Source organism: Natrix helvetica (assembly GCF_964273705.1).
Source record: "Natrix helvetica genome assembly, chromosome: Z".
Taxonomy (NCBI): domain Eukaryota; kingdom Metazoa; phylum Chordata; class Lepidosauria; order Squamata; family Natricidae; genus Natrix; species Natrix helvetica.
Window position 1 is genome coordinate 135420326 of NC_138554.1, and position 249989 is coordinate 135670314.

General features: G+C 42.7%; 4 protein-coding genes across 5 annotated transcripts; 2 read left to right on the plus strand and 2 right to left on the minus strand.

Moving 5' to 3' along the window:
- Positions 1-1493: 1493 nt before the first annotated feature.
- On the minus strand, positions 1494-85855 carry LOC309401611 (sodium channel protein type 5 subunit alpha-like; the record flags this gene model as incomplete). The annotated part of the gene is made up of 26 exons (XM_081970678.1): positions 1494-2688; positions 4854-5124; positions 7956-8056; positions 9618-9759; positions 16382-16438; positions 18722-18931; positions 20426-20554; positions 21611-21784; positions 23767-23921; positions 25230-25338; positions 26384-26488; positions 28358-28771; positions 30844-31245; positions 32070-32228; positions 34825-35054; positions 49862-49964; positions 57253-57345; positions 63001-63195; positions 64808-64955; positions 67667-67733; positions 70794-70991; positions 72784-72875; positions 80002-80130; positions 83256-83323; positions 83605-83721; positions 85589-85855. 26 exons carry the CDS (start codon positions 85853-85855, stop codon positions 1532-1534), a joined length of 5292 nt encoding a protein of 1763 aa, XP_081826804.1. The 3' UTR covers positions 1494-1531.
- Positions 85856-95965: 10110 nt separating this feature from the next.
- On the plus strand, positions 95966-133101 carry WDR48 (WD repeat domain 48). Its single transcript, XM_081970181.1, has 19 exons — positions 95966-96090; positions 102457-102597; positions 103932-104010; positions 104491-104573; positions 104670-104799; positions 106425-106513; positions 108762-108863; positions 109444-109668; positions 111572-111646; positions 118742-118844; positions 121225-121322; positions 122732-122839; positions 124107-124203; positions 125231-125326; positions 127139-127244; positions 128092-128179; positions 129903-129979; positions 130072-130264; positions 132083-133101. The coding sequence occupies exons 1-19, from the start codon at positions 96043-96045 to the stop codon at positions 132176-132178; spliced, it is 2034 nt and encodes a 677-aa protein (XP_081826307.1). The 5' UTR covers positions 95966-96042; the 3' UTR covers positions 132179-133101.
- Positions 133102-134879: 1778 nt separating this feature from the next.
- On the minus strand, positions 134880-166552 carry GORASP1 (golgi reassembly stacking protein 1). The gene is made up of 9 exons (XM_081970182.1): positions 166364-166552; positions 163013-163093; positions 153603-153806; positions 152506-152592; positions 149721-149851; positions 147128-147266; positions 144923-145076; positions 137827-137976; positions 134880-136948 (listed from the first exon to the last, which is right to left on the minus strand). Exons 1-9 carry the CDS (start codon positions 166424-166426, stop codon positions 136680-136682), a joined length of 1278 nt encoding a protein of 425 aa, XP_081826308.1. The 5' UTR covers positions 166427-166552; the 3' UTR covers positions 134880-136679.
- A 342-nt stretch (positions 166553-166894) lies between these two features.
- Positions 166895-242794, plus strand: TTC21A (tetratricopeptide repeat domain 21A). Of its 2 annotated transcripts, XM_081970197.1 has the most exons (29): positions 166895-166960; positions 167666-167795; positions 168752-168865; positions 171762-171928; positions 173305-173427; positions 175005-175162; positions 180536-180620; positions 181468-181566; positions 181821-182016; positions 182746-182843; positions 184132-184332; positions 185638-185767; positions 197389-197546; positions 205750-205962; positions 208442-208680; positions 210063-210135; positions 211121-211231; positions 212557-212695; positions 213418-213524; positions 215562-215750; positions 216735-216845; positions 218230-218311; positions 218511-218661; positions 222442-222606; positions 225311-225506; positions 226421-226645; positions 228404-228524; positions 236049-236116; positions 242666-242794. In XM_081970197.1, exons 1-29 carry the CDS (start codon positions 166934-166936, stop codon positions 242741-242743), a joined length of 3954 nt encoding a protein of 1317 aa, XP_081826323.1. In that variant the 5' UTR covers positions 166895-166933; the 3' UTR covers positions 242744-242794. The 2 variants fall into 2 exon arrangements, with proteins under 2 accessions (XP_081826323.1, XP_081826324.1); XM_081970198.1 differs by lacking the exons at positions 166895-166960; positions 167666-167795; positions 168752-168865 and having other exon boundaries at positions 171785-171928; positions 173277-173427.
- The last annotated feature ends 7195 nt before the right edge of the window (positions 242795-249989 follow it).

Below are 249989 nucleotides of genomic sequence, written 5' to 3' on the forward strand. Positions count from 1 at the left end.
CAAAATACATTTCTAATAACACACATATATTATTTCTATTCTTAGTGTATGCTCATGCATTTTCATGCTGATGTAAATAATCCTATTTCTTGCGCTATGTGAATTCAGGCAGAGCCATCCTATGGATAGAAATGTGCAAGAGTGGAATTGTTTTACAAGAATTATATTAATAATTGTCACACAATCTGTTATATTCTACATCAATTCTTCTGCATAGGTACATTTGGAAAATTACCATTCTCTAAGAGGCTTAACAGAGAGAACAGAATAACAGGGTTGGAAGGGACCAACCCTGTTATTGGTTGGATGCCTTGTAGTCCAACCCCCTGCTCGAGCAGGAGATCCTATATCGTTTCAGACAAATGGCTGTCCAATCTCTTCTTAAAAACTTCCACTGTGGGAGCAACGACAACTTCTGGAGGCAAGTTGTTCCACTGGTTAATTGTTCTCACTGCCAGGAAATTTCTCCTTAATTCCAGGTTGCTTCTTTCCTTGATTAGCTTCCATCCATTGCTTCTTTGTCCTGCCTTCAGGTGCTTTGAATCCCTTTTCTGTGTGGCAGCCCCTCAAATATTAGAAGACTGCTATCATGTCACCCCTAATCCTTCTTCTCATTAAACTAGGAGGCATACCCAATTCCTGCAGCTGTTCTTTGTATGTTACAGTCTCCAGCCCTTTCTTTGTGTCATCCAACCATCATTGAAAGGACACAATGTCTGTCCTTTGGCATAACACAGACTGACTCTAGAACAGTGGTCTTTAATGTGGGGCCCACGCCAGTGATGGGTTCGTACCTGTTCGGACTGGTTTGGCCAAACCAGTAGTAGCTTGGTAGCCTAGGTCACTGGAACCGGCAGAAACTCAAGCCTGCCACGCCCCCGAACTGGTTCTCCCAGCAGCACCATAGGTGGCGCCATCTTGTTTTTTGCTTCTGTGCATGCACAGAGCAATTTTAGTTGTACTATGCATGCACACACAGTGCGAAACCAAGCGCACACAAATAGCGCACCCCTGAGCAAACCAGCAGTAGTCTCTGCTGGAACCCACAACTGGCCCTTGCCCATCGGGGGTGGGGACAATTTGATTTTTAACGGGGGCAATTTGAACCTTATTTAAACCAAGTTAATGGCCTTTTAGACTTCCTCCACGTGAGTAGAGTTCACTTTTTGAGTAAAGTAAGAATTATATGTCATGGGGGAGAGGAGCATCAGGATTTTAGAGATGCTTAGGTGGGGCATGGCCAAAAAAAGGTTGGGAACCACTGCTCTAGAAGATACTATAAATCATTAGGGCAGAAATGACATATTGTTTCTAGAATTTTCACTTTATCACAAAGGACAAAACATCCGGAATGTAGATGGTTGGGAAACTCTGCTGCAAGGCAATCTTTAATTCCCACTGAGGATCTGTAAGAGTTTACACTAACACTAATGGAAGAGCTCCTGATTTAACTATTTATGACAGTATTATTATTATTATCTGTTTCCAGGAAAACCCTGTTGTGACAAGAGAAAAATCAGTGAGAAGAATATCACTTTGCATCACCCTTATGGTCAGAGGACTCTTCCTGCTGAATGTCAGGAATGATGCTAGTCACATTACTGTAGGATGGAGGAATGACCACCGAAGATGAGTTCTGAGAATTATTGGACTGGCTGCCTTCATTTTCACTCAGACTGAACACAGATAAGTTTTCCTCTTCTGGAATATTCTCCAAGGAGATAGTTACATAGGGTTCCTGAGGCGCTTCCTTTCCTGCATGCTGGAGGAGATGCATCCGAAAAGCTCTTTGAATTATGACAGCAGATTCATCCTGTTTTCTCTTGGGAGTTGTCACAATTGGCTCATAGGCAATCTTCTCCGGATATTTTTCTTCTATTTGGGACTCAAACGAGTCCATTTCTCCAGATTCTCCCAGTACCCTTTTGGTAAAAGCAAACAAAATATCCAAACAGTGGATTTTACTCCCATTGACTATCGGAAGGTCCATGGACAACAACTGCTGGCTATTTGGTTTCGGTATTCGTAAAGGTTCTTCCAGGGCATCTGCAAAGTTGGAGAGTGCTGAGTAAGAGATAAACTGAGTCGCTTTGGGGTCAAATTTTGCCCAGATCTCATAAAAGATTTCAAAGTCATCGTCCCCTAGTGGCTCTGTGCTCTCTTCGGTGGCAACGTTCAAATTCTCAATGATGACAGCAATGTACATGTTGACTACAATCAGAAATGAAATAATGATGTAGCTGACAAAATAGGCAATGGCCACCATGCTGTTGACACAGGGGCTCTCCTGTGGCAGGCGATTGATGTTCGGAGCACACATATAGTTGTCCTGGTGGAGGATCATTGGCCCCAGAAGCTCATCCCAGCCGGCGGAGGTTGTTATCTGGAAGAGGCAGAGCATGCTGTTGCCGAACGTCTGGAAGTTGAAAATATCGTCAATCCCTTGGACCCAACTGGCACAGGAGAAATTAGCCATGCCAAATATAGCATAGATGAACATGATCAGGAAGAGGAGCAGCCCGATGTTGGTGAGGGCGGGGAGAGACATCAGCAGGGCGAAAAGCAGGGTGCGCAGTCCTCTCGCACCTCGGATCAGCCTCAGGAGGCGACTGATACGGATCACTCGAATGACACGCAAGATTGTCGGCGGGAAATTGAGGCGTCGCCAAAGCTCGGTTGCTGCAAGGCCTGCAGGGGGGGGAAATAGGCTTGCAATGAATGTGACCGCCTTGAGTCACCATGTACAAATAGGAGGCAATATAAATTTTCTAAAACAAACAAACAAAAACAAACAAACTTAAAACTCTATTCTTTAACAGAAGTAGTCCTTGACTTGCAACAGTTTGGTTAGCAACCGTTCAAAGTTACAACGGCACTGAAATATGTGATTGTTTTTTCAGTTACAACCTTTGCACCATCCCCATGGTCACGGGATCGAAATTCAGATGTTTGGCAAATGGTTCATAGTTGTGACCGTTGCTGTTTCCCAAGTTATGAGATCCACTTTTGCAATCTTCTGACAAAGTCAGTGAGGAAGCCAAATTCACTTAACAACCGGGATACTAATTTAACATCTGCAGTGATTTACTTGACAACAAGGGCAAGAAAGGTGATAAAGTGAGGCAAAACTCACTTAACCAACGTCTGATTCAACAACAGAAATTTTGGGCTCAATTGTGATCGCATGTCAAGGACTACCTGTACTAGGCCTCAAATTACAAAAATTTGTTTAGGAACTATTCAAAGTTATGACAGCACTGAAATAGGTATCTTATGACTGTTTTCACAGTCATTTCAGTTCCCCGTCATCAAAATTGATCAAAATTCAGACATTTTGCATGTATTTATGACCAGAGGTGGGTTGCTGCCGGTTCGGCCTGGATCGGGCAAACCAGCGGGAGCGTGCCCAAACCGGTAGTAAAAAAATTAGAAACCCACCTCTCTTTATCACGGTTGCAATATCCCGGAGTCATGTGACCTGCTTTATGACATTCTAACAAACAAAGACAATGCGGAAGGCAGAATCATTTTACAACCATACCACTAAGTTAACAGCTACAGTGATTCAATTAACAATTGCGGCAAGGAAGGGCAAAATTCAGTTAACAACTACCTTGCTTACAAAGAAAATGTGGGGATCAACTGGTTCTACTGGTTGTCTTGGGGATCTTGATTAATGAAGACTAATGAAGTAACAGACTGCATCTCTGTACAGTTCTTGCTCTTTATCTGATTTTTGTTATTACTTTTAATGCTGTCATATTTATGGTTTTTATTGAGCTGCAAGCCATACCAGTTCACAATGGATAGTGAGACGGGCAACATATACATTTAAATAATTAACAACATAAATAAATAAAAAAATAATAAAAGCATATTTTTAAATGATAGATTACGGTGGTTGGGATCTGGCCCAAGAGAGCAAATTGGTGGATTACTTTCTTAAATGTGTTTCACACACATACGCGGTCACGGGATCCGGAGATTCATGGGTTTGCTGCTATGCCTGTTTTCTTTTTCCAAATTCTGAATTATTTCACTTTCATGCAACACTTTACAACCAATTCTTGCAACCATGCATTCCTAAGTTGCATTATACAGATAGTCCTTGACTTACAACAGTTCATTTAGTGATCGTTCGAAGTTACAACTGCACTGAAAAAGTTTATAACCGTTTTTCACAGTTAAGAGCATTGCTGCCTCCCCGAAGTCACATGACCAAAATTCAGTGGCTTGGCAACTGACTCATATTTATGACAGTTGCTGTGACCTTCTGATAAGCAAAGTCAATTGGGCAGCCAGATTCACTTAACAACTGTGTTACTAATTTAACAACTACAAAGATTCACTTCATAACCATGGCAAAAAGGTTGTAGAGTGGGACAGGCCAGTGGTGGGATTCAAATAATTTAACGATGGGCTGTGACAATGTAACAAGGGTTAACCGGAGAGGCAGTTTCTGTAAGCAGGGCAATAAGGATGAGGCTAGAAACAACACCAGAATGTTTCCTTCCTGCCTTCCTTATAGGATTAGCCCTGTAAAGTGAGAAAAAACAAAAGGAGATTTCTTCCAACAAACCCCTTTCTCCAAACTGCTTAGAAAGTTAATAACTGGGTCTCCCGAATAGGTACGAACTGGCTGAATCCCACCACTGGACAGAACGCACTTAACAACTGTCTCACTTAACAACATACATTTTGGGCTCGTGGTCCTATGTTGAGGACTACATGTACATGTGAAGTGAAAGTTTATGACTGTAAATAAGTATACCATGCCAAATATTTATCTGCCTTGTAGCTTGTTACCATTGGCAAGCAAAGGACCTTCTAAAAGCAAAAAAAAGTCTACTTACTAATGATGGAAAGAATGACAACCACCAAATCAAATATGTTCCAGGAGTCTTTGAAGAAATAAAGCCTCAGAGCCAACAGCTTCATTACACACTCGCCAGTGAAGAGGGCAACAAAGACACAGTTGATCTTTTCAAGAAGTTGGTTAGCAGCCACATTTTGACCCTCATATTCCACGGCCATGACCACCACGTTTAAGAAGATAAGACTGATGATGAACAGTTCGAATGCTTGCTTGTTTACGACATCAAAAAGAAATCCTTGGAACTGGTTCTGTGGAAGGGAGGGAGGGAAAGAGAGGAAGGAAAGGAAGGAAAAGAAAGGGGCAGAAAGAAGGGAAGGAGAGGGAGGGAAGGAAGGAAAGAAGGGAGGAAAGAAAAAAGAAGAAAAGAAGGAAAAAAGGAAGGAAAGAAAAAGAAACAAAGAAAGAAGGGACAGAGGGAAGAAAACAGGGAGAGAGGAAAAGAGGGTGGGAGGAAGGAAAAGGGAGGAAGGAAGGGAAAGAGGAAAGAACAGAGGGACAGGAAAAAAGGAGAGAAGGAAGGAAAGAAGGAAGAAGGGGAAGGAAGGAAGGAAAAGAAAAGGAGGGAGGAAGATGTTAGTGTCAAGATTCCAAAGCAGTTCAAATAGTTACATCAAATCCTTTGATAATTATTTATTCCAACCTGGAAGTCACCAATAGAACCTAACAGAACCAGGAAGACAGAAACGGCTACATATCCTAAAGAAGTCCTGAAAGGCTTCAAGGAGATGTTTCTATTGCTGTTGCCCCAAGTTAATCAAGTTTCTTTTTGATTTCTCTATGCGGAATCAAAGAAACTGCCCAAGAGATTTGGCCAGGGCTGCTGGGGGTTTGCAGGAGAACCTTTAGCTAAGATTCTGTGCAGTTCAGAGAACCCCCAAATCGCATTCCAGGGAAGGCTGGAAATGGGCCTCTTTCTGGCCTACAGAGGGTCTCTGGAGCTTGGGGAGGCTGTTTTCACCCTCCCGGAGACTCAAAAAAAGCCTTCGGAGCCCGGGAAGGGCAACCCCACCCCACCCCGTGGTGCAGGAGGCCAACTAGGCCATGGCCATGCCCACCCAGCAACCGGGCAGAGAATCCCTTGATAAATTTTTTGAAGCCCACCCCTGGATTTGGCTGATCAAGTTCAAGACATTTGATTGCCTCCTTCCTGCCTGTCTGCCAAGGATTATCCTGAGGGCAGTGGTGATACATTTGATTTCCTTTTTGCAAGTAATGAGGAAAATAAGTTTGTTTCTATAAGATTCACAGCAGCTCCTGAGACCTGATGATCTTTGCTCGGTGCTTCCCAAAACTTTTCTTTCCTTATTGAAAATTGCTTATCAGAAACATCCTTTTAGGCAATTTAGGTAAAACATTAACTCCACGGGGGAAAAATGGTTTACTCAAAGAAAAACTGTTTTTATACTATTTGGGGTAATTTACTCCAGTTTGGGTAATATCTGGGGTGGGATTCAGCTACTTCATACTGGTTCAGGTGAGCTAATTTTACATCTGGTTTGCCAAACCAGTAGTTGCTGGACTGGCTGGCCCCACCCACCCCTCCCCTCTCAGGAGTCTCCACACGGCCTGTTTTGGATTCCAAGTAAGCGCAGCGCCCACACGGATGCTCTGGGAGGGCAAAAAACAGGCCTCCCAGAAGTCCTGGAAGCCCGGAAACGGGCCTGGGGGAGGCTCTGGAGCCAGGGAGAGGCTGTTTTCGCCCTCCCAGAGGCTCAAGGAAAGCCTCTGGAACCTGGGGAGGGCAAAAACACCATCCCCCCCCATGTTGGTACAGGAAGCCGAATACACCATGCCTACCATGGCCACACCCACCCAGCAACTAGGCATAGAACCAGTTGCTAAAATTTTTGAATCCCACCCCTGGTAATATCACCTTAACTGAAAGCACCTGAGGGCAGGACAAGAAGCAACAGATAGAAACTTAACATGGATAGAATCAACCTAGAACTAAGGAGAAATTTCCTGACAGTCAAAATAATTAATCCGTGAATCACTGAAATTTTAAAGAAGAGATTGAACAACCCTTTGTCTGAAATGGTGTAGGGTCTCCTACTTGAGTAAGGGGATGGACTAGAAGACCTCTTAGGCTCCTTTCAACTCTGCTCTTCTGTTATTCTGAATAATATTTTTATACTTTCTGTATTAACCAGATGTAAGGAATGAAGATTGGGTGGCATTTTCCCTGTGATTCAAAATGGCAGATTTATTGCAAACTAATCTGAGCTGACTTTGGCATAGTCTTTAAAATGTTGTTACTTTTACTTTAGTTTTATAATACAACTAGTCACCGGGTTATTTAGAGATTGTTTGAAGGTCTGATGCATCTATAAGAACTCAATTCTGATGGTTGACCTTTCCACAGTCATTTGACTGCACTTTGGATGCTTGGCAACTGGCCTGTATTTACAACTTTTTACAATCACACGGGTGCTTTTTTCAGGATGCAACTGGAGTTTCTGATTTTTCCTTGAAGACATTTCGCTTCTTACCCAAGAAGCTTCTTCAGCTCTGGCTGGATGGTGGGGAATGGAAGGGTTTCATCCAGTCAGAGCTGAAGAAACTTCTTGGATGAGAAGTGAAACATCTTCAAAGAAAAAACAAGGAAGTCCAGTTGCCTCCTGAAAAGAAGCATTTTGGGGACAACGTAATACATCATAAAATTGGGTTGGTCTTGAGTTATAATCATGATGTGTCAGCTTTATTTTGGCCATAACTCCTTGTCTATTTGTAACACATTGAATCTTAGCAGTTTCACTTACACACTGCTTCACGGTATCTAACGTACTGCTTCGTGTTGCTTTTACGGCCCTTTCTAAGCGGTTTACAGAGTCAGCCTATTGCCCCCAACAATCTGGTCCTCATTTAACCAACCTCGGAAGGATGGAAGGCTGATTCAACCTTGAGTAAGTCAGGATTGAACTCCTGGCAATTAGTTAGCCAGCAATATTGCGTTCTAACCACTGTGCCACCAGGGCTCATGCAGAAAAAAAATGTTTTATGTTTGGCTTTACTAGAATTTATGAAAAGTCTTTCCAAGTTAATAATAATGTAAATGCATTGATGTTCGCAAGAGCCTTACCGGAGGTCGTGGAATAGTCTTATGTGGTTTCTTGGTACCAAGCTTTTTTAGTGCATTATAATATTTCTTTTGATCCTCTGACAAAAAGATGAGTTCTCCACCTAGGTATAAGAGAATAATAACATTGCTATTAAATTTTTAAAGTATAATTTTTATCTGCATCTATTTAGCTCTGTTCAAAAGACAAGAATTGTTCAAAGCCAACTAAACAGCTAGTACCAATAAATAGAATTTCAACAGACAAAGCTCTTTACAACCTGAATATTTATTGTCTTAAAGATGGATGAACGCATTCTCTTCTAAAATATACTCTTTAATTTAACTGAAAACAAGTTCCTGAATTTGGGTACGACTATCCTGAGTTCTAAAATGTTAGTCATAATTATGATATAATAAGAATAAAACTTTGTGGTTCTTTAAATGAAATACTTTTTTTCTCCTAATCCCTTTGTGTACTCCATAAAGTCATTTTTATTGCTTTATTTTAAAAGTCAAAGTGACTTAGAGCTACTTTTGTTCCTTCTGTTGCTTGGAGCTGCTTAATTTACTTTGTGACTTTCGTGAAACAAAGACACCGTCTAAACTAAAATATGGCTTTTGTTTGGATTTTTTAGGACATGACATTTGATTGACTATATGGCCTAAAAGATTAGAGAATAAATGTGCTACCTAAGCTACTAAAGATAGCGCTGCCAGTAAGTAAACCATTGATGGTGGTTACTAAGAAATCAGGCCAAGAGTATCTCTGGACACCTATGGGCTCCAGGAGTTAAGGAAGTGACCACTAAAAGAGTCATGCCTGGGGCAGAAGGTTTTGCTTGCACAATCTATGGAAATACGATGATCATGTCCTTTGAGGCAGTTCTAATAATCTGGCGCCTCAAAACGCCTTATTGGTTTTGCAACAAAAGGTTAACCGACCTGTCTTTCTGTAGACTTTCTAACTAGGATTGTACAAGTGGTAAGGCAATGCAGGTAGTCCTTGACTTACAATAGTTCGTTTATCAACCATTCAAAGTTACAACAGCACTGAAAAAAAATGACTTAGGCATTCTTAGGATCACATGATCCAAATTCAGACGCTTGGCAATCAATTCCTATTTATGATGGCTTCATTATCCCGGGGTCACGTGATTCCTCCCCCCCTTTGTGACTTTCTGACAAGCAAAGTCAATGAGGAAGCCAGACTCACTTAACAACTGTGTTATTAACTGCAGTGATTCACTAAGCAATTTAGCAGGAAAGTTCATAAAATGAGTCCAAACTCAGATAACAAATCAGAGGTGGCATGCTACCAGTAATGGTGGAAGCGTGAGGCTCTGCTCACCCACCCAGACGTCATCAAGGCACATCTGTGCATGCGTGCTCCCGCTACCGAACCGGTAGTGAAGAAAATAGAATATCATTACTGTAACAAATGTGTAACTTAGCAACAGAGGTTTTGGGCTTAATTGTGATTGTAAATCAAGGACAATCTGTATATTAAATGAGAGAAAGACAATTAGCTTTTGTGGATTATTCTCTTTCTATATGAATCTTTCCCAGGATTTTCAACAATGTCTTCCGTAAAACACAACAATGACACACTGACATTGAATACACTTGAAAGTGTTTGTAACTGTTTGTCTTCATGAGTCTTGGCTGTCTATTTATGTTAGATACTTATCTTTTTTCTTTGCTGGTTAAAATTGTCGATAACCACACCAATAAAGAGGTTCAGCATGAAGAAGGATCCAAATATAATAAAAACCACAAAGTAAATGTATGCATATACGTTGTTTTCAAAACATGGCTGGGTGGAATTCTGAAATAAGGAAAAAAAACGTTTAATATGATACAGATGATCAATATCGTTCTTCTGTATTTCAACTTCCCTTCTTCAGGATATGCAAAATGACTAGCACTGATGATGTTGCCTAGTTTGGATCATGAAATATCTGCAAAACAAGAGAAGAGCATTGCAAAGGAACTGCTTTCAAAACTGGCATCTACCCTGATCTGGGAAGCTAATGCAAAACAATACCATTTGATTTGCATTTCCCCCAGTTTAAAGACATCTACACTTCCTGGCTCAAAAGCCTCCGTAAAATTATTTTTTCCTTGTGGAAAAGTCAATGAGCTATTTACCCTTCTTTAATTCAAGATGCTTAATTTTACAGGAAACAAGCTAGCTGCTCAGATGGAACTAAGCTCCTGTGCAATGTTTAATCCTTGATGGCTGCTGTGTCAACATTCAAGCCTTTTAGGATTCTTTCCTTTGAACTTCCCATAATGCATAAGTAAAGGTTCCCCTCACACATATGAGCTAGTCATTCCCAACTCTAGGAGGCGGTGCTCCATTTCAAAGCCAAAGAGTCAGCTCTGTCTGAAGACGTCTCCATGGTCATGTGGCAGGCATGACTGAGACAACCAAGCCTTGGACTCAAAGACAAAATTACCCCTGCATGGCCCCATGGGAGTCTGACAACCAATCAGAATATAAGCTCAAATTCAAAAGCTCACAGAGGGCATAAAATCCCAAGCACTCTCAGAATCTCTTTCCCTTTTGCCCAGGACTTCAGACCATATGATCCTGTTCATCATTAAACAATCTTTTCAAGCAGCCACCATGTTTCCAGTGTCTTTCTCCTCACTTGGAATTGAACCAAGGTGGACATTTATTCCAACAGAGTTATAAAACCTAATATTTGCTTTGCTTGGTTTCCCCCTTTCCTTGTTTCAGAATAGAATCTTCCTTTGTTTCACATCTAAATTTATCTTTAGTGTCACTGGCTCCTGCTTGATCTAGGACCCAGTGGGACTTAGACTCCAACTAGGACAGAGTGTATTAAGTTATTTGTTAGATTCGGGCAACGAGAGAACAGACTCCGGACACGTAGTGATTTAACAGCTCTTTATTAGTAGTAGTAGTGATCCAGCTTGCTCTGTGGTCTGAGGGTTCCCCTTTTATAGGGATCGGGTACGCCTCTCGACCAATCAGAGCGATACCTGTTTCCCGCCGTAGCGGCGGACCAGAGAGGAGACTTGCCGCGATATATGTTAATATCTAACACCCCTCCCCTCTTAGATGGAGCATTCCGGTTAGTTACATAGTCTTTCAAATAAGTGGGTGTTTGTCTCACCCGGGTGGAACGCCGTAGTTCGGGTTGAACGGGAGTGGTTGCAGGATCGGTTTTGCCTGTTCTTTCAGCTTCGCATTCGGGGGTCTGCAGGCTTTCATTGCTTTGGCGTAGTTCTGGTTCGCGATCGACCTCTGGTTCTATCCTGGGCTCGATGGTGTCGTGTTCCTCCGTGTTTGGGCTCTCGGATGGCTGACTTTGTGCTGGTAGATAGTTTTCTTCCTCGGCTCGTAGGTCTGAGTGTGCCAGACGACCCCGTAGTTGATCGATGTGCCTTTTCCAATTCCGTCCATCTTCTAGCTCCAGCAAATATGAACGTGGACCCGTGATGCCAATTACCTTTGCCGGCATCCACAATGTTCCCCCTGCATAGTTGTGGGCGTATACTGAATCCCCTATGCTAAAATTCCGAATTTTGCTTGTAGAGTCTGGGGGCGATGTGGCAGAGTAATTTGGGTGAAGACGGTCCAGGTGAGACCGTAGACGGCGGCCCATGAGTAGTTCAGCGGGGCTCCTACCCGTCATTGCGCTGGGGGTAATATGATGAATTAAGAGGTAATGATCAATGCGTGTTTGCCAATCACCTGGACCCATCCTAGCGAGGGCCTCTTTTGCGGATCGCACCATTCTCTCCGCCTGTCTGTTCGATGCCGGATGGAATGGCGTGACGAGGGCATGCCGAATTCCCTGACCTGCTAAGTTCGTTTCAAATTGCATGGCCGTGAACTGGGGCCCGTTATCGGAGACCAGGAGGTCGGGCAGGCCATGAGTGGCAAAAAGTCGCCGTAGTACCTTAATGACTGCCTCTGCCGTGGTTGAAGTCATTAGGACTACTTCTAGCCATTTGGAGTATGCATCCACAACTATAAGAAAGGTCTGACCTTGGACTGGCCCTGCGAAATCGATGTGTATTCGCGACCAGGGTGCTTTAGGCTTCTCCCATTCTGTGGCGGGTGTTTCAGGGGGTGCTGGTCTAGATTCTTGGCACGGATCACAAGTGGCCACCCATTCCTCTATCTCTTTGTCCATGTTTGGCCACCAAACGTAACTTCTTGCTAACGCCTTCATTCTAACGATCCCCGGATGCCCAACATGTAACGCTTCTAACACATTTCTTCGTAACGCATAAGGAATAACAACTCGATCCCCCCACAATAAACAACCTTGTAACACTGAAAGTTCATCCCGTTTTGCCCAAAACAGTTTGAATTCCGGGCCCACGTTTCCCTTCGGCCACCCCCTCCAAACCCAGGTTTGAACTTGCTTTATTATATTGTCCCTAGAAGAGAATCTGGCAACGTCGCAGGAAGAAACCGGTCCTGAGTCCAAACAGTCAATTAACAGAACCGGTACCTCGGGAGTGGGGTCTGGCAAAAGATCCGGAAGTGGGCAACGGCTGAGTGCGTCTGCATGTCCTAGAGTGGAGCCCGGTCGATGTATCAGCTTGTATGAGTACGCAGCCAGGAAAACAGTCCACCTGGTCATGCGTGGCGAAAGGGAGACTGGTGTGGGGCGGTTTCCCACCAAAAGTCCCAACAGCGGTTTATGATCTGTGATTAGTTCGAAATTGCGGCCGTAGAGGTATTCGTGGAAACGTTTAACTCCAGCCACAGCAGCTAATGCTTCCCTGTCCATCTGGCTGTAATTCCTCTCGGCCGACGAAAGAGTCCTGGAGTAGAAGGCGATGGGTGCTTCGTTCCCGTTTGGCATCCTGTGGCTGAGGACCGTGCCGACGCCGAATGGGGATGCATCGCAGGTCAATACCAGTGGTAGCGTCTGGCTGTATTGCACTAGCAGCGAGTCGGTGGTGAGCAGGCGCTTGACTGTGGCAAAAGCTGCTGCTTCGGATCGCCCCCATCTCCATGTTGCGTTCTTTTGGAGTAGTCGATGTAATGGCTCAGCAACGGTCGCCTTCTGTCTCAGAAAAACGCTGTAGAAGTTAAGTAGTCCGAGGAAGGCCTGCAACTCGGTCTGATTTCATGGTGTGGGGGTGTCCTGGATCGCCTTAATTTTCTTTGAAGTGGGGTGTATTCCCTGACCATCGATTCTATATCCCAGGAATTCTACACTAGGGACGTTAATTTGGCATTTCTCTTTTTTGAGGCGGAGACCCTTCTCTCTGATTCTGGCCAAAACAGTTCTGACTCTTTTTAATAGTTGCTCCTCGTTTGCAGCGGACACCAAGATGTCGTCGAAATAGGGGACGACTCCCGGTATCCCTTGCAAAAGCCATTCCATGACGCTCTGGAACAGACCTGGGGCAATACTCACACCGAATTGTAGCCGGTTGCATTTGAATGCTCCTCTGTGCGTCACTATAGTTTGAGCCTCCGCTGTGGCGCTATCCACGGGCAATTGCTGGTAAGCTTGTGCCATGTCTAGTTTAGCAAATATCTTTCCTGGCCCCAACAAGTGCAATAAGTGTTGTACTACTGGCACAGGATATGCGCTTTGTTGTAGCGCGACATTAATTGTGCATTTATAGTCCGCACAGATGTGGACTGACCCGTCTGGTTTGACTGGGGTCACAATGGGGGTTTCCCAGCGCGCATGATCCACCGGCTCAAGGATTCCTTGCTCTACTAATTTATCGATCTCTTTATCAATTTTTGGGCGGAGTGCAAAAGGCACTCGTCTTGGTTTAAGTCGGATTGGCGCCACTTTTGGATCTAAATTGAACGAGATAGGTTGGCCCACATACTTACCAAGACCGGGGCTGAACACATCCTCGAACTCCTTAAAAATCTGTTCAGCGCTGCTGTTCTCCACGGCGTTGATCCCGGTGACTTCTAACCCCAGGGCTTCAAACCAATCTAGTCCAAGAAGGTTCTGTAATGGCGCGCTGGCGATGGTCACAGGCAGCTGGGCTACGATGTCCTTGAAACTAATTTGGAATGTCCCTTGGCCCACGATGGGGACTCGGTTCCTCTGGTAGTCTCGTAGCAGGATGTCTGGTGCACGTAGTTGGCTCTTTTTGAGGCTAGGGATAGCCTTTTTTATGGAGGCCCATGAAATGATCGTCAGGGACGATCCTGTGTCAACTTCCAGCTCGCAAGGAGAGCCCTCCAAGAGGACTGTGACTTTCAGCTTTTTAGGCCGCTTGGTGCGGACCTGACTTATTGTGGTGAGATAGGTTCGCAATTCCTCTCTCTGGGTCAACTCTATCTCTGCATCGGTATCCTGGCAATACTCCCGTTGAGCGTCCTGGTAGAACGCTCTCTCAGCTCTTTGTGTGTAATCTCTCTGGGAATACGCCCTTTCAGCTCTATGGGAATTGTCTCTCTGGGTAAACTCTCGTGTGTTTCTCTCTGGGCGCCCTTTTTGATTTCGCCAAGTCCCTGGGTTGGACTTCTGTTGGTGGTACATTGGAGGCTGCCGTGAGGAGGCAGGGACTTTGCTCCGGCACACTCATGCGATGTGCCCAAGTTTGTCGCAGTGTGAACAAACAACTTTCCTGAACCGACAGGTAGACCGGGGGTGGTTCCCTCCGCAGCTTGCGCAGAGTGGCAAACAGAATCCGGATCTCCCCCCAGGCCTCATGTGACTGCTCCGCATCAGGTGACTTTCCTCGAACTCGGCATCCTCGAAGTCTGGGTTGGTGTCCTCGTAGTGGACTCTGGCGTGTCTGGGTGCTGGCTGGCTCGCGTTGAACCCGCGTTGTATGGTTTCCGATGATCTTTCCGCTGATTCGGATGCCCTTGCTTCGTTTAGCGCTATTTGTAGGGTTAAATTTGGATTTGCCAACAGCCTTTTTTGTAGCGAAATGTCCTTTAACCCACAAACAAGTCTTGCCAGGATTTGCTCGTCCAGATCCCTGAACTCGCAGTGAGTCGCTGCTTTACGTAGGGCTGCAACATATTGGTTGATTGATTCTCCCACCTTCTGGTTTCGCGTGTTGAATTCCTGGCGGCAAACGTGGCGGGAAGGTTTTGGCGCGTAATGAGTTTGCAGAGTCTGCTGTAGCGCTGTCCATGATACCGCTTGTATCGGTGTAGGCTCAGAGAGGTCTCTGGCCGTGTTGAAAACTTCTCGCCCACAGTAGCTGAGGAAGATGTTCTTCTTTCGGGAATCGGTTATTCCCGTGTATTCGTTTGCTTCGAGAAAACTCGAAACGAATTATGTATGCCTCCCATTGGTCGTTCATCGGGTCGAACGGAGCGGGAGGAGTGTGCATCGCCATCTTCTCTGCGTTGAATTTGCCGCGCTGCGATGGCCTGAGATGGCTGCCGGAATTTCTGCCGAATTCCTGGGCTGGATCGAATCCTGGGATTCTGGAGGTAGCTTCTTCGTCCTATCTGTCTCTCGATCCCACCCTCGTCACCAATGTTAGATTCGGGCAACGAGAGAACAGACTCCGGACACGTAGTGACTTAACAGCTCTTTATTAGTAGTAGTAGTGATCCAGCTTGCTCTGTGGTCTGAGGGTTCCCCTTTTATAGGGATCGGGTATGCCTCTCGACCAATCAGAGCGATACCTGTTTCCCGCCATAGCGGCGGACCAGAGAGGAGACTTGCCGCGATATATGTTAATATCTAACATTATTATTATCACAACTAGCCAAATATCCAACAGAAGCTATGAAAACAACTATTTCAGAGTTCCAAGCAGGGGATTTGGAAATCTAAATAACAAAATTATAGAGTTGGAAGGGATCTTAGAGGTCTTCTAGTCCAACCTCCTTCTAAAGCAGAAGACCCCGTACCATTCCAGACAAATCACTGTCCAATCTCTTCTTTAAAAACTCCAGTGATGGAGCACCCACATCTTCTGAAGGCAGGCTGTTACACTTTCCTATCTTATCCAGGAGCTGTAAGAGTGGCAAAGAATGGCTGGCTATAACATGGTGTCTTTCTTGTTGATTTAATCTAATCTGACCCATGATGGTTTATGAAGATGTATGACCCCCAGACGTTAAGCCTTAACAAAACCTGAGTTTTAAAAAAATCCTGGGCTAATTTAAATTTTTTTCTTTGCCATTGATTTCACCGGTGAGCTTTCTACATGGCATAAAAATATTACAGTCAAATTAGTATTTCCCAAATTTGGAATGAAATTTGAATATTCTTATTTTCTAGTACTTAATCCCAAACCTGTACCTGAACAATGTCAACTGATTAATGTCAATTCTTTACTGTTCTTCTTGCCACAATGTTGACCAGCTTTTAAAATCTGCTAATATTATCTCATAGCATCTCTGATGCTCAAGCTGGAAAATTATAGTTTTAGGGACAGTATTGCAAGATTGCTAACTGAAACAGGAAGATATCTAAAAAAAAGAAATATAGCAACTTCTTTTTACAGCTTACGCCATTAGGTGAATCTACCGCAGCATACATAATGTCCATCCAGCCTTTAAATGTTGCCTGGGGGGAAAAAAACAAATGGAGATATTATTAAGCCAAATTATTAAACTTTCCTATGCTTTTCCTCCTTGATTTGTCTTATACAGCTAGACTTTACTGTGTTCTCAAAAATCATTGCAAACTTTCCCCGGTCTGCCACTTCAGGACATCTTCTGTACTTAAAACAAAATTCATTTGTTTCTTTTTCTTTAGAAATATATAAAACCCTTAATGGGTGCAGATAACAAACATTCAGTTTTCTTGGACAAAACATAGAAATATAAAACAATGGAGTTACTTTTCCCTTACTGTATTTTTATTATTCCCACACCTTATTTATTATTCTGTATCTAATTTTTTTGCCCTATTTACTCCAAATATTACAACAGGGCTAGAGGATTTGAATTTGAAATGAAAGATCACAGAAAATTAAGAAGCGATGACAGTATTGACTTCACTTGATCCATCTGCTTCTTTTGATGTCCAGAACAGGATAAAAATAGAGACACAGATTTAGTCCTCCCATCCCACCTGGTTGACAAAGGAATAATTAAGAGAATCAGGCTTTCCATGATATGTAAAAGGGAAAAAAAATATTAGCTCAAAGCAGCAAGACTCGACTCCTTTTTAAATTAGGTAATGTTGTCTATATTTTTACTGCTAAAGTTAGGGGAATCAATTATGACCAGTGACGTGCAGTCAGGTGAGGCAAGTGAGGCACAGCCTCACCACTCTCATCATGAAAAAAAAAAGGAAAAGGAAAAAGCTGAGCTAGTTGCTGCCTCACCGTGGATGACTCTGCTTAACCTCACTGGTGCTCTCCCTCCCCAAGTGTAGTGACTTCCTCCCCAGGCCCCCATTCATTTCTCTCTCTCACACACACACAGCTGGATAAAACTATATAAAAATCTAGCCCAGCTTCACTGATTACAAGTTTGAAAAGGCAACGTGGCTCCACCTGCAATCAAACTACACTTGGGGAGGGAGAGCACAAGCGAGCACTGAGGAGACCACAGGAGGAGGCAGGAAGCCAAGCAAAGAGCCAAATCAAACTATACTTGGGGAGGGAGAGCACAAGTGAGCACTGAGGAGACCACAGGAGGAGGCAGGAAGCCAGGCAAAGAGCCATGCTGTAGTACACACACTTCCCCCCAGCCTTTTTCTTTTGGAAGGCTCGGCTCCCCTCCGGCTTCTCTGCCTCTCCTCTCACCCCAGCCTGCCAGCAGGAGGTGGTGGGTGGGCTTTATTGTGTTCCAGGCATTTCCCACCCAGACAGCAGGCTGCATTTGCAATGGTGGAGGTGTTTGGGAAAGGCAGCAGGGGAATGGGGGGGGGGGATGGCAGAGGAGCTGCTTTCAAGCCACTGGAAAAGATATCCAATCCAACTTTTGTGTGTGTGGGGGTTTGTTTGAGAGTGAGTGAGAGAGGGAAGGGGTAGGAGAGATACTCCAATCCAACTTCTGTGTGTGTGTGTGTGTGTGTGTGTGTGTGTGTGTGTGTGTGTGTGTTTGAGAGAGGGGGAGGAAGGGAGAGAGGGAGGAAGGAGGGGAAGGAGAAGAAAAAGAAAAAGAAAGAAGGAGCAAAGGAGAAAAACAAATGCTGTCGCTTTAAATTGGAACTGAGCATGCCTGGCTGTGGAATTCTGGGAGTTGAAGTCCACAAGTCTAAAAATATTTGAAACTCAGCACTGTGTCAGTGCCTCACTAGTCATAAACCTCACCGCACGTCACTGATTATGACCATTATTAATTTTATTTATAATGCAACTACAAGATTCATTTCTCTATTTCGCGAATACTGAGTTTAGATAACTACAGAAGCCAATCATGCTGCTACTAACCATAATCAACTAACTGTTCTACACTGCTGTGTAAACACAAATGTTGTGTTTGGACTTTGTTCAAATAGCACAAGGATATTTTAATTGTCTTATTTTCCACAGCACTGTTTTTTTTTAAAGCTCTCCTCATAACTTTTGCACCCTAAGCGAATCTCTCCACAATCAGCTATTAATAACATATTCTGCCTGCACACATCTGGCTGCACATATCTATATTAAATATAGCTCCAAAAGAACAACCAATCACACGACCGACTGACCACATTGGCACACAAGACATTTATAAGCTAAAGAGAACAGGACAAGAAAATCCTGCTGCTGATGTTACCTAGTCGGGTAACGAAATGTTCAGAAACTAAATTGAAACAAGCTTGGAGAGCAAACGACTATCAAAATCTAAAACCTGAGCTACAAGTATTTTCTATTATTCCAAAGATATTTAATATCCATTTTATTAAACATACCACTTGAAGGAGTGCCAGGTACCCATTCCCAACATGATTAAAGTTGATAGTCTTATTGATGCAACTATTCTTATTTTCAATGTTCCTACATGAAAATTTCCCTCCAAACAGTTGCACTCCTAAGATGTTAAATGGGAGCCAAAGTACAATGCAGACAAGAAGCACATTTCCAATGGAAGGGATAGCGCCGGCCAGTGCATTCACAACAACCTGAAAGAAAGAAAGAAAGAAAAGAAGGAAGGAAGGAAGGAAGGAAGGAAGGAAGGAAGGAAGGAAGGAAGGAAAATGGAGATACACAATCAGTTCCCATTGCAAGGACAAATAGTACAGACCATCCTTGATTTACCACCAGATTGAGCCCTGAATTTATGTTGCTAAGTGAGAAATTTCTTAAGTGAGCTTTGCCCCATTTTATGATTTTTCTTGCCACAATTGTTAAGTGAATCATTGCAGTTGTTAATTTACTAACACGGCGGTTAAGTGTTAAGTGAATCTGGCTTCCCTCATTGACTTTATTTGTCAGAAGATTACAAAAGGGGGATCACGTGACCCCGGGATACCGCAACTGTCATAAATATGAGTCAGTTGCCAAACACCTGAATTTTGATCACGTGACTATTGGGGATATGGTTGTGAGTGTGAAAAATGGTTATGTCACTTTTTTCAGTGCCATTGTAATATTAAACGGTCACTAAATGAACTGTTGCAAGTCGAGGACCACCTGTAGTATGAAGAAATGAGTACTCTCAAAGTCCGCACATCTTAAAGTTGCTAAGGTTGAGAAACACTGTCCTGGTAGAATAGTCTCCCCATAAGGTCCAGGTGTCTCAACTCAGACAAATCTTGGTCCATCCCAAACTTTACCTGCCCATAAATCTTAGACCAGCTAAATTTTCAAAGTGTTTTCCTTATCCTTCATTAAAAATCAGGGGAATCTGGGAGAAAAGCAGATGGGCCAAAAAAAACAACAACAACCAGAATACATGAGTTAAAAGCTTCAAACCACGTCAGGCAAGGTGGCAGGTGCTGCTATGTATCCAGAGAATGATCCCCCCCACCCCACAGGGCAGTACTTTGAATAATAAATTCCTAATCTAAAAATGAAGTATGTTAGGTAAAGCAGCATTATTCAAATATATGGCTGAATTTGACTAGGGTAGCAACAAATGTTTTTCATTAGAATCTTCCTTAGAATCTTAAATGTTCTCTAATATTCCTGCAATACTCAAAACAGAAAGAGAAGGAGCCATGGCTGAAATAATGCATCAGTCCTATACATCTGAAATAAAACAATATCTAGTTCCAAAAGATAGGCATACAGTATTTGAAATATAATCTTTGGAAGAGGGGGGGAGGGAGGGAGAGAAGGAAGGAGAGAAGGAGGGAGAGAATGAAGGAGGGAGAGAACGAAGGAAGGAGGGAGGGTGGGAAAGAAGGAGGGAGGGAAGGAACGAATGAGGGGGAGGGAGGGAGAGAAGGAAGGAGGAAGGGAAGGGGAGGAGAGGGAGGAAGAAAGGAGGAAAAAAGGGAGGGAGAGAAGGAAGGAGGGAGGAGGGATAAGGAGGGGTGGGATGATAGAAGGAGAGTGAAGAAGAGAAAAAAGAGGGAGGGAGGGAAGGAGAGGAAGGGAGAGAAGAAAGGAGGGGTGAAGGAGGGAGGGAGGGAGGGAGGAAGGAGAGGGAGGGAGGGAAGAAGATTTAATACCTTTATTCCTTTAAATCTGGACAGTGCTCGGAGAGGTCTGAGGGCCCTCAATGTTCTTAAAGATTTTGTGGAGATCTTACTGTCACACACTTTTGTCGTTGGCATAGGTTTCAACATAGGCAAAGAAACCTGTGAAAAACAGGAAAAGTACAATTGAACTGCAAAAAGACAACTTGTAATTCTGGTTTACTTCCTGGAAAAACCATGCTAAGAGGTTTAGCAAATATCAAATGTATGCTTCCTATGAAAGCCTTACTCTTTAGTTTCCTCTCCCACATACCCACCCCATTTTAATGTTGTCTCCTTTTATTGCCTTCACTAGCTTAGAATCATAGAATCATACAACATCAGAGTTGGAAGGGACCTTGGAGGTCCTCTAGTCTAACCTTCTGCTCAAGAGATCCTTTAACATTTCAGACAAATGATTATCCAGTCTCTTTTCAAAAACCGCCAGTGATGGAATAACCACAACCTTTGAAGACAATCTGTTCTGGTCACTACTAGGATATTTCTCCTTAGCTTTAGGCTGTTTCTCTCCTTGATTAGTTTCCATCCGTTGCTTCTTGTCCTGCTCTCAGGTGATTTGGAGAATCTTCTTTGTGGCAGCCTCTCAAATACTGGAAGACTGCTATCATGTCACACCTAGTCCTTCTTGTCATTAAACCAGACATACCCAATTCCATCAACCGTTCTTCATATGCTTTAGCCTCCAGTCCCCTAATCATCTTTGTGGCTCTTCTCTGCATGCTTTCTATAATCTCAACATCTTTTTTACATCGTGGTGACCAAAACTGGATACAATATTCCAAGTGTGGATTTACCAAGGCCTTATAAAGTGGTACTAGTACTTCATGTGATTCTATCCTTCTGTTAATGCAGCCTAGGACTGTGTTGGCTGCTTTTGGCTGCTGCCACATACTGCTGACTCATATGTAAGTGATTTTCTAATAGGACTCCAAGTTCCCTCTCGCAGTTCACTGTTATTGAGCCAAGATTCACCTAATCAGTACTTGAACATTTGTTTTTGGTGCCTAAGTGTAACACCTTACTTTTCTCTACATTGAACTTCATTTTGTTAGATATAGGAAATGGGAATGGTTTTTCTCAGGCTTTCTATGTGAGAAACTACTTTTCCTATTTCCACATTGCAGCAATGCACCCAACAAGAAAATACATGGTACTCACACACACAATAAAGAAATCAAGAATACACCAGCCATCAGTAAAATATTTTCTAAAGCCGTAGGCCACCCATTTGAGAAGCATCTCCAGGAAAAAGATACAGAAAAAGAATACATCGGCATAGCTGAGAATTTTTTGTATGATCTTTCTTGTAGTGAGATAAATGTCTTCAAAGATCTGGAATTATAAATCAGAAGTCATTTAGACCAGTGTTTTTCAACCTTTTTTGGGCAAAGGCACACTTGTTTCATGAAAAAAATCACGAGGCACACCACCATTAGAAAATGTTAAAAAATTTAACTCTGTGCCTATATTGACTATATATAAAGTAATTCTCTTGAATAGGAATCAAATAAACACAAAGAAAGTATTTTATAATTACTTTATTATGAAATAGTAAGTAAACAGAAATATGAAAAATTATAAAATACTTTATTCAGTGCGCAACCTGGGCAAAATTGGCTCTTAAGACTGGTGGACTTCAACTCCCAGAATTCTGAGAGTTGAAGTCCACCAAGGGCATCAATCATATTAGCCCAGGCAGGGATCTGCAAAATTGGCTCTTAAGACTGGTGGACTTCAACTCCCAGAATTCTGAGAATTGAAGTCCACCAGTCTTAAAACAGCCACCTTTGCAGACCTCTGTGTTAGCCCAAAGCCTGGCGCTGGGCGGGCCTTGCTCCCTCATTGGTGGAACCCCAAGAAGCGAGGAGGGAGAAAAAGAGACGGAGGCAAGGAGCTTTTCCCCCTCCCCCGCAAAAATCTTATCAGGGAGCCGGCGGGCAGTTGCAAATTAGCTGATCACGCGGCGTGATCGGCTAATTTGCTACTGCCCGCCTGGCTCCCCGGTTAGATTTTTGCTGGGAGGAGGCGGGGGGGGGAAGCTCCTTAGCCTCCGTTTCTTTTTCTGCCTCCTCGCTTCTCGTCCCCGCCAGACGGATCTGATCGGAACGCCCGTGTGCAAGAGGCGAGCCCTTACTTTTATTATTACTTTTCAATTTTTCCCATGGCACACCAGGCAACATCTCGCGGCACACTAGTGTGCCGCAGAACAGTGGTTGAAAAACACTGATTTAGACTATAATAAAATCAAATACCTTATCTGCAGACCCTTCACATCCTGGACAAAACTATTCTGACTCCTCCCCTTAGGAAGCCAGGATAGGGCATTGTATGCCAAGATAAAGTAAAATGTAAAGGTTCCCCTCGCACATATGTGCTAGTTGCTCCTGACTCTAGGGGGCAGTGCTCATCTCCGTTTCAAAGCCGAAGAGCCAGCACTGTCCGAAGTCGTATCTGTGGTCATGTGGCCGCCATGACTAAACACCCAAGGCACACGGAATGCTAGTACCTTCCCACCAAAGGTGGTCCCTATTTTTCTACTTGCATTTTTACGTGCTTTCAAAGTTCTAGGTTGGCAGAAGTAATGGGAGCTCACTCGGTTATACTGCTCTAGGGATTTGAAACACCAAACTGCCAACCTTTCTGATAGACAAGCTCAGCATCTTAACCACTGAGCCACCGCGTCCCTTGCATGCCAAGATAGCTAGACACAAAGATTTCCCCCCACACACACACACAGTGTCATCACTGCTGAACACATAATCCTTAAGTATTGCCCTATGTCTAAGTATATTTACCCATGTAGTAAGGATTTATTGCTATGGTATGTCTCATCTTTTCATCTACCTTCTCCTATTGGTATCTTAAGATTATATTACTTTGTTGTTTGTACAGTATGTACACTGAGAGTTTATGCACTGGAGACAAATTCCTTGTGTGTCCAATCACACTTAGCCAAATAAAGCTATTCTGTTCTGTTCTACTCTGCCCTATTCTTGTATTTTATGATTTATATTGTTCTGTTGTTCCCTAGTATGATTTGATTACTTATTGGTAACCTATGACTATCACTGTTATATCTTTTTATTCTTGATGAATGTATTCTATATTATTTTTCTTTATGTACACTGAGAGCATATGCACCAAAGACTAATTCCTTGTGTGTCCAATCACACTTGGCCAATAAAGAATTATATTCTACTCTGTTCTGTTCTGTATTCCGTATTCCAGTCTAGTTTAGTATCTGTATTATTAAAATCTTATTAACAGCAGAAGGTAAAGAAAAGCAGAGTTGATTCAAAGTATAGTAAACTTACCAGAGCACCACTGCTCAGTAATATCATGAATATAATGAAGGATTCAAACCAATTATGTTTGATAATTTTGTAACAGGTTTTTCTAAATCTCCACCAAGTGTTCCCTGGAAATGTATCTGTATTCACTCTGCAGCATGGAAACAATTTCATGAAGACTGAAATAAAGAACATAGAAATTATTAGTTCTTGAAAATGGATCAGGACCCAATCCATTCCTGGGCTCTTTTTTTCTTTTTCTTTTTTGCAGTCATAGGACATAGGTCAGTGATGGCGCACCTTTTTTGGCTTGCGTGCCAAAAATGGGGGGAGCGCAGGGGGGTCGTGTGCGGGCGTGCCACAGCCATAAAGCTATGTGCACGACCCAGCGTACATGCGCCCCCCCCATTTTTAGCACACTTTTTTCACCCTCCCCAGGCTCCAGAGGCTTTTTAGGAGCCTGGGGAGGGCAAAAATAGCGTCCCCCTTCCCTGAAGTCTCTGGAGCGCGAAAAATGAGCCATATGGGCAAATTGGAAGTTCGGGAACAGAGTTCTGGTTTGCTCATAGGACCGGTTTTTGCCCTCCGGAGCCTTCAGGAGGCTTCCCTGAAAGCTCCATAGGATTAAAAAACGACCCTATGCGCAAACCGGAAGTCACTTCCGGTTTGCTCGTAGGGGCGGTTTTAGCCCTCTGGAGGGCTCAGGAGCTTCAGGAGGCTTTCATGAAGGCTCCGGAGGACAAAAAACAAGTCAATGGTATTTGTGACACATCTTTAAATGTTCAGTTGAACCACAAACAACAAACCAGTACAGAGAGTGACTAATTCAGCACAAGAAACCATTGGTTGCCCCCTAACACCACTGGATGACATTACCAAGTCTCGCTGCTTTAGCAGAGTAAGGAAGACACTCGGGATGATTCACACCCTGACCAGTGTCTTTTTTCAGTTTTACCATCGGGTAGAAGACATCGAAGTATAGTTAGCTGGACTATAGGTTTAAAAACAGCTTCTACCCATAGGCTGTCAGACTCCTAAACACAATATAGCACCACAAACAGATTAATTTCAGTGTAATGTGTAATATGTATTTACCATGATATAATATCATACACTAGATCAGAAGTCTTCAAACTTGGCAATTTAAAGTCTTGTGGACTTCAACTCCCAGAATTCTCCAGCCATCTATGCTGTGGAAGTGTGTGCTGGCTGGAGAATTCTGGGAGTTGAAGTCCACAAGTCTTACAGTTGCCAAATTTGGGGACCCCTGCACCAGAGTAATGTACATGTTGCACAGAATATGATGTACATATGGAAATGTATGACTCGTTTTTTCCCCTAACTACTTGTATAAGGATTATTCTTTATATTATTCATGTTGTCTTGTATTCTTGTGTGGACTGCACCAGTAGAGGCAAAACCAATTTCGTTGTATACATGATGTATAATGACAATAAAGGCTTTGAACTTTGAACTTTGGCCTTCACCTTGTGGGAAACAGTCCTGAGGTTCCTTCTTGATTTCAGGCATGTGAAGGATAGGAGATCTCTGATCCACTGTGCTGATTTCTGAACAGCTTGTATCATAATCTGATATCTGGATATGAGAAAAGAAAAACCAAAATCAACTTATGAGGAATTAAGGCAGCTCAACACATTATTCAGGAACATTCTATTCATGATAGGAAAAGAAAAAGGTTGAAACTCAACATACTTTTTAACACAGCTTTGAGATCTCCAAGTAGCATGCAGAAAATCTTCTACGATACATAGGAAATTTATCCATGGCTTAAGCCACAAGAAAAATATGATTTGAGGACTATCTGGATCTGGAGATATTCTACTTTTGGTTCTGGATGACATTATACTGCCCCAAACTGCTCATGTGCAAAATACAGAATAACAGAGTTGGAAAAAAACTTGGAGGTCATCTAGTCCAACCCCCTGCTCAAGCAGGAGACCCTGAAATTTCCATTCCAGACAAATGGCGGCCCGATCTATTTTTAAAAACCTCCAGTGATGGAGCGCCCACAACTTCTGGAGGCAAGCTACTGAATGTACATATGTATTTCCTACTGTAACTGACCTATTTATTCTGTGTTTCATTATAAGGTTTTCCAAAATTGAGTCATTGTTTGTACATTTCATGGGCTGCCCTGAATCATGTGTCGATGGGTGGCTACATAAGTCAATTACATAAATAAAGCAAATTAATGAGTGAAATGCAAAAAGCTTTATTCAATGTTTTCCTTGTTGCTACGATAGGACAATGTGTCCTGAACTGAGAGTATTTGGAGTTTATAGAATTAGAGTTCCTACGGGGTTTATTGTCCACTCAAATGACATACCTCTGAAGAACGGATGCTATTTGCTTGGATTTTAAATTCAAAATTCAATTGGTAGTAAAGTATCATATGGGGGACTCCTTGTCCCACACACACAAACTCAGTTCTGCCTTTCCCTGCTTACCAGAAGAGCCCACTGCATGCCAAAGGGGTGAGACAAAATAAATAAATAAATCTGGATCCCTTTTGTAAGAGTAACCTAAGAATGGTAACTTCTCTGGTCAAATTTTAGAGAATGCAAAATACCAGTTTCTCAGCAAGTAATGAAGGTATCTCGATCATTTTTATTTGGTTTACCTTGGGAACATCCCAAGACCAAATACTTGTAGCTTCAGAAACTTGAGAAGAAAGTCTTCGATTTTGGCCTTGGCATATTTCCCTCCTTTTTCGCAGATTGTTCTCCTAGAAAAAGACAGCCAAGAAACAGTTTGCTTCACCGAAATGTTTTGTTCTTCATGTTCCTCCAACGCTAAGAAGTTCCATCCCAAACATAAAATGATATTAAAAGCAGTAAAGAAATGACAAAATCTTAAACGTATATTCTGAAATATTATGAATGAAATGAACACACAAAAGTAAATTATGTCATCCACGTCATTTGGCCATGAAACATGCATTGCTTTGTATTGTATAAGCATATTAGAGCCATATTTGGATTATTCAAAAGGTTTGTTGAACTATTGGCCATGGGTCCCTCCAGCAGCCAAATCAGAGGAGGAGGAGGTAATTCTCAACTTCAACCATTCTTTAGCGATCATTCCAAGTCACAACAGCACTGAAACAGGGACCTGCAACCAGTTCTCATATTTATGACTGGTGCAATACAAGTAGTCCTCAACTTACAACAGTTTGTTTGGTGACCATTCAAAGTTACAATGGCACTGAAAAAAGGGACTTATGACCATTTCTCACACTTAAGACCGTTGCAGCATCCCCAAGGTTATGTGCATTTGGATGCTTGACAACTAACTCACATTTATGACGGTTGCAGGGTCCCAGGGTCAAGTAACTTCCCCTTTTGCAAACTTTTGACAAGCAAAGTCCAGGGAGAAGCCAGATTCACATAACAACCTTGTTACTAATTTAACAACTGCAGTGATTCACTTAACAAATGTGTCAAAAGAAGTCATAAAATGGGGCAAAATTTCTCACTTCGCAATGTAAATTTGAAGCTCAGTTGTGGTCATAAGCTGAGGGCTACCTATATCCCATGATCAAAAATCAGGTGCTCAGCCACTGGAATGTATTTATGCTGGGTGCAGCATCCTGAGGTCACATGATCCCCATAGACAATCTTCCCTGGCAGTTTCCAGCAAGCAAACTCAATGGGGGAAGCAAGACTCACTTAATGACTGCATGATTCATTACAGTGAAGTGCTTAACAACTGTGGTAAAATCAGGCACGATTCACTTAACAACTGACCTGTCTAACAGCAGAAAATTGGTCCCAATTAATTACAAGACTACTTGAAATCATTATTTTTCAATTGTGTCATCCTGGCAAAGAGCTTTTATTACCAACTAGTTGATAACCTGGCGTTGCCCGGGTATTTATTTATAGGGGGAAAATGTCCGAACCAAACGTAATTTCTAATGTTGGATTTTCCCCCTTACCAGAGGGGGGGGGGGCTTGTGCTGTACTGTGAAGCTGTTACCATGGCAACTTCTCTGCGTTGTACAGGGAAAGCCATTTTACGGCAGTACAGTAGAAGTCATTTTAAGGCAAAACAGGGTTTACCTTAGTAGAACACTCGCCCTGAGGGGTGTTAGGGATGTCTTATCCCCACAGTATTTGTTTCCAGAGAGTAAGCCATCTGTGTATCATGTTTGGTTGAAATTGCTTGAGGCGTTCCAGAGTTATGCTGGAACACACACACATGCAGTTATACGTGTGTGTGTGTGTGTGTGTGTGTGTGTAGAAATAAAATAGAAAATAGAATAGAATAGAACTGAACAGAACAGAACAAGATAGATAGATAGATAGATAGATAGATAGATAGATAGATAGACAGACAGACAGACAGACAGACAGACAGACAGACAGACAGACAGACAGACAGACAGACAGATTAACCTGTTTCATCCCTTCAGATGCCTCCAAAGTTAACTACTGCTAATAGAAAATTTGTTTGGTACATGTCAACAAAAAAGGAAGCCAATACAGAACCACATAAAAAATAGAAAGAAATTTTTCCCAATTGTTTAATTATACTTTATAGGGGGAATCTCCCCCCTCCCTGCCCCCCGCAAGTTAGGATAATGGTTTCCTACCAGGGTACAAAGGTCCATGTCCTCAACACTTATTGTCTCCAGTTCAGCCAGGGGGATAGTGGGAATCTCCCTGTAATCTGTCACGAAATCTTCCTGCTTTCTATCCCACGGAAGTTTATCCCAATTCCCGAAGGATTCCTTGCTAGCAGAGTTCTCCGAGATCTCTTTCATATGTTCAGAATCACAGGACCTTTCAATGGCAGTTGTCTCGTTCTTTTTCTTTGGGCCTGTTATCCTCAGCTTCTTCAGGAAGACATGGCAACACAAATCCCACAGGAAAAGTCTAACAAATCGCAGCCCCCTCTGAATCAGGGCTAAAGACTTTCCAGGCTCAGGTTTGTGGTCGTCTATTTCTATTTCGGAATCGCTACTACTGAAGGAACTCAGCAGCAGAGCGATAAAGAGGTTGAGGACCTGAGTGTGGGGAAAAGCAATATTTTTTAAAATATAAAGAGTAAGAGACAAGTACCGTATTTTTCGGAGTATAAGATGCTCCAAAGTATAAGATGTACCTAGCTTTTGGGGAGAAAAACAAGAAAAAAAATCTACCTCTGCCTCCCAGCAATTTGCCTCCTTGCAGCAAAGAGCATGTTTCAGTTTCAATTTCAGCACAGCCTGATTAACACAAGCAGCTAATTGTTGGTTGGATCGGCCTCCCGATGATCAGTTGTTTCAGGCTGCAGGGATTGCCATAGTCTATTGCCATCTATGCGTGCCCCATTTTCAGCCTCTGCACGCCCCTTTTTCAGCTTCTGCGCACCTCATTTTCCACCCATTCCGGGTGGCAGGGATCGGAATGGGTGGAAAATGGAGTGCATGGAGGCCGAAAACAGGGTGCACGGAGGCGGCACTAAGCAATGGTAATCCCAGCAGCTTGAAACAGCTGATGGACAGGAGGGCGATCCAACCGACACTCAGTTGCTTATGCTAATCAAGCTTCGCTGAAGCTGAAACTGAAACAGGCTGTTTGCTGTTTGCTGCAAGGAGGCAAATTGCTGGGAGGCAGAGGCCAAAGGGTGAGGGCCGGCAAGGGGGGGGGCGCTACATTTGACATATAAGATGCATCCAAATTTTCACCCTCTTTTAGGGGGGAAAGTGCATCTTATACTCCGAAAAATATGATAGTCCTCGACTTACAACCATTAACTTAGTGACCACTTGAAGACAACAGCACTAAAAAAGGGACTTAGGACCATTTTTCATACTGATGACCATTGCAGAATCCCCATGGTCACATGATCAAAAATAAGAGACTTGATAACTGTCTTACATTTATGACAACTGGAGTGTCCAAGAATCATATGATCCCCTTATGAGATCAAGCAAAGTCAATGGTTTCACAGATTCACTTTTGGGAGAAGAGCGACATATAAATCCAATAAATCAAATCAAATCAATTTGCATGTTTGGCAATTGGCATGTACTTAGGACCTGTCCTGGGGTCGTGATCCCCTTTTGTGACCTTCTGGCAAGCAAAATCAGTGGGGAAGCTAGATTCACTTTACAACTGTGTTACCAACTGAACAGCTGCAGGGATTCACTTAACAATGATGACAAGAAAGGTTGTAAAATGGAGCACAATGCAATTAACAATTTAACAACTATCTCGCTTAGCAACAGAAATGGTCTCAGTTGAAGACTACCTGTATTGTAAAAGGTTATCAGCTCTGATAAAAGTGCAAGATTGAGGAAGCAAATAAACAGAAAGTCTAATAAACAAATATATAAAAATTCACAGTATGCATTATTCCAGAAGTAAATCATATCACTGTTTGATTAATAAAGTTTTTTATTTTTTGTTCTCTATATATACATTCACATAATTATTATTCTTTTTTTAACATTCATAATTCTAATACACTTGTCATTCCATTTATAGAACTGTAATATTCCATTCGGGTTGGTTTTTTTACCATCTCTTGCCTATTTTGACACCAACTTCTTCTCCTTTCCTTTTCTCCCTCCCTTCTCTACTTCCTTCCTTCCTTTTTTCCCTTCCTTCTTCCCTTACCTCTCGCCTCGTCCTCTCTTCCTCTTTCCCTTCCTACCCTCTCTCCTTCTCTCCTTCTCCCTTCCATCTTCCTCTCCTCCTCACTATCTTCCTTCCCTCCTCTTCTTCTCATCTCCTCTCCTCTCTTCCTTTCTCTCCATTCTCTACTTTCTTCTTTTCTCCTTTTCTTTCCCTTCCTTCTTCAATCATTTCACTGTTTACAGAAGAAATTACCATGTTTCCCCAAGAATAAGACTTGGCCTTATTTTCGGGGAGATCTTATTAGTTTTGAGATTCAAGTGGTGGCGAGCGTGGTCACCTCATGGCTGCTGCTGTGTTGCAATATTTTCAGGGAGGGCTCATTATCGGGGGAGTCTTTTTTTTGGAGAAACAGGGTAGATGACAGGACTTTGGAGGGGAAAGTTCTCCTCCTCATTTTGTTAACCGAGAAAGGCTCCAATTTAAATTGCCCTGACAAAAATATTTGGAAACTTACCACCAGGTTTCCTAAAACCAGGACCAGCATGAACAGAATTATGCACCGTCCTTCCCCGGCAATTTGCATGCATTCCCACATGGTGGAAATCCATTCTCCGCACAGAATTCGGAATATAATAAGGAATGAATGTAAAAAATCTTTCATATGCCAACGCAACTGGCATGTCTCAGAACTATTATGGAAAGGACAATCTGGCACACCGTCGTCATTGCAGATGCTAGCGTTAGCAGCAACAGTGCTGTAGTAATTCCCAAAGGCTTGTTTGCCAACCACGGCAAAAATGAATACAGTGAATATCAGAACAAGGGTGAGGTTACCCAGTGGGCCTACTGATTTCAACATTATTTTCATAAGCTTATTTAAAGCTGGCCAAAATTTTGAAAGTTTGAAGATTCTCAGCTGTTGGGGATAAGACAGGGTTGGGGAGGAAAGGAAAAAACAGAGAAATCCAGCAGTTAGATTTGAGTTTTATACTATGCACACAGTTCATCCTTTCTGACTGGGAGATGCATTTCACCTCCTAGTTCTGGCACAGATTTGTAGCAATCGTGAGGTCCTCGTAGGGCCTTAAATTCTGCATTCCACCCCACGACCAATGGTGCTGCAGAGAGAATAAATGTGATGGTGGAGCGCTACTTAAGGTGCTACATTCAATACCAGCAGACTGATTGGGCTGACTTACTCCCCTTCATTGAAGCTGCATATAATAATGCAGTGCACAACAGTCTGGTCTGATAAAATAAATGTATCAGACTATTCATACCAAAAGGAAGTTCAAAATGCCCTTTTGTATAAACACTCACTTGTATAAGAGGATGACATTTACATCTGAAATTATATATAGTACATGTTGTCATTAATGATTCAGAGAGAATTACAAATGCTTCCTGATGCCAGCAAATGCTATCTGAATCAACCGGTAAATATGCTGCTTCATATGGTGTTTCTCTGGTGACTAGCTATTCTATCAGGCCCGCTCAAGAGAAGAGGATCCTATCAACAAGAGAGAATTGTCATTATTATATATTATTGGATCTCACCTTGTACTGTACCAAGACAACAACACAGAATATGCATCCGGCAAAAACTGGCAAAATTATTGCCAAAAATAAGGCACTTCATTATTCAAATTTAGCATTCTAATTCGTTTCCTTTAAAAAGTAAGAGTTTGTTCACAGGATGGACATAAAAGATTTATACTTGACTGAAAATCAAATTATTACCGTTCTGAAAATTGGTGACCGCATTTTCAGAAACAGGTTTATTATGCTTATAATAACCACAGTGAAGTCAAACACATTCCAGGAGCACTGAAAATAGTAATACGGATCCAGGGCAATCATCTTGAGGACCATTTCTGCCGTAAAAATGGCAGTGAATACCTGCAAAAAAAATACATCAGAACTATGAAATACTGATGGCTCCAGATTTGTTATTGCAAAAGGCAAAGTCTATTTATTTATTTATTTATTAGATTTTTATCCCCCCTTTATTAGTTCATAAGTAACTCAAGATGGTGAACATCTTCTGATTTTCCCAATAATAACAAACTTGTGAGTTGAGTTTTGCTGAGAGACATTGACTGGCCCAAAATCACACATCTGGCTTTCATGCGTAAGGTGGGACTAGAACTCCCTGTTTCTTGGTGATTGACCCAAAGTCACCCAGATGGCTTTCATGCCTATGGAAGGATTATAATTGTACTATTTCCTTTTTTCATCTCACTGCCCTTCCAGGGGCATGTAATGGGTAGGCATTAAAGGCATTAAAAATATATATAATGTACTGTTAGAAAGAGATTCAGAAAGTGAACTGGTTAAGGATTGTATGATTAAATGGGCTCAGAATTTTGGTGAAGTGGTCATGTTGGAAACGTGGGAAAAAATATGGGTTCAGAATGTTAAATTTACACAGTCACAGAATTTAAGGGAGAACTTTTATAAAATGTTTTACAGATGGCATTTAGATCCTAAAAAATTATCATGCATGTACCCAAATGTTCAACCAAAATGTTGGAGATGCGGGTGCCTAGATGCTACCTTTTTTCATGTATGGTGGACTTGCAACAAGGTTAAAGCTTTTTGGATAAAAATATGGTGGGTTATGCAAAATGTATTTAAGAAAAGAATACAATTTACTCCGCAAATGTTTTTATTGGGTATAACTAAGGACTTTACTAAAGGGGAAACAAAATTGGTCTTGTATATGGTCACAGCAGCTAGGTTGTTGATTGCGCAACATTGGAAAAAAGATCTTTTACCGACAATTGATCAATGGATTCAGAAGGTGGCGGGGTTCGCCGAAATGGCAAAAATTTCAGCTTTCTTAAAAGCTCAGAAGCAGGAGAATTACACACAGGAATGGGTAAAATGGATTGATTACATACAGAATAAATACCAGACTAGGAGGTATAATGTAGCCTTTAGGTAAGAATGTTTAGACTGATAGATGATCAGAGTAAATAATACATGGGATGCTTGGAATTGTTAGAGTGGTGTATAGCGGAAGTCGGGGGGGGGGGTTGAGTGGGAGGTGGGGGTGGGTTAGGGTGGAGGGTGGGGTAATATATATGCATAATTAAACTAGAAGATGGGATTAATGAAATATTGTTATTTTAAGAGAAATTTATATTATGATTGCTGGGAGGTGAGGGGGTACAATATGTGAATGAGTAATCTATTTTAAGACGGGGGGAGGGGAGGGGGTAAAGTATTTAGTATAGTATTTGAATGAGAAATTTTTTGGGGGTTGGGGGGAGGGGAGGGGGCATAGTATCTGTATGAGATTTATATTGTATGGTGGGGAGGTTAAAAGGGGGAAAATTTGTTTGTATAAAACTTTTTCAATAAAAAAAAAAGAAGGAGATCTGGCAAGCACAAAATCAATGGATGGAAACTAATCAAGGAGAGAAGCAACCTAGAACTGAGCAATGGGTTGGACTAGAAGACCACCAATGTCCCTTCCAACTCTGTTAACTATGGAGAAGTTTCCTGACTGTGAGAACAATTAACCAGTGGAACTACTTGCCTCCAGAATTTGTGAGTGCGCCAACCCTGGAGGGATTTAAGAAGAAACTGGACAACCACTTGTCTCAAATGGTGTAGGGTCTCCTGCTTGAGCAGGGGGTTAGACTAGAAGACCTTCAAGGTCCCTTCCAGCTCTGTGATTCTGTGTCTTTGGGCACTCTGGAATTCATTGCCCCAAGACAGTGAGATCAAAGCTCTGGCTTGTTGTTATGTGTGTTGCTTCAATCTCACTGTTGTGGTGCAATCCTCACTTTTTTGAACACACATTGTAGACAACCACAATTAAAGCCACACCACTTCCTTATGCTTAATGGTTAATGCAATGTTTCTCAACCTTGGCAGTGTGAAGATGGGTGGACTTCAACTCCCACCTGGTTGGGGGATTCTGGGAGTTGAAGTCCACCCATCTTCACACTGCCAAAGTTGAGAATCACAGGCTCTGTGGGGTTATAACAGGGCAGGGCTTCTGGCATCTTGACCTTACTGAACCCACACCCACCCAGAGGTCCCAGGTTTTGGCCTCTGCTGTAGGGTGTCTACTTTTCCTTGAGAAAAATAAAGTCGAAAAGGGAGAAAAACTAAAAGATTTAAATCTAAAAGAGTAAATAAATAATCTTTATAACTTTGTTTTACCCAGGAAAATTCAAGAGTGACACCAAGAAAAAAATCAACTCATATTCAAATAAAAATATCTACAATGAAAAAGGCATTAAAAAATCAAGATGGCAATTATTAAAACCATCTTGAGTTTTCTTGACTGCTCCTGAAGATGCCTGGCCACTTCATTATGCAACTGACTGAGTTCAGAGATCTGAGTAGAAGAAAATGAATAATTTAACGCATAATTAATATGTATAACATTTAGAGTATCAAACTTTGAAAAAGGAACGTTTTCCCAGAAAACATAATTATTGGCTGGCATGCACCTTAATAAGAAATTGAATTCACTTACATTATTTCCTTCAATAACCTGTTCTGATGATAATGAAAGATTTTCCAATGCCATCAGCATGGTATTTGCTATAATGCACAGTGTAATAAATAGTTCCATTAAAGGATTTATCATTATTTTCTTCAATATATTCTTTATCTGCAACCACAGCGAACAGCACTGCCAAGTCAGATGCTTTTTGATAGTTTCTTTCAGGCTGGGAGGAAATTCAAATTTGGATTCTTCCCATTCTGAAGACCAAGAGGAACATAATTATGAGTTATTAGTTATTTAGAACAATGCAGAATAACGATTTCTGTTTAAGTTTCTAGGTAATCACTGACACTAATACACATGCTTAACCTGAAAGTGCATCCAAACTAACAAATGCATATGATACATCTTTTCATAAAGTTTGTTAGCAGAAAAGCTGCTGCTCTGTGACACCTTCTGATTAGGTTGTCCTCAATTTATTATCATCATTAAGTGGCTCTTCAATGTTACAACAAAATGACATTTACGATCTGGTTTTGAAGTTCCAACATCTGCTCTGGAGTCATGTTACATTTTGGGCACTCAGCTGTATATATAGGATTTTGCAGTCCTCCACAGTCATGTGTCCACAATTATGTCCATGTTTACTTTCAGTTTCTGGTTGCCACCCCATTGTAAACAATGGGTTCATATAATGGTAATAGTGTTCACAACTGTTTCCTTAATAACCACCACAAAGAAATTATAAAGTCAGATCTGGTCACATGGACCATAAATGTGGGTTCAATCAAGTACAACCTGTAGACTATAAACTTGATCACAGTTTCTCAACCGTGACCCTTTTAAGGGGTATGGACTTCAACTCCCAGAATTCCTCAGCCGGCTGGCCAGCCAACTCTGGGAGTACAAGTCCACATCTTTTAAAAGGGCCAAGGCTGAGAAAATGTCAGGCATATGGAATCTGAATCACACATAAAGTGTCAATATTTCGACTGACGAACCCAACCAAAGGAAGCATGGTCGAGACATTTTAATATCTGAATCTGAATCATTCCACTCTCTAGCATTACTGCAAGAGCTATGTGGGCACCAGTGTCACTACGAGCATCCTGCAAGGGCGAATAGTCCCATTTGTCTCACTCTCACGGCCCTATTCATGTGTGCACATGTGACTGTAAAAGGCACCTGCCTCTCCCCCCTCCAGGCCACCAACCCAGAAAGATTGGAGAACTCTGTTGTAGAGGTGTATGGTACAGTGTGCTGACTCCAGGGTTAGGACCTGGAATAGTGCACTGGATCTAAGTCATGGGAGATTAAGGTCAGACCAAAAAGGTGCTTTGTCACACATATTTTAATTTAACATTCTAGTGGTCACCAATCTGCACATCTTCAATCTGCTTGTAAAGCTTTATGGATGTGATAGTTGTAATAATTATTGCTTCAGTTAGAGACAATGTAGTTGTGTTCCTCTTTGAATTCTGAATTAGAGGGGAGGACCAGGGGGTGTTAACCACAGTATGGTTAAAAAAAATCAAGGTTGCAATATACATGAAAACAGGTGGGGTTACAACAGCATCGTTATTGTTGCCATCTTGGCTTTTTTGATCCCATTCTGGGGAAGACCCTTCTAAGGTTTGTAAATAATACAACACAACACAAATTTAAATGAGTTTTGGATCATGAAAACTTAATTGGTTGTAATATAATAATGATACTGAAATTGTTTTGCTGTAAAAAAAAATAGGAGTCTGTTAGATATTTGCATAAACTACAGTAGTCTCCACTCAGGTCCGCCGTTTAGGCGGGAACAAGGGGCTACTCTGATTGGATGGGAGGTCTGCCAGCTCCCCATAAAAGGGGAGCTGCACGACCCCATATTCAGCTGGATCACATCTACCTGACTAATAAAGAGCTGTTGTCACAATACGTCTGGAGTCTGTACTCTCGTTTCCCGAATCTAACACTGGCGACGAAGGTGGGATTGAGAGGCAGATAGGACGAAGAACTACAAGCAAGCAATTCAAGCAGGCGATCCAGCCCGGGAATCGACGGGAATCCCGGCAGCCATTTCAGCGCGGCAAATCCAAATGCAAAACAATGTGGCTATGCACACGTCACCAACACTGTACGATCCAGTACCCGAACATTGGGAATCTTACATGCTGAGATTCGAATGTTTCCTTGAGGCAAACGATCTCATGGGAGTACCGGACTCCCGGAAAAAGAATATGTTCCTGGGCTACTGCGGTCGAGAGGTCTTCAAGACGGCCAGAGACCTATCGGAGCCAACCCCCATCCAGGCGGTAACATGGACGGCGCTACAACAAACACTTCAGACGCACTACGCACCCAAGCCTTCCTGCCACGTTCACCGCCATGAATTCCACATGAGGAACCAGAAAGCGGACGAATCCATCAACCAATATGTTGCAGTGCTTCGAAAGGCAGCAAAGTATTGCGAATTCAGGACGAGCACATCCTGGAACGCCTCATATGCGGAGTGCGGGACATTTCTCTGGAGAAACGGTTGTTGGCAAAACCCAATTTAACCCTGCAGATCGCACTAGATGAGGCAAGAGCATCGGAGTCGGCAGACAGATCAACAGAAACATTGCAACGCCAGTATAGCGCACCCCAATCCGGGGCCAGACAGACCCAGGTGCATCACGAGGCCACCGACCAGGAGACTGAGGACAGCAAGTGCGAAGACAGTCATCGCATGCGCATTAGCCACACCAAACCGGCGCAAAAATTTGAATCCCATTTGCCACCATGCGCAAGCTGCGGAGGGAAACATCCCCGATCTACTTGCAGGTTTAGGGACGTTGTTTGCCAGCGTTGAGACAAAACAGTACACATTGCTAAGGTGTGTCGGAGCAAAGTCCTTGCCACAACATGGCAGCCGCCATCTTAATGCCAACAGAAGCCCACCCCAGGGGCTTGGCGGAAAAACAAAGGGCGCCCAGAGAGAGAACCAAGGGAGTCAGCCGAGAGAGAGTATTCCCAGAGAGAGCCACTAAGAACCTATCTCACAACGATAGGACAGGGCCGCACAAAGCGACCTAAAAAGCTGAAACTCACTGTCCTCCTAGAGGACTCCCCATGCGAGCTAGAAGTCGACACGGGATCATCACTGACGATCATCTTGTGGTCAGCCATGAAGAAGCCGATTCCCAATCTAAAGAAGCACCAACTGCGGAAGCCATACATCCTGCTTTGTGACTCTCAGGGGAACAGGGTCCCCATCGTGGGTCAAGGCACGTTCCGCGTCCAGTTCAAAAACATCACAGCCCAGCTGCCCGTGACCGTAGATAGTGCGCCACTACAAAGCCTCCTAGGACTGGATTGGTTCGAAGCCCTGGGACTGGAAGTCACAGGCATCAACGCCATGGGCAACAGCAGCGCTGAGGAAATCTTTAAGGAGTTCGAGGATGTGTTCAGCCCCGGCCTGGGTAAGTACGTGGGAACACCAATATCATTTAATTTGGATCCAAATGTGGCACCCATCAGACTTAAACCCAGGAGAGTGCCTTTTGCGCTCCGGCCAAAAATTGATAAGGAGATAGATAAGCTGGTCGAGCAAGGAATCCTTGAACCAGTCGACCATGCTCGTTGGGAAACCCCAATTGTGACCCCGGTTAAGCCAGATGGGTCTTAACCCATCTGCGCAGACTATAAATGCACAATTAATGTCGCTCTCCAACAGAGTGCGTACTCTGTGCCTGTAGTACAACACCTTTTACACTCATTGGGGCCAGGAATTTTTTTTTGCAAAATTAGACGTGGCACAAGCTTACCAGCAGCTGCCAGTAGACAGCGCCACGGCGGAGGCCCAAACTATAGTGACGCACAGGGGTGCATTCAAATGCAACCGCTTACAATTCGGCGTAAGTATTGCTCCGGGACTGTTCCAGAGTGTCATGGAACGACTTTTGCAGGGCATACCAGGAGTCGTCCCTTATTTCAACGACATCTTAGTGTCTGCTGCAAATGAGGAGCAACTATTAAAACGTGTCAGGGTTGTTTTGGCCAGGATTCGAGAGAAGGGTCTCCGCCTAAAAAAGGAAAAATGCCAAATTAACGTGCCCAGCGTAGAATTCCTGGGTTACAGGATCGATGGACTGGGAATACACCCAACATCGAAAAAAATTAAAGCCATTCAGGACGCCCCCACACCATGGAATCAGACCGAGTTGCAGGCCTTCCTCGGACTTCTTAACTTCTACAGCGTCTTTCTCAGACAGAAGGCTACCGTTGCTGAACCTTTGCACCGACTTCTAGCAAAGAACGCCAAATGGACCTGGGGACGTCCCAAGGCGGCCGCTTTCGCCACAGTCAAGCGCCTGCTGATGACCGATTCTCTGCTGATCCAGTACAGCCAAACCCTACCTCTGGTTTTAACTTGCGATGCCTCACCCTTCGGCGTCGGCGCAGTACTCAGCCACAGTATGCCAAACGGAAATGAAGCCCCCATCGCGTTCTACTCAAGAACATTATCATCGGCGGAACGTAACTACAGCCAATTGGACAGGGAGGCATTGGCCGCTGTGGCGGGAGTCAAGCGTTTTCATAAATACCTCTACGGCCGCGACTTCGAACTCATGACAGACCACAAACCATTGCTGGTCTTCTGGCGGGAAACCGACCCACACTGGTCTCCCTCTCCCCGCGCATGACCAGGTGGACTGTTTTCCTGGCTGCATACTCCTACAAACTGGTACACCGACCGGGTTCCACATTGGGGCACGCGGACGCGCTCAGCCGTTGCCCGTTACCGGAACTGTTGGGCGACCCAACTCTGGAAACACCGGTCCTCTTGATTGACTGTTTGGACACAGGACCGGTCTCTTCTGTGGACATTGCCAGATTTTCTGCTAAGGACAACGTAATCAGACAAGTGCAAACTTGGGTATGGAGGGGGTGGCCCAAAGGGCTTTTGGGACCCGAATTCAAACTGTTTTGGTCTAAGCAGGATGAATTGTCGGTGTTGAAAGGTTGTTTATTGTGGGGGGATCGAGTTTTTATACCGCACAAATTGCGGAAAAATGTACTAGAAGCGTTACATGTGGGGCATCCGGATATTGTAAGGATGAAAGCATTGGTGAAGAGCTATGTCTGGTGGTCTAACATGGACAAAGAGATAGAGGAATGGGTGGCCACTTGCAATCCGTGCCAGGAGTCCAGACCAGCTCCCCCTGAAGCGCCTGCTACGGAGTGGGACAGACCGCAGGCACCCTGGTCGAGAATACACATAGATTTCGCAGGACCAGTTCAGGGCCAGACGTTTTTAATAGTTGTGGACGCATACTCTAAATGGTTAGAGGTGGTCCTGATAACCTCCATCACGGCAGAGGCGGTCATCAAGGTACTACGGAAACTTTTCTCCACTCACGGCCTGCCCGATGTTCTAGTCTCTGACAACGGGCCCCAATTCACGGCCATGCAATTCGAATCCTATTTAGCTAGCCAAGGAATTCAGCATGCCCTAGTCGCGCCATTCCATCCGGCATCCAATGGTCAGGCGGAGAGAATGGTGCAAGCTGCAAAAGAGGCCCTCACTAGGATGGGCCCGGGGGATTGGCAAACATGGGTTGACCATTACCTACTAATACAACATATCACACCTAGCGCCACGACGGGGAGGAGCCCCGCCGAACTTCTCATGGGTCGCCGATTGAGGTCTCACCTAGACCGGCTGCACCCTAACTACTCTGCCACATCGCCCCCAGACTCCACAAGCAAAATCCGGAATTTTAGCATAGGGGATTCAGTATACGCCCACAACTATGCAGGGGGGACACTGTGGATTCCAGCAAGGGTAATAGGCATCACCGGGCCTCATTCTTATTTGTTGGAATTGGAGGACGGTAGAAAGAGGCACACTGACCAACTCCGGGGTCGCCTAACACATTCCAGTCTTAGGTCACCTAACGAAGAGCTTATGCGAACGGAAGGATTGCCGACACGAACGGAACAACTCTGCACGGACGACTATGGTACAGCGGAACCCAGGGTGGAACCAGAAGCCGCTGTAAGAACAGAGCACGTCCCGAACGAACGGAATCAACCATCTCCAGCTAGATCGGATGAACAAAAAGGACTTCCGGTGGTGACGTGGAGGTGAGTGGGGGGAAGAAAGCAGGGCTCTGCTCTTCGAACCCCGATATACACGCCTGGAGGATCCCCCAGGGGGATACGCTGAGCTTGTAGGGTGAAGCGGAGAAGTAGGGATACCCCAGAACGAACGAGGCGGAAGGCGATCGCCCGTTACGACTGGGGATACCCTTTTTAACCCAGCGTGTAAACGTTCGCCGTTTGCTGCACTGAATGGTGGACCTGAAGCCTCGGCAAACCACCAAATAGAAGAAGGAAGGAAGAGAATTGAATCAACTTTTGCTACATTGTTGCAACGCCTGATACAAGTGAACACAGCGGAGAGTTACAGGCTGGGAAAAGACGTACCTAAACTATAGAGGAGAACGGGCAAACAGGGAGACTCCAGAGATCTGGCGTGAAAACCCCATCAAAAAGGCCACTGAAAGAGGTGAGAGCGACACTTTAAAGTTTAAAAGGAGCCCGAACAGAAACGAGGGGGAAAGAAATACGATCTGGCTGAGGCTACTGTGGACTCGGGTAGCAGGAGAAAGGAGACAGAAGGAGACTTTGAAAGATCGTGCTAGACCGGGGAACAGCAGCAGACAGCCATTAATTATAGAGCAACAAAGTATCAAGGCGGAAGAGAAAGCTGATGAAATCGCAACATTGTAACAACTTAGAAGTGCCAGAGTATCTGAGCAAAGTTGAAAGAAAGGACTTGAAAAGAACTTAAAAGAATTTAAAGAAGCTCTAAACTTAAAGAAACACAGAGGAAAAAGTGGTGAATGAACTGTCTATATTAACTTTATACAATTGTTATAATCTTTATAATCAAATATTTAAATTAATCAATATTTAAGACAAATAGCGTTATTTATATATATATTTATTGCTACATTGCTATAACCATAAATAAGTAAGTGTGAATCCTGGTGGCAATTACTAGCTATATATGCCACAACCATTTAAATAAGTTTAAATTTGACATTATTAAGAAACAATCTAAGCATTTAAGTACTTAAATATAGCACTGTAAATGTTAAAATGAACAAATATTGAGACTCTCCCCAGTCCTCCCTCCCTGCCTATATAACCCCTTCTCCCAACACCTCTAGATATTATTGTATTATTATTATTATTATTATTATTATTATTATTATTATTATTATTATACTGTATTAAAATTTATATAGTATACTAAAATTAATGCGGATATACTAAGACAAAAAAAAAAAGAAGGTGGGGGGAAAGATTGAATGCCAGTTTGGGACAATATATACAAGATACTTTCAGAACAAGATAAAACTATAAGAGAAATGGCAAATATAACATCAACAGCACTTAGAAGTGGAAAAAAGATGAACATCAACCCTGCAATAAACCCAACAACAAGGGGTTCGCCGGCCCCCCCCAACATCCAAAGGGCCAACAGAAGAAATGAATGAAACAGAAAAAACAAATGTGGGGTCGAATACTGAAAATATACAGACAGTGCTGCAAACCATTCAAGAAACTATGCTAAAATTCCAAGAAACAGCAACAAAAAACCATGATGAAATGAAAAAAGATATGAATGAAATGAAAATAGATATGAATGAAATGAAAGCAGAGATGTGTGAAATGAAAAATGAAATCAAGAAAGATATACAGAAATTAGATGATAAAATGGAAACTATACAACAAGCTCTGGGAAAGAATGAACAATTAATAAAAGAAGTAGAAAAAAGAACAGAACAGACAGAAACAAAAATAAACCAGGTTGAACAACAAATGAAAGCATCAAATAAAAATCTAGAGGAATCGCTTATTCACATGGAGATGGACCGTGCAGCTTTCTACCTCCGCTTTCAGAATGTGACAGAGGTAAAAGGTGAAGACCTAACTATGATAATGTCTGGCTTAATTGCAGAAACTTTAAACACAGACAAGCAAGAGATCATAAATGAACTCGACGACATTTATAGAGTTACCACCAATTATGCGAGGAAACATCGACTACCCAGAGAAGTGCACATCAGGTTCGCAAGGAAAAAAGTAAGAGACATACTATATAAAATAACAAGAGAAGAACCGATGATGTACGAGGGGAAGGAGATACTAATATTAAAACAAATCCCACGAAGAGTGAGGGAACAGAGAAGAGACTACCAATTTTTGGCCACGCAATTAATTAAGAGGGAGATACTATTTAGATGGTTAATACCAGAAGGGATGTTAGTAACATGGCAGGAGAAGAGAATTAAAATTGACAACCTTGAAAAAGCACAGGAATTATACGAGCAATTAATGTATCCAGAAGAAAAAGGACACTCCGATCAAGCACCCACACAGACTCAGCCCGAATTACGCAAGTCCACCAGGACAAAACAGAAACCCTACAGGACTTTGTAACAAACTGTAACACTTCATCTAAGAAGGGAGGGGTGTTAGATATTTGCATAAACTCAGGTCCGCCGTTTAGGCGGGAACAAGGGGCTACTCTGATTGGACGGGAGGTCTGCAAGCTCCCCATAAAAGGGGAGCTGCACGACCCCGTATTCAGCTGGATCACATCTACCTGACTAATAAAGAGCTGTTGTCACAATACGTCTGGAGTCTGTCCTCTCGTTACCCGGATCTAACAGAGTCAAAATTTCCAAATTATTGACATTTATCTGAAAACTTGTCAATAGTGAAAGCTAAAAGTTCAGAAACAAAAATATAGTATGAATAGAAGATATTCTTTGTAGCTCAGGGTTGAAGTATTGAGGGTCTTTGATGTTTTTGAGCTTGGTTGTTGTTGTTTTTCCAGATGTTTCATTACCAAACAAATAACCAAACATTGCCACTCATGTCATTACTTTTCTGGTAATGAAACATCTGCAAAAAAAGCCCCCAACCAAGCTCAGACACAACAAAGACCCCATAAAAATGTGGTGGAATTGTTTTACAGTTTTTTTAAGTGGGGTGGAATTATTTTTACAGTAATACTGGGAAAGATTGAGGGCAAAAGGAGGAGGGGACAGCAGAGAATGAGGAGGCTGGATGCAGTCACCAAAGCAGTAGGTGTGTGGTTAAATGGACTCCGGGAGATGGTAGAGGACAGGAAGGGCTGGAGCAGTGGTGGGTTGTAGGTTACCTGTCTTTAAACTTGTTAGATACTCCCCCCCTCTAGTTGTTGCAAGGACAATGGAAGTTTCCAGTCAGGTCCTCTCTTTTCAGGCCGGAACAGAGAGAGACCTGATTGGCTGAAGCACCTTTAAAAAGGGAGCTGCCAGACCTCTCACTCAGTGGATTCCTGTACTTGACCAAATAAAGAGCTGCTGTTATCTTAGCCTTTTGTGCCTTTCATTACCCAATCTAACATTGGCGATGAGGGTGGGATTGGAAGGCAATTAGGCAGACAAAAGAGCGAAACTCACTAACAAAGAGCTCGGTCACAAGGCAGTGATTCCACCCGGAGCGCAGGAAGGCCATTACGAACCCAGTGAGAGTCACGATGGCCAGCTATGCCCAACCACCTCTGCTCAACTCAGCATCGGATGACTGGGACGCTTATCTGCTGCGGTTCGAGATTTTCTTGGAGGCGAACGATCTCGGAGGCGTTCCGGAACCCCGGAAAAAGAACCTGTTCCTGGGTTACTGCGGCCCTGAAGTTCTACAGACCACCAAGAATCTCTCCATGCCGATGCCGCTACACACCGTCTCCTGGACCACCCTCCAACAAACGTTGAAGACACACTACACTCCGAAGCCATCCAAGTACGTTCGGTGCTATCACTTCAACATGAGGAACCAGATGGACGGCGAGACAATAAACAAGTACATTGCCGCGCTCCGAAAAGCCGCAGCCCAATGTGAGTTCCGCGAGCTGGATGACGTCATCTTGGACCGGATCATCATGGGGGTCTGAGACCAGAGCCTACAGGCAAGACTGCTGGCGAGAAGCAACCTCTCCCTCCAGGTCGCTCTCGACGAGGAAAGAGCAGCCGAGTCAGTCCAGAAGTCCGTCGAGACCCTTCAGCGCCTCCACACACCCGCTGAGGCAACCAAGAGCGCCCGCGTCCACCGTGAGACCGTCGAGCAGGAAAACTCTGAAAGTGACGAAGAAAGCAGCCACCGCATGCGCAGTACCCGCGCAGCGCAGGCGCAAAACTTCAAGTCGCCCGGCCTGCCCTGTGCTAGCTGCAGAGGCAACCACGCAAAAGCAACCTGCCGGTTCCGGGATGCGACGTGCCAGCGATGCGAGCGGAGGGGACACATCGCCAGAGTGTGCCGCAGCGAGTTCCCAGCGACAATCGGTCACCCCGAGAGAGCGGAGAAGGGGGCAAACCGAAGACAATGTCCCAGCCAGAGACACCCCCGACGGTCAGAGGCTGACGACCAAGTGGCCAACCTCACCGCATCCGCCCAGGAACACCAGAGCCGCCACCCAAAACCGAACGTCCTGGTCCTGGTAAGGCACATCCGAATCAGCCACCCCAGGAAGCTGAAAATCACAGTCTTCCCCGAGGGTGCCCCCTGCGAGATGGAGATAGACACCGGGTCATCTCTCACGATCATCTCATGGGCAGGGCTGAAATGGACGATCCCCACAATGAGGAAGGAGGACCTCAAGAGCCCCAATGTCCACCTCCACGACTATCAGGGAAACCTGGTTCCCCTTGTGGGGCAAGGCACGTTCACCGTCCGTTACAAGCAGATCACCAAGAAGCTGCAGGCGATCGTGGTGCGGGACAACCTCCAGAGCCTTTTCGGACTAGACTGGTTTCAGGCTCTAGGGATGGTCGTGGCCGAAGTCAACGCCCTAGACGAAGCAGGCCAAGCACCAACTGCTGCCGCCCCCGGGAATGCCGCAAAAACCATTTTTAGGGAGTTCGAGGACGTTTTTGCCCCCGGTCTGGGTGAGTACAAGGGGGACCCCATATCATTTAGCCTAGACCCCAATGTGGCCCCAATTCGGCTCAAACCCAGGAGAGTGCCTTTCGCCCTCCGACTGAAAATTGACAAAGAAATAGACAAACTGGTGAGCCAGGGTATCCTCGAACCAGTCGATCACGCCCGCTTGGAAATGCCAATAGTGACTCCGGTCAAACCTGATGGGTCTATCAGATTGTGTGCCGATTACAAATGCACAATCAACAAGGGGTTGCAGCAAAGTGTGTACCCCGTACCCGTAGTCCAACATCTGTTGCATTCCCTCGGCCCAGGGAAAATATTTGCAAAACTGGACTTGGCGCAGGCGTACCAGCAACTGCCAGTAGATGGCGCTACCGCAGAGGCCCAGACCATTGTAACGCACAGGGGGGCATTCAAGTGCAACCGCCTACAATTCGGAGTAAGTATCGCCCCGGGGCTGTTCCAAAGTATCATGGAACGACTGTTGCAGAGGATACCAGGAGTTGGGCCCTATTTTGACAACATATTGGTATCCGCCGCAAACGAAGCGCAACTTTTAAAAAGTGTTCGCGCTGTATTGGACAGAATCCGATCAAAGGGCCTCCTTTTAAAAAAGGAAAAGTGCAAAATAAACGTACCCAGGGTGGAGTTCTTAGGTTACATGATCGATGGCTCCGGGATTCACCCGACCAACCAGAAAATCAGGGCCATTAGGAAAGCCCCCACTCCAAAAAATCAGACCGAGCTTTTATAGCGTGTTCCTCAAGCAGAAAGCAACGGTTTCTGAACCACTACACCACCTGCTAGCGAAAAACACGGAGTAGACGTGGGGGAAAGGTGAAGCCAAGGTGTTCGCCGTGGTGAAGAGACTTTTATCAGCAGACTCCTTCCTGGTCCATTACAATCAAACCCTGCCACTGGTGCTGACCTGCGACACATCCCCTTTCGGAGTTGGCGCTGTCCTAAGCCACCAGATGCCGAACGGCACGGAAGCCCCCATCGCGTTCTATTCAAGGACGCTGTCCGCCGCCAAACGGAACTACAGCCAGCTGGACCGGGAAGCGCTGGCCGCAGTGGCGGGGGTCAAGCGGTTCCATGAATACCTGTACGGCAGGGACTTCGACCTGGTGATGGACCACAAGCCACTACTGGGGCTACTGGCTGGAGACAGCCCGACCCCGGTGTCACTCTCCCCCCGCATGACCCATTGGACGGTCTTCCTGGCAGCATACTCATACCAGCTCATCCACCGTCCGGGCACCACGTTGGGGCACGCAGACTCACTGAGTCGATGCCCCCTACCGGTGCTCCTCGCCGACCCGACACCCGAGGCCGTGGTACTCCTGATCGACTGCCTAGACTCGGGACCCATCTCCTCCAGAGACGTCGCACACCATTCCGAAAAAGACCCCATCATCAAGCAGATTTTGAACTGGGAGTGGAGGGGGTGACCCAAGGGACCGGTGGAAACAGAACTCAACCCTTTCATCACGAAACGCGACCAATTGTCCGCCATTCAAGGTTGTCTATTGTGGGGGGACCGGGTGGTCATCCCGAAACAGCTGTGAGTAGCCATGCTGGAGGCTCTCCAGAAGGGTCACCCTGGGATAGTAAGAATGAAGGCTATGTGTGGTGGCCCAATATGGACAGAGACATTTAGGAGTGGGTGGCCACATGCACACCATGCCAAGAGTCCAGGCCGGCTCCCCCAGAGGCATCCGCAAAAGAATGGGAGTGACCCCATCGTGGTCCAGAGTCCACATAGACTTCGCAGGGCCAGTGCATGGGCAAACCTTCTTCATAGTTGTGGACGCATTCTCAAAATGGTTGAAGGTAGTCTTGATGACATCCACCACTACAGACACTGTCAACAGGGCACTACGGAGGCTGTTCGTGACCCACGGGTTCCCCGACGTGCTCGTGTCTGATAATGGCCACAGTTCATGGCCAAATCATTCGAAGAGTTCCTAGCGGCACAGGGAATCAGGCACGCCCTCGTCGCCCCGTTCCACCCGGTGTCCAATGGTCAGGCGGAATGGATGGTAAGGTCTACCAAGGAGGCCTTAAGCAGAATGGGCCCGGGCGATTGGAAAACGCGAATAGACCACTACCTCCTGGTCCAACACATCACGCCGAGCGCCACCACCAGCAGGAGTCCAGCGGAGCTACTCATGGGACGCCGACTCAGGTGCCACTTAGACTGGCTGCACCCCAACTACTCTTCCGACACGCCTCCCGATTCCACGGGAAAGATCCAGACATTTACCATAGGTGACCCGGTCTACGCCCATAATTACACAGGGGGAACCCTGTGGTTACCCGCAACCATCGTCAGAGTTTTGGGCCCGCGATCCTACTCCGTCAGGCTCGAGGACAGACGACATTGGAGGAGGCACATCGACCAACTCCGGGGATGAGTGGAGAACTCTCCATTCCGGGAAACGCCAGCAACACCATCACAGGCTGAGCCACACCACCCACAGACCACTACGGAGGAATCCAGGGACTTATCTGACTCTGACGGGGCACGAGCAAGTCCTCCACCGACGGTGCCAGCCAAGGCTTCCGAAAGCATCCAGGAGTTTCCACCCGACGAGTCCGGAGAAGCAACAGGTCCGACCGCCCAGCGCGGAGAAACCCCACTGTCTGAACTGCACAGATCCAGCAGGTCGATCCAGAGGCCCGCCTACCTGTGTGACTACATCGCTCCTTAGGATGTTCCATCCTAGAGGGGAGGAGTGTTAGATACTCCCCCCTCTAGTTGTTGCAAGGACAATAGTAGTTTCCCTTGGGACGCGCTCGAAGACTGCAGCTAGTCCAGAACGCAGCCGCGCGGGCTATTATGGGGAGTACTAGGTACTCCCACGTAACACCGCTCTTGCGCGAGCTGCACTGGCTGCCTGTGGTCTTTCGGGTGCGTTTCAAGGTGTTAATTACCATCTTTAAAGCGCTCCATGGCTCAGGACCTAGGTACTTGCGGGATCGCATCCTACCACACTCTTCCCTGCGACCGATTCGCTCTCACAGGGAAGGACTCCTCCGGGGTGCTGTCCACTAAGCAATGCCAACGGGCGGCGCCTAGGAGTAGAGCCTTCTCTGTGATGGGCCCAACCCTCTGGAATGACCTCCCCCCCGATATCAGAACCACCACCGACTTTCTCTCCTTTCGACAAAAACTGAAGACTCACCTGTTCCGTTTAGCCGGCCTGGCCCATTCATAGCTTATTCTACCTCCTGGCAGATATTTTAATTGGGTATTTTTAGGGTTATTTAAATATTGTTTTTAATTGCTTTGCTTTTTGTACAGTTTCTTATTGCCTCCTCTTTTATGTTTGTATTTATGTTTTGTATTTTCTATCTATTGATGTGTTTTATCTGACTGTACACCGCCCCGAGTCCCTTTGGGGAGAGGGGGCGGTATAAAAGTCTAAATAAAAGTAAAGTAAAGTAAAGTTTTCAGTCAGGTCCTCTCTTTTCAGGCGGGAACAGAGAGAGACCTGATTGGCTGAAGTGCTGGCCAGCTCCCCTTTAAAAAGGGAGCTGCCAGACCTCTCACTCAGTGGATGCCTGTACTTGACCAAATAAAGAGCTGTTGTTATCTTAGCCTTTTGTGCCTTTCATTACCCAATCTAACAAAACTCTTCAGCGCTTCTGCACACGGCACGTACAGTGCCTGCAGGACGCTCCGCAAAGCAGCTGGAGCATAGTGGAGGCTCGCGGAGGCGTTGCTGGATGGTAAGACGCATGAGTGTGCTATGCACGTTCATGTGGAGAATGCCAGGGCTCGTTGCAACCATACTGACCCACCATTGGCCTGGAGGAACGTTGACCATGGGGTCGTGATGGGTTGGACACGACTTTGCAACTAACAACAATTTTATTTGAACAAATATTTTAAAAGGACCAAAGAGGATTTCTACAGATGGCTTTTGCTGTGGAGCTAATACTTTTCACCTTTTCATTTTCAACAAAGAAGGAAAGGAAAGGGAAAAAGAGGCTGAACTATTTTCACATTATACCAAGCAGTTAAAATAATTAATAATACTACTCAATATATTTTTGAAAATTGATTTGTTTTCTTTTCACTCACCCATAGTTTTGCTAATCACATTGGCAGCACTTGATAATTTCTGCCTTTGAAATGGATCATCAAGCATTTCAAGTGGTAGTTGATAGGACATCACCATCTCCTTCTGTGGAAGAAAAAAAAACCCTCACTTTACTGAATAAAGTGAATGTTTGAACTATTAATATACCCTTTATTGAAACATCTCTTATTGGGTGAGTGCAGGAAAATAATTTCCTGGAAAAGATCTTAGGTTAAGATCCTCTTGAATAGGATACAGCTTAAAGTCTTATTCAAAATAGTTGATAAACATTTGCTTAAAGGTAAAGTTAATGGTTCCCTTCACCCATATGTGCTAGTCGTTCCCGACTCTGGGGTGTGTGTGCTCATCTCTGTTTCAAAGCCAAAGAGCCAGCTCTGTCCGAAGACATCTCCATGGTCATGTGGCTAACATGACTAAATGCCAAAGGCGCATGGAACACTCTTACCTTCCCATCAAAGGTGGTCCTTATTTTTCTACTTGCATTTTTACATGCTTTCAAACTGCTAGGTTGGCAAAAGCTGGGACAAGTAACGGGAACTCACTCCGTTATGCGGCGCTAGGGAGTTGAACCACCGAACTGCTGACTTTTCTAATTGACAAGCTCAGCGTCTTAGCTACTGAGCCACCGCGTCCCTTAAACATTTGCTTAGTGGTATATTAATTGCCTGTAATTGTTAGAGGTATCACATTATTCCAGGTGTTTTGCAATACAGAACTAAAGATCTTCGCCACAGGTAGTCCTTGACTTACAACCATTCATTTACTGACTGACCATTTTTCACATTTATGACTATTGCAGCATCTCCGTGGTTTTGTGATCAAAATTCAGACTCTTGGCAACTGGCATGTATTTATGACAGTTGCAGTGTTCCAAGATCACTTGATCACTTTTTGTAATCTTCTCACAAGGAAAGCCAATGGGAAAACCAGATCTACTTAACCACTGTGTTACTACATTAATAACTGCAGTGATTCACCTAACAACTGTGGTAAGGAAGGTCGTAAAATGGGGCAGAAGTCACTTAACAACTATCTCGCTTAGCAACAAAAATTTTGAGCTCAATTGTGGTCATAAGATGAGGACTAGCTGTATTCTGAAAATGAGAAAGAGGGCTAAAAGATCTTCCACAATATTCTTTATATTTTCCAATTACTTAAAAATGAGATTGGAGAATGCCATACATCTTTCAATACTGACCTCTAGCTGTCAAGAGAAGAACTAAGAACTAGAAGTAAGGGGAAATTTTCCGGAAGTTCTGGGTGCTCTGTCACAAGTTTTCCAGAAGAGACTGGACAGCCATCTGTCTGAAATTGTATAGGGCTGTGATGGCAGGTATGCTGGTCTTGTTGTATTCGGGTCTTTTCCCGTGTAAGATTGAGATTGTCTTGGCAACATTTCGGTGAGGTGTCACCCTCAATTCGGCGAGATCTCACACGCCATCTTCAGGCTGGGTTTTGGGCTTGAAAACCCAGCCTGGAACCAGCCTGAAGATGGCGAGTGAGATCTTGCCGAAGTGAGAGTGAGACCCCGCTGAACGTTGCCAAGACAATCCCAATCTTTTTATTTATTTATTTATCCACACAAATACAACACAAATAACAAAGGCAACATTAAAAATATGGTTTGCTGCCTGGATGGTCTCCTGCAGTGAGCCGAAGGACATAAAGGGGAAGCAGTGAGTTCCCTCCCATATTTGGGCATACCAGGAACTACAGAGCCAGGGCCTGAGGCTGATGCTCTGTAATGCAAGGTCCGTGACCAACAAGGCCCCCCTCATTAATGAGTTGATCTCAGAGGGGGAGCTGGACCTTGCAGGGATAACGGAGACCTGGTTGGGTCACGAGGGTGGCTTACCCCTCGTGGAAATGTGCCCACCGGGTTTCCGTGCATTCCATCAGCCTCGGGCCCTGGGTAAGGGTGGTGGGGTGGCGGTAGTTATACGGGACTGTCTAGAGCCGAGGGAGTTCACTGTTCCTCAGATACCCGGGTGTGAGTCGCTAGGTATGAAATGGGGCCCAGGGAGGCAGTGGGGTCTGCTGATTGTATACTTGGCTCCTCACTATACGTCAGCGACCCTGCCCGAGCTCCTCGAGCTGGTCTCGGAGACGGCGGTTGAGATACCCAAACTTTTGGTTATGGGGGATTCCAACCTGCCGTCGACGGGAGCAGCGTCTGAGGTGGCTCGGGAGTTCATGGCTTCCATGACAGCCATGGGCCTGACCCAATTAATTCAGGGCCCCACACACGAAGGCGGCCACACACTGGACCTTGTCTTTGTATCTGAACAGTGGACGAGTGATCTGGGAATAGGGGATTTAGATATTACTCCCCTGTCATGGTCAGATCACTCATTTCTCCGGCTGGACTTCCCTGGCGCTACCCTCCACCGCGAGGAGGCGGAGCCAGTTTGCTCAAGCTGGTACCGCCCCAAGCACTTGATGGAACCGGATAGGTTCCAGACGGAGCTTGGGCCACTACCTGTAGCCCTGACCCACGCTCGGTCGGAGGACCTAGTCGACGCCTGGAATAGGGCGACGGCGGGGGCCTTGGACCGGGTTGCGCCTTTGCGACCTCTCCTACGGCAGCGACCCACCCGGGCTCCCTGGTACACCGAGGAGCTAAGGGTGATGAAGCGCCATAGGAGACGTCTAGAGAGCAGGTGGAGGTCCTCACGCTCCGAGTCTGACCGAACACAGGTAAGAGCCTATTTACGGACCTACCTTGTGGCATTGAGAGCGGCCAAAGGTAGACATTGTGCCGCTCTCATTGCGTCTGCGGATAACTGCTCTGCCGCCCTGTTTAGGGTGACCCGCTCTCTCCTGTCGCAGGAGACGCGGGGGGCACCCTTGCAGGGAAGAGCAGAGGAGTTTGGGGAATATCTGCAGGACAAAGTCGCTCAGATCCGGAGCGGATGCCCCCCCCCCAGTGGACCGGACGAGCCATCAACAGTGAGTCTTGTGAGTCCACTCTGGGAGGAGTTTGACTCTGTTGCCCCCGAGGATTTAGATGGGTTGCGTGGACGGCTGCGACCCACCACATGTTCAATGGACCCGTGTCCCTCCTGGTTGGTACTGGCATCCTGGGAGGTGACGCGAGGCTGGCTTCTGGGCCTGGTGAACGCCTCATTGAGTGAGGGTTCCTTACCGACTGCCTTGAAAGAGGCGGTGGTGAGGCCCCTACTCAAGAGGCCTTCACTTGACCCAACGGAGCTAGCTAATTATTGTCCAGTCTCCAACCTCCCCTTTTTAGCGAAGGTTGTTGAGAATGTGGTGGCGCAGCAATTTCCACGTCGCCTTGATGAATCCGTATATCTAGACCCACGCCAGTCTGGCTTCCGACCCGGGCACAGCACAGAGACAGCCTTGGTCGCGTTGGTTGATGATCTCTGGAGGGCCAGAGATAGAGGTTGTTCCTCTATCCTGGTCCTATTAGCCCTCTCAGCGGCTTTTGATACCATCGACCATGGTATCCTATTGCGCCGGCTGGAGGGGATGGGAGTCGGAGGCACCGTTTTACGGTGGTTCGGCTCCTACTTCTCCGGCCGGATGCAATGTGTGTTGACTGGGTGGCAGAGGTCGACCCCGAGGCCACTCTCTTGTGGGGTGCCGCAGGGGTCGGTCCTCTTGCCCCTTTTGTTCAACACATATGTGAAGCCGCTGGGTGAGATCATCCGTGGTTTTGGGGTTGAGTACCATCTGTACGCTGACGATACTCAGTTGTACATCTCAACCCCAAGCCACCCCAACGAGGCTGTTGAAGTGATGTCCCGGTGTTTGGAAGCCGTCGGGGTCTGGATGGGGGACAACAGACTCAAACTCAACCCCTCCAAGACCGAGTGGCTGTGGCTACCGGCACCTCGGTTCAGCCAGCTGATTCCATCACTGGCCATAGGGGGCGAACAATTGCCCCCTGTGGAACGGGCGCACAATTTGGGCGTCCTCCTAGATGCCCGGCTGTCAATGGATGATCATGTGGCAGCCGTGGCAAGGGGGGCGTTCCACCAGGTTTGCCTGGTGCGCCAATTGCGCCCCCTTCTGGACCGGGATGCCCTACGCACGGTCACTCATGCACTGGTGACGTCTCGCCTGGACTACTGTAACGCTCTCTACATGGGGCTTCCCTTGGGACGCGCCCAAAGACTGCAGCTAGTCCAGAACGCAGCCGCGCGGGTAGTCATGGGGAGTACTAGGTACTCCCACGTAACACCTCTCCTGCGCGAGCTGCACTGGCTGACTGTAGTCTTTCGGGTGCGTTTCAAGGTTCTGATTACCATCTTTAAAGCGCTCCATGGCATAGGGCCTAGCTACCTGCGGGATCGCATCCTCCCACACACATCCCTGCGGCCAATTCGCTCTCACAGGGAGGGGCTTCTCCTGGTGCCATCCACTAGGCAATGCCAACGGGCGACACCGAGGAATAGGGCCTTCTCTGTGATGGGCCCAACCCTCTGGAATGACCTCCCCCCCGACATTAGAACCACTACTGACCTCCGCTCCTTCCGACAGAAATTGAAGACACACCTGTTCCGACTGGCTGGTCTGGCATAATTTATAACATCTACCTCCTGGCATACACATTTTTTACTGGTTTTTAGAGGGATTGTCTCTTTTAAATTTAATCTTACATGATATTGGGATTTTAAATTTGTATATTCTGATTTATTTACTTAGCTGTACAGTTTTGCATATCTTTTTATCCTCCTCTCATATACGTATATATGTATCTATTTATTATAATTTTAATTTGTTGTATTTTGATACGGACTGTACACCGCCCCGAGTCCCTTTAGGGAGAGGGGGCGGTCTATAAGCGCTAAGAAATAAATAATAAATAAATAAATAAGTAACACAATACATACATACATACATACGTACGTACGTACGTACGTGCGTGCGTGCGTGCGTGCGTATCTATCTATCTATCTATCTATATCTATATCTATACACATACACACACACACACACACACACACACACACACACACACACACACACACACACACACACACACACACACACACATATATATATATATATATATATATATATATATATATATATATTTGTTTTCGTAGATTTTCACGGGTGTAGGTATGCTGGTTTTGTTGTATTCGGGTCTTTTCCCGTGTAAGGTTGAGATTGTCACAAAGAACACAAAAATGCAGTAAGAAAAAAAGAAAAAACTTCTTCCCTTTTCCAGCACCTTAAAGTTACAGGACATGAAATCAACTTTGAAGGAGCCAGGCTTATCTCCAAAACAGAACACCTCCACAAGAGAATAATCATGGAAGCCATCGAAATAGAGAAACACCCCCACAGCATGAACAAACGTGATGATACATCCCACCTACCAAACATCTGGAAACCAGCCCTAGCCAACAAACGAACACCACCCACCACCCAAGCCGTTACAATACAAAACAACAATGCACACACAGCCTGCACCAATCAGCACCAATCTACCAATCATGATACAACCACACAACCAATCATTCCACTTACTGAAACAAAGCCAGCATCCCATCCCCTCCCACCAAGACTTACAGAAAGACGGCAGCTCCGATCACATTTTAAGCCCACAGCTTGAAGATGGCAGGTGAGATCCTGCCAAAACGTTGCAAAGACAATCTCAACCTTACACGGGAAAAGACCCGAATACAACAAAACCAGCATATATATATATATATATATATATATATATATATATATATATATATATATATATATATATATATATATATATATATATATATATATATATATATATATATATATATATATATATATATATATATATATATATATATATATATATATATATATATATATATATATATATATATATATATATATATATATATATATATATATATATATATATATATATATATATATATATATATATACACACACACACACACACACACATACATACACACACACACACACACATATATATACACACACACATATACATATACACATATATATACACATACATATACACATTTTATTTATTTATTATTTATTTAATTAGATTTCTAGACCACGCCCTCTCCCTGAAGGGACATACATATATACATATATATACACATACATACATACAACACACACACATGTGTATGTGTGTGTTATCATCTAGTTCATAATAAAAATGAGTATGTAACTATAGAAATCTAGCAACTTTCATGCATACTTCTGAATTCATTGTTTGCTTGCTTTGATGAAATGAAGGGGGGGGGGAAATCAGTGGTGTCCATAGTGTGGTCAAAACAGGAAGGATGGAAGTTATAGCATCATGATTGAAGCCCACTTTTGAGGCAGAAACAACCAAGCCCATGTGGGAAGAGTTCAAGCTAACTACTTTATTATGTTCTGTCTGTAATACAGGAATCTCCCCAATCTAGCAGCTCTCCTTTGGGAACAATTGCAGTAGATAAGACTCTAAACCATTCAGGGAAGGCTGGTCCTGGCCCCTCTTAATGTTGTGCAGTGTTAGATCTCTCCATCCTGCCAGGCTGGATGCATCTCAATATCACTCCTATACATACAATACCGTGACCAGCATCCTGCCTCTTTTGATCTATCCTGAAGATATTGTTGGAAAAAAATGCACACAAATCATGAAACACATTTAGAAAAAGCAATTCTACATTGTTAAGTTAAAAACCAGACATAGAAAGTAAAACTGTAGTTGGAATAAATTTGTAGGTGCAATTAGATAAACTATTTTTCAAGGTTGTTGTTTTTTAATTTGACTTATAGATTTATAAATCTATGAAATGAAACTACAGCACTTTGTTGGTTTCCCCTTAAAAGCTTTGTATACAATACAATAATACATAATACAATAGCAGAGTTGGAAGGGACCTTGGAGGTCTTCTAGTCCAACCCCCTGCCCAAACAGAAAACCCTATACCGTTCCAAACAAATGGCTATGCAACATCTTCTTAAAGACTTCCATTGTTGGAGCAACTTCTGGAGGCAAGCTGTTCCACTGATTAATTGTTCTCACTGTCAGGAAATTTCTCCTCAGTTCTAAGTTGCTTCTCTCCTTGATTAGTTTCCACCCATTGCTTCTTGTTCTACCCTCGGGTGCCTTGGAGAATAGTTTGACTCCCTCTTCTTTGTGGCAGCCCCTGAGATATTGGAAGACTGCTATCATGTCTCCCCTGGGCCTTATTTTCATTAAACTGGACATACCCAGTTCCTGCAACCGTTCTTCATATGTTTTAGTCTCCAGTCCCCTAATCCTCTTTGTTGCTCTTCTCTGCACTCTTTCTAGAGTCTCAACCTAGGTTATTAAATTTCCATTTAATGAGATTGATATATTTTGCACTCTGTTTATAATGGTTAAACTGCTTAAACTTACAAGTTCCTTTTGATTTTTATCAGGTGGTGAATAAAACATTGTTTCATCTTCTCCATAGGTTTTGGATTTTGTGTTTTTGTGTTTCTTCTTTCTCTTAAATCTTCTTTTGCTTTTTTTATTTTCAGAATCTTCACTTGGTACTTCCAAGTTTTCATTTGATAATGCCAAGACACTTTGTGAAACTAGTTCCTGAAACATATATATATATATATATTTAAAGTATGCATTGCAAAAGTAGTAGTAGTAGCAGCGATAAGTAAAAGAATACTGATCTTGTAAAAGCTAATATGCAATGAAAGAAATAAACATAGACACCGTTGCCTCAGCAGATATCAATATCTGGATGATCTTGGAAGGCAAACAGGATCAATACATGTCAATACTTGATTAGGAAAAAATACCACATGAATAACACGAGGGAGGGAAGGAGGGAGGGAGAGAGATGGTTGCTGGTTGAAGATTGATTACACAGACACACCCATGATAGATATAGAGATAGATTATAAAGATATACAAATACATATTCATATATATATTCAAATATATATGTGTGTGTGTGTGTGTGTGTGTGTGTGTGTGTGTGTTGCATTTGATAAATAAATAAAGGGAGACTAGTATAGATCTATTTCAAGCTATTTAGCTCTCATCAGCTAGCCATACCCTTACTGGGATTTGAACCTTCCCCTATTTGGGCATACCAGGGGTTGTAACACAAATACATACATACATACATACATACATACGTACGTACGTACGTACGGAGGGAGGGAGGGAGGGAGGGAGGGAGGGAGAGAGAGGGGTGTCTGCTGGATTGAAGATTGATTACAAATACACAAGTGCACCACTCTGTTCTCCATCTGTCCGTCTTTTATCGTATTGATGTATTCTTGCAGTTTACTTTTTCATTGTTTATTTTATAGTTCCATTATTTTGTTTACTTCCTTTTCATTCATTCCTTTTAATTGCTGTAAGTTAACTTCCCACACACATCCCTGCGGCCAATTCGCTCTCACAGGGAGGGGCTTCTCCTGGTGCCGTCCACTAGGCAATGCCAACGGGCGACACCAAGGAGTAGGGCCTTCTCTGTGATGGGCCCAACCCTCTGGAATGACCTCCCCCCCGACATTAGAACCACCACTGACTTCTGCTCCTTCCGGCAGAAACTGAAGACTCACCTGTTCCGACTGGCTGGCCTGGCATAATTCTTAACGTCACCTCCTGGCATATATATATTTCCTACTGGTTTTTTAGGGGACTTAATTTTATAGGACACTGGGGTTTTAAATTTTGTATATTTTAAATTATTTATTTAGCAATTACAGTTCTGTCTATTTTATCCTCCTCTTATTTATGTATTTATCCATCTAATAATTTTAATTGTTTTTATGTATGATGTTTTTGATATGGACTGTACACCGCCCCGAGTCCCTTTTGGGAGAGGGGGCGGTCTAGAAGTGAAAAAAAAAAAAAACTAGCCCAAAGCGAGATAGGTGGCAAATAAATTTAGCATGTACATAGAAATACATACATACATGTTTGTGTGTGCATGTGTGTCACACACCCAGACACAGAGTCTCCATCAGCATGATATTAATATTAGAGGTAGTCTTTCATTTACCACAGTTCATTTAGTGACCATTTGAAGCCACAACACTGAAAATAGTAACATTACTGTTTTCACACTCATGACATTGCAGTATCCACATAGTCATGTGCTTGACAACTCACTGATATTTATGATGTTTGCCATGTCCTGGGGGCGGGGAGGCTTATGCAATAACCTTTTGTGACCTTCTGACAAGCAAAGTAAATGGAGAAGTCAGATTTACTTAACAACCATGTTATTAACTTAACAACTGCAATGATTCACTTAACAAGAAAGTTTGTAAAATAGGGACTTCCGTTGGCACTGTAGGCGTTGAAGGATGTTTCTTTGGGAACGCCAGTCTCGTGATCACTTTTAAGCTGCTGGAACAGCTGTAAATCAGCTGTCAAGCAGCTTGAAAACTCTCCCCTTGGGAAAAGAGAGGGGGAGAGCAGCTGGGCAAGGGTAGAGCTCCCCATAGACCCCCAGGAGCAATTCTGGGGCTCGAAGGGTGAGAGCTCCCCAAGCAGCCCGACAAGGCTCCGCATCTTGGGAAACTTTTCTGCTGCAGCAGAAACAAAACACCATGACCACCCCTGCAATCAATGTTTTAATCTACAATTGAATAAGAAGCAGGCAGAGCAAAGACAGGAGTGATTATTAATTACAGGTATAAACTTTAACTCCGACACAGTATCACTTCCTTCTGTGAAGATTGAGGAGAACAAAGGGTAATAAAGATGGCATTTGCAAGTCAAAGGGCGTGATCAAAGCGAAACTTAAAAGGAAAGTATTTGTTAAGTTGTTAACATCGTTAAAAGACTCAAGAGCTCAAGATTAAAGAAAACAGTTTTGCTTTATTAATCTGCTATAAAATTTAACAAATTTGGGGATTAAGTGGACTTTTTGGATTTTATAATTTGGTTGTTGGGAAGTGTGATTTGAATATTCGGAAATGCCTTCAAAACAAATCAACAAGATAAGTGACTCTACGAGTGCTGGAAGTCACCCGGTCCAGCCACCTAAATTACAGTCTTTATTATCTTTAGTGGACACACAAACAGTGACATTTGAAGATCTCCAAGGTGCTTTAAAGGCACAAGCCTCATTTTTGCAAGAAAAAATTACATTTGCCCTTAAAGATGTGTCTGATAAAATGTCTGAAATTAAGGACTTAATTCAAACCCGCAATCAACAAATAAGAGAGGATACAGTGGATGTATTTAAGGGTTTGTTTGCTTTTGTAACATCATTGGACGACAGGGTGGAAGAAATTACTCAGTCTAATGTGAATTTGGAGAATAAAGTTGATGAGATTCAAACCAAGATTGAAAAATCAGAGGCAGAAGTTACAATGATACAATACAGAGCGATGGAATTTGCTTTGAGGATAAGAGGCCTGAAAGAAGATAACCAAGAAAATTTGAAAGAAATCTTTGCAGAAGCTTTTGCTCAGTTAATTGGTGAACCAAAAGCAGAATATGATTGGCAGATGGAAAAAATTTATCGTGTTAACTCATGGATTGCCAGACAGAGGCAACTACCAAGAGATATCGTAATCTATGTTGTTACCAGGAAAACAAGGAATGGAATATTACAACCGACTTACGAAAGTAAATTACAGGTGGCAGGACAGGAGGTGGTAGTACTGAAGGAAATTCCTCTTAAAATATTGAGGTCCAGAAAGGATTATGCATTCCTAGTTGATGAACTTAGAAATCGCCAGATACAGTATAGATGGAGGCCCCAGCCGGATTGGTGGTGAATTATTTAGAAGAAAGATATCGTCTTAATTCAGTTTGGAAGGCAAAAGATTTTTACAGTAATGTACTAAAGGTGGGATATCCACCATCTCCAGGATAAATCCAAAAGAAGAATCAGAAAAATAACAGGATGTGAGATAGTAAAAAAAAGGTTATCCACTTAGGAGTCTATATTACAATTTTAAATGGGAGATTACGTAAGTATAATTGTGACCATTATGGCACAAAATATAGATAGAGATGAATAAATGGGAGAACTTACAATCGTTTTTGTTGGGAAGGATAATAGTAGTAAAATGAAAATCTTGTTTAAGTTTTTATTTTTTCTTTAAATGATACCAAGATTTTTTTTAAAGGGGGGGGGGGAGAGATGCAAATATGGAAGAATGGTAGAAAGGTATTGATAATTTTGTTTAATAATGATGGGAATATGGGAAAAGATTTGGGTAAGAAATGAAAAATGTATGCAAGATTAAAACTTGATAGTTTTTATAAGATGTTTTATAGATGGTTTTTAGATTGTAAAAAGTTAGCTTGTGTGTATCCCAATTTATAATTTAAATGTAAGAAATGTGATTTGTTGATGCTATGTATTATTATGTATGGTGGATTTGTAAAGAAGCTAAAGCATTTTGGATAAAAATATGGTAGATTATTTAAAATATTCTCAAAAAGAGGATAAAGTTCACTCTTCAGTTGTTTTTGCTAGGTATAATTACAGACTGTACAATTATAGAGACTGATTCTGAATTTAATAATGGCAATAAGATTGCTGGAAGAAGGAAGAATTGCTTACTATTCAAGATTGGATGTTAAAAGTAGTAAATTTAGCAGAGATGGTTAAAATTTCATCATATTGGAAAGACTACTCAGAGGAGAAACACAAGTTGGAATGGAGAAGATGGATTGACCATATTCAAAATAAACATTGGACTAAGGAACTTCAATTAGATTATGATGAATAAGGAATGTTACAGTTTATCCAAACTTAGCTTAATAAAAGGGGAGTTAAAGTACAAGAGGGAGGTAAGATGTTATAGTTAGTTAGCTTATGTTAGTGTATGATTGTTAAATGTTTATACCCTGTATTATGCTCTGGGAAGTTGGGGGAAGGGAGGGCTGGAGGGGTGGCAGGGTTGGGGTGGAGGGAGGGATGGGGAAGGGGAAATATTTGTAAATTTTACTAAAACTTTTCAATAAAAACAAAAAACCCCAAAAAAACAATTAAAAAAATAAAAGAAAGTTTGTAAAATAGGGCAAAACTCACTTAATAAATGCCTCACTTAGCAAGAGAAATTTTGGGCTCAGTTTTGGTCATAAGTCAAGGACTACTTGTAAATATACACAGGCACACAGTCTTATGCTGTATGAGCATGACACTAATATTATTTACATTACTTCTTCCACTTTAAAATATTAAGACAGAAACTATTGATTAGTAAAGTATACACTTTTAATAATTTTGCCATAGTCCCTACCAGATTAATTGATTCTAATTTCCACATCTGCCTTTCAACAGATTTTGAGCAATTTATTATTTTTTCCTGGTATGTTGTGTTAAAGAGGTTTTTAAAGGGAGAGTTGCAAATCACTAAAAATAGCTTCTTAACTTTTTATATTCTTCATTTGTTTTGATGTTTGCATTTAGTACATATTGAGTCTTTGTAATGAAAAATGCTCTGAAATGTATAGCTGTCTATTCTGTGGTACAAACTTTTACAGTTTCCACCCAAAAGTCGTGCATACACTTATTTACAGCATGTTTTTTCATCAAAATGTTTGGGTACTTATTTTATATAGTTGCTGATTTTATTTAGTTGTTGATTGTATATTACTACTTTTTCCCAAATTCTGTATTCTTATATTACAATAATATTTATGTTTATTAATTTAATAAATTTATGTAGCTGCCAATCACTCATAAAGACTATGAGCAGCATACAAACTTAAAAACACAAAATAACAGAGTTAAAAATACAAAATAACCAAAACCATATGGAGAATATTTCTTCAATCAAGAACATGGAAACCATCTATTAATGATGCATGGTCTTCCTATTTTCATGACTGCAATGGATTCTTTCAGTAATACCGGTAGTCTTCAACTTACAATCATAACTGAGCCCAAAATTTATGTTGTTAAGTGGGACATTTGTTAAGTGAGTTTTGCTCCATTTTATAACTTTTCTTGTCACAATAGTTAAGTGAATCACTGGAGTTGATAAGTTAGATCACCTGGCCCTGGCCTGGGAAGGGCGAAAATCCCCCCCTCCCCCGTGGTGCAGGAGGCTGAGTAGGCCATGCCCACCATGGCCACCCCCCACCCACCCAGCAACCCGGGAAGAGAACTGGTTGCTAATATTTTTCAATCCCACCCCTGCCTAAATGTTATTTACAAACCTTTTGTTCCTTCAACACTTTTTTTGCTTCTTGAAGTAACATCTCTCTTGCCTTTGTCTGTGCTAGAGTCGCTTTATTTTGCTCTTCATATGCCATTGAAACAACAGCCAGGATTAAATTGAAAAGATAGAATGAACACAGAAAGATGACGATAAAAAAAAATATGCTGTAGGATTTTCCAGATGTTCTGATAACCTGTAAATACAAAATCAGAGAACCCTGGTTTCTTTGAGATCCCAAAGTAAATACATTAAATCAAGATTCCTTGCCAACATGCACATTTTGTGAACATTTCAAAGAAGTACATTTGTTAATTCGATGTTGTAAAGATCATATTGTGCCTTATGGTCAAACTAATGAATTGTGGCACTTGATATGATAGCCAAAATTGAGGGTGAAGATTCATTCTATGAGCTTGTGGGGTTGCTTTCCGAACATTTCGTTACCAGGCTAGGTAACATCTGCAGCTGAGTTTAGGGGAAGATGTTACCTAGTGAGGCGCAAATGACATGGGTTTTGTAATTTGTTAGCTATCATAGATACTTTGTATATTAACTTTATATTTTTAACAGTTATTTTGCGTTTCGATTTGACTTATTTTCTCTGTCTTGAAAAGGATGTTCAGGCTCATTACAGACAGGAATTTAGGAATAAATTTAGGAATAAATAGCTTTTAACATTCCTAAATTGAAAAGATAAACAGGCTGGAGATGATCTCCAGATAAGAAAAAGTTTTTTTAGTACAAATTGGAGTCTGGTTTATCCCTTTCGTGAACGCTAAACAACCTTTTTCCTTGCAATTTATGCCCCTTCTGATTTCAGACCTCATTTTAATGAACAGATGTGATATTCTGGGATGCAAATATGTAACATGTTTGATCACTTGTAATTGATTTCCTATGCAAAGAGGTTACTTTTATTCTGTCCAATCAACTTTCCTCTTGGATTTTATCTTTGTTATGCTAATTATAAAAGGTGTTGCAAGCTAAAGATTGGGGCTCCTTCTTTGAATGAGAGGAACCCCTTTTGTCTGAATATTCTGATAAATTATAATAAAATGATCTTCCTGTCTCGGTTTGTCTCATTGGAAAATATGCATGCTAAGGCACAAGCCTGAAATAGCCATATTTGGCCTTAACTAGCCTGGTAACGATACGTTCGGAAACCAACTCAGAAGTTTTGAGAACGAACTTTTCCCCTCATTCTACACCCGAGCTGCAGATATTTGCCACTATTGCATAGAAAAACGTGATCATGATTTTTATACGGTTGATAGGAGACCAATGACAATAATTTAATGCAACCCACTATCAGAACTGGAAGCCACCTTTTGCAGTGGGCCTTCAGGCCTGCCACATTTTATGCTGTGGGAAAATGGGTGGGGGGGTTATATGGAGTATGGGAGATATATAGTCTAAATAACATTCCTTTCTCAGAGAGTCAAGGACAACTTGCCCTGCACCTGAAGCGGCATGACTGGGAGACATCTCCAGTTGGGACGGTGCCTGATTGGGCCATGTGACAGACACGTGGGTGCTGGGCAGGGGCTTGGACTTTCATTTGGAGGGCAAAAACCTGGAAGCTTTCAGATTCGGGTTTCCCCAGACACGCCAATATGACATCTCTAATAAAATGGAACTTTGAGGAACTTCAAGCCTCGGAATCTTTTTTCGTTGGGGGTGTTACTTGGAACCCTGACATCCATAGCATTCAAATAGGGTGTGTAGCACCTGCATGCTTCCAGCAAGTAACGTCTCCTTCACTCTGTTTTGCACATTTTTTATCTCTAGCTGTCTGGAAAGTTTACCTGTCTATAAAGACGTTCCCAGCTGTCCTGCGTCATCAATCGAAATAATGATAGAAAGGCCCACCCCAAGTGATCAAAACTGGTATATCCAAAATCGGGATTTTCTTTAATCTTCACACAAACGCTGTTTGAGGGGCATTCTGTTGTACTAATAATAGACCAAACATTACACTAGCGTTAGTTTCATGTTAAAAAAATGATTTTTTCTTTAAATGTCTTTATCACATTACAGGTAATCCTTGAGGGTCACACAGCATGGACTTTGTAATAGTTGAAACATGCCTTTGACATGAATGTTCTTGTATGGGTTTATTTTTTTCAGATGCTAATAATTTGTCATGAGCCTTAACCTTCAAGAAAATTCTCCCTTTTAAAAACCAGGACTGGCAGGAAAGTATTCAATACATTGTAGATAATAGTTTCATTTGCAACTGTTCTTGAGCATCCATGAACAAAGAAAATAGTCACGTCCAACCTTGGGTAACATTGAGAATGTAACTTACCTATACCCATTCTGATGTTTTTCCTTTGCAAATGTTTCTTATACTTTTATTTGGAATACAACACTTTTTTCTATTGCTATGCTCACATATTATTGGATGCTTTAATTCTTGTGTTGCAACTGGACAGAAGATTATTTCTAAACCAATCTGCTCTTGTTTTGAAGTTCTTTGTTGTGCTAACTATAAATGTAAATGTAAGCTATTTTTCCTCCTTTTCATAGGGAGAGTCAACTTTATCAGAGTACTGTAATAAATTGCTTTAAATCGTCTTCCGACTCAGTTGCTTACTGGAAAAAATAAACTAAGGCAGAACCTAGAGCCAGATTTGGCCATCATCCGTGACTTCCTATGTTTATAATTGAGTCTGGAATTACAATTAGAAATCAAATTGGCTGTTAAGCAGATCACCATGTGATTTTGTAGCAGTTATTAAATGAATCACCATGGTTGTTAAACAAATCCCTTGTCCATAAAGGGTGTTTTTTTTTGTCGGAAACTGTAAATAAATGCCAGTTTTGAGGAAAAAAAACATAAATTATGGTCACATAACTGGGAAATTGCAATCGACTGAAAACATGAGCCAGCTGCCGACTGCCCATGCAATTCTGTGACCACGAAAGGAGATGAGGGGAGTAGCAGTGGAATTCCAAATCCAGATGAAAGTAGCTCCGGGGAAATCTGTCATAAATTCAAATGTCACTAAGTGACTGGATATAAACTGAGAATAACCTATTATAATTTTGAATGCTCGGTTTTTTTACCTACTCAATGTCCTTTTATTCCAAAAAGGGAAATGCCAGCGCTGTAAATGCTTTGATATAAATTCTGTTTTTTCTCGTATGAGTTCACTTGAAACTTACAGGACTGTATGTCATAGTTCTATAGCATTAAACCTCTGGCAGAATAAGACTCTTTTATGAGATATCACTAGCATGCCATAGCCTTTTGCAGGAATATTGCATGTGTCTCCTTCAAATTTACTCCCCAAAATTAAAAAATAGAGAACCAATTTGGTTTAGTGGTTAAGGAACCAGGTTAGAAAGAGGGCGATGGAGAGTTCTAGTCCTTCCTTCGCCATGAAAGTCAGCTGTGTAACTTTGGGACAGTCATTTTTTCAGCCCAACCCACCTCATAGGGTGGTTGTTGTGGAGAAAACAGGAAAAGGAAGATCTGTTGGATATATTTGCTGCCTTAAGTTATTTGTAAAAATAATAAAGGATACAAATAAATAAATAGCCTTTGTCTTCTGCTTAGAATAACAGTGTTGGAAGGGACCTTGAAGGTCTTCTAGTCCAACCCCCTGCTTAGGCAGGAAACCTACACCACTTCAAATTCAGACAAATGGTTGTCCACATCTTCTTAAAACCTTCTGGTGTTGAAGCACCCACAACTTCTGGAGGCAAGCTGTTCCACTGATTAATTGTTCTAACTGTCCGGAAATTTCTCCTTAGTTCTAAGTTGCTTCTCTCCTTGATGAGTTTTCAACCATTGCTTCTTGTCCTGTCCTCAGGTGCTTTGGAGAATAGTTTGACTCCCTCTTCTTTGGGGCAGCCCCTGAGTTATTGGAAGACTGCTATCATGTCTCCCCTAGTCCTTCTTTTCATTAAACTACACATACCCAGTTCCTGCTTATACAGTGGTAACTTAGTACTCATTGTTAATCGGTTCTGGGAGGTGCAAAGAGTATCAAAAGTGATGAGTACTAAGCATATTTTCCCTATAAGTAATAATATGTGGAGTCACAAGACAGCTGACACAGACAAGTTCAAGCTTATGTGTTGAGCACCAAACAAACGATGAGCATGGGGACAAAATCTTCATGTCAAAATGTGTTGAGTACCAAATTTGATGAGTTTCAAAGCAGTTGACTACCAAGGTCCCCCTGTATTCATCATTTTTCCTTCAATTATTACCAGACAATCACCTAAATTTTCTATTCTGCTAGAAGATAAGAACTAGTCCAGTTCAATTTTCTGTCTGAAACAATAGATAAGTGGCTGCCCTTCAAGAACCCAATTGCAAGCATATTCTTGTACCTGAGAAGAGAACTATTTATGGGGCCATGACAGGCTGATCTTTCAATTCTTCAACAGCCTCTCAGGCACTTGAAGCATTGATCTCCTTTGGCCTCATGGCCACACTGGCTCATAATGACATATTATCCTTACCTCAGTTAAAAAGGCCCAGCATTTTAAGAGTATTCCCCCCTCTCTCCCTCCCTCCCTCTCTCTCTCTCTCTCTCTTTCAAAAGGAAGATTATATAGAATCTTGCCTACCTCAATTACTGTAGTCTCAATTATTCTGAAAACAAATATATTTTATAGTTAAAATGTTTTGAGAAAAAAAAAGTATGTACTTAGCATTTGGGCTGTATCCACATAGCAATGACTTAGAAGTACCATTGAAATAGTCACCATAATTTTCTGGGGAGAAAAAAAGGAATTATTTAAAATATAATCCTATCCTGATATGCATGGTTAAAACCATCCAGTGGATAACCACTGTATAAAGAATAATTTATTAGTCTGCAAATTAGCGCTGGCATAACCTTTTAAAATAAAATCCTTATTTCAGAATCTAGGGTAGGGTGGATAGGTAGGATGAGAGAGAAGAAATGACAACAGGAACCAGGGGGGGGGGGGGGAAGGCAACATAACAGGAAAACCTCCAAATAATATAACTGGAGGCATTTCTGAAGAAGCAGAATATATATCTGATGTATTTCAACAGACTGTTCCTCTCAAAAGAAAGAAAAATATTTATTGTAAATTCACAAATAAAATGGCAGCCTAACTTTTACAGGAAATAGGAACATGCAGGTAAGAAGAGCTATAACTTCTCCTTATCTGTGTTTTATTTGTTGGATAACTTTACCTTACATGTGCCCAGTTTCAATTCCAGAAGTGTTTCATAAAGAAAAATACAATAATTTGGAGCAATGTATTAAGACAACATAAGATACATGAGGGAACCTGAAAAGATTACATTAACTCTTCTCTGGCACTTCATATATGAAATCAATTTAAAAAAAATACGCCCAGTGAGTGAAAAGTTCAATGGTTTTACCAACTTGAAACAACATTTTCTGTTGTTTTAGAAATACAGAGATACAGGCAGCCTACTCAATACCATTATATGTTGTAATAGTCGTAAAATAGGTCGCTCATATAATCAACAGTATTTTAAAACTTTTTTTTTCGCAATCATTAAGCAAATTACTATGGTTGTTAAGCGAATCCACAGTTAAGCAAACACTATGGTTTTAAACAAAACAATAGTTCACTATAGATGCAGTTTTGCACCAAACTGAAAATGCTGATTTTCGGCAAATAAAATTCAGTCATGTGACCATGGAGGAGGCTTGAAACTTCCAATCAAGATCCTAAGCCCCCTTTTTCAGGTTGGTTGTAATTTCGAAGTTGCTAAGCAACAAGTCATAAGTCAAGGACTGTCCGCAAAGGCTTCCTTCAGGAGTTTCCATTGTTCTTGGAATTAGGGACAACCACATTTACAATCTTGAGAATGCTTTCACAAAATCAGGCGTGTGAATGGAGAGGCAAAAAAACCCGGGACAGTAGTCACAACTACCTGATTTAAGACCTTTTCTATACACAAGTGTAACATTGTTAAGGTAAAGATTCCCCTCGCACATACGTGCTAGTCGTTCCCGACTCTAGGGGGCAGTGCTCATCTCCATTTCAAAGCTGAAGAGCGAGCACTATCCAAAGACGTCTCTGTGGTTATGTGGCCGGCGTGACTAAATGCCAAAAGCGCACGGAACACTGTTACCTTCCCACCAGAGATTGTCCATATTTTTCTACTTGCATTTTTTATGTGCTTTCGAACTGCTAGGTTGGCAGAAGCTGGGACAAATAACGGGAGCTCACTTCTTTGCATGGCACTAGGGATATGAACTGCCGAACTGCTGACATTTCTGATTGACAAGCTCAGCATCTTAACCACTGTTACAACCACTGAGCTGTAACATTATTACATACACCAAAAAAAGAAAAAAAAAGATAGTGCTTTGACTGAGGTGTTGCAGCTGACATCTTGACTTTCTTTTTATATCCTCCATGGAACAAAAAAAAAGCGGCATAGTGTCTTTGCCCAAGCACAAACCATAGAGCTGAAGACTTAAACTACACTTTTCTCTAATTCCAGGGCATAATTCTTTACTTTGCTTTGTTTTGGGGAACAGGGGGGGTGGAGTGGGCAGGGCAAATACTTAAGCCTTGAAATACAGCCGCCTTCTTATTTTCACTATTTTTAATGAAAATCCAGCTGTTAAGCAAATCTTGTGGCCGTAAGTCTAACTCCACATTCACAAATGGGCATTTTTTCCCATGATAATGTAAAATTTTGGGAAATAGTGCTTTGAGACAAACTCCTAATCCCAAACAGAAATAAATACACACACAAAAATCTTGTAGATGTAGTCTTTGACTTACAACCATTTGCTTAATGACTGTTCAAAGTTACTGAACTTATGGCTATTTTTCACACATGACCATTGCAGCATCCATATGGACACATGATTTACATTCCGATGCTTGATTCACATTTTTGACAGTTGCAGTGTTCCAGGGTCGTGTGATCTGCCTTTGCAACCTTCTGACAATCAAAGTCACTGGGGAAGCCAGATTCACTTAACAACCGAGTTACTAATTGAACAACTGCAGTGATCTGCTTAACAAATGTGGCAAGGAAAATTCGTAAAATGGGGCAAAACGCCCAATAAATTTCTCATTTAGCAACATAAATTTTGGTCATAAATTGAGGACTACCTGTATTTTATTTTATGAAAAGCACAACTTTGTGGAAATTTTATGGATCATGATATGGAGATAAAGAAACTACAAAATATGTGTGATCCAAAACCAGAAATAATGATCATAAGATTTTATTTCTATGTAAGGAAAAACTCCCAAATGATAAGATCTGTACAAGATTGGAATAACGTCTATTATGGGTTCTCCATCTCTCATACAGTTATGACCTGGAAAAAAGGTATGTAGAGTGAGAAAAATACTCAAGGCTGCCTTGACAACACCACAGTTCTATGATTTAATGGTTTTATATTTCTTAATTTGTAACTCATTTAGTTAACTAAAGTGTTCAGCACATGGTTTACAAATAAATGGCATTCATACAGTTACCATGTTTCCCCGAAAATAAGAAAGGATCTTATTTTCTTTTGACCGCTGAAATAAGCGCTTGGCCTTACTTTTGGGGAGGTCTTATTATTTTTGAGATGCAGGAGGGGGTAAGCATAGTCACCTCATGGCTATTGCTGTGTTGCAATATTTTCAGGGAGGGCTTATTTTCGGGGCAGGCTTATTTTAGCACATGCACTCAAAAGCCCGACTGGGCTTATTAGCCAGGGAAGTCTTATTTTGGGGGAAACAGGGTATTAATACAATAAATGGTTTAAAACAGGTATGACATAAAGCTTACCAAAAGAGAGGGAACTTATACATTACCTTTATCCTTTAATAAACAATGAGTTTTGTTGAGGTTTTCAATATGATGCGAACAGGAAACACAATTATATCTTAAGTTACCCATGAAGAGCTGAAGACCAACCAATGCAAACACGGCCAAGAAGAAAACTGTCAGCAGCATCACATTTGCAAGTTTTTTCACCGACTGAAGAAGGGAGGATATAATGACTTTCAAGCCTATGGAAGAGGAAGCATCAACATTATTATGTTTCTGAGTTCTATAATCTCCCAGGATTTGAAACGGACATCTAACATTACACAACCATCATTAAAAAGGCACAACAAAGAATGTTCTTCCTGAACATTCCTGAACTCAGAAAGTTCAGGCTGTCCCAGGAATTGTTGATACAATTCTACTGAGGAATTACTGAGTCCGTCATTTGTACTTCTAGAACTTTCTGTACAGCAACCAAACAAGACTTCGATGTAGTTAGGATTGCAGAAAAGACAATTGCGATCAGCCTGCCTTCCATTGAGGATCTGAATAATGTAAGGGTCAGAAAGAGGGCTGTGAAAATATCTATACACCCCTCATATCCTGGACTTAATCTATTTCAACTTCTCCCCTCAAGATGAGGTTATAGAGCAGGCGTGTCAAACTCAATTTCATTGAAGGCTGAATCAGAATCGTGTTTGACCTCAGGGGCCGAGATGGGCATAGCCAGGGTGGGCATGGGAATGGCCAGCTTGATGTCACTCGTGTTGCAGGTGCCTGTGGTGGCGCAAGTGCTCTGCCAGTGTAAACAGGTTCCTGAGCTCCGTTTTCAGGTATGATGGCCTCCTGCAACCCTCTGCAAGTGAAACCCATGGTCCTCCGGAGCTCCGTTTTCACTGGCAGAGTCACTGTGGGCCAGTCCTTTGCTGTTTCCAGGTAGGCCCTGCAGGCTAAACCTAAGTACCCTGTAGACCGGATCCAGCCCATGGGCCTTGAGTTTGACACCCCCGCTATAGAACATTGCATTCCAAAACAACTAAACACAAAAGGCAGTTTTTTGTGTCCATTTGCCCCATCACTCTGCTCAACACCTAATTCCCACAGTACTGTCTTATGTTTAAGTATATTTACCCGTGTAGTATGGCTGCATTATTATTATCTTTCTCCTCTGTTCCACTACCTTCTCTTACTGGTGTCATTATTGTTGTTGTTGTTGTTGTTGTTGTTGTTTTGATACTCTGATTATTATTTCTTTGTTGTTTTGCATGTGTATACTGAGAGCTTATTTCTTGTGTTTCTATCACACTTGGCTAATAAATTTGTTGTTCTGTTCTACTCTACTCTATTCTACCCTACCCTACCCTACTCTATTTCTACTCGACTCTGTTCTACTCTGTTCTATTCTCTAGAGCATGATACTATGAGTTGAAAACTATAGAAGACTAATAAAGTAGATTAAAATCCTTAATCATTCATGAAGCTGAATAGACAACATAGAATTACCTGCTTTTGAAAGTGAATTTAAACTTACAACCATGAGATTTGCTTAACATCTGGATGAAAAATCAGGTCCATTTATGTGGTGCCTCAACTTACAACCATAACAACGTACAAGTAAATTCCCAATTGTGGTTGTAAATTGAGGACTACCTACATATTAATTTTCTTGTTAAGATTCAGATTTGAGTTAGCTCTCTTTAACCTTCTGGTGCCTCTAAAATCCATTTAAACATGACATATTATGAACATATTCTGAATTCACACTAATTCTTTTTTTATGGCATAATAAGAGCTCCCTGATTATTATTACCAAGGTTTGAAATTGGGGATTAAATTCCAGGTTTCTCAGAACAACAGAATTTTTATCAGGTAGAAATGCAGTAGGTTTGCTCTCTGTTAAACTGGACCAGTTCATTTTTCAGTAAGACTGTTTTATAATTATTTTGATATATGTTCCTATAATGCAGTCTTTAAATCCTTAACAGTCAGTTTGTAAATTTTATATATTAGCAATAAAAATTGCTACACACTTACCTGGGATTACAGAAACTGCCTTTAAAGTTCTCAGAATCCTGAAAATTCGGAGAGCTGAAATGCTGCCAAATTTTTGATTGAAAGCTACATATCTGCATAAAGATACCATAATATTATAATATAATATTTTGCAGTTACTGTGAGTTGAATAGCATAGAAATTTAATAAATTATGATGGCTGGCTGCAAAGTCCACCAGATGATTAGACTGGATTTGGCATATTTATCCACCTATTAAATCCTTCCCAAAGACCTGGGATAGGCAGGTGTTTTCTGGTGATATGTGCATTCCTGTCAACATCATCATATCGCCTACTGAAATGTGTGGATTTGGACCACAAAGATAACAGACTAATTTCCAAACGTCCTCAGTGCAATTGTTTTGGTAACACAACCTAGGAATAGCTTGGGCAGCTGATGTTAGTGCAAGCAGACACTTGGCTGGGTGAATGTATAAAAATACTCAGGGCAGAAAAGCTGCAAATGCTACTATTAAATGAGATGGCAATTGTAACTCTTTGTTGTATCATATAGTTTAAGGTAAAGGTTCGCTTTGCACTCTAGAGAGCGGTGCTCATCTCCGTTTCAAAGCCGAAGAGCCAGCGCTGTCTGAAGATGTCTCCGTGGTCATGGGGTCAGCAGGACTAAATGCCAAAAGCACATGGGACGCTGTTAGGTTCCTATTTTTCTACTTGCATTTTTACATGCTTTCGAACTGCTAAGTTGGCAGAAGCTGGGACAAGAAACAGGAGATCACTCCATTACGCAGCACTAGGGATTCGAACCACCGACCTTTCTGATAGACAAGCTCAGTGTCTTAGCTACTGAGCCACCACATCCCTCATATAATTTAGAGAGCCAATTTGGTCTATTGGTTAAAACACCAGGCTAGAAACTGAGAAACTGAATTCTAGTCCCTCTTTAGGCATGGAAACTGGCTGGGTGATTTGGACCAATCATTAGGAAACTGAGAGCTTTAGTTTCCCCTTAAACATGAAAGCCAGTTGGATGATTTTGGGTCAATCTGCAGGGGACTGAGTTTTAATCCCACTTTAGGCATTATAGCTAACTGGATGACTTTGGGCCAGTCCCCCTCTCTCAGCCCAATCTACCTCATAGGGTTGTTGTGGGTAAAAAAAGGAAGAGGAAAGTATTTTGCATATATTAATTGCCTTGAGTTGTTTAATATTAGGCAAATCTATTAACCTCTAACCTCAGGCTCTAAAGATGGGATATAAATAATAAGCAAATAAATGTAAGTAGAATGCTCCAGAATGCGACTTCTGGCTGCTCCAGAAAAGAAAGTGATTGAAGACTTTGTAAACAAGTCACTGTAAAGAAGTCATTACAATATAAATAATGCTGATAGATAATTAACCTGCGAAATTCAATACACAGGATGGGGTAGTAGATATTAATTTGGTTGGTTTTAAAAGAGAATGGGTCTATCAAGGTCTCTCAGCCTTGAACATTCAAGTACAGGCAGTCCTCAACTTACAACAATTCATTTGTGATGTTTCAAAGTTACAATGGCATTGGAAAAAGTGACATGACCACTTTTCACACTGCAGCATCCCCATAGTCACATGATCAAAATTCAGACACTTGGCAACTAGTTCATATTTTTGACGGTTGCAGTGTCCTGGGGTCATGTGATCACTTTTTGCGACCTTCTGAGAAGCAAAGTCAACGGAGAAGCCAGGTTCACTTAACAACTGCCACTAGCTTAACAACTGCAGTGATTCACTAAACCACTGGGGCAAGAAAGGTTGTAATGAGGCAAAATTCACTAAACAACTGTCTCCCTTAACAACATAAATTTTAGACTTAATTGTGGTCGTAAGTCTAGGACTACCTGTATTACCCAGCTGGGGACAGCAACTATCCATATACCCAGTTGCAGGAGAGCAATGGTAGGAGAATGGTAGGTCTCCTGGTCCTGCTTATGAATACCTCAGAGGCTTCTCATTGGCCATTGTGGTAAACATTTATTTGATTTAGAAGCTGCCACCCTCAAAATGCTCAGTGTTGGACTAAGATGGGCCATAGCCAGATTCAGTAGACTTCTTACGTTCTTAGGGACAACAATCTGATTTTTTTCTGCAAGTAGTATATAAAGGCACCATTTCATCCATATTATTTATTGGGACATAGAATAAAGAACATAAAATAATAGAATTGGAGGCCTAGTCCACTCCCCTGCTCACACAGAAGACCCTATAGTTTAATGAAAAGAAGGACTAGGGGTGACATGATAGCAGTGTTCTGATATCTCGGAGGTTGCCCCAAATATGGGGGAATCAAACTATTCTCAAAAGCACCTGAGAGTAGAACAAGAAGCAATGGGTGGAAACTAATCAAGGAGAGAAGCAACTTAGAACTGAGGAGAAATTTCCTGACAGTGAGAACAATTAACCAGTGGAACAGAAGTTGCCTCCAGAAGTTGTGAATGCTCCAACACTGGAAGTCTTTAAGAAGAAACTGGACAGCCATTTCTCTGAAATGGTACTATAGGGTTTCCTGTCTGAGCAGGAAGTTGGACTAGAAGACCTCCAAGGTCCCTTCCAACTCTGTTATTCTATTCTATTCCTAGGATATTGCTGGGTGAAGATGGAAGCCCTGAAGAGTATAAAGTTACCTCAGATTACTTTGGTTCGTTGTTTTAGGGCTCTACATCCATATACCTCATACTTCAAACCTTCTTCAACATCTTTAAACATGTATTTCCACCTCTATATTTTCATGGTTCACAGTCCTGGCCAACATTCCTTCTTGCAGGCCAATGAGAAGGCACAACAAAGGCTCCCAAATGGTGCCCTGTCCCTGTTCTTCCTTTTCTGATTTGCTTATGCAACATAAAATCCTACCAGTCATTAAACAAGAGTGCTACAAGGAGTGGCAAACTCACATGACTTATTAAGGGAGAAAGAAATTCCGGTAGCTGTGAGTCAGAACAAGAAGGAAATGTCTGTCCCAGAGCTACAGGGAAAATGCTGCAAAACATATTTCATTTTGTTTCTCGGTACAGTTGAGAATATCAACCCAGCTTCCCAAGGGACACAGCAAAAAGCTATGAAATCTATTAGACATACGTAGCTTCTGCTAAGCACTGCACATTGTTTTGCTGAGTATTTTCCGGAAGCAAATATTAATTTTGACTGTTATAAACCTCTCTGAGCATCATGTTTTTTTCAAGTTATCCTACAAAGTCATTGCATTAAATCTAATTATGAGTAGGGAGTAGCCCACTTTTGTTATTATTTATTAGATTTTTATCTCTTTTATTATTTTGTAAATAATTCAAGGCAACAAACAGACCTGATGCTCTTCCCTCCTATTTTCCCCACAACAGTCCTGTGAGGTGAGTTGGGCTGAGAGGTAGGGATTAGCCAAAGTAATCCAGCCGGCTTTCATGCCTAAGGCAGGGCACTGCGTTTCTACTCCAGCATCTTAACCGCTAGACCAAACTGGCTCTTCATTCCCATTTCCCCAGCTATACGTAACCATTCATGAATGAATCTCAATGGCTCTCTGAGTCACTTTTGTTTCTGCGTACAGGTAGTCCTGGAGTTACAACCAAGGGTGGGATTCAGCCTGTTCGGATCGGTTTGGACGGGCAAGTGGTTCTGATTTTGCGCAGTTCGCCGAACCAGTAAAATCGAACACCAGCTAGCCCCACCCCACCCTGCCCTATATATTATCTTCCCTTCACCATGTTGTCCAGGCCATCCAGCTAATCTCCGTGCTTTGCCTGCTCTGCTCGCCAAAAGTAAGCATGTCGCCTGTTCGCCCTTTGGCTCAGGTCGGGGCCCAGGGACACACCATCTCCTGGCTCCAGCCATGGCCCAGAGCCGCTGCCCACTCGCCGCCTGCCTTGGCCGAGTCGGGGAATGCTCCATTCCCCGGCTCCAACTTTGCCCTGGAGCCACCACCCGCACACACACACTCCGGCCTCAAACTACCCCCCCCCCAGGGCTGAAGCAATTTATTCGGCCTGAGGCCTCCCACACTAAGCCAAATGGCTACTTTGGGGTGCAGTGTGGGTGCAGGAGGGCCCAAGTGGTTTGAGAACAGACCGGATGGTTCTTCTTACTTGAAAGAAGTCCCAACTGGAAAGTGCTGCAGCTCAGATCTTGCAGCCACTTCTTCTGAACCTTGCTGAGCCTCGGTTGCTCGCCGAGGTACTCCATATGCTCTCCAGATTGGCAGCTGCTTCTCTTGCTGGGAGAGAGAGCAACTTGTGCAATTTAGCAGCTGTGAGCTGCCACTTTCCTCTAAGTCCCATCCGAAAAGCACTGTGGCACAGAGAACCAGGATTCAACATGGCTGTTGCCTCTCTCTCCTGAGTGCTTTCCAGATGGGACTTAGAAGAAAGTGGTGGTTCACAGCTGCTAAATTGCACAAGAGATGCTCTCTCTCTCCTAGCCTGAGAAGCAGTGGAGAGAAGCAGCTGCTGCCCCGGAGAGCAGAGATGGAGCAGAGTAGGCCCCGAAAGGCTGCTTGGTCAACCCTCACCACATGGCGGAAACCGCGCATGCGCGCACACTCACATTTTCAGCGAACCAGTTGTTAAAGGGGTTGAATCCCACCACTGGTTACAACCCATTGTTTAATAATAATAATAATAAATTTGAATTTATTAGCCGCTCCCTTTCCAGACAGGACTCGGGGCGGCGTACAATAAAACATATAAAACATAAAACATATGTACAAACACATAAACATACACATATACAAAGACATACATGCATACATGCACGGAGAAGGTAACAAATTACATCACATTTAGACAGTTAAAAATCACCATTAAAATACCCCATTAGTAATAACACAATTTAAAAATTTAAAAAATTTAAAAGGACTGTCAGGAGGAATAAGAAAAAACTACGGTTGAGCCAGGCCAGATAATTGAAAGAGGTGGGTCTTCAGCTGTACACGGAAGGAGCGGAGATCGGAAATAATCCTGATGTCACGGGGGAGGTCATTCCACAGGGCTGGGCCCATCACAGAGAAGGCTCTGCTCCTGGGTGTCGCCCCCCGACACTGTTTAGCGGACGGCACCCGAAGAAGTCCCTCTCTGTGTGAGCGGATTGGTCGTAGGGATGTATGGGGCAGGATGCGATCCTGCATGTAACTAGGTCCTGTGCCATGAAGCGCTTTAAAGATCGTAATCAAAACCTTGAAACGCACTCGATAGACTACAGGAAGCCAGTGCAGCTCGCGCAGGAGAGGTGTTACAGGGGAGTATCTAGTCCTCCCCATAATCACCCGCGCGGCCGCGTTCTGGACCAACTGCAGTCTCCGAGTGCATCTCAGGGGAAGCCCCATGTAGAGAGCATTGCAGTAGTCCAGGCGAGACGTCACTAGCGCATGGGTGACTGTGCGTAGGGCATCCCGGTCCAATAAGGGGCGCAATTGGAGCATCAGGCGAACCTGATGGAACGCCCCCCTTGCCACGGCTGTTACATGGTCATCCATGGACAGCCGGGCATCCAGGAGGACGGCCAAATTGCGCACCCGTTCCATGGGGGCCAGTTGCTCGCCCCCAATGGACAGAGATGGAAGCAACTGGTTGAACCGGGAGGCTGGAAGCCACAGCCACTCCGTCTTGGAAGGGTTGAGTTTTAGTCGGTTGCCATCCATCCAGACCCGTACGGCCTCCAAACACCGGGACATCATTTCAACGGCCTCGTTGGGGTGGTTCGGGGTGGAAATGTATAGCTGAGTATCATCAGCATACAGATGATATCCCACCCCAAAACCACGGATGATCTCGCCCAGCGGTTTCATGTATGTGTTGAACAGGAGAGGCGAGAGCACCGACCCCTGAGGCACCCCACATGTGAGGGGGCTCCGGGTCGATCTCTGCTCCCCTGCCAACACACGTTGCATCCGGCCAGAGAGGTAGGAGCCAAACCACCGTAAAACGGTGCCCCTGACTCCCAGCCCCTCTAGCCGGTGCAACAGGATACCATGGTCGATGGTATCGAACGCCGCCGAGAGATCTAATAGGACCAGGATAGAGGAACAACCCCTATCTCTGGCCCTCCAGAGATCATCAACCAACGCGACCAAGGCCGTCTCCGTGCTGTGCCCGGGTCGGAAGCCGGACTGGCGCGGGTCTAGATAATCATTCTCCTCCAGGTGACGTGGGAACTGTTGTGCCACCACACTCTCTACAACCTTCGCTAAAAAAGGAAGGTTGGAGACTGGACGATAATTGACTAGATCCGATGGGTCCAGGGAAGGCTTCTTGAGCAGGGGCCTCACAACCGCCTCTTTCAAGGCGGCCGGCAGAAACCCCTCACCCAACGAAGCGTTCACTAGGCCCAGGAGCCAGTTGCGCGTAACCTCCCAGGATGCCAGTACAAGCCAGGAGGGACACGGGTCCAATAAACATGTGGTAGGTCGCAGACGTCCACGCAACCTGTCCAAATCCTCGATGGCAACCGAGTCAAACTCCTCCCAGAGCGGTCCTTCAAGACTCGCCTCGGGCGTCTCAACTGGATCACTGACCTTTCAGCGATATTGAAAATGTGACATGACCATTTTTTATACTTATGACCACTGCAGCATCCTCATGGTCACTTGCTCCAAATTCAGATGTTTGACAACTAGTTCATATTTATGATGGTTGCAGCATCCCAGGGTCATGTGATCCCCCTTTTGTGAGCTTCTGACAGGCAGTCAATCCAGATTCACTTAACAATCTTGTTACTAACTTAACAATGATTCACTTAACAACTGTGGTGAGGAAGATTGTAAAACAGGGCAAAACTCACTTAATAACTGTCTCACTTAGCAAGAGAAATTTGGGGCTCAATTGTAGTCGTATGTCGAGGACTATCTGTATTTCTTCTATTTCAATGATAAAGAATTGTAGGGAGATTGTTTGCAGAGGAGCTGAAGAAGTTAGTTAGTCTTATTATGACTATGTCCTTATTTCATACCATTAATATGTGTCTTTTGCCTTTGTACAGTTTTGCCTTCTCAAATAAAATCCAGAGACAGAAAGATTTAAGAGCACTTGTGAGATAAGCAACCATAAATTGAATAAATAAACCAAATAAGTACTTATTTCCAGAAAGGTAGGATGATTGCTACAAGCTTAAAAACCTCTTAGATCAGAAACTCCCTCTCATTAAAAGCTAATGATAGTTTGAGCTTATCTCTCTATCTCTACAGGAGTTTCAACCAGCAAAGAAACACTCAAACTTACGTCATAATTAAAACAAAGAAATCCAAGACATTCCAAGGATCTCGCAGGTAAGTGAATTCATTGCAAACAAATCCTCTTGCTACCACTTTGACTACAAACTCCGCTGTATAAAGGCTGGTGAAAACAATTCTGAAAAGGAAAGCAGCAAAGAAAGAAAAGCCATTAGAAACAGAAACGAGAGGATATTCAGTTTACAGTACTGACTATCTCAATGTTAGTGATGGAAGCAGAAGTGGGGGCTTTTTGAATAACTGTTTTCAATAACAAGGGGATCTCTGATTAATGTGCACTCAGATTTGCAAACTGGTAAGTGAATTCCACCGCTGGCTATACCAAAATAAAACCCAAAGAAAAGAAAAACCTCTATGACAGTGATTCCCAAGATATGGTCTCAGGACCTCTGGGGGTCCCCAAGATCACTTCAGGGGGTCTGCAAAGAGAAATAAATATTTTATATTTTTCAGAATAACAGAATAATTTGGAGGTCTTCTAGTCCAACCCTCTGCTCAATCAGGAAACTATACCATTACACATAAATAGTTGTCCAATCTCTTCTTACAAACCTCCAGTGTTGGATCATTCACAACTTCTGGAGGCAACCTCAATCCTTTTTAAGAATCCTGAAACCCAAATGTTTGAGAGCCACTGCTGAATGATAACATTGCAAAGGAAGATAGTGTCAAATTTCTCCTTATTGGTGTTCTCTAACCTGGAGCACATTGCTGAGTGAAAATAAGCCCCACTAATGAGATCTAAGTCTCATTTTACAATATAACTAATTAAATTTGTAGATAATACATAAAATCTGATAAAGATAAAACAAAGTCCAAAAAGTAGTTAGAAAAAAAACTAAAGAAGCTTCTTGGGTGAGAAGCAAAATGTTAAAAAAAAACAAACAGCTGCCTTTTGAAAAACACATTTGAGATAACCATGACCTGGATGATTGAGAATCTCTATAGACAGAAAGAGACGTGATCAATTCACTTATTAGGAAATTGCTAAAGGGCTAATAGAGTATCAGAGTCACTTTATCACTGGGATAAGTGCATATAAATGTAATTCATAAAAACCAATGGTCTAGGGCAGGGGTGGGGAACTGTGGCTCTTTTGCGACTTGTGGACTTCAACTCCCAGAATTCCAGAACCAACATAGCTGCCTCAGGAATTCTGGGAGTTGAAGTCCACAAGTCGCAAAAGAGCCACAGTTCCCCACCCCTGGTCTAGGGAGGTCAAAGGCCATGACTGCAGAACCAGAGGTGGGCTGCTGGGGGTTCGCACTGGTTCAGGAGATCCTCTAGCTAGGATTCTGTCCCCAAATGCCACCCAAATGGCTCCGCCCACCACTCCCCTCCCTTCCCAGGAGTCTCCAGGTGGCCCATTCATCATGCAAGGTAAGTGCAGGGCCCATGCAGAGGCTCGGGTAGGGCAAAAAATGGACCTACCAGAGGTTCCGGAAGTCCAGAAACAGGCCTGTTTCCAGCCTCCGGAGCCTGAGGGAAGCAGTTTTTGCCCTCCCAGAGGCTCGAGGAAAACCTCTAGAGCCTGGGGAGGGCAAACACCACCACCCCCGCCATGGTGCAGGAGCTGACTAGACCATGCCCACCATGGCTACACCCACCCAGCAATGGCATAGCAAACCCGTTGCTCAAACCTTTGAAGCCCACCCTTGTGCAAAACCAGATCCCAAGTTCCTTTTAATATGTGTACACGCATAGTGCATGTAAATGAAGTATGGGGCTTTGTTTCTCTAAGTCCTGATGGCAACTTGACTTTTATGACTCACCTCATGGATACAGGTCAAAATCAAAGGATTTTTTTTCCATCAACAAGGAAAAGAATTAAAATAACTTCTTGAAGATATTTAATACAGAATCAGGTAGAACATAAGAAGGGCTGCAGAAGCTCTGATTAGAAAAAAATCTGGCAAAAGTTCGGTCAGCTCACTGGAAACATGTTAAGGCTAGTACCTGCTATGCTATCTTGAATTCTCAGCCTTCAGAGTTTGGACTGATTCCCTGAACTGTTTTGGCTTTAGCACTGCTGCTTGTGTTGTGTAGCTCTGTCAAGTCCATTAGATCCATTAATTGTTGCTTGCGGGGAAAATATGAAAGTTTAGAATATACTTACTCAGTAATGTTGCCATCAGTTGGAGGATTGTTTAAAGCCATAAAAACACAGTTGACAAGAACAATGCATGTTATAAATGCAATAAATATAGTGAATAACGTTAAGGAAATTATCTTCCTTTGAAGAAGGAAAAATGCATTTGTATGTTCAATTAATGGTTAATATGGTACAATTGATTCTTTTTCAATTGTATTCTTAAATTAAAGGGAGCATTTAAAAAAAATAGGATAATGCAGTTGTTCTACTCAGTTTTCCGGTTATGACCCTCACTCCTTATTTACATTGACTCAAGCAGGGTCAATTGACCCAATATTCAACCTCAAAATTGTTTCATTATAAATCCAACCCACCTAATTTTGATCATCATGAGAGAACTGGGGAACCCAAGTGTTTGGATTTTGTTTGGGGTGAATAGAACATGTGAATCCAATCAAAAATGATATAAAGTTGCTGGGATCACAAAAGATCTATTCCAAATTTAATAAAACCCAATTATTGCCATGACTATTGCTGACTACGGTAGTATGGTGTATTAAGCAACTGGTTTTGTCCTTATTACGACTAGGTATATATAATCTCCCTATGCTGAAATAGTTGGGTCTGAGCATATGGAGTCCATATATACAACTATACAACTATAGATAGTCCTCAACTTACAACCATTCATTTAGTGACTGTTAAGGTTAAGATCCTCATTAATAGGATACAGCTTAGTTATTGTTAGAGGTATCAAATTGCTACAGGCTTTTTGTCACGCAGAATGGTTGAATACAAAGGCCCTCAGTATAGGTAGTCCTTGACTTACAACCAGTGAAGTTACAACACTGAAAAAAAGTGACTTATGATTGTTTTTCACACTTAATAAACATTCCATGGTCATGTGATCAAAATGGCAACTAGCTCATTATGTATGTTGGCTGCAGTATCCCAGGGTCCTGTAATCGTCTTTTACAATCATCTGACAAGCGAAGTCAATGGGGAAGTCAGGTTCACTTAACAGCCATGATAACAACTACAATAATTCACTTAACGACTACGGCAAAAAATGTTGTAATCGAGGCAAAGCTTACTTAACAACTATCTCACAACAATTTTGGGCTCAATTGCAGTCATAAATTGAGAATTACTTGTACAGTGTTTGGTAGAAAAGCAAGAAAGTAAGAGGCCTCCTGTATGAGACCCATTTCTCTCTAGGCTAAAAGGACAGTATATAAAAAAGAAAGAAAGCCATTGTAGCACCTAAAAATACAATTGGCTTCATATATCATGCTAGATTCAAAGCAATAAACAATATTTTGGCCTATTATAAATGTACTATTGACATAAAAAGATGGGATAGTGGCTAGATTTCCATGATACACTGAATTATAAACTATATGAATCCAGCCTAGATTGGTATACATGTAAAAAGAGCTAACCTTCATATTTACTAACAATCACTGAGTGAATCCCCATTTTCACATTAGAAGGATATACGTGTGTTAAAATTTTTATGGCTAGTCTCCTTAGTGGGTGGAAAGGACTAAATAAAAATAAAGATTTGGAGGCTGTAAATCGAAAGATTCTGCTTCGGGATGATAGCACCATAAACGTCTGTAAAATATAGATAAATTATTTGTAAGTAATGCTGTTTAGAAGATATTTTTAAGAGCATATTAAATATTATTTATTTAAATGATGTAACAACCAAACTCTCAGCTTAAAGCCCTTGTGTTGGACTAGAACTCCCAGAATTGCCAAGTCTAAATAGATCTTAAGGACATCAGGTTAGGAAGACTGAAATACTTCCACCAATATAAATTCAGTGCAGTTTTGTAAATTTTGACATGGAGAAATACTACATACCAATCTTAGCAACTACAGAATTGTGTCTCTTATACAAAAAGTCAGCAAGTCCTATCCTATCATGGCAATAATGAGACATATAAAAAAATCAGAAAACCTTGATGCTTACATTGGGGGGGGGGGGAATAGCCAATTTTGAGGTTTTGTGATTCCTCACAGCAGATATCAGCTTTGGACTTTACAATTTAGATCAATTTATAACCCTTTTCTTCTATAGGCAGTCCTTGACTTACAACCATTCGTTTAGTGACCATTTCAGTTACAGTGTGGCCATTTTTCACATTTATGATCATCACAGCATCCCCATGCTCATATAATCAAAATCCAGACATTTGACATGCATTTATGATGGTCACAGAGACTCGGGGTCATGCAATCCCCTTTTGCAACCTTCTGAGAAGCAGAGTCAATGAGAAAGACAGATTCACTTAACAACCATGTGACCAAGTTAGCAAATACATTAATAACTGCAGTGATTCATTTAACAACTGTTGTAAGAAAGGTCATGAAAATGGGGCAAAACTCACTTAATAACTGTGTTGCTTAGCAATGGAAATTTTGGATTCAGTTGCGGTCGTAAGTCAAGGACTACTTGTATACCACTTTTCTGACTACAATGTTTGTGCACTTTCCAAGTGGCTGTTTTTCTGCAGACCAACCTCAGGAAATCCAATTCTTGATTTTCAAACTCGTAATTTTATTTCTTGAAATGGGAAAGGGCAGTATATATACCGTTGGAAGCATCATTATGATGTGATATTATGATATAATTGAAAGAAGACTGCAGGCGGACTATATTTTAGCATAGCTTGGAAACAAAAATTATTGGGAATATTGTGGAGAAGCAGAGTTAAGGCTGCATAAGCAATAATGCACTTTTGAGCCGTAATAAGTTTTAGTACATTCCAATTAATCTTTGTAGTTTTCTAGGTTTAGGCGTTTATCATTTAATTGCCTATCTTTGTTCATTTAAAGTCTAAACCTCCTTCTTCAACATTTTCTTTTTCTGTAAGAAGCGCACTTTCACAACCCCAGAATATTTTTTCTAGTATCTCAGTTTGAAGGAAATCCACAATCTTTCCCATTTCTGTCTGACAATTTTGAAATTCAGAGAAGACTACATCAATTTGTGCTCACATTCTTTCCCTCAACTGATGCATAAGAGACTCTGGAAGACAGTGTCTCAGCCTCTGAGTTGTTATAGGTTCTGGATTAATAAAAATCCCTTCAATTTGTTTTCATTAAATTAAAATAAAAAATAGAATGGTTTTACTTCACACATCTTGGTTTCCTTATTATCTGTAAAATCTAGATACTATCATAGGTTCTAATCTACAGATTAGATCAAATGTATCTCTGACAGCAACTATCTACCAACAATTAATTCCAGAGTCAATAAAGTACATATTTTCTACGTGAAACTCAGACACATATTTCATAATTCAACTATTTAGGACTCCTCCATTCATGAACAATAACCGATTTTATGTTTCAGCTTTTTTTAAAAAAAAACCCTACTTTTGAGTGCCTCAGCATTCTACTGTACCTTACTTTAATCTCATAAAAGCATTTTATACCAAAAATAAGATATATTAAAAAAACACAAATGTATGACCTCATGATCCCTGTAATAGGGGTCAACATCTTCCAACGGTTCTCCGATGAGCCAAGGAGGGGGCTTCCCATAAAGAATAGGCAGCTTTTTTAAAACTTTCAGATCGAGCTGTGGTTGAATATTTTCTTCTTGTGTTTCATCATTGTCCTTTTCCGAGGCTTTGGAGTGATTGGCTTTCTTCTCGGCAATTCTCTTTCTAACTGAATCCAAAGATTCAGGGGTGAATCGGAGGAAATTATGGGCCGTTGAAAAAGAAAAATTTGGCATCGTTCTGCCCTGGGACTGCAAAAGGAGACAAACAAATTTTATGATTGCAAGAGAAATACAACTGATAATTATAGTCGTTTCATACAAGATGGATTTGTATATCAGGCCATCAGCAAAATTAGATATACAGCAAATAACATTTGGTTATTTAATTTGATCATAAAGCCATGAAAGCTATTTACTTTGAAAATTTACAGTCCATCTTTGCACTACATACTTGATTAATTTGATTAACTTACATTAGTTAACTTAAATGTAATTTAAGAGACAAGTAAGATAGACTGCTCTGTTCTTCCAAGAACATAGTAAAAGACATGATTAAGATGTCAGTTTTAGCTGAAGCCATTGTTAAGAGAAAACCAGAAATTTTGCTCATTCATGAATTAAGTCAAATACTGGTTTAAATGGACCATAAGAATCAAATATGGTTAGACCCTTAATTATGAGGGCCAAACTAAACACTAGCTTTGCATTTAGACAGGTGCTTCTTGAACCTATTCACATATATCACAGGCAACCAGTTTTGTGTAAAAGTGCTAGCCTAGAGACCAGGAGATTGTAAGTGCTAGTCCCACATTAGACATGAAAGCCAGCTGGATGACATTGGGCCAATCATCAGAAGACTTTAGCTTTAGGAATGAAAGGTGATGATAACTTTTTTCCAATCTCTCTCACTCTCAGCCCAACCCTCCTCACAGGGTTGTTATTGTGGGGGAAATGGGAAGGAGTTTTAGATACGTTCATCACCTCTATGTGGAATAAAAATCTAAAAATACCTACATTTAAAGACAATATTATTATATTCATTTTTTTTGTTTTTAACATTTTATTTTTACAATGTCCAGGGTCCCTCTGTAAGGGAGATAGACAATTTCCAAATGTCTGAGGCAGGTTTTACCCAAAGAAACTTCAGGAATACTTCCATGAGGTTTTCCTGCAATGAGACATAAATCTTCTACTATTTTTTAGATAGATGATTGATGATAGATCGATAGATAGATAAACATACAGACAGACAGACAGACAGATAGATAAAAGATATAAAGTGATACAGACAGACAAATTTCTACTTCTGTGAAGCTTATTGCCTTCCTAGTTTGGTTCATGTAACAAAATGGAGGAGAAAAATATATGCATTAAATCAAGGAGATAAATATAGTGAGCAAGAAGCAAAAGGAAATGGAAAAACAAGGTTGGTAAAATTTCATTTTGCTCAGAAACTCATATTAAAAGCACTGGTTTCAAATTTTACCTTGCTTTTAAAACAGAAAGTTTATCTTAAAATAATATAGATACAATACATATTTTTGTTTGAAGTTTAAATCTTCCTAGCATTTGTGATAATAATTTTACATAATTTTTATTGCTACAGGTCTTCTTATAAATGTCTATTGAGTGAATATTCATTTTAACAACAACAAAAGACAGAAATCATAAATAAAGTTTTGAAAAATGTATTTTATAACCAAGTTGATACTTGTTGCCTTGGGTTCTTTACAAAAATAACATAAAGGTAAAAAAAATATTAAAAAATATTGAAAAAGATAGGACACATACATAATGACCTTATATAAGCTCGTTTTAATTCTTCAGAAGTCAAACAATCACAAAACCTAGGTGAGATCTGGGATCTCTCTCTTACAACAACAAGATAATGCTGAAGAAAAGCGGATCTGAAACATATTTGAAAGAACATGATACTGAAGCAAGGAGAAGGAAAACTGGATTTTTCTGTAAATAAACCAGAATGTTATGCAAACTATAGAACAAAACCCAACAAGTAGATACATTACGTATTAACATACAACTATACTTGTCAAACAAGAACCATGCTTTTAGGGCCCTATAGATTCCATAATATCATAAATTCTAATATACCAGTAACTGAGACTATAAACCACCAGCAGAATTCCATCAACTATACAAACTCTATGCAAGATGCTTGAAAACACACCATCTTTATATTAGACTCTACATCAAATAGCCCATATTAAAGATTCTTAAAATGTTACTATCAACTCTTCATATTTTGTGTTTTTTCTTGCTTAAAAGAATAACTGAAAATACGAAATTACTTTGTTCATTGTTTCACATAGTTTCACAATTTAGAAACTGTCATGATAAGTACATATTTCTCCTTAATAGTACCCAGACTCACTTAATCTTGTTGAAGATTCTTTTTTTCATCCAGTGAAGACTTTTCAAATGACAAATACTCTCCTTTATCAGATCAAATACAGTGATATTCCTCTCTTACTGTTTCCTGCTCCGGAAAGGGTTGGTTCTGTGGGCTTCTGGTAGAATGGGGATGTGAAGAGGAAAAAAACACATGTTTTAAGGCTGAAAGAAACAAATGAGATTTCAAGAGATATCCCAGGAAATAAATTAATGTGAGGAAATAAATGGAGATGGTGATTATCAACTTTTAAGTAGAAATGAGTTATTTCACTACTGTAGAAGCATTGTGAAGCTAATAACACAAAAAGGTTTTGCTCATCAAAATTGAGGGAAAAGGGCAATTAGACAATATTACTTCTTTCCAGGCTCTTAAATTGAAGCACTGAGTGAGCCAGCAAGTCTATTTCGTATGCTTTATTTTCATGGTGACTCCTTTGATAGTAATTAACTGAAGTTCTGTATGTAATTCTGCCCACTGAAATTTCCTTTCCAGTATAGACAGGCAATTGGTTTGAATGCTCTCTGTAGTACATTATGGCCAGCTTTTAAATTATTACTATTTCCTCTGATTCTAATACTGATTAGAATCAGTATAATACTGAAATAATACTCATTAGGCAGTATTGAATGTAGAGAGCCGGTAGTACAATACAAGTAAAGTAAAGTAGAAGAATGTGGGTTGGACAGCATCATCACCAGATGGATTCGTAACTGGCTGACCAACCGCACTCAATGTGTAGTCCTCAATGGAACTGCATCTACATGGAGGGAAGTATGCAGTGGAGTACCCCAAGGCTCTGTTTTAGGCCCAGTACTCTTCAACATCTTCATCAATGATTTGGATGAGGGAATAAATGAGGAACTCATCAAATTTGCAGATGACGCCAAGCTGGCAGGAATAGCCAACACTCCAGAAGATAGGCTTAAGATACAGAAGGATCTTGACAAACTTGAACATTGGGTACTAATAAAATAAAATTCAATGGTGAAAAGAGTAAGGTTCTACATTTAGGCAATAAAAACGAAATGCACAGGTACAGAATAGGTGGTATCTTGCTCAACAATAGTAACTGTGAAAGGGATCTTGGAGTCCTAGTGGACAACCATTTAAATATGAGCCAGCAGTGTGCAGCAGCTGCCAAAAAAGCCAACACAGTCCTAGGCTGCATCAACAGAGGGATAGAATCAAGATCACGTGAAGGGTTAATACCACTTTATAATGCCTTGGTAAGGCCACACTTGGAATACAGCATTCAGTTCTGGTCACCACGATGTAGAAAAGATATGGAGACTCTAGAAAGAGTGCAGAGAAGAGCAACCAAGAGGATTAGGGAACTGGAGACTAAAACATATGAAGAACGGTTGCAGGAACTGGGTATGTCTAGTTTAATAGAAAGAAGGACTAGGGGAGACATGATAGCAGTATTCCAATATCTCAGGGGTTGCTACAAAGAAGAGGGAGTCAAACTATTTTCCAAGGCACCTGAGGGTAGAACAAGAAGCAATGGGTGGAAACTAATCAAGGAGAGAAGCAACTTAGAACTGAGGAGAAATTTCCTGACAGTGAGAACAATGAACCAGTGGAACAGAAGTTGCCTCCAGAAGTTGTGACTGCCCCAACACTGGAAGTCTTTAAGAAGATGTTGGATAGCCATTTGTCTGAAACGCTAAGGGTTTCCTGCCTAGGCAGGGGGTTGGACTAGAAGGTCCCTTCCAACTCTGCTATTGTATTGTATTATAGTCCTCGACCTATGATCACAATTGAGCCCAAAATAGCTGTTGTTAATGGACAGTTGTGACTTTTGCCCCATTTTATAACCTTTCTTTAAAGGTTGTTAAGTAAATCAATATATTTGTTAAGTTAGGAACATGTTTGTTAAGTGAATCTGGCTTCTCCATTGACTTTGATTGTCAGTAGGTCACAAAGGGTTTAGGGTTAGGGATCACATGACCTCAGCACACTGCATCTCTTATAAATATGAACCAGTTACCAAGCATCCAAATTTTTATTACGGTAACTATAGGGATGTGGCAATGGTCATAAGTGAGTCACTTATGAGCATAAATCAGTTTTTTAAGTGCTGTTGTAAGTTTGAACAGTCACTAAACAAATTGTTTTGTTTAGTCTAGAATTACCTATATACAAAAAATATCCAATGTATCCTGTACAGTTTTTCTTATTACAGTATTGAGATGAACTGAATATACTTTAATACAGACTTCCACACCCTGAGAACCTCCAGATGTTTGGACTTCAATTCCCATAATTCTCTAGCTAGATAGTCCTTTGCTGAGAATTCCGAGAAATGAAGTATACAGGTTTTCATGGTACATAAGACATTAACAAACATGTAGATTAGACATATTATTCTAAGTTATATGTATATATTCAGTGCATGGGTATTTAATGGATATCAATTCAGGGATATCCCCCCTCCTTATTGAAAGCCTTGGGGCATAAAATAAGGCCTCAGATATCCATTTTTATAAAGGGTACCATTGCATTCACTGCCAGGGGTGATGTGATATGTAGGGTGACTTAACAGACATTAAATGTCCAGAAATCTGGATGACACCACATTTTCCAGCACTTTAATGTTAATTAGGTCATGCTGCAGTTTTGAATAAAACTATTCCTGTTAAAAGGTCTTGTTGTGATTTAGAAGTATCACATATAAGTACTAGTCTTCAGGTGACATTTAAGAAGATTCTAGAATTGTTACTGTCTATAACACAGAGGTAAAATATTTTCTGAGGCAAGTTTTACCCTGAGAAACTTCAGGAACACTTCCATGAGGTTTTCCTGGCAGTGGGATAAAAATGGATCTTCTACTATTTTGATAGATAGAAGATAGATAGGTAGATAGATAGATAGATAGATAGATAGATAGATAGATAGATAGATAAATAGATAGATAGACAGACAGACAGACAGAGACAGAGAGACAGAGACAGACAGAATTAGGGAACTGTATTTTTTACCTCCAATTCTGGTGATTTCTCACCCAAGTACGAATAAGCCTGGTCTTGCTTATCTTCAAAGTCCAGCCAAGGTTAGCCACTGACTGCCACTTGCTTACTGTCATTGACTATGGCCATCAAGTGTGGCTGTTGACTCTTAGTGACCACATGGATTGATCTTCTCCAGTAGCTTCTATTCCCAGCCTGGTCTTCAGATCTTCCAACAGTAGACCTATCACTACTGTAATTGACTCTATTCCTCCTGTTGGTGATCACCTCTTGCCTTTTCCTGGGGCCTATGCATTATACAGGCAGTGCTCGATTTATGGCCAGAGTTGAATCCAAAATTTATGTTGCTAAGCAAAACATTTGTTACATGAGTTTTGTCCCATTTTATGACTTTCCTTGCCACAGTTATTAAATGAAATCACTGCAGTTGTTAAATTAGTTACACGGTTGTAAGGTGAATCTGGCTTCCCAATTGATTTTGCTTTTCAAAAGATCTCAAAAGATAATCACATGACCCTAAGACACTGCAACATCACAAATATGAACCCATTGCCAAGCACCTGAATTTTGATCATATGACCATAGTGATGCTGCAATGGCTGTAAATATGGAAAATATAAATCACTTTTTTTCAGTGCTATTGTAACTTTGAACAGTCACTAAATAAAAGGTTGTAAGTCAAGGACCCCTTGTGTGATAAGTTGAGCCTGATCATTTTGACCTTCCCCCTGTTGGGAAATTCGCTGTCTCCTTTGTTGATCCCATTCCTGTTTTTATTGCTTTTCTTTCAACTCCTTGCAGGTGTCCTGGCTTTCTTTCCTTCAAAGAAATGAATGAACTTTCTTTGACATAGTTTTTCCTTTGACATCCAAACTAAGATTTTGAAAAAGTACAGTAAAAAGAATGTTGACGTTTTTCAACTTGGATGCTATCAAAACCATCAACAAAACCATCAATCAATCAATCAATCAATCAATCAATCAAGAAGTCTCTTGAGATACAATGACCGGGCTGAAATAACATATTGTGGATCCATTATGCAAATATCCAGTTCCCTTGAGAAGTCCATAATTCTGGAAGATAGATGGAAAGAGAAAACAACAAAAACAAGCAGCAAAGTGACCTACTTAATTACAGCAATATTGTTCAAAGAATTGAAAGGCAGATGAGGGGAAATCCAAGTAGTCCTCAATTTGCAACTACAATTAGTCCAAAATTTCTCTTGTTGAGCGAGACAGTTTGTCCCATTTTACAACCTTTCTTGCCACAGTTGTTAATTGAATCACTTCAGTTCTTAAGTTAGTCGCTTAGTTGTTAAATGAATCTGGCTCCCCCCTATTGACTTTCCTTGTCTGAAGGTCGCAAAAGGGGATTACATGACCTGGGACACTGCAACAGTCATAAATAGGAGTCAGTTGCCAAGCGTCTGAAATTTGATCACATGACTATGGAGATGCTGCAAAGATTTTAAGTCATAAGTCACTTTTTTTTTCAAAGCTGATGTAACTTTGGTCACTAAATGAATTTTTATAAGTTGAGGACTACCCGTAATGTCTGGAAGGTCTATCTACCAAATGTAATCAATAAGAGTTGACACTGATTTGAGGGCATGTAATCACTCAATCAGTTCAGAGAGGAGCCTAGTTAGCTTATTGAACAAAAACCAACAAGATGATGGAAGCATTTTAAAGACAGTTATAATTGCATAATTAGACAATTTAATTAGATGCTGAGAATGTGCATTCCTCCTTAGCTATCATGAAGATTGCAGCTATGAGCTCAGACTTCATCAGGAATCTTGGATTTTTCCCCCCTTGCAAGTTGCACCATTCATAATTATAAACTGAAGCCATGAAAACAAGCAGCAAAGATTTTTCAGACTATGTTTAATTCTGATTTATAGAACAATATATACGCGGCTAGAACAATGCAGAAGCTGTACCATAAAATGCCTAACAGGATATGAACAACTATTCATTTACAGTAATTACACATGAAAGCCTTTGCTGCTCAGATAATTTCTTAGTCTTTTAAGTGGTTTAAAAAGCAGTGAATAGATGGACCCCTTTCAGAATATTTATAAGTTAGAAATGCATCTACTCTAACACTATTTTATGCCCACTGAGAACAAAGCATTTGATGTTCTTCTGAATATTTAATTCAAATGTTTCCAATTAAGTTAGTGATAATATTCCAGGCTAATAGAACTAGTGGGATTTTTATATTCTTTCTATAGGACAGACTTTTACCCCTTAATATTTCCAGTCATCTTGGTAAGAGTGGGTGTGAACCAAAAGTATAACACATGGTTATGTATAGAGGTAGTTGGCTGACTGGGACAACGGATTGCTGAACTACTCTGAAGTAATCCAGAGAGTCAAATCAACCAACTGGTTAGATAGTAATGTCCTGAGTTTGAACCTCTGATATGGGAGAGATGGCAAAGATTGGTGGGAGCTGGTTTAGGCAGAGGGAAAAAGGCAAGCAATAACTTCAGGATAATTATGGACAGAGGTAACAGAATAAGGGAAGGGACTTTGGAGGTGTTCTAGTTTAACCCCCTGCTGAAGCAGGAGACCCTATCCCCGTGACAGTGAACCTATGGCAGCCGTGCCAGAGGTGGCACGCAAAGCACTCTGTGTGGGCACGTGCACTGTTGCCAGCTGCTCTTCCGGATTCCGTCACGCGCATGCGCACTGCGGAGATGGTATTCAGCAGGTTCTGACCAGTTCTGGAGAACCGGTAGTGGAAATTTTGAGTAGTTCAGAGAACCAGTAAATACCACTTCTGACTGGCTCCACCCCCATCTATTCTCTGCCTCCAGAGTCACAGCTGATCGGGAAGGAATGGGGATTTTGCAGTATCCTTCCCCTGCCATGCCCACCAAGCCATGCCATGCCCACCAAGCCACGCCCACAGAACTGGTAGTAAAAAAAAATTTGAATACCGCCACTGGCACACCAGTCAGCTGCTTTCTTCCGGGTTCCATCACGCACATGTGCGCCAGCCAGCTGGTCTTCAAGACTACTTGTATAGGTGAGTAGCAATAATCATACCACTCTGAACACTTGCTTGAGTCATTTCTGGTTCTTTGTACCTGACATTTGTCACAATAAATCTGATCCAGATCACTGAGGGCCCAACATACAGTGAAGGTCACATATTTGATCTGGGATTTGTCTGGGCCACTGCGATATGACCTGGCTGTAGAGTCCCTTGTCATGATCAGATCACGCTCTGATTGCTTTGAATTTTTCACAGCTACTCTCCATGGGAGGAAAATTGGACCTGATTGGCTGGCCAGCCCATTTTGTCTGATTTTGTTGTGTTCAGAGATTCTTTGGGTGTTCCTGAGACACTGGTGCATGTTTTATTTATATCTTGTCTTTATTACTATTTTTATTTTCTCTCTCTCTCTCTCCTCCCCCCTCCCCCAGAGAATGAACTCTACTGAAGACATCCAATAGATAAAGCTAGTAAAATCTGAGATGCCATCTCACTGTGCAGAGCCTGCATAGGTGACCTCTGTAATCAAGTATTTCTTCTTCTTGTGCCATATCCATCATTGGACATTAGCGATCATGTTGGCAATCCTATTTTTGTCAACAGCCGCATGAAAAAGTGCTGCTGAGTTTTGTCCAAACCAATCCCTTAGGTTTTGAAGCCATGATGTTCTTCTTCTGCCTGGACTTTATTTGCCTTCAAGCTTTCCTTGGAGGATTAAGTGAAATACGCTGCATGGCATGTCCAAATAAATTGAAGAAATCAAGTATAACTTCATGACAAACTAAGCCAAAAGTTAGCAAAGCTGTGTTGGAAGGCAAAGGTTTCCTGGTTTGTTCCCAGCCGGGAGTCACCACCGACGCTTAAAAGAAGGTTTCGTGAAGACAGCCGCCTGGAAGTTATGAGCTTTATTGAAGAAAAAGAAACGGGAAGAATGAGACGCAGCTCTATCGTTCCCGGGTCTGCAGCACCATATACAGTTTGGTTTTTCCTTATATACAGTTTTTCTTGCCCCTGGCTATTGTGTAAACTTCAGTGAGAATAAAGTTCTTTTATTCTGGATGATCGTTCTGATCTTGATTCTCTTGTCTTTGGGTTTCATTCGTCCGGTATCTCGCCCTTGGGCTAATCCTATCATCAACCTGAGGAGGGTGTTTTCCTGTTTGGGGCGCTTATACAAAGATGTCTGTTTTATGTAAATGGTCATGGTGTTCCTGTTATCTTGTAATTGGTTTTTTGTGTTTTGTTATCATTGCTAGATTCTGGAATTTCCCAACTCTATTACCCTTTTCCTAATCCCATTATCTTATTTCTTTTGTGACCAAGTGTAACCTCTTCCTGGCTACGTGAGTGGTCTTTCTCTGGCTATGGCCCCTGGCTATGTGTTCATTAATTTGTTTCTGTGCGTGCTCTCGGGGTTATTTCCGTTACTTTACTACAGCTATATTAATCAATCTCGATTCTGAGGTCTGATTTCTTTGTCTGGAATTTTCTTCAGCTGATGAGTACCACTTATTTCCTCATTTCAGAATACATTTGTAAAAAATATTTTGACTATTAATTCTCCTGAAATTACTGTTAAATCATCTGAAGGTTGGAAAGAGAACAATATTTATTGGATATTTTTTTTTAAATCTCCACAGCTTTCAACAACCAAAATCATGAAAAGGCTTCAAAAGGGCGGGAAATCCGGCCCGAGACGTCACCCAGCCGAGGGCCCCGCCCAGAGGCGGAGTTTATCTCAATTGCGATGACGGGGTGCTGTGGACCTGAGGCAACCGCGCCCTCTTGCTGCAGCCGCCTCCAGGTCTCGCGAGATGAAAAGCAGTCTCGAGCGCGGCTTCACAATAACCGCTGCTATAGCAACCACGCAAAACACACACCCCGCACGTAACGGCCGTTTTTCTACTCATTCCCGCCCCAGTGCCTGAGTTAAAAAGGGGAAACAGCCGCTCCCGCCTCTAGAGGCGGGACTTCCGGGTGGTGTTTTTTTTAAATCTTCCCTCGGATATGACGACAGGGTGTCAACATGTAAGATGGCGGCTCATCACCGACAGAATACAGCGGGGCGGCGGAAAGTGCAGGTGAAGGAGGCGAAAGGGAAACCCGGCCGGGAAGGGAGGGCGCGGGAGGCTCGTCGAGGCCGAGCTAAGCTGCTCGAAGCCACGAATGGTCGAGCGGCGTGGTGGCTCGGTGGGCGGGCAGCTTTCTCCCTCTCGCCTCCCTCCTGTGTGGGGATTCGCCAGGTATTGCCTCTCGGCACCGCGGCCGGGGATTATGGGGCTTGCCCCGCCCTAGAATCTGTCGGGTGTCACGTTGGGGGAGGAGATGAAAGGGTTGCTCGGAGCCGCAACGTTTTCCGCTGTGTCGTGTTGCCAGGCTGTGAGAGGAGGCGTGTGGCTCCCCCCCCCCCCTCGACACACACATCACCATCTCTCTCTCTCTCTCGACCCAAGCTGTAATGAACAGCCACAACAATAACTCCAAAATCCTATCTACCTCTGAATTGGCTGTCGTCCTTCGCCTCCCCGGAGTCCATTGGAATTGGGCGGCTAAAAATTTTAGAACAGATTTGGAAGGCTCCTTAGAAGATAGAAATAACAGTGTTGGAAGGGACTTTGGAGGTCTTCTAGTCCAACCCTCTGCTCAGGCAGGAATCCCTATGCCATTGCAGGACAAATGGTTGTTCAGTCTCCCTTTGGAAGCCTCCAGTGATGGAGCACCCACAGCTTCTGGTGACAAAGCTGCTCCACTAACAGTTCTGTCAGGAAGTTTCTCCTTAATTCCAGGTTGCTTCTCTCCTTGATTAATCTCCATCCGTTGCTTCTATTCCTGCCTTCTGGAGCTTTGGAGTGGGCCCCCTCTTCTTTGGGGCAGCCCCTCAAATACTGGAACACTGCTATTGTGTCATCTAGTCCACCCCCCCCCCCTCCCCAAGTAGGAGACACTAACCCACGAACCAAGGTGGCACAGTGGTTAGAGTACAGTACTGCAGGCTACATCAGCCGACTGTTAGCTGCAGTTGGAAGTTCAAAAAACTCACCAGCTCAAGGTTGACTCACCCTTCCATCCTTCTGAGGTGGGTAAAATGAGGACCCAGATTGTTGGACGCAATAGGCTGACTCTGCAAAGCAACTTAGAGGGGGCTGTAAAAGCACTATGAAGCGGTATATAAGTCTTAAGTGCTATTGCTATTTCTGACAGATGGCAGTCCAGTCTCTTATTGAAAGCTTCCAGTGATGAATTTTCCACAACTTCCGAAGACAACTTCCGTTCCATGGGTTGATCTTGCTGTCAGAAAATTTCTCCTTATTTCTAGCTTGAATTTCTCCTTGATCAGTTTCCATCCATTGCTCCTTGTCTGGCCTTCAGGTGCTTTGGAAAATAAGTTGACCCCCTCCTCTTCAAATAATAAGTTCACAGATCTAATATAACATGAGAATTTGGGTGGGCCAGGAAGAAAAGTTATTCGGATAAGGACTGGGGGAGGCTCCCCATTTCACCTTGAAACTTGGTGAGGTTTTGAACTGGTGTTCTGGTTTTGAATTGAGCCCATCTTACAGAAGACAAAAAGTGAAATATTGATGAGTCCACCTTTTGCAGTCTGGACTTTTGCAGATTCAATATATTACTTTATTTTTTATAATGAATAAACTTTCTTCCACTAAAATATATCCAAAAGATAATAATCCTATTGAAATCTGAAGCTGGGTATTTTTAACCTGGAATTGGCTTCTCTCTATCTTTGATCTCATTTTATTACATCCATTAGTGACAGCAATCCTAGCTTTTCCCTGCTGGAGGCACTATCCTAAGCCACTCCCAATGCTTTTAAGTGATTATGTGCTAGAGCTTTAAAAGTTTGTCACCTTTTCCAGTTCTCCATCCCTTTCCTTTTCCTATTCTCTCAAAATCATTTCCTATGTGAAGGGTAAAAATATATAGCTTGGCTTTTGCCGCATCAGTGTGCTTTTCATGTCAGTTTTGAATACAGGTAGTCCTCAACTTATGATCACAACACTAAAATTTCTATTTCTAAGTGAAACATTTCTTAAGTGAATTTTGACCCCATTTTATGACCTTTGTTGCCAGTTGTTAAGTGAATCATTGCAGTTGTTAATAACATGGTTATTAAATGAATTTGGCTTCTCCATTGACTTTGCTTGTCAGAAGGTCTCCAAAGGGGATCATATGACCTCAGCACACTGCAACCATCATAAAGATAAGTTATTTGTCAAGCATTTGGATTTTGATCTCACGTGACCATGAAGACGGCTGCAATGTTCATAAGTGTGAAATACAGCCCATAACTCACTTTTTTCAGTGCCATTGAAGGTCAATAAATGAACTGTTGTAAGTTGCGGACTAATTGTATAACTGTTTCTTGAAAAGTGGAGTACATTTGGATAAGTATTGTTTATCTTGATCTTCAACAGATGGATATTAAAAACCAGCAGATTGGAGGTATATAATAGTAGTCAGCACTGGATTAGAGTTCCCACAGGTGTGCATATAATTGTAATTCTCATATTTTTGGAGTTTAAAAATTTTGATATTTTACTATTTATGTCACAGCCTAGATCAGGTGAATGAATGCTAATAGAAATATTGCCAAAATATTTTATTAATCAGTGGAATTACTTCATTGGATAGGGCAGATTGGCATTCAAGTTTCACTTAATGATCATTGTGGAAATTAAGGTGTTCCTGATGAAGAATCGGAGTTATCAGGAGGTATCAGCATGTTTGAGGAAATAGCTAAGTTTGCAGACATTATTTTTAAAAGATTTAGTCCTCTCCCCAAACATCCTAGTAAAGAAGTTTAGAATATGTTGAGGAAAAACTTGGTCTGAGTAGAAGACAAAATGAATGGCTCTTATTTTGTGATGAAAATATATTGCAGAAATAATAACTGGGCCGTTGTGTTATGTCCTATTTGGGAGTGCCATCATAGTTTCTAATTTCTTTGATTCATTACTTAAAACTAGTTCCTTGAACAAAGCGTGTTATGCCAGTTCTTTTACATATCCATTAGTTTTCTGTCATCATGAGGACTATTTGGCATGCTAGTTCTTTTAAATTATTCAAAGGCCTATGTTTCTGAAGTGTGACAGGTTTTAGTGCCAGATAGTGGAGGTGGCCGAGGTAAGCAGGGGATGCTCTGGTTAGTATTTGGGTAGAAATACGCATTTAGGAGGGACTTTAGCCTAAAAAGTGAAATGGAAGAAGGTAAGAGTTCTTTGATATTGTACTAAGAACCTGTTGTAGAAGCATATCTCCATTTAAATTTAGGAATGTGACTGACAAACACTTCTTAACTTTACTTACTTTGATAGGACAATGCAAGATAAATATATAAGCATTCACAGTCCTATTTTCTAGCATTTGCAAGGAGAATTCCCAATGCCGTCAACTAGATTTTGCAGAGGGCACAGTAGGGAGGAGGAAAGGCAAGAAGAATTTCTTTTCATTTCCAAATTGAACCCCATATGAAAATAAATTTAAAGTAGAAAATGATTTTCCTATAAATTTTCCTTAAAGTTTACAGTAGAGAATAAACTTCTCTAGACTTCTGGGTATCTTTTCTATCTTTTTTTTGAAGCTGCTTCTGAATGAGAGGAGTTTTTTCTACATGTGGAGGCTGATTAAGCAAAGACAACTGGATGGGGAGGGGGGACCCCTGTTCAGTTGCCTTTAAAAAATAATACTTTTGAGACAACTTTGACCTGGCTAATTGAGAATCTCCACAGACATTAAAAACAAAGAATTACAGGAAACCTTTCTTCCAGAGTTTTTTGCCACCTACTGTAGTTAGTAAATAAAACTTATTTACAGTAACAATAATAAAGTACTCAGATCTGTACAATACATGGCTAGTGAATTTAAAATGAAAGTAATCTAATCTAACATTCTAGTTAAGCCCAGAGTTTTCTCATAGCCATCAGAAAGGAACACAATTTTCCAAGGCATTTGGACATTTTCTTCTGGAATTCTATTTGCTCTTCCAAAAGAGCAATCCAGATAATTAACAAATACTGAGTACTGATGTACGGTATTGCAAAGCTTCCCCTACTACACTCATTGTACAAGAGCAGAAGGGGTAGCTGTTACTCCATTTTTAAAAGGCAGAATATTATAGGGAGAAATGGAGAAAGACAGAAAGCAAACTTTCTTAATAGCCCCCAGCAGATATTTTGTGCCTATTAAGAAAGGTTGGGCCAGCCTATTCACAAGATTAAAAAAAAAAAACCAGCTCCAGAGTGAAGGGATGTGGAAACAATATCTATCCTTTAAGAAGGGCAGACTAGAGGCAACAGATAACAGGGTAAATTCAATTACATATGCCTGACAGGATTAGGACTAAGGAAGTGATAATTAAGACACATCACAAACCTTTGTGAAACAAGTAAAACCAATCAAATAGTAAAAACCGCACAAGGCAAGCTTCCAGATTACAAAATGCTGTAAAAACTGTATAAAAGCTCACATAAAACCAAACCAGCTGACCCAAAACTGCACACTGCCTTTGTGGTTCTGTTCAATAAACCTTTCCAATCACCTCCATGTTGTTTCCAGCATCTTTCTTCCTGCTTGGAACTGAACCAGATGGATTTTCCGCCCAACAATATATTATTCCCTTCCTAGGAGTAAAAAAAATCAGGACGCAGTGGCTCAGTGGCTAAGACGCTGAGCTTGTCGATCAGAAAGGTCCCTAGCACTGCGTAACGGAGGGAGCTCCCATTACTTGTCCCAGCTTCTGCCAACTTAGCAGTTTGAAAGCACGTAAAGTAGAAAAATAGGAACCATCTTTGGTGGGAAGATAGCAGCGTTCCGTGCCCCTTCAGCATTTAGTCATGCCCTTTACATGACCACGGAGACGTCTTCGGACAACGCTGGCTCTTCGGATTTGAAACAGAGATGAGCACCGTCCCCTAGAGTTGGGAACAACTAGCACATATGTGCGAGGGGAACCTTTACCTTTATGAGTAAAAGTCTTCCCAAATTAAACAGTTTGCATCATTAAAGATGTTCTCTGAGAATTGCTAAAGAGGAAGCTGTTTTAATTGTTTTTCTCCCAACCAAACTTTCTAAATTTTACTGTTTCTTTGCTGTGTGGAATGTAGCTGCTCCTTGGAAATGCAGGCAGCATTCCATCGTAGTAAACACCCTGCAGGGAACATGAATTTATGCATGTGCCCCCCTTTTGCACCTGCTGGAGGAGAAAGAGTATTGAGAATATAGCAAGACAGAATCCATTGCTCACCAAAGCTGTAGATAATGCAGAATGCATTTAAAACACTCATAATAACCCTAAAGTGGTCATGTGACTCTAAGATTTCTTTTTAGTAGCAACAATATTTCATATTGCTGATTATTTTTCTCATCAGCAATCTATTTTGTTTTCAGAATACTGGGAAGAAATAGGATTAATAGCTTCTTGCCATACAATACAATGTACTGTTATATTCATAATTATATTTACAATGCAAAATAGCTGCACCTCTATCATGTCTCAGATTTAGGAAATCGGGTGAAATTGTGAAATATCACATTTCTTTTGGTTATTACAGATATTAATGAACTCAGTGCTATCATTCTGTAATAATAAGACCATATTGTCTTATATAAGGGGATTGTGTCTGTAGATTGGGCATGGGGAATTAGCATGAGAACTTGGATTAAAAGAGACGAATTTGCAGAAATAAGATTGGGATTTCTTCCTTGTTAGCTGCCCAGAGTCACTGTGAGTGAGTTGGACAGCTATATAAATTTCTTAATAAATAAAATAAATACCTAGGAATAGATCCTCTATGTTGTGGGTTCTTTTTCCTTCAGAGATCATAGGGCTATAATGAAATGAGACATTTAGAGCAGAAAAATGCACCTGAGCAGGGAAAGCTCTTAGAGGTCTTGTTAGAAACAGATAAATATTGAATGATGAATTAAAGTACTTGCAGGTCATGTGAGTGTGATAAAACACTATGGGCCTTTTTGTTTATAATAAACTCAGCATGTCCATTTATCGTAAAAATGCATAACCTGGAAGGTGCATCTTAATTATTGTTTCTGTTGGCTAATCTAGATTTTTTAAAATAAATAAACAAGCCCAAATTACACAACTCCAGTTTCAGTGATTGGGACAATCTGGAACACTTGAAACAATGCAGCTTGAGGTGGGCAAATTTCAATTGTGTTGCTTTGTTTCCCTGCTAGATCATGTTGAGCACAATTCAGCATAATCAAAAAGGAACAGTATATTCCCAAATTATCTGGAATGCTCCATTACTGAATTTGTGAGATTTTTTCATCCCTGATGTGAGACATCAGTTATTTAGGAATTTATTTTTTTAAAAATGAAAATGAGATATTTTTTAGCATGCTTGAACAGAGTGATGTTTCTGCTTTATAGTTTCTTAATGCTTCTGTTGGATTTATATCAAATGTTTTAGGTCTCTTATGTAATTAGAGATGAGGTGGAGAAGTATAATCGCAATGGGGTAAATGCACTACAGCTGGATCCAGCGTTGAACAGACTTTTTACTGCAGGTCGAGATTCAATCATCAGGATATGGAGTGTAAACCAACACAAGGTAAACTAAGCACGGAATGTACTTTACATAGATATGTTTTCACTTTTAGACATATAGTCAAATTATCTAGCAAAAATAGTTTATATCATTAAAGAATAGGTTTGGTTGTATTTGCTAGCATCACTCTTCCATTATTTTTGCTTACATTGAGTATTTTTTCTTAATTTGAAAGCTGCTCAGATTTTTCAGATATCTGATCTACAAAAAGTGGCAAATTTTAATCTGGGATTTGAAGTAACCATGATTTAACCATTTCTTAGCCTGAACCCATTCAGTAAGGCCAATCTAATTTGCACTGAAACAAAATTATTGTCTATGTTCTTCTTTTCAGCCAGATTTGGCTCCTGACATGACTCCCAATGATTAAACTTCTTACATGGATGTACGTGTTTCCCCCAAAAATACGATTTACCCTGAAAACAAGCCCTAGCCTGATTTTCATACTTGGGCCTAATATAAACCCTATTCCAAAGATAAGCCCTAGTTAAGCCCCTCCCACTATCTGGTTATATGAGATGCATAAAAACATGCATAAAAAACAGCGGGGGGGTAGAGGTGGAGCTACCCCATGTGCCCCACACCTGCTTACTTTAGGACTGCCGTAGCCACACCCCAACACCTGTCGCGCCACTGCCTGATTTGTTCTGTGGTTGTTTGGCTGGACGCCATGTGGCACATCGCGCCAGTGCCGCCACTTGCAGCAGGACATCACGTGGCTTGTCACACCAGTGCCACCACTCGCATGCGCAGCTGCACAACGCACCATGCAGCCTCCTGCTGCGAGCGAGGTCACCAGTGCAACAGGCCATACGGTGTTTGGCTGCAAGCGGCTGCAAAAGAAATTGGACAACAGCGTGATAGGTGTCAGAGCGTGAGAATCCTGGCTGTGGTGATCCTAAGGTAAGAGGGGAAGACATTCCCCGAAAATAAGACCTGGAGCTTACTTTGGGGCCCAAAAGAAAATAAGACTAAGAAAATAAGACTAGGTCTTATTTTCAGGGAAATAAGTTATGTGGTCATCTCTTCTGTTATTTTGTTTTTAGCCAACCCATTCACTGAGGGTGGGGCTAGAAAATGTGACTGTGGATCATAAGACTGACTTACAGTAAAGATGCCACGCCAGGAAATGTTCTTCAAATAATTGCAATCTTATAGCTAAACCCTGGCTTAATATATAGCTAAAATAAATAAATAAATCCTAAAATTGTTGGCAATTGATGCACTGATTGCTAACATAGTAATTCTGAAATATAGATGAAGTTGGCTCTTGTCATAATAACAGCCTCAAGAGAATTCTTATGACACAGAACTCAAAATATTGTTTTTAATTCCAGCAAGACCCCTATATAGCATCAATGGAACATCATACAGACTGGGTGAATGATATTGTACTTTGCTGCAATGGTAAAACCTGTAAGTCACTTTTTGAATATTTTATGAGGAAATAGAACGACGTGTGTCGGTTATCTCTGTTATTTGCATATTTTTCCATCCTGTGTTCATAGGCTCTGTTTCAATTTAGAGCAGTCATGTAAAATTCCAATTTATATAGTGATGTAGTGATAAACAGCGGAAGCCATTATCAACTAATGTGAAAAATACCTGAAAAATAAAGCTGCAAGAAAATTAAAATAATGTTGCCAAGTGGCATAAAGCATCAGAAAATAAAATACTTGTTGAATTAGGAATTTCTGAAACAATAGAAATGTTTCCCTGATATTGGCAAGATTGAGCAAAAACAAACAGCTGCAGAATTTCTCCAGAGATAAGAGTTCCAAAGTCGTCCTTCTGTTAATTAACTCTGGCATATGCTTCTGAGCAGTTATCAGTCCTAATGATTGTGTGTTTCAATTGTAAACAGATTTCTCTTGTTTCCTCATTTTATTTTTACAGTGATTTCGGCTTCATCAGATACTACTGTCAAAGTATGGAACGCACATAAAGGGTTTTGTATGTCAACCCTAAGAACCCATAAGGTAAAATACAAAAAAATGCAGTTAGCAATACTTGTGGTGCCATAACAGTATCCTGGTTATTTTGTTCTATTTGCCACATGTCTCTGTTTGTTTTAGGATTATGTGAAAGCTTTGGCTTATGCAAAAGACAAAGAATTGGTAGCATCTGCTGGGTTGGACAGACAAATATTCCTCTGGGATGTAAATACATTAACTGCACTGACTGCCTCAAATAATACTGTCACGAGTAAGTATCCAGAAATGAACCCACGCTGGTTTGTGTAAGATAGGGGATTCCAAACTTGGCAACTTTCTTATGCTGCCTGGGAAATTCTGGGAGCTGAAGTACACAAGTCTTAAAGTTGCAAGCTTGGAGTGCTCATAGTATAAGACGTGCTTTGATGATCAAATAATTCAATCTAAAATGCAGAGGGCTTTAAGCATTGACCATGTGTCCTTCAGGAAATAAACATAAGGATGGCCTCTGTAGTGAATCTCTGAAAATTGATAACAATCTTCAAATAAAATCTTTATATGTAATATTCCCCTTGCATTTATCTTGAGTGATAGCAATGTTATCTATTGGAGTTTCTGGGGAAGAGCTGCTGTTCCTTCAAAAATTTGGCCATTCTCTTTGAAGACAGTACAATATACTATTGGATAGGGATCTCAATCAGTCACTCAGAATAGAGCTGGAAAAGACCTTGGAAGTGATTCATTCAAGCCCCCTGCTCAGGCAGGAGACTCTATACCATTTCAGACAAGTGACTATCTAGTCTCTTCTTAACTTCCAGTAATGAAGCACCCACAACTTCTGAAGGCAAGTTGTTCCACTGGTTAATTGTCCTCACTGTTAGGAGGTTTCTCCTTAATCCCAGGTTCCTTTTTTCCTTGATTAGTTTCCATCCATTGTTTCTTGTCCTACTGTCTGGTGCTTGGGAAAATAAATTGACCCCCTCATCTTTGTGGCAGCCCCTCAAATGCCGGAATACTGCTGTCTTGTGCCCCCTATTTCTTTTTCTCTCTCCAGACTAACCAAACCCAAATCCTGCAGCCGCTCTTCATGTGTTTTAGTCTCCAGGCCTTTAATCATCTTAGTTGCTCTTCTTTGCACTTTTTCCAAAGTCTCAACATCTTTTTTTGTAATGTGATGACCAAAATTGCATGTAAATATAATACCATTAAAGACCATTCATTGTGTATGGTTTTGTCAGCCAGTTACAAATCCATCTGGCGGTGATGCTGTCTATCCCACATTTTTCCAGTTTACCAAGAAATAGGTTGTGGTCTTTTTTGTCAAATGCCTTGCTGACGTCTTAATATACTCTGTCCACAGAATTTTGCTGGTCTACTAATTTAGTCACTTTGTCGAAGAATGAAATAAAATTGGTTTGTCATGATCGATTTTTAACTTACTTTTGCTGGCTATTAGTTGCAACTTTATTTGTTTTTAGATGTTCACAGATCTGTGTTTTGATTATTTTTTCCAATATGTATTGATGTAATTGGTCTGTAGTTTCCTGGATCTGTTTTTCTTCCTTTTTTTTAAAGATAAGATATAAGACTGGAATTTTGCAAATTCAAGTAATTATATAAGTTCGACACTACCACATTGTGACCTAAAATTCAAATTTTTCTACCTTAAAACATCTCTCGCAATTGAAATACAATGAACAGTTTTATTAAAGAGTTCTTTCTGTGGGTAACTTTTAAAATCCTTAATGTTTGAACATTTGTATATAGTTGAAAGCTGCTGCATTCATATTTTTTTTTGCTATTAGAATTGTTATTTCAAGTTGCTTTTTTCTTTTTGCTCCCTCCAACTTCCTGGAGTGCTTTCTCTTAAATAATATTGCATTTTCTCTCCAATAGCTTCCTCCCTTAGCGGGAACAAAGACTCAATCTACAGTCTTGCTATGAATCAGATGGGAACAGTAATTGTATCCGGGTCCACTGAAAAGGTAATCACAATTTAGGCAGCTTATCCCCACAGGACGAAATGAATTGCTGAAAGGATTACTAATAAAAGTTTGTGTACAGCTATGAAATAAATTCAGGCGCCCTATTCTGCAGTAGTAAAGGGAAAAAAAAATATCCATCTGCGTGAGTAGAGGTGGTTTGTTATAGGATCTCCCATTCTAATTCAGTAATCCTCGACTTACAGTAGTAAACCTTGGTGATGCAATGGTGAGAGTGCAGTACTGCAGGCTGCTTCTGCCGGTTGCCGACTGCCTGCAATTTGGCAGGTTGAATCTCACCAGGCTCAAGGTTGACTCAGCCTCCATCCTTCCGAGGTGGGTCAAATGAGGATCCAGATTGTTGGGGGCGGGGGTGGGTGGGAGGGGAAGGCTCACTCTGTAAATGCTTAGAGAAGGCTGTAAAGCACTGTGAAGTGGTATATAAGTCTTAAGTGCTATTGCTATTTAGCAACTATTTGAACTTACAAAGACACTGGAAAAAATGATTTATGACCATGTTGGGCACTTGTGACTGTTGCAGCATCCCCATGGTCACATAACCAAATAGCAATAGCACTTAGCAGTAGCACTTAGCCTTATATATCATTTCAGACTGCTTTACGGCCCCTCTAAGCGGTTTACAGAGTCAGCCTATTGCTCCCAACAACCTGGGTCCTCATTTTAACCACCTCGGAAACCCCTCAGGATCGAACTTCTGGAGTGAGCAATGAGTTAGACCTGCAGTACTGCATTTTAACCACTGTGCCACCACGGCTCTTCTCCAAATTCAGATGCTTGCCAGTTGACTTGTGTTTATGACGATTGCAGTGTCCTGAGGTCATGTGATCATCTTTTGTGGACTTCTGACAAGCCAGGTTCACTTAACAACCGTTTTACTCACTTAACAATTGTAGTAATTCGTTTAGCAACTGTGGCAAGAAAGGTTGTAAAATGGGGCAAAAGTCACTCAACAAATATCTCGCTTAGCAACAGAAATTCTGGGCTCAATTGTAATAGCAAGTTGAGGACTACCTGTAGTTTTGAGTTGCTGCTTTTCCTTTAGACTTCCTTGTATACGTTCTCTTTCCATATTGACCAGCAGTTAATGAGTTAATGAGGCAAACCATAGGGAGCTCTCTTCAGATACGCATGACTAAGTTTCTGTCTTATCAGGAAGAAAAACCCATTGAAGGAGCAGATAATTTTAATACCTTGGATTCCAAGTTTATAGTTTTTGAGCAGTGGCATCTACTTTCCTTAAATAAACTTAAATGTAAGCAATTTCCTGGGCTTGCTATACCTATGCCAGGGGTGTCCAAACTTGGGAACTTTAAGACTTGTGGACTTCAACTCCCAGAATTCCCCAGCCAGCATGGCTGGCTGGGGAATTCTGGGAGTTGAAGTCCACAAGTCTTAAAGTTCCCAAGTTTGGACACCCCTGACCTATGCTGTGCAAGGATTGCATTTGACTCAGTTTTATAACTCAACTAGCCGATAACTTGGCATTGCCTGGGTATTTATTTATAGGGGGGAAATATCCGGATCAAAGGTGATTTCTAGTGTTGGATTTTCCTCCTTACCAGAGGGAGCCCCCTTGTGGAGTACTGTAAAACCATTACCATGGCAAATCCACCTGGCTGCACAGTAGAAGCCATTTTACGGCAGTACAGTAGAAACTATTAACAGGCTGTATCTTAACAGAACACACAGCCCGAGGTATTTTAGGGGTGTCTTACCCCCACAATATTTGTTTCCAGAGAGTTGACCATTTGTGTACCAAATTTGGTTGAAATTGCTCGAAGTATTCCAGAGTTATGATGGACAACAGATGCACACACGCAGCCCTTCATTTATATATATATATAGAGAGAGAGAGATTTGTGTGTAAGGAACAAAGCTTATTCTAGAATTTTTGTTGTTCATGTTCATAAGGTCTTGTTTTCTCCATCCCACCACCAAACTTAGCGGTGTTATACTGACATATACGTGGCTGATATGGTTGGGTGAGGATGATGAGTAGATATAAAAAACTATAACAAAGAACCATTTACTTAAAAAAAACAGCCTGACTGCTCTCCAGAGTAAATATTATTTTTCTAAAAGATCTAAGCCTTAAAGGTTTTGAAATAAGTAGCATCTTATAGTACCAATATTAATGTGAATGGCTTTTGAAAACCTAATTTCAAGCACTGTAAGGATATACGAATTTAGTACTGTTACAAAAGTGGTACCAATTTTGTTTTTCTAATAGGTTTTAAGGGTATGGGACCCAAGAACCTGTGCAAAACTTATGAAACTCAAGGGACACACAGACAATGTTAAAGCTTTGCTACTGAACAGAGATGGTACACAGGTATGTTTTTAATATACTTCCATCAGTTCTTTGGTGTCCATCTTGTAATATTTTTCTCCATCCAATTAGACCTACTTCAGTAACATAGTTACAATTTCTTAAGCAAAAATTACATTTAAGTCCACTATTGTATCTTAAATCTTATTGAGTATCCTAACTGAATTGCATATTTAACCCCTTTGCGTTATGAATATTTTTTTACAGAGCCAATGAACAAGACTGGCATTTTAAGTCAAGTGTCAAACATGAATGGGTCAAACTATGGATGAGTATTTCATTTTAATGACAAAAGTAATACAGTAAATGTAGCTTTTAATCATTTAGTTTGGTGTTTCACAACCTTGGCAGTTTTAAGACTTGTGGATTTCAACTCCCAGAATTCCCCTACTAGCCATACTAGCTGAGGAATTCTGGGTGTTGAAGTTTACGCTTCATAAACTCACCAAAGTTGAGAAACAGTTGAAATAACATCAAGCACCTCCATTGCATTCCATTGGTCAAAATATTGCTTTTGCCTATGGCTTTGTGCTTAAAATTGGGTATTGTAGCATTTTTTTAAAAAAAACTCTCATTCTTACAGTGTCTTTCTGGAAGTTCTGATGGAACTATCCGACTCTGGTCACTCGGTCAGCAGAGATGTATAGCTACGTACAGAGTCCATGACGAAGGCGTATGGGCACTTCAAGTCAATGAAGCTTTCACTCATGTTTATTCGGGTGGAAGAGACAGAAAGATATACTGTACAGATTTACGGAACCCTGATATCCGTGTGCTTATTTGTGAAGAAAAGGCACCAGTTCTTAAGGTAATATTTTTCTAAAGACCTGATCTTCTTCAAGATTGGAGAAATCATCATCTTTTCAGTCTTTGGCATGCTTTTGACTGTCCCGATGATTGTTGGAGAAATACACAATATAATTTTACCCTTCTTAACTGTTGTATCTTATATCTGTATTGACTTACTGTTAATGAAATGATTGCCTTTCCCTAGAACAGTGATGGTGAACCTTTTTTGTGCCGAAAAGGGAGCACTCCGTTCATTTGGGCCGTGACCAGGAATGCGCATGCGCATGCAACAATCAGCTGGCCTTTGTGTATGTGGCAATGTTGGTCTTTGATTTCCCGCACACATGCACGCCAGCTAGCAAGTCTTCCGGTTACTGCTGCGCATGCGCACGCCGGAAAACAGAAGACCAGCTCTTCCAGTTTCTGGCGCTGCCGCATGCACAAAGGCCAGCTGATCAGCGCATGCGTGCTAGAAACCCAGAAGAGGAACGTGCCAGGCAACATGGCTCTGTGTGCCACTTCTGGCACACATGTCATAGGTTCGCCATCATGGCCGTACAGGTTCTGCAGAAGCAACTCCAGAGGCAATGGCTTGGATCAAACATCCAGTTATGAGGTCACTGCGGTACCTCCATAAAAGTTTTATTTGTAATCACATACATTGCGTATATATGTTTATTTCTCTTCTGTAATGTTCTTATCATATACTCCATAATAATATTAATGAAACGAATCACAAAACATTTAAATTGGATTACCATACAGACATGTGATCGCTCTTCCTTTCATACTTGAAATCACGTGTCGCCTGTTAAACTTCCCCTACTTGCCATGAAAGCCCTGTCTTCAGGATCCTGCATGTTTTTAATATAGTGCATCTTTGATCTGCCTCACCCGAGAGAGAATAAAATATAAATCTGTTTTGGTATAGGATCTGATGAAATCCAGTGCCATGAACTTTCCTAACATTCTACTGACCCTTTTTAGGCAGAATCGCTAGGGAAGGACAATAGCAGGTTTCTGTACCATGGGTTCTGTAGCTGGCTAAGTTGATGAGAACCTTCCATGATGCAGAGAGGTCACAGCTCACTTTTTGTACCATTTGGCAGAAATTGTAAAATAACAGGACAGATTCATAATGTAATTGGATGAAAGGAGTCCAAGGGATGCCATGGCTTTAGGCCAGAGGTGAGGAATGGCTCCTTTATGACTTGTGGACTTCAACTCCCAGAATTCCTCTGGGAGTTGAAGTCCACAAGCCATAAAAGGGCCATAGTTCTCCACCCCTGCTTTAGACCAGAAGTGGTATTCAGCAGGTTCTGACCAGTTCTGGAGGACTGGAAGCGGAAATTTTGAGTAGTTCAGAGAACCAGTAAATATCACCTCTGACTGGCCCCGCGCCCATCTATTCTTTGCCTCCGGAGTCCCAGCTGATTGGGAGGGAATGGGGATTTTGCAGTAACCTTCCCCTGGAGTGGGAAGGAAATGGAGATTTTACTATACTCTTCCCCTGCCATGTCCACCAAGCCACGCCTACCAAGCCATGCCACATCTACCAAGCTACACCCACAGAACTGGTAGTAAAAAAAATTGAATCCCATCAATGCTTTGGACTAAGAAGTAAAGTCCTACAGGAAGACAATAATATGTCCATATCCTTGCCAAGAATGTTACATGGATATACTCAAGTTGGCATCATGTCAGGTTCATCTTGGATAATCTTTCCCTCTTGGTGCATTGTTTCCTTGTGGTACCTAAAGAGGAAGAACTTCCTGTGAAAAGAACATAAAGCTAAACCACAGACTTCTCTATCTTCTGAAGGAATCTTAAATCTGCATTGAGTTTTTGTATGCATCATTTTCTAAGAAAATGCCTTTCACAAGCGCTCCATTCTAAGATACAGATTTTCCTTTCTCATTTAGATGGAACTTGATCGATCTGCTGATCCTCCCCCAGCACTGTGGGTTGCAACGACAAAGTCTTCTGTGAATAAATGGGTATGAAGTGTGTCACAGACATGTTTTAATCTACGTGTTTTTAAAATTTACATCTTCATTTGTCACTCACTCCTGTGGCAAAATGCTCTTTGACTATTTATTTGCTCTAAGGAAAAAAATATTAATCGGGATTGAGAATAATTGTGTTCCCTCTGATACATTATTCATTTTAAATAAATTATAGGCTTTTATAAAATTCATTAAAGGGGAAGATTGGTTTGTGAGTCTCGGGTAAATTGCAGGTGGCCTTGACTTATGACCACAGTTGAGCCCAACATTTCCATTGCTAAGCAAGACAGTTATTTAGTTAGTTCTCCTGTGCGCTGTTTGGGGAATCCAAGCATGGGTTAACTTTGTCCATTAGCCTAGAGACTGAGTTATGCAAATTGTTGACCACTCCTCTTCTGACTAGATGGGTCAGTTTTTTAACTCAGTCCAGCCTGAAGAGACGTATATCTGATTATCTCTAGACTAATTGACAAATTAATCAGAATTACTGGATTCCTTCCATGCTTGGATTCTTCATTCTTTTGGACTCGTATAGTTAAGTATCCCTTTGGGACGAGGCGCGCAGACGGCAGTTTCGCTGTCAGTCAGGCGCCCGCCAGGTCGCTTGCTTTCCGAAGCCTGCCGGCCACGAAATAGCAGCGCTGAAACCGCGCTGCCTCTCTGTCTTGCGGCTGCAATCGGGAGCTGGTCCGCCGCTCTCTCAGCTGCTCTCACGCGCTCAGGGGTCGGTTTGCCGCTCCACTCCGCGTCACCAAGGGAGCGACCCGCTCTGCGAGGCGAGGTCTATCTCCCGAGCCTATCATCACTGGAAGTCGCGGAATCGCTGGTACTTGCCGCGAGTTCGCCGCAGCGTCTGTTAACGGCCCGAACAGATGGAGGCTGCAGAAACTCAAGCCGCGAATTCAAAAGTCCCGCCTAAATCGCGGGCGCCATTTTGGTCGCTTCCTTCGCGTGCTTTGCGAGGAGGAGGGGCGGAGCTTCGCTTTCCCGCCCAATTAGCGACGCTACGTCAACGGCTCTCTCCTTTATTCCCTCTCTTGCCTTGTTCGCTCGGCTGGGAGTCGATCGTTTGCAGCTGCTCTTCAGAGTTACTCAATACTCGATTGCTAAAGAGCCTTTGTGAGGAGATTGAGCCATTTCACTTCATCCGACCTTTATCATGGCAGAGACAGCTACCCCTGGAGGTATTGTAGAGCCCACCAACGCTGCCCAATCCCGAATTGAGGCAGATAATTCCTCAAGAATTAGTAGAGCCACGACCAGGGCCTCTACCCATAAGCCTCGGGCCTCGTCTGCGGCCCCAGACAGGGCCTATAGGCACAAGGATAAAACTAATTCAGCGGCCAAGGCCCCTAGAGTGGCCAGCAGCTCGCCTCCTGTGCTAGCCCCCCAGCGGCCTTCCCCAAGCTCCCCCCTGCATCCTCCTGGGAACCAGGGTTTGTCTCCGGACCTTCCTTTGCCCCAAGTGCCAATATCCGAGGAGGGGGAATTAGGGGCCCAATCCCCTCCTGGTCTTTCGGAAATGAGCATGGCTTCGGCCCGTGAGCTCCCAAGCGCGGAGCCTTCTGCCACCTTTACCCCCACTGCCGCAGGCCTCAGGCCTGTGGAGGGCCAGGAACTGGGCCTTCCCCCAGATTTATATCGTATGATTTCAGCAGCAATTTCCAAGTGCGTGGATGCAGAACTGCATCGCAGAACCAGTACTTCCAGACCTCCAACCGTGCCTAGGGATTTATCCAACCCTCAGGTTGACCCCCCATCACCTTTATCCTCAGAATATAGTGAGGAATCGGCCTTGGTGGAGGAAAAGGAAGTACTAGACATTGAATTTTCAGATGATGAAGGCTTGGCACAGGATCAGCCTACCTCTTCTGGCTTGTTCCGTCCAACACTTTTTAAGTCACTTTTATTCAAGGCAAAGGCCACCACGAACATGGGTGGGGCTGCCACTGAAGCCAGTACAGCAGTGGTACTGGATGCAACTGAACGCCTGTTTGCAGAACAGATTTCAGAGCAGGATGTCATTCCCTTCCCCAAACTATTCAGTGATATTGTTCAAAAACAGTGGGCGCAACCGACTGCGGTTGCCCCACCCAGCAATGGGGACAAGAAGTTATATAATTCCACCCCAGAATTGGAAAATATCCTCCAATTCCCCACTGTAGACACACCTATCGCAGCTCTAGCTTCTCCAGCCTTGATCCCATCGGAGATTTCTGAGGGGTTGAAAGCGGAAGACCGCAAGGCCAAGTTAGTCTTTCGAAAAACTCACCAGGCTGCGGCCTGGGCCTTACGCGCTGCTACTGCGGCGTCCTTTTTTAATAGGACATCTTTGGTCTGGCTCAGACAATTGCAAGGTAGGCTTGCCCCTGATGACATATGCCTCCATCAGGACGTTAACAAGCTGATGGCGGCCCTGGAAGTTTCAGCGGATGCTACACTTAATGCAGCTAAATTTGCATCCTGAGCTGTAGTCTCCAGCATTGCTTCTCGCCGCCTGCTGTGGCTACGCCATTGGCAAGCGGACGTACGCTCCAAATGGCGTCTTGCTTCCACGCCATTCAAAGGTGGGGCCTTGTTTGGACCAGCTCTTGACCCAATCCTCATTGAGACAAGGGATAAGCGTAAGGTGCTCCCATCCACCAGCAGGCGCACTGACAGGAGGCAGCAGCCTTATAATAGACGCCAGCCATTTCGCGCAGAGGACTCGGGCTTCAACACCACCCCTTATGTCCCTCAGTATAACAGGAATTTCACTCAATTCACCCGGACCGAAGCCAGGACCGCTTTGGGGCCAGGGATAGGGGTCGCCAGCAAAACCAGTCGCAATCCCAGGCAAGGCGGCCATTTCGTGGCACCGGCAACTGGTGACGAGGAGGGGGCCATCGGCGGACGGCTACTGGTTTTCGCTCATCAATGGGCGGAGACCACATCCGACGCCTGGGCCCTTCAAATCGTGAGGCAGGGCCTCACTCTAGAGTTCCTCTCCATCCCCCCCGAGACGGTTTATCAGGTGCCCTGTCCCCAGGTGCCAGGAGAAAAGGCGCCTCATGGGTGCAGAGATACAACATCTCTTATCCATCGAAGCCATAGAAATGGTCCCAAAGGGACAGGAGGGGCTAGGTTTTTATTCCATCTTGTTCCTAGTGCCCAAAATCTCGGGAGGATGGAGGGCCATCCTAGATCTGAAACGGCTCAATCTATTCATAAAGTACCAAAAGTTCAAGATGCAATCCCTCAAGAGCATCTTAGTATCTATCCGCCAGGGCGACTTGATGACTTCAGTCGATATCAGGGTGGCGTACCTCCATGTACCAATCCACCAGGCACATCGGAGGTTCCTATGCTTTCAATTCGCCGGCTGCCACTTCCAGTATCAGGCCTTGCCCTTCGGCCTATCATCGGCCCCTCGAACATTCACCAAACTCCTAGCGGTCGTGGCGGCCTCGCTTTGCTCAGTTCCCATTCAGGTCAACTGTTAACTCACGCCCAGGCGCCCAGGCGGTCCAGGATCTGCGAGTCACAATGGACACATTGCAAAGCCACAGGTTTATCCGGAACCTAACCAAGAGTCACCTGCAGCCGACCACCTCATTGCTTCATCTGGGAACTATCATCAACTCAGGGACGTGCGAAGTGTCGCTATCTCAAGAAAGACGACGCAGCATATAAACCCTGGTGAGTCGCATACTATCACAGAGACTTGTACCGCTGGCTACCCTCTCCCAGCTACTCGGGAAGATGATATCCTGTATCGACGTGGTTTCCTGGGCCCGGTTCCATGCTCGCCCGCTCCAGTGGTTTCTGCTTCCCTTCCAGAGGGCCCACACCAGCCACTCCCAGGTCAAAGTTCGTTTACCACCCAAGCCACTCAGATCTCTCCGGTGGTGGACTTCGTCCAAACTTCTCAGGGGGAATCCATTCAAGGAACTGGACCGCATCCAAATCACAACGGATGCCAGCCTCTTTGGGTGGGGAGCCCATGCCCTGGACCGGGTCGCTCAGGGCCGTTGGTCGAACCAAGAGCTAAAGAACAGCATCAATTGGCTGGAGCTACGGGCCATACGGTTAGCCCTCCTCGAGTTCAGGGACATAGTATCGAACTGCCACATACTAGTCGTAACCGACAAGGTAGCCTCCAAGGCCCATATCAATCGCCAGGGAGGCACCCAATCAAAATCTCTCATGTTGGAGGCGGAGAGACTACACCACTGGGCGGAAGCCAGACTGTTGTCAATCCGGGCAGAGCACATCTCGGGGGCTTCCAACACAAGCGGATTGGCTGAGCAGAGCCACTGTGGATCAAACAGAGTGGTATCTTCATCCTGCCCTCTTCCAAGAACTCTCTCGCCGATTCGGCAAGAATAGAATAGAATAAATAGAATAAATTTAATTTGTTAGCCGCTCCCTCTCCAAAAGGACTCGGGGCGGCGTACAATAAAAACCCATACAAATATACATATACAGACAATACATATACACATACATACAAACACATACACGTACATGTACATGGAGGAGGTAACAATCGTTAAATGAATACAATAATAATAACAGAATTAAAATTAACAATTAAAATACCCTCAGTTAAAATTACAAATTTAAAAAAGACTGTCAGGAGCAATGGGATAAAACTATGGTTGAGCCAGGCCAGCTAATTGGAAAAGGTGGGTCTTGAGCTTTACACGGAAGGAGCGGAGATCGGAGGTAATCCTGATGTCAAGGGGGAGGTCATTCCACAGGGCTGGGCCCATCACAGAGAAGGCTCTGCTCCTAGGCGTCGCCCCCCGACACTGTTTAGTGGACGGCACCTGGAGAAGTCCCTCTCTGTGCGAGCGGATTGGTCGCAGGGATGTATGGGGCAGGATGCGATCCCGCAGGTAACTAGGTCAAGGTGGACCTCTTTGCGCAACCCCACAATGCGCAGACACCACGATTTTACACCAGCTTTCAGACCCCAGGGGCGGAAGGCACGGATGCTCTCCGCAGCCACTGGCCGGACGGTCTCCTTTACGCCTTCCCGCCTCTACCAATCCTTCCGTTAGTCATTCAAAAGATAATAGCGGAACAGGCAGAAGTCCTTCTCGTGGCTCCAATGTGGCCTCGACGCCCCTGGTACGCCGATCTCGTACACCTGTCGATTGGCCGCTCAACCAAGGGGCTCTCATCCACCCAAACCCCCAGCTACTGCAATTAGCTGTGTGGCACGTGAGCGGGCTATTCTAACCAGACTATACTTCTCTGGTAAGGTAATATACACAATCCAAGCGGCACGTCGTCCATCCACGACTCGTATCTACAAGGCCACCTAGCAGGCCTTCTACAGGTGGTGCCACCATAACACTGTAGACCCGGTCAAGGCGTCTGTACCACAGGTGCTCGACTTCCTGCAAATGGGACTTGACAACGGCTTGGCATCCAACACCCTTCGTCGTCAGGTCGCGGCCCTGTCCACGGTGATTAGTGGCGGTCATGCCCGTCCACTGACTCAACACGCGCGAATCAAGTCCTTCCTGAAGGGTGCAGCTAACATCAGGCCTCAAACTGTTCACCGCTACCCTACTTGGGACCTTCCCCTGGTGCTCAAAACTCTCACATCTGCACCATTTGAGCCCATCCACACCATAAGCCTCCGGTTACTGACTCTTAAGACTGCCTTTTTGGTAGCTGTTACTTCAGCCAGGAGAGTGTCCGAGCTGGCAGCTCTGTCAATACGAGCTGATCTGTGCATATTTCATCCCAACAGAGTTGTTCTTCGTCTGGATCCGGTCTTTTTGCCAAAGGTCAATACCTGGTTTCACAGGGTGCAGGAGCTCATCCTCCCGGACTTCTGCCCGCACCCCTTTCATCCGCAGGAGCGTCAGTGGCATCACCTGGATGTCTGTAGAACTCTCCGACGCTACATGAAACACACGGCTGCCTTCAGGAAGTCAGAAGCACTCTTTGTTTCGTTCCAACCCTCTTCCATGGGACAGAAGGTGTCATCTCACACCATTGGATGTTGGCTAAAGGCATGCATTACGCTCGCTTATGACACCCAGTCCCGACCAGTCCCCAGGCGCATCACTCCCCACTCCACCAGGAGTGCAGCCACAACAGCAGCCTGGGCTACCCAAGCCTCAGTGGAGGACATTTGCAGGGCGGCTACCTGGTCGTCGCCATCACCATTCATTAGACATTCAACACGTATGCCTCGGCTGAGGCATCCTTTGGGCGGCGAGTGTTACAGCAAGTGCTCACTCCCTCAGCGGGCCCTGATCAGCCTAGCTCCCGCCCTTAGTCTTCATTGCTCTGGCATGTCCCATGCTTGGATTCCCCAAGCAGTGCACAGGAGTACGACTGTTGACTTACCTGAACGGTCCTTCTATGTGCGTTGCGAGGGGAATCCAAACCCACCCGCAGCTTCAGCTGGTCCGGGCGCTCTTCTGGACTCTGACTCATTGACTGACACTATTCTGGACGTGACTTATTGATACCTTTTCTGACTATAGTCCTGACTGACAATTGATAAACATCTTCTTACGGCTGACCTTCGTACAAAACTGACCCATCCAGTCAGAGTAGGCGTGGTCAACAATTTGCATAACTCAGTCTCTAGGCTAATGGACAAAGTTAACCCATGCTTGGATTCCCCTTGCAGCGCACATAGAAGGACCGTTCAGGTAAGTCAACGGTCGTTTTGCCCCATTTTATGATCTTTATTGCCACAGTTCAGTGAATAGCAGTTGTAAAGTTGTAAGAAGTGATTGTGAATTTGGCTTCTCCATTGACTTTCCTTGTCTAAAAGTCACAAAAGAGGATCACGTGATCCTGTCATAAGTATGAGTCAGTTGCTAAGCATCGGACCCCACATGACCATGGAGACGACTGCAATGGTTGTAATTGTGAGAAACAATCATAAGTCACTTTTTCAGTGCCGGTGTACTTCAGACTGTCACTAAATGAAGTGTTGTAAATTGAGGATATCTGCCAATTCCTTATAGGAATGGAAAAAAATATATAAATATATAAATATATGCTCCTACTGGATCATTTACTTAAAGGATACTGCCTTGGCTCATCCTCTCCCTTCATTTTCTTTTTCAGAATTTGAAAGGAATTCACAACTTTAGAGCTTCAGGTGATTATGACAATGACTGTTCTAACCCAATCACACCCCTGTGTACACAACCGGATCAAGTTATCAAAGGTGAGGCTGTATGTATGTTCCAGCAAACTCTGGGGCATCTCAAGCAATTTCAACCACACTTGGTACACAGATGACTTGCCCTCTGGAAACAAATACTGGGAGGAATAAGACACCCTTGGGCAGTGGTGGGTTCCGGATCCCGGTGCAACTGGTATGCTGCGACGGGGACGGGCGTCCACCGCGTGCATGCGCGCTGCGCACACATGCGCACCCACCGCCCATAACGCTCCAGCTGCTCAGAGCACTGCGCAGGCGCCGTACGCTGTGTGTGCAAATGGCCTGGGTGGGTCAAATCCAGGTAAGGAACGCAGGGGGGCCCTCCGAAGTACTGTACCGAAACGGTGCCTGCTGCTCCCAGCAGGGAGCGGTACACCCGTACCGGGGTGTACCGGCTGGAACCCACCACTGACCCTGGGGTGTGTGTCTGCGTGTTCCAGCAGGGAGAGGGCAGGAATGATGGGAATGGAATAAGGGGAAGAAAGGCCCCTCAGTGGCTCCCTATCAGACAAACGCTTCAACATCTATAAATACCCAGGCAATGCTGGGTTATCAGCTAATAGTATATAAAATTTTAAAAAATAGTTTGTGTATCATTTTGGCCACTGTAATGTCCTGGAGTTCAACAGTTGTTAAGTAAACAGCTTAGCCCAAAGGGGAAGAAGGACTAAGAAATTACCCCAATATTGTCTCATCTTAACTCTCTTTGTTATAAAGCAAAGGTCTCCAAACTTGGCAACTTTAAATGGCTCTCTGAGGAATTCTTGAGAGTTGAAATTAAGAGTTTGAAAAGCTCTGGTATAGAGGAGAGAGAGAGAAGATCAGAGGCGTTGAAGAACTTTTATTATATTCAACAAGAATAAAAAGGAGTCTCTGTGGAATCTGTTTCTTAACCTGGCCTGTCTCGAAGTGTTGATATTAGGATTAAAAATAAATAAAAAATAGAAAGCTGGGAAAATAAAAATACTCCATTCCAGAGCTCTTTGAGATAATGATTTGCAAGAGCTTTTAGCCAGATCTGTTTTACACTGTAAATACTATTGAACGACCATCTTTCCCTCATTATATTTACCTGAGCCAACAGAGAAGGGAGGAAGGGATGTCATACACCCCCCTCTCCATCCATACAGTGAGACCACGAAGAAGGGCCTTCACCATGGTGGCTCCTTCCCTTGGAACATTATCAGAGATAAGATTGGCCTCCACTCTGACACTTTTTCAAAAGGCCCTAAAGATGCAGTTTCGCTAGCAGGGTGGAGGTCCTGGAGGTTTAAGGTTTTAGGTTTAAGGTTTATTTGGATTTATATGCCGCCCTTCTCCAAAGGACTCAGGGCGGCATACAACATTAAAAACACACATCACAAAAGTTAAAAAGCCCATTGTCCTGGTTGTTGTCACCAGGGGCTGGGGATTCATTGGGTGTTGTATTATGGCTTTATTGCTGTAAGTTGCCCAAAGTCAATGTGAGTGGGTTGGGTGGATAAATTTTCTAAATACCGTATTTTTGGAGTATAAGACGCACCTTTTTCCCCTCAAAAAAGAAGCTGAAAATCTGGGTGTGTCTTATACACTATACAGCATTTTTGCCTCCTGAAACACCCCCCCCTCACCAAAATAGCCATGCATAGCTTGTAGGAGGTTTTCAGAGAGCTCCTGGGATTGGAGAGGGCAGAAATGAGCCCCCCCAGCCCTGGGGAGCACTCTACAGGTCTAAAGGCTATTCATGCCCTTTTTTTGGAGAGAAAAAAACGGATGAAAACGGGCTGTTTTTGGGAGGTTTGCAGAGTGTCAAAACTTTTTTTTTATTTGCCTCTTCAAAACCTTGGTACGTCTTATACGCCGGTGCGTCTTATAGAAAAATACGGTAAATAAACACACTGTTTTCCTTTTTAAATGGAAAAGTCATGTTACATAGAGTCAAAGATCTTGACTCTATGTAGCAATATCAATACCACTTATATACCGCTTCACAGTGCTTTACGGCCCTCTCTAAGTGATTTACACAGTCAGCCTTTTGCCCCCAGCAATCTGGGTCCTCATTTGACCCACCTTGGAAGGATGGAAGGTTGAGTCAACCTTGAACTGATGAGACTCGAACTGCCAAATTGCAGGTAGTCAGCAGAAGTAGCCTGCAGTACTGCGCTCTAACCACTGTGCCACTATAGCTCATGTAACATACCAAATGATGGAAATCAAAACTTTTGAAGCAACCCCACTATTCCTTCTTTCTGTGGTATCAGAACATTACAAGGCGTGTAAGATGAAAAAAATGTAATTTACGCTCTTGAGTTTTTCTTACTGGAAAATGCCATATTTTATGTATGTTTTCTGAATGTAAAATTGGCATGGATTACATGATTCACTTTTGCGGCCTCTTTCCTAGGGGGTGCGAGTATCATTCAGTGCCACATTCTCAACGACAAGCGACATATACTAACCAAAGACACAAACAACAATGTGGCTTATTGGGATGTATTGAAGGTCAGTGGAACTAGTAGTTTAAATGTATGTGATTTGGGCATTTAAAAACCTCCTCCTTTCCTTGTCCCTTGCCCTTTTAATCCTTTAGAAGAGGGGTGGGGAACTATGGCCACTTTAAGACTTGTGGAATTCAACTCCTGAGCATGCTGACTCAGGAATTCTGGGAGTTGAAATCCACAGGTCATAAAGGGGCCCATAGTTCACCACCCCTCTTCTTTAGAACATAGACCATTTGGCAGTATCTGTCTAATGGAGGCTTGAATTCCTACAGCACTCATATATTTTAAATTACCAAAATTGCCGCTTGTCATTTCTGACTGTTTCTTAAGAGCCATTTCCAGATCTAAACATTATGCCTAAAAGGTATTAGTTGTTAGTTGCGAAGTCATGTCCAGCCCATTGCGACCCCATGGACAGCGTTCCTCCAGGTCTTCCTGTCCTCTACCATCCTCTGGAGTCCATTTAAGCTCATGCCGACTGCTTCAGTGACGCCATCCAGCCACCTTATTCTCTGCCGTCCCCTTCTTCTTTTGCCCTCAGTCTTTTTTAGCATTGGGCTCTTCTCCAGGGATTCCTTCCTTCCTTGTTAAGTGGCCAAAGTATTTGAGTTTCACCTTCAGGATCTGGACTTCTAAAGAGCAGTCAGGGTTGATCTCCTCTAGGACTGACCGGTTGGATCGCCTTACAGTCCAGCACCAGAGTTCAAAGGCCTCCATTCTTTGGCGCTCAGCCTTTCTTATGCTCCAACTTCCACAGCCATCCATTGCAACTGGGACAACCATAGCCTTGACTAGACACACTTTTGTTGGCAGGGTGATGTCTCTGCTTTTTAGTATCCTGTCTAGATTTGCCATAGCTTTTCTCCCCAGGAGCAAGCCTCTTGTAATTTCTTGGCTGCAGTCCCCATCTGCAGTGATCTTGGACCCCAGGAAAATATCTGTCACTAAAAGGTATTATATGCTTATTCTAAAAAACGTAGCTATGCAGTTGCTTTTGTGGCCAATACTTTATAACTACTTATAACAACTTATCCAGCCGTTGACTATAACAATTTTTTTGAGAAAGATCCCTGGTTGTAAGGCATTTTCTTTATTTACATCATACTGGCTGGAGAATTTTGGAAGTTTATGCTTTAAGATGGGTGAAGTCCACCCATCTTAAAGTTGCTAAAGTTGAACACCCTCTGATTTACAGTGAGCTGTCCTAAGAGCTCCTTTCAGTTTTGTGAAACATTTTGGTGGATTAAATAGAAAATTAGCCAACTGAGTCAACTGCTCCGTTGGGAGCAAATTAATTTTTATATTAGTATATAAATTACTATAGTATATGTATTGTACTATATATTTATACTACGCTAGGTAACACGTACATGATAGCCTGCAAGGTTTATTTGGCTTTCTCATATTTAGGCATGTAAAGTAGAAGATCTTGGAAAAACGGATTTTGAAGAAGAAATTAAGAAAAGATTCAAAATGGTGTATGTACCAAACTGGTTTTCAGTGGACTTAAAAACTGGGGTAAGGCACATTTCTAACAATAGTAACCATTTCAGATGAGATGATATATGCTGACTTGCTGTTCAATTATGCTATTCAGTTTCTATAGAGCTCGGGGGGGCTCCTGGCTCCCCCTCCCCCTTTTTGTTCAGACAGTATGCCAAGAGATTTAAAACAATGGGTTTGGTAACCCATTCAGTGGCCTGAATAAGAATGAGTATAGGTCATTGATGGGTAACCTTTTTGTTGCCAAGTGCCGAAAGTGCGTGCGCATGCACACAAACACCCATAATGCAATGTGCAATCCCCGCCCTGCACGTGCCCCCGCGCACCCACCTCCCCTGTGCAAGCACGCGAGACTCTCCGCATGTGCCCCACCCCATGCATGTGGACATGGCTGCCCCCCATGCATGCATATGCATCTCCTGCATGAGCCCTGCCACCGGCACATGTGCGGCAGAGACCTGAAAGCCAGCCGACCGGCAGGAGACGTGCACACATGTGCGATGGAGCTGAGCTGGGGCGACAGCTCACGTGCCAAAGAAAGGACTCTTGTGTGCTACAGGTTCCCCATCACGGGTATCGCATCTCTTTGTTTCAGACCCCCTGATATCTGCATTGGCAATTTTTTAAACTCAAAACATATAATGGAGCATGAAGTAAAACCGATGTTTTAAAACCCTTCATTGGCCTTATTTCCAGATCTAAAAAAACCCTGTTTTTTTTTTTTTTACCATCTCATGTGTTATCAGAGTAGGAAAAGCCACTTACATACACTTCGATATTGTAGCCAGTATAGTAATTTTAATTCAAGAAATACTTTTCCCTCTTTGGTATATTAATTTGTGCACATTTCTTTCAACTTTAGTGAACACTAAAAAGGAAATCTAGCAATGAACACAATTTTATTCTGTATCCTATTCAGGTTAAAACAGATCTATAATGTAATGAATAAATTACATTGTTATTTGCTTATAATTGCTGTCAAATCAGATGTCTTTATCAGGGTTTTCTGTGTTTGAACGCCGATAAAACAGTCCCACCTAATCTTTCTTTCTTTCTTTCTTTCTTTCTTTCTTTCTTTCTTTCTTTCTTTCTTTCTTTCTTTCTTTCTTTCTTTCTTCTTTTTTCTTCCTTTCCTTCCATCTTTCTTCCTTCCTTTCCTTCCATCTTTCTTCCTTCCTTTCCTTCCATCTTTCCTTCCATCTTTCTTCCTTCCTTCCTTCCTTCCTTCCTTCCTTCCTTCCTTCCTTCCTTCCTTCCTTCCTTCCTTCCTTTCTTTCTTCAGATGTTAACTATCACCTTAGATGAAAGTGACTGCTTTGCAGCTTGGGTCTCAGCCAAAGATGCTGGGTTTAGCAGTCCAGATGGATCTGATCCAAAACGTGAGTGTGTTGTCTTAATATCATTTATTTGAATTTTAACTTCTCGTTTGTGTTGGCTGATTAGACTGGAATTAGTCAATTGGTATACAACTCATTCAGTTTTCAGGACTCTGTCACTGGAATGGAACAAACCTGATGGACATTTTTTTAAATAACCGGGAAACAATATCCCAAACTTTTAAGCAGTTCAGTTTTGTAGACTTATACTTTCAGCCATTGTTGAAAGCCTCTTCTAAACTTTTTACCTTTATAATAAGGATAGAATTAAGGCTTAGGTGATAAAACTACTTCAGATGCCAGCGAAGGCTTGGAGATGTCAAGGAACTGAATGTTGTAGTTCTCAATTTACAACAGTTCACTTAGTGACCGTCCAAAGTTACAACGGCACTGAAAAAAGTGACAAGACCATTTTTCACAATTACAACCATTGCAGCATCCCCATGATCGCGTGATCAGAATCCAGGCGCTTGTCAACTGGTTCATATTTCTTGACGGTCACAGTGCCCTGGGGTCACGTGATCCCCACCTTCTGACAAGCGAAGTCTATGGGGAAGCCAGACTCACTTAACAAACCCTGTGACTAACTGAACAACTGCAGCGATTCACTTAAGACAGGGGTGTCCAAACTTGGCAACTTTAAGACTTGTGGACTTCAACTCCCAGAATTCCCCAGCCAGCGAATTCTGGGAGTTGAAGTCCACAAGTCTTAAAGTTGCCAAGTTTGGACACCCCTGACTTAAGAACATTGGCAAGGAGGGTCGTAAAACAGGGCAAAGCTCACTTAGCTAATGTCTCGGCAAGAGAAATGTTGCACTCAATTGTGGTCGTAAGTCGAGGACTACCCGTATTCTGTGGGACAGCTAGTCTGCTTTTGAAAAATCCCAGAGGTTGATATAGCTGGGGTGGATTGCGCCCTTCAACAAACGCTGCACACTGTTGTTCAAACACCTGTGACTAATAGCAGTAGCATCCTGAATTGGTTACAATTAGTCATGCTTTTTTATTTCCTTTGCATCGCAACACACAGTGAACCTCGGGGGGCTTCTGCTGCAGGCTCTGTTAGAATACTGGCCTAGGACCCACATCAATCCCATGGATGAAGAAGAAAATGAGATGAATCACGGTGAGCATATCTTTCTTTCCCCCTGAGGGACTGACCCATTCCTGGTCTTTATTTCAAGCTGGCATTCGATAACTCCCTCCTGTGTTTACAGAAAGCATTTTACAGAATAACCCATGAGGATCAGTGATGGCAAGATGGGCAGTATATAAATTCCATACGTACATACCCTGTTTTCTCGAATATAAACCCTCCCCGGATAATAAGCCCAATCGGGCTTTTGAGCACATGCGCTAAAATAAGCGCTCCCCTGAAAATAATCCCTCCACAAAAATATTGCAACACACCAGCAGCCATGAGTTGACCATGCTCACTGCCTCCTGCACCTCAAAAATAATAAGACCTCCCCGAAAATAAGACCAAGTGCTTATTTTAGGGGTCAAAAGAAAATAAGACCCTGTCTTATTTTTGGGGAAACATGGGACATACCTAAAAACATATACATACATACATACATACATACATACATACATACATACATACATACATACATACATACATACATACATATTCCTGAGATAGAAGGTAAAATGTCTATCTTGAATTGGTTTTTTTAAAAATGTGAACAAATATGGGACAGCATCATCTTAAGGCAGCAACCCCCAAACTTTTGGGCACTAGGGACCAGTTCAAACCAGTCCCTGATTGGGGACCCTGACGGACTGAGGGAGGGGCATGGTTTTGCATGCTATCCAGATCCCGTACATGTGCAGGTAAAGCTTTGCTCACTTGTGTGGACAAGTTCATAATGGGCTGAAGAGCGGTTACAGGTTCGGGGACCCCTGATCTAAAGTAATGTTCTTCAACTTGTTTCTCTCTGGACCCATTCTCGTTTTTATTTATGGAGGATCCCCAAAGAGCTTTTGTTTGTATAGGGAATGATGATGATGTTCTCCATTTGGTCATGTCCGACTCTTGGTGATTCTATGGACCAAGAGTCAGATATGACTGAATGGAGAAGTTGGATATAAATAAGCATAGGTTATGTTTATCTATAATTATCCTACTAATTTTTAGTAGGATAGGATATCTCCTATCCTACTAAAAATCGGAATGGTGCATTGCTATAGTATTTACCAATTTAAATGAAATGGAAAGTAGTCTCGAGTCCTCGAAGGGAGGAGCTCCTTCCCAGAAAGCAAAAAGACATTGGTGTTTGGAATGACACTTGCTACATTTATTTCCATAAAATAAGAAGCCTGAGACAGACCCAACACCTTAAGGCACACGTGTCAAACGCGTGGCATCACATTGCTGTAACGTGACGTTTTCATGTTTTTTCCATTCATAGAGCTGGGGTGGGTGTGGCCTGTACTTGACGCATCCGTCCCGTAGGCTGCCAGTTTGACACTCCTGGCTTACGGTCACCAGCTGAGGAATGTGAGATAGACAGTTCCCAAAACAAAGAGAGTGCAAGTGATTGGTGGACAATGGACAATGGGAGGTCCAGGGGGAGAAAGGGTAAATTTTCCCATGCTGTTTTCGTGCGAAATTGTTAGAACTGGCTTTTCCACTTCTGTACCCACATGGATCTTCAGTAAAGTTACGCTCTTGGTAAAACAAAATGTCCTAGGTGTCTGATGCAATGGGACGATTGACCCTGCCATCACCACTACTTTTCATTAAAATAGACCTGCATCCGTTCTTCATACATTTGAGCCTTCAGTCCCCTAATCGTCTCTAGATTTAATATTTTGATTCTACATATAAACTAGATTTCATTGCTATAATAGGTCATGCTTTTGTTTTGAATTCAGTTATTGTGTGGTCTTAATAACAACGTGTCTTCTTTGTTATTTACCCATCTGGTAACAGTGAATGGTGAACAGGAGAACAGGCTGCAAAAAGGAAACGGGTACTTCCAAGTGCCACCACACACGCCAGTTATTTTTGGGGAGGCTGGAGGACGCACTTTGTTTAGGTACTGAAACTCTGTCAAGGGAAGCTGGAGTTCATCCATCTTGGGATGAACTTTTTCATCAAACCACTAGAGTTAAAGCTATTGAAGAGGGCCTGTCTTAGATAACATACAGGTAGTCCTTGACTTAAGCAAAATTCATTTAGCGACCATTCAAAGGTATAATCACACTGAAAAAAGTGACTTACGACTGTTGTTCACAGCATCCCCATGGACAGGTGATCAATACTCCAATTGGTAATTGGATCATGACGGTTGCTGCCTCCTGGCAATCACGTGACCCTGTTTTTTGCAACCTTCTGACAAGCAGAGTCAATGGGGAAGCCAGATTCACTTAACAACTGGGTTGCTAATTTAACCACTGCAGAGATTCACTTAACAACTGTGGCAGGAAAGGTCACTAAATAGGGCAAAGCTCAATTAATAGATGTCTCATTTGGCAACATAAATTCTGGGCTCAATTGTGATCGCAAGTCAAGAACTACCTGCAGTCATGTGACAAAGTGAGCTTTACCAAAAAGTGTCATGTGACCCTAAGCAAGCCCTAGAAATAATATTTGACATCCCTCTCTTCCTCTCTCTCCCTCTTCCCTTCCCTCTCTCTCTCCGTCTCTCTCCCTCTCCTCCCCCCACTCTCCCTGTCTCCTCTGTTCACAACACACACACACACACACACACATGTTGGAGTTATATCCTACTTTTCCTCGCACAGTGATTGTGTAGGTTGGCTAGGACGAAAGGTAAAACGACCTAGTGACCTGTTTTCCTACATATTTACATTTTTAATGTTTTTCCTTTTGATCCTTCAGTGTGGCAACTCATACCGCTTTTCCAAACTCTTTCTATACAGGTTGCTATGCCGAGATTCTGGTGGTGAAACTGAATCCATGCTCCTTAATGAAACTGTACCACAATGGGTAATTGACATCACCGTGGACGTAAGTGTGCCAAGAAACCAGGAGGGTTGGAATAACTTAATTTTCTTTCTGAAAATGTTACTTGCTGAGGACTTTAATTACCATGTGTGTCAGGAGCCACTATAATGAAGCTGGAAAAAATATTCTGATCTCTTTGCGGCTATACTTTTTTTTTTTTTTACAAATCCTCGCTGTTAGCATAATTATTAACGTTTTTATTGAGTTATAAATTATTTTAAAATACAAAGTAAATAGAAAAGCAGTGGAGAGGAAAAGAGGAAAGAGAAGTGAGGAAAGATAAGAAAATAAAAGAAAAAAATCATCTCAGACTGACTCTGTTACAGTAAAATAAGGCATTAACATCAAACCACAACTTTTTGCTTTTTCATCATAATATGAATAAGCCATTTCTATAAAGATCTATCAGTCTAATCGGTAAAACCCGAAGAGTTTCATTCTTTTCCACCTCAAGCACGAAGTTCAAAAGCAGTCTGCTTGGAAACAAAAGTACTTGTGTTCTTTTCTTTAATCTTAAGTGGTCAATTTTGCATTTCAGCCAACAAATTTTTGCCATTAGCCATTCACCCTGGGGATAAAATTACTGAGGAGTATTAAAACTGCTTCACCCTGTTATAAATGGATACTGAGATAATCACATCCAAGTTAGAAATTATAATTATTGTAAATTAATAATCATTAAATATTATTTTAACTTTTTTTCATGCCCACTCAAAAGAAATGCTTGAAAATTCTGGGAGAATATTTTGATGTTGCTGGAATTTGAGGGAGATATTATGACCTGAAAAGAAAAAACAGCCTAATTCTTGTGCCTAAACTGAAATTTAGTTGCTAGCGAAACACAGATAAATCTGTATCAGATGTAAATAGTCCTTAACTTACCTGCTCGTTAGTTATAAGCCGTGACAGTCATAAAACAGCTTAGTCATGTGATCAGTCTGATTTTGCAGCGGTCTTTAAGCAAAACTGTGGTTAAGTGAACCAAAGGTTTGCTGTGGGCCAGAAATGCCAGGTTTCAGCAAAATCCTCATAAAATGCAGTCATATGCCTGTGGGATGCTGCACAGGGCTGTAAACTTTTTTGTGGTACAAAGCTCGATTGCGTGACCATGGGGTTGGGGTCACAAGCATTGGAACTTTGAATCCAGGCTGTAAGTAGTCCAAAAGTAGGCCCATCATCACTTTGAACGGTCACTTAAGCGTCCAGTCGCAAGTCAAGGATTGTGTGTAGCAGATTTGTTCTAAATCCCATTATACAGGTAGTGCTCGACTTACAACCACAATTGAGCCCAAACCTTTTTCCATTGTTAAGTGAGACATTTGTTAAGTGCGTTTTGGCCCATTTTAAGACCTTTCTTGTCACAGTTTTGTTAAGTGAATCGCTGCAACTGATAACCTGATTGTCAAGTGAATCTGGCTTCCTTGCTGACTTTGCTTGTCAGAAGGACGTCAAAGGAGATCACGTGACCTCAGGACCCTGCAACCATCATAAATATGAGCCGGTAGCCAAACATCTTAGTTTTGATCACATGATCATGGGGATACTGCAAAGGGGGTAACTGAAAGACAGTCATCCTATGTCACGCTTTTTAGGGCCATTTAACTTTAATTGGCCACTAGATGAACTATTGTAAGTTGAGGACTACCTATATAAGAACTTCACAAGTCCACTTCTTATAAGATTGAAAGAACATGGACTGATTCCTGCTTTTGTTTTGATTTTACAGAAAAACATGCCAAAATTTAATAAAATTCCTTTCTACCTCCAACCTCATTCCTCTTCCGGAGCGAAAACATTAAAGAAGTAAGTATTCAGAGGAGTATCCATAAAAATGTTTCCTAGAGTACGTAAAACCAGCTTGTCAGCTCAACACCAATTTCCGCTTTGTCCCCCAGGGATCGGCTCTCAGCCAGTGACATGTTGCAAGTTAGGAAGGTGATGGAGCACGTTTACGAAAAAATAATAAACCTCGACAACGAGTCGCAGACGACAAGCTCTTCCAATAATGACAAGACCGGGGAACAAGAGAAAGAGGAAGACATCGCTGTCTTAGCAGAGGAGAAGATCGAACTCTTGTGTCAAGACCAGGTAGGCAGTTTGGAGCTCCTCACAGAAAGAGAAGGGGTGGGGATCAGGGTTGGGTTGGTGCCGGCTTTGTTGCCAGTTCGCTTCGCACATACAATGCACCAATTGCGCACTGTGAACAGTGCACAGTTGACTAAATTGTTTTGCACATGCGCAGAACATGAAAAATGACTAAAAAACAAGCTGGCAACAGCAGCAGCAACCGGGGAACCGGTTCGGGGGCATGGCCAGCTTGCCGTCCCTATCGGTTTGGTTACCCAGTCCCAATTTCCACTACTGATTCGCCCGAACTGGTGCGAACCGGTAGCAACCCACCTCTGGGTGGGATGTTACAGGTCTGCCTTGTATGCAGCTTTATTCCTTTATTCCAGCATTCATCTGTATTGTTCTGTGATGCATTTCCTGCCTCTCTAGGATTTACCTCTACCTGCTCCTGTGAGGCACTTCCTGTTGGATGTATATAGTTACATTGTATATTCTCGATGGCTTGTATAGCGTTTTAATTGCATTTTGATTAAGCAACCATGAAAAAGGATGCAAGTAGGGAAAGTCTAAACCACTGCTTCCCAGACGTGAACAGTTGAAGATGTATGGGTCTCAATTCCCAGAATCGGGAAACACTGGTGTAAATGTTAAAAAATTATCTTGCACATCTGGGGTTTTGTCAATTACGTACATGACAAAAGTATGATTATATTCAGAAGGTTTGAGTGCTGATTCAACAGCTGCCTCCAAAGGGTTCACCCCAGAGAATGAAAAAATACTCCATTAAATCAGTTCATCTAGTTTTTAGCCGTTTTAAGATGAATTGGAGCTGACATCCACACATATCTTTAACTGGCCACGGTTGAGAAACTCTTGTTTAATGACAAGGCTCCTCCTCAGTCCTGTTGCTCAATCTTTGGTGTCTCAACTATTAGTGGGAGAATATCAGAGGTGGTATTCAGCTGGTTCTCTCTGGTTTGGGCGAACCGGTAGCAGCGGCTGCGAGAGAGACTCCGCCCAACCGTCCTGACGTAATGCGCAAGCACTGTGCATGCGCAGATGGTGCGCTGACATAACGCATACTCACATTTGCGAACTGGTAGGGTAGGTAAGTGAATCTCACTGCTGGTGAAAATGACTTTGAATGTCTGGTACCTTCTGGAAACTTTATTTTTTTTATAGAATCTGTGGATAAGGAGAAAGTCCTCTCTATAGGGCAAAATTTCCTTGGGCAACAGGCAAGCCTTGAAATGGCACTGCTTTCTTCTCAAAGGGGTTTCATCGCGAAGGGAACAAATCCAGCCATCTGGTATAACTGATCTGGATAAGGTTTCAGATGTATGCTTCTAGTCCACAAGATAAGCTGAGTTACAGATAGTCCTCGATTTACAACAGTTCATTTAGTGACCATTCAAAGTTACAGTGCTACTGAAAAAAAGTGGCTTATGGCCAGTTTTCACACTTATGACCATTGCAGCATCCACACGGTCATATGATCAAAATTCAGACACTTGGCAACTGACTCCTGGGGTCATGTGATCACTTTGTGTAACCTTCTGGCAAGCAAAGTCAACGGAGAAACCAAATTCACTTAGCCGCCGTGTCATTAACCGGTGATTCGCGTAGCAACTGTGGCAAGAAAAGTTGTAAAATGGAACAAATGTTTTACTTAGCAACAGAAATTTTGGGCTCAATTGTGATCACAAATCAAGGACTATCTGTACTTATTTTGAGCGTGGTTCTGGAGCTTGCAATCAGCCCTTGGAAGAGAATTTGCAAGAGTGTACTTCTTCACCTGGGATATATTTCAATCTAAATTATTATTTTCTATGACAGATTTTGGATCCAAATATGGACCTTCGAACTGTCAAGCATTTCATATGGAAAAGTGGGGGTGATTTGACCCTTCACTACCGGCAGAAGTCAACGTGAACTACCTGGTGGAATCCAACTGGTTATTAACTAATTTGAGCTTCCCATGCTGAATCCAGCTTAGTACTCTAGAAGCCCACCTAAATGCTAAGATCTGACACTTTTAATGACTCGGCACAGACAGAATCTACTTGAATTGAAGTGACTAATAAATCTGTAACATAAGAGGAAATTGGTATGACGAAACTCAAAAGTTGTCTGTAGCAAGGTGTCAAGCAAGAGTGATAGAAGAAGCCCTTGACAGGTTCATGTTAAGGTGCCTACAGTGACCAGGTGACCCAATGCAGGTACCTGCGCCCATTCTCCCTTTATTTCCAAGATGATCATCCTTTACTCACTCAAGCTTGCTATGAAAATTTTTTCAGTCCTGCTGCTAACTCATTTTCAGATTTTTTTTTTTAGGAAAAAAAAAAACACCCTGCATGTACTGTATTTTGCTAATACATTCCACGTAGTGAATTTTGACCACTGTGCCAGATAAGTCTACTTAACCGTGCAACAGATTACTCTTCTTGAACAGTTTCTGTAGTCTAGACTGGAGAGGCTAATAATGTCCTTGCTGATGATTATCTTTCATCTGTGATTTTTCTAGGAAAACATTTTGATAACTGACTCAAGAATCTGTAGGCTGTGTTATTACAGGGTCAGTTCAATGTGTGAGCATTGCAATGAATTCATTCAGCACCTTTAACTTTAGAGTTCAAAATACAGAGTTTCCATTGTGCTAGAAGGCGGCATCCTGGTTCAGTTCCATAGGATCACATTCGATATTTGGCAGAAAACCTGACCTGTGTGATAACAAAAAAAAAAAAAAGGTTTTCCTTGAATTGTTTTGTATGTATTTTTGTTGATGTTGTAAGCTGTATCACAAGCTCTGCCCATCTTGGCTTTTTATTTTGCACTGTCTCTTTAAAAAAAAAACACCATGTGACAGTTCTTTCATATTTGATTTGTAAGAATCTAATTTATTACAGAAAGTGGGAGGAAACATCTCAGTGGCTAAACAAGAAAAATTGAATTTGTTTTAATTGAAATAGGAGCATTAGCATGACAGTTGATTTGAAACAGAAGCACAAATGCCTTTTTAAAACAGTCCGATAAATCTGGATCCTTTATTTCCATTTCCTTCTGAAATTAACATATATGTTTTTTTGCTTCCTGATGAGTTGGATTTAGACTACACCCATTACTGAAGATTTATTCCAACTGTAGGTGCATAAGGAATAAAACTTTGTTCTGGCTTTGTTTTTGCAGTCTGAGGTGCTTGTACACTTCCCATGTAAGTAGAGAGGAGCAAGTAAAATGATATAGGATGTTGTTTTATTGACTAATACTAGGATATCTTTTGAGCTATTCAGCTGTCTTTTTCTGAGTGTTTTTCAGAAGAGAATAATTTTTCTACTGATTCTTGCAGGGGAAATCACAGCTGTTTTCAGGTATCCCCCCCCCCTCTCCCGTTTGTATTGTGTGGTATGAAACCACATAATGTTTATTTACAGACATTGCAAGCTTGTCAGTGTGACTGTGGTGCTGGAGTTAGACATGTTTGGGTTGGCCACGTGCGCTCCAGTTAACTCAAGTTGTTAAATGAAGATCTGATTCAAAAGGATGCCTGCACAGGTCTTTAATACCTTGAGTCTCTTACTTTGTGTAAATTTCATCTTTTATGTACAGAAGTGTAGTTTGCCACATCTGTGCAACATTGCAGTTGAGTGAAGTAGGTTAATCCATTGATTAAAGCTAACTGTAACTTGTCTGGGATTATAATCCTTAAAAATCTGTAATTCAAATTTTATACCCTCCGTATCGCCACCAAAAGTAATTTTAACTCTGTTCTCCTGTTTTATTTTTAAAATCAGCCAAGATTTCAATTTTTTTCTTCTACATCCAGAAGGAACCATTTCTGAAAGATTTGCAGATGGCCTGCCAATGCTAAAAGAACAAATATGTACTTCGCAATTGTATAGAAGTAATAATAATAAAAAAAAACTTTACTAAAATTTTAAGCTGTGTGTGGTGTTTCCTTTTAAAAGTGTTGGTTTCACTGTTCCAAAAAGCAGAATGTGTAAGATCTGCTGTATGAAAATGTTTTCAACTTTCAGCATAACTAAAAGTATTCATTGGGCATAGGACAGTGTTTCTCAACCTTGGCGACTTTTAAGTCCTTTGGACTTCCCAGAATCCTCCAGCCAGCACAGCAGGCTGCTTGTAAAACAACGACAAATGCAGCTCTCGTCCAGATGGTTTGCTGGCATGGACTTCAGCGTTCACCCTATTCACACGGAACACTGTTATGGCTGCCAGTTGGTTTCTGGCCAATAATTGCTCCTTTATTTAAAAAGCCATAAATGGCAGGAGGCAGGGAGAGTTGAAGAACCAACTCCCGTAAATCTCCACATAGATTAAGACATTTTTTAACTCCCCGAAATCCCCAGCTAACATCCTAGGTAGGAGTTGAAGTTTGCCTATCCTAAAGCTGCTGACATTGAGAAATGGTCAAAGATACCTTCTTTTCAAACGATCCGTAGTATTAATAAGTCGATGGGATTTTGAGGTAGGAATTTAATGTCAGAGTCCCTGCTGGGCCACTCGGTGTAAGCGAATGGAACTTTATTTTGTTCAGTTCACTTTTATATGGGCCTGCTACTGTCAAACTTTCGATTTAGGACTGGTTTCACAAGATAATACACATTCCACTGTAAATCGTTGCAAGACTTTAGTAGCTGACAACGTACCAAGTTAGAAGAAATTCCAAAAACAATAAAATGGCTTCCGGTTAGAATAAATCTCTTAAAACAAAGATGGGAAACTTTTGCAATCTTTAAAAATAACTAAATCAATTTCAGAACCAACAGAAAATGATCCTTGAAAGCCCATTCCTGCATGTAGGTCAATGATTCTCAACCTCAACCACTTTTAAGATGCAGGGACTTCAACTCCCAGAATTCTCCAGCCTGTCTGTGCTGGCTAGGGAATTCTAAGAGTTAGAAGTCCATGCTTCTTAAAGTGGCTGAGATTGAGAAACTCACTTTCCATATTAGCAGAAAATAATGCTTCCACTTTTAAGAAGCACCACTGCATTGCAAGATGGCTTGGTAGCACGCACCTCAAATTATGTATTATTGATTTAGTGCCATTGACTAACACCTCTCACCAAGACATACAGTAGCTTGACAGTAAGAAACCAGGCCTCTAGCACAGCATGAAGCAACAACTCCTAGTTTTAAACAGAAATTAAAAACCCTACATAGTATCCTTTGATTTTTCAGCTACTATTCCAAGAGTTCATGGGGTGGCATATAAACTTTCTGCAGCAGCAAATAATGATTATAGCTTTCTGGGGCGGAAAGATAAACCGGAGGCTAGGGGAAATTCCAAGTCCAATGTACCTACATAATGAGATTGCATTCTTTTACATGTGGCCACCTCTGTTCCTGAAACCCAAACCATCCCATTCATGGAATCTGCTGGGGTCAGGGAAAGAAACAGACTTTGGCAGCCTTGCATTGGGGTCTTAATTCTGCTCACACATTTCAGAAAGCCTTGGATGCAGGGCAGAGACTCAAATGGGTCAAAGAAGATTAAACGGGTTGATTTTTATTATGGGTGAGGTGTGATTTTAAGAGTAAAAGATCATATTCTTCCTATTAAAATTCTAAGTCAAAACTTTTCAAAGAAAATAATCTCAAGTCAATGGGATAGGACAGAGGTAACAGAAACAATTAAATTTGCAAAAAAAGAAAAAACCCTTCCCTGAGCTTAAAAGCCTTACCTTAAGTCAGGGATGATCAACTATGGCAATCATACAGCATGTGCAACTCCCAGAATTCCTGAGCCAGCTGGCTCACGAATTCTGGGAGCTGGAAAGCCACACCTACTATAAGGAGTTTTCCTGCATTCCTTATCAGCTGCACTTGGCTAAAAGCCTTACGGTAAGGCAGGAGTGGACAACTATATGGCAACTTTACAACATGTGGACTTCAACTCCCAAAATTGCTGAGCCATCTGGCTCAGGAGTTCTGGGAACTGAAGTATAGGTTTTCTTGGGGGAGGATGGGATTTGGGAAGAAAATATAGAGCAAAACAGGTACACTAAGCCAGAGAGAGGCTTAAGGCACCTCTTTTAAGATTTTTTTTTTTTAAAGTCTCAAAGTCCCCCCACAAATTCCTACATTGTCTCTCTGGTAATGCTATGGTGCAGCTGATATTGCTCACAGAGCCTTTCCTTTTTTCAAATGTATGAGCAACTGGAGACAAAAAGCTCTTTAAAAAAAAAGAACTTCAGAAAAGAACTGTTTCTGAACTCCGATCATTAGTATTACCACTAAGCAGAACTAACATGGGTATACAGGCCCCAGAGTCCATTAGTGTGATTGAAGGAAGCTGAATTCTACCGTGATTCAGAAACCAATCAAATGTTTCCGCAGCACATTAAAAGCTAGGGCTTTCCAGTGCCAATAGCCGCTTTAAAGCCCAAAGGTGAAATATGTCCTCTGAAAAGCTAGGCCTCTTTGGCTTCATCCATCAATTCCTGGGCACTTTTGTCATTGTTGCTGTCTGTTTTGGGTGGCATGGGGGTCTCAACCCCACTTAGGTGTTGGACAGTTCCCTGAGCGTCAGCATCCAGTCCAGATGGTGCCTCTGGAGTCACGTCCATAAGAAGGGCTGGCGGAGGAGACACGGAAGGCCTTCCCTCCAGGAATTCGGGATGACAGCTCTCGTCTGCTTGAAGACATACCGATTCTTCTGAGAACGGAAGAGAGGCCTGATCTAAAAAAACATACACACACAAATGTTTGTAGCACAGGTAGTCCTCGACTTACAATGAACAGTCTCTATTTAGTCACCATTTGAAGTTACAATGGCGCTGAAAAAAGATGACATTTTTCACAGAATCGCACAAACATTTTAGCATCCCCGTGGGGTCCCTCTCATAATCACCAAGGGCCTTCTTCCTCTCCCACTCACCATCTTTCAACTTATAAAAACAAGAGTGGGAAATGGTTCACTCTCTTTTTCCCCCCCCCCTCCCTCTCTCTCTCTTCTCAATAAAGTTTATAAAGCTGTTCAATCATATGCAGTGCTTGTTTAGATGTCCGCTTTACGAGGTGGGGAAGTGGGAGAAACAAGCAAGCTTAGTTAAATCTATACAATATTGCCTTTTGTTAATTATGCTGGAAAGAATTCAAGTCTTTTAAGATGCTACCCCCAAAAAAAAGCATTTTTTTAAAAAAAATTATCTTGAAATACTAAAATTTGGCCCACAGTGGCGAACTTTGGCTAGTCTAAAAAAACTAGCAGTAGTATGTTATTAGTTATTATTTAGATAGGAGAGCACCAAGAAATCCTACAGCAGCAAGGTAAGGTAGACTCGGGATCTGAAAGAAAATACGAGGAAAAAGTAATGAAAAATCACTTCTATATTGCTAAGAAATGCACAAAAGTCCTAGGAGTTGAGCTTGAAGGAGATGTGGTTTTTTTTTAGATAGTCAACTCTTACAACCATCTTTTTAAAATTCCCAAGTTTGGATATTCCTTCCTTAAACAATAGAAATTCTGGTCCCAACTCTGATTGTAAGGACTAGCTGTATTTTAGACATGCCAGAAATTTTATCTTTTCAGGCCCAAAAGCTTCCAACTCTGCTTACCAAAATATGAAGGAGTTTCACTATATGTGGATAAGCTGCCAGAAGCTTCCAAAACATCTGATAAGGTGAAAGGAGGAGAGGAAGGCACGTGGGCTGTTTTTACTAAATCAATTAATTCAGGAAAAGAAGCTCCAGACATATCTATAAAATCTGCAGGGAGAAGAAAAAAAATGAAAGGAAAGAAAAAAAATGCGCCTGACAAAACCATCAGATAAGCTAAACAGAACCAAAACCATTTTAACAGCACAAAGAATATTCCGGCTTCCTCTTGGATACAACTGCACTGAACATCAGGGAGATACACTGCTAGCGCCTTCGTTCCTTTTGGCTTGTATAAATGAGCGTGGGCCATCCTGGTTTAGCGTACTCAGTTAAGTATGTATGAGTGACTTGAGGGTCTACTGGAACAGTGCTGTACCAAAATAAGAGCGAGAAGAATTGATTCCATACAGCTCAGCCGTGGTTGGAAGATGCTAGAAAATTCTCAGTCGTTAAAGGGGACATGGGTGTGAAAATGTAGAGGAAAGGATTCTGGAAGGAAAAGAATCTGAAAGCTGAGCAAATGAGCCTTTGGGGTGGCAATGTTCTCGCTGCATCTTGCACACTTATTCGTTCTCTGCAGGAAAAATATCTTGCACGTTTGTCTAGTCCAGGGATGTCAAAACTGGATTTCTTTGACAGCATTGTAGTTCTCCTCCGCCGGCCAGCGTGGGGGGAGGGAAGAGATGGGACGAACACAACGTGCAGCTCACTGCTGGCACAAATGACCATTGGCTTACCTGAAGGGTCCTTTTCCGTGAGCTGCGGGAGAGTCCAAGCAAGGGTTAAATTCAATCCAATCCAATGGACTGGACTGAAATTCTTGACCACGCCTCCTGGTCTCCCGGTATCTTCAGTTTTTCAATGAAGGCATGGTCCCGAAAGGTAAGTCAATGTCAAGTCAATGTCAATGTTCCATCCTTCCAAACAACGTCCACAGATGAAAAGTAAGAACAACTTTGATGGAAAGGAGATAACTTCAGGGCGGGATTTGACTCTCCCGCAGCGCATGGAAAAGGACCCTTCAGGTAAGCCAATGGTCATTTTCCCGTGCACTGCTTGGAGAGTGCAAGCAAGGGACATACCCAAGCAAAGAAATGTCCAAGGGTGGGAACAACAAAGAGTAACAACCCAACCCTAATGCATCTCAGAAACAACAGCCTGCAGCACTCTCCTGCCAAAGGCCGCATCTGCGGATGCAAATTTGTCCAGTATGTAGTGTCTGACAAATAACGACGGGGACACCCAAGTCGCCGCTTTGCAGATCTCCTCGACCGATGCCTGAGTGGCCTAGGCCGCCATCGTGGCCACGCTGCGTGTGGAATGTGCCGTCACTCAAGAAGGAACGGGCCTGCCATGCTGTTCGTAGGCCAGGGAGATGCAAGCCTTGATCCATCTCCCAATGGTGGACGAGGTGACCTTCCCACCCAACGAGGTCGGTTGAAAAGCGAAAAACAAGGCCTCTGATTGACGATGGGGGAGCCGTGCATCTGATGTACCTCTTGACTGCCCTTCGAACATCGAGAGAGTGCCAACGACGCTCCCTCGGGTGATTTGGGCATGGGCAAAAGTCTGGGATGACAACCTCCTGGACACGGTGAAAATATGAATTAATTTTTAGTACAAACGATGGATCGAGACGGAGGACACCTCTGTCTCTGGGTGGAGAGTACACAAATCGTCCCAGACCGATAGAGCTGCAATTTCCGAAATCCTGTGGGCTAAAGTAATGGCAACAAGGAAGGCAGTTTTAAGAGACAGGTGTCGTAAGGACGCATGACGTAATGGCTCAAGGGGGGGTGGCAGTGAGCACCCTGCACACAGTGGCAAGATCCCAGGAAGGATAATGATGGACAGCCTGGGGACTCAGGTTGGAGGCTGCGTACTTCCGGGTGCCTGCTGAGTGGTTGATGGTTGCCATTGGAGAGCACCGTGGACAAGGCTGCTACTTGGCGTCGTAAGATGTTAACGGCTAGACCCCTATCAAGGCCCTTCTGTAGAAAATCTAGGATTTGAAGCGGGGAAGGGGCTGTTGGTTGAAGATGGTGTGTTGTGCACCAGCTAGCAAAGGTGGTCCAGGTGGCATCATAGATCCACGAGGTGGAGGCTCGTCTGGAGGCTTGGATGGTGTTGATCACCTTGATAGAATAGTTGGCTCTCCTCAGGAGGTCTCTCTCAAGTACCATACGGTTAGCTTGAGCCACTGGGGCTCCGGATGAGTAACCACTCCCTGGCTGAGAAAGACTGACTCCTGAGGAATCCTTCAGGGATGTGCGATGGACAGACACGTCAGATCGGCAATCCAAGTCTGTCGGGGCTAGTATGGAGCCACCACAAGAACCTCTGCCTGCTCCTCCAGAATCTTCCTGATCAGTCTGGGAATGAGCGCCAGTGGAGGGAAGGCGTAGAGCAGCCCCAGGGGCCAGGTGGATCGGAGGTCATTGACCCCTTCCGCCCGGGGACATTGGAATCTGGTGAAAAAGCGGGGAAGCTGAGCGTTCTCCGGAGTGGTGAACAGGTTGACCAGGGGATGACCAAACCTTTGAGATATTTGGTGAAAGAGGCGTGGATGGAGGCGCCACTCCGAGTTGTCTAGTCTGGTGCGGCTCAGCCAGTCTGCCTGGACGTTGTTCACTCCGGAGATGTGCTCCGCCCGAATGGATTGTAGATGTTGTTCCGCCCACTGACCAATCGCCTCCGCCTCCGTCATGAGGGACCGGGACCTGGTACCCCCTTGGCAATTTATGTGCGCCTTTGTTGCCACATTGTCGGTGAGGACAAGGACATGGTGATGTTGGATGCAGTGCTGGAACTTGCAAAACGCTAGCCTGACCGCCCTCAGCTCCAACCAGTTGATGTTGTGCGAGAGATCGCAAGCTGACCACTGTCCTTGAGCCACTAGGGTGTGCAAGTGAGCTCCCCAGCCGAAGAGGCTGGCAGCGGTTGTGACGTTCAGTCTGGGCGATTCCTTGAAACAAGTCCCTTTCAGGAGGGCTGGTGAAAGCCACCACCGTAGAGAACGAATGACTTTGGTGGGTAGACGTACCTTGACCGGTGAATTGCTGGTCTTCGCTCTCTGCATTGGCAAGAGAAACCATTGCAGATCTCTCATATGGAATCTCGCCCAAGGAACAATCAAGAGACACAAGTTCATCTTCCCCAGCAATTGTGACAGGGTGACAATGCGAGTGCTGGGGGAGAGGCAAAACTTTCGGACCAGTTCCCAGAGGCTTTCAACACGGTCCGTGACAGGAAAACTTGGCAAGATGGTGTCTGATCACGGTCCCCAGGTGCTGAATCCTGGTGACTGGAGTCAGGTGGCTCTTTTTGAGGTTGATGGTAAAACCGTGATTCTGCAACGTCCACATGGTGATGCATAGATCTCGTGTTGCTTGCGCCGGCGACTGAATCAAGATGTCATCTAGGTAACACTGTAGGCGAATCGGTTGCAACCTTAGATGGGCAGCAACTGCAGACAGGGTCTTCATAAACATCCTTGGGGCTGACGACAGGCCAAATGGAAGAGCCCTGTACTGAAAGTGGGTCCCGGCATAGAAGAATCTTAGGTAGCGCCTGTGCTCGGGCCTGATGGGGAAGTGGAGGTATGCCTCCTTCAAGTCTATTGATGTTAGGAAGTCCCCTTGACGAATGCAGCCCAAGATGGAATGGAGGGACTGCATTTTGAACTTTTTGTAGGCCACATAATAGTTCAGCTCATTTAAATCTAGTATTGCTCTACACACACACACACACACCGAGCTTTTGGGCACTAGAAAAAGAATGGAATAGAACCCCCTGCGTTCTTGCCCTGGGGGAACCATTTCTATGGCCCTGATCTTTTTTGAGGTGATGGATCTTGGCCTCCATGAGACCCCTCTTCGTGGGGCATCTGGGAGTCGGGCAATGAATGAAGTGGCGTGGAGGGGGGAAGAGGAATTCCAGAGTGAGGCCTATCTGAATCGTTTGAAGCACCCACGCATCCAAGGTAATCTCCTCCGACTGGGCGGCAAAGAGTTGGAGCCGCGACCCTATGGGAGGATTGGGATGGTGGTCACTTGTTCTGACGGAAGGGCTTGTTTCCAAATCCTCCCTGAAAGGGACGCCGGGAGTAGGGCTGCTGACGGGCCCTGTCCCAAAATGGCTGTCGATCCTGATTGCGATCCATCCCTTGAGCGTAGGAACGCTGAAAGGAGGAGTTGTTGTTTGGAGGATCAGCTGGGCGAGAAGCCTGCCTGCGGGAGAAGGAGGCCGACCTGTGGTCCGGTTTCCTGAAACCCGTGGGCATCACCTTCTGCTTATCCTTGTTCTCAACTAAAACTGAGTCAAGGGCCTCCCCAAATAACTTGCCCCCTTTAAAGGGAGTGGAAACAATCTTCCACTTCGAACGCATATCCGCATTACAATGGCGTACCCATAAGAGTCTATGACAGGTGACATTAGAGGACATGGCGCGCAAAGCAAACTTTGCCATGTTAAGGGTGGCATCTGCAGAATATTCCACCGCAGCTACAATTTTGTTTACATCATGCTGCAGTCTGGCGTCCCCTGCCGGGAGCCTAGTGAGTACCTGGTGAAGCCAGGCAACTGTGGCCCTATTGAAGAATGAGGCGGAGGTGGCCGCTTTAATGGCCTAAACTGCGACGATGGGTTTTGTGACAAGCCCGTTCAGCTCTTTTGTCCTCCACCTTAAGTTCCTCTAGAAGGTCCAGTGGGAGCACTGAGAGGAAGTGAGAGCCTGAACTGGAGGATCAATGGAAGGAAGCTTAAGAAGCTCTTCCATGGTAGGATCCACTGAGTAAAGGCGTTTATCATTACCACCAAGGGTGGCCAGGGTCCCAGGTTGGACCCACTGGCATTGGACTACATCTTTAAAGAGTTTGGGAGAAGGGACGATTTCCTGAGCGGGGACCTTCTCATCGAACAGGCCTTTACTGTGATCCATAGGATCTGCAGCTGCCTGATCTGGAGGCACTGCCACCTCCATGTGGGTGGACACCTTGGCCTTGAACAGGATTGATTTGAACAGAGATGGTTGAAACAATCCAGCAAAGGCTGGTTTATCTGGAATGTGGTTCTCATCATCCAATAAGTCATGACCCTCCCCCCCACATCCTCATCCTCCCAAATCGATTCAGCACTGGCCACCGATGGGGGCGGAGATGAAGGCCTGTGGGGGCACTGTTGCTCTCCAGGGCCCTGAGGGGGCTGCAGAGCTAGAGGGGCCTGAGGCGCTGGAGCGGCCTGAGCAATCGGAGGAGCTGGCTGTGGAACCTGTGGCGCCTTTGGAGGCCCTCAGCTATCCCCTGAGAGATTGCTGTAGCAATCACCTGCCTCATTTCTGATGAGAGGCCTGGGTCCAGGTCTTCTACCGGGCGGGTCCCCGCCACAGTAAGCCTGAGAGTGGGATCCCTGGCTAAAGGAACAGGAGGAGGGGAACCCTCCCTATCAGAAAGTAGGTCGCACTCAAATAGGTCTGCACCTCCCCCAGGGGGGGGAGGGGAACTGGACCCCCTGGAGAGAGAAACCTCTCTGAAAAAACCCCACACTCAGAGATAGTGGGAGGAGGAGAGGGGGCCCCAACTGGATCCTGACCAATAGGGCTTCCTGGCTGATCTTGCTGGTGGACTTGTGCCACTATCTGCCTTTGGAAATTCTTTCTCCAGGGCCTTCTGGGGTCTGGAAGCATCCTTTTCCTGTGCCTTAGATGGCTGCCTGGAATAAGGCTTGCTGGTCTTGGTCCCCCCCAATGGCTTCCCTAGCAGCCCTGCCCGCCTTCCTGAGATAGGGCCCTGTCGGATTGGGAGACTGGCCTGTCGGAAGGGGATCCACGAAGATCTCATCCGCCATGGTGGTTGACGGCTTCTGCGGTGGTCAGGCAGAGATCTGGCAAGTAGTGCGACGGCTGGCAATTCGCTGGGAAGCAGGGCAAGTGTGCGCCAACGGGACACAGTTTAACGCTGCTGGGGGAAGAGGACTGTGAAGGAGTGCGCCAGAGATTGAAAGGCTAGACGTGGAGGGTGGCCTCAGCCAGAGAAACCTCCGAAATAGCTCAAAATTCCCACCGTTTCAAGAGAGCGCTACGATTGCCGCCTTGACTCTCCAGCCGCCATTGAGAAAACGCGGCAATTGTGCAAACGGCGGGAAACTTTGCTGCTCGAAAATGGCCGTCGTAAGGGGGTGGCGCAAGATGGTGGCACCCAGGGAAGCACCACGCTGCCTCTGCTGTGGAGGGAAAAGCCGGCTGTCGCTCTGCTCCAAAAGCTCACCTCCGCTGAAGACTTCGGTGGCTCGCCGAAACCCCGGTGGTAGAGAGCCAGCTGGCTAGCAGCTCCCAGTGCCCGGATTACCCTGGGACGCCTGGATAGCCAAGCCTCTCTGTCGCGATGCAGAGAGGCGAAGGAACTTAATGCTGCTAGAAGGAAAAAAAGGTCTAGGCAAAGAACAAATAAAGAATAAAATGGAACCGAATGTTGTAAAGGATACAGGTAAGAAAAAGAAGAAAAGTCTCAGGAGAGACTAAAAAGATATCCTAATGGGCAATGGACTGAATTGAAAAACTGAAGATACTAGGAGACCAGGAGGTGTGGTCAAGAATTTCAATCCAGTCCATTGGGCAGAAGGACAGAATTTAACCCTTGCTTGGAGTCTCCAAGCAGCGCACGGGAAAACACCCTGTTTTTGGCCCGTTTTCAGCAAAAAGTGCTGCAGGAGGCCATGGAGGGCAAAAACAAGGCCCGTGGGGGGCCCACGTGGCTTGTTTTAGCCAGCAGAGGCACTGCGGGCTGGTCTATTGAGATTTCCAGGCCGACCCCGCCAGCTGGATTTAAGCACCTCATGGGCCGTATCTGGCCCGCGGGCTTGAGCTTGGGCTTTGACACCTCTGGTCTAGTCAGAGGCCAACAAATTCAATTCATATATCTGCAGATGTTGCCCTGATGTTACTTCTCAAGTGCTTTGCCCAACCAGGTATCTCTTTGAGATGCTGGGCTACTTACCCCCCATAAATGTTAGCACGGATAGGATTTTTTTTTTAAAAAAAGGAGAGATATTGAATTACCTGGATCCATGACTCTCTGGACAGGAGGAGGAGGAGGAGGAGGAGGAGGAAGGTGCAGGGAATTTTCTAATGAATAGGGAGTCACACTTTGACTGGAGATGTAACCCAAGCTGTCGGTTTCTTCAGGTGTGGGGTGAGGTGCCATCAAGGAAGCCTAAAATAAACGAATCCATTTTGACTGCCTGTGATCTTACCCCACTGCCATTTGGTTGCCCTCTAGAAACCTTCTTTCTCTGCCGAACAACACAGGAGGATGGATGAGTTCACAGACTATTCTAAACCAGGGGTCCCCAAATTTGGCAACTTTAAGACTTGTGGACTTCAACTCCCAGAATTCTCCAGCCAGCTGGAGTTAAAGTCCACAAGTCTTAAAAGTTGCCAAGTTTGAAGACCTCTGTTCTAAACTATAACATGATTACAGTTTGGCCAATCAAATGCATTGTTGATTAGATTTTACATCCTGCCTTTCTCTCAGTCCTCACCATGTTGGATGGCGCACTCCTTTTTTCTCCACAACAACCCTGTGAGGCAGGCTGGGCTAAATAAGAGAGCAACAGGCCCAGAATTTCTCAGGGAATTCCATCGTTGTCCGGAGAACTGAATTTATGTCTCCTAGTCCAGCATCTTAACCTTCATACTGGACTAACCTATGTTTAAGAAATGACTGGGTTAAGATGACAGTACAGATGGTTCTCTATTTATGACCATAATTCAGCCCGGACTTTCTGTTGCTGTGAGACATTTGTTAAATGAGCTTTGCCCCATTTTACAATCTTTCTTGCCAAAGTTGTCAAGCGAATCCCTGCAGTTGTAAAGTCAGCAACACGGTTGTTAAATGAATCTGGCTTCCCTGTTGACTTTGCTCGTCAGAAGGTTGCAAAAGGGGATCACATGTCTTTGGGACACTGCAACCGTCATAAATATGTATACGAAGCATCCAAATGTTGATCATGTAACCCTGGAGATGCTACAACAGTATGGAAGTATGAAAAACGGTCGTGAGTAACTTTTTTCAATGCTATTGTAACCTGAAACGGTCACCAAATGTACTGTTGTAAGTTGAGGATTATCTGTAATTGGGACAGGGAATTCCTTAGGTCCTAAAATGCAAATCTTCTCTACTTTACATTAAGTGAAGACTACCTGCAGTGTGGCAGGGTGGGGGTATTATTTACCAGAAATAGAAAAGAGATGGGAATTACATCGACTCTCTTCTCTTTCAGAAGCTGTCAAGAAATTTCTCCTTAGTTCCAGGTTGCTTCTCTCCTTGACGAGTTTCCATCTGTTGCTTCTTGTTTTGCCTCCAGGTGCTTTGCAGAATAGCTTGACTTCCTCTTCTTTGGGGCAACCCCTGAGATATTGGAAGACTGCTATCATGTCACCCCTAGTCCTCCCTTTCGTTAAATAGACAGACCCTGTTCCTGCACTGTATACTTTAGCTTCCAGACTCCTAATCTTTTTGATCTTTTCTGCACTCTTCATAGTCTCAGTATCTTCTTTTGTATCACGTGACCAAAATTGGATGCAGTATTCCATTTGTGGTCTTACCAAAGCAGCATAAACATTCACCAGAATATTTAGACCTCCTAAAAATAACTCAGGCAAAGCAGAGAAGGTGGTGAATGAAATATCAGAAATGTAATGCATTTCATGCCACGGTTCTTGGGCTACCAACCTCCAGATTTCAGCAGAAAGAATCTGGAGGGATTAAAAAACTGCTAAAAAACTGGAGGAAGTGGCTGCGGCAGGGCTGCGATACTCCCTCCAGATATAAATTTGCTCACAAAGTGCACAGTAGTATTTTTCAGAGCATAAGACATACCCCCCCCCCCAAAAAAAGAGCATGGAAATGTTGGTGCATCTTATACACCGAATACAGTCATTTTTGGTCTCCCAAAGCCCAGTCCCTGCATTCCGTTTTGCGAAAAACAGGCCGTTTTTCACAAAAACCGAGGCTTTTTTGCCTTTCCTCAGGCCCCAGCAGCCCTCTGCAGGCTTCAGCAGGGCTGGTAAAAGACAAAAAGGGGGGTGTTTTTGCCTTGCCCCAGCCCTGCTGAAGCCTGCAGAGTGTCTGCTGGGGCTGAGGGAAGGCAAAAACTTTTTTTTCTTACTTTCCTCTTCGAAATTTGATCGGTCATACACCGGTGCATCTTATAGTCATAAAAATATGGTAACTAAGCCATGTCCAGAATGAAACCTCCTTACCTCCATGTAGCCATTAGCTGGGGATTCTGGGGGTACGTCTCCAGATGGCGAAGATGATAGGATCTCTGCCGCTCTCTTTGGGGTAGCAGCCTGTGTGGGAATTCGGTGCAGATAGCCGTATCCAATGCCACATCCTAAGCTGCAGAAAAAAGCAAATGTTGTCAGAAATAGGGTGCACACTCTGATTTTTAAAACTGCAAACAGAAACCACAATATTAAGAGAAACTCTACTTTCTGCATCTTCAAATGTTTATTAGTTTATCCGACTATAAAATACAAAGGAAAATGAAAATAATGGGAAACAAGGGGGAGGAAAAAGAGGAGAAAAGGAAAAGTGTGGGGTGGGGTAGAAGGGAAAAAGGGAAAAAAAGGTTTTTTAGCACAAGGAAAAATAATATTAAAGGCTCAACTTTTTGCTTTTACACAATATGTGCAGGTAGTCCTCGACTTACAACAGTTCGTTTAGTGACCATTCAAAGTTACAACGGCACCCAAAAAAGTAACCTGAGTGTTTTTCGCACTTACGACTGTTGCAACATCCCGAAGGTCACATGATCAAAATCCAGATGCTTGGCAACTGATTCATATTTATGACGGTTGCAGTGTCCTGGGGTTATGTGATCCCCTTTTGTGACTTTCTGACAAGCAAAATCACCGGGGGAAGCCAGATTCACTTGACTGTCGTGTTACTAACTTAACAACTGTAGCCATTCACTTAACAACTGTGGCAAGAAAGGTCATAAAATGGGGCAAACTCGCTTAACAAATGTTTCACTCAGCAACAGAAATTTGGGGCTCTGTTCTGGTCGTTAAGTCAAGGACTATCTGTATTAGCCATTCCTACAACAACAACAAATCTATCTAATCAGCAAAATCAAAATTTCACTTATTTTTTTTGCAATCACAAGTACAAAATCCAGAAGCAGTTTCCAAATGAAAACATAAATTAGGTATGTTCTTTTCTTTGAATAAAGCAATCAGTTTACTTTTTCCCTCTACTTTTCCCCCTCCCCCCTTTGCTATGGGAAATAATGGTATAGGAAAACTCAAACTTTTCAGTGATCGCAAAGCGCTAGTAAGTCTTCGCCCCACAGACTCTATAGACATGTGATGGCGAACCTACGGCATGCATGCCAGAAGTGGCATGCGGAGCCATGTTGCCTGGCACGTGCGGCGTCACCCATTCCTCTTCTGGGTTTCTGTCACATATTCGCTCGTGATGATCAGGTGGCTTTTGTGCATGAAACTGGAAGAGCTGGTATTCCGTTTTCTGGCGTGAGCATGCCGCCGGCCAGCTGATCATCGCATGTGCATGCCGCCAGTAACTGGAAGACTAGCTGGTGCCCCAAGGGCTATATTATAGTAATCTAGTGTGGACGTTATTATACCATTCCAGACAAATGATTGTCCAAACTCTTCCTAAAAGTATCCAGCGTTGGCGCACCCACAACCTCTGGAGACAAGATGTTCCACTGATTAATTGTTCTCACTGTTAGGAAATTTCTCCTTAGTTCTAGGTTGGTTCTCTCCTTGATTAGTTTCTATTCGTTGCTTCTTGTCCTGCCTTCAGGTGCTTTGGAGAATAGGTTGACCCCCTCTTCTTTGTGACAGACTCCCGAATACTGAAAGACTGCTATCATGTCACCCCTGGTCCTTCTTTTCTCTAAACTGGCCATACCCAGTTCCGGCAATTGTTCTTCATATGTTTTATTCTCCAGGTCTTTAATCAGTTGCTCATCTCTGTACTTTTTCCAAAGTCTCCACATCTTTTTTTGTAATGTGGTGACCAAAATTGTATAGTATTCCAGTTGTGGGCCTGCTAAGGTTTTATAAAGCTGTGTGAGCCTACTGAGGCCTTATAATAGTTCATGTGATTTTGATTCTAGGTTACCTTTCTACATGAGAGTAAAAAAAGTAGTTTTCTAACATGCCATCAAGAAAACCATTATGCTGCCAGCCGGAGAGAAAGATTCTGCCCATGCATGGCACATCTATTGAAACATTCTACTGATGTCAAAGAAGGAAGAATGGAATAGAAGGGAGTTGTGGTGGTTTTTCTATGCACTTAATGCAGACTGTAAGGGGGAAATCCCAAATCAACCATCCCCCACCCCAAAGAAAACTTCACGGACTATTCCCAAATGTATTATGACCTCCCAGCGCCCCATGGCCACGTGATCAAAATTCCGACCCTTGGCAACTGACTCGCAGTTTTTATGATGGTTGCAGTAGATCACATGACCGCCTTTTGTGACCTTCTGACAAGCAAAGTCAGTGGGGAAGCTGGATTCACTTAACAGCCGTGTTACTAACTTAACAACTGCAGTGATTCACTTAACAACTTCACTACAATTGCAGTGATTCAATGAACAAGAATTGTGGCAAGAAAGGTCGCAAAACAACTCTCTTAACAACTGCCTGGCTTAGCAACAGAAATCTGTTACCACCAGCCATCCAGTTCCTGGAATTCTGGGAGTTGAAGTCCGCCAGGCTTAAAGTTGTCAAAGTTGGAGAGCCCTGCACTAGGAGGCCAAGCATCTGCCTGATCTTGCCCACAATCTCATAACTCACTCACATAACTCTAAAGTCCTACCTTCCTTCTCCACCCCAGGCTCCGTTGGGGGTTACAAAAACCTCTCGGCAGGAATCCGTTTCTGTGTTATAGACCACTAGCTTCAGAGGCTTCCCCTCATGGGAATCAATCAAGGAGAAGAAATCCTCAGACTGAACAAAAGAGAGATCCACCATTCAGAGTCTGCAGCAACATGCCCCCCCCCCAACCCCTTCTTCCCCTTAATACCACCACCAGCCATCCAGTTCCTGGAATAAACTGTTAGGGGAGAGAATGTACAGCCTGTTCTTTGATCAAGGAGACTGCCCTCGTCAATGGGTAGATAAATGGGTTTTCCAGCACAATGAAGAAACCAGTCAAGATGTTTGGGGCCCCTTTCAATTCCACTTCTTAAAAAGTGGACCACAGTTTATTAAAACTGAGGCCTTTAGAAGTGACTTGGATGAGTAACGAAATGTCTCAGTTTTAATAAAGTTTGATCCCGTTGCCATGATTTAACCTTTTAAGATACTTTTGGCCTGGATGATTCAGTCTTCATTTGCATGTTTCTATTCTAGTTTTAGGATGCTGTGCTCTCCATGCCATCCTTAAAAAAATGCCTCAAAATGCCATGTTTTTCAACCCTGCAAATTTAAGAGGTCTGGATTTCAATTGCCAGAATTCCCCAGCTTAGCATGCTGGTTGGAGAATTCTGGGAGTTGAAGTCCATCCATGCTGGCTAAGAGATGAGTCCACTCATCCAGGCTGAGGGATTCTGGGAGTTGAAGTCCAGACATCTTAAATCAATATGTAGCTCAGGGTTGAACTTGGTAGAGTCTTTGGTGGTCTCGGAGCTTGGCTGTTTTCTTGCAGAAAGTTCATTGGCAAAGTAGGTAACTTCAGAAGTTACTTCAGCACCAAGCACTCCGTAGATGTCTTAAAGCAGCCAAGTTTGAAAAGCACTGCCATAATAGGAGAGGATTTCTTTTTTTAGGGTGAAGACTTCATGACTTGCGGCCATGGAGAAAAGAGAGCAGAGATGTCCACAGGGGGTGGGTTGGGAAGAAAGGGGAGGGGGGCTATTACATCTTAAATTCTGCCCCTCCTATACATCCATAGTGGTATCAAATGTACATATGAAGCAAGTGGAGCTTGCATCATGATGGGACCGTGCTATTTTCATGTTTGACAGCCAATTTTAAAAACTTTTAAAGAGATTCATTTAATTAAAAAAAATCCCTGAAACCCTGATCAAGAGGCAAAGTTCTAGCAGAAAATTAATTGCATTCAAGTCAACATTTCCCCCCTCAACAGAACTGGAAGGGACCATGGGAGTCTTCTGGTCCAACTCCCTGCTCAAGCAGGAGACCCTATACATTTTGAGAAGAGTTAGCTGTACAGTCTCTTCTTAAAAACCTCCAGTGAAAAACCTCTTACTCTCAAGTTCATGGGGATCCTTAAAAAGGTCTGTGAACCAGTTTGACAAATCCTAGTCTAAAGTATTAAGGCCCATAACAACATCTGTCTGGGAAAGCAAGAAAAATCAGGAAAAAGGGGTATCCAATCTTTAAGACTTGTGGACTTCATGCTGGCTGGGGAATTCTGGGAGTTGAAGTCTACAAGTTTCAAAGTTGTCAAGTTTGGACATGGTTGGTTTAGAGCAGGGGTGTCAAACTTGATTTCATTGAGGGCCGCATCAGGGTTGTGTTTGACTTTGGAGGGCCAGAATATGTGGGGGGGGGGGAATGCTCCAGGTGAGCATGACCATGGTGGGTGTTTGACACGGGTTCAAGATACGTTTTTCCCTTTCTCCTTTCTTTCCACAGTTCTTTATTATAACCATTTTCCTATCTCTTCTACCAGATATTACAGGCAAACATGTATTACTTATTCCTCATACTCCGCTAAACTTTTTATTTCTAAATTTATTCCCCATAGTTTAATAGTAAATTGCTTTTTCATTTTTATTAAACAAATAATAAAAGTAGAATAGCATAAATAACGTGATAATATAAGATCTAAAAGCAGAGGTAATTTTCCAGGATAGTAAATAGAAATGACTGCCAATTATAGATTGTTCATTATAGATTAAAGTAGGTAAAAATCTGGCATTAAAGTGTAGTTTTAACATAGGATATTGCTTGTTTTCTATCCAGATCAGGCACTTACTTGAGGCCACATAATTGTAATCCAGTCCAATCCATTCCTCCTGAAGCACTCTGCTGGCCAAAAATGGGCCACATGGAGGCCCCACACCACCCGTTTCCAGCTGGCAGAGTGCTCTCGAGGCCAGGAAGGCCAAAAATAGGCCACACAGAGGCCTCCGTGTGGCTTGTTATCAGCTGGCAGAATGCTTCTGAAGACACCAGCTGATAACAAGGCACACGGAGGCCCCTGGACCCGTTTTGGCTGGCAGAGACGTTGGCATGTGTCGGTCCTTTGATATTTCCGTCCCGCAGGCCAGATTTAAGCACCCCCACGGGGCAGATCCAGCCTGTAGTCCTTGAGTTTGACACCCCTGTTTTAGAGGCCCAGGAAAGGGGAGCCTGAAAATGGCAGTCCCACGTGCAATGCTCTCTCTTCCCCACTACGTTGTGGTTAGTTTTGCCTTTTGCATGAAACTGCTCAAGCTCTTGGCAGCCAAGAGATGGACCCTGAAACCAAAGGAGAGTTTTATGCACAAAAATGCTTCTACAATAAGAAATCAAGCACAAGAGAAGGTGAAAGGAACCAAGTGCAGAGCCATGCAGAAGCCTAAGAAATATTCACAGCCATCGTCACCAAAATCCAATCTCTCCTGACTTTATAACTCCTCTGAATCTTTTACCTCATGAAGTATCTGATCCGATCCAATTATATAGTCAGAATGGGGCTTCAGGCCAGCTAAGGCTGCCGGAGAAGCTGGCTCCACATCCTAAACAAGAGAGAAAGACCATAGTTATGGCTACGGACCATGTTACTCAAGCATAAAGGTAAAGGTTCCCCTCGCACATATGTCATTCCCGACTCTAAGGGACAGTGCTCATCTCCGTTTCACAGCTGAAGAGCCAGCGCTGTCCGAAGACGTCTCCGTGGTCATGTGCCCGGCATGACTCAATGCCCAAGGTGCACAGAACACTGTTCCCTTCCCACCAAAGGTGGTCCCTATTTTTCTACTTGCATTTTTTATGTGCTTTCAAACGGCTAGGTTGGCAGAAGCTGGGACAAGTAAAAAAAATAAGCATATTCAATGCTTAATGTTATTATTACATTTTTATTAGAAAATACATTAAGAAGGAAAAACGAATAGGTCCACTATATTCAACTTTTTAATGTACCATAATTCTAAGATTAGAGGATTAATATCGATGTGAATGACGTTGCAAATTTTGATGGTTATTGCAGAGATATTTGTACCCAGATGACACAGTTTAATGAAAGATAGAATGTTCATATTTTAAAAAATAAAAACTTTTTATTAAAAAAAAAAGCCAATGGGAAAAGCATTTTGATTCAGGGCTTGGTAAATCTTTTTGAGAGGGGGGGGGGGGTCTTTTCTGCTGGCAATTACCTACCCAAGTCCCAGCAATTTTGGAACTGGTTTGCCTTGGCCTTCTTAGGACTGAGAGAGAGACCACAAAGTTGACCATGTCTAAGGCAGGATGAGAATTCACCATTTCCAGGTTTCTAATCTGATTTTATATTTATCCCACCCTTGTTATTTTCGTAAGTAACTCAAAGTGGCCAACATACAGAATCCTACTTCCTCCCATCTATTTCCTCCAAAACCACGTAAGTCAGTTGGGCTAAGATGAGTGAGGCACCCCAGCACGGCTTCTTAGCAGCTAAAATCTGATCATCCAGCTGTGATTCGAGATAACAACCAATCAGGACTAGCAATCGTAGAAAGCCCAATACAACATGGAGTTCCGCTTTCCTGCTTACCAGTACGTGCCAGACGTGTTCATTGGCGCCTTGGAAACTGCAGAATCGCACACTGGACCCTAGCAGTCCCTGCCCTCCCCACATATTGCTGGGGATGACCTCCACTTCACGCACTTTCATCGTTTTTATGTTGTAGACTTCCAGTTTCACAGCTTTCTCGACGTTGGCTTTTAGTAGATCTTTCAGGGTGTCGCCTTCTTTATTCTATATGAGGGGAAGGGGGGGGGGGAATTAAGGTCTTGTATCTGGACATGGCAGCAAACACAGGCCAGTAAAGGCAGGGAATAATGTTCTTTCTTTCTTTCTTTCTTTCTTTCTTTCTTTCTTTCTTCTTTCTTTCTTTCTTTCTTTCTTTCTTTCTCTTTCTTTCTTTCATTCATTCATCCATTTACTCACTCACTCATTCTAGAAGGCCAGCTATCCTTCCAGCTCAGTTCTTTCCAAATCTGGAGAGAAATGTAAACTTTAATTTTACAGTTATTGATGGAAAGTCCCACTCAACCGACTTCCAGATTACCATATTTTTCAGAGTATAAGACGCACCGGAGAATAAGATGCACCAAGGTTTTGAAGATGCAATTTTTTAAAAAAGTACGTAGATAGAGAGTGGGAGAGAAAGAGAGAGAAATATAATAGGTAGGGAGAGAGAGAGAGAGAGAGAGTAGGTAGGTAGGTAGCTAGGTAGGTAGGTAAAGGGATAGAGAGAGAAAGAAATAGAGAGAGAGAAATACAGTAGGTAGGTAGGGAGAGAGTGAGTGTGGTTAGGTAAGTAGGTAGGTAGAGGGATAGAGAGAGAGAGAAATAGAGAGAAATATAGTAGATAGGTAGGGAGAGAGAGTAGGTAGGTAGGTAGGTAGATGTTTCCAGGTGCATTTATCCATGTGCTGGAGAAGGAAATCGCTGACAATCTGCAGCACCTAAGACTTTCTTTCTGTTGGCATAGCACTCGATCAATGTAATTCTCATCTATCAGTTAAAGAGCTTTCCAAAAGGGAAAAAAGTTTTTGCACTCTGCAAACCTCCCCAAAATGGCTCATTTTTTGTGAAAATGGGCCCTTTTTTTTTTTAAAGGCATAAATAGCCTTGGGGGGGCTTGCAGAGTACATCTGGAGAGGGGGCAAAAACGAGCAAAAATCAGCCTGTTTTTCATGGAAACTGGGCCGTTTTTTGTCAAAAAAATTGCATACATAGCCTTATGGAGGCTATTCTGTATTCGCTGATTTTCTGGGAGGGCAGCATAATTAGAATTAACACAGTTGTGGAGGCCGAGGCTTTCACTAAAAAACATAATGCTCTCCTAGACGAAATAGGGGATGGTACACAAGAAATGAAGGAGGGAGGGGCTGAAGATCTGCCAGTAGACGGGGAGGGGGGGGAGGATGCAACATCCAGAAGACTCAGGTCACAAAAGTGATTTGAAACATTGTTGCAATTGTTGTTATAATGTAACATTATGGAAGTGATACAAAAAAAATGATTGAATATATTATATTATGACTTAGCGTTAAACCCAAAACTGCTAATGTCTATTCAAATGCTGATGTTTTTCTATTTTTCTTTGTAAAAGTTGTGAGATTTGGGGGGGCTGCTTTCCCCCGCACGATGTAGCTGTCAAAAAATTTTATACCCTTTTTAACCCTTTTTCCTCGAAAAAATTTGAAAAACCAATAAAACTTGTTAATAAAAAAAAAATGCTGTATTCGGTGTACAAGATGCCCCCAAATTTTCAGCCTCTTTTCTGAGGGAAAAAGGTGTGTCTTATATTCCGAAAAATACGGTAAATACAGACTTATCACTCATTTGGTGACTGTTCAAAGTTACAGTGCCATTGAAAAAAGTGACATATGATTGACATTCACTCAACCGTTGCAGTGATTTGCTTAACAACTGTGGCAAAAAAGGTTGTTAAATTGGGCACAACTCACTTAACAACTATCGTCCTTAGCAACAGAAATTCTGGGCTTCGTTTTGGTCATAAGTTGAGGACTAGCTATACTGTAAATTGGTGTAAATTTACTGACCAATTTTATTTGGGGTTAGTTAAAGTTAGGATGGAGTGTAGCAACATTAGTATTTATTTTGGTTTGGGAGGTTGATTTTGTCAACAGATGTTTGCGGTTTTAAAAAATAAAAATTTTGAAAATTTGTGATGGCAAATTCAGATGTTTATACATACAAAGTTGCTGCCTTAGAACAGGATCTGCATAAGAAAAGTCCAATATTTCTGTCCTGTCCTGATATTTTGTTTTTTAGAATGCAGTGCTTGAACCTAAGTCATTTTATCAACAACACTATAATCACAGGCGAAATGTGGAGAAAGCATCTTTTAGCCCAAATACAAAAACATGACTTCTAAGCAATTATTATTATTATTATTATTATTATTATTATTATTATTATTATTATTATTATTATTATTATTATTATTATTATTATTATTATTATTATTATTATTATACGATTGTATCACGGCGGCCAGTTGATTCACCGGATTTGGCATTGATTACTAGTCGGGCCCCACCCAGGGGCCTAGGACGTCGTAACGTATTTTCGTAATATACGTGCAGATCCAAGCAGTGCAGCTTTTTGCATTTGACTGATGGTGATTTTGTCAAGTTTTAACTGTTTTAAATGTAATTCCAGTGCTTTTGGAATAGCACCCAGTGTGCCGATTACCACTGGAATTACCACTGCTGGTTTGTGCCATAATCGTTGGATTTCAATTTTTAAGTCCTAGTGTTTCGCGACTTTTTCATGTTCCTTCTCCTCAACTCTGCTATCACCTGGTATTGCGATGTCTATGATTGTAACCTTCTTTTTCTCAACCAGTGTGATGTCTGGTGTGTTATGCGCTAGTACTTTGTTTGTATACGAAAATCCCACAGGAATTATTATTATTATTATTATTATTATTATTATTATTATTATTATTATTATTATTATTATTATTATTATTATTATTATTTAAATTTATAGACCGCCCCCTCTCCCGGAAGGGACTCGATAACAAATAGGTCTGGATAACAAAGATAACACAGGTAGTCCTCAATTTACAGCAGTTCATTTGGTGACCATTCAGATACAACAGCACTGAAAAAAGTGACTTATGACCATTTTTCACTTTGTGGCATCCCCATGATCAGGTGATCAAAATTCAGACAGTTGGCAACTGACTCATATTTATGATAGTTGCAATGTCCTGTGTGTGTGCGTGTGTGTGTGTGTGTGTGTGTGATGTGATCTCCTTTTGCGACTTCTGACAAGCAAAATCAATGGGGAAGCCTGATTCGCTTAATAGCCGTGCTACTAATTTAACAACTGCAGGGATTCAGAGACGACTTCCGGTTCTTGAAGGCGACGGACGTGTTGTCCGCCGCTCGTCTCCCCGGCTGGCTCCGTAAGGAGCACAGGGGGCCCTGGAAGGGTTCTCTGCCGAAGGGCAGCTTGCTGAAGCCCCCCGGAATCGGCGGCAGCTGGCGGGGGTGCTTTTCAGCTTTGCCTAGGAGCCGGGGAGCGGAGGGGGGATGAGGGACAGCATTGTGCTGTCCGCTCTTTTGCCGAATGGATCCGGAGGAGAGAGCGTACCTGGAGAAGTGCGGCTGGATCCTGGTGGTAGGGGACCCATCCTGAACTCTCTGATCGTTTAAAAGAAAAGCAGCAGACTTTTGTAAATTCTGTGTTCAACCTATTTGAATGGAGATTAGAGGGGGGTGTTTCTTTCTTCTACCCCCCCCCCCCCCTCGGATTAAGCGGCGTTTGAACGATCTCTCTTAGAAGAGAGAGAACAAAGGCTGACCGGTCACTTCAGCTAGCCAACGGAGAAAGATCTTTATCACAACTGCTAGTAATGACTGTGGAGCTGTTTTTCCTTTAAAAGCTTTGATAAGAGATATCTGTTTTCTTTCTCCCTGTGGAAAGAGGAGCCAAGATGGCGCCCACCCTTCTCTGTTTGTTTACTTATAAATGAAGTCTGCCCTTTGAAACTACCTTCAGCCTTATTACTCTCTCTGAGGGAAACTGAGACCCTTCCCTGAATGTGGCTCTTCTGAACTTTGACTATTTGATACCCTTCATTTGGTTTGCCTCGGTGCCTTGGAATTGTGAACTGTCGCTTTCGGCTTTGTTTTGCATTTTCGGATCAGCACAGCTGCGCAATCCTCGGACGCCATCTTCCTGGGAAAAGACTTATATCTCTGAATTTTAAACAAATGGGGCCTAAGAAGCCACCGACAGGCAAGTCACTCTCGCCCCTCCTCATCTGTCTCCTCCAGTCATAGTATGCAACAAACAAAAATCACCTCAATGTTACAGCAAGAGGGGTCTGGAGAGGGACCAAAAGAACTATCTGTCTCTCAAATGTTTCAAGAACTTATGAGGGGTCAAAATGATTTGAAAAAAGAAATGACAGAGCTTAAAGAAGAACTCAGAGATGTTAAACATCATATTGCAGAAAATAAACAAAGGATTGCGGTGTTGGAGGAGGGAGCGGCTGGGTTGGGGGAAGAAATTAAAACAATCCGGAAGGAAAATGTAGACTTGGAAAACTTTTTGGCAAAGGTAGAATTTGACAGAATGTCCTTTTTTCTTAGATTCCAGAACCTACCAGAGACAGAAAATGAAGACCTTAAGGATATCATGAGTACAATCTTAGCAGATTATATTAAGAGAGATAAAAATCAGTTGTGGTGGGATATGGACTTAGTTTATAGGATAAATTCAGCATATGCTAGAAGTCATAATGTTCCAAGGGAGGTACATGTTAAATTTCTCAGGAGGACCACAAGGGATGAGGTGCTTGGGACCCAAAGGGAGAGACCATTGAAATATGAAGATGAAGAAATCACCATTCTTAAGCAGATTCCAAAAAAGATAAGAGAGAGAAGGAGGAAGTATTCCTCCTTTTCAAAGAAATTATACAAGAAAGGAATTTGGTTTAGATGGTTATTGCCAGAAGGAATGTTGATCTTTTGGGAGGGAAACAGGATTAGAATTAATACAGTGCAGGAGGCGGAACCCGTCATTAAAAAGAATTCTCTCCTCCTAGAGGACGAACATAGCGAAGGTAGTGGAAGGGACAGTATGGTGCAAGATAAGAAGGAGTGGGGGCTGAGGCCTCCTCTGGGGACAGAGAGGAAGGAGCAATATCGAAAAGGCTCAGATCACAAAAATAAAAGCATTTGAAATAAATAGCAATTGGTGATATTCTAGAAAGTGACAAAGGAAAATGAATGAACACATGGTTGACAATATAGAATAAGACCTTGTTTTCTGCTTATCTTTTATATTTTGTTTTTAAGATTGTAAAAATTGTGAGTGTTGGATGGGTTTCTATCACTAGTGTGGGAGCTGCCAAATTTTTTTGTATATCCCTATACCTTTCCCCATATATGTGTAAAAACCAGTAAAGATTTTTGGGAAAAACAACTGCAGGGATTCACTTAACAAGTGTGACAAGAAAAATTGTAAAATGGGGCAAAGCTCACTTAATAAACACCTCAACTAAACAACAGAATTGTTGGGCTCAATTGTGGTCGTCAGTTGAGGACTGCCTGTACTCATATGACAAGCTGCCACGTTGACTAAATGAAATAACAGCTGGAAGCTACCAGCAAGCCTTCTTTCTCATCTCTGCACGCCTTTGTCGAGCAACTTTTAATCTGTTAATTATTAACAATAAGGATTATAGTTGGTCAAATATTGAGAACTGATTTTGATGACTCAGCAAAGAATTCAATGCCCTTCCTTCTCCTCCCTCCAAAGCTTTGCCAAAAGGGGCAGCTTGATTGTACCAAACAGGTTTCAATACTCAAAAGCTCAAAGATGCCCTCAAGCAAAGATGCCGAGAAAATGAGGAACGAGTCCTCACCCACATAATAAGGTTGTCATTTCAGTAACCGTTACAGGTAGTCCTCGACTTACAACTATTCATTTAGTGACCATTCAAAGTTGCAACAGCACTGGAAAAAAATGACTTATGACCGTTTTTCCTACTTATGACTGTTGCAGCATCAGTCATACTTTGGGTGCTTGGCCACTGGCATGTATTGAGGATGGTTGAAGGGGTCCTGGGAGTATCATTTGCAATATTCCTAGGGAGCTTCTGACAAGCCAAGTCAGAAAAATCCAGATTCACTTAATGACCAAGATTCACTTAACCACTGTTGTGGCTCACGTAACAACTGTGGCAAAAATATTTTTTTGTAAAATGAGGCATGACTTATTTAATAGCTGCCTTAGAAATGGAAATTTTGGGGTCAATTGTGGTCATAAGTTGAGGATTACTGTATTGGAAACTAAAGCTCATCCAAAGAACCCTTGAAAAATGTTTGTTGCCACTGTATTAATTGTAATTATACGTTTATTATTGAGTTTGATTTAAAATTGTTTTTATTGGGGGGTTTGCCTTGGAAGTGTTAATCCTGGAAGTGTTAATTTCTACATCATATTTTTTAATTCTCTAAGCCAGAGAGAGTTAGTGAGAAAGAAAACAAGTAAATAAAATTAATGAAACATATAAAGAAAAGAAAGTTATGTTAATGGTGGGAGAATTTCACTTCAGCTTCTGGTCCAGAGCTATTTCTCATGCCACGATTAAGTCTTCAGAGACAGGTAGCCATAAAAATAGGATTTTGCTTTCTAAGAATACATTTTAAAGAAGAAGAAAAAGTTCTCACCCAATTCAGCTGCATCTCAATTCGCATTACAAGTAGTTCTCACCTTACAACTATAATTGAGCCCAACATTTCTGTTGCTAAGTGAGACCTTTCTTTAAGTGAATTTTGCTCCTTTTTACAAACTTTCTTACCACCGTTGTTAAATGAATCATTGCAGATGTTAAATTAGTTAACACGGTGGTTAATTGAATCCAGCTTCCCCACTGGCTTTGCTTGTCAGAAGGTCACTAAAATGGATCATAAGACCCCTGGACACCGTAACAGTCATAAATAGGAGCCGGTTGCCAAGCATATGAATTCTGATCATGGGATCATGGGATGCTGCAACAGTTGTGTGGAAAAATGGTCTTGGGTCACTCTTTCCGTTGTAACACTGAACAGTCACTAAACGAACTGTTGTAAGTCGAGGACGACCTGTATCTGCTATGAAGACAAGCACTGCACTGCCCGCATCAAACTCTTAGCACCTGCATGGGGAAGGGACCGAAGGGCTGCAAGCCCAGCTTTTGCTTCCACAAGCTGCACCTGATGGCATGAATGCTTTTCAGTCTCAAAGCTACCAAAAGGAAGGAAGAAGCAATGAATCCAGACCTTCCTAAAACCGGGCCGCTAATGGCTGCTTATACAGCAACCTCTACACGCAATTTCCCAGCAGGTCAATTTAGAACAAGAGTTCTGGCCATCGTCTCCAGTTCTGGAAAGCTGATCTAAGAAGGGGACGTGTTTGGTAGATCAGTTCTTCATGTCATATCCTAAAGCAGGGGTGGAGAAGCATGGCCCTTTTATGACCTGTGGCTCAGGAATTCTGGGTGCCTACCAGTCATAAAGGGGCCATAATTCCCCACACCTCCCTAAAGCAACTGGCTAAATTCCTGAGGTTTCTAAGATGCAATTGAGTTGGTGATAGGGAGCAAGAGGCAGGCTGCACCTACCAAGGCTGAAATTTGGTCCAAGGACTTCAAGTTGCAAACTCCTGCTTTGTATTATTTATATACCCATTCATTCCATATTTGATTTACTTTTTGTATTCATGATGTGCTTTACACAATCACGTATCAATACATCCAGAATGGAATAACAGAGTTGGGAGGGACCTTAGAGGTCTTCTAGTCCAATCCCCTGCTAAGGCAGGAAACCCTATACCATTTCAGATAAATGGTTGTCCAGTATCTTCTTCAAAATGTACAATGTTGGAACATTTACAACTTCTGGAGGCAAGTTGTTCCACTGATTAATTGTTCTCACTGTCAGGAAATTCCTGCTTAGTTCCAAATTGTTTCTCTCCTTGATTAATTTCCATCCATTGCATCTTGTCCAGCCTTCATATGCTTTGGAGAAAAGGTTGATCCCCTCTTCTTTGTGGCAGCCCCACAAATATTGGCATATTTCTATCATGTCATCCTTAGTCCTTTTTTTCATTAAACTAGACATACCCAATTCCTACACTATGTTCTTCATGTTTTAGCCTCCAGCTCCCTAATCATTTTGCTTGCTCTTCTCTGCACAATTTCCAAAGTCTCAACATCTTTTTTATATCATGGCGACCAAAACTGGATGCAATATTCCAAGGATGGCCAAGACATTATAAAGTGGTATTAATACTTCATGTGATCTTGATTCTACCCCTGTTATTGTAGCCTAGGATTGTGTTGGCTTTTTTGGTAGCTGCAGCCAACTGCTGGCTCATATTTAAGTGATTGTCGACTAGGACTCCAAGATCCCTCTCACATTTACTATATAGAGCCAGGTACCACCTATCCTGTGCAGTTGGTTCTTCTTGCCTAAATGTGGAACCTTAATTTTTTCATACTTCTTGCTTTTTTTTTTACAGTAATTGTATATGGTGATCCTTATTCGGTCATTTGCTTATTGGTTGAATTGTCTACTAAAATTTCCCAAAACAGCAAAGTTCTGCTTGATTGCAAATGCTATCAGAAGACTCCCAGGTTTGATTGTTAAGCTGATTAAGGATACTGAAATGACGTATCTATCATCTTTACAGGTAATCCTCAACTTACAATCATAGTTGAGCCCCAGATTTGTGTTGATAATCAAGGCACCTGTTGAGTTTTGTTCTTGTATTACAATCGTTATTGCCAAATAAATATAGTTAAGCAAATTACTGTGGTTATTAAATGAATCACATGGTCATCAGGCAAATCCAGACAGACAGACAGACACACACACACACTAGCTTTATTTGTCAGAAGCTGCTGTGAAGGTTATAAATGGTGATCACACAACTCTGAGACACTGCAGCTGTCATAAATATGAGTCACTTGCCAACTACCGAAATTTTGATCATGTCACTATGGTCAGAAGGATGAAAAATCATCATGTCACTTTTTTTCAGTCATCAAATGAATGGTTGTTAAGTCTACCTGTATTTTTTTAACCTACAGATTCACATGTCATTATTAATGTAATCTGCTTCTTCTTGTACAGTTTTTTGGTCTCTGACCATAACCTGTTAAAACTAGAAGAATCTCACACGTAATCCAAAGAAATAGAGAATGTCTGTTGAAGATCGCTATCTATTAAGAGATTTAAGAGGAGGAAGCCCAATTGTGGACATTATCTGGGAGTGAAAGTTGACTGGAGCAATTTACAATTTCAAAAATAAAGTCAGTTGAACCACCAAGCGATATTTGCAAGAACACCGACACAGGCAAGTGCACACATGCGTGCACACACGCACACAGATACAGAAAACAATGGCTTCTCTTAGCTATTTACCAGTCTGGTATGTCCTATGGTAAGTATGAAATCAAAAAATGGCTCCAATCCAGCCTGCTGAGCAGGGGAATTTTCTTGAATCTGCAAAAATGGCAAAATTGACATATTGTATAAAATTGAACATCAACATAAGAATGCACTTCCTAAAGAAAGTCGGATGCTTAATGCAAAAAGTGCCTGAAATAAGTCTATGTACAGATTAACCATAAACATCTATTAATAACTGGAGGAGTTTCTTATAATCTGGAGCCCCAAGACCGGAGCTGCCCAGCTCACAATTTGGAGAAGAGTCATGGTGGCGCAGTGGTTAGAATGTAGTACTGCAGGTCTAACTCACTGCTCACTGCCAGGAGTTCGATTTTGACCAGTTCAAGGCTGACTCAGCATTCCATCCTCCCGAGGTTGATAAAATGAGGACCCCGATTGTTGGAAGGGAGAGCAATGTACTGACTCCAAGCCGTTTAGAGAGGGCTGTAAAGCCCTAGGAAGAGGCATATATGTCTAAGTGCTAGTTCCTTGTCCCAGAGACAAGATCCAAGGCAATTAAAAAGGAGGCCAGGTCAGGCATCATCTCCTTTCATAGCAAGCTTCTTGGGGAGTTCACAATTTTGAGATTTTAATTCTTTTGCAAGAAGGATCTCAATTTCTCAGACTTTGGGTTAAACATTCTCCACAGAACCTCAGCTCAGTCTCAACATACACCCAGAGAATGCATTTCTGAATATTTCCTTTGTCAAGCTTGACGTCTGATGTATTTGTGTGCACACCCAGCAACACGGAAGGGCTTTGACTTTGCAGAAGCTTAACTTCTGAAAGCTACCAAGGAGAGGCAACATTGTCCCCCCCTCCCCACAAGTTAAACATCTCATACCAAGACCTCGCCCAACACCCTCCCTTAAAAAAAAAAGAACAATTACTTCTACAGTCATGACTCATAACTTCTGCACACAATATTAAAAAGGCACATCACTAATCTTGCAAAGACTTAATCATTCTGATCCACCCAAGCTACAGGATTCCAGTCATCCCCAACCAATTTGACCACCGGGATAGAGGTTGCAGAATAATAAATGTATTCAGAGATACATTCAGTGAGGAAACAAGGAGACAGGACATCCATACCATATCAAGGATGAATATTTATCCTCGATATCCATTCCTAAAGACATTTTACCCATGTAGTTGCCTCTATTACCATTATCCATGTCATTTTCTCATCTTTTTCACCTCATACTTCCTACTAGATTCTCCTATTGGTATATTACAATTATCAATTACTTGCATCTTATGATTTATGATTGTGTCATGATTCATGATCTATGACTTATTACTATGTATGTACCCTAAGAGTTTATAAACCAGAGACAAATTCCTTGTGCGTCCAATCACACTTAGCCAATAAATAATTCTATTCTACTTCATTTTATATCATTTTTATTCCACTTTCATAAGTAACTCAAGGTGGCAAATATATGTCTTCCTCTTTTCTGCACAACAACCATCCTGAAAGAGAGGGATTAGCCCAAAGTCACCCAGATGGCTTTCTGGGACTCTTAACGCCGTTTCCTGATTTCTAGGTCACTTTAACCACTACACCAAACTGGATATGGTGTGATGCTTCCAAGATATTAACAAGTTTAGTCATGTTTTATTTTCACCAATGCAAAATTCACCCTTGAAGCTGAGATGTACTTTTTAACAAAAAGGACAAAATAGCCCAAAAAATAATAATTAGATTCTACACACAGAAGATAAACAGGCATGTGGCAACAGCTGTTTTAGGATACAGTTAAGTTCTTTTTATACAATTTTGGTGGGTTACTTTTTAATGCTATTGCCTTTTGCAAACTGCCTGAACGTTCAGCAAAAATCAACTGTGATCTAGAAATCGGCAATATTCCTCTCTACAAAGAAAATAAATAGTTAGCAATCGGAAGAGCAACAAATTGAGGTATCAGGTGGCAGGGCAGATTTTCTGTAATTATGAGCAAAGCTAAATGGCCCTGATGAGGGCTTGCATAGAAAACCAGCAAGGGAATTTCAGCTAGAGGGTCAGGCTGGAGAGACAGGAAAATACCCTAGGGGGTGACAGTTCTCAAACTCTTCCATAGAGCTCTCAAGGAAATTACCCAAGTGGCCTTAGGGAAAGCCATTCAGGGGGTTCTGATCTTTCTCATTTCTCCAGCTTTCTTCCTGGATCAGGTCTCTAGGGGACTGGAATCTCCCATTGAAGCTGTGTGATGGCTGCTCTTCTGGGACCTTTTTCAGATGCAGAACAGGATGAAAAGACTTGAAATAAGGACATCAGCCAGCAGTTTGGTCTAGTGTGGGTGTCAGCAACCTGTGGCTCTGGAGCCACATGTGGCTCTTTTCTCCCTCTGCTGCAGCTCTGTGTCGGGTTATCCCACCACGTTTCCTACAGAAAACACCGGGAGTCACAAAACCTGGGTAGGCGTGACTGGGGGGGGGATCATGTGACTGGGTGGGAGTGAGTGACATTGAGCTGGCCACACCCACCCATTTTGTGGCTGCCGGTGTTTTCTTTTCTGTGGTAAATAGGACCAAATGGCTCTTTGACAATTGCAGACCCCTCTGGTCTAGTGGTTAAGTCACCAAGCTAGAAAGCAAGAATGGCTGGAAAACAGGACCTGAGTTCAAGTACTGCCTTAGCCATGAAAGCCAGATGGGGTGACCTTGGGCCAGTCGTTCGCGCTCTCAGCCCAACTCACCTCACAGGGTTGTTGTTGTTGTTGTTATTGTGGTGGAAATAAGAGGAGAAAGCCTTGTTGGATATGTCCGCTGCCTTGAGTTATGTGTGTGTGTGTGTGTGTGTGTGTGTGTGTGTGTGTGCGTATGTATGTATATATATATATATATATATATATATATATATATATATATATATATATATATATACATACATACATACATACATACATACATACACACACACACACACATACATACATACATACATAATAGAGAGGGGATTATAAAATAAATAAATAACATTACACTCAGCCTCAAAGAAGGCGCTTCCCAAGATCCTTTCCCAGCTGGTTCCTTGCCACATAAAGAGGTATGAGATGAATGCCCATCATCCCCAGCCACTGGGTGAGAGCAATGGGTACTGGGGTCCATCAACGTCTGGGGTGGGGGGGGGAGAGAAAAGCTTCAGGGGGGCCAGCAGCGGCTAACCTTCTGTGGAAGCCGGTGCCCTCCTCCCCAGAGGGATTGGACTGATGCCCGTCCTTCCCACTCACTGGCTGGGGATGATGGACGCTGGAGTCCAGCTTCGATTTCGGACTGCCTACGCCCCACTTTGGCTCCCTCCAGGGAAACGCTGCTTACCCCATGCACATGGTAGCCCTGGGAGCCCCCATCGGGAACCTCGGAGCTGGAGCTCAGCCCCATGGCTGCCCGGTGAGAGACACCGACTCAAGCGCTGGGAGGAGGAGGAAGAGATACCGCCGGCTTCAACGGCTCCATTGCCGCCGGTCGCCAAAACGACACAGCTCGACAGCTTCCAACGCTGCAAGCCCTAGCGCGCATGCGCCGAGAGCGGAGGCCGCCGGGAAAAGGACAACCAGCGAAGCAAGCCGAGCGACGTCATGAGCGCCTCATAGGCTGCAGCGTCCGTCAGTCACTCGCCTTAACGCCCCCAACGGCGCTTAGCAACGAAGGGGGGGACGGGGAAAGCTGGCGTTTCGGATGCCGGAGAGGAGGAGGAGGAGGAGCGAGAAGGCGAAATGCGCCGCTCTCCAGGAAAGGAAGGGCGTGGCGGCGAGGAGGAGGAGCAACAGCAGCTCTTCCGCGATTGGTTGCTGAAGCCGTTCGCCTCGGAGCGGGGGCTGTTTGTTGGCGCGCGCTTTGTCGGTTAGGTCGGGCGTTGCGGTTTCGCTTCTCCTCAGAGAGGGCGTGATGGCTGTCGCGGACCCCCAGTCGATGGTAGTCCCCTCCACACACGTGTTTCTGACATAAAAACACAGTTATTGAAAAACGGCTGGGAACACTGGCCGTATTAACGGAGCGATGGCTTCATAGACTTTTATTAGGGGATTTTAAACTATGTTTTAACTGTCTTTTCTTATCTTCATACCTCCTCCATGTACGCGTGTTCGTTTATTCTGTGTGTGTATTGTCCATATTGTTTTTTATGTGTTTTATTGTACGCCGCCCCGAGTCCTTCGGGAGAGGGTGCGGCTAAGAAATAAATTTTTTATTATTATTATTATTATTATTATTATTATTATTATTATTATTATTATTATTATTATTATTATTATTATTATTATATGCCTTAAGGGCAATGCTTCTCAACCTCAGCAATTTCAAGAAGTGTGGAAAGAAAAGATGCTGGCAGCTGAAATCATTTCATAGGTTACTAATAAGCAGTCAAAACATACTAGGAAACAAAACAATATAAATTGCAATGATACAAGCAACATGGTTATAGTCGTAAATGGGAGGAGATAAGTACTAGGAAGAATGAGAAGAGTAATATAGTCTTAGTAAATAGTTTGACAGTGTTGTGGGAATTAGTTGTTTAGCAGAGTAAAGGCAAGAACTTGTGTCTAGTTCTAGTGTGCAGTGATGTAGTAACTTAGTGAGCAGAACCAAAATAACTTATCAACTCTTTTTTTTCATCTCAAGGCTAGAATTTTATACTATGCTCAGGAAAAATACTTCAACCATGTTATTCAAGCAACAAATATTGAACTGTCCAAACATGCCCATGATCCAGTGCTGCTATTTTTCAAGGGTCTTGGAACTTTGCTTCTGGGTAATTAGTGAAAATGATTGTTTAAAATGAATTAGTTGTACTGAGTAGATACTGTAGGATTACAATTAATGTTCCTGGAACAGAAATTGGAAATAAATGTGGAAGGAGTGTTGAAAAATTTGCGCAGTTTAGAAATATGATTAATTTGCATTCACAATCTGCCATTCCCTATGCAAACTAGTGTAAAGAATCAAGAGATCTGAACTAAAACTGGAAGTAAAATAAAATCTGCTTGGTTTAGAAAACAGATGGGTGGTATAATTTGATAGAGCAACTCAGCAAGTCAAAATTAATTTGAGCCAAGTAAGTAGTTTAAAAGATTTTATGAAATCAAATGATACTGAAATATCTCAAAGCAATAAGAATAAACATATACATTAAAAGTACACAATTCCAAAAAACTAAAAGCCAAATTAGCAATATAAATGTATCAGGTTATACATTGATAAATCATGAGAAAAATAAAAACAAAATATACAATACCAAGGATTGCAAAACAATATTAGATCATTTCCACTCAAGCGTAACAATTAAACCTATTTGCAGAGCTGATGTTGCATGAATTGTATTGAATACAGGATTAGCTTTGCTCTCCAAAATAATTATGTTTATAGACTTTAAAGAATAATAGAGTTGGAAGGGACCTTGGAGGTCTTCTAGTCCAACTCCCTGCTCAAGACCCTATACCATTTCAGACAAGTTGCTGTCCAGTCTCTTTTAAAAACCTCCAGTGATGGAGCACCCACAACATATGGAGGCAAACTGTTCCACTGGTTAATTGTTCTCACTGTCAGAAAAGTTCTGCTTGGTTCCAGGTGGCTTCTCTCCTTGATTGGTTTCCATCCATTAATTGTACTGGTTACAGGTTTAGCTTTGCCCTTCAAAGTAACTATGTTTATGGTAGTTTCCAAGTGAAATCTACTAAAAACTAAATTCATTGCTTTGGACCTTTACAGGCCGAATCCAAGAAGGCATCTCACTGCTTGAAAATGCCCAGAAACGACATGCTGATGTTTCCTTATGCTGCCTTCTAGGTCTCATTTATGCTCACAAAAGATGTGAAAATGTTGGTGAGTTATTATCCCACAAATTGTTTAAAATGAAAGATGTAGCATATTTTCAGGAGCTGTCTTGCAGTCAGTCAAATGAAAACCTGGTGAGGAAGACTTCTTTCTTTCTTCTTTTCTTCTCTTCCATTTTGATCCCTCAATTATAATGCTAAACTATGCAGAGGGAAAATAGGTTGGAAGATCTGAGAAAGACTGAGGAAAACATGGCCAAATAAATATTGAGTTTCAGAAAAAATAAGATGTAACAAGCAGTTATTTTTAAATAATAAGTATAAAAATTGAAAATAAAGGTCAAATCGAAGACTTATTTAAGAACATTACAAACACGAAGGAAATATTTTATGTCAAAAAAGCTAAAGAAAATATAAAGAAGAGTTAGTGCAAGAATATTACCCAAAATATCTGCAAATCAATTAATTGTACAATGGCTTGATAAATCAAAGACAAGTGAAAAGCTGGCCAAGAGAAGAAAGTAACTAGATATTGTCACTAATGATATAAGAATGAATTTATAGGAAGATGTCAAAGATGTTATTGAAAGACAATCCTAATGAAACAATACCCACAGTCACAAACAACTGGACAACAATAATCCAGAATGAGATGGAGTCATTCACTTCAAGCAAACCCTCTATTGAGAAACCATGTTAATATCTGCAATACTATTTAATCCTAACCTACCCTCTGTTGCCAGTGTCTCCAGGGTGACATCTGTGAGTGTCAATATACCTGCAGATACTTATTTTGATTCCTGCCAGGCTTCCTGTCATGTCTGATCTTTCATATTTTTCCAATATTTTAAATTTTAAAGGATTGAAGGAAATGAAAGCAATAATGTTCACAATGATTTTGTTTCCTGGAATAGATATGCTGTATAGTGATTTGTTTTTGAGAGAGAGATCTATGGTTATGAAATGTCAAACAATGTTGGCTTCTGTCCTCAGAATATCCACGAATATTTGACCATGTCAATTGCAATATCATAACTCTCAGTTTTTAACAACTTCATTAGGGTTCAGCTTATATAGCATGGAATACTGTTGATGTGGACAGTATTCATTTGGATTTACTTGACTGAGTACATATAATATAGCAAACTAAACACATACCGTATTTATCGGCGTATAACACGCACAGGCGTATACCACGCACCTTCATTTTAAGAGGGAAATTTCAGGAAAAAAATTTAAATTTCAAATAAAGAACTTTGAAGCAAAATAAGGGTAGCTCAGAACTTTTTTTTATTAACTTTTAGTCGGGAGTCCGGGGAGAGGAGAGACGGCTCATCCATTCTCTCCTCCTCTCACCCACACCCCGCTGTCTAAAGCGCTTCCTTTCGCCCGCCCGAGCTCTTCCGCGGGCGAAAGAAAGCATTTTAGTCGGGTGTCGGGGAGAGGAGAGACGGCTCATCCATTCTCTCCTCCTCTCACCCACACCCCGCTGTCTAAAGCGCTTCCTTTCGCCCGCCCGAGCTCTTCCGTGGGCGAAAGAAAGCGTTTTAGTCGGGTGTCAGGGAGAGGAGAGACGGCTCATCCATTCTCTCCTCTCGCCCACATCCCGCTGAGTAAAGCGCTTCCTTTCGCCCGCCCGAGCTCTTCCGCGGGCGAAAGAAAGCGTTTTAGTCGGGTGTCCGGGGAGAGGAGAGAATATTCAGCCAGTCTCTCCTCCTCTCGCCCACACCCCGCTGAGTAGCGCTCCATGATCCTTTTCTGTGCATCTGGCGTTTAGATAGATAGCCGGATGTTTTAAACGCCAGGCGCACAGAAAAGCAGCTGCTGTTGGGGCGAAGCGCTCCGTGATCCTTTTCTGTGCGCCTGGCGTTTAGATAGATAGCCGGATGTTTTAAACGCCAGGCACACAGAAAAGCAGCTGCTTTTGGGGCGAAGCGCTCCGCGATCCTTTTCTGTGCGCCTGGCGTTTAGATATAATATGTATATCGGCGTATAACACGCATACATCATTTGCCCCCTATTTTTCGGGGGGGAAAGTGCGTGTTATACGCCGATAAATAATATAGCCTTTTTCATTGTTTAAAAATAATATGATTTCCACTTTCTATGTGAAAGAAGGCACGTTGCAGTAATTCTAAGTATTCCAAGATTGTTTGTAAGATTTCTCATTCTGTTACTTGTTTGAACCAGGATTGGATACATATTTTTCTTCCTTTTGGAACCCTATATTGGTGCTATTTCCAAATAATCTTTTGATGAATATGCAAGATTTACATAAATTAATTTTGAAAAGTTTTCCAAAAAATATTGATTAGTAAGTTTTCTTTACTATTTTGAGATAGTTGACTAATGTAAGGGTTTTTTTTTTCATTTTCACTGGTTCCTTTGCTGCCATTTTTTACTTGAAAGAAAATATCCTAGGAGCTTCCTTTTGAATTACTTATAATACATGAAAATAAAAAAGTGGTTGTCTGAGGGACCATCTCTTGTCAGTCACATCTATCCGACCCACCAGCGGGGAAGCAAGGAATGTTGTGGGTCCCATCCCAATGGGAGATAAAACTGGTGGGATCCAGAAGAAAGGCTTTCTCCATGGTGGTTCCCTACTCTCTAGAACATCACCCCACACCCCACCCCCGAGATTAGAATGGCCCCCACTCTGACACTCTTCCGGAAGGCGCTGAAGACCTGGTTCTTCAAAGGGGGGCCTGGGGAACCCAGAGTGGGGTGGAGCCCATTAAGTGGCTTGTTTGTTGCAGGGGGTATGGGAGTTATATTATATTATATGATTCTCTCTTTTATTAGTTACGTTTTTAAATGATGTTTTTATATTCTTGTAAGCCACCTTGAGTCGCCATGTGCGAATAGGCAGCAATATAAATCTCCTAAATAAATAAATAAAGTGGAAAACAAGAATAATTGTCATCTGTTCTGTTTATCTTCAGATTCTTCTGCTCTTTTGGACTTAGAAACCAAGTTGAAGGAAGCACGGAAAACTGCTGGAAGCAATGCACTGTATTATGCAGGGATGTTTCTGTGGCTAATGAACAAGAATGATAAAGCAAAGGAGTATATTGACAAAATGTTGAAAGTATCTAATGGAGCAAAAGAGGTACAATGGATTAGAGCAGGTGGTTTCACACACCTGAACCCTGAAATGTATTTAAAATGGGTTTTAATTATTTTTAATATTTTGTAAAATGTAAACCCATAGGACATAATATGTTTCCTCAGTCTTTCTGAAGGAATAATTGGGCAGTTAGTCTTCTGTACATGTAAATGAATAGAATGGACTTTCTTGTCTGGTGCCTTTACTTACTGAAAAGCTTGTAGAAAATGCTCTTTGATGTTTGCTCCTGGCATATACTTTCTAAACAGCTTTTGAATTCTTCTCCAGGATTTATTTCTGAGCTGTGGAATATTGGCAATCTCTGAGAAAATCTCTTTTGGCCTTGATGAAAGCCTTGAGCGAGCTAGTCCAGAAGTCTTGACTATTCACTTCTTACAATCTTTGTTCCCACTGGATATTGGAAATATTGGCCAAATCCAGGAAATTTTGAAGAGTCTTAAATTAGCGTATTGGGAACAAAAGAAAGCACAAGTGATGGGCGGATAGAAGCTCTAGGTATGGCTTAGCTGAGTAGACAATACCACAGAGCAATATTTCCCATTTGTTCTTGAAATAATTCTGGAATACATTTTCCCAAATTTGAGTTCTAATAGTTTCCTCAGGCTTCAGAGCTTTATATTATTTCAGTCTGAATGAAAATCATATACATACATACGTACATACATACATATATACAATAAAATATGACCTTCACAGAAACCTGAGGATACAAAGTTCTATTCTGTGCTGTGCTAGCATGACATATTTATCTCTACTTAACTGAACTATAGTTTATTGAATTGCAGAACATACTGAACCAAAACTAATTTCAAAGGCTGGATTCACCAAACAAGCAGAATTGTACTGTAATTAGATTGTTTGTGGCTCAGTGTGCCATATGAACAGAGATACATTTCCCCCCTTGTTTTAGTGTTGGGAATCATAAATAGAACACAACTCTAGGAATGTGGCAGAAGGATGCTATTTTTCTCTTGGTTAAATTCAACAGCATTTCCAGGATGGTCAAAATCTGCATGTTAGTGGGAATGGCATTATGATGCACGACTTAATATTGTTATATGTATGTTTGAGGGACATACATACCCTCCCGTCACACACCACCAGTCATATTGAAATAATAGGTTGAAATAAGTAGAACATTATACACATATGTATAAAATAAGACATTTTCATCCTTTAGTGCTGTAGTAATATTTTTATCATTTGTATTTTTAATAGTAACACATAGTAAATAAGCATATAATGTGCAGAACACCTTTGCTGTTCATGCTGTTCTGTTGCACATGAAATGTTAATTAATGAAATATTTAATCTTCATTAAATTTCTTAGAAGTTCCATCACTTTAAAATTGCTGCAGGGGCAGGTTTTGAAAGGATGGATCTATGTTACATCCGATAAACAACATTCTGTTAAGAAATCTATTAAATATCTGGAGGAAGGAATTCAAGACAATACAGATATATTTGGGATGATGGGAAAGGTAAGTTATGGTTTTATATCTTCAAATTATTAGGGATGTATCAATATAATGACATTGTCAGTTGAAAAGTCTAATATAGGTTGCATGTTTTTGATTGAGCTTAAAAAGCTGAACAGCTAAGTTAATATTACTGGATCCAGGCCCCTCCTGAGTCTTAAAAGCTGCTAGGAAGGTGATTCATGGTTGTCCCCAGGCCATGGCATTGGCATCTCTGAAGGGGTGGTTCCTCTTGCTTCAAAAGAGACAATGGTACTCTCTCTTCTCAAATGACAATCAAACCCAACAGCTTTCAATAATTACCAACCAATCAGTCTCCAACATTCCCTTTCTTGGGAAGGTTTTCGAGAAAATGGTCAGCCTGCAGCTGATGAAAATCCTGGACGAAAAAGATTACCTGGATCTATTGCAGTCAGGTTTTAGGCCAGAATTTGGTACTGAGAGAGCCTTGGTCATCCTTGTCAAAGACCTGTGACAGAGCTGGAATGTGAGTGGCACATCCATTCTTGTGCTTGATTTCTCAGCAGATTTTAATATCATTGACAATTGTATCTTTCTGAACCAGTTCAGTGGGTTGGAGGTGGGGGCTCTCTTCTCAATCCTGGCTTTATATCCATCTGTTCTTAAGGCTTGTTCTTGTGCAACTAAAATTAGTCCCTCGGTCTCTTTCTTCAATTTTCCTGCTCTTAGCCATTGCCAGATCTTTTTAGTGTCCCTCTTAATTTTTTTTATGTGCTGGCTATGTAACTCTTTATCTTGTCACATCTCTTTTCTATTCTTCATTTTATTATGATTGGTCACACAATCAAAATGTTTAGACTCATTTTTTATCTATTGAGACCTTTCCATGGACCTGGGATAGGCAGATGTTGATAACAACGCAGAATGTAAGCTGTTGGCAGCGGCAGCAGTAGGGTGGCAGTTTTAAATTTACTACTTCTTAAAAACCATTAGTAAGTCATACAGTGCTGCTTCGCCAGCCGCACATTGTTCAGGCCCAATAAATTGTATTGCTGAGTTACAAGATCCTAAGTAGCATCTTAATGCATACAAAAATCATATTTTGTTTGTTTTCAAGAAATAGACCTGATTGAAATAATCATACTGGAATGACACAAATTATTTTATAAATATATAAATATGAATTTATTTATTTATTTAACTGAGTAGTTAGAATGCAGTATTGCAGACTGACTTTGCTCAAATTGCCAGGAGTTCGATTCTGACGGGTTCAAGGTTGACTAAGCCTTCATAGTCCTTTCATGGTCAGTAAAATGAGCCAGATTGTTGAGGGCAATATGCTGACTCTGTAAACTGTTTAGAGAAGGCTGTAAAAGCACTGTAAAGTGGTGTGTAAATCTAAGTGCTGTAACTATTGCTGTTTATTTAAAACATATTGCTGCCCATCTTAGAACCAACTGGGAAGCTCCCAATCAAATGCCAAATCTATATTGAATTTAGACAATTTAATTATCGAATATAGATGGTTAGGACAACAACACAAAGTTACTTAAATGTCTTTTACAAATAATGCACTTTTCCCCTCCCTTTTATCCCAACTGATTTTTCTGTCTTTATAGGCCACGTATTTCATGGTGCATCAGAATTATTCAGGGGCTCTGGAAATAATTAGCCAGTTAGTGGTCACTTTTCCTTTCTTCGTGCCAGCCCTTATCACTAAGATGAAACTACATTTAGCAATGCAAGACTGGGAGCAAAGTGTGGAAGAAAGTAAACGGTAGGAGTTTATTGCCAAAAAAAGAGAAGATTGAGGGAAATTCCTTCAATTTTAAAATATTTGGACTGCTTTATGAAGTCACTTCCCTGTACCTGCTCTGTACTTGTAAAGAATATGTAACACATTTGTTTCCCTGCTTCAGAAATGCTTTTCTGCTTTTAAATCTTCAAATTGGTTCCTACTGAAATATCTGCCTCCAAAAAGCAGATATTCTACTTTGCTTCATGTACGTGTATCATACTGAAAAAATCCTCAGACAGAAGCTGCCTTAGTTCAATCAATAGACAGTGATAAGATTCTATTGTTTGGCTTCTATTGCTGCTCCTGTCTCAGTTATGATTGTATGATATTTAATTACGTTACATGGGAGGTTCTAAAGGTTCTTGCTAAGTTGCCTGTGTAATAAGAATGGAATGGAAAGACAACTTCATACATTTTTCAAGTTAGAGCACAGTCAGATTCCCATCTAACTTTTAATTAATCCAATGGAGCTAACTTTTCTGTGCTTTGGAGCACATAGGAGTACAAGCCTAGCACTAGTTAACCATTCTATAAATGAACTGTTTTTATTTTAAAGGTTGCTAGATTTTATGTTTCGTCTTCTTGATAATCTGAAGAACCATTTTGCCCAGTTATCTAAAGCTCTATCAGCTCTATTTAGCTCTGCAAAAAAAAAATCAATAAACTAATAGCCCATTCCAGGATAATTTTTAACCAGATAGAATTAGAATAGATTCATATAGATACAGTGGATGATCCCATAACCACACTTATTCCCCTTCTTTGCTTAGAGGGAAATTTGTCCTCTAACACTGTTAACAATATTAGTTACAGTGTTTATGTAACCCCACAAAAATAGGATTTACACTTAATATAAATAAACATTGTTACAAATCTAATACTTGAGGAGAAAGGCACAAACTACCACCCAAGAAGAAGGCATGAGGCAATGTGTCAGCCTGTTTCGCTATTGCCTTTCGGCTGCCATTGAAACGGGGAGGGAGGGGCTGGTATTTGGGAGGGGAAGTTTTAGTACAGGAGAGATTGTAAAAGGAGTTTTGGTCTCACTGTCTACTACGCCTGCTGGAGATTAGTGCTTGGTGTCGGTCAAGGCCAACCGTCCTGCATATCAACCTGATGATGCTCCTTGAAGATGGAACTCAAATGACACGTAAGGGATTTACAGATTGGACAGTGGCAGGAAGGTTACCAGGGGGAGGGGGTTGGTCACATATTGATATGTATGATTTTGCGTGCTTTTGCCTCAGATCTTGCTTTGCTCAGCTGCTATCTTTTCATAACCAGTAAAAGTACTCTTAATTCTGCAAAATGGAGTTAAGTGGTTTCTTTCTTGGTTGCTGAAGGAGGCCGGCTTGACATTAAACAAGATCTCACTTTTGTACTCATCCCAGAGCTAACACCTTCCGAGGGGAGTGTAAATAAAACCAAAACTTTCAAAGGAATGTCTTACCCAGGCAGCGACCAGGAGGACGACATGGGGGTGGCTGCATCCTCATGTCCCTTGGAGACGGAGCAGATGGCAGATCTGAATTTGGAGGAATGATCTGTCCACCCCAGGTGGTCATTGGGAGTGGGACAGAAGTATGACCCTAAGGAAATTCAGGCTGGAGTTAGCACAAGGCGACATTGGCGGCCGGCAGCTGCTTGGCAGGACGCCAACGAGGAGAACCTTATGATGTCCCAGGTTATGAAACTCTTTCAAGAGGTTTGGGAGAGGCAACGTTTATGTGAGAACGGTCCCGAAAGAGAAGCTGATCTCCCAGACCTAGAGGAGAGAACTGCAGAAGCCCTGTTCCACCCAAGGGGGGCCCTGGGGGCAGACAGTGGAGCTCATCAGGATGGGGAAGCCCCAGCAGCAGCAGCCGCGAAAGCCCTTCCAAGAGGAGGAGGGCCCCCCGCAGACGCCGGATGGCAAAAGTTCCTGTGCTTGGTGTAAAATTTGGAGGTGATCCAAAGGAACTAGGATTTTTCCTGGTCCAAATCTGGAATTTCATGCAACAGTTCGGAGAGGATCTCCCCACAGAAGAAGTCAAGGTAAGAAGAACAAGGAGAACAAGGCAGCGGCATGGATGGTTGCCCTGCATAACGATGACTCCCCCCTGCTGAGAGGCTATAATTGGTTTATGGCCGCCCTGAGGAAACGCTTTGATGACCCGCTCACAGAGCGGAAGGCCAGAACCAGAATGAAAACCATTACCCAGGGGACGAACCCAGTTGCTGATTATATACAAGAGTTTCGTGAATTGTCCGTTTATATGCGGGAGTAGTCGGAAGAAGCTTTAATGGACAGTTTTATGGATGGCTTAAACAAAGATATATACCAAAACTGTGTAAGCGGGGCGGGGGGGGGGCGTAACTTGCAATGCTGGTACGAATTGGCAGCAGACATGGAGATCGATCTAGCCAGAGACAAGTACCACAAAGACTGAGGAAGAAAAAGCTACCCCTCCCAACCCCCCCAAAGGAACTCCAAATGGAGGAAAAAGTTGGTCTACAAGCAAGCTCCGGTCTACCTGCTTCCGTTGCGGAACGAAGAGACACGGGACAGCAAATTGCCGCTCCAGGATTGGCCCAAAGTCCTCTGCCGGGGAGGAGAGGAAGCCAGATAAACAACCTGAGAAGAGAAGGGACACTGCCATGAAAGGGGTGGAACTTTTTGCGCAATTCCCTCCCATCCCAAAAGAAGAAAAACCGTCCTCATCGGGGGAAAGTGAAACTGAAGCCGATGACGACCTTCTGTTAAGTTCCCAATCGGGCCCCATGACCATCCCAGTAGAACTTAAGTGCCCTCTACTGGCACCCAAGCAAAAATGCTGGCCCTTTTAGACTTGGGATGCACACATTGCATTGTTAGCCCAGAAGTGGTGGAAAAAATGGGCTTGAAACTGAGAACTTTGAAAGTCCCCATTGCCTTTTGCCAGCTAGATGGGTCTATAACTGGGGGGGCTCCGGCCCATTTTGTGACTGAACCTATAGACATGTGGATGGGAGATCACCAGGAAACATTAAGTTTCATTGTGGCACCGGGGATGGACCGGCCTCTCATACTGGGCTTACCCTGGTTATCTAAATGGAACCCACACATCAACTGGAAGAAAGAGTGGTTGCTCATCCGATCCGCTAAACCCCTGAAGGAGAAGGGAGGGTTTCCAATATTACCAACCCTGAACCTAATCTAGCGGCCGCAGTGCATGAAAAAATTGAGGGGGAGGAGAAAATCCCAAAGGAATATTGGGACCTAAGGATGTTTTCAGTGAAAAATCCTCTGATAAATTACCCCCTCACTGCGCGACGGATTGCAGCATTGAGATCCTCCCAGGAGTAAAACTTCCAAAACCCCAGATTTACTCAAATGAGCCCAAGCGAAATGGAGGAAGTTTATTGACAAAAATTTGAAAAGGGGGTTTATTGAATCTGCTAGGCCATGTGTGGCCTCCCCTGTGTTGTTTAGAGAAAAGATGGCTCCTTTCGTCTTTGTGTTAACTACAAGAATCTTAATAGTGTGAGCATGGAAAATGTATACCCCCTCTCTCTGATGAAGGATATGTTGCACCAATTGGGTAAAGAGAAGATCTTCATGAAATTGGACCTAAGAGAGGCCTACTATAGAGTCAGAATCAAAGAGGGAGATGAATGGAAAACTGCTTTCAACTGCCCACTCAGGTGTTTTCAATTCAGAGTACTCCCATTTGGCCTACAGGGGGCGCCAGCTGTTTTCATGCAATTAATAAATGAAGTTTTACATGAACACCTGTACAAGGGCGTGATGGTCTACCTTGACGACATTCTTGTCTACACAGAAACATGTGATGAACACATCACTTTAGTACGATTAGTACTCAAGAAACTCCGGGCCGCAGAACTTTATGCCAAATTGTATAAATGTGAATTTCATCAAGAGAAAATTGATTACTTGGGCTACCACATCTCCCACAACGGCATCAAGATGGACCCAGCAAAAGTCCAGACTGTAACTGAATGGGCACCTTTGGGATTTGCAAATTTTTATTGTCAATTTATCCCCTTGTTTGCCAGCATTGCTCTGCCCATTACAAATCTCCTAGAGTCAAAAAAGGAGGCCAAGCCTAGACTGGGTAAGCCTTTGAATTCGACTATGGAGTGTCAAGCCGCTATCGAAAAATTAAAGCGACTCTTTGCAGCTGAACCCGTTTTGAAACACACAGATATGGAGGCACCATTTATCGTTCAAGTTGATGCCAGTGATGTGGCGGTGGGGGCAGTATTACTTCAAACGAACGCTGATGGAAAATTGCAGCCATGTGCTTACACCTCTCGCAAACTGACAGAGACGGAGAGATGATGGGTTATATGGGAAAAGGAAGCTTTTCCGGTCAGATTGGCTTTGATGACCTGGTGACATTTCCTAGAAGGGGCGAAACACCCTTTTGAAGTATGGACTGATCATAAAAAATTGGTAGCATTTCCCCCCTCTCAGGCTGAGTGGGTTGATAAATCTCATGTTAGAGCTCCTAGACTCTTACAGAAGTTCTACGCTAAGTACCCTGATAAGCCTTGATCATATTTGAATCATACATGTCTTGTGTTGTCTTTTCTATTGTTTTATTTTCTTGCAGGGATGACTTCTTTTTCCTGAAGGAGGGCCGGATGTCAGCCTCTGTTTCGCTATTTGCTTTTGGCTGCCATTGAAACGGGGAGGGGGGGCTGGTATTTGGGAGGGGAAGTTTTAGTACAGGAGAGATTGTAAAAAGGGAGTTTTGGCCTCACCGTCTACTGCGCATGCTGGAGATTAGTGCTTGGTGTTGGTGAAGGCCAACCGTCCTGCATATCAACCTGATGATGCTCCTTGAAGATGACATCTAAGGGATTATAGTTTGGGCGGAGGGTTACCAGGGGGAGGGGGTTGGTCACATATTGATATGTATGATTTTGCGTGCTTTTGCCTCAGATCTTGCTTTGCTTAGCTGCTATCTTTTCATAACCAGTAAAAGTACTCTTAATTCTGCAAAATGGAGTTAAGTGGTTTCTTTCTTGGTTGCTGAGGGAGGCCGGCTTGACACAATGTCTCAAACATGAACTTGTTTCTAGAATAACCAAAGAAACTCCTGGCGGTGTTATGTGAATTCAGTAGATGATTTTTCTTTGTTTTTTGAAAATTGAAATTTCTATAGTTTCCCAAAATTATTGAATTTGCCCCATTCTCTGTATATTTTAAAGATGATGCAATCCCTTTCTAATTTATTTTCTTAGTCATTCTTCACTAGAGTATGACCATGTATCAACCTGTCACTTTTGACTAAAATTAATCTCTTTTAATATTAATAATTTATCTAGTATTGCTTTCTCATTCCCTGGAAACAATCCTTGTTTTAGAATCTTAAGCAAGGAGCCAAATGATATAGATGGACTCCAATACATGGTGATAAATCATCTTGCTGTCACTGGCAATAAAACCACGGTGAGTATTATGTTATGTAAGACTGGGGCCTCTGATTTCGTAGTTCCTTTAGTTCAATCAGCATTATACTCTTTACCCACAGTCAAGTTTGCTATGTTTTGCACTGTTAACAACTTGGAAATATACTTTAATACCTAGATAGAAACTGTCATAAAGAGTTTGCAATATATCTAAGAATGTCAGAATGGGACAACTTGCCACAACAACTTGCTATGGCCAATTCACTGCAGCTAACTCAGCACAGATAACTTGCCGGAGGACAACTTGCTGCAGGACAATTTAAAAATTCAACTTAATTATTTAAAATAAAATATGATTCTATTCCACCAATAGAATAAATATTATTTAACATTAGTGTAGCTCTTATCCCGCAGCAAGTTGTCCCATGGAGAATTGGCTGCGGCAAGTTGGCTGTGGTGAATTGTCATAGACCCCTCAGAATGTATCCTTTGGTATCTGAACTTCATTAATAAAAACACATTTCTGATCCATAGAAAGGAACATGTGAATGTCACTGTAGAATAATATTTAGGGCTTAGTGTTAGGAAATTGGACTAGAAGATCTGATGTTCAAGTCTACACGGCCTTGGAAACTCACAAAATGATTTGAAACTAATCATTGTCACACATGATGAATATATATCTTAGATTTATGCATGTGATTAACCTGGAGGAGGGCATATTATCTTGAGATTCTAGAAGAGATATAAATACAATTAAATAAATAAATAAAGGTTACAATCATGTAGGTGGTTAGTGATCTTAGTCATGAGAGTTTTCTTATGTCATTCAATGTAACAAATAATCTGTGTCTGATCATAAAGTAATATTGATATTTTGAATGTAGGCGTTACATCTGTTTAGAGAATATATTGTTGCTTTGGACATGAAAGAACCTCAAAGACCAGAATTTCACTTTCAAAAAATGCTGGTGATCACTAGACTGGTAAAACTCTATTCCTCTTAATATTTAGTTTTTCCTATCTTCCTAAATTTATCTTCCTAAATTTAATTTGTTTCTGTTTCTCACCTTGTTTCTAATCAAAATATTAGTGATGCAAAGAAAAATCTGAGTTACAGTTACTTTGTTCATTAAATATGTTCTAAAAAAGATAGCTCATAATCCTTGCTTCTATTTATACACTGTATGTGTATGTATGTGTGTGTGTGGACTAACTTTCTTGGAACTCTTATGTTTAGTCTGGGAAGAATCAAGATATCCTTGAGGAAGTTTATGACTTCATTAAAACCGCTTGTAGTAAGCTCTTATCTACCGATGCACGTTTTGCAAATGAATTAGGATATCAGCTAATCCTTCAAGGAAAGTGGAAGGACGCTTCTGCGTGGTACAGAAAAGCCATAGATTTGGATGAAAATACCGTAGATTCATTGACAGGTGGGCTACTATTATATAGCTATTTAGATATTTATATCTATTTGCCCTTCACGTTTGAACCATATATATAATGCCTTTACCTGGGGCGTATTTTAAGAAGTAGTACTGAACATTTGGATATGACTCGTATTTCTTTAGCTGTTGTTTGGAGCAGAGAAAGCTGAGACATATTAGAGAGTGTGAAACTGCTGTTCATACACAGAAATGCTGGATATTCCAGGATAGTGAAAGACAGATTCATTCAAAGAGCAAAATTAGAAGATTTCCAGAGAAAAATGAAACTGCTTGGCATCCTTTGGTTGAGGGGGCGGGGGAGAGAAGAGAAGAACCAAAGTCAGCAGATGAAAGAGCAACTGTCAAGTCTTTGTCTAAAGATAGCTGAGCCAAAAAAAACTTATAGAGAAAGGGATAGTGGAACAAACAGCCCCAAGCCTGTTTAATAAATTCACTATAAATAATAACTTCCATAATTTCATTTGTAAATATTTTGTTAATAAAAGTGGTTACTCTACCATTTGATTTGTATGAATAGTTTATTGCCATCCTGAATATAGATCCAAAGAGAGAAGAGGTTGCAATTAAATTGAAATATGATGATAAGCAACTTCCACAGCTTCTCTCTTACAATATCTTTGCATTAACAGTGTGATCAATTGCTTATCTGCTTTTTACAATAACAAGTCCGTGACAGTTATTAAAAATATATTTTATCATATATGTTCATTACAGGAATTATATGGTGCCAAGTGCTCGGAGGAAAGCTAGAAGAAGCTGAACAACAATTAGAGTTCCTGAAAGAAGTTCAACAGTCAATTGGAAAATCTTCAGTTAGAATACTCTTTATTTTCTTTAATTACTTATTTTACTTGTTTTCTTGGTAGGATCCCCATTAGTCACTCCTAGATTCACTTCCATTTGACACCAGACTGAAATAATGGTCCTGAGAACAATTGGATGCCAATTAGTGATGGCTGGGTGATGCTACAGGATGCTTTCATCATTACCAAGGAATCTGTTGTAGAGACTATGAAACAACAATTAGTGCCCCTTCATGCACATAAATGATCCAAGTCCCGGGTTAGAGGATTCACACTGGGCTTAAATCGCCTAATTTGAGTTTGTAAATTCCAAAGATATAGGCTGTGAGATGAATCTTCTTTTTTTAAAAGCTACTGGACCCTTTATCAACCCCCTCTTAATCCAGACCATCTCTCCATGTGGAAGATAGCAGCTCCTGCTTGTGTGGCGATGTTTCAGCTTTTTTCATGCTTCTAAAATCTTACATGGAAAAGATCACATGTACAGTTACAGAACAGTTCCATGTAACTCCATGTTACTGGTAAAATATCTGCTTGCCTTGGCAGTTTAGGCTGCTGAAATGGGTTATGGTGAAATAGAGTACGGAATGCCTTAAACGGCAGTGCCCAAAATGGTCTGATTACTACAAAAGCCTATTCTGATTTCTTCATGGGAAATTTTGCATATTTTCTCTCTGATCATCTCCTTGCATGTAGAGTAAACTACATCAAAAACACATGGATTTGCTTAGTACAGGTAGCCCTCAACTTACAACAGTTCATTTAGTGATCATTTGAAGTTACAACAGCACTGGAAAAAGTGACATGACTGTTTTTCACAGTTACACCTTTGCAGCACACCCATGATCATTTGATCAAAATTCAGATGCTTGGTAACTGATTCATATTTATGATAGTTGCAGTCTCCCAGGAGTCATGTGATCCCTTTTGTGATCTTCTGACAAGCAAAGACAATAGGGAATCTAGATTAATTTAACAACCAGGTTACTAACTTAACAACTGTCATGATTCACTTAACAACTGTGGCAAGAAAGGTCATAAAATGAGACAAAACTCAATTTAAAAATTATCACTTAACATAAATTTTGGGCTCAATTTTAGTCATAAAGCGAGGTCTATCTGTATTCAGATGCAACATTCAACGTCCAACCAGCTAGAGAAAGATTAGAATTCACACATGAAAGAGAAGGAAACAAATAATCCCGCACTCCTCCCTATTTACACACTAGTTCATATACAATTTGCACTGAATTTCACGGATATTAAATTCATTTTTAAAATACTCTCTCTCTTCCAGGTTCTAGCTTATCTGCAGGCAGTTATTGCTTCAAGGAAAAATAAGACTGAACAGATTGCTTGTGCCTTTCTCAATGAAGCTGCAGAACTTCATTTTTCTGCTTTGCATGGTCTTCCTTTGAGTATTGAATATTACGAAAAGCTCAACCCCATGTTTTTGATTGAAATTGTGAAAGAATATTTGACCTTTTGTCCCAAACAGGTAGAAAACTGCCTTTCTTACTTGTCCTTTCCTAAGCAGAACATTCTCAATTTCCTAAGCAGTATATTCTCAATTACAGTAGTACTCAATTTACAACAGTTCATTTAGTGACTGCTCAAAAGTTACAACATCACTGAAAAAAGTGACATGACTATTTTTTACACTTACGACCATGGTAGCATCCTCATGATCACTTGATCAAAATTCGGATGCTTGGCAACTGGCTCATATTTATGATGGTTGCAGTGTCCCAGGGTCACGTGATCCCCTTTTGCGACCTTCTGACTGGCAAACTCGATGGAGAAGTCAGATTCACTTAACAACCATGCTACTAACTCAACAATTGCAATGATTCATTTAATAATTGTGGCAAGAAAGGTCGCAAAATGGGGCAAAACTCACTTAACAAATGTCTCACTTAGCAACATAAATTTTGGGCTCAATTGTGATTGTAAGTCAAGGACTACCTGTACTGGCACTAAAATCTAATGAGAAAACTCTGGGTCCCATATGTCAAATAGTTTCTCAAAAATGAATGAAGGTTTAGAACATAACTGGAGACCATGCCAAAGGTAGTCCTTCTTATGACCACTTGTTTAGGAGTCAAATTCACAGTGGCACTGAATAAGCAAGACTTAAGTCTGGTCTGCAAAGTTGTGGCTATTGCATCATCCTCGCAGTCATGTGATTGTGATTTCTGATATTGCTTGCCACACAAGCAAAATCATTGAGGAAGCTGGCAAGAATTTGAAGCCATTCCCACTGCTTTGCTGCTTGCCTACTTTGCACTGCTTTGTTACTGCCAACCTGCAGCACTCCCCTCACCATGGCACTGCCAGTCCCTGGGACTCCATCCTCAACCTGCTCAACAGGTTCTCAGGTTACAATGGCAATAGGAACTACATAATTTCTTTACAACTGTATCGATTAGAGATGGAAGTTCCAGTCTTGATTGCCGTCATAACCAAAAAACTACCTGTATGTGGATGTTTTTCTGTCTAGCTCAAGTGGGGTTTTTTTTTTTTTTTTGGCCTTGGCAACTGTAAGATGGTTGGCAAGCACCATTCTTGAATAAAATACTTTTAAGTTCTTTAAAATTGTAGATCTAGCTTGTCACTCAACATAATACAATATTGTTTTTACTCTAGAAGACATCATCTTTGTCTTAATTCCTGTAAATAGTACTGTACTCTTATCAGTTATAAAGCCTATCCACATACTTTTGGGAATAGCCAACAAATAAATTATTTCACCTTATATGTTACAGTTCTGGAAAATGTGTATTTTCACTTTTTACCCTTATAGCCTCGATTACCTGGCCAAGTTTTATCTCCCCTTCTAAAGCAAGTGACAATAATTTTGAATCCACTGGTAAAATCAGCTCCTGGGATAATAGAGCCTCTTTTCCTCATGGCTCAAGTTAAATATTTATCAGGTAAGTTTTGATCTAATGGCTTACCCAAATAAAAATAATATTCACAGATTTTACATTGTAATTTTTTATGTTGGTTATTTTGATAAATTCAACATAGTCACTAAAAAGTTTGAATGAGCTTGTTTTGTACAAGTATTGTTTTCTTTTCCAACACTTTTTATGATTAGTTGATCCTGAATTTTTTCTGTCTTCATGCTTTCAACAAAATTTAAAATAAGTTATTTCCAACATATACATCTATACCCCCAAAACTTTCAGGTCTCCCATAATGAGCTTTGCATCTGATCCTATGTGCCCTGGTGTCTCACAATTTAGCTATTTTCAGACATGTCCTTAGATTAAGGGAACTGAAGTTGGAGTTATCTAAAAAATAGCACTGGAAAATATTGGTATACATATTAAATAGAAGTGAGATCAGGTATTTGTGTAGTAATGTCTGCTATTGAGATAATTCCTACAGTTCAAATATATTTTATAAACAGAGCTACATTTTCAATAAACCTTTTAAGGCCATAGCTTAATTTTGCCTTCCAAATTAGGAATAAATCTTTCAATTGTAGACAAGGTTATGCACAGGTGGCAAATATCTGTAGCCTGGGTGGAGGATGAAGTCATTCCACAAGCTCAGAGAATGGGCGTTGGTTACTCACCTGATAAGCCCTTTCTCCAAATGGTGGAGACATTATCCAGACATGGGTATTCCAGCTAGTGTCCAATAGGACTGGGTCTACCAAATTGACGTCCCACCCTCTGTGCTAGCCGCTCCAGCTTAGACGAAGGAAGAATAAAGGTAGACTGCTATGTCAACTTCAGATAAAATATGTGATCTCTCCTTGTCAAGGCAAAAAAAAAAAAAAGATTAGTCTGAACAAAACTCCCAGGGTGAGGCCGGATGATGTCTCCACCATTTGGAGAAGGTGTATCAGGTGAGTAACCAACGCCCATTCTCTCAGTAGGTGGAGACATCATCCAGACATGGGACATACCAAAACCTAATCTGTCCCATGGGAACAGAGTGAAGACTTAAGAATCTTGTTGGGCCACCACCTGCTGCAATACTCGCCGGCCGAAGGCTGCATCTGCCGACGCATATCTGTCTTAGCCTGTAGTGGCAGATGAATGGTGATGGCGTTGTCCACGTGGCCGCCCGGCACATCTCCTCTAAGGGGGCCTGAGATGACCAGGCAGCTGAAGTGGCAGCGCTGCGTGTGGAGTGTGCCGTGATTTGTTGTGGAACCGGAATATATAGAGCGATGTAGGCTCTGGAAATCGCTGTGCGAATCCAACATCCAATATCTGTAGAAGAAGCCTTGGACCCCTTCTTACCTCCAGGTTGGAAACGTACAAAGAGAGCCTCTGAACGTCAGAATTCTGCCATGCGTTTGATGTACACATGCAAGGCCCGACGCACATCGAGGCAGTGCCATTTGCGTTCTAGATGATGTAATGGTTTGGGACAAAAGTCAGGAAGCACCAATTCTTGTGCTCTATGAAATCCTGAGTTTCCTTAGGTACGAAAGTAGGGTCCAGACTGAGGACAACTCTGTCAGGATGAAATATGCATAGACTCTCTGGTAGACAATGCTGCTAGTTCAGAGACCCGCCTGGCTGTAGTGACTGCAACAAGAAACACAACCTTTATTGTTAGATGGTACAAAGATGCTGAATGTAGAGGTTCAAATGGAGGCCCTGCCAAGGCATCCAAGACCTTGGCAATGTCCCAAGAAAGAAACCTATGTATAGGAGGAGGAATGAGATTGGTAGTGCCTCTAAGAAATTGATGAATAAGAGGCTGATGTGAGAGTGGCTTGAAAGCCTCAATGGACAGAACTGAGGACAATGCTGCCACCTGACGACATAGCGCATTTGGGGACAGTCCCTTGTCAAGTCCCAGCTGAAGGAACTGAAGTACATTAGGTATGGAGGCCTGCAAAGACGAAATTCGTAGCTGACATCAGGAAGAGAATTTAATCCAAGTGGCATCATAAATGCGATTAGTGGATGCACGCCTGGCAGCTTGGATCGTTCGTATAACCTCATGTGATAGATTAACTGCTGTCAAGGCCTCCCGCTCAATCTCGAAGCGTTGAGATGAAGCCAGGCTAGATCGGGGTGACGGAGGGAGCCTTGTAGAAGAAGAAAGTGGAATTGAGGAAGCTGTCACTGAGGGCCCACTGACAGATTGATCAAGTCCGCGAACCAAGGCCTGCGAGGCCAGTGGGGCACTATAAGAATCAGATCTGCCTCCTCGATCAGCATCTTTCGGATGACGCGCTGAATCAGTAGAATTGGAGGGAACACATAAAGAAGACCCCGAGGCCAGCTGTACCATTGTATGAGACATACCCGAACTGTCAAACAGCTGTCGGACCGCTGATAGGGAAGCAGAAACCACTGCAGATGACGACTGTGGAAGCGAGCCCACGGCACAATGTGGAACTCGACATCATCTTCCCTAGGAGCTGTGACAATTGGAATAGCGGGATCTTGTGTTGCCGCTGGGTGGCTGAGACTAATTTGCGTATGCTCACTCTTCGCTCCAGAGAGAGGAAGATCCTCCCTATGCTGGTGCATCACTGCCCCTAGATGTATGAGGCAAGTGGCAGGGGTTAAATGACTCTTTTTGGCATTGACCAGGAACCCGTGGAACTGGAAAACTTGAAGAGTGGTCTGAATGTCCCTGTGGGCCTGGTGTGATGACCTGGACAGCAACAAGATGTCCTCCAGGTAACAGAGAATGCGAATAGGCAGAGAGCGAAGATGTGCTGCAATCACAGCCAGGACCTTTGTGAAGACCTTCGGAGCTGATGAGAGACCGAATGGGAGAGCCTGATATTGGAAATGCAGTCCGGCATAAGAAAACCGGAGAAACTGCCTGTGGTCCTGCAAAATGGGGATGTGGAGGTATGCTTCCATGAGATCCACAGAAGAGAGGAGGTCGTTTGGACGAACACTCTCCAATATGGATTTCAGGGAACGCATATTGAACCTCTGGTAAACTACAAATTTGTTTAGAAATTTGAGGTCGGGAATTGCTCTCCAACCCCCTGAAGACTTTGGCACTATGAATAGATGGGAGTAAAACCCCTATTGTATGTACCTGCTCTTCCAACTCAGGTTCATCCCTGGCTTCATGTCCTTCTGGAAACACTCTTGACAGGCAATCTGCCATTGGAATTTCCTTCCCAGGCTTATACTTCACTGTGAGATCATACTGCTGTAATTTCATAATCATTCGCTGCAAGCGTGGAGGTGTAGAGGCTAGCGGTTTTTGTAGTATGTACTCCAACGGCTTGTGGTTGGTTTCTACAACTACTGGACGACCATATACCATGTTTCCCCGAAAATACGCCAGAGTCTTATATTTTTTTGACCCACGAAATATGGCCTTGGGCTTATTAAAGGGGAGGGCTTATTATTTTTGGGTTGCCGGGCGGCTGCTCCCTTGTGACTGGGTTCCCGAAGAGCCGGGCAGAGCCTCAGGGTCGAAAGGCTGTGTTGCGCTGTCGCAGCAGCAACGCAGCAGCCATGAGGTGACCAAGCTTATGAGCAGCCGCCCGGCAACCCCCCTTTCCAGCCGTGTATAGTGCCGCTGACCGACCTAGCAGTACCCGGAAGGCACCAAGCAACTGCAGATTGTACAACCATAGAGCGTACTTCCAGAGTGGCATCCATCCTCCGTGCTTTGAAAAAAAAAACCAAGCGGCGGACGGCGCCAGCAGCGCAGATGCCCTTTGCGCGAGCGGGGAGAGGAAAAGCCGCTGCGTAACTCCCCTCCAGCCATGCAGAGCCCCATTCACTCACCTAGGGGCATTCCGAAGGCACCGAGCCACGGGAGGCGGAGGGCGGCGAACAGGCGCTTGCGTTGCTTGGGGCCGTCCAGGTACTGCTAGGTAGGTCAGCGGCGCTGTACCCGGCTGGAAAGGGGGGTTGCCGGGCGGCTGCTCATAAGCTTGGTCACCTCATGGCTGCTGTGTTGCTGCTGCGACAGCGCAACACAGCCATTCGACCCTGAGGCTCTGCCCGGCTCTTCGGGAGCCTGCTCGCAAGAGAGCAGCTGCCCAGCAACCCCCCCCCTCTTCAGCTGGGCACAGCGCCGCTGACTGACCTAGCGGTACCCCGAAAGCACCAAGCAACACAAGCGCCTTTGCCCCCACCTCATTCCCGTGGCTTGGTGCCTTTGGGATACCGCTAGGTCGGCGAGCGGTGCTCTGCCTGGTCGGAGGGGGGGGGATTGTCCAGAGGGTTTATTTTCGAGAGTGGGCTTATATTTTTGCGCACGCGAAAAATGTCGCAAGGGTTTAGTTTCAGGACAGGTTGTATTTTCGGGGAAACACGGTATGTACTGGTGAAACTTCTCACATCCATTCACAATGGCCAACATCTCTTTCTCAATTTGAGCATAATTGGCTTGTGTCGTGGTCAGTGCACGTGAAGCATAAGCCACCAGATGTCCTTGTTGAGTCAGTACAGCACCTAACCCAAACTGGGATGCATCCACTTGAAGCACAATGTCAGCATTTACGTCAAAGTATCTCAGTATTGGCCCGGGATATTTAGTCAAAAGTCCTTTCCATGTTTGCATCCCAACACCAAATGGCATCCTTCTGCAGCAATGCACGTAACGGTGTTGTCTGTTGTGCGAGGCACTTAGAGAATTTCGATAGATAGTTGAAAATTCCCAATGATGTCTCCAGTTCCTTTCTGGAGGCTGGGGCCTTCATGTTAAGAACTGCTGTGATCTTCTTTGGATCAGGCTTCAAACCCTCTTTGGTTAGTAGGTGTCCAAAATATGTCACTTCTCCTACCCCAATTTGCATTTTATTTGGATTGAGTTTAAGATTTCTTTCACGACATCGATTGAGCAAAGCAGTAAGGTTTCTGTCGTGTTCTACTTGATCCTTTCCATAGACCAACAAATCATCAACTATTACTTCAACACCCTGTAGACCAGCAATTAGTTCATGTGGTTTCTTTTGAAATATCTCCTCTGCCGATGCTATGCCGAAAGGCACCCTTGTGAAGCGCCATCGACCCACAGGAGAGTTGAAAGTAGTGAGATAACTGCTAGCTTCGTCAAGACGCAATTGCCAGTAACCAGATTGGGCATCTAGTACACTGAACTCTTTTGCTCCTACTAGCTTGTGTGCTATATCCTCTATGGTGGGGAGTTTGTAGTGTTCTCTCATTATTACTTTGTTCAGATCACGTGGATCGATGCATATACGAATTGCATCTGTGTTCTTCTTCTCCACCACAACCATAGAACTGACCCATTCCGATGGTTCAGTGACCTTCTTTACTACTCCCAACTTCTCCATCCTAGTGAGTTCCTGTCTGACTTTATCCACAAGAGTTAGAGGTATTTTCCTTGGTGCATGGATGACAGGCTGTGCACCCTCCTTTATACGTATGTGGCTTATGCCTGGGAGACACCCCAGGCCCTTGAATAGATCACAGTACTCATGTTTAATATCAGCTTCCGTCAGACCTCTGTGCCCACCATCCACAGTCATTATTATCTTCACAAGTCCAATCTCTTTACTTGATTTGAGACCTAGCACAGCTGGTGCTTGCGTTTCTATCACAAACAATTGTAAAGCCCTTTCCGATCCCTTGTAGGCACATTGTACAGGGCAGCGACCCATTACTTTCAGCTTTTCACCACCATATCCCATTACATTCGGTAAATTCAGAGTCTCTAAAGGGGATTCATCCCTGAGGTGTTCCAGATATATGTGGCTTGGCACACAATTTACTTGTGCTCCAGTATCTATTTTGAATGTGACTGGAGTTTTATTGGCCCCTATCTGTAATGTTACCTTGGCTTCATCTGTAGACTGATGTGCTTTCTGTATCGCTGCGAGATATATCGAGGAGCCAGCAGCAGTGCCTCTCTCTATGGCAGCTGCTATAATATCTGCCATGTCAGGAGGATAGCAGAGAAACCTCCTTGGACTAGGTGAACCAACATCTGGGTCAGGGGTTAGACTCCTTTCCCCTTCAGAACCATCCTCCTCAGAGCCAACCACCCCGCCCTCAGGCTGTAAGGGAGATGCAGGAGGGGAATATTCCCCATCTGTGTCAGTGGACAGTTCTTCAGGAGGACTCTGAGGCCTGGGTGCAGGAATCAATCTAGCCTGAATAGGCCCCTCACAAAGATGTGATTTGGCCTTGGCTTTACGAGATCCTGAGATCAGAGGACCTTCTTGCCCTTTGGAGGGAACCTTCTCCTGAGCCAGAACTTTGGCGGGCTTGGGGACGACGTCCCTTACAGAACCCACCCTTTTCCACCGGTCTCCCCAGACCCCGTAGGTGGTATAGAGGAAGGAGGGGGATCAGCAAGTACTGTGTCTGAGGCAAAGGAAGCCATTCTACTCTCGACCTTGTGCGGCGCTGTCAAAATGGCGGACGGATCTTTTTCATGCTTCAAAATGGCAGACGGAACTTTTTCCCGCCAAAATTCTCCTCAGAGATGGCCACCATTGGAGGCGGGGCCGAAGTCGTGATGATACAGCATGCGATCTCAATGCTCTGAGATCGCAGTTGACACTTTTGCCACTGGGGGGGTCCAAATGGACCTAAACTGTCCCGCAGAGATGGTGAACAGGAAGAATACGTCTTGCTGATCTCAGGGATATCGCAAAGTCCCTGATTGATCCACGAGAAAGTCTTCAAGCCAGTGACAAAAAAATCCAGCCATTTGGCTGACGAAGTCAGGGCGGCTCCAAAACGGGAGGATATGGAAAGAGAAAGTGTTTCCAGCTGGTGAGGAATTTTTATTGTTTTAAGAGTGACTGCCTATAAAAAACTTAAAATAAATTTAAATTGGAGAACAGAAGAAATAAGCGGTGGAATTAAATTTGGAATGGTTTTTGACGGGGTTATCTTTCTTTTTTCAATGCTATCTTCATGAATGGAATTTATGTAAGACCTTTAAAATGAACGGATTAACCTTTCTTCTATTTTTTTTTCATTACTCTCTGTAATCTATGGTCTAAAACTCATCTGTCATTACTGTGGATGTTTTTCTAACTTATTTAAGAATTGGACTTTCTCTTCAACTTAAAATACAAAAAAGACATTTTCTTTTTAAAAAGGAAAAAATTTGCGGCATTGTGACTAACACTGCGGAAGTTAGGCTTTGTGTATTGGAAACAAAACACCTTTTTTCACGGATTATCTCGGCTGGTACCTCAAGGTCTTATTGCTTGTTTACAGAGAGCGATAAGAAAAAAACGATGTTCCTTTGAAGTATTTCTAACCAGAGAGAGGTGATTAAAAGCTACTAAATTAGAATAACAGTGTTTACATAGTTGAAAACTATGGCGCTATTATAGCAGGAGAAAAAGGCTTTAAGTCTGCAAAGGATATTTTCAGAAATACAGAAACTATCAAATATACGTGAGAGGATTGAGCAGAAGTTGGATGATTTAGTCCATTTAACAGCAAAATATGGGGAAGTTGAAGACGTTCATCAAATGGAGAAAGTGGCAGTTAAAATTAAAAAAAAATGAAGAGGAATATGAATATAAAGAAACTCAAACTGCTGATATTTATGGTGATGGGTTCGTCTTTGAAAATGGAAAGAGTGGAATATTGAAAGAGGAATTAAATGGAGGGGAAACTTACTCCAGATGGCAAGATACAGAAGAAGAAAAAATAAAAGAATTTATGGACCCAAAGAGAGATTTTTTTTCAGCAATAGTTTTGATAACACCACTGACAATTTTAGATAAGCTGATTGAGGAAACAGAAGAAGGGCATTGAAATTACAAGAGAGACTATATAAGCAAAGAGCTGCTAAAAGGAGTCCATACAAAGTTGATTAAAGAGAAGATAAGAGGATTGATACCACAAACAGCAGAAGATATGAGATTGCCTCGTTACTGGAAAGATACAGGTTGATAGATGGAAGAATATAACTTAAAACTAGCTAAACTTAGTGAAATTTAGTGATAATAGATATAGTTAAACAAATAATTGCTAACGATAATAATATATACTATGTGTAATAGCCAAAAGCCAACATGGATTTGTCAAAAACAGATCATGCCAGACTAATCTTATTGCATTCTTTGATAATGTGACAAAATTAGTGGACCAGAGGAATGCCGTCGGTATAGTTTACTTGAACTTCAGTAAGGCTTTTGATAAGGTAGACCATAACCTACTACTAGATAAAGTGGAAGAATGTGAGTTAGACAGCATCACCACCAGATGGATTCGTAACTGGCTGACCAACCGCACTCAACGTGTAGTCCTCAATGGAACTGCATCTACATGGAGGGAAGTATGCAGTGGACTACCCCAAGGCTCTGTTTTAGGCCCAGTACTCTTCAACATCTTCATCAATGATTTGGATGAGGGAATAAATGGGGAACTCATCAAATTTGCAGATGACACCAAGCTGGCAGGAATAGCCAACACTCCAGAAGATAGGCTTAAGATACAAAAGGATCTTGACAAACTTGAACATTGGGCACTATCTAATAAAATGAAATTCAATGGTGAAAAGAGTAAGGTTCTACATTTAGGCAACAAAAACGGAATGCACAGGTACAGTATAGATGATACCTTGCTCAGTAGTAGTAACTGTGAAAGGGATCTTGGAGTCCTAGTGGACAATAATTTAAATATGAGCCAGCAGTGTGCAGCAGCTGCCAAAAAAGCCAACACAGTTCTAGGCTGCATCAACAGAGGGATAGAATCAAGATCACGTGAAGTGTTAATACCACTTTATAATGCCTTGGTAAGGCCACACTTGGAATACTGCATTCAGTTCTGGTCGCCACGATGTAAAAAAGATGTGGAGACTCTAGAAAGAGTGCAGAGAAGAGCAACAAAGATGATTAGGGGACTGGAGACTAAAACATGAAGAACGGTTGCAGAAACTGGGTATGTTTAGCTTAAGAGAAAGAAGGACTAGGGGAGACATGATAGCAGTGTTCCAATATCTCAGGGTTTGCCACAAAGAAGAGGGAGTCAAACTATTCTTCAAGGCACCTGAGGGTAGAACAAGAAGCAATGGGTGGAAACTAATCAAGGAGAGAAGCAACTTAGAACTGAGGAGAAATTTCCTGACAGTTAGAACAATGAATCAGTGGAACAGAAGTTGCCTCCAGAAGTTGTGAATGCCCCAACACTGGAAGTCTTTAAGAAGATGTTGGATAGCCATCTGTCTGAAACGGTATAGGGGGTTGGACTAGAAGACCTCCAAGGTTCCTTCCAACTCTACTATTGTATTGTATTGTGTAGTGTCATGATAAGAAATAATGGGATATGAATATTGAATGGTACCTATGAAAGGAAGATTAGAAACCATCTTGGATTATATATATATATTAATAAAAAATAAAAAAAGAACTAAGTTTGATATAGCTAAGTTTTGAATATTAGGGTGGAAATGTAATGATATACGATATAGTCAAATAAAGGAGGGATAATGATAAGATATAAATAGGCATGGGTAAAACATAAGGAAATTGAATGTAAATTGCAAATAGTGATTTGGAAAGAAGGATTAGAAAATTTTGTTATTGAATATTATGGATGTTTAGCTAGAATAAGATATAAAGATTTAGTGTTACTGGAGGATTTTAGAAATAGTAAATGAAATGCTAGTATGTGGTTATGTATTAAATTTTGGTATATTGTACGATGAAGGACGTTTAAACAATTATAGTCAAATGAAAATGGAGGTATGATGGTAACATGTATAAATATCTGAGTTAAAACACGAGTTAATATGAATTATGTTTGATGACTGTGGAAGAGATGCATGAAAGCCTTTTGTAACCAACTGATACACACACACACACACACACACAATCTCAAAACAAACACAACACATAAAATCTTCCTTTTTTGCATACTGCAAAAAAGGAAGATTTTATGTGTTGTGTTTGTTTTGAGATTGTGTGTGTGTGTGTGTGTGTGTGTTACAACCCCTGGTATGCCCAAATATGGGAGGGAGCTCACTACTCCCCCTTTCTGTCCTTCGGCTCATTACAGAGGACCATCCAGGCAGAAAACAATATTTTTATTTTTAATGTTGCCTTTTTATATTTGTGTTGTATTTGTGCTGATAAATAAATAAAAGGAGACTAGTATAGATCTATTTCAAGCTATTTAGCTCTCATTAGCTAGCCATACCTTTACTGGGATTTGAACCTGGGCTGTGTTACATATTAGGCAGATTTGTTAGCCACTAAGCCACAGGCTCTCCTCCTTATCAGCTGAGCCAGGGAAATAGGTATGTATTTGTGTTACAACCCCTGGTATGCCCAAATATGGGAGGGAGCTCACTACTCCCCCTTTCTGTCCTTCGGCTCATTACAGAGGACCATCCAGGCAGAAAACCATATTTTTATTTTTAATGTTTTATACTAGTCTCCCTTTATTTATTTATCTGCACAAATACAACACACACACACACATATATATATATATAAATATATATATAAATATATAAATATAAATAAAGAGATGGCCACCTGGAATCTTCGAGTCCTCTGAGGGACTTGAAAGGCGAACCGGCAATGCCGGCTCTTTCGCCACGACCTCCTGGTCGTTTTGAGGCTGCAAATCGCTAACGTGACAAACCAGCAGCCCTAACCCTGAGAAGGGAAGCCGTGGCTCCAATAGCGATTCTGGCATGACTTGGCGTTAACAAAGCAGCGGGAGCTTGTGGCTGCAGATGGAGGCTGATGACAGGCGATCTTTCAGCTAATAGTCCAGAAGCCGAAATGATCCAGAGAGCCGACGAACCGCAGTGGAACGCCCATGGAACGAAGCGAGGCGCACAAGCGGCGAGGAACTGCCGGAGGGAGGAACCCATGGGCAGAATCCCCTCAGAAAGCCGCTAGGGCCAGGGAATAAATCCCGCCCTACAAACCTCCGCACCAAACAGCAAATTTAACAATTTAGAATTTAGGATAGCCAATATATCGAATTAAAACGAATTTATCAATTTAACCACTTGCAAGAAACAAAACTGTCGGAGAGATCACCAGACACAGCCAGTCCAATGGAAACGGACTGAGTCTAAGCTGGAGAGGCTAGCACGGAAGGCGGGAGTTGTCAATTTGGTATACCCAGTCCTATTGGACACTGGCTGGAATACTCATGTCTGGATGATGTCTCCACCTACTGGGAGAATGAACCTCCATCCTCAGACAAGGATATATTCTGAGAATACAATGCTGGTTGTAAGAAGTTAATTATATCCTGAAACTATTGTCTCCTCCTTAGTTTAACTGTTTTATTTGGACAGGAAATAAAAAGTGAGTGAGATTTGTTGGCCTAATTTTATTAAATGTTAACAGTAACCACTGTTGTACAGTATAAGTATACAATAACCACTACACTTATCCAAAGCTGATTTCTTTCCACTTCAAATTGGAAATTCAAAATTATCAGTTTTTAATGGTAAAAAATACAATGCATGGTTTAAATTAATACTGTGATTTATTTCAGTGCTTAAAAAACCAATATTATTACTTCCTTATAATATAACCAATAAGATGCATAGGTTCGATTTAGCAAATCACTTTGTGAGTTCAAAACAGTAAGAACTCTTAAGAATAAGAAGCAGATGATATAGAACAGCTGTTTTGCAGGAGAACTTGAAACTGCCCAGGGTACACTGCAACGTTGTCTAGAACTGGACCCAACATCAACAGATGCCAATCTTCTCATGGCCCAGATTCACCTTTCCCAAGGAAACATCAAGGAATGTGCCCATTCACTTGAAATAGGGGTTAGTTACAATTTTCAGGTGAGTCTGAACTATAAGAAAACAATTTAAATATGTGTGAAAACTGACTCTCTTTTATGCTGTACTGCCTATTGATCTATTTTAGAACTTTTAAAAAATTCAAAATAATTTTATTTTGAGACTTTCACACATTCAAAGAAAAGGACAGGAAATTAGTAAAAAGTTTGTTTTTCCAGTGTAAACTAAAATTGCCATTTTAATCATTTCATGTTTATGGAGAACCCTGACATACATACATACATACATACATACATACATACATACACACACACACACACACACATACATACATACGTTTGTTTGTTTATTAATATAGCTGCCGAACTCACACATAGGTAAGAAATCATCTATATAATAAAAACCCATTAGACAAAAAACAACCCATTCTCCAAAGTTGGTGGAGACAGTAGCCATGCATGGGTTAACTCAGCCAGTAACCAATAGGACTGAGTCTACTGATTTGATGTCATCGCCTCTGAGGAGAGTCCTCCCGCTTTTTTAGACTCAGTTCGATTGGGACTGGCTGTGCTAATTGCTCTCTCTCCTCAACTTAATACTTAGAATTGCTGAATTGACTATCTAAAACAGTATCAATTGGCTTATTATCTGAAAATTTCAATTGGGAAAAACTCTAAATTACCTGGTAGAAGGCAGGATCGTCGAAATCAGTTCCTCCAGGAGCCAGGGCTTTTGGATAGCCGCAGCTTCCACTGTGAAGTGCGGCCAGGAGAGGTTTTTTCCTTTCGAGGCTTTTAGCCTCCCTGCTCTCTCCTACTGCTTGAAGAGGCTTTTTCTTCTGCGCTGCTCGGCACTGGCCGTTGGAGGCCATGCTTAGCGCTCGGGTTCTTGCCGGTTCTCCCACGACGATGACGCCACCTCCGAAGTGCCACCGCCAAAGAACTGCCACCACCACTACACGCCGCTAAATACCGCTGACAGCCTGCAGCGCCGCGGGGGATTCCACCGACTCCGCAGCCTCCTTTCAGGGCCCTCATCTGCGGTCTATTCAGCCTCATGGTACCTGGCCCATAGGCTTTTTAGCCTTAGTGGCCATTTTGTTTTGGCACGAAGATCTCTGGTGGCCATTTTGAATCTCCTCACCAGATCACCAAGTTTGTGAGTACAGGCCATGGCCTCTTCTCCGGCCCATGAGACACAGGCCCCTCCACCTGCCCAGGCTCCTAATCCTTCCACTGGCTCCCCCATGCCCAGGGCCAATGGGCTCAGTTCTGCCCCAGAGGCTCCTCCTAATGAGCCCCCTGCTAAGGTCCCCAGGCCTAGTCGCAGGGCAAATACTAACACAACTCCGCAGGAAGATGGCAGGGCCCCACAGGCTCCTCCCAGGAAGGCCAAGGACAAAACTAAGCATTCAGAGCCCCATCCTTTCCAGGCTCAAAGGCCTGTTGAGCCTAGCCCTCCTGACTTGTCATCGGATTCTGAGGACGATTTATCCCTTGCAGCATCCATTATCCAGCCTGAAGAGGCCAGGGCCACAGGTGACCATGATTTCAGTGGGGATGAGTTGGAGGGTGACAGGAACCTCCCTCCTGACAGGGAACTCTTGTCCCAGGAGAATGCCTCTCCCCCGTTCAGACCTATGCCTTACACACCTGATATGGCTACTATCATCTCTGATGCCATAGAACGGAGCATAGCAGCGGGTCTTAAACACAGGTCTTCTAACCATTCTACTCCACGCAGGTCCTCTTCTTCCTTGAGTTCCAGATGCCGGAATGGTGATCTCTTGGCTTCATCATTGCATGAGCTTCCTGGAACTTCCAACCAACCATCGGTTTTTGGAGAGGAGGAATGTCCTACCCAGGATTCGGACCTTTCTGAGGACAGTCTCCCGACCCACCCACCCACCTTTATCGGTCTTTTTAAACCTCCTATCTTTCGGTCTCTTCTGTTTAAGGCCAAGAAGATTGCTGGCATCCCTCCACCCAAGACTCCTCAGGGAACGGAGGCGGACAAGACAGACACCACTGATCCTCTATTCATCCAGCCCAAGGTGGAAAAGGAGATGATTCCCTCGCCCAGACTGTTCATAGACGTGGTCCAGAACCAGTGGGTGTCACCATGTACAGGCCCTCTCCCCAACACCTTGGACAAGTGCCTGAATAATGTGGGACCCGAACTCTCCAAGGCTCTTGAGTGAGTTTGTCCTCTCCTTATGTGGCCTCAGCAGCTCCTGAGGAGGTCCGTCGCCCTGAGGACAAAAGGCTTGAGCAGATGCTAGTCAAGGGGCATCAGGCCGCATCATGGGCCATTCAGGCAGTGACCTCAGCCTCCTTTAGTCGCTCGGCTCTCCTGTGGCTGAGATAACTTCAAGAGAGACTTCCGGCCCGAGATTCTAGGGCCCGCAGGGACATTAACAACTTGAAGGCGGCCCTAGAGTACACTGCAGATGCTTCCTTGGATGCGGTCCATTTCGTGTCCAAATCCATAGCATCCTCTATTATCTCCCGCTAGCTGCTCTGGCTTAAACAATGGCAGGTGGAGGCCCGGGCAAAGTGGAGGCTGGCCTCCTCTCCCTACTCTACCTCTCTTCTTTTTGACCCTCCTCTAGAACCTCTACTAGTGGAGGGTAAGGATAAAAGGAAGGCTCTACAACCACCTACCAAAAAGCAGGAAGGTCGAAATCAATCCTTCTATCGTAGGCAGCCCTTTCGTGGACAGGAGGGGGGTTCTTCCAACTCCCGTCCGCAACGTCAGGCTCCTCCCAGACAGGGACCTTCCTTTTCGAATAGATCAGGCAGAAATAACCAGAGATTTCATCCCAGGAAGTCCTTCAGGGACAATTTCAACCACTCCTTTAAGTGGCAGAAGTGACTTCCTGGAGGATCTCCTGATCAGGGGATAAAACGTACTGAGCGTCTGAGGTAAGAAGCAGACTCAGAATTAATGCAACTGATTTATTGCTCAACTAAGCAACAAGAGCAACGTTTTATGATCTGAAAGCTCTTTTATACTCCCAGCTGTCAGAGCGTTAACCAATGACAACCCTCCAATTTCCCACCTGAATGCTAACGCGCCTAGTCCAATCACATCGCAACACGCTTGATTGACAGGCTTGACCGGAACACACAGGGATGTAACACTCCTTCCACCCAGTTAGTGCAGACATAGTCTCTCAAGTAGGCGGGTCTATGATGGCTCGTACCAGAACGCCTTAGTTCTGCTGCAGCGACCGGAGACAATTGTCTCCAGTGGTTGGAGTGGACGGGTCGAGGCCTCTGGAAGATTCCCCCCTCTCCGGATGTCTGGAACTTGCAGGTGAGCTATCAGATGAGAACGAGGTGGTTGTAGATGGAAGGATAGTTAGGTCCGAGGTGCATTCCAGTCAGCAGGTAGCGGGAACAGCAGGACAGCTAACAGGTGGATTCAATGGACTCCACAGAACAACGGAAGGATCCAGGTGTGTTTTGCATTGCTGCAGCTGGTCTACATGGCGCTGCCACTGGCGCCCATCCTCCAACCGAACTATATAAGAACATGGGCCGGTTACCTAGACAATCTGGTCTGGAACCCTACTCTAGTGTCCCATAATAAACAGTCTTTAAGTTCAGAGAGCTCCATCTGTCTTCTAAGAGTATGGTAGGAACTCTTCGGGCAGTTGGTCTGTGGGCCAACCCCGACGTACCCATTCCAACACTTTGGATAGAATGGGATCTTTTTTTGAATGTGCTGCAATGTCGGTTGCAGAAAGAGGCAGCTCCAGGTCATCAATTAAGAGTATTGTGCTCGCAGGAGCAGGGTCTTGGGTCAGAACAGGAAGTGGACAATGGCTTATCACGTCCGCATCACCCAATTGCTTCCCAGGTCTGTATTCCACACGGTATGAGCATGCCGCGAGGAATTCAATCCACCACAACATTCACAGTGATAGTATAGCAGGTGTAGGTTTGTCACCGGCTAAAACACCTAGAAGGGGCTTATGGTCTGTTTGTAGGAGGAATGAACGGCTGTATAAACAGTGGTGGAATCGTTTGATTTCTGCTACGGCCGCCAAAGCCTCCTTGTCCAATTGGCTATAATTTCTTTCTGCTTTGGACAAGGAGCGGGAAAAATAAGCAATAGGAGCCTTGCTGCCATTTGGGCATCTATGGCTCAAAACCGCCCCTACACCATAAGGAGAAGCATCAGTGGTTAAAATGAGTGGCAAAGATTCATTATATTGCATTACGACTGCAGAAGATGCCAAGAGAGAATTGACAGCCGCGAATGCATGCACTTCGCGGCTGTCCCATCTCCATGACGTAGAGCTGTCAAGCAGCCTATGCAAAGGTTCCGCTATGGAAGCATGGGGTAAAAAAATAGTGTAAAAATTGAGTAAGCTCAGAAAGGCTTGTAGTTCAGCTCTGTTAGTGGGAGCCGGGGCATTCTTTATGGCTTCTAATTTAGACTGCAATGGATGAATACCCTGAGCATCAATGTGGAAGCTCCAATTTCCCGCCTGAATGCTAACGCGCCTAGTCCAATCACATCGCAACATGCTTGATTGACAGGCTTGACCGGGACACGTAGGGACGTGACAGGACATCTAGCAGCCTTCACGGATTGTTGGGGCGACATCACCAATGACGTGGGTCAGGTCCACCATCAGATTCAGCCTATTCTTGGACCTGCGCTCCAGCCCTCCCAACCACTTTGTCACGTGTCCAATCTCCAGGAATCCACACAAGAGGCTCCTTGTGGAACAAACTATCCTTCATCTGCTCCACATTTGGGCAATTCAACCTGTGCCTCCAGGCCAGGTGGGACGGGGGTTTTCTCTCGTCTCTTTATTGTGCCAAAGTCTTGATTCAAAAAATGCACTCTCTCCTGTCCATTCTGGAGAGTGTGCGCAAAAACAATCTCCTCACCTCAGTGGACCTCACAGAGGCCTATCTTCATGTGCCCATTCACAAACAACACAGACAGTTCCTGAGGTTTGTTTACGCAGGCAATCATTTCCAATATTGGGCTCTCCCCTTCGGACTGTCCTCAGCCCAAGGGTATTCAACAAACTGCTTGCTGTCGTAGCAGCCCACTTACGAGCCAGACCTATATGGATATTGTTCTACCTGGAAGACATCCTTTTGTTGTCCAGGTTGCACAGTCAGGCTCTCCGGGATCTCCAGGCCACTATGTGGGTGCTGCGGGAACAGGGTTTCTCCATAAACCTTGTTCCCACCCCCCAGCTGGTCCACCTGGGAGCCCTCATAGATTCTTCTCAGGGGCAGGTCTTCCTGTCTCTGGAGCGTCAGGTCAGTCTAAGGGACTTAGCCAACGAAGTGAGCAGGAAACATCTGGTTCCACTGCTCCATCTGTCCCAACTGTTGGGGGAAATGGTCTCATGCTTCTCCAACATCCCGTGGGCACAGTTTCACAGCCATCGCCTCCAGTGGTTTCTATTGCTGTACCAGAAGACCAACAGCAGTTGTTCCCTAGTGAAAGTTAGGCTGACGCCAGACGTGATCCAATCTCTGGACTGGTGGGTCTCCCCGGCCATCTCTCAGAGGTCCCTCTTCAAGGAACCTCCACGACTCGTAGTCACGATGGACGTGAGTGTCACGGGATGGGGTGCTCACCTGGAGGATCAGGTGGCTCAAGGACTCTAGTTGGATGCCAACCTTACAGTATGAATTGGCTGGAGTTGAGGGCTATTCATCTGGCCCTCCTCCACTTCCAATCATCAATTCGCAACTCCCACGTGCTGATTCGAACAAACAACACGATAGCCAAGGTGCATGTCAACCACCGGGGGGGGACAACAATGAGGGCTGTATCGCTCATGGAATCTGCCTTTCGCACAGGGATCTGGGCAGAAGCCAATCTTCTATCTCTACATGCCAAACACATCTCAGGCACCGACAACACCCAGGCAGATTGGCTGAGCCACACAATGATCCATCCTACGAAATGGAGCCTGAATCGACGCATCTTCAGGCAATTGTCCACAAGGTACGGGACTCCAGTGCTGGATCTGTTCACAATGACCTCCAACAAACAGCTGCCCAGGTACCTTTCTCGTTACACGACATCAGTCACGGAAGGGACAGATGCCTTAAGGTGCAGGTGGCCTCACGGCCTCCTGTATGCCTTCTCTCCCTTCCCCCTGCTACAGAGGGTGATTCACAAAATGCTGGAGGAGGAGGCGGAACACATCCTAATCGCCCCTCATTTGCCGCGCCAACCCTGGTATGCGGACCTGGTCAATCAATCGGTGAGCCCTCCATGGAGGCTTCCCATGATCAACTCCCTCCTTCATCAGGGGTCCATTCCCGACCTCCACTGTCTCCACCTAACCGCCTGGAGGCTGATCAGGCAGACTTGAAGGCAGCTAACCTTTCCGACAAAGTAATCCGGACTATTCAGGCGTCACACTGTCCATCCAGCAATAGAATCTACAAATCAATGTGGCAAAGATTCACAATGTGGTGCAGTTCTCGAGATGTCGTCGCCCTCCAAGCCTCGGTAGCTTACGTTTTGGAGTTCTTACAGCATGGCCTTGACAGGGGACTTTCTCATAACACCTTACGGCAGCAGGTGGCAGCTCTCCGGTTCTTTCTCTGCATCGTGAGGAGCCTCTTTCCTTGCACCATGTCCGTCGCTTCATCAGGAGCACTTCTAACCTGAGTCCTCCGGTCACCCATCTCTTTCCCTCGTGGGATCTTGCCAAGGTCCTTGACTTCCTCACAGAACATTTTGAGCCTCTCATATTGGCCTCATTACAACATCTTATGCTGAAAATTATCTTCCTGGTTGCCGTCACATTGGTGCGGCAGGTTTCGGAATTAACAGCCCTTTCTGTCAGATCTGATCTGTGTGTGTTTCATCCAGACCGAGTGGTCCTGCACCTCGATCTCACTTTTATTCCTAAGGTAAATTCGTCTTTCCATCAGTCTCAAGACTTGACTCTTCCAAATTTCTGTCCTAACCCTACTCATAGGCTCGAATGCAAGTGGCATACGCTGGATGTCCGTCAGGCCCTCAAGATCTATATTACCAGGACGGCCAACTTCAGACACACTGAGGCTCTTTTCGTCTCTTTCCATCCCACCAATAAGGGGATCAAAGCCTCTTCGTCAATGGTTGGGCATTAGATCAGATCTGCCATCTCTAGGGCTTACCTAACTCATCACCTCACTCCGCCGACCAACATCATGGTGCATTCAACGCGCAGTACGGCTACTTCAGCGGCATGGACTACACTAGCCTCGGTAGAGGAAATCTGCAGAGCGGCCACTTGGACTACTTCGACTCCATTTATCTGCCACTACCGGGTGGATAGATACCCATCAGCAGATGCAGCTTTCGGAAGGCGAGTGCTTCAACAAGTTCTTACCTCCTCTGTCTCCTAGGCCAGTCACATACCCAATACCTAGGACAATCCTAGCTTTGGTACATCCCATGTATGGCTGCTGTCTCCACCAACTTTGGAGAATGGGGCGTTGGTTCTTACCTGATATGCCCCTTCTCTGGGCAGGTGGAGACAGCAGCCATCCCCATCCCTTTTTTCTTTTTGTGGCACTAGATCGCAGAGAGGCAGTAGCGTGGTAATCTGAGGAGGTGAATCTCGAGAGCAACCTGTTAGAGCACACAGTCTACTTATCTCCTTCGTCAAAGAAGCGGGAGGATTCTCTTCAGATGCTATGATGTCAAATCAGTAGACTCAGTCCTATTGGTTACTAGCTGAGTTAACCCATGCATGGCTGCTGTCTCCACCTGCCCAAAGAAGGGGTGTATCAGGTAAGAACCAACACCCCATTTGCCAATGAAATTTGACATTGTCATTAAATCCCAGTTTCAGTTTCCCACCCACCCCTTTTTAAAAATGTTTGATTCATAGTAATTTAAAATACTATTTCAGTCCTTCCCTATCCATTGTGTGCTGTTGAAACATCACTTAAGTATACAAAGTTTCCATGCTGAGAATTCTTCCTCCAGTGTTTTTATTAGAGCAGCATTAATTATAGATTGTCCTTTGCCCTATGCATGGTATAATTAAGTAGTTTATTTTTACATATATAAAATTGCAAAATAAAACTGGATATCATTTTAAAGAACCTAATAAAACTAGTGTTTATACAGCATCACAATGGGGTTCTGGGAGTTGAAATCCACAAATGATAAAGGGGCCGTAGTTCCCCACCCTTATTCTAAAGCATTTTAAATTTAGTATTTTATTTGTATCAATTTTTAATATATTTTTTTCTAGCTTCGTGATTCTCCACTGTACCACTTCATCAAGGCTAGAGCACTGAATAAAGCTGGGGAGTATCCTGAAGCAATTAAAGTTTTGAAAATGCTTATCAATATACCTCAAATGAAAGGGGATGCTAAGAAAGGCCAGAGGCCCTTTGTCACAATGAGTGAGCAGGTCTCCATTTACCTGGAACTTGCTGAAGCTCTTCGACTCAATGGGGAGTTGGTAAGAAATCAAAATTATTTGCCAGATATTGAAGATATTTGAAAAAATGTAAAAGAGTATCACTCTTCTAATTATTATTATTTATTTGTTTAAAAATAGGGGTTTAATGAAAAAATAGAGTTGATATTTAGTGGCTTTATTTTATTATTTTTAAATGGTTCAATAAATAAATAAATATTCTATGAACGCATCAATTTTAATGTTCAATGTGAGAAATATCAGTAAATATAACCCATATTTTTTAAAAGGTTTTTGGGAGGTTCTCCATAATTATTAAAAGTGGGAAGGAGTCCTGAAAGAAAAACATTTAAGAAGCGCCAATCTAGACAACCAAAAATAATTAAACCAGATCAAAAATTAACTGGCTAATATTGATATTAATATTCAGATGTTTTTATAATACCTGTGGGGAGTGTTATTTAGTGAACTTGTTCCAAGCATTAGAGATTGCATTATTTGGACCTATTGATTTATGAGCCATTGTTAATTTAAGCTGTATAAAAATTGGAACATGTTTCTCATGTTCCTCCCAGTTAAAAACCACCACTAACTAATTTGATGTGTCATTCAAACAATAACCTTCATCTTTATGCTCTTCTATTCAGTTAGAAGTAGCTAATATTTGATGAGAACAAAGCAGGATCTTCTCAGTACTAGCTCTCAAGCTTTGCCAAGATGAGACTACTATTTACTTGAATGCATATTATGGATGGTCCAGTGAAGTCATAATTATCGATTAATCATTTAAGACCATTTGCTGGCTTCTCCAAAGTAATCAGGAACAGTTTCAAATAGTTTATGGTTCAGGAAACGGTTACAAATAGTCCTTTAAAGTGATCAAACTCTTGTGAGATTATCAAATCTTGCAAGATTTTGGTAGATTCATAATGAGATCTCATACGCTAACTTTAGATTAATATGTTGTGCTCACTGCTTTTTGTACAATTGTTTATCTGTTGTGAGTTGTTGTTCCGTACAATTATATTTTAACTACTTTCTCGTATCACCAAATACAATGAAATTAGAGAAGTATATAACTAGTGAATTCCATGCCTTCGTGAATAATTAGTAATATATTTTAATTTCTGTGTTGTCAAAAATGACCTTCTTGAAACCTTGAATAGTGATGCATCTGCAGCTATAAATCAAAGTGTCTGTTTGAGTAGCTGACCCTCTGCCCAGAAATTTAGGGTAGAGAAAGACAGGCAGTCCTCAATTAACAAAAGTAACCAGAATTTCCATCACTAATACAGTCATGTAGCGTGTGTCATGTGACCATGCGGCTCAGTGATAGCAGCTCAACAGGCCTCAGTGTTAAGTATGGCCCGCATAGGTTATTAAGCAAGGATCTCGTGTGATCATGACTTCTGACATCCTGTCAGCTTCCCCATTGACTTTGCTTATGGGAAACTGGCAGGGAAGATGGCAAATTATGATCATGTGACCACAGGAACACTGCACCAGTTGGAACTTCAAAAACTAGTCATAACTGCCACTCATTCAATGCCATTACAAGTTTGAATGGTTGCTTAGAGAGTGGTTGTTAAACAAGGATTATCTATATGCAAAAACTATCACTTAGCTTGTTGATAATATTTTAGGTCCAAAAATTAATATTTGGGAGCAGCTCAAGCAGATGCTACCCTGATTAACTGCATTATAAGAAGTGGGAGGAGGTACAGCACAATCAGACTTGCACTCTCAACAGAAATAGTTATAGCCTTTCTATAAAGTTTATATTCTGATCTGGTCAGGTGAGGCTGACAATTTGTTTTCTGCTTTGTATTGTGATAAAGAAAGGGTAGCTGTAAAAAAAAGGGAATAATAAAAAGGAATAAAATCTCTTACATTCAATTCTTCAATTTGATTTTTGGTATCAACCATTTTTTAGCCTCAGCCTCTATCTGCATTATGGTTTCCCCTTCATGCATATATGCTAGTAGTTCCCAACTCTAGGGGGCGGTCATCTCATCTCAGTTTCACAGCCGAAGAGCCAGCGCTGTCCAAAGACGTCTCTGTGGTCATGTGGCCAGCCTGACTAAACGCCGTAGGTGCACAGGACACTGTTACCTTCCCACCAAAGGGGGCTTTTTTTTTTACTTGCAGTTTTACATGCTTTCTGAACCAAAGGTGGTTCCTATTTTTCTACTTGCATTTTTACATGCTTTTGAACTGCTAGGCTGGCAGAAGCTGGGACAAGTAATGGGAGCTCACTCCATTATGCGGTGCTAGGGATTCGAACTGCCGATCTTTCTGATCAACAAGCACAGCATCTTAGCCACTGAACCACTGCATCCCTTCTGCGTTATGAATATATACTGGTATTCTTTTTAGATGCTATATAAAATTACTGGAGTACATATACGAAATTTGTTAAACTTTCTAAAAAGGCTAAATAAATGTTAATAATTTTACTGGTAATAATTACATAATCATTAAGATTTGCAGTTTTATTTTCACATGCATTATTACATTCCAGCATGAAGCTACCAAGATAATGCAAGATGCCATCAATGAATTTAGTGGGACCTCTGAAGAAATCCGTGTCACTGTTGCTAATGTGGATTTGGCTCTCAGTAAAGGAGAAGTTGATTTAGCTTTAACAATGCTGAGGAATATCACTCCCAACCAGCCATATTACACTGAAGTTAAGGAAAAGATGGCTCAGATATACCTTCTGATCCGAAAAGACAAGAGATTATATATTGGATGCTATTGGTAATTTTTTTTACCTCAAATTAATGTTATCTTTTATTTTCTGCAACCATTCACTTTCATATTTTGCTTTAGGGGTAGAGAAGAATATGAAAAATTAGAGCAAACATGAAAATTATGACCAGTTCTGAATAATACAGTCTGAAAATATAATACTGATTTTAGCCTGAAGGCTGAGAAGTATTGTATTTCCAGATTCTTGTTATGCCCTAACTCAGATGACACCCCTTCTTTAAGAAACAGCAACATGATTGCTTATGAAATTAATTGAGCTTTTGGATGCAAAGGTGCTAAGTCACTATTTGAATGAAGTTCTTTTCAGAGAATGGTACTTCAACTTTCCTTCTCTCAGCAAGTGAGCAAGATTTTCTGGTGTGTGCCTGTATGCATCTGAATACACATACATACAATGGTCAGATCAACTTTCCCAACCCTTAGCTCTCTAGAGATATGTTAGACAATATAGTTGATGCAACATGGAAATTTTTTAGGATAGAGTTGTATTCTAAAAAACAAGGTTCAGAGAGAAGAACAAAGTTCGCCAGGGAGAGGTAGACTCCTTTTTAAAATGAGAAGACTTGGGCTTCCCTTTCTCCCCATGTTTACAATAGAAGTGTTATCTCAGATATGACAGAATCTTCATGCCTCTCTATGAATGTCTGAGTGCATTCCCATTCCCTAATATGATTGGTTATACAAGTATTTATTGTATTTTTGCATTACAGTTATTTGCTGGACATTAATAATGTACTCATTCATATTGCAGTGCAGCTAGGCAGATGCCTGTGGAGATTCTCAATCATACAGATCAGGGGTGTCAAACTCAATTTCATTGAGGGTCACATCAAGGCTGTGGTTGACCTTGGGGGGGGGGCTGACCGGGTGGGCATGGCCAGCTTGATGCCACTCACTGGATGTGGTTGACTGGGTGGGCGTGGCCTGCTTGACGCCACTCCCCAAACTGCTAACATGCTTCCTCTTTGCATTGGGTAGACTGGCCCGAAGCAACATGGGTAGATCAGACCAAAGTGACACGGGTCGGCCCTTTACATTTTCCAGGCCAGCCCCATGGGCCGGATCTAACCATATCACGGGCCAGATCCGGCACCCGGGCCTTGAGTTTGATACCCCTGATCCAGGTCATAGTTATCCTAAGGGTGCTTTTTCCAAAAAGCAATTGGACTGCCTTATTTTTGGGGTGAGAAGTGAAACAATTACAAAGAAAAACAAAGTTCAGTTGCCTTTTGGAAAAAGCAATTTGGGGAGATAGACAATTAAGCTGTGCCAATCTAAAAGTTATCTTTTATTTTTGGCTTGTGAAAACTTAAAATTATGCCCTATATTTTTTATTTTTCTTGTAATTTTAATACCATCCTTTTACCTAGTGAATTGTGTGAAAATCTGCCAAGTCCTCATACTAGTCTTCTCTTGGGTGATGCCTACATGAATATTCAAGAGGTTAGTTGAAAAATATTATTTATTATTGATTCTCTCCCCCCACCCCCGCTTCCCTCCCTCCATCCATCCATCCATCCATCCATCATGAGTATGCATAAAAATAAATATATAAATATTAATCCTCTGACTATTCCAAGCAGTTTGACAGATCAGGATTTCGAAGGCAGATAACCCTTATGCATTGGCTGCCTAAAAATTGATGAAGCGATCTGAGAGGGTTTGCACAGGCATAATCTTTTCTCCTGTCATTTAAGATATCAAAACCATATGTGAGGCATTTGAGAATTATCAAACTTCATAATGTTTTTCTTCTTAAATTTTCGACACTTCACAATGCTTCTTCACCCCTATGGAGGCAATCTTTTTCTGATTTTTTCTGTAGTAGGGATTCCTTCAAATCCCCCCCCCCCTTCCCTTAAGGTTTTTCCACAGGTCCTCACAAGATCATTTCTGCTCTTTTAGACTCCATCTGCTCAACAGCTCCTTCAATCATCCAGCTAGCTAGCTAGCTTCCATAGAGAACTGCTGTGAAGTTTATAGTAGAAACATGGTTAATGTACATGGGGGATGGAGGCAAAATTAAGTTCCCATTCTTTCTTGTTTGTTTGTTTGTTTGTTTGTTTGTTTGTTTGTTTGGAAAGGGAAGGGAAGGGAAGCTAGTAGCAAGGGGATGTTTTGTTGGTTCTTGGATTCCTGTTCTGACTTATGCAATGGGGTTACGTGCAAGGACGATAATTTGACAACTAACCAGAGAATAGCATAGTATTCCTTGATCATTGAAATAGTGATAGCATTGTGCTATATTAATCAAGATAGAGCTAGGTTTCCACTGTCCGTATATTAATAGAAGGCGTTAAACCCTGTATCAGAGTTTGGAAAACGAAAGTGGGACAGTGAAAAATTATCTTTAAAGTGATAGATTTCAAAGCTATCATGATTAATGTTACATATAAAAATAACTGCAATGTTACTTCCATTGTTTTAGCCTGAAAAAGCTTTAGAAGTCTTTGAAACAGCTCAGAAGAAGAATCCCCTGGATGCAACAGTAGCACGGAAAATTGGGCAGGCTTATGTGTACACTCACCAATATAACAAGGTACAGAAATAGATTTATTCATTTTTATTCAACATCATTCAGAACCAAGCCAAGGAAATATACAGCCTCCTATCATTCTTTTATCTGCCCAATGAACTGAATCTGTACTTAAGTGCATAGTCAAAATCAGGATATGGGATTAGTCTGCTTAGTTCGTAAACTACTGGGTAAAAGTGGAATTAGATACAAAAGGCTATGTAGCCCAGGACATTTAAAAAAAATCTTATTAGTTTTACAGGACTCACTGATGTGGTGGCAAATTTTGAAGTGCAGGAGTTTTCATAATAGCCCTCTCTGCAAGAAAAATATGTAGGTACATCCATTGTTTTTATTATGTTAATTGGAATGTTCACATAAAACTAGACATTCTAATTAAAAACCCCATAATAAAACTCACAAAATTCCATGTGCATTTGTCAGGAAAGTTCTACTACACTTAGCAGATACATAAACTCACGGTTATTTCTAATCCAAAGCCTTCACTTAGCTAAAACATAATCTTTTTACTCATTATTGGAAATGCAGACAGCATTGCAAAGATACATTATTTAAAATGCTAGCACAAGGTAGACACGGCCTTCAAAACCAAAATTAAGTATCCAGCTTTTGCTTTATTACTTCTCATGTATTTCCTAATATTCTTTCATAAATAAATAAAAACGCTTTGGTTCCAAGTCAATGGCCTTTTAAGGCCATTCAGTTTCCAGAGCAAATTTTGTGCTGGAAAAAAACCAGCCTTGTTTGGTTTCCTTCCTTTTCTAGCTCATTAAATTGACAGAGGTACAGCTCATTATTTGGATTGCCTTCCTAATCCAAATAAATTTGGAGACATGAGTTGCTCAACATTAATGAGATTTAGGAAGACTAGCAAAACCTGATTATTTCAGCTAATCTTAGAAGGAAATATGAATATTTTATTATCTTTGGCATAAGAATATTTGATTTTGCTATTTATTCATGGGGTGGGTGGGTTCTGCATTGGATTGAGGATTCTTTTCCTGTTGGTTACATTTTTTACATTTTTTAATATATTTGGTAGGATTGTAAGCCAAGCAGAATCAGTTGATGATTGCAACTGTATAAGCCTGCTATAATTAATTATAATTTAATTAATTAAATGCATGGGGTAAAAACAACAAATATATGAACCAGATTTTGTTACCATTCCAAATGGGATTTAATTCAGCTGTGAAATCATACAGTCTATTGAGAGCGGCAGATTTATCACCTTAGGTCTCTAAGACATGTCAGTCTCATAAAAGCACGTTTTTTATTCATAGCCAATAGTTGAGGCTCTATTATCAATATATATCAAATTGTTTCAGGCTATTAATTACTATGAAGTTGCTCTCAAGATGAGTGAACAGGACTTTTTGTGTCATGATCTTGCTGATCTCCTATTAAAACTCAAAAAATTTGGCAAAGCTGAAAAAGTTCTGAGCCAAGCACTAGATCATGATCCAGGTAACATTTTTTTTTCCTTTTCTTGGAATCTTCAGCTGGAGTTTTTATCTTGATATAAGGCAGAAACATGCTCTTGTCATCTACATTCCACAATATTTGTATATAATACCTCATTTCTCCATTGAGGATTTTTTAAATGACTATTTATCTTATAGCACCGTCCCTGCCTTATCTATAGTTAAAACATATATAATTGAGACTAGAAACAGTGTAGAGAAGAGCAACAAAGATGATTAGGGAGCTGGAAGCTAAAATATGCTGGAATTGGGTATTTCTAGTCTAGTGAAAATAAGGACTATGACATGATAGCAGTATTCCAATATTTGAGGGGCTGCCACAAAGAGGAAGGGATTAACCTATTCTCCAAAGCACCTGAAGGCAGGACAAGAAACAATGGGTGGAAAGTAATCAAGGAGAGAAGCAACCTATAAATAAGGAGAAATTTCTTGATACTGAGAACAATTACAGAGTGGAATGACTTGCTTTCAGAAATTATGGGTGTTCTAACACTGGGAGATTTTAAAAAAGAAATTGGACAAGCATTTGTTTGAAATGGTATAGGGTTTCCTGCCAGAACAAAGGGTTGGATTAGAAAATCTCCAAGGTCCCTTGCAACTCTGTTAATCTGAGGAAATTTCTGAGGAAAACTGCATGGCAGAATTCTATATCTAATTGTTTAAAATATATATACAAATCAACAATTATTTCTGTTTAACTTACAGTTGATGATGTGCCTTCAATGATGAAGGATGTGAAAAATTTAATATTACTAGCAAAGATTTATGAGACGACTAAAAGAGGAGAGGTTATTCTGGAAACTCTGACAAAGGTAAAATGTCAACAATATATAAACCACAAATCAGAAGACTTATTTCAAAGGAAATTCTAGTATACAAGACAAAATACATACTTGTGTTTTTCAAATAAGCCACGGTTTGAAATCAAGTAGCAACCTAACTTTTGTATCACAATAAGCTTTTGATATTTATAACCTATTCTTTCAGACAGAGAAGGTAGCCAGTTGAGAGCAACGCGTTCAATATTCATTTTTCTTAATTTGTTCTCAACCATCAGAAGGGTTGACAGTTATCAAAACAGGAAACAGATGTAAACTGCCATGCCTTTACAAAATAGCCCTCAACATCGAAACAGTGGAAGGAAACAATAGTTTTGCCATAATAAGCACCTATATTTCATGTCTCCTTTGAAAATAGTGGATTTATTGAAATTCTTATATTGTCACCTTAGCGTTTTTCTAAGAAATATCACTGATCAGAGCATTTAAGGTTTTTATCTTCTGTTCTAGACTTCAAAGAAAGAAGTCTGATCTCTAAAGCAAAGCCAAAATACATGCAAAATAAGAGACATAATGAGAAATGGTTTGTTCAAAATGTACAGATAGAAAAAAAAATCCCTAATATCTTGATTGGACCTTCTTCCCTCTGGGATTAGGCAGCCATTTGTTCGGAATGTTATAGGGTCTTCTGCCTGGGCAGGCGGTTAGACTAGAAGATCTCCAAGATCCCTTCCAATTCTGTTATTCTGTTATACTCATTAGACTTAGTCTTAGACTTTTATTAGGACATCAAGACTATGTACATTGTACTATCATTTGACTTGTAATTTTATCTCTCCACAATGATCATGTATGGTGTTTATTTATTTGTTTGTTTTATTCATGTGGCCTTGTATCTCACCACAGTGACTCTAGATTGTTAACACAGTTAAAAATTAGAACCAACAATAAAAATAACATATAACCTCAGTGCGTCTCAAGAGGCCCCCAGGGATTCAGGGCCAATTTGATCTGTGGGGAAATGACGTTCTAAGAGAGGCTTTAAGATAGAAAAGGCTTTCATCCTGGATCCCACTAACTACCGGTCTTTAATGTAACATGTCTTTTTCTATCACAAATAGAAACAATTGATGAGAGGTGGTGCCACAAATAATCCAGGCCTATGGCATGAAGGGACGTGGTGGCTCAGTGACTAAGATGTTGAGCTTGTCAATCAGAAAGGTCGGCAGTTTGGTGGTTCAAATCCCTAGCACTGCATAACGGAGTGAGCTCCCGTGACTTGTCCCAGCTTCTGCCTACCTAGCAGTTCGAAAGCATGTAAAAATGCAAGTAGAAAAATAGGAACCACTTTTGATGGGAAGGTAACAGTGTTCCATGCGCCTTTGGTATTGAGTCATGCTGGCCACGTGACCATGGAGACGTCTTCGGACAGCGCTGGTTCTTCAGCTTTGAAATGGAGCTCTGCCCCCTAGATTCGGGGACGACTAACATATAAGTGCGAGGGGAACCTTTATCTTTGCTTTCATGGCATGAAGAGCTTTATAGATGACTGCCAGCTTCTTGAACTCCACCCACAAGCATACCGGCAGTGAATGCAGCTCAGAGCAGAAATGCGTACACATTAAGAGTCACTCATAAATGCCTATGTCATCTCATTTTTGCACCAGCTGCAACTTCTTCAAGGGCAGCCAGGCGATGACCAAGGGCTGAGAGCAGAGCCTTCTGGTCCAGCAAAGGGCATAACTGGCATACAACACAGAACAGTGTTAAAGCCTGCCAGGCAGAACTGTCATCTGTTCTTTGAAGTAGATTCTACTAAAGTGACTGGCTCAACTTGTCCCTTGATTTCAGTCCAATAACCAAACTACAATAGCAGACTTTAAAGCAATTGTTAATTTTCAGCCTAACCTTATGATAAAACAGTACGGGGAGAAAACAATATGCTGCTTTAAGATCCTCAAAGGAAAATAGGAAGATAAATCTAAAGATCGTCACTAATTAGGTGTTCATCAGGTGCTAGTTTATATGTAGCCCCAATTGCCCTAATTTTATACGTTTGTCCTGTTGAAGGCTTATGACACCCAACAAAGGATATTAAAGAGAGTTCGTGTGGAGCAGCCTGAGTTGATCCCTCCTCAAAAACAAATGCTACTAACAATCTGTGTGCAGTTTGCCAAGTTCCATCGATCTGAAAAGGAATATGAAAAAGCTGTGAAGTACTACTCAGAGGCCCTGGCCTCCGTGCCAACTGATAATAAGGTAACCAACTCTCCACTTCAAAGGCAAAGCATTTAAACTGTCCAGTTCTGGGACTTCTTGCAAAAAAATGCTGGGACAGATTCAATAAAGCATTTTTACATTCTTAAGCAGCAATATGTATTTCACATCATTTAATATAAATTTGTTTTGCTTTGTTGTGGGGATAAAAAAATTACCCATTTGAAGTAAGTGGCAAACGGCATGACTACAGTACTATTATTAGAAAAGAGGCAAACCATGTGAGTGAATGTAGTGTATTTTATTTTAACGATGCCAAGACAGATTGAACTGGATGGTAACAAAAAACTTCCAAGTATGAATTACGAGGAGCCAAAGCACCGTTACAGCGATGCAGGTCAAATTGCTGGCCTACTTCAGGCAAAGCTTAGAAATGAATTTTTGCTTTTAGATTTGAATATTTCTTTTTTTAGCACAAAATGTGGGGTCCAGGATGGAATTGAAAAGCGACTCACCTAAAAGCATAGTTAACTATAGTCTCTTTAGTCCAACCATAGAGAGAAGGTTAGAGATATCTGATATAGAGATAGCCCTCTATATGACCACAATTGAGTCCAAAATTTCAGTTGCTAAATGAAACATTTAGCAAAATGAGTTTTGCCTCATTTTAAGACTTTTTTTTTGCCACAGTTATTAAGTGAATCACTGCAGTTGTTAAGTTGGTAACACAGTTGTTAAGTGAATCTGGCTTCCCCGTTGATTCTGCTTGTCAGATTCAGAAGATCACAAAATGTGTTCACGTGACCCAGGATATTGTAATTGTCATAAATATGAGTCAGTTGCCAAGCATTTGAATTTTGATCATGGAGATACTGTGAAAAATGGCCATAAGTCACTTTTTCAGTGCAGTTGTAAATTTGATCGGTCACTAAATGAACTAAATAACTCGAGAACTATTATGATTATCATTCCCTTCTTCTATATCAATTTATTGCTGAATAAATGTTATTTCCATTTTATTTGCAGATAATATTGGAATTAGCTGAACTGTATTTGATACTAGGAGACACAGACCAGTGTGAACATTATTGTTCTCTCCTGCTGCAAGACGAGGAGTGCAGTGAAATTGGAACAATGGTATGCAGTTTGGTTGCCTTCTCATATACTCAGCTATAAAAAAATGAAGCTTTGTTGTGGTTTTCTTTATCTCGATAGCCCACCACAGCTCTTCACTGGGTGACTCTTCTGAAAAAAGGTTTGAAAAGCTTTCAAATGAAAATTCAGTTGAATCTGAATCTTTATCAAATATTAAATGACATTACTTTAAAAAAAACAGTTGTTTGGAAGCAGTTGCTCACACGAAGAGATGTGATAAAGGGAGCCCCAAAGATGCTTTTTTTTCTTCAAAAGGCAATTAGACTGTTTTTTTCTTTGAGAAAGAAGAAGAGAACATTTCGCTTTTCTTCCAAGAAGCTTCATCAGTTCTGATGTTGACAGAAGAAAACTTCCATCCCCCTGCTGTCACAACTGATGAAGCTTCTTGGATGAGAAGCGAAACATTTTCTTCTTCCTCCTCAAAGAAAAAAAAACAGTCCAGTTGCCCTTTGAAGGGGGAAAAAGCACTTTTGAGACAACTATGACCTGGATGACTGAGAATCTTCACAGATATGATAAAGGGAGCATTTGCTTCAGCCCAGAACAACATTGTCTTAATGATGTGATGACACAGAATACAGTTCACACAAATTTAATATTTCCTGTCTCAGACTAGAAGAATCTCATTCATTTTGCTCATTTTGGAGAAAATGTTTTTAATTTATAAGTCTCAAAGATATTTGATTTTGTGTTGACATTTGCTACTTAATATGAACATTCCCTGGAGAGTCAGAAGAGGCTTATGAATGGGTTGCCAAGCTGCCAGAAACTGAAGCAGTAGATCAGTGGTTGGCCATGCCCCACCTAAGCATCTTTAAAATCCTCATGCTCCACTTGTGACATATAATTCTTACTTTACTCAAAAAGTGAACTCTACTCACGTGGAAGAAGCCTAAAAGGCCATTAACTTGGTTTAAACAAGGTTCAAATTGCTCCCATTAAAAATCAAATTGGCCCCCTATGGGACATGTTGGGAGCTACTGCAGTAGACAGAGTTCCCAGAATCTGCTTGCAGATCAGAATCTGGCTTAGAATAGAAACAGGAGTATATAATTAATTCAAACAAACAAACAAAAAGAAAGATATTCATAGTGGAACAGTCTGAAAACTTTCCCATATGGAAGTTTATTTATTTATTTTATTTATTTATTTGGTTTGTCCAACATGAACAAGATCACAGGTATAAGTATAAACATGGACATGAACAAGGGAAATAAATAAATAAATGGGGACAGTAGGATAGGGACAGAAGGCATACTGGTGCACACACCCCTAGGCACCTCTTAGGAATGGGGGTTTGGTCCACGGTAGACAGTTTAAGGTCTTGCTTTCTGTTGAAATATTTAATTTTTTTTTCTTTTGTTAGATGTTGGCAAACCTTATGTTTAGAAAAGAGAAATATGAGCAAGCCATAAGTCTTTACCGGAATGTTTTGGAGAAAAACGCTGGTACGCATTTATAATTTAATAAAAGCACTTATATGTTTCTTTTAGACCTTAAATGGGATTACTGAAGTAGGTTACAAAACAAATTAAAAGGTTATCAAGCTAAATAATTCCTTTGTGATGTATCTATGTTACCAAGAATTTAACTGTGAAAAGTGTTGAAAAAATATATTTTTGCTAAAAGTATAAACTTGTGATTTAGATAACTTTTCAGTTATGGAGAGCTTGATAGATTTGCTGAGAAGAAGTGGTAAACTTGATGAAGCGACACCCTTTTTCGAACTAGCCAAAAAAAAATCAATTCGAACACCTTTGGAACCTGGCTATAATTATTGCATGGGGCTCTATTATTGGTAAGTCATAGAGAATGATATTTATGAAAATCAAAGATTTAAGGTACACCTAAATATGATGTTCATTACTCAAAATGATAAAATCCCTTGTGTATAAGGAAGAAATAATTGAGGATGGAGTTGTATTTCATTCTAATGCTACAGAAGAAAAGGAATTAGTGTTCCTCCAACTTTTGCGAAGATCCTGTTTGTATAAAAATACAACAACATACATATGTCATAGGTAAAGGTAAAAGTTCCCCTCGCATGTATGTGCCAGTTGTTCTCAACTCTAGGGGGGATAGTACTCATCTCCGTTTCAAAGCAGAAGAGCCAGCGCTGTCCAAAGATGTCTCCATGGTCACATGGTTGGCATGACTAAACTCCGAAGGCGCACAGAATGCTGTTACCTTCCCATCAAAGATGGTTCCTATTTTTCTACTTGCATTTTTTACATGCTTTCGAACTGCTAGGTTGGCAGAAGCTGGAACATATAATGGGAGCTCACTCAGTTACACGGTGCTAGGGATTCGAACTGCCGACCTTTCTGATTGACAAGCTCAGCATCTTAACCACTAAGATGATGTAAGGTGGCGTGTGTGTGTGTGTCCGTCACGCAATGGAGATGATGTAAGGTGGCGTGTGTGTGTGTGTCCGTCACCATTAGAGGGCATCTCTCATCGTGTATCTCATTTCTCTCTTATGTCCATAGCTGAGTGGTAAGGGATTTTATCTACCACGTGTGTCTATATATATAAACCACTATTAATTGTCTAAAGGCTCAGTGTGCTATGTGCTCTGTTTTGCTCCTGGATTTATTTCATAATAGTCACTCTGCCAAAATTGACAATATTGATACCTATAAACCCACCTGCTTCCATCCAGTTTCATAATGAAAATAACATAGACTATGATCCTAGTTTGATATGTTCCTCAAGCCATTTCTTTAAAATATTAAAAATCTTAAAATGAATTCCTGTTCCTTATCAAGTGTGGCTGTTAGACCTGCGTGAAGGAAGCTGTTAGGGGATGGCGCAGCAGGTGTCCAAATGGAGTCAGAGACACTGACATGAACTTGTAGTTTTATATAAATAAATATGCATGTATATCTATATTTATAACAAACTAAACAGTAGGGCAAATAGGAGCATTATCTAGTAAATCATTTCACGGCAGGAATATCATGAGATAAATCACAGGGTGCATACAGAAGAAAAAAGGCAGGACAAAAGGGAAACTCCCCCTCCACACCCACAGCAACCAATCACAGTGCAGTTTGCCTCATGCAGGAACCAGCCCTCTCCCATCAGTCAACCACAACCATGTGTTCTGGTTCACGACACAACCCCACTGCTCCAGCGGTTAAATTTAAATCTCTTAACAGAAGCACATCCAAGTATCTTTAATAACATTTGGACTCACGTAGGCAGCTGAGTTAAAATGCTTCCCATCAGTCCTTGAGTCACTAAAAAACTGCTGGCATAAATTGTGTGGGTTAGGATTGCCATTACCAGGCACCAAAGAGGAGGAGGGGGATTCTTGATGCTCTTGCTCACAAGGCCTTCTTCATGCCTGTGACATGGCAGCAGAGCTAGTCTTGAATGCAAGTTTAGCATTCTTTCCAAAGAGCATTCTACCCAGGTTTAAAAAATCAGCTCAACTGATAGGCCACAGATGCAGAGGGAAGTATGAGGGAACAATTAATAAATGAAGAAGCTGAAACAGTTGGCTGAGTGACTGAGGAGTTCAGTGCAATTCAATTACCATGTGGCTGGCAGCACCTGGAAGTAGCCAATGGAATGATTGCCCCCATGTGTAATAAGAGTCGCCACAATGGTAATTAGTACAGAATGCCCTGAGTTTATGACCACAATTGAGCCCCAAATTTATGTTGCTAAATGAGACAATAAATTGAATTTGACCCCCTTTCTTGCCACAGTTGTTATATGAATCACTCCAGTTAGTAGCACAGTCGTTAAGTGATTCTGTCTTCCACATTGACTTTGCTTGTCAGAAAATCACAAAAGGGAATTACATGACTCCGGGACATGGCAACCGTCATAAATACACTTAATGCCTGAATTTTGATCATGTGACCATGAGGATGTTTTTCAATGGTGAAAAACAGTCATCGGTCCCTTTTTTCAGTGCCGTTCTAACTTCGAACAGTCACTAAACAAACTGGTAAGTCAAGGATTTCCTATAGTAACAAAATTGGAACGGAGTGGAGAAAAAAAGAGAATTTGTGTGATATACTAATTAAAGAATTGAGCTAGGAGTGAGGAGGGCCAAATTTGAATCCATCCTCAGGAACAGAAATTCACTCTGTGATTTTGGGCTAGTCGCTCAGAGCACAGTCTAATTCTGAGGGCTGCTTTTGATTCGGGGGGGGGGGGGAATAATACAATATATTACTTGAACTCATCAATGAAAGGCAGAATGTAAATCTCATTAATCAATAATAAAATTATGGCACCCAACTATCAAAGGCAGACATAGACAACTGCTGTCTATTGTAAAACAACTATAGAAACTGCAGCTGCATTAGATTGGTCGGGGCTGTGGTAATAGTTATAAATGCCTTTTCAGACAGAATAAAAATAAAAACAGTAAAACTAATGGCCAGACAAAGCCACTTGTTGCACACACAAAAAAGCAACAGAAAACCTGCACTCAGTGATGCAGAACTAGCCCCATATAACTGGTAAAATCCTAGTCTCTTTCTGGTTTAAATCAACCTTCTATACCTTCAAAGAAAAAAAAAGCACTAAATCTGATTTAAGAAGAAGTTTAATAAGACCAGACAAATGCCATGAAAAGCTTCAAGTTATAATGAGGACAGATGTCTCTCTCGATCTCTTTCCTGGTGTTCGATCTCTTGCAGCCCAAGACCAACATTCGTGGAGGGCTGGGCTTAGTAACTTTAGAGGAAGAAACATGGCCACAGCAGCTTAAAGGGCTGATAGCTGCTGAACAGACCCCCAATTCCTGACCGTGTCAGCAACTATGCCAGGCAGTAATAATGAACCACATTGTTTGGGGAGAAGGAAGAAAACACTATAAAGTTTTTAAAACTGGAGCAACTAGCAATGACTTCAGACTGCCTCTACTGTGGGCTGGGCTGGTATAAGGGAAACATCATGAGAACATGGCAGAAAGAAATGTCCCTACTGGGGCACAGATTAGGGAGAAATGATGAAGAACTGTATTGTCTCCTCAGTTTTAAAGTGAAAGGTTATTTGCTGCCTTATCTGTTATAATATAAGAATATTTTCAGAATTTGATCTTTTCAATTTTTAGATGGATTTTAAATGTATAATTTCTTTTTGTCTAGATAACATTATCTTTATTTCTCTTCTGCATTTGTAGAAATCTCAGACTCTTTTAGGCTCATCAATCCAACAGATTAAAGTTAATCTAAAACTAATTAGTCTCTGGGCTTCAATTCACTGGACTCTGTTTTGAATCAAGTCTATGATAGTATGAAACCAAATGTCTGAATATATTATTATTTTTATTCGCAAGATTGATCATTTTAAAGTTGCTGTACTCAGGGGTGAGTTGCTGCTGGGATTACTGCTGGTTCAATTCATGCACGCTGCGCATGCGCAGAACATTAAAAAAAGGACAAAAAAAAACATGCTGGCAGCAGCGACCAAGCAACCAGTTCGGAAGTGTGGCCAGTCTCGGTTGCTGCTGGTTCTGTGGCCAGACCAGTTCGCCCGAACCAGTGCGAACTGGTAGCAACCCACTTCTGGTTTTACTGCGTGTACTTTTTAAAAACTTGCTTTCCCTAAACAGGCATATGTGGCAACCTAATCAGGCTTTGAAGTTCTTCAACAAGGCTCGTAAAGATAGTGACTGGGGCCAAAAAGCCCTTAGCTATATGATCCTGATATGTCTCAACCCTGACAATGAGATAGTAGGCGGAGAGACTTTTGAGAATCAAAATACTATGGATGCCAGGTAAAGGACAAGCTTCTTAATAAAATATGAAGCTCATAATTTTTTTTTAAATTGATCTTTTTGTAGGTTATTTTTTTCACTTATCCTTTAACTGGGCCTGAAAAACAGGATTATGCCATTCGTAGACAAAGAAAAAATATTTTTATTCATATTGCAGTGTTTTATTATCCCATAATTGCCTTTGATCCTCAGGTGCTATTTATTCCATGAAATTTACAGGGTGACATAATTACTTTATCCTATCCAGTTGTCGTTTTTCCAGTATTTTAATAATAAAATCATTGTTGTTCTATTGTGTGTAATTTGATTACAGTGGGTGCAAACTTAATTAACAACAAGGAAACAAATCAGTAAGTAAGCAAGCAGAACTTGTCTTATAGCAAATATAATTAGTGTAGTACCGTGTTTCCCCGAAGATAAGACAGGGGTTTATTTTCTTTTGCCCCACGAAATATGGCCTTGGGTTTATTATAGGGGAGGGCTTATTATTTTCTGGGGCAGGCGAGAAGTGAAGTGCGCCTTTTACCTTTCCAGCTCCGTCGCGTTCCTCGCCATTGTGCTCAGGGAAGCGGCTGGTTAAAAAAAAAAAAACCTCCCGAGTTCAATCAAACTTCTTGAACTCGCAAGAGGTTTTTTTTTTTTTAACCAGGGCTTCCCTGGACACAATGGCGAGGACTGCGACGGACCTGGAAAGGTAAGAGGCGCGCCTCGTGGCCCAACACCGCCCACCTTGCCCCAATGGTAAAGGCAGCCTGCCTAGTTCCCTTCCCTGCCGCCCCTTGAGCGAGGGGTGGCAGGTGGGGGGAGGAGAAGCGAAGCGCGCCTCTTACCTCGCTGCGTTCCTCGCCCATTCATCCAGTGAAGTCCCTTGTAAAAAAAAAAACCCATGAATTCAACTAGCGAGGTTTTTTTTTAACAAGGGGGTTCAATGGGCAAAGAACGCAGCGGAGCTGTCAATCTCCGGTAGCTCTAGGACACGCGCCTGGCGGCTCCCCCCCCCACATTGGTAAACGTTGCTACAAATGAGACTCCAAACAAATGATAGAATGGGGGGGGGGGGAACGAAGGCAGAGGACAGAGAATGAAACAGAAAAGGAAGAGAAGGGGGGAGGGAAGGAAGGGAGAGGAAGGCAAAGGACAGAGAAAGAAACATTCTCCCCCCCTTCTCTTCCTTTCCTGTTTCTTTCTCTACCCTTTGCCTTCCTTCCCCCCATTCACTTCCTTTGCTCTTTCGTTCTCTGTCCTTTCCCTTCCTTCCCCTTTCTTCCCCCCCCATTCTCTCCCTTTCCTGTTTCTTTCTCTGTCCTTTGCCTTCCTTTCCCTTCCCTCCCTCCCCCCTTCTCTTCCTTTTCTGTTTCATTCTCTGTCCTCTGCCTTCGTTCCCCCCCCCCCCATTCTATCATTTGTTTGGAGTCTCATTTGTAGCAACGTTTACCAATGTAGAGGGGGGGGGGAGCCACCAGGCGCGTGTCCTAGAGATTGACAGCTCCGCTGCGTTCTTTGCCCATTGAAGCCCCTTGTTAAAAAAAACCTCGCTAGTTGAATTCATGGGTTTTTTTTTTACATGGGGCTTCCCTGGACGAAACGGCAAGGAACACAGCGGAGCTGTCAATCTCTGGTAGCACTAAGATACGCGTCGCTTCCCCCCCCCCCCCACTGCTACCCCCTCCCTAAAGGGAGGTTGGGGAAGGGAAGCAGCCAGGCAGCCGTTATCATTGGGGCTTGGTGGGAGTTGTTCTTTTTGCTCGGGAGGGAATGGGGTGCGAGAGGGATCAGGTGGGGGAGGGGGGATCGCATTGCTGAACTCTTTTTGCAGCGGACTCTTTTTTTCATGGGACGGAATGGGGCGCGAAGCACTTTGCTTCGCCTGCTGCTCCTTTTGCGCTGGGCTCTTTGCAAGGGAGGGAACGGGTTTTTTGAAGTGCATTGCTGCCGCGGGATCGGGACAGAACAGGGTTTTTTTGAAACGTATTGCTAGCCTACCGCTCTTTTTGCGGTGGGCCCTCTTTTTGCCCGGCAAACTGTACCCGTAGGTACGGCAAGGGCTGTGGGGTGCGTGGGGCATGCCCCCCCTCTTCCCACTCCGGTTTTGGGGGGGCTTATTTTGGGGGGAGGGGCTTATTTTGGCTCATGCTCTGAAAAACCCGATTGGGTTTATTAGCAGGGCGTGGCTTATTTTCGGGGAAACACGGTATAGAATTCGATAGCAAGCCAAATTGCTTCAGATCTGACATGGACAGTCATGCTGTATCCATCAGCAACTCGTTGAATGAACCGTGCCTACACCTGCACAATCACCACACAGGCTTAGGAAGATACACATTTACGTTCCGGAGGCATTATGGAGGCAACAATAGGCACATTAATGCTGGATCATTGCTTTGATCAGATCTGATTACTGTACGCTGCTCTTCTCTACAGTAATGTCTACAGATTTTTCAAACCCCTGCTGAAGTGGACAAAATCCATTTGAGATTTTATGCATGCATAACCCTCTATGCATAAAATCTCATTTGTTTTATCTATGGGCAAAATTCTGTTCTTTTTACAGACATTGCAATGTAATACACACCACTTAGTCACTTAAATCCAAGCTTTGAGGTTATATTACTGAGTTTAAAAGGCAGTAAATCAGTAACCTTTTCTTTAATGTTGTCCAGTACTTGAGTAGTTTAGGAAACATCAAATACTTTCTTTTTGACAGTAACTTAAAGGAGAAAAAAGAATCTGAACAGCATGGGATACGTACAGCTGAAAAGCTACTTAAGGAGTTTTATCCTCACTCGCAGGAAGGCCAGAATCAAGTGGAAATGTTGCAGAGCTACTGTTTAATGGCCACAAAAGAAAAACACAATGTGGAGAAGGCTCTGAAAGTATTTATAGAAATGGGACAAAATGAGGTAGATAATAAAAATTATTTGAAATTCAAAATGATACCTATCAGCAGAAACTTTGTAAGGCATTGGAAAGCCCCTAAAAGCTAACTCTCCTTAAAATATTTAGTTTGTTTTTTCAGAGTAATATCAACAGAAGTAGAAATAGAGGTCAATTTGTCAAATGCTGTCTACGATCTCACTCTATACTGAAATATACTTTTAATCTAGAAAATAAAAAGCTATTCCTTAAGAGGCATTCGATGATGGGGAATGCTCTTTGGACATGCCCAGAGTAGTTTTCCTTGTTTCTTTTCATATAGGCTTCTTTAAAAATTGGCATAGCCAGAGATGGAAAGAAGATAATGAAAAATGACTGGTGTAAGTTGGAGGGGAGTCTACAGTATCTACAAAATACCTCTCCTACCTAGGATGAAGTGTAGATTATATGACCTTATATATTAATGTGGGCTTTTCAGTAGAGACTGTCGTAAATAACAGTGAATAGCTTGAGAAAAAGCTTATCCCATTTGGCTTTATCTGTCTCTGATCTGATCTTATCCCATTTGTCCTCCCCCCCTTGCCTGCTCCCTCCCGGCCTTTGATGGCAGGATGCCAGTGAGGCACCAAGGCGAAGATGGCAGACTTGACATTTGTATGTGTGCTTGTTTATTATCTTAAAGCTAAGATATAAATACATATGTACATACATAAATACATATGCCAGGTCTGCCATCTTCAGCTTGGTGCCTGGCTGGCATTCTGCCATCAAAGGCCAGGAGGGAGGGGGCATTATTTTCACAAATAACTCAAGATGAGAGACATACAAAAAAGCTTAGCCCTGCTGCTGTCTATTATCTCAATAAAGGTAAAGAAACCAACCTTTTAAGAATATGAAGTAACTCTTAAAATCTAAATTTCTCCACAATTTTTAAAACCAGAGAGACAATGTCCCTGCCATTCTGGCAATGGCTCAAGCCTACATGCTGCTTAAACATACAGCTAAAGCCCGGACCCAGCTAAAGCGCCTGATCAAAGTGAATTGGTCTCTACCAGATGCTGATGAGTTAGAAAAAGCTTGGCTGCTGTTGTCTGATATTTACTGCACCTCTGGGAAGTATGATCTTGCCACTGAACAAGTGAAGCGCTGCTTACGATACAATAAGGTAAGATGTAAACCCATTGCAGTGGTAGAATAAATTTTCACAGGACTGGGTTTTGAATAGGAAGCCTCCTAGCCTAACTTTATTATCAAACCATGTGAATTCCTGACTCTGAAAGCTTTCTTTTCTTGACTAAACGACTCTTCTTCCCTGAGATTTCCCAAATAATTAAGAATGTAGTATTTTGTTGCTATATGCTCCACTTCTAAAAAATAGGAAGTTTCAAAAATATTTATTGTAATTAATGCTGCGCTATACCACTCAAGGTGGTTGGTGAAATTAAGTACTGTACCAACATTTTGATATAGTCCTATACCAACACTATCTGAGGAACTGTCTCTTGCCAGCCACATCTACCTATCAGAGCGGGGAGGCAGGGAATGTTGCCGGTCCCATCCCTGAGGGAGATACACCTGGTGAGACCCAGAAGAAGGTGGCTCCCTCTTTCTAGAACATCACCCCCCCCCCGAGATTAGAACGGCTCCCACTCTAATTCTCTTCCAGAAGGCGCTGAAGACCTGGCTCTGTCAGGGGACCTGGGGAACTCAGAGCAGGATGGAACCCATTAAATGGCTCGTGTGATCTGCTGTCGGTGGGGTGGGTGGGAGTTGGGAGGGTGATTTTGTTGTATTGTATTATATTAATTTATTTGATTATTTTTATTGTTTTAAATGTGGTTTTATATTCTGTAAGCTGCCTTGAATTGCCATGGGCGAACAGGTGGCAATATTAAATAAATAAATAAATAAAAATAGTTGCCTATGAATTTACTTTTTGAAAGGAGATACAAGAAGTAAATCAAGTATTTAATCACATTAAACATCAATTAACACTTCATATCATAGAGTGCCAATCAGATTTATAATAATATCATTAATATTATAGAATTCCCTTACACTTAACTTCTTTGTTTCTTTTTCCAATTCTATCAGAATTTTAACTGTTACATAATACTCATCTGTGATATCCAATCATTCCAGCATCATTTGCAAATATATTTTTGAGCATTACTGCCCCCGAGGTAAACTGTAAATATGAGGGGGTGGAAGGCATGATAAGTTATCTCTCCAGGGAGAAAATAACCGCCTTAAATATAGGGCAAATTCATGTAAATGTGAATTGCATCCTGTTAAACAGGATTTGTGGATTTGTATCATAAAATCATAGGGCTGGAAGGGATTTGGAGGTCTTTTAGTCTGGCCTCTGACCAAGGCAGTCATTATATTATTGTGGATAAATGGCTGTCCAATCTTTTCTGGAAAACATCTAATAATGGAGGAACCACAACTACAGGAGGCAAGTTGTTCTCTAATTGTTCCCACTGTCGATTTTTATCAACTTGTAGGGAGTTACATAGATTTGCAGTTAGAATAATGTAATATGCATGGGTTTACAGCAATAAAAATTATTGTGTTTCATGCCCCTAATTTCCCAACAGAAATCTTAAAACTCAAGAATTAGCTGAATGAAATCTTTGGGGTGCGTGGAACAACTTGACCCTCCCTCAAATTCATAACAACCCAAATTCAGTTTGAAGAAACATCAATAGATTTACAGGCTGTTTGTTAAAGTATTCATTAGGCCCAAAAGGTGGTTGCTGTTTAATAAAAACTATGTGTAAAAAAATAGTCCATTGCTGTTCTTTAATAGTGGGTAGTTTATTGTAATTATTCGATCTCTGTGGAAATCCTGGAAGCAGTATTATTTATAAATCAGAATTTCCAAAAGCATCTATTTTACACATTCAATTTTATTCTTTAGTCATGTGCAAAAGCTTATGAATGCTTGGGATTTATTGCTGAAAAGGAAAATGCATATAAAGATGCTGCAATGAACTATGAATTAGCTTGGCAGTATAGTAACCAAGCAAATCCTGCAGTTGGTGAGTATTAACTTTTCAATTCAATTTGCTTGATTTCAATGGTGTAACATTTAGGACTTCTACAATATTTTATCTGGCATAGAATCTAGCTTTGCTATATGGTGGTAGTCCATACGTGTCAGTCCTATCAAGAAGGATTTACTATCAGAAAACAGATAGTATCACAAGAATAAAAATTGTTTGGTAAGTATTAAAAGTATTTAAACAGTAAATTCTCCTGTGTGCTGCTTGGAGAGTCCAAGCATGGGTTAACACAGTCTAACTGCCCTAGGACTGAGTGAATTCTTCTTTACCACGCCTCCCTTTGCCTCATCTAGATCAGTTTAAAAACTCAGTCCGCCCATTAGGACTGTGGCTGGGGAGTTCCTCAGTTCTAGAGCAGTTAGATTGGACTCCCCAACGCAAGCACAGAAAAAATTACTTAAAACCAGTTGGTAACCTAGGAAGTAATTCAATAATATTCAGAAAGCACTGAATTGCTGGCTGAGAGGCTTGCTGGACCCCCGTCTCCTGCTGGTCACAAGCGGAGCGCGTGTGGGTGAGTTGCTTGTCCGGCGGCTACTGGCGAGCAAGGGGGCGGCGGGAGGCTTCCCAGACGCATTTAAACCCCAACCGCTGCGTTTTGAATACCGTGCGGAGCGCCTGAGCACTCCGGCAGTGGCAGCACTGCTCAGATCTGCCCGGCACCAGCGGTGGCCATTTTGAAGAGGTTCTCGCGTTCGCTGCAGGGCCAACCGTCTTGGAGGTAGAAAGCTGCGCGCACAGCGGCGGCCACTTTAAAGCGCCAAAAAGGGCCTTTTGAGAGAATCGGAGCCGCGAAGAGGATCGCTCAGCCCCTCAGCAACAGCAGATTGCCACCGGGAAGCCTGGGCCTTGTCCGGGTTGCCAGCAAGGCCTACATTCCGATTCCACCGCTCAGAGTCCCTGAGGGTGGCCAGAGAGAGGGGTTCTGTCCTCCGGGCGTCCCTTATCTCATTAATTGATCTGCGGGCACCTTCTGGCCGGCTGGCTTGTGCCCTGTAACTGTCTACAGATCTCTCCACCTCTATTGCAACTGTCTTTACTCAGGCCTGCAGGCCATTATGGCGGACGAAGGTTTGGAGGTGCAGGCAGGACCTTCCTCCAAGCGTAGTAGACTGGAACCCCCCACCCCCCAAAGGGGGAAAGGGAGGGAAGGGCACCTCTAAATGGTCCTCCCTGGGGCCCTCAGGGAGCATTGATAAGCACAGGGAGGGGCCCCGTAAACAAAAGATTCCAAAGCCCCATAGACAGGATAAGTCCCCTGTCCATGAGGAGGCATTGCCAGGCCCACTCTCAGCCCAGAGGGGGGAACGGGAGCCTTGTTCACCTCGGGGAACAGGTCACCCCTGTCAGTAGGGAAATCTCGAGATTGTCTTCCCCTGATGCTCGTCCATCAGGGGGGAGCTGGAACCCTTCCAAGGCATCCTCCCAGTGGAGGAGGGGGCCAGTTCGGGGGAGGGACAAGAGGCGGCCTGCCCCATCAAATCCTGCCCCAGGGAAGACAAAGGTCCAGCCCTGTCGCCAGAGATGAGGGAGGTAATTGCGCAAGCCATCTCCCAGGGCATAGCCAAGGGCATCAGGCAGAAGGAGACCCGAACAACTGGTGCTCCTAAACCTAGACCGTCCACGGCACAAACAAGGGACCAAGCCCCACCCTCTCCTGGCACCTCGGTTGCCACAGACGAGTCAGTCTGGGAAGAGGGGGAGGTTGATGAATTCGAATTATCGGAGGACGAAGACCTTCCTCCTGATCAACCGATCTTCACGGGGTTGTTCAAGCCTTCCCTATTTAAATCAATTCTTCACAAGGCCAAAGCAGCCACTGAATTAGGATCCACTCCTAAGAGTGTGACCGTTACACTATCCTCCGCTAAGGATCCCAAAGAGGGCCTGTTTAAGGAAACGGCTCCTACCCAAGAGTTAATCCCAGTTCCAGATTTATTCATGGACGTGGTCCAAAGACAGTGGGTTCAGCCAGGTACTCTGACCAACCCCAGTGGAGGGGACAAATCCCTTTATTCTGTGGAAAGTAGAATGGAGGATGTACTAAAGTTGCCTGAGGTGGGTGCCCCGGTGGTCTCTTTGACCTCCAATTCGAACCTGCCAGCAGACCTTCTGGAAGGTCTCAAAGCAGAAGACAAAAGATCTAAGAAGGGGTGTCATAAGACACACCAGGCGGCTGCCTGGGCCATCAGGGTATCCACCTCCGCTTCTTTTTTCACCAGAGCATCCCTCCTCTGGCTGAGGTAACTGAGATCCAAACGCCCTTCTGTGGGATCTCGGTGGCGGCATGATATCAGCGAAATAATCACCATCGTTGAATACTCAGGGGATGCCTCTCTGAACGCGGCAAAGTTCGCATCTAGGGCGCTGGCATCCAATGTAACCTCACGCCGCCTGCTGTGGCTCTGCCACTGGCAGGCAGACATGAAAGCAAAGTGGAAGCTTGCTTCCACCCTCTTCAAAGGGGGACAGCTTTCTGGGGACGCTCTGGACAAGTTTGTCATCGAAACGAAGGACAAACGGAAGATCCTTCCGACCACCCTAAAGAGAAATGAGCGCAAGGGCTCAGGCTCCTTTAGGAAGCAGTCATTTAGAGCCCAGGAGCCCTCCCAGGTGTCCAGCTCCCTATCAGAGCCCTACCCACAGGCAGGTGATAGGGGCCAAGATAGAAACTCTTTCGGGGCACGGGGGAGGCAACAACAACAGCATTCCTTTCAGAAGCCATTTCGTGGCGGTGCCAATGCCCGCCAATTCCATCGAAGGAAGTGACCATCAAAGGGTTCCTCCCATAGGGGGTCGGGTTCAGTTATACGCCGACAGGTGGGAGGAGATCACCTCGGACTCGTGGGTCCTCATCACAATCAGAAAGGGCCTAGTCTTAGAATTTCTATCCTTTCCCCAAAGGACATTCATTTGTTGTCCGACTCCCAAGAACCCCCAAAAAAGGGACCTCATGCAGAAGGAGATTCTCCATCTTCTCCAGATAAGGGTCATAGAATCCTTGCCAAAGGATCAGGAAAAGCAGGGATTCTATTCCATCCTTTTCCTGATCCTGAAGGGTTTAGGGGGGTGGAGGGCCATCTTGGATCTAAAGCGCCTAAATCAGCATCTGGCCTACAAAAGATTCAAGATGCAATCCCTCCACTCCATCCTGGATTGCATAAGACAATGAGACCTGCTCACCTCAATAGACTTGAAGGAAACCTACCTGCACATTCCCATTCATGCAGCTCACAGAAGGTTCCTGAGATTCCATTACAACGGGAGGCATTACCAGTACAGGGCTCTCCCCTTCGGCCTCTCGTCCGCGCCCAGAACCTTCACGAAGATACTGGCGGTGGAAGCCCACCTCTGGAACCGTCCAATTCGTCTAGAATGCTACCTGGACAACATCATCATTCACTCCTCCAGCCGTGACCAGGCCCGACAGGATGTTCAGGTGACCATACGGGCTCTCCAGCACCACAGCTTCTCGATGAACCGGAAGAAGAGCCACCTCGAGCCGACCACATGCATCCAACATCTCGGCGCCATCATAGACTCCACCTCTTGTCAGGTATTCCTGTCACCAGACAGACTAAAAAAATCTTCGAAGCAGAGCACTTCAATGCCGGCAGTCCAGGTCAGTGCCGATCATCAAACTTTCGCAACTCCTAGGCATCATGATATCATGTCTGAAGGTAGTTCCCTGGGCGCGACTGCATGCCAGGGAACTACAGTGGTTCCTCCTGCCAATCCAGAGGGAAAAGACCAGCAACTCCCCACAGTGTGTACGGCTACTGCCGAATGTAATTTGCTCCCTATCTTGGTGGCAATCAGCAGCGGTACAGAAGGGGTGCCTGTTCAAGGAACCTGAAAGAATTGTGGTGACATCCGATGCCAGCCTGCAGGGATGGGGGGCACACTGCCAGGGCCAACTCGCTCAGGGCAAGTGGACCCAGAAAGAAGCCTCTCACAGCATAAACTGGCTGGAGCTGAGAGCGGCCCATCTCGCCTTACGCCAGTTTTCTTCCCAGATTGTGGGTCGCCATATACTGTTACTAACAGACAATGTAGCAACAAAGGCCCACATAAACAGGCAAGGCGGCACACACTCCAAAAGGCCCATGATGGAGGCAGAGTCCCTGGGCAGGTGGGCGGAACATCACCTGGCGTCCATAAGAGCGGACCACATATCAGGGACCAGCAACCAGAAGGCAGATTGGCTGAGCCTGCAGACGATCGACAACTCCAAGTGGCGTCTGCATCCGGACCTGTTCAAGCAGATCGTGTGGAGATTCGGCAAACCGCAAGTAGACCTATTTGCCACTCACACCAATACACACCTACCATGATTCTTTTCCCGCTACTACTCGACCCTGGCGGAGGGAACGGATGCGCTGAGGTGCAAATGGCCCTCAGGACTGCTGTACGCATTCCCCCCTCTTCCACTCATTCCGCAGGTAGTGACCAAGCTGCTGGCGGAAGAAGCGGAGATCATCCTTGTAGCATCTCACTGGCCCAGGAGGTCCTGGTATGTGGACCTTGTCAGCCTCTCCATTCAGAAACCATGGAGAATTCCTCAGGAGCAAATCTCCCTCAGCCAAGGGGCCGTCTGTCATCTGGATCCACAGTAGCTTCAACTAGCCGTCTGGCACTTGAGGGGGACCTCCTAAGGAAACAGAATCTTTCTGACAAGGTCAACCAAACTATTCAAGCGTCCAGAACGCCTTCTACTACTAGGATATATGAAGCAACATGAATCGCTTTTTGGGCCTGGTGCCAGAGGAATGGCATAAGAGACATTTTTGCCTCAGTCCCACAATTACTAGACTTTCTCCAGGAGGGACTGGACAGAGGCCTAGCACCCAACACTCTCCGTCGTCAGGTCGCGGCCAATGTTCCCTCTAATTTTTTTTCAGTGTGAGCAGAAAAGTATAGTGTTTGAGCGGCACATTTTTATGCCTGAGCAGCACCTGAATTTTTTTCACAGGTGTCACCTAAGACAACAACAAAATCAGTATTATTTGAAACTCAAAGTTATGTTTATTCAAGGTACCCACTTAATTAAAAGTGTTATATAGTATCACTTAACAACGCTCCTGCTTAGCAACCAAAATGTTGGGTCAGGAACTCTGGCATTGAAGCATGCAAGTCTTAAAGCTGTCAAGTTGCAAGACCCTGGCACCCCTAACCCTTTAGAAAAAAAACCCAGGGTCTTCAAACCTGACAGCTTGAAGACTTGTGGACTTCAACTCCCAGAATTCCTCCTCCAGTCATGTTGCGGCGACGTCATCTGCGTGGATCTGCTCCATCTTCGGTTTTTTTCACGGGGCAGGGCTGCTGCTGAAGATGCCAACGAGCCCTTGCCGCCAACAGAATAACAGCTGCCGCCACCACCTCCACCTCCTCCTCCTCCTCCTCCTCCTCCTCCAACAGCACCACCACATTTGGAGTGAAGCCACCAAAGCTCCCGCTGGCGCCCCCGCCCGTGGCAGTGGCGCGTCCCCCTCCACTCGGAGCACCTGAGCTGGGCACCGCGTTACCCCTGCTGCCCCCTCCTCCTCCGCCGTGCTTTTGAGAAGCCATGAGGCCTTTTTCCCCTGCTGCGCCCCCTCCGCCACCTTCCTACTGGCTCCCGCGGCCTCATGGCTCCTCAAAAGCACAGCAGAGGAGGAGGGGGCAGGGGTAATGCGGGGCTCAGCTCAGGTGCTCCGAACAGAGGGGGAGGCGCCGCTGCCATGGGCGGGGGCACCGGCGGGAGCTTTGGCGGCTTCACTTCTCACTGTCAGGAAATCTGCCGCAGCGTCGGGCAGCAAATGTGGCGCTCTTAGAGGAAGAGGAGGCGGCAGCAGATATTCCGGTAGCGGCAGGGGCTTTGAGGGTTTATTTTAGCCGCAGCTAGGATTGGCCGCCCACAAAGGACCTCCCCGGGCTTGCTTTGCTGAACTAGCGTCAGTCGCTCCGCACTCACCAAAACAAGTCCGGGGAGGTCCTTTGGGGCGGCCAGTGCAAAGGACCTCCCCAGCCTCCGGTGCCTGTGACAGTACAAAACACAGCGCGGCAGTTGGAAACTGCTGCATGGTGTTTTCTTGCCACCTGCGCGGCCGCGCAGCCACGCACCTTAGAGGGAACAGTGGTCGCGGCCCTCTCCACCATTCTCACTGACAACTCTTCTTGTCCCTTGAGTCAACACCCACAGGTCAAGAGCTTCCTGAAGGGCGCGTTGAATATCAGTCCTCAGACGGTTCACCGCTACCTGTCTTGGAATTTGCCGTTTGTTCTGCGAGCATTAACGGGAACACCCTTTGAACCAATTCGTAGGTGAGCCTCCATCACCTGACTATTAAGACTGCTTTTCTAGTGGCCGTTACATCCGCTCGAAGAGTATCTGAACTAGCGGCTCTCTCAGTGAAGATCTATGCATTATACATCCTGACAGAGTCATATTGAGACTTGACCCCATGTTCATCCCTAAGGTCAACACTCATTTTCATAGAGCCCAGGAAGTGATCCGTCCCAACTTTTGCCCCAAACCGTCACACCCTAAGGAGCGTGACTGGCATAAGTGGATGTGAGACGTGCAATTCGCGTTTACGTCAAGAGAACCAAGGGCTTCCGACGTTCTGAACCATTTTTTGTCTCATTCCATCCTGGGTCGCTGGGCCGCAAGGCTTCATCTCACACCATTGGGCATTGGTTATGGGCCTGCATTAAGTTGGCATACGAACATCAGGGCAGGGTCGCACCACGTCACGTGACAGCGCACTCAACAAGGAGTGCCACCACCTCAGCAGCATGGGCGACCCAGGCGTCCATTATCGACATTTGTAGAGTGGCCACGTGGGCTTCTCCCACAGCATTTATCAAAAATTATAAAATTGACTCCTTTGCCTCAGCCAAAGCCTCATTTGGAAGGAGAGTTTTGCAAAAAGTTATCGAGGCTCCGGACAATCTAAACACTCCCCGCTTGGACTCTCCAAGCAGCGCACAGGAGAAAGATCGTTGGCTTACCTGAACGGTCGTTCTCTGGGCGCTGCGGGAGAGTCCAAACCCACCCGGGGTCTTCAGAGGTGTTCAAGACTATTGACTTTGAGTGTCTAAGGAACGGCCGTCCTGTGTGGCTAATTCTTCGTTTTTAAGCTGATCTGGACGAGGCAAAGGGAGGCGTGGTCAAGAAGAATTCACTCAGTCCTAGGGTAGTTAGTCTGTGTTAACCCACGCTTGGACACTCCCGCAGCACCCAGAGAACGACCGTTCAGGTAAGCCAACGGTCTTTTTGTTGAATAAATGGGTTTAAATGTTGGCAAACATTAAAAAGCTGGTATCAAATTCTATAACTGTATGAATGTAATGTATCATATATAAATACATGTGCTACGTATCAGTTTATGTATATTCAATTTAAAGTAGGGATAACATTCAAAGATGAAAAAAGTATGCATTATAGTGCTCATTACACTCATTGTAAGAGATAATATTTTTGCAGAGTGTCAACCTATCACTTTTCTCTTTCTGTAGGATTTAAACTGGCATTCAACTACCTAAAAGATAAGAAATACGTAGAAACCATAGATGTATGCCATGCTGTAAGTCTCCCCAAAGCATAATTTAGTTACTAAGGGTATCTGTGGTGATCTTATCACCTCTGCATCGTCCCACTTAAAAGTGGTTACTTCCAAACCTTATGCAATTCATGGAACTGTAAATGTGATCCAGAAAGTAAAACTTCTAATTTTAATGCTATAGTCCTTTTCTGCACCTCTTCTTATCTTGTTTTTAACCAAAATATATGGAGAAAAAGACTAAATATTTTAATTTAGATGCATCCTAACAGCGGCCATAATCCAGGGATTCAAACTTTTTAGCCTACCTGAATCAAGTGTCCCTTTCAGAATAGATTTTTTATATGGGGGGGGGGTACTTTTGCTATTTTTTTTAAAGACATTTTTGAGATTCATACCAGATGATGTAGCACTCAACAGGAGCAGCTGTACCCGCTGAGTTATAGTGGGCATTACACAGCTTTTCTCCATGGCTCAGATAAAGTGCCCTCTACTTGCCTCTGAGTCAGCCAAAACTGACGGGCATAAAACATGCTGTTCCCACTGTCAATCTCTGTCTTGTCTCTGCAGCCTCTGAACGGCCTTTCTGCTGGGTTACATTAATGTGTACAGGCCCTGTCAAGCAATAACACTGGATAGGCCCTCTGGCTTTGCTGCCCTCCCTCTTGTGGGTATCACCAACTGGCAGGAAACCGATTGTCAGTAACAGAACTGCTGTTTTTATGAATGGCTTCAACAGATTGCAAGTTATGCGATTAGTCATTTGATCTGTCAAAACCTGATGTCCCCAAACCCACTGAATAGCTAATCTGCAGAGTGAGTGGGAAGGCTGCTTTACCTATCGCCCAACCCCAATGATCAGCAGTCCTTCAAGCTAGCCTTGGAAGAGGTTTACTACTGTTTTTGAAATAATATGAAACAGAGACTCAAAAAGAGCCCCCCAACAATTCTTCTGTAGCCTGTTCTGCTTTCCTAGACAGCCCCCCCCCCCGCCATCTTCTGGAAGTACCCCACTTTTGTGTACACCCCGATCAGCAGGGGAGAGCCATATCTCCATATTCTCCATAGGGGGAAAGTAGCAGCCAGACTGGGTTGACTTCATCCACTCTTTGATTGGACTGAGCCCGACAAGACCTTTAAACCACGCCCCTGTTGCCAGGCAATCCCAGTTTTGACTCAGTCCCTCAATTTGGACAGCTGTGTCATCCTATTGTTCCAGTGGAATTCATGAAATATTGGATTTAATTGACAAATTTCAGATTTAATTCGGGCTGAGTGAGTAGCTACAGTATCACCAGATATCCCAGCCTGGGGTGGTGTTAATTCGCCATTAGCCCATAGGGGTGGTGTGCAGAATTGGTCATAACTGACAGACCAACTGACAGTCTGTGACTGCTATTCAGTCTGGCAGCATTGAAGATTGGTGCCTCTACTTTATTTCAAAATTGGTCAGCAAGGCTATTGATAGGAAGCTTTAAATCAGCGCAGGAGCGCTCTGTCGTTTCCTTTAGAGGTTGAGCGACAAACCGCGGCTTGTTTAAACACCGCAGAGCGCCCATGCTCCTTTAAATTGACTGTAAGTGAAGCAAGTGGCTTGAAAAGCCCTTTAACAAGCCATTAATTTGTCGGACGCAATTTCGGAGGCTTTTTCGGCAGTGGAGAGGCGTGCGGCAGCTCTGAGCAGCCCAAGCCGCTTTTAACCATTTAACTGCCACAGTTGTCAGTTGCTTTTGGTGCCAACTGCTCCAAATCTAAGCCCATTTCAAATTACGAATGACAGAGACATAGGGCACTGGAGCGCATATATAAAAAGGCCAGTAGCAAGACTGCTTCTCCTGTCTTGGGCACTGATAAGGATATCAGCCTTCACTGGGTAATTTGCCAGGGCTCTCTTTGCCTGGAGGGGCAGCAGAGGAGGACCTCTCCCTGAATATGAGGATTCCTATTGACACCTCAGGCCTCTGGGATTCTAACCAGGGATGGCAGTCACCCCCACGCACTACACCATCTGTGCCTCTCCCGACCTCGTGGACTTTGCCCCAGACTATTCCCTCTACTTCTGCAGGAGTTACTACCAATCAATTGCCTACCCTAGGGGTACCTAATTTCCAGGATATGATGTTCAGGGCCTTCCAGCAATGCATGGCTGCGGCTTTCCAACAGCCTCAAAATCAGCCAATAGGGGTACCTCAAACTACAGCTCCTCAGGGGCAGAGTGGTCAGGAGGAAGTTCTTCCAACCTCTCCTGCCTCATTGCAGGAAGATAATGATTCTGACTCTGAGGAGAGCGAGATCAGAGAAGAGAACCTTTCTGAGGACAAAGGTTTACCTCCTTCTAAGCTCTCTTTCTCTGGTTTGTTTCAGCCATCTTTGTTTAAGTCCTTGCTTTTCAAGGCCAAGGCCTCGGCAAAGTTCTGGGACAAGCCATCGGGGCCATTGGTGCAACCTCAGGGAATCTCGGCTGGGATTGAGGAACAGGCTATTGAAGCTGACACGGTGCCCACTCCGAAGTCTTCACAAAGGTGATGGCGGCATTGGCAGCGTACCTAAGGCAAATGCCTATACGACTCCAATGCTATTTAGATGACCTTTTATTGCAATCGTCTTCTGTGGATGGTGCCCTAAGGGTCTTAGACATTACGATGTCGACCTTGAGAGCATGGGTTCTCCATCAATCTGGCTAAAAGCCACCTGCAACCAACCACAAAGTTGATTCACCTAAGGGCCTTGATAGATACAGTGTCAGGCACAGTCTTTCTGTCCCCTGAGAGGCAACAAAATCTTAAGGAGCTAGCTTCCCAGGTTAGCAGGGAGCGAAGGGTGCCCCTAGCTACATTGTCCAAGCTGTTAGGTACCATGGTGTCTGCCATTGGCATTGTTCCTTGGGCATGCCTGCATACCAGAGACCTTCAATGGTTTCTTTTACCATTTCAGCGAAGGCTCATGAGCTGCTCCCAGGTCAAGGTCATTCTACCAGCAGAGGTATCCTGATCCTTGATATGGTGGAAGTCCCCAGCAGTCACCAAGGGGGAATTCTTCAGGACTCCGGACTGTGTGACGGTCACTATGGATTCCAGTCTCTTTGGATGGGGGGCACATATATACATGCAGATGGACAATGGAGCCAGGTGGAACTGGCTCACAACATAAACTGGTTGGAACTCAGGGCGGTCCGCCTGGCTCTCAAACAATTTCACCATTCTGTCACTGGCAGGCATATTCTGGTCCTAATGAACAACGTAGCCACCAAGGCTCATATAAACAGACAGGAAGGGACCAGATCGAAGTCCCTCATGCTAGAGGCCAAGAGATTGAGCCTTTGAGCCGAGAGGAACATACTATCTATAACAGCGGAGCACATAGTGCGGGTAGACAATGTCAGGGCCGACTGGCTCAGTCAGACCGAGGTGGACAATTTGGAGTGGCAGCTACAACCAGCAATCTTTTGGGCCATTGTGGACCTTTTTGGCCACACAGAAGTCGACCTGTTTGCCATCCCTCTCAACACACAGCTCCCGAGGTTCTATTCCAGGTTCCCATCGCAGAACGCGGATGGGGTGGACACTCTCTGCTGCCAATGGCGTCAGGGTCTTCTTTATGCCTTCCCGCCTTTGCCTTTGATTCCCAGGTTAATACAAAATATATTCCAGGAGGGGGCAGAGGTGATAATGGTTGCCTCGCATTGGCCCTGGCGGCCTTGGTTTGTCGACCTCCAGTCTCTCTCAGTGGCCAGGCCCTGGAGATCCCTCAGGAGATGGTGTCCCTCAGCCAGGGGTCGCTGGAGCATCAGTGGTTCCAGTTGACCACCTGGCGCTTGAGCGGAGTGTCTTGAGGGAGGACAAATATTTCTCCAGGATCATACAGACTATTCAGGCTGCCCGTAGACCATCCACTGAGCGAATCTACAATGCTACATGGTACGCATTCTGCATGTGGTGTTCCACTAACAACCTTGATCGCGTTTGAGCCACGATCCCACAGGTCATGGACTTTCTTCAAGCAGGTCTGGCTCCTAATACTATTAGGAGACAGGTATCGGCTATCTCCTCTGTGCTATTGTGTGGTAAGTCACAAACACTGATTCAGCACCCTATGGTCAGACGGTTTCTCAAGGGTGCTTCTAATCTTAAGACTCTCATGGTACATAAGTACCCTTCTTGGGATTTGCATAAGGTATTGGACGCTCTAACGGGTGACCCCTTTGAACCTCTATGAACAGTGTCTCTCAGATTCCTCACTCTCAAGGTGGCATTCTTGGTGGCCATTACCTCCGCTAGGCGGATATCTGAGCTACAGGCACTCTCTTCCAGAAAGGACTTATGTATATCTCACCAGGATAGGGTGATTCTATGGCTGGATCCCCCTTTCATACCTAAGGTGTGCTCTTGCTTTCATCAATCACAGGAACTGATTTTACCTCATTTCTGTCCGGATCCTTCTCACCCTTTGGAGAAGAAATGGCACACCTTGCACGTGAGGAGGGCTCTGAGAATTTACCTCAAAAGAACATTGCCGACCAGAAAGACAGAAGCATTATTTGTTTCTTTTCAGCCGGGATGGCTGGGGGGGAAAGTCACATCTACCACCATAGGTAGATGGTTAAGGGCTTGTATTGCTACCGCTTACCATGCTCAGGGAAGCCAGGTGCCGGGATCTATAACAGCACATTCAACAAGAAGTGTGGCTACTTCAGTGGCCTGAGCCACGCAGGCCACTTTAACTGAGATTTGTAGAGCTGCTACATGGGCTTCCCCTTCACTATTCATAAAGAACTATAAATTAGACGCTTTTGCTTCTGCAGAGGGTGTTACAATCTGTGCATAGAGATGGTGAAACAGATAACCAGCAATAATTCTTGTATATATGTATATAGCTCCTGTCTGCACCCTCCCTAGGGACAAAAGGCTTTGGTACGTCCCAGTCTGGATGCTACTTCCCCCACTACGGAGAAAGGGCATTGGTTCCTTACCTGATACGCCTATTCTCATAGCGGGGGAGTAGCATCCAGCCCCTCCCTGGTTTGTTATGTAACGTTTAATGGTTCAATACATGTTGTGAATTGAGTCTTTTCAAGAAATGAAACGGTGTTGGAACTATGATGACTTTTCAAGTGTGTTAGGGATGTAACCCTATCTTGGCTTGGCAATGTATATAAGCCATGATTGCAACAAATGTATCGGTTACTTTAAATGCTAGAGAGATGTAATTGGTTGCTGTTACCTCAAACAGCCATAAGAGGGAGCCAGAATGACTGTTAGCTCTCTGTTAGATGCTGATCGGATACTGTATCATGAGTTACTGAGTCTTGCTACTGTTAGCTACTTTGTGTGTTAAACTGAGAATATTGATAACTGACTGACTGAACCGTGTATGACTTGGACTGTAAATTGGACTCTGAATACCTCTATATTTCCACATAGTAAACTACTATATTTTATACTATTCAGTGTCCCTGTATGCTGGTTTGTGCGTGTTCTGCCATACCACTCTCATTACGCTTCTCTGCACACTCGCTCTCCTAACAGGGAGCTTACTTACTTAACAAAGTGGATGATACATCGAGTCTGACAGAGTCCTTCGCTGAAACTGGGATTGCCTGGTAACAGGGGCATGGCTTAAAGGTCTTGTCGGGCTTAGTCCAATCAAAGAGCGAACCCAGTCTGGATGCTACTCCCCCCCCCCGAGAATAGGCGTATCAGGTAAGGAACCAATACCCTTTTCCATGCAACTCCTTGACTCCCTTTAATCAGCTGCTTATCAAGTACGGAGACTGGTAATATTTGCAGTAACTGACAGCTCAAAGGTGGATAAAAGATTTAGAAGACAACAAGCTTGCCCCATTCACGGAATTTTACAGTGTTTTTCCGGTGTTTTCCATTATTTTTGTAGTTGTTCATATAGAAATACTATTTCAGATTGGGGGGGGGGGGGAGGAAGCGAAACAGTCACAAATCGTCTTTCTATTGATCATACTAAATACGTTTCTGGAAGTACCTATAGATCTAGCATATATCGTATTTTTCGGAGTATAAGATGCACCTTTTCCCCTCAATAAAGAGGGTGAAAAACTGGGTGCATCTTATACACTGAATACAGCATTTTTGGCTTCCCGAAACCCCGCCACTTTTGCAAAAATGGACTTGCAGAGGGCTTGGGAGGCTTGCAAAGTGCTCTTGAGGGCTGGGGAGGTCAGAAACGAGCACAAAACGGGCCATTTCTGCTTGTTTTGGGGGGGACAGCCCCCGGGAGCACTCTAAGAGCCTCCCAAAGCTCTGCATGCCTTTTTTTGGTGAAAAACGGGCCGTATTTTGCTCGTTTTTGCCCCCAGCCCCCAGGAGCACTTTTTATGCCTCCCCAAGCTCTGCATGCCCCCCCTTTTTTGTAAAAAAAAATGAGGCATTGAGAGGGTTTGGGAGGCTTTTTTAAAAAAATTACCTCTTCAAAATCATGGTGCATCTTATACTCCAGTGTCTCTTATAGTTTGAAAAATACGGTAATTTGGTACATTAATTGTAAATGCTTATTGTTGTTTTTTACTATTAAAAATTAATTATTATTTTTTCCTTCTTAAAGGTTTTGAAGGGATACCCAGATTATCCAAAAATTAAAGAGGAAATTTTGGAAAAAGCTCAAATGGCATTTAAACCTTAAAATGTGCAGGTTTACATACTTCAACATCAACATGGACACTCAACAATAAAGGTGTATTATTTGTATTATTTAAATTACCTTAATTGTCAAAGTAGCTTCTTGATAAGCAATTCAGCAAAATAACACATCTGTTCCAGTTCAGTTTCAGATGTTTTGGTTGTCTGTGTTTCTTTCTATCGTTTCACATCGACCTCACTACAGATTCTGAATATAGATTTCACATCTGTGATTCCGTTTTCTGTCCACAAGGTGGAGGTGTCCCTTCACTGCACAAAAAATGTGGCCTGTTAAAATTAGATCAAAACAAATATTAATATAACTCTTCACTTGAAACAGCGCTTCATATGATTACATGCTACAGCAATGCATTTTCTTCATTTGTGATGTACTGGAGAAATCTTAGAACTGGGTTAATAATGATTCATCACAGCATCACTTCCAAATTTCATTCCAGATTCCATGCTTGAAATGATGTGTCAACTCTTCGTAGTCAAACATGTTGTTGCTATTCAAAATATTTACTTCCAAAGGATATCTTCGGGACATTTCAGACTGGATCTTTTTTAAAAAAATAGAAGCAGTACAGATTGATGAGGCTGAATGAAATGTTCCTGCTGAATTTTCTCCAGACTGAGATTCTTCGCCATCAGTTACCATATTTATTAGAGACAAGAATGATGGGAGAAAGAATCCATTCACTCACTGAAAGGCTAAGGATGGGCTGAATCCCTCCAGCTTTCCTCCAATGAAGGAATAGTCCTCAGCTTACAATAACAGTTCATTTAGTGACCATTCAAAGTTACAACAGTACTGAAAAAAATTAAGGTTGTTTTTCAGACTTGTGATGGTTGCAGTAGCCCCATGGTCACGTGATCAAGATTCAGATGCTTGGCAACTGACTCATATTTATGACGGTTGCAGTGTCCCAGGGTCATGGGATCACCTTTTGCGACCTTCTGACAAGTAAAGTCAATGGGGGAGCCAGATTCACTTAACGTCCGTGCTACTAACTTAACAACAGCAGTGATTCACTTCAAAACTGTGGCAAGAAAAGTTGCAAAATGGGTCAAAACTGCCTCACATAGCAACAGAAATGTTGGGTTCATTTGTGGTTGTAAGTCAAGGACTACTAGTCATTTATGGAAGAGATCCATGTGCTTGTTCTTGTACAAATGAATTATACATTGGCTGGGTCCAGATGATTTCTAATTTGTTTTAAATAGTTCCCTGTGCCACCATCATGGCTTAGCGGTTTAGTTCATGTATAACATTAAACTGATATTGTCCTGAATGGATGGTTTAGCATCCTGCTTGAACAGTTTGAGGTGATGCCTTCTGAAGATCAGGTCTCTTAGCACCCCCAGAAACCAGTGAGAACACCTTTGTCCAGTTGACTTCCCATCTCTATCATCATCTGAAGGCAACCCTAGGCCACACCAGAGCCATCCAAGGACACCCGCTAACATGAGTATACAATCCCTACCATTCCCTGAATAGGAATGGAGGTTTACATCCATCAAATCTTCACAACAGATCCCTTCTGGGACAATTATTTTGCACCCATGGCACTTGTAATCCCCAAGGAACCATAGCTTTCAATCTATTCAGGTGGTTCTGTTTCATTGTCTTACTCCAGCACCTTCAACCTGCCAGTGGACAAGGCCGGCTCTTCCTTTATCTGGTGCAGAGCAGGACATCACCTTGAAGCTCTTCTGGTCCAACCCCCTGTTCAAACTGGAAACTACCATTTCAGACAGATGGCTGTCCAGTCTCTTCTTAAAAACGTCCAGTTGATGGAGCACCCACAACTTCTGTAGAGAAGCTTCTGTTCCACTGTTTAATTGTTCTCACTTTCAGGAAACTTCTCACTTGTAAGTTGCTTGCCTTCTTGGTTAGTTTCCATCCATTGCTTCTTGTGCTTTGGGGAATACATTAACACGCATACACATACACACAGACCTTTCCCTTGTGACAGACCCTCAAAGAAGAAGAGATTTCTTTGGACAGGGTTTTCCAACAAAGTCTGCTGCAGAAGGTTGGGCGTGGCTACAGTTCAGCTGGGAGTTGGCCAGCGCATTACCAGGGCAACGCTCAAGCAAATAGGGCCTGTTCCTATGGAAACCTAAAGCAAAGAAAGACATATTGGAGGCAAGAAGGAGTTAAGGCTCTGAGGTGTGCCTAATACGGCTCCTTCCTGTATTACTTTACTACCTGCTTGACACAAAGTTCTAAATAATCAGCCGTTTTCCCCTAGTGCAGGTATCTCCAGGCCAGCCAACAAAGTTGGCTTTTTTTTTGCAACACAGTTCATTAATTATTTTATAATTGAATATAGGTACAGTACAGGGTAGTAGACTTTGTTTTGCAACCATTCATTTAGCGAACATTCAGTTACAAAAAAAGTGATTTTGAGCAGTCCTCACACAACTGTTGCAGCATCCACACAATCATTTGATCAAAATTTGGATGCTTGGCAACAGGCATGTATTTACGCCAACTGCAGCATCCTGGGGTCATGTGATTCCCCCATTTGCAACCTTCTCAGCCAGCTTCCAACAAGCAAAGTCAGTAGGGGAAGTCAGATTTGCTTAATGACCATATGTTTCACTTAGCCACAGTGATTCATTTAACAACAATGTCAAAAAAAAAAAGTCAGAATCGAGCATGACTCAACAGCCGCCTTTTTTAGCATTGTAAAATCTGGTCCCAATTATGGTCATAAGTTCAGGACTACCTAGTAGTATCCTATTTATACACATTTAAATGTTGTTATTTGCACGGATGCTGTTCTATTCTAGTTTTGAACCTTTCCTTTAAAACCACACGACCAAACCCAATTTTACAAGGTTTTTCTGTGGCAGTCATTAAGCAAATGAAGTAGTCATTAAGTGAGTCCTGTGGTCATTAAGCAAAGCCATTATTTGCTATGGACCCGTGTTCCCAGGAAACGAATTAAATGTCAGTTTCCAGCAAAAGCATCATAAATCACAGTCATGTGACTGCAGGGTGCCGAAATGGCATAAATGCTGACTAATTGCCCGATGCCCAAAATCAAGTCATGTGACTACAGGGGAGCAGACATCAGAATTTCAAGTCCAGGTCATATGTTCCACTTCTGGGCTCATAAACTGAGCACTACCTGTACATGAATAAAGGCGAATATACGTGCCCCAGATAATGTTGCAGGATCCAATCTGGGTCAATCACTGGGACCAGAGGTTTACTCTTCCAAGCTTTTGAACTTGTGTTGGTGCCCATCCTCTGGGCACTTCTCTCTAGAAGAATGTGGACTTTGAGCTATTGCATATGTGTTATTTATTTTGCATCAATTTTGCAGCTACTAAGATTGTTGGACGGGCAGAAACAAAAACAGTCTGGGGGAGGGGTCAAATGCATCATCAGTCTCGAGTCCCTTTGCTCCAACAAGAAACTTTCAGTCCACAAGAAACCTTGAATTCTGTTGACTCTTATCTACTGTCAATTTGCTTTGACCATTAGCAGTTCAGATTCTTGCGGAGAACTTGCAATAAATCTTTATATTCATTCGAACTGCTTTCCTGATTTCTTGTGCCTGGCACCTGGGCTTAATTTAAACAAAGAACGCCAAGGAAGCATCCCTAGGGCCTTTTTATTGCCCTCTAAGATGCAGTGAACAATCTTGAGGAGATGCAGACAATCCAACCAATTCCCCAGAAGACAAGCTCAGGATCCAAAAAAATCTTGATAGATTTGAACAATGGGCCCTATACAACAAAATGAATTTTAATGTAGAGAAAAGCAAAGTTTAGGCAGGAAAAATCAAAGGTATAAGTACAGATTAGGTGAGACCTGGCTCAAAAACAGTAACTGTGAGAGAGACCTTGGAATCCTAGTGGATGATAGCTTGAATATGAGCCAACAGTATGCAGCAGAAGCCAAAAAAGCTCATATAATCCTGGGTTGTATAAACAGAGACACAGAACCACAGAAGTATTAATACTGCTTTATAAAGCCTTGGTAAGACTACCCCTAGAATACTACATCCAGGTTTGGTCCCCATACTACAAAAAAAGATGTTGTGACCTTGGAAAAAGTGTAAAGAAAAACAACTAAGATAATCAAAGGCCTGGAGACTAAAACACATGAAGAATGCCTGCAGGATTTAAGTATGGCTAGTCTAGAGAGAAGAAGAAACATGATAGCAGTATTCCAGTATTTGAGGGGTTGCCACAAAGAAGAAGAGATCAAATTGTTTTCCAAAGCATCAGAAGGCAAGGCAAGGCAAGAAACAATGGATGGAAACTATTCAAGGAGAAAAGCAACATGGAATTAAGGAGCAACTTCCTAACAGTGATAATTAACAAGTGGAACAACTTGCTCCCAGAAACTGTATTCACTACCATCACTGGAGGTTTTTAAGAAAAGAGACTGGGCAGCCACTTGTCTGAAATGATACGGGTTCTCCTGCTTGAGCAGGGGGCTGGACTAGAAGACCTCCAAGGTCCCTTCCAGCACTATTCTATTATATTCTACAACCCTGAAAACTCAGATTTAATTCCTTGGAAAGCAAAACAAAGAGAGGGCAGATTGATGTAATGTAAATAATAATAATAACAAAGTAAAGTAAAGCTAAATAAAATATAAACTAAAAAGTATAATAACATAAAATATCAAAATAACTCAGCACCTTAGCAAGAGTAGTTAAAAAAAAACCCACCCATAATTGCTTTGGATAGTGAGATGGGCAGCATATAAATGTAATAAATAAAAGCGGAAGATGGTTCATTTCAGATCCAACCATACAGAGCCACAGGCAAACGTGCCTGTTTCGCTTCCTGGAATGACTTTGGGCACAGTGACCAACTGACTGCCACTCTTCCAGGGTGTAAAATCAGGTGGCAACCTCCCATCCTTCATGGCCTTTTGCAGGCTGCCAAATCTGGTTTTGCTTGGCATTTAAAATGAGACGTGGCCACCGCCTCCCTACAACAAATGTGTTCAGTTTGCCTTTAGGAAAACCAGGCTGGAATTTAATTTCAGGAGAAGTGCGGAAGGGTGTCTTCTCCCCCTCCCCTCTTCAGGCTGGGAATAAACTTGAGGAGCTGTATATTTGGCAGGCCACCTACAAGTTTCTATGTGCCATCAATCTCACAAGACCTGAATGCTGCCGTTCTGAGAATTGTCTGAAGGCGCCAGGAAGTTTTAGACTCTTTAAAAAAAAAGAAGATGAAGAAAAAGAAAGCTTTGTTGACAAGGGTGCAGGCAGGTTGTTCCCAGGCTGGGCCACCCAGAATATTTTCAGCCGCTGGGTTGCTTTCAAGAAGCATCATCCTTCTTGTCAGAACACCGAGGAAGCAGGAATTGTGTGCAACTCTGAACACTTCCCACTTTGCCCAAAGCGAATCCATAATAAAACCATCAAATAACACAGCTGGGCCCTTTGAGAGCTGAAAAATGATCTTCCAGGCCAAGACGACGTTGCCCAAGGTGATTGTGCTTTTCCCAGATAATTTTAGCATCTACCTTTATCCCCAATTCTTCTCCTAAGGCTTGCATTTATTTAGAGGTGATGGCTAGTAATTGTTAGTGGGGGTTTAAAGGAGTGGCTTTGTATCTCATTAGCCTCCAAACAGATACACCTTTGGGCATAAATGTGTCCAGGCCACATCTGCACTGCAGAAAACCTCCATTTCTTTTCCTCTATCTTTTTGCTGCTGTCTAACAATCTTCTGGAATTGTGTAATGCAGATATAAGAGCCCAAACCACAGCAAGAGAAGGTCTGAAAACCTGCTAGGCTTTGCATCCTCACCATGCCACTTCTGCCTGCTTTCTCCTTTTGCAAATGGGATCTTTATCTTTTCTTCAGGCTACACGGAAATCTAAGCATTATATCAGTGTTTTTTGGCAAAAAAGATAGGTGGGTTTCCCAGAATTCCCCAGCCAGCCACATATTTTTAAATCCACATATCTTATAGCTGACAAGGCTGAGAAACACTGCATTATACAGTTCCTGAGTGCCTAACTAATTGAACTGAGTGCGGGATTATTTGCTAAACACAATATCATCCTTTTTATCGCCGATCTTCTCTGCTCTAAGCACTCGATGTCTTCGCTTGTGGCTTTTTGACAACATCCCTTCTGCAGCGAATACAGGTAGTCCTCAACTTATGACCAGAATTGAGCCTAATATTTTATGTTGCTAAGTGAGAAATTTGTGAAGTAAATTTTGCCCTGTTGTACAACTTTTCTTGCCACATTTGTTAAGTGAATCACTGCAGTTGTTAAGTTAGTTACACCATTGTTAGGTGAACCTTAGTGTTAGGTCACAAAAAGGGATCACATAACCCTGGGACACTGCAATTGTCATAAATGTGAATCAGCTGCCACACGGCTAAATTTTGAACATGTGACCATGGGGATGCTACAATGGCCGTATGTGTGAAAAACAGTCATAAGTCACTTTTTTCAATTCCGTCGTAACTTCGAACGGCGACTAAGTGAACTGTTGTAAGTCAAGGACTACCTGTAGCCAAGTTTGGCTCTTTTTGAAGTTTTAAGCTAAAACTTCCAAAAGAGCCAGACTTTTATTAGCTGCAGATGGGTGTTGCAAAATTCACACTTGGAGAATGTTGGGCAATATTGCGAAGGACACCCCAGAAGGGATGTTATCGAAAAGCCACAAGTGGAGACACCAATTGCTTAGAGCAGACAAGTTCAGCAATTAAAAGAGTAATATTGTGTTTAGCAAATAATCCTGCACTCTCACAGATCGATTAGCTAGGCACTTAGGCATTGTGTAATATAGTGTTGGCACCGAGTGCCAAAATGGGAGCACGCTGGGGAGTGAATGCCAGAAAGTGGAAGAGCAGCTCCCCAGCATGCATGTATGCGCCAGGAAGCTGAGCTTCCAGTTTCTGGTGCACATATGCATGCCTGCCAGCTGGTCTCCCAGTTTCTGGCACGCATGTGCATGCAAAGACCAGCTGGCCAGCGCGCATGCATGCACTGGAACCCAAAAGAGCAACAGGCAACGCCGGCTGGCGTGCCCAGAGAGATGGCTCTACATGCCACTTCTGGCCCGCGTGTCATAGGTTCATCATCACGGGTATAATAACTAGGTTTTGGTTGCATTGGGTCTGTAGTCACCAGCTCATCCTGGCTAATTGTTCTTAAGGGAATTTTGCCAGACCTGGTTTACTTTTCTTTAGGGATTGTGAGATGCTTTGGCCAAACTAAAGTCCCACTTATGGAATGGGTCAGGAAAAT

Excerpts from the sequence above, each read along its gene's own strand:
- GORASP1 (XM_081970182.1), bottom strand. The coding sequence starts at position 166,426 with ATGGGGCTGAGCTCCAGCTCCGAGGTTCCCGATGGGGGCTCCCAGGGC. Across the intron at positions 163,094-166,363 it reads AGGGCTACCATGTGCATGGG|ATTCAAGAAAATTCCCCTGC; the intron begins GTAAGCAGCGTT and ends CCATTTTTGCAG. Across the intron at positions 147,267-149,720 it reads GCCTGGGGTGGAGAAGGAAG|CTTAGGATGTGGCATTGGAT; the intron begins GTAGGACTTTAG and ends TTTTTTCTGCAG.
- WDR48 (XM_081970181.1), top strand. The coding sequence starts at position 96,043 with ATGGCGGCTCATCACCGACAGAATACAGCGGGGCGGCGGAAAGTGCAG. Across the intron at positions 104,800-106,424 it reads CTCAAATAATACTGTCACGA|CTTCCTCCCTTAGCGGGAAC; the intron begins GTAAGTATCCAG and ends TCTCTCCAATAG. Across the intron at positions 128,180-129,902 it reads TAATTGACATCACCGTGGAC|AAAAACATGCCAAAATTTAA; the intron begins GTAAGTGTGCCA and ends TTGATTTTACAG.
- TTC21A (XM_081970197.1), top strand. The coding sequence starts at position 166,934 with ATGGCTGTCGCGGACCCCCAGTCGATG. Across the intron at positions 197,547-205,749 it reads GGGTTAGTTACAATTTTCAG|CTTCGTGATTCTCCACTGTA; the intron begins GTGAGTCTGAAC and ends ATTTTTTTCTAG. Across the intron at positions 215,751-216,734 it reads CCGTGCCAACTGATAATAAG|ATAATATTGGAATTAGCTGA; the intron begins GTAACCAACTCT and ends TTTTATTTGCAG.